Below are 213,566 nucleotides of genomic sequence, written 5' to 3'. Positions count from 1 at the left end.
ATCCTCCAGCACCTCCCTGGGCCATTGGTGTTGTCAGCTGGAGGGGAAGGAAGGCAGAAGAAGGTTGCTGGGAGGCAGGTTGGCACTGCTGAGCTCTGAGCAGCAGGCAGCACTGCCTCGCCTGCTCCCAGGCTTCTTCCAGGCCCTGTCTTTATCCCTCTTGTCTCCCCTAAGGCTTTCAAAATCCAGCCTCAACTCGTTCTGGACACGGGTGAGAAGCAGGGCAGAGGGCTCCAAGGCATATGTAAATGACCCTACACTGCCCTGTAGACCCCGGCTCACCTTCTTTGTACCTCTGGGGGGGTCACTGCCTGCTTGGAGGAATGAGTCACAGGTTAGGTAATTGGCAGAATGCAATTAGCCAGCCTGGGCACCAATTACCAGCTGTAACAGCCTTGTGCAAGCCCCTGTAATGAGTCACCAAGAGCAAAATTTCTCCCTCTAGGGAGAGGGTTGGCAAGGTGGTGTGTGTGTTCCCCTGGAAAGCTGCCAGCCCTTTCTGCACTGCCCCTCTGCCCCAGCAGAGCTGCAGCAGCATGGGGTCTCTGTCCCATGCACACACTCCCTGTCCCCCAATGATGAGTCAGCCAGCCTCACTCAGCCTGAGGCAGGGTTGGGCACTGAATGCCCCCTGCATCCCTGGCATCCCAGAAAAAAGAGGTGTCTCAGAGTGCAAGAAGCAGGCTGTGCTCACCTTCAGCACTGGGCATCTTCTGCTTTGTGTGTGGTTGGGTCTGACCTGTTCTGCCTCCTGGCACCGTGCTCTGTACAAGGTAGCTTTGAATCATGTTTGCATGTCTTTTGGGGACATCGCTAAGGTTCCACTGCCTGCGTTCCCTGTCCCCCAGATGATCTAGGCCAGGGCTGGGAGGTGCTGCAGGATGCCTGGGAGCCATGGAAGCTGCCTTTACAGCTGCCTGGGGCTGCTGGTGTGTGGCCGAAGCACCTGGAGAGGTTAATTTCTGGTTCAGGAGCAGTGGCTAGCCATAGGAACAATCCCAGTATTTAGTGCAGAGGCAGTGGATCAGTTGTACCAGCTTTGCTTCCCTGCAGATGTAGGGCCTGAAGGTGAATAACTCCCTCCCCCCCCCGCCCCGCCCCGCCCCGCCACAAATCAGTGTAAGAAAGCATTGCTATTCAAAGGGTTCTAAATATAAAACCTGCAGAGACCCTCCAAAGGGATATGGGAGATGCTCTTGAGATGTTCTTGCTTTAGGGGAAGGCTAGGAGTCTTGGAGACTCAGAGAAATACATGGGAAGAAGAAGTGGATTCAGTGGTTTCTTCCTTACAAAAGAAAAAAGTTGTACCTGGGGATGCGGCATGGGTAAAAGTGTGCGTGCGAGGTCTGGGGAAATGGAGCACACAGTTTTAGCCCTGCAGGGAGGTCTTCCCTGTGTGCCTGGAAAGTGTCTGCGTCTGCACACATGGTGGGAGTGTGAACAGAAGGACCCGGATGACCACTGCCCTGACCCCCTTTTCTGAGGTCCCATGATCTGATGGGGGGGGGGGGGGCTTTTGCCACATGGAGCCATGTCTCCTCCAGCATTTCCCTTGAGTCCCCATCTTATTACTTTATATTTTTATTTTTTTTGGTATGCTGAGATTGGATGCCCACAGCTTGCAGCTCCCTGAGGAGGCGCTCTGATTTCAACATCTTATGTAGAGCACTACCATCCTGTTGCACCCATGCTTGCTGCATAGGGAAGCTGGGGTGTGGGTGTGGGTATCTTCCACCTCCTGGGCTGTCTACCTCTCTGTACGCCCCAGCTGCTCTGTAAAGTGGCCTAGAGGTAGCATGAAGGGACCTTCATGGTCATCCACCCTGTAGCCAACTGAACCAGCAAAAGCATGCAGCAATCTGTGGTGCTCACCCCATGATTTCCCGTCTGTGCTGGTCCTTGTCTTGGGAGGTGCTCTTACACCTTGTAACGGTCTCTGATATCCCTGCCCCTGAGGAAAGCCTTCTCTGTGCAGGACTTGCTCAGCTACCCTCAGCACGTCCTGTATCATGGCCCCAGACTGCCCACTTGGCTTCGTTGGCCTTGTTGGCAGCCAGATGGCCAGGTGAAGGTGGTGCAGGGGAGATGTACAGCTATACCCAGTGGTGCTGGTGGTGGGGAAGGAGCTGGAGGTGCCATTTTGCTGCTGCGCCTGTGCCACTGTCTGGTGTTCTCCACAAAGGGCAAGGACACCTCCCTTCCTTGCCTGGGGAAGGAGAAAAGGAAGCAGCATTTTGGGCAGCACGAGCCACATGGGATGAGTTGCTGAGTTCAGCCCTGCTGCAGGGGGCAAGGAACTGGGTGGGATATAAACTCAGCGGTGATGCTGAGCCATGGACATTGAAGGGGAGGTGGCAGGCCCTCCCTTGCACTCTCTGGTGCTGGTGTACCTGTTCCGGTATCGCTGGCTCTGCAGCCACCCAGGCAGCAGACTGTCCTTGGGCATCCCTGGTGGGGGTGTGAGATGGGGCAGGGGGGCACGTGGCTGCAGGCAAAGGGAAAGGGACCTTCAAAAGTAGAGAGGGTCTGGGTCATGGTTTGGGGAGATGGGTGTCAAAAGTGGGGGCCAGACCCTAGTCTGAGACTCTGGGACATATTGGGGGGGGCAGCAGGGGACACACTGTCCTTTGAGGAGGTAGGGTAAGGTTAAAAGGCAGGTTAAAGAGCAATTCAGAGCAGTGCCCACAGGAAAAGGCTGGGGCTAGGGGAATTCCTGGGGAAACATCGTTCTTCTCAAGAACAGTATGGGACCCTGCACCTTAACTTCACCAGAGCCCACATCCGTGCCACCTTCCCCTCCTCCTACAGCAGCGCAGGGCTGCAGAGGTCGGGCTGGCCTGTCGCCGAGGAGCTGGGAAAAGTCAAACAACAGCTTTGTCCTCCCAGATCAGCTGTGTGCCACCTCGGAGATGTCCCAGCCTGGCCACCCCCCCACCCCCCCCCCGCCCACCCCCGTCGTTCCCGGGGCTCCCCCCTCCCCATTCTCCACCCTCCATCCTCTTCCTCCCGCGGGCTGGCGCCCCGCCCCGTGCCCGGAGGCGGGACCTGGGCTCCGGGGAGCAAGGGCAGCTGCTGTGGGGAGCTGCTGTGGGGAGCAGGTGGGGAGCCAGCCCCCCGCACGCATGGCACCCGGGCCCTGCCCTGCAGCCGCTCGCCTCCGCCCCGCGCGCCCTGCCTTGGATGCTTGGGCTGGTGTCTGCTGGGGAACTGATGCCTTCGGTCCAGACTCCCAGCTGATGGCTCTGATCTCCTTTGCTGCCCCTTCGACCCCCAGCCTGGGATCCTTGGCCTCTCTACTGGGAGTTGGGATGCTCGCTTTCCTCCTGGCAGAGTGTGCCAGCCACCTGCCAGTCACCTCGGAGTATTTTCCCATCACGTGTCTCTGCCTCACTGGGTCATCGAGCTGTCTTAGTCTGTGAAAACTCCCCCGCTTCACCAGTATCCTCCGGAGTGGCTGTCTCTTTGACTTTCTGGTCTTTACCCACCCTATTCCTTGGCCACATCGTATTCAGACCTTGCTCTTGGCTGGTCCTGCGCCTTTGGAGGCTTCAAGAAGAGCGGACAGCTTCACATGGAGGTACAGGCAGTGGTTGTCCTTGTTCAATAGGATACTGGCTGCGTTGGGAACAATTTGGGAGCCATGGGCCGTCGGCTCATCCATGGTCTCTCTGGAGCTGCAGTCTTCCTTGTCAGCGTGGCTCTCCTCTCCGTGCGGCACCGTGGGGCTCAGGAAACAGTTCAGTACCCGAGGCTCAGGGAGGGGCTGTTGGAGAAGCCAGAGCAATGGAGCAAAGTGAGCCCAGAGGGAGGAGGTGACAGCGGGCAGAAGGCCCCACAAGTCCATCCTCCAGAGGGATACAGGACTGAGGAAAGCCTGACACTTGGGGACATTTTCATAGCTGTGAAGACAACCAAGAGATTTCACCAGAGCAGGATGGAGCTGCTCCTGGACACATGGATATCCCGGGCCAGAGAGCAGGTGAGCACGTGGATTCAGGCTAGACAGGGGATGTTTGGTAATGGGGCAAGGACAGAGTGTCGGTGGGGGGGGATAAAGGCCAAAGGAAGGGGAGGTTGGGTACTGCAGTCCTACCTTTGCCTCATTTTCCCTGATTCTTACTTCTGTTCATGTTGAAAGGGGGATGCTACCTGGGAAAAATGTTTCACCAGTAGCTGCTTCATAGGAAAAAAGGCTGGCAGAGAGCTTCTGTGGGCTCTTCCCATGAAGGCTAGGAGGACATGTGCTCTTAGCAGGCATCACTTGTCCTTAACCTAAGCCTGAATCTTTCACCTTGAGGTGGAAGGGATTTAATTTCCTTTTTTTAACCAGTGACACCATGGGCCACAGACTGCCTGGGCTACACCAGACTGAGAACACAGACCGCCCTGGGTCTGTATGAAATGGTGGTTTTCTACCTCCTAGCACCATGAGTTTGCTGGGTTTCGAGCCGAGTGGCTCCCCCTGGCCCTCCCTCAGGATGCCCGCAATGCACCGGGGCACCCTTCGCCCCGGACTGTGTGGTGCAGAGGGCAGGAGAGTGAGGCAGGAGGACCCGGAGGACCTCGTGGAGTGCAGGAGGGGTGTTTGCAGCCCTGTTCACTCGCTAGCACATCAGCACAATCCATGCCCTGCTTTCTTGGGCAGATCCTCTCATGTGCATGATCTTGAAGTGATGTGATGATTTTTTTTTTAACTGGGGGTCTGATGTTTCCACCTTTGCTAAAGCAGAGTTTGGAGAGTTTCCTTCCTGTTAGAAGAATTGATGTGGGGCACCGCGTTGGTGGTGCTGTGCAAACTGGCTTACTGGTGGGCAGAAGTACTCCCCAGAGCTCGGGTACTTCTCTCCCTCCTTCGCAGAGCTGCTTCTCAAGAAAGAAGTCCTGTGGCTGCCTTCAAAGGGTGTTTTTTTGCCTCTGCCTGTGTGTGACAGGTGCCTAGAAGACAAGTTCAGGCCTCCTCAAGGAAGGGGGATGGGGGCGGAGGTATTGGGTAGGAGAGTGCTTGAAGCAAGGCAGGGTTTTCTGGGTAAGGGTGGTTTTCCATTGCATGGTGCTGCAACTGTCTGGTCTGCTGCTGTCGTCACAGGAAGCCATGTCCTATTTTGAGCACGCTTCCCCTCCTGTCTGCGTGTCCCTCTCAGCATCTGCGATGTACTGCTTCCTCCTCCAGATGCACTTCTCCTCTCTGCTTGACCTCAGACCAGCAGGTCTTTGGAGAAACCAAGCCCAAACACATGGCTGCACTGGCACTGAGATACTGTGACTGGGGCTTTTGGACTGGGTTTTTAAGGAGCAGCTCACCTTTCGCTCCTCATGCGTTTGACAAGCAGGTGCCTGGCCAATCTGCTGATGACAGGAATTAGATACTAGCTCCCCAGATTCATTTGACCCTCTGTTTGGCAAACAAATGATGTCCAAACCTGGGAAGAGGTGTTGAATTTTCCATGCTGCTGCCAGGCTCTAGGAAGGCTTCACAGACTGAGCAGGGGAATAGGAAGGAAGGGTAGAGTGGGAGCGTCAGTCATTTTTAAACAGTTTTTTCATTGGTATAAATTTTTTTTGCAAAATCAGTGTTTTCCTCCCACTTTCTCAATTTTCCATGTTTTGCTTCTGCTTTTTTTTAATAAATGGCCTTGAGGGCAGGGGTGTGGGGGGCAGGGAGGGAGGTAAATAGAAGTACATGAATGTCAAAAGCTCTTTTTTTTTTTTTTAATATACTGTTGCTGGCGTGGTTTTTTGGAGGTAGGGGAAAGGGTTCGTTTTGAAAAACTGACAATATAGAAACCTTGATTAGCAAAAAACCCTAGAGCTCTTAATCTGCAAAGGACATTTGATTGCTGTGGGCCCAGGGATAGGGCACCAGATCTCCTATTATTGAGTCTTTATGGAGAGACATAGGCTTAAAACCCAGTCCCAGAGAGATCCAGGTTTTCAGAAGCCCTGAAGGGCAGAGACTGCCTCCTCCTAGGGCTGACCCCCCCCGTCTTGCTGTCTCACTTGCCCTTACTCATGGCTGGAGACCAGTTCAGTGGGTCCTTCTTTGCAGTGTCCAGCAGGGAAATTTTAATAGCCAGCCGTGCTACTGATGCCAAGCCTGGTTTCCGAGCTGGTTACCTGCACGGTGTCCTCCCAGAGGAAGGAACCCAGACCTCACAGGTCGGGCTTAGGTGACTGTAACAGGAGGCAGGAACAGATGTGGTTTTTATGGCTAGGACAGACTGTACAGGAGCCAAATTAAAAGTCCTCTGTGTTGAACTGTTTTGGGGTAGACAATAAGAGAAAGAGACATTTTCCCTGAAACTGCGCTGTTCAAACAGAGGAGAAAATATGCAGCTGGTGGGAGACGAAAGGGGAAATGTGAGGTGGACACTCTTCACTGGACCACGCTCTACCTCTTGAGAACTGATCCACGACAAACTTTCCACTGGAGCTTGATGTGGAAGTCATTTCAGTGAAAGGCCTTCTCCTCAGCAAAGGTTTTGTCTAAACCTGATTTGATGATTGTTTAGGCCAGATAGGATCTTGGAGTGGCTTACATTCTTGGCCCTGCTAGTTTTGGTGGAGGTAAGTGTGGGTTTCTGGTCTGAAATGGCATTTTGTTTGGTAATGTAAACTGATTCTAGCAACTCCTCCTTTTGGAAACTCAGACATCCAATCGATTGAACTGAAACCTTTGGATGACCCATCCTGAACTGGCTTTCATATTTTCAGTGCTGTGAACACACTGCAGATTTTGAATCTGTTCTCTGGACAGGACACAACAATGATGCTACTGAGATATTTGCATTTTGGAGGGGTTTTCTTCCTGGAGAAGGGATATCCTGAGAGCCTGGGAGATGAACATGGCCCTGGATTGCCAGATTCCACATTTTTATTCCCTTTTCCTAGTTTTTCCTTGCTAGGCTACTTTCCCAAATTGGGATGAGGAGGTTTCAAAGTCTAGTGCTTATCCATTACATGGGCTCTTATGTCCACGGAGAGCCACCAAAGTCATTTAACACCAGTGGCCCATATCACTGCACTGCTGTCCAGCAGGCATCCTTTCCCACCCAGCCATCTTCTCCAGAACAGAGGGATGCTTTCTGTGCTGCATATCTCCTCAGGCCCCGATTGGCTGCCCCGCAGTAGCATTGGCATCCATCCTGGTCCAGTCTCTGTGCCGAGGCACCACAATGGGAGGTCCTGCATGACCTCATAGGTGTTCTGGTGGAGAACAGGAGGGTGGATTTGATGGGGATGTTGTTTCTGTCTACCCCATTTGCCTGCAGGGACAGAAGTGACACCAGATGTTCCTCTGCTTGCCTGTCCGTATCAGGGAGAGCAGGTCTGGCATGGCCCGAGAGACCTGAATCTCTTCCAGACTCCATTAGTATGGACAACAGCGGCTGGTGTCTCCTTGAGAAAGACCTGCAGAACTGGACCAAATGGTCTCCAGGCAGGTTTTTAGCTGTGGCATTTTTCTCTCTCTCCCATCCCAACACCATGTGTGGATCTGGCCCACTCACGGCCATGAGGGATGTAGAGACAAGGATGCAGGCAGCTGCCTGTGCTATTGTGATCTTCTTCAGGACAGAGCCAGGGCACATACTGCAGCATCTCTGGAGTACTGTAGCCAGGTATGCTATGGAAATCAGAGTTTGAGAGAGCTGGAGAAATCAGATTTGCCTAGTCCGTGCACTCACAGTTCTCTTTTTCCAGCTATTTTGGACAGTCTGGAGTTCCCCGTGGTGGCAATGTTCCTTCAACCTTGCATTCCCACAGAAACATGTTGGATGTCTGCAAAAAAACTTTTCCCACCTTGCATCAAGAGGAAAGTGAGAACCTTGGAATATTCTCACAAGTAGAAAATCTGACAAAAGATGCAAATTCCTATTCTAAGTCAATCAGATATGATGCTTATTAGACACATGATTTCTAGTCAGTTTTATGTCTGTAAGCTGTCATTTCCAGCAACAATGCTTCTGGGTTTTTTTGAAAATGTCAGAAAGTTTCAACTGTTTCAGAATTTTTTTTCTTTAAGATGAAATATTTGTTATAGTGGAAATTTCTGGCTCTGACACACTAGTGAGGGAAATCCTGTGCCACTGACAATCCCTGCCTTGCCTGAAGGTTGCGATATGGTCCCCTGACCCAGAGCAACTCCTTTATGTGAGACTTTGCTAATTGCTTCTTGTCCCGTGATCACCTCGAAAGTGGTTTTAACTAAGAGACTTTACTAGTGGGGTGGGGTAGGAATGTGCATGGCCCATTGCTGCAGCTCAGTTGTTGCAGGGTAATTTGCCAAGTCACTAGCATATACATATCATGAAACCATCCTGTGCTGGAGCCAGGTGGTCTCTTAGGGTCCTTCATTGCTTTCTTTTCATGTGCAGAACATTTCTCTTTCCACATCCTCCTGATGGGGGCAGATCTGCCAAACACTGGGTGGGTGTGGGGAGATGTAGACTCTCATCTCCTTGTCAGAGCCTTTGGGAGCACTGACGGCTCCTGGAGCTGTTTTCTGCCTGCCTCGTCCCCTTTGTCCCTGCCCAGGTGCTGCATTTAACCAGCTTGTGGGCAGCTGGTGGAGAGACTGTTTACGGCTCGTGACTCCTTTTTGATTTCATGAAAGCTCATTTTCTGCCTGAGGAAAGCTTTTCTCCACCAGCCCTGATCCCTGCCTGGCCCTGAAGAGGGGGAGATGTGCCACATAATGGCAGTGAGAGGGATTAGAGAGGCCTTGGGGTAGAGGAGGAGGCAGCAATAAGCGGCAGGGGGCTGTGCACACTTAACACACAAACAGATGTTCTGCTTTTAACCCGAGCATCGTTCAGCCACAGTACTTTCATTTTTTACCACCGACTCCTAAGCCAGGGCTCCCTCACCCCCTCACTCAGTGTCACAGGCCCCTTCTCCCTGTTCCCAAGGTGAAGGGGGGTGTGTGTGTGAATGAAGCCACACAAGCGGATGATTGTGCCATGCAGAGTGTGGCCATCCCTCTGCTCAACTGCTGCCTGGGAAGGGGAGCACGGCAGCAGAGGACAGAGTGGGGTGACCATGGTAAGCATGTCCAGCTGCGGAGGGGAAGGGGTGGGTGGACAGGAGCAGCACCAGCTCCAGCCTTGAGAGTAACTTCCTTTCTTCATTTCCCCAGACCTACGTCTTCACCGATGAAGAAGATGATGCCCTGAAAAGGAGAATGGGTAACAACCTAATGACTTGTCATATAATAACACCACCTTCCCCCCACCTTCAGCCTCTGAGCTGCCACAGCCTTGGGAGGGGGCCTGGCACGAAGGCTGGCTCTCCTGCACCAGCGCTGCCCCTTGAAGTGCACCCCTTGCCACGTCCCGTGGGAGGACTGCAAGCTGCAACAGTGATGGTTTGGTTCAGTTGGCTTACTCAGGGCATGCAGTCAGCTGGAGGTAGGGTGCTGTCTGCCTTAAAGCATCCTTGGGCAGAAACAACCCATGAGAGAGCCCTTCAGCCCCCACACCCTGGCTAGCAGTGGGCAGGGTGGAAGTGTGTTTGGCAGGTGTCCTAGTCTTGGCCAAGATGCTTGGCTTTCTCCAGGTTTCATCTCCTGCTAGGGAGAAGGATGGAGACCACATCACCGTGGGCTTGGATGCCTGTTCAGGGTGGGGCTGTGAGGAGGTTGGCTGTGAACAAACCCCTTCCCTCCTGGCCAGGGATCCTCCCTGTGACCATGTGAAGTGGGCCAGCCCTGAGCCACAGCTTTCTGTCTTACTGCAGGCAACCACGCGATCTTCACCAACTGCTCTGCTGAGCACAGCCACCTGGCCCTCTCCTGCAAGATGGCTGCTGAGTTCAATGCTTTCATGGCCAGCGACCAGAGGTGAGACAGGGCTGCCATGGGGGGGACCCCTGAAAGCAAGATGTACCCTCCTTAGTGCAAGCCTCTTGTGTCTTCACTCCTGTCTCCCTGCAGCTGGTTTTGCCACATGGATGATGACAACTACCTGAACTCTCAGGCCCTTCTGAAGCTCTTGTCCTCCTACTCTGCAATGTGGGACATTTACCTGGGGAAACCCAGCCTGAACCGACCCATCCGGGCCTCTGAAACGCTGCCAAACAACCAGACGGTACAGCCCGTGGTGGGGGTGTGGGGGCCAATGAGTTGCTTTTAGTGGTCTGGTTCATTGGCCGTAGATGTACCCCAAGGAGAGACAGGTCCCAAGAGCAACAGGCAACAGCTGAAAACTTACCAGTCTTGTCTGAACATGGCTGTAGGTGTTGACTCAACCCTATCTACCTAGGGGAAGAGTCCCATGTGGCTGCTGAGCCTTTGGGTACCTGTCTGCCAGGAGATAAGCCTGCTTTGGGCAGCCTACCTGCTGCTGCCAGCAGGAACTTGGCCGCTCAAAATATGAGGTCAAAATCTGTGATGTGCTGCTGTTAAGTCCTTCTTCTGAGCAGCAGTCCGGGGTCTGGGGCGACAATAAGGCTGTGTTCGTCCTGGCATCAAATCTAGGTTTCCAGCATTCCCATCTCAGGGAGTATGGGATTGTTTGAGCCTCTGCCATTGATTTTCTCTGCGCTTTCTCTCCAGAAATCTGTGCACTTCTGGTTTGCCACGGGAGGGGCTGGGTTCTGCATCAGCCGCAAGCTGGCAAGCAAGATGGTGCCGTGGGCCAGGTGAGCTCTGCTGGTGGGTATGGGAGCCTTAGGGGATGAAGAACATGGCTGCACGTTAATTCCTAGCAATGTCAAATCTGGATTTATGGTGTTTGCAAGGATGTTTGCAAGGGTGCAGAGTGCCACCTGCTAGACATCTGCAAGCATGTGGAACTGGAGGAAGGATGTAGTGTGTGGGTCTGCCACCTGATTAGAAAGAGGCAAGAGCAGGCATGTCAGCAAACATGACCATAGGATAACATACTCCCCTCTCCCCAACTCCTTTCAGCTCTTGGGTATTCCCCCACACCCTTTCCCTTTCAGCTTCCTTTGCCTCTTCCCCTAAGTGCTTTCCTTGCCTGCCTCTCTTCTCTCCCCTTGATATGTCTCTTCCCAACCTCCTGTACCTCCCTTCTGAGCTAATTTCCCATTCCCCCACCCCAAACCCTCTTCAGCTTCTTACAGTGGCCACTGTCATTTCCTCAGCTTGGTGCATGGAGAACAGAAGTAGGTCCCGACACCTTGTTTTAGCCCAGCCTACAAGAAGATGATGTTTCCTGTGACACCCAAGGTTATATCACAGGCTATACGCACATACACTAATAGGCAGTGGCTGTGCCAGTCTTACCCAGGTCTGTGTGTATCCAGAAAGAGGTATTCGGTCCACTTCAGGTGGCTGGTGTAGCTGAAACCCATAATAAATATTTTATTGTGGACCCAGACAGGAGGATGATCTGTGATCTAGGGTAAAATGAAAGTGGCATGGATAGATAATGCCTAACTTGGCATAATCTTCCACAACTGTGTTAAAATGCTTAAAACACAGTTGAACTAGCTGAGGCATGTTATAGTAGACAGTGCTTCATGCTGTGTGACTGCTTCCAGTTACAGGAGACTTAAAATTTGGTTTAGTCTGTCGTCAAAGGGTGGCCAAGCATGCTGTGTTACACTACAGTGAAGCCATGGATGGCTTATTCAAGCTGCACGAGACTGACCTGTTTCTTCTTCCTCCTGGTCCTGGCCATGTGGGCCCGCTGTTTCTCTTGTGCTGGCTTGTCTGACCCCCCAGGGGCTCAGTGCAGCTCACCAAGCAGATGAAAAAGTGACTTGGCAAAGTGTGCAAGCTCTCTGCATCAGCTCGCTGCAAAGCTGGATATGTCTCAGGGACAGCACCTGACAAATAGTGGAACAGGATGGCTGGGAGTGGTTGAAGACCAAACACACTCCCAAATCTTTGCAAGTGGAACCCAGGGATTTCTTGCCTAGTTCCAAGATTTACTTTGGTTTTCAGTTAAGTCCTTCATTTATCTCCCACCCAAGTGGATACCTGTATCCTTCCCTACTCTTTTCCTAACCCATGCAGTGCTACTGTCTTCCAGTGGCAGGAACTTCCTGAGCACTTCAGAGCTCATCCGCCTGCCGGACGACTGCACCGTGGGTTACATCGTTGAGTGCAAAGTTGGTGGGCAGCTGCTTCCCAGTGCACTCTTCCACTCCCACCTGGAGAACCTGCAGCTTATCCCCCCCTCTCAGCTCGTGCACCAGGTGAGATGGGGAAATGGAGCAAGAGGGAAGTGTGTGAGAAGAAGTGGAGGGGAGCTTACAGGCACATTGCTCCGTTGGTGGCACTGATGTGGTTTGAATCAATCATCTGCTCTTTTGGGGAGTTTTTCCTGACAAATGCTTCTTTGAAATAAGGAGCAGATGTTGTCTGCAGCACAGATGCCAGTCACGGTGCCCCTGGAGTCAATGGTGGGGAGCACATGTATGGGAAGTAATGGGAGGATTGACAGCATCCCTGGGGGAACATGGCACAAGGACAAGCAGAAATAATGATTGATTGAGGAAGGGGCTTTGACATGGCACCGTGTCTGCTTTGTGAGGGGGGATTAGCGTAGTGGATGATCATGGGAAGGAAGACAGGAGAGACATGGAAGGCAGAGGCCAAGCCAGCAGAGAAGGAATCAGAATGGGAGCTCCTCTTACCCAAAGCAAACTCCTTGCTCCTGAGCTCACCTCATCCTCCCTGCTCCTTTCTCACCACCCTTCTTTGCAGGTCACCCTCAGCTACGGCGTCTTTGAGAACAAGCTCAATGTTATTGAACTCAATGGCCCCTTCTCACCCCAAGAGGATCCCTCAAGGTATGTGGCATGAATGCTCCGGGTGTTGCTGCAGTGTGAGCCCTCAGACAACTGGCTGGGAGGGGGAGGCAGCCAAATGGGGTGCAGGAGGTCTAGAGTGAGGGACAGAAACCTTGCAGTCACATGGCTTATTGGGTGAGGGGCATGCCAGTATTAAGCTGTTTGTGAATGCTTACAAACTTTGCAAACCTTTTTGGATGGGTGGGAAGAAAAGGAGTATCAAAACATTTTATTTGAAAAATTTCTGAGCCAAAAGTATTGCCTTTTATTTCACATTTTGAGACTGAACAAGCTAACCTTTTGCTTCTGGGACAGGAACAGAAATGTTCTTTTCAACTCAGGAAAGGAAATTCTGCTTGCTTTTTCATTTTTTGTTTTGCTGAGAAAAACTAAAGGGAAAAAAGAAAAAGGTTCACTTCAGGCTGACTGCAAACAAAAGTGGTCTTTCATTTACCTTCTCTGCTTTGAGTGAACAAACCTAAAGTTGTTATTTGCAGAACATGGGTAGGAAGCTCCTGGCTGGAGATAGCAGGGGTGAGAAGCATCTAGGCAATGAAAAGAGCATCAACAGAACAATGTAGCAGGGGCTGGTGCAGTGCCCGTCTCTCTGCCTGTGATCAGGGTGAGCCATGGGCCTGTGCTACATGGGCCAGAACTGGATCAAGGTGTTGGAGGGAGGCTTGGCTGCTTAATTTTGCTGAGAAAAGGCGTCTTGAGATGAACAACCAGTCCTGGAGCTCTGTAGTGCAGGGTGGGTGCCTGATGTGGGATGGGACACAAGACAGAGGTCTTCCATTCTCCAGATGTGTGCTGGTGTGAAAACACTCACCTGACCTTCCTTCACTCTCTCCCCAGCAGGTTTCGATCACTCCACTGCCATCTCTATCCCGACACCTCCTGGTGCCTGCAAGCTGTTGGCTGGTGATGACTGAGCCTCAGCTACAGTGGGTCCTGGTGACATCCATTCACCTGGTGCATTCAGGGAGTGGGACACAGAAGAAGCTTGGTGCTCCCAGTTTCCCCTTTTCTGTCATAGTCTTGGGGCTGTGTGATGGCTTTTTGGGTCTTCACTGAATACTGGTGACACAGGACAAGAGACAAGATCTATTCCAAAGATGGATAACATGAGCTGGACACATGGATGAATTTCCCATCTGTGCTGGGATTCGTGCAAGGGATGAGAGAAAGTATACTTTCCTTGAGCAGATCAATGACTGGGTAGTGACTGTTGGGCATTTGGGTAGAGATGGGGACCTGCTGCTGCTCCTTGCTGTGGGTTCATCTTGCTGGACGAGAAAAGCCCTGGGTATGGGCAACCAGTGCCCAGCTGACGACAGCTGATGGTGTGTCTTGGCTCCAGCTGCTCTGAGCAAGCCCTCTTCCTCTATATCTGCCTGTGCTTTCCCCACCACCCACTTCTTCCCAGCCACAGGCCATTGGCTGAGTCTCTGCTTAGTCAAGGTCTATAGAAATGGGAAATGTGACCATTTCTGTGCTGAACAAGTGCTGGAAACGCATAGTCCTTGCTTGGCAAAGGGGAGATGGGCAGGAAGTACAAAGAATCAGGGATTCCTACCTCTGATGAGACAAAAGAGAAAGGGTGCGGGGTGGGGGAGCCAGAAGGAGATTGACCGAGATGAGGATGGTTCCTGCACTGAACACTGGAGACTTGATGTCATATGGCCCTGCATTATTCCTCTCTTTTTACCTTCTTGATATGGGGTCAGGATAATCTCTTGCTCTAATTACCAACCTGTCGCCTGAGATTAGACTCCAACTCCTTTCTGTGAGAGAGGAGACATAAAGGATTAGAGTTGGCTGAAAGGGAGGAGAAAGGAAGAGATGGAGAAGGAGTGCTCAGGAGTGGATTAGAGGTTACAGCTTTATAATCTTCTCTGTGCCCCAACCAAAAAAATTAAGTCATGAAGGAAAGGAAGCAGCAAGCCAAAGAGCTTTTTATCTCCCTATTTCTTTCCTCCAGATGCTAAGAGCAGCTTTCTGCCTTCCTGCTGTCCCTGCTGAGCATAACAGGGGGAAGGAGCAGGCCCAAGTAGGTTACAAGTTTTCTGGCATGTTTGTGGAGAGTCCCTTTCTCAATACAGAGCCTGACATAAAAGCTGGACAATTCTGCTTGCTGGGGAATTAACTTTGGCACTGTTTTCTCCTTGTACACATGGTTAAATGGCTGGGGGAGAGTGTTGCAGGGAAAGCTGGAAGGCACAGAGGCTGTTTTAAATGGCAGGTGGTGCCACAAACAGGTATTTTTAAAGTGTGTTTCAAAACACACTGCTGGCACCTGTGAAACATTCCTGTAATCTCCAGATGAAAGGACAAATGCCCTTTCTCTGAAGAGCTGCTCAGCTTTGATGCTGCTGATGTGACTAAGCCGGCTGCTGCTGCGCTGGAAGAGCCAAGAGCGACTATCACTGTGCCTCTACCATTTGAAAACTGGCCACTCTATTGCCTCCTCCCACCCCACCAAGCACCAGCATCTCCTACACAGCACACATGAGGTTTAAAGGAAAGGCATCAGAAATACCTTCCACATCTGCAAAGGGGGATCCAGAAATGATTGAGCACTTTAATTTCTGGAGAAACAGAAAACAGCCTGTAGAGCTGTTTTCCAATCTGGTCATTCTTCCTGGCATTTAACCAGCTTGCGTAGCAGCAAGCCCTGCTTTGTTCTTTTGCACAACGTGCCTTTGAACTGGAAATTCATCCTGAGCAGAGATAGGGGCTTGCTGATGCCAATGGACATTCCTTGAATCATGCAAAACATTTGGCTTGCACAGCTATGTGAACCTAGGAATCATGTGGCTTAAAACAGAAACAACCAGCTATTGGAAGACAGGTGCAGCACACAGGGCAAATGATTTGGTCTGAACTCTGCCAGAAGATGAAAAATGTGTCCACAACAAGAAATAAGAGTCTTCAAGAAAAATCTACGCTACCTGGGCATCTTTTAGTTTTTCCCATTCAAACTTTCAGCTGTTGTTAATCAAGACTTTGAGCTAAAAAGCCTGTGGTAGCTGTGGATGTCCTGCTGACAGTCAAAACAAAATGAAATTCATGTGCCCAGAGAAGGAGAGGAAACTGGCAAAGCAGCTTCACTTTCCTGGGGAAAAGCAAAACAGAGAAACTGGAAGCCCGCTTTGGATCCTGGCCTCACTCAGCTGGTCTGAAACGACCTGGTGCCTTTTGCATGGCTGCAGATCAGATGTTAAACAGGTTGAGTCCTTGATGGCTGCATGGGGACTGGTTTAAGACTGAGCTTCATTGCTGGAGCAGTTAAGTGCCACTTCTGTGGAAAATGTCTTGTCTCATAAGGAAACTGAGAACAGATGAGATGTCTGGGGCAGAGCATCTCTCGGGCTGTAGAGAAATGAATGACAGGAAAGTCCTGTTGTGCCTGTGACGACAATGCACTGGAAAGAAAATAGAGTCGACAAAAGAAACCAGGTTTTCTCTAAGAACAGAGAGACAGCTTAAGGGGACATTCACCACATGAAATCTGATCAACGTTAAAACCTAAGTTAAAATTAGTTTCAGGAATGGTTCCTGCCCCTGGGGCTTGCTATCAGATGTTGTGGGTTTACAGCCTCATTTTCCTAGTTTATTAAAATGTTTAGCTGCTTGGGAAAATGAGAAATGATTTCACATGAAACTTTTCAGGGGTCTTTTTCTATTCTCCTTCATGAATTTCTGATATAACAGTTAAAGTTTTTGGAGAGGTTCCACTGGTCTATTATTTTTTTTTCTTTCTTTTTCTTTTATTTATCTCTTTCTCTCCCTTTCTCTATCTCATGCTCCCTGTTCTCATTGCAGGAAAAAACTCCTCTCCCAAGAATGAAAAGGGATGGAGACATGGTCTTTATATTTTACTGGGGAAAATGGGGTCAAAGTCAAAGATGTTAGCATGACCCTGCTGTTGTACAACATTAAGTGTAGTTCAAGGTTTCAAGTACAGAGACCTCTGCCTGCCCAGCACCATAGCAACCAACACTATTAATGATGTTTAAGCTGTATACTGAAGATTCAGGAAAGGGAGAAGGAGGGGAAAAAAAGCAGTTACAGTGTTTGACATGTAAGTATTAAGTGAGGATTTCATGTTAACAATACCCTTTCTTCACTTTCCCCTTAGCTGTAAAGAATTTTTATAAGGAAACCCCTATCTGTCATTGCAAAAGAATGCTAATGACTATCGTTTCCTTTAGGGGTAAAAGAGAAGTTAGTGGAAATGGGTGGGAAACTGCAGTTGTCACTGAAGTCTTGAAGGGGCAAGAGGAGAATAGCAACCACTAGACAATTCTTCTGCCTCTGGTGCCAACTCCTCTTAACAGCTCTGCTGCCAAAGAAAAACACATTTCTCAGTCATTGTGGGATTTACCCAACTCATACCCAGATCGCAGCCTTCAGCTCTCTCCCCAGGCCTCTTGCTAAAGATGCAGCCTTCAAAAGACAAGCAGTTCATTAGACAGAAGCCAAAAGGTGAGAAATAGGGACAGGAAGAAAGGAGATTGGAAGGAAAGAAACCACCAGGCAGGGCCTTGGAGGAGAGCGTGGGAGCTGTGCGTTGGAAGGGCTGTCTGGGAGCTGCCCAGCAATAGCAGGAAAGAGGGTGTTGCCTGGACCGCTGGCTCTAGATGTTTTTGTGATGAGGGCAATTGTAGCCCATCAGTGCCACAGAGGATACCAGCCTGTGAGTCAAGAGTTCACCTTGGAAGAGGTGAGATCAGGTTGCTTGGCCCTGAACCTTTTTTTTTTCTTTTTCTTCTTTTTTTTTTTTTTTTTTTTAAATGACACTCCAGAGAAGTTGATGTCTTTTCATCTGACAATCATACTCAATTCCTTACAGCAGATTTGGCCTCTTAATGTCAATACTTCCTCTGCCCTTGCTTAAATGCAGGCTCTTCTTCAGGCAGTCCACAGGTGGGATCAGCAGCTCTTTTCTTTATTTATTTAATTTCTTTTGTCTTCAATCCCTGAAAAACCCTACAAGACACCTGGCTTGCTCTTTTGCACCACAGGCCACCAGGGTTCTACACACTTGAGCACACTCCTGGGTAGATGTGGGTGACTGCTCTATACAGTAACTGCATGGGCACAGAGAGACATGGACCATCCTTACGTTCTTCCTCGAGGCACCTGCTAGCAGCTGGTGCCAGAGATGGGATCTCATACTAGCTGGGACTTTCTTCTGTTCCAAATACTGCTTGACTTATGGCTCCACTGAAGAAAATGTGATTGTTACCTTAGACATAAGCAAGGCCGGGAAGAAGAACAGCATCATAAATGCACGAATAACTGTGTCTGTTCTCACTAGCTGATGCAGGAATTTTTCCTCTAGGCTTTCTGCCCAATTATCTGGGAGGTAAAAGGAGTGCGGGGCTGAGCTGTTGTTGCTCAGCTGGCATTGCCTCTTTAAGGCTGTTCCTTGACAGCCTGAGATTTTTGTCACTTCCTGTCTGATCCAGCTTAGACTCCAAGAAAGCTGGGAATTCATCTCTCTCCTTGTTTGACCTATATGTGATTAATGACAGACCCCAAGAATGGGCTCCTTGTCTATCTCCCATGTTTAAATTGCCTTCCAGGATTTTGCAAGGCTAAGGAGCCTCTTCAGATGTTACACCTGATTGTGCCTCTGTCAAGCCTCCCTTGGTTTTTCTGGGAGCTGCATCTGATTCATAGCAAACTTTGAGAACAAATTAAACTGAGTGCTTTGTACATGGATTTGCTGGCCCTGACCCTTCTGCCACTGCTTGAGAAGACAGTATTGATCTTAGCTACATAGGAAAAAGAAGTGCAACTGAATAGGCGAATTGGAAGGGTAGAGATGCTGCTGTTCTGAAGCCCTGCTTTCCCCACCCCACCCCCAGAAGTGAGGCACAGAGAGAATCTGCAGCTGGTGCCTTTGGCCACGGTGTATTAAGGTGGAGGACTTGCCATGAAACATCCAGTGTTGGCACTGGCAGAGAATCCAGCAGGCCCGGTTCTGAGCCAAGGCCAGTTTGTGCTTGGTGCTGGACAGAGAGAATTAACGGAGCGCTTACAAGCAGAGACAGGGTGGGGGAGGAGGGGAGAGCTTGCAGGATTGATGAGACAGTATTGTCACATCTAAGCAGGGGGAACAAGATGGCTTTTGGGACAGGGAGGGGCAGACTTCAGGACCAAGGTCCCTCGCCACCCTGAAATTCCATGAAGCAACAGATCTGAAAGATGGCTTGTATAAGCAAATGGGAAGGGAGAGGTGAGGGATAAGGAAGTCATCTGGATAAGAGAAAGGACCAGAACAAAATCTACAACCTCTCAATGGCTGTGTTGGCAACTGATGAATGCTAGGCTGAGGACCAGTACCTTGGAGATTACCTTGGGATTCAACAAAAAGAGAGGAAAACTGGAAAGAAAAAGGCAAGGATGGTCTTCCCCTACCCACACACCCAATGGTGGCCTGTGGCTTCTCACTCATGGCTAACCCAGTAGCCTAGGAGAAGATGTGGGTCTTGGAAAGAGAATCAGCCTCCACTCTGCTGTGTATCTTCTGCCTGGGGTGACCATATGTAACAGCTTTCATGAATGCTCAGAGAAGCAGCAGACTGGGGCAATGAGCAGGATGGATGCTCTGAAAAGACTCTGCCCTTCCTCACTGCCCCACCTTTCCCACATTACCATCACCTTTGGCTGGAGTGAGGCTGACTGCAGAAGCTGGCCCAGCTCTCTCTGCATGTGATGGTGTTCCTTCTAGTATGCAGGGGAGAATGCTCCTCTCTGGGCTCTCTGACAGACCTGTTTCCCAAAGGCATGGTGTAGGGTGCAGACAGACAAGGTCTCTGTGCAGCTGGTGTGGAGAACAGGGCCATTCCATATCCCTATTCCTTTCCCCCCACATTCAGCTAGCGTTGGACAGTGTCTGTTTTGAGCAAAAGTCGCAGATTCAACATCTGAGCTGATTTTCCAAAGGGACATAAAAAACAAACAGCCTGCCATCTGCTCTATTGTTCTGAAATAGCAGCTTGAAGGAGGGGGGGGAGAGGGAAGGAGGAGAATGAGGGGAATGAGAAATGGAGGCAGGGGGAGAGGGTGGGAAGGGGGGTGAGCAGAAGGGAGGAAAAGGCAGAAAGGGGAGGCAGGGAGGTTGGGGGTGGGGACGAGGTTGAAGATGGAGGCTGAGGGGAGAGAGATAGAGAACAATGTAAAGAAAAAGGGGAGCTGTGTGAAAGTAGGGATGTGGTGAGGGGAGAGGACCAGAGACAGGTATGGGGGAAAATAGGGCTTGCTTGGGATCACCCCAGCTGGATCCCCATCAGTGCTGTGAGCCACAGAGGCAGGCACTTCCAGCACCCCTGTCCTTGCTGAGCCAGAGCGTGACTGCAAAGGAAACAAACCGGACTTGGTGGCCTAGATAATCACTCCCCTTCCACCCACACAGCCCTGCCTGCTTGCCTGCCATACACCCCCACCTCTGCGTTGGCTTTTATTGAATGCCGCAGGGCAGGGACTGAACTCCAGGTTTGGCAGCAGAGTAAATAACAGCAACGTTGGCCTCTCCGGCCCGGAAGGGAGGAGGGCTGGTTTTAATCAAAGGTAAATAACAGTCGGTATTCTGTGATCCTTAATCCAATTTCCTAGAACTGGAGAATAATGTTCCAACTTAGACACGTGGCTCTGGCCCACGGGAGAGGGATGGCTACTCAGCCAGCCAGCTGCTGGGCACAGCCCAACCAAGGAGAGCAGGAATGTGGGAGATGCCACAAGGCAGGCTGGCCTGGGACTGTGCTCTTCTGTTCTGACTTTTCCTGGTGCATTTCCCTTGCTTCAATCATCCCAAAAGATGGGGCTGGCTTGCTGGTAAGCAGCACATCCCCACGAAATGTGGGCCCAGTTGATTAAAGGCTCCCTGACTTGCTATGTTGAGAGGAGAGTTGGAATCCAGCTGATGCCCCACACTTGTAGCCCTGAGGGGCATTTGGCCTTCCATGGTGACCTGGAGAATGGTGATTATGAAGTCATGCTTGCTGTTACATGGTCGTGGCAGTAATCAATATGGGTTCCTGCTACATGTTAAGTGTGAGCAAGGTTTCAGTGTTGGAAAGAAATGTTTATGTTGTTATTATTCTGGTAACACAAAGGTCTGTGTGACCGGAGAGTTTGCTGTCTGACTTGGTCACATATTAGAGTCACAGAGTTAAGGAGGTGGTGTTATTGAGCTATCAGGAGGTTACTTAGTCCTGCAGCAGGGCCAGCCACCTTACACCCCTTCTGTCAGATCTGTTTCCAACTGACTCTTAAAACATGTTGTTCTGGTCCAGACTATTGGTGTCAGATTGGAACGCCATGTCACTGGTAACAAAGCACTGGTACCAGATTGATCTCAGAAAGATAAGTTTGTCCTGCAACTCTGTGCCAACACTGATTTGTAGATGCCCAGGGGGCAACTCTGTCAGGCTCTTGGGCACTGCTTTTTCCTCTGTGGGGAAGCTGATTTGTAATTCTCTGGGGAAAAAAATGGCCTGTTGAGTCCAGGATGTGTTTGGAAAGAGGCAGAGACATATATCAGAGCTGAGGGCAGAGGAGGCCAGCCCTTTCATCTTGCAAAATGTCCTGGCATTCCACAGTAGGGGCTTCAGCTGCTGTGGAGACAGAGCACCTGTCCACCCTGTAGGTGGACCATGGTTTTAAGACCACTTTTCAGAGTAAGCCTTTTGCAAACCTCAAGGCCATGAAGGGAGACTTTCACCAAAAGCTCCCTGGTGGTGAACGTGGCCCAACACACAGAGCACTTGTGTGACTGCAAATTCCTGGTCATACAATCTGGAGAAATCAGGTGCAGGTGGGATAGCCAAGCCCATCCTCCCATCTCAATCTCTGCTCCTCCAGTGTGGCTGCTGAGAGCCTGGGATCCAGCAGCAATGAGGACAGAGAGCAGCCAGACACATCCAGAGCAACACAGGCTAGGAGTACCGAGAGCCTAGCTGGAGAAGCAAGGTCTGTCCTTTGCAGAAAGACTAAGAGGATAGCTGATCCCTACAATGACCAGACAGGTCAGAAATGCAGCTCCACAGATGCCTTATGTTCATTCAGCTCCCCAGCCATGGGCACACACTTCACTGCCAGCCACCCATTCCTGCCCTTAGAGAGTGCAGCCCTGCTGCTAAAATTATTGGCAGGAGAGAGGATGAGGGAAAATGTATTTTACCTGTAGCTGTAAAAAAACCCGTGTGTTTTGTTTTCCCTGGCTCAGCTCACTCCGGGATGCACAGTGCATTAACTATTTGAAGCCCCTGGATGGCCCCTGCCCGCTGTGCCGGGGTGGGGGGAGCGGGCGGAGCGGGGCCGTGGGGCTGGGGTGGGCAGGCCGGCGGGTCAGCACCCTGGAGAGGGACGGGCCCGCCGCGCCCCTGCCCCTGCCCCTGCCCCTGCCCCGCCTCGTCTCGTCTCGTCTCGTCTTCCTTCCCTTCCCTTCCCTTCCCTTCCCTTCCCTTCCCTTCCCTTCCCTTCCCTTCCCTTCCCTTCCCTTCCCTTCCCTTCCCTTCCCTTCCCTTCCCTTCCCTTCCCTTCCCTTCCCTTCCCTTCCCTTCCCTTCCCTTCCCTTCCCTTCCCTTCCCTTCCCTTCCCTTCCCTTCCCTTCCCTTCCCTTCCCTTCCCTTCCCTTCCCTTCCCTTCCCTTCCCTTCCCTTCCCTTCCCTTCCCTTCCCCATGGTCCGGGCTGGCGGGCAGCCTCCTGCTGTGGCACGACCCCGCTTTGGCTTGCAACCTGCACCAGCCCCTTCTTGCTCATGCTTAAGAACAAATACACAGTGCTGTGGATCTGTACACAGCTGCTCCGAAGCTGTGGCTTAGATCTGGGTTATTTTTTGCAGATAAATCCTCTTTTCTATCAGATTTGACATCAGGCAATCCCTCCAGATCCCTCCCTTTCTCCCTGTCTGGCTTCCCCCTTCTCTTCCCTGCCCTGTGTTTTCTTTCCTTGCATCTGTGCTCTTCCCTTCATATGCGTCCCTCCCCTTTTTCTTTCCCTATAGCCAGCTTTCTGTGATTATCATTTCATCTGCTCACTTTCTGCTGCTCTGCATCTCCACATCACTCTTCGTGTCCCCACTGCCCTCAAATGTATGTATTTTACTGCTTTCCTCTTTGTATCCTTTTTTTCTCACTCCCTCTCCTGGTTGTTTCTCTGTCGTCATTTCCATAGTGCTGTAATATTATCAGAGAGTCCTCTCTGCCCTGGAGTTCTGCATGTTGAGATCAGGTGCAAAATACCTAGTATGTGCTTGTTTTTGGGACCTGCTACAGCTGGTGGACCTTGACATCCTCTGCAGGGAACTGTTTCACACACTGCCCCTTGCCTTCCAGCTGATCTGGGGAGGAACCTCCAGGGTGCTGGAGGCAGAAAGCAATCACAGAGAAGGGATTAAAGATACAGGGAGCCCGGGAGACAGCTGGAATCACTGACTGATGGATGGGTGGATTGGGTAGGGCTCTGATAAAAAACATTTCCTATATCTCTGAAGAACTCTGGTCTTTGTTTCCCTCATGATCTGTGCCTATACAGAACAATGAGCCTAAGAATGGGGCAGAAGGCTATACAGACCTGGAGGAAAAGCATCAGCTTGCAGAGAGTGGTAGTCAAGGCTCATTCCAGGAATCCAGTGTGAATTTCTGTCTCTCCACTCTTCTCCTCAGAGTCCAGTCTGGGTATCACAGGAATCATCCCTGGCTTTCCTTGGGGAGCTTTGCAGACCTTGGGATGGTGTCCCTGAAGCAGGTCTCCAACACTGCTGCAGGACATCAATAATGTGCATTGACTTACTTGGTAGGAGCCAGTACCTAGCGGGCAAGGAAACAGGATGAGAGCTTCAGTGCTATCTGGAATTGATTCAGTTTGGGATAATGGGTTCTCAACTTCAATTGCAGAAAATAATTTTCATTTACAAGAGCCCATGGAATGCCCAGCCTGACACCACTTTGGTTGGGATTTAGCCAGGGGACCACGGAGAATGGCATCTATGACAACACCTTAGGCATCTGGATTTGAGCAGTGAGGAGAAAGGAAGGAGATCTTGGCTGCCTTTCACTTTTTTGGTGCTTTTTAAAATGGAAGCCCTTGTGGCAGTGACAGGCCCATCCACATGTAAATGGACTGCAGCAGCTGGAGATTGAGTAGATGGGTCTGGAAAAATAGCAGTTGTATACCACCTTGCTTGCTCAACAAGCCACAGCATGGCATCCAGAAGAGCTCACAGTCTGTTTGGAAGAGGCAGTGGATTTTCTGTCAAACTGAAGTTGTCCTCTGTAAAGTGACATTTACATTTTTACCAGGCAAAGTTTTTCTGGCCTGTGATTCTTCCAGCACTTTGGATTAATAGAAGCAGAGGCTGGCTCCACATTGTCTGTGGCTCGACATTTAGATGACTGTCAGAGGCAGGGAGAGGGCAGTGGTTTCAGCAGTGCTTAATAAAAAGGTGAGGGAAAGGAAAGTTGTTACTCCACCTTGGATGCTATCAGCTTACTTTCTAAGTTACTCTAGGCCAGGGAAGGCCAGAGAAGAATAATAATGACTTGCAGCTCCCTCCCTGGCAGAGAACTGCCATGCTTGGCATTTCGAGGCCACAGCCAGTCCCAGTGAGGGTGGCTACACTATGTGTTAGTCCCATGCTGAAGTCTTGTGATGGGCTTTATGTGTAAGCAATTTCAAGTCTTCTGCCAGCGCAGGACACAGCACTGTCCCACTTGCTGAGGCTGCAGGACACCTTAGTTTGCTCCTTTAAAATAAACCTCCTTCTCCTGTGGTTGGATTTTGGTTTGGGTTTTTTTTGTTTTTTTTTTTTTTTTTTCTGTCACTGTTTTGTAACATTTACAAAAGGCAGTTCTTGATGGAAGTGCTCACAGGGCTCAGCTGCCTACCCATGACATGTGGGAGGAAGTTTCTCCTCAGGGACTATCCTCCAGGGCTCATCTGGGACTTCTCTCTGCCCCATCAGGTCCCCTGGTACTGGCATGTCCAGAACTTCACTGCATCTCTCCCTCACAGCCCCCAAATATCTCAACACATCATCCCAGTCTGAAATCCAAGCCATCTCCCTGGATAATCCAGTTTCCATTACCTCTTTCTGACTAACAGTTGCCCTGAACAGTAACCAGACCGAGTATTCAGCATTCCTGCAGCTCTTGAGCTTGGAAGGAGCTTGCTTGAAGAGAGTACTGCTAATTAGTTCACATCTTATCTGTCAGGTCAGTGTTATCCCCACTTGAATGACTTAGATACCAAAGCACAAAGCTCTACAGAGGGACCTGAACTCCTTGGATTGTGATCTCACTGTCTACTTCTCTCCTCTGCTGATAGCAATAGGTCACCTCTGTAGTTCCGGAGCCCAGAATAGTGTGTCAAATTATATGCTGGTGTAAATCAGCATAGATCCACAGGGACTGCAGACCCCGACTGTGTGTGCACAGTCTTGGGAGATTTCTTAGCACAACCTGGGAATCCAGTGGTAGGTCTGAACCTGGGTGTCCTGGGTCCAGACAGAATGATCCCATGGTTTTGCCATGGCAGACTGGGACAGCCAAAACACAGGGAGGTATCTAGGGGAGCTCTGGAGGAAAATTTACGGTGAAGAATGGAGGCATGAACTTCCCAGTGTGATGGAGGCTCTCAGCCACATACAGCTGGTGAATGGCCAGGATGTTTTGCTCTAGCTCTGTGGAGACTCATTCAAAGTGGCCAGACCACCCTCTTCCATCACAGGGTCAACCATCTGAGTGGCACCAAGCCCAAGCAGAGTGTGCTCCTCCTCAGCCCATTTTACCACACTTCTGATTTTCTTGCCTTTTGGAGCAAAGCATCAGGGGATGGACTTTTCCTCCCACAGAATTGGGAACATATCCAAAAAGCCCGTGGGAGCCCCCCCACATCTCTTTAGTAACACTTGGTAAGCTTGAGAGCAATGCCTGCACTTTCACAGCCGCCCGCCCACCCACGCAGAGCTGAATGCTGACTTACAATCGTTCCCGTCCCGGCTTCTCCATCACACTGGCTGCCCTGGGGCTGTGACCCAGCGCTGACGGGACTCCATGGTGCTTGTGTTGCGGCTGGAGTGGTGTCCACCATGGCAGGGGTGTCAGGGCTTGGCTGCGGCAAGCCAAGACCCAACTTTCCAGGGGTACCGGGGCGGTGTAAGGCTTGGAATGTCCGAACAGTCCAGAAACGGGGCCAGCAGAGGGCACTCCGATACCACCGCTCACCCACCAGGCTGAGCCCTCAGATGGGGAACGGGGCCACCCCCAAAGCCCTACAGCCCTTCTCAGTCTTGCCCTGGCTGTAGGAGGCAACGAGGATCAAGGACAGCAGCCTGCAGCCCTGCTTTCTTCACTGCGGGAAGGGGAAGATGGGTGAGGAGGCCGCAAGGGAGGAATGTCCCAGGAATCTCCCTGCTACCTGTGTCGGCCTCCATCAGTTCACAGCAGTCCCACCACTCAGACACGGATGGTGGATACAGTGCACAGAGCCCAGGGTTTTCCCCTCTTAGGTGATGGGTGCAGCATGGCTCCAGCACAGGGCAGCTGAGGGAAGGAACTACCCTTCACTCCCTGGAAGGACTGCGGAACCTCAGCCTCAACAGCAGGACCCATCAGTTCCCTTCCCCAGCTGCCCATCCTGGTGGTGTCCCTGTCACTTGGATAGACCAGCTCTGGGCATTTCCCAGCCATCCCCACCTTGCAGACAGCATGCATGAGTGTCACCAGGACACTTGCAGGTGAGAGATGGTTAAGACTGCTCCCTCCAAAGACAGAGGATTGCAGTCACTTCAGCACTGGTTCTTATGGCATGGGATGGCCATGGCAATGGAGAGGGGCCTGGTGAAGGCCTGATGGGTTGAGGCATCTCTGTGAGAGGCATCTGGCAGCAGACTCTTCTGGAGAAGAGTTTTGCGCTGGCCACAGTGCAGCAAAACCTTTCAGGAGACTTGCTGGCAAACCTTGCAGGAAGCCAAGGACTGCTGCCGTGAGCCCTCTCCTGTCTCCTTAACACCCAGAAGCATTTTGTGAACAGCTTAAGGAGTGCCGCACGCCATGCAGGAGGGACTGCTAGTGCTGTGCTCACAGCAGAAGTGAGCAGCACGATGCCTCACAGGTATCACTGGGCTGCAGCCACAAAATCAGAGGGACCTGAACTGGCCAGCCTGTTTCTGCCTGATCTCTGGACACCTTCTCCATCATAGTGTGACAGCTCCATGGGAAACCAGGATTCCCTAGAGCTCTTGGGAGGGGGGGGGGTCTCCATGACTCCTCTGCAGAGGCAGCAGGAGCAGAGCACCTTCCTACGTGCTCTGAGAGCCTGAGCGCCTTGAGGTTTTGCTGCAATAAATCTGGAGCAGCTATAAATCTGGAGCAGCTGGCTTAAGTTCCTCCAGGGTTCAGAATAAAACACATCCAGCGTGATGTGTTTTGTTTGCCCACTCACTGTGTTTCTAATTGGAATGTTTGTAGCTTGGGAAATTGCTTCTTAGACTACAGTACCCACAGTCCTTCGCTGGCAGCTCAGCATAGCCTGTGGGTGCAAAGCAAAACCCAGACCTCTGAACTGGGTCTTTCCTTACCTGACCCAGGCAGGCAGCTGGAGGTCTTCCGTCAAGCCTGGCGTAGCAGCAGGTGCATGTACTCGGTTCATTGGGAAAAGACTGGTGAGATCAGTAAGTGAGGAATGCAGCTGCGATTCCTTACCTTCTCCCAGAGGCCATTTCCAGACTGTTGTCCTAGCAAGCAGGGTCTCCTGAGTCTGTTTCTCCTCCACTTCTGCAAAGCCTTATCCAGAACTTCTTCTAAATGAACCCTGAAGTCCAGTTTGGGAGACATCACAAGGCAGAAACAACAAGCATAATGAACCATATTTAAAATGATATTTTTTCTGCCTTTGGAGTTTGGTTAATTTATAATCTATAAAAGTCTCTGCATAATTGTATCTTGATTAAAATGGTATAATTAGGCGCTCTGGATCTCTCTCCCCTTTCCCTAAGATTATTTCTGTCTAATTGCTTTAATCTGTGTTTTCATGCACCCACTAGAAAATCAAAGCATGCTCCCATGAGGACACGGGTGAGAGTGAATAAAGCTGACGACTCATTAAGTGCAGCAGAGAGAGGAAACTGCATCTAAATCACCACTGCATTAATGAGGTAAAATAAAAAATCAAAATGAATAAATAACAAAGAGATAGAGGATTAAAATAAAAAAACCACCCCACAATAAAACAACCTGACATAGATTTTAATGTTAATTAAGAACATATTGAATAGCAAATTGTGTGTCATTAAAGTCAACTTCCTTCATTGTAGATGGAGAGCAAAAGGTTTGGGAATTTAAATTCTCAAAACCTGGAGGTGTTTTGTGAAGGGGACAACTTGTGCAGAATACAGCCCTGCTAGGGACAGAATAAAGTTCACTGGGTAGAGATTGAAGGGCCTGGGTGGGAAGGGTGTCAGTCCCATCCAGCAGTTTAAGAGCAGCACCACAGTTAGCCTGGCCTTGAGTGAGAACTGAATCAGATTCTAGGAGAACCAACACCTGGATTCATGCAAAAGGTACTGACTGGCTGTTTGTATTGCTAGGAAGGCTTAACAAGGCTTTGGAGAATTGACCAGGTCCATCCTGTGCCCTAAGACCAGAACAGCTTCATCTCTCCTTTCCAGGTGACTTTCTGTCATCTTATCAATGATGTTCAGGGTACAGACTCTGCCAGCTACCCCAGTAACCTACAAACAGGTTGCTTATTTCCCTCCAAGTGAGAAATCAGGAGAACAAGATATTTTAAAAAAGCTCCTGGCTATGTGTATGGTTTGTTAACATCTGCTCTAGTCTCCTGAGGGGAAGACCAAGGTAGCACTGTCCTCTGGTCTCTCATTGCAGGGGACACTAACTGTGCTGTTTGCTATTTGCCTAGATCAAGTGCAAAATCCCACACATTGCAATGCAGAGGGGCTGATTTTTACCCCAGATGTGATTGAAAAACTTTGTCACCCAGCTGTGCACAGCACTGTTTATTTTCAGCAATGCTAAGCAGCCCAGGCAGGGCAGTGTACTGGCGCAACCACTCTGCTCTGGGGTCTGGAACTCTGCACTGCGTTGCACAGGCATGGTCCATGGCAGGGCTGGTGGTCTCACACCCCCGAACATGTGTGAGCACCATGATTTCATCTCCAGTCATCAGCGATGACATGATTTGCCCTTAACACATCCATTCCCTCTTCATCAGTATGGGATATCATGAAAATGTACATTCACATACAGTTCTGTAAAGGTGTTCAGCCAGTTGCCTTGGCCAAAAATTGGTCAATCTCTGCCCCTTTGTGACATTCATACTCATTACTATACTCCAGTTCACATTTTTTCTTGCCATGGTACACATGTTTTAGAAAGCAAAGGCAAAAGGCGTGTGAACATGGCAAGGAATGCCAGGAAGACCATTGCCTGACCAGTGAATAAGAGCTGTTGTCTCAGCAGAAGGCTCATCCCAGCTGCATCCCCTGGACCCTGGCTGCAGGGCAGGGTCTGAAGCTTCACCCTGACTGTGGGAACACTGCCCCTGCTCCATCAAGTGGGCACTTGAGTGCAGGGTTAGGGCACATGTTTAAATGCTCTGCTGGGTCACTGCCTGACAACAGCTCTTGGTCCCCCAGGGTTTCCCTGTCAGCATCCCATGAGGACCAAGCATGGAATAGGACTAAATTGTCAGATCAGCATGGCAGCTGACAGGGTAATACTGAAAAGGAAAGGAGAATTAGCTGCTTGCAGTCCTTGTGTTTAAGAAGAGCCTAATCTAATTAAGTGGAGACCACTATCAAATTACCAGCTCTCTTTTAATGTAGCCATTTTAAGTGGTTTGGTGTATTTATAGTAGGTGAGTTAGGGAAGGCTTTTCTCTCTTGAGGTTATGCTTGTGTGTAAGGGAGAGATGTATAACGTAAAGACTCCTGCTTTGAATTAGTTCCCATCCCCAGTCTGAAAAACATTTTGCACAAGATTTAAGACACCAAAATCTGGTCCCAGCTACCCTCTTCCTATGCCTGTGAAAGGAACATCTGTCTGGGTTGTTTCTGAATCTTGCCCCAAGTCAGCACACGGAAGTTTCCTTCTGGCATTAAGCTTTCCTTAAAGCAAATATATCTTGTACTACTATCTCAGGTCAGTCGATAGCCTTGAAAGGGCAGGAGGAGGGGCTGGCTTGCCATGGTCAGAAATCAGCAGCTGTTTTCTGCTGAACTTTGATGGGAGTGGGATGGACCCGTCACTCTCAGTGGTCAGAGAAAGAGTGCAGAGGGTCTCGGCCCCACAGCCCAGCATGGGTTGCTGGTTGATGGTAATGCCCCCAGTTTGCCTTCCCCTGATAATGCCTCTGGCAGCCTGCAGCCCTCTCTCTTACTCTCCCAGTAATTCCATCTCTGGGGGAGCTCCTGTGTGGCAGTATCTGTGTCAGATGATCCCCCAGGCTTGCAGGAGGGAGGAGGTGGGAAATGCTGGTTAGGAGCTGTTTCCATGCATAACAACAGTAATAATCCTTAGCCCTTTATCTAAAGCTTTTACAAATGTTAATTCATTAACCTCTCACAATCACTCTCTGAGGTGAGGATTATTATCCACAGGATTGGACAGATGGGGGAAGCTGAGATGTGGAGCGCCCAGCCTGAGACCATGGGGCAGGACGCAGTCAGTGCCGCCAGGTCCTCCCTTGCCCTCCAAAATCTTGTCTCTCCTGTCCCGATGAGGGATGGGTGGTTTCTTCTAGTCACCCTGTCTCTGACAAGAAGAAACCTCCCTGGCAATGTTTGCTGTTCATTTCTGGCTATGAAAGAGCCTTTCAGTTTGAGTTGGGACACTGAGCCTCGTGCCTCTGTGCCACCACTGCCTGTCACCATGGGAGGGCTCGACCTGCATTGCACAGAGGTCATGGTACTACCCTTTCTCCAGGTGCTGAGGCCCTCTGGGTGTTTCTGTCTGTCAGGTCATTACCTATATTACTGCTTGTAAGCAGAGAGGAAAAAGGAAGGCGGGGAGAGACACAGAGAAAGGGAACAAGGCAGAAGGCCTAGAAAAAAGAAACATTTTTGCCTCCTTCACCATCCTCATCTCTCTTCCAACTGGGATTTCTTATACTCTTAATGATGTGTCTCATTCCTGATGCTAAAGATTAAAACCCAAGAGATTAAGAGATTACACAAAGTGGATGAGATGGATTTTGCTGCCTCCCTGCCTCTTGCTGGGACAGACCTCTGGGAAACTTCTCTCTCCTGCTTTTCCCATCTTCCTTCCTCTCCCACCCCTTGATCTTTACAGATCAAAAGGCCCTTGCCTTCTGATGGTTTGAGCCATTCTGGCCTCTCTCTGATCTTTGCTCAGGGGCAGGTGGAGAGAGAAAGGATATGTGTGAGCTTGAGGGACCCACTGACATAATGTCCTAGCTGTCCATCTTCAGTAACTCCAGCATTTTTCCTCTGAAGAACCCTCCTTGTCCAGGCAATCTATATTGCTGGAGAACTCTGTGACAAGGCAGGAAAGAGCTCCAAGGCATCCTGAACCCGTTGCGATGAAGGTACCACCCATGGTGATGTGAAGCCCCTCTTGAGAAGTGAGTGCATGGGAAGAAGGCTGGAGCAAACCAAAATGGTGATGGGTTCCTTTGGCTATTCCTCCTCTTGCAGGGCAGGTGCCAGCACAGGTGAGGGACCCTCTGAGTAGATCTTCAGCTCTGAAAAAGGGATTTTTCAGCAGTCAGTATGACAGAGGAGAGATTTGCTCCCGTTCCCTCCTGAGGTGCTGGGGTTGTGAAGAGGAACATATTTGTTGCACTTTGGGTTGTTCCCTCCATTCTCTGCTCAGACAATCTGGACACCAGTTGCTCTAGACTGCCTTTTGCTAATGGGGCCTTTGGGGGCTTGAACTGTCCCACTGTAGTTCCAGACCAGGGCTGGAAAACCCAGCACCTTTCTGCCCTTTGATTTTGCTGCTCCTTCCTTGCTTAAGTTCACTGTTGCTGTTCTTGATGGCACAATAACCAACAGCATCAGGACATGGCCTGGCTCTCCCTGGGCCATGTCTATAATATCCACAGCCAGGAGGGGGAAGAAGGTAAATTCCATGACTGGAGGTACATCCAAGAAAACATCCTAGCTATGGCATGCTCAGAAACCTCTCAGCCTGATGGAGACAGCAGAGTACTTGCCCCCTCCTCTAGGTCCACAGCTGTTAGGGTAGAACCTAGAAGCACTTCCACCCTGGAGACTGTAAGCAGGTTAATGTCCAATGCGCTCATGGGATGCTATTTCTGAACATGCTGCTCCTTGTAATGAAAAACTGGCCCCTCTCCATTCGGCAAAGAACAAGGCATCAGCACAGCAGTGCGGGAACCATTCATGCTACGTAGTGCTTACGCAGTACTCGCTGTCTCCCACAGCCTTTGCAATGTGCAGCTACCCGTGTAGAAAGAGCCTCATGTCTTTATTCCTGACAGCTGTCAGTCCCTGGAAAACAATCCCTTCCCTCCCTCCTCCTGGAGTCCCAAAGCCAAGCTGGGAGGCTGGGAGCACACGGGCAGGGAAGGAAATCTGCCAACTTAATCTTTCTGCCTCTTGCTCTCTCTTTAGCTGCCTGTGAGGGAGGCTGCAGTAAAATAATGAAATAAAAGCCAAGGCCCAGAGAAAGCTGATTCATCCACAGTCCAGGGCCAGCGGCCGGCTCCAAGCAGAGCTGTAAAATCAATCTGTCACTGCTCACCGCAGTATAGATCAGTGGAGAGATTCTGACTGCAGCGAGGGCAGAGCCCAGCCTTCTCCTGGGGCCCGTTTTCCCCAGCCGTGGGACCCGGTTGTACCCCTGGGAGAGACAGGCAGATGGGCAGGGGAAGAGGCAGAGAGGGAGAAGGGCTGATCTGCCGTCTCTGCGAGCTGGAAACGCTCCCAGTGAGACTCCCTTCCCTGGCAGCACACACCGAAGGCAGCGCAGGCAGACTGTGTCTCTGCCTGACTTCCCTCCTTGTGTGGGCAAAAGGCACAAGGGCCAGGTGATGGGGGAGAGGGGCGTAACGCACTCCCAGTCCCTACTCCCTAGAGTTACTGTCCACGTTGAACATTACCTCCAGCGTTCCCCACCCTGAGCACAGTTAAAAAAATCAGTTTTATCATCACCTTAGTGACTTCCAGATCCTGGGCTACCTGGGACTTCACAGCTCCCTGACATATGTTGGAATAATACTAGGGAATTGCTCTAATAAGGTCAGCTCCCTTGTTCACCCCTAACAGCATCTCCAGTCTTAGAGGATGCAGCAGCCCAACGGGGCAGCAGCTGAGCAGGAAGGTGTACATAACCCAAGGTGGTTCTCAGGGCTGTTTCCATCCCTGTTAAAGGGGCAGAGAGGTGAGGCCTGGCTGGAGTGTGGTGGTCCCAGGGACATCGGCACAGATGAATTAGAAGGTGATTCTTCTTCTGTAGTGCTGGACATAGAGAATGAGGTGCCTCTGCAGCTGACTAAAAGTATCTATGACGTCCTTAGGAGTTTTTTTTCCTTGGTGAAGTGTTGTGGTTTTGTTTTTTTTTTAAACTTGTGAAGTAACAAAAACCAGAGCCTTTCCAGGGCTATTGACAAGGTCAGAGCCTCTGCAAAATAAACATGGAGGTGAGCTTCTGTACCCTCTGGACTGATTATTATCTACAATGGGATGAATAAGCATTGGGGGCCTGGCTTTGGATCAGATCGAGGACCCAAATGTCCCACCTCCCTGGGGATGCGGGGCTTGCTTCTGTTTGTGTCTCAGGGCAGTTCTGTTCTGCTGGATTGAAGTATTGTTCCTGGGTCAGTGGGAGTATGAGCAAGCACCGTTTGATCCCCACAGGCCCTGACAGCACAAGGATCCTGCCCCAGCACTTTTGAGTCCAGAATGATCTGTGCCAGCCGGATAGCCTCTGGGAGATTCCTCCTGAACAGACTGCAAGATGATCCTGGAGGAACTCAAGCAGGAGCAGATCCTGCATTAATTTGGAGTTGGAAACCTTTTCTCCTACTTCAACAACACTCAAGATTAGATAGTGTCTGTCCTTGGAGGAGGTAGAGAAAGATGGAAGCAAGTCTCTGTTCCTTTAGCTTTTAGCTTCAAAAGAGCTTGGAGGAAAACCCCCATGGTCATAAGCCCCCAAAGTGATAAAGACAAGGAAACTAGAATCTGTATCTTCTTTCTCATCCCAGGTGGAGTGAGTAGCTTTGACATTTAATCCACTGGAAACAGACATCTACAGATGGTCCAGGGAACATCCAGAAGTGTCCTCTGAGCTGCTCACCTCCTGTCTCTCTGAGGAGTTTGTGTGTGTGTCTGTGTATTTTTTCCCACTTGGGTTTGCAGGTTTAGAGTAAAAGAGGATATAAATTTTCAAAAGGGCTGATGACCTTGTATGTTTGCACCTGGTGGATCAACTTGTTTCTTCATGCCATCTAGGTGATGTGTGTGATGGTGGGGGCTAGTTTGGTAGATTGGCCCTTGGCACTTGTTGCCTGTACTTTGAGGGAGGCAACTCATTCCCGTAGGGCTACTGATTGTTTGCAGACACACACCCCACCACCACCACCCTCTGTGCGTGTGAGTTTGGTGTCCTGTCCTTGAGGCTGTTGTGTGTACCTGAGAAGGCTAGGGGTGGTCCCGTACTTGCTGGGTTTCGATTTGCATGAGGTTATTCCTCTTTCACCAGAGGGAAAAATGTGCAGAGGAATCAAAGGAGCTCACCACCCCCCTATAGATCTGCAGGTGTGAGATAGATGGGGTAATGTCATGTTCTGTACTTCTACAGTAATTAGCAGGATGGGGAGCTGGGCCCACAGTTGAGCTTCTTTAAATTCAACTGGACATCACAGTATAACACATTTAACAATAATGTTGCTTGCAGTGGTGTGTGTGTGGCAGAGTAATTCCTCTGCAGTTCTTGGACTGCATGAAGAAAGTTGTTAGTTTCCCATCAGAGGTTACACGCATTTGTATGTCTGTACCTGTGTGCATGTGAGTGCTGTGGGTGCCAGGGTTAGGCATCTATTTTCCTAGAAGCTGTTGCAAACATGTTGATATTTATGCTGAAGGGAATGTCTTCACCCAGCTGTTGTATGTGTGTATATTTGTGTGAGGCAGGGGTGCAGATGGTGTCTGTTCAGCTGCAAGTGGAGGTTTCAGAGCATTTCCACTTGTTCTTGTGATGTCTGTGTGTGCCATGTGAAGGATACAGCTGGCACAAGAAATGTGGGTGTGAATTGGTCATGAGTAAATGTAGGTGTTGGGGCAGGTTTCCAACACCAGAGCAGCCAGGGGCCAGAACAGCCTCCAAGCAGGGAGCAAATAGTCTCACAGCACTAGGATGGACCTCTGAGACGTTTCTGAGCAAGATTATATGATGTGGTTGCCTGGAATAGCAGGAGACTGGATTGCACATCCCAGGAAGCCAGCTCCCATCCAACGTCCTATGTTCCTAAGTTTCTATGCAGCTGTTGCATGTCTGCGTGTGTCCAAGTGAGACAGGCAGTTCCTCCACAGCTGCGGTGAGTGCAAGGGATGCATCATGTCCCTTCAGTTGTGGTCTGCGTGTCTGTGCAGGGATTATTTATGTCTAGGTGTCTTGTATGTTTGTGCTTTCTGTGAAGGGGCTGGGGAGTAATTTCTTAAGAGTCAGCCTGTGTTTGGTAAGGTGGTTTCCTAGCAGGTATTGCCTGTGTGCAGTATTTGGGGGCTGAGCTGTGGCTGGGTGCCCAGCACCTGATGCACATGGATGATTGTTTCTGCCTGTGAGCAGGTTCTCCATCAGTGATGGCATGTGTGGGTTTGTGTGTAGGGAGGTGGAAGGTCTTCCAGTAAGCTGTTTTATGCATGTGAGGGTATGTGGTTGCAGGTGGTTTCTGAGGAGCTGTTGTATTTCTGTGTGTGGTGATTTGGGGAGGTGTGTGAAAGACACTCTACCCCGAGCAGCTGCATGCATGTGTTTGTACGTGGATGAAAGGTTTCCCTCACCTCCTGTTGCATTTTTATGTGTCAATTTTCTCAGCAAATACCGCAGGGGCACATATCGAGGTATAGTTTCCCACAGCTGTTGCACATACCTGTGTCAGCAGGTGTATAGCTGTTGCATGAATATGTGTGTGTATGTAGCTGCTCGGCTTGCTTGTTGCTTGTACCTATATTGTTCCTAGAAGCTGCTGTATTTTCGTGTGTGTGACTTGATTCTGAGAAGCTGTAGCCTCTGTGTGCGTGTGTGTGTGATTCCCCAGCAGCTCTCGCTTGTGTGTGTGTTCCTGGGAAGCTGTTCTATGTTGTGTGTAGCTCTTCAGCAGCTGTTGCAAGGAAATTGTGTCTGTGTGTGTGTGCGGTTCCCCAGCAGCTGTTGCATGTGTGCTCATGTCGCTGGTGGAGGCCCACCCCTTTCCGCCTGCACCCGAGCGGTGGCTGTGGCTGTGCAGGCAAGGAGAGCTCAGAGCTGGCTGCATGGGAGAGGGACCTTCGCCTGTCACAGCCTTCCCAGCTGGGAGAAGCAGTGCCGGCTCTGGTCCCGGAGTCCTATCAGCCGAGCCTGTGGCAAATTAATCACTCGCGTTTTAAATGCCAATACAGCCCTCTCTGCCTTCTTCCCCCAGTGATGCGGATGCGGCGAAGGCAGCAAATCCTCCGGCTGTGCGTGCTCTGCCTGGACTGCTGCTCCATCCCCGCCTGCCGTGCTCGCGTGTGTGCGTGGCTGGGAGTGCTGCCTAGGTGCAGCCGGGAATGAGACAGCTGTGGGGCAGGGGACAGCACAGCTCCAAGCGGTGACACAAGGTGGGGGATACCCCCCCACACACACATCCGCAGGGCTGCAAGTTGCTTGAAGACAGGGGTCTTTTGTGCCTCCACTTCGCCTCTGTCATGCCCCGTATGGAAACAGGGAGCAGTCGCCCCTCCAGAAGCAGGTATGTGTGCATGTGTGTGCACGTGTGTGACACAATTTTGTGTGCAGTCCTTGTGCAGCTGCCTCGTGTGTCCTCGGCTCCCTGTTGTCATCCCTGTCGCCTCTCGGAGAAGCGGCTGAGATTGGAGGGGGAGGACCGGGGCGGGGGAAGGACAGGATGGATGGATTGCCTTTCTCTTCCAGCCCGTGCATGCACTCCCTGGGGGGTGGATGTCTCTGATCTGAGGATGAAGGCAAGGGGTGAGTGCAAGGGAGATGAGGAAGTGGCCGGGGGATGGGGGTGGGGTGGGGGGGATAATGCCCACATGGGGTGATGGGAGGGAGAGAGGCTTGGAGACAGGTCCCCCCACTCAGAGAGTGTGTGTGTGTGTGTGTGTGTGTGTGTGTGTGTGTGTGTGCACGCGCGCGTGCACTCACTTAGGATCGGGATGCTGAATAAGTCCAAGGGTTGCTGCATGCAGCTGGGTTTGACTGGTCTGCTTCTATCCAGACCTTGCAAGAGGAGGGGATACATGTATGTGTATGTATATATATGTGTGTGTCTTTGTGTGTGTATACATACGTGTGTATAGGTATAGCTATATGTATATTCCGCCCCCCCCATATGTGCATGTGTATATAGAGCTATAGATACACAGACATATATGTATATTGCCTGTACTTATGGGAGGGAGAAGGAGACAGCCTCATCCCACAGCCCCCTGCTTCCTGCCTCTTTGCAAACTTTGTCGGGGAGCCTTTGCAGACAGTGATGTGTGTGTGTGTCTGGTGTGTGTGTGGTGTGTGAACATTCGCCTGGTTTGGATGCAGGGGAGTGAGTAAATCTCTGCTCTGCTTTTACACTGCTGTGCTGAGAGGCTGACTGGATGCAGAAAAGTCATTGCGTGGTGTCTGTCGGGTGTGTGAGTGTGCATGTGGTGGTGGTGGCTGGATATTTATGTAGGGGCCCAGGACAGCTACTTGAATGCATACGTAAGTGTATATGCATTGCTTGCAGGGTGTCTGCGTGCCCATTTATTCCACCAGAGAAAGCATGCCCACATATTTATGCATAAGGATCCTCCTGCTTTGGGGCATAGGATGGGGGGAGGAGAAGCTGAATGAATGAATGGGAGCAAGAGGAGGGGGAAGGAGGAGGCATGGGGGTGGGGGAAAGACATGAACAGACGCATCCTATTCTCATCCCAGGACAGGCAGGAGTGCACAGCTGCTGCTGTTCCCATTCCAGAGCCTGGATTTGGCTGGGGAAAGGCAGCATGAATCTGCTAATGCTGCAGCAGGCAGCGCATTTGGGAGCTGCTGTTTGCAATGCCGTCTCATATGTCTGCTGGTGTGGCTCCCCCCTACCTCTGTGTGCATGAATGTGAGCACATGTGTGTGTATTGCATGTGTGTATGTGTACGGAGGTGGGGGTGGCTGTGCACAAACAATATGCTTGCAAACATCCTTGCAAGCACCGAGGGAAGGAGGTGCTGGTGATGGGGAGGAGAGCATCGCTCGTGCGCTGCGGGTGTGTGCCTCTTGCAGCCGTGCACAGCCCACGGTCCATTGGCACCCACTCTGGGATTGTGCAAGCGTCCGCTGCTGGGGTCCGGTGTGTGCACACACAGTGGGTGCGTATATGCAGGCCAGACTTAGGAGCTGTTCCCCCTTCTTTCCCCTAAAGGCTGGAGAGCACAACCTTTCTCCCCACCCTGGAGGTAGGGAGCTATAAACCCAGCTATGGAGCTGGGAGATGATGGCTGAGACTGGGGGGAGGGGGACAAATATTATGTAGGGAGTGGGGAGGAGATGGGGGGTCCATGTCCCTGGAGAGGGCCTAGGGGACTGGGGAACCTGGCTGCATTGCATGCTGTGAGCCAAGGAATTTGTCATGCACTGGGAGGTGGGAGGGAGTGGGAGTGTGTGTGGTGTGGGGGAGCTGGGGTGCAGGGGGAGAAAGGGGGCTGTGCCAGGGTACGGGGGAATTTCTGGTGGCCTGCATCCCTGCTCCCCCCTCCCCCCCCCCCCCCCCCCCCTCCAGTTCCCACACACACCATCACTTCTGGGTCCCGGGAAGCGCAGCCTGATAGCATCACTAATGTAATATTCAAAGGAAGCTTCATTTGCATGGAGCATGCATTATTAATATATTTAAATACAGCCCCCCTCTTGCCTCCCCCCTCTGTGCAGACAGTACCAGCAGCAGTGAGGAAGCTGCAGGGAGTGGAGGGGTGCCGATGCGGTGCCAGGGGTGAGAAACAGCCACTTGAATCCCACCAATTTCCCAGCCTAAAAACCTTTCCCCCGCACCCAGCCCCTTCCCCACCTGCCATCCTCCTCACCCCATTATTTTCCTTTGGGAACTGGTTGGCTTTCAGGGCATCCAACCCACAAACATGCAGATTTGCTGGTACGAAGCAAGCTGCCTTCATTGCTCTTCCGCCGGCAAAAACTACGACACCAAGGGAAGAACTGTGGATGCGTGGCCTTTCCCTCTCTTCACCCAGCTCCAGGCAAAGTGGGTATTTGGGAATACGCTGTCTGATCCGCTGCGCCAGTGCAAAGCTAAGCTGTGGAGCAGAAGCCGCTTGGAGGGTAGAGAGGGCGTTTGGGAAAGGGGGGCGAATGGAGGTGTAGTTTTTGCTGGGGGGCAGCTTGCGGTTAAAATAGAAAAGGTAAAAATCACAGGCAGAGGGGGAAGGCAGGAGAGAGGGAAGCATAGCTGTGATGGTGCCTGTGATGTTTGTTCCTACCTGGGTCATGCCAGAAGTCAGATGCAGCTCCAGGCAGAGTGCAGCTGGCTTACCTGACCCTGTTAAAGAGCAGTAGAGAGCACTGCTCACCTGGGAAAAAAGCTAGTGGTCACATCAGGGCCTGTTGTAACCTCCCAGTGCTGTCAGCAGCTGTGTCAGAAAATATCAGCACATTCGTTGAGAGAGAGAGAGAGAGGTCCGGCTGCTCCCTCCCTCATCCCAAATACTGTGGTTTTTCCCTTGGTCCCCTGTGTCAGCCTCGGCTAAGTTGTTTCTTCTGTTAGTGTAAGGAAGGGCAGAGGACGCGGAAGGAACACCTCTGTCCCCATGCTCTTGTGAGCTGATGAGAGGCACCCTGCTCTGGGAATGGGATGAAACGTCCCCCAAACACACTTGCAGCCCTCACCCATGCCCTGGCACTAGAGCAGGACAGGAGCAGCTTCAGCGCTAAGCAAATATGCTCCAGGAAAATTGCCTTTCCCGGGAACAGAGGGGCTTTTGCTTTTCTCCTCCACAGAGGCCCAGAGCTGTCCTGAACAGTGAGGGATCCCAGGCTGCCAGCAGGTATGGGGAAAGCTGGAGCTTCCCAGATAGGACTGTGGGTTCTGCTGGTGGGGTTTGTCCAGGTGGGACCTGATGCTGAGTGGCAGTGGGTGTTTGAGCTCTCTTTGGGGTTCTGCAGGGGCAGAGCTGTGTCTTATGTGTTTCCATGTGGGAAAAGGGGTGAGGGAGGACATAAGAGTTGAGCCACTGAAGGGAGGCAGGCTGAACGCACGGGAGCCACCTCCCATGCCAGAGGAGATGAAGTCCTCTTTTTGAGCTGGAAGGGGAGACTGCAAAGCTCAGGGAGCAGACCGAAGTTCTGTGACCCACCTCCAGCCCTTTCTCTCAGTTTCCTGCAGCTGTGAACCAGGTGAAGGCTGTCTTTAAGGTCCCAGATGAATTAAGCTTGGCACTTTGGAGGTGACAATGGCTGTGGGACTGCTGCTGCATGTGCTTCAGTGGCGAGATGGTCTGGCAGCAGTACAGCTTCACTTTATTAGAGCTGCATTTGTGTCCTGGCTTTCCTGTGCTCCCCGGCCTGTGTTAGTTTTGTGGCTTGCTTTGCCGTTCCCTGACCTCCTTTTAAAAGGCTTATAGCAGTTCTTTGGGTCTCCTGGGAGCTCAGGGGTACCTTAGCCATTGCCTGAGATGAACTGCTTTTCACATGGAGAGGACTGACCAAATAATTTTCTGTCACCGAGGAGAAATGACCTCATTTGCTCAACAGTCGTAAGCCAAGAGGTCAGCCAGTTCCAGCTGACCAACTGAGGTACAGAAGGAGAGAAGGGCAGTTATCACTCTTCCCACAGCATTCTAAGGGGTGGGAAACAAGCTGCTAGGAGCCAGGTTGGTGTGAATGACTTGAAGGGTTGGGTCCCTAGATGTTGCCTCTTGCTGGGAGTCTTTCCCATGCAACCCTGGTTTGGGTAGACACAGTGGCTACATGGTACCTTACAGCATAGCACCAGTTGCCATGGAGATAGGTGCAGGATCAAAACCCAGTAGAAGAGTCTGTCCTGCTGTTGATGGTGAGGCTCATCCATCCTCTGCTGACCCAGCTGATGTGCTGGGGCCATTCCTTCCCATCTGCAGTCACCTCAGGAGTGCTCACCACTCATGAACCTGCTGCTGCTTCTCCCTGGGGAGAGGTTCTGTGTGTTGAGTGTCTTGGGTTGTATTGGTGCCACATGTATGAATTGAGTTAGCTTTCCTGACATCTGTGTACTCAAGTACACTCAGAAACATCAAATCTTGAAGCACAAGGGAGGCCTGATTCATGTTATTTCCAAGGCTTTAGTGAGACCAGTCTGGAAAACCTGGCACTCAAACCTGGGTGCTACGCTAGCTGAAGGAAGGTGATAAATTGGAGGGAATTCAGAGAAGAGCAACAAAAATTATGAAAGGGCTGGAGGGACCCATTTGAGAGGGGAACTTAAAAGAACTAAATATGTAGAGCTTGACTAAATGATGATACGATAACAATTTACCAGTATTTGGGGACTGTAAACACTGACGAAAGGAGATTATTTAAGGTGGTGAAAGATGGGCAAAGTCAGAGGTATGGGATGAGGCTGAGCAAAGACAATAACATTTGACTGGCTCTGAGGATACAGTCAAGCTTCCTGGTGTGAGTGATCATACCAGCTATGAAATAGTCTGGCAGGTTTATGGAGATGCAACCGCTTACAGCAAGGAAACACATGGTAGTGAAAAGGGGTGGAGAGCACAAGCTAGACTCAGCCACTGGTGGAGGTGGAGTGATCTGCAAGACCTCTTCTGCATATGCAGCATTGCCAGGAAAACTTGGGAGACACGTTTGATTGTCTTTCATGTTTTATTGATTCCCTGTCTCACGGCTGGGGAGAACCTGCAGACACTGTTGCTGAGGGAGCAGAGAGGTGGTACAGGGTGAATGAGCAAACAGCCTGATGGAGGTGCAGGACATTATTGGTTCCATCTCTCCATCCTCTCTGGCTGGAGAAGCAATCCTGTAGGAAGTGCCTGTAGGTGAAAAGGGGCTTTGCCACAACAGCTTTCTGGGAGGCTACAGGCTGAACCTGCCAAAGTGAGTGGTTCCCTCTTTCCAGACAAAGATGGCTTGGCATGGGGAATGTGGGGTCAGGAGGATCTGACTTCCCTCCTCTGACTTCCTAGTCACAGATGGTCCAGAATCGGGACAACAAGGTCAGAAGGATTAATACCCCTCCTTTTTTCCCCCATTGCAGTCACAGGCCAGGAAAATTGAGTCAGATCATAATAAAAGGATTAGTGTGAAGAGGCTGCCATGAATAGTGTGATAGACAGGTCAGGGAAATGGAAGGGAAATCAAGGGGGCTGGGCCTGTTACAGATGGTCTGCTGAAAGGGCTCTGTGTTTATCAACAGGAAAAGAGGATTTGGTCTTAAAAAGTGTGGAACAAGGTATCGAGGGGGCTAGCACTCAAGCACAGACGTTGTGCCCAGCAAGGATCTATACTGAGATGACTGATCGAAATAACCTCAGACCTCCTTCTAGCTTTAGGGCAGAGGGAAAAAAAAATTGTTCTTGGAATGGGCTCTGTTTGCTTCCTTGTCCATCCATCTTCAATATGACCTAATGCACTGAAGTGATATTGTTACTCACAGTCACTATTTGCTCATGACTTCTAGGTCAGCCTGGCTATAGAAAGCCATAGGAATATAAGATGGACCCTACTGAGCCAGGTCCAAGATCCTTCCAGTCCAGTATTTCCAACAATGGCTGAAAGAAGGAAGAGCATAAAGACAGGAAAGCTGCATAGGGGTGCTTCTCAACGCTCTTAGCTTATTCGTCCCATTGTAGATGTGACGTGTGGCTGAGTGACCTTGAGCTAGAAGATCTGTTGTATACTTACATAGGTCTCTATGGATTTGTTTCTTCCCTGAATTTGTCTAGCCAATTTTTGAAGTAAAGTTTTGGCATTCACAAAATCTCAGAGTAGGAAGTTCTGCAGCCTAAACATGCAGCATGCAATGCAAGGCCTCCTGTCATTTGTCTTGAATCTGTTACTTTCTGGTTTAATTTCCTGACCCTTGATTCTTGGGTGGGAAGAGACAGTTAACACCTGTCCCCTCTACCCTTCCTGTGTCATCCATGGTTTTATAGACCTGTCTAATTTTATGGTCTCTATTGTCTCTTTTCCAATAGCCTTCACCTTTCATTTTTCTGCATCCATCAGTTGCCTCTTTCCTGGCTACAGCAGTGCAGCTTTGTAGTGACAGAGGGACATGGGGCATTGCTAAGTGGGAAATGACATCGCAGAGATGAGCTGTGCCAGGTCACACACAGGTGAAGGCTTTTGTGTCAGCTGCAGGGATATGGTGTAGAAGGAGGCGAAGAAGCTGGGCAAAACCTCTGAAACCAGTTGAGGGTGCCCTTGGCCATCAAGACAGGACTGAGCAGGATCCTAGGAGGCTTGAAAAGATAGAAAGGGGAACTTTGAAGCAGACCTCAGGATGTGGGGATAGCTTCTCTGAGCGTGGGTAGTGGTGGTCAGCACAGGCAGGAATTGGGACTGGTCAATACAGAGGGAGTGAGGGAATTGAAAGGCCAGAGGTGATTGAGATCTGATTGGAGGTCTGACTCAGATAAGCAGATTGATGGTGGGTCAGTCTGTAGACATGAAGGTCTTGGGAAAATATGGCTTGGATATTCTACCGTTGTGATGGGCAGTAGAGGAGAAGGTAAGAGAACACAGGCTGCCTATGAGGAGGCTCTCAGGTCTAAGCACAGCACAGGGATGTCTTGACCCACTTGAAAGAGATACCCAAGAGTCAGCTCCCAGATCAGAACTAGGTTTTTCTATGGCAGACTGAGAGATTCATCAACAAAATTCTTGCTGAAAATAAAGTTTTCACATATTTTGTGGCCAGCTGAGACCCTCAGCAAAGTGATGGAGAAAAGATTATTGAAAAAGAAACATCAGCCATCTTGTGAGTGGTCTTCAAACAGAATAGGTTCAGAGGGAGGAAACAGGCTCATGCCAGGAAGAAAAAGGCTCTGGTGGGGTGCAACAACCTTGTGGTACTGGAGGGCACAGGGAAAGAAGAAGGTGCCTTCAGTAGCCCTTGTTATATTTCCTACAGGGAAAAACTGTTCTGAGTAACCTTTGAATTAAGGGCTGTAGGGGACTGAGGTAAGTGATGGAAAGTTTTACATGCTATCAGATGTGAGCTGGACCAGGACAGGCAGCAGTGGCAGTGAGGGACAGTACTGTCAGCAAGGGGAGGAGATGAAGGGAGATGTTAGGTGTGAAGGAAGAGTCAAGGGGTGAAGGCAGAAAGGCCTGAACAGCATCAGAAGGAGAGACAGTGGTGGCAAGATCTCTGTAGCAGCCATTTACGCCTCAAGATTTCAGTCTGTGCTCCCCACTGGGTACCTCTCATGGGGCAAGGAGCTGTTCTTCAGTTCCAGCAGCCTGTTCCCAGCCTGGTCACACCACGGGACAGTGCAGCTGCCTCGCTCTTCCTTACAAACCAAGGAAGGTCGTGGGATGTGTTGTATCACACCATGTGTGTATAAAGCTCTTCTTCCAGTAGTCAAGTGTGGAGATGGCCAAGGAGAAAGCATTTTTTCTGCCTTCCCTCTCACCTTCTGTCCTTTCCTTTCTTCTGTCTCCTCCCCCATGCTGGTTGTAACCTTTCTTCCCTTCCCTGTCTGCTTACCTAACACCAGCTGCATCCTGTGTATATTTGTTTTCCTTTAATCCATGCAATGGATCAGTGACAGACCCCCACTGTAATATTTTAAATCAAAGCCCTTTATCTTGAATTGAGCAAGGTCAGGAGAAGCTCCTTAAAGCATCGGTTGTATTTTCTATCTCTGCCTCAGAGCAACTTAAAGGATGGCTCCACAGGATTAGTAGAAAGTGCAAGATTGGACAAATGGATTTGGCAGGGGCTGGCTGGTGGGCCTGGGGGAGTGGGAGATTGCTGTGCTGGGAAGAGGGAGAGCTGGGCTCTGCTCAGGGCCTCTGTTGTTGCCTGCTGCCCACGGTGCCTCTGGGCACGTGAGAGCAGCTGGGCTGATGCTGAGCACAGTCCTGACGCTGCCCTGGGAGAGAGCAGTCTCAGCCTGCAGCACTGTTCTTTGCTAAGCAAGGCTACTTAGCGCTGGCTGGGTGCGTTAGGGCCAAGGCACAGGGGATGTCGTTCTGTGCTTCAAGGATCGTTGCCTCAGCGCAAGCCGCTCTGCAAAGCCTAGAGGGACATACTGACCACAACAGAGCTATGTACAGCTGGAACAGCATGGGTCAGGCCTCAGGAGCAAGCCAGGACACCATTCCCTGCCGTCGCAGGTCCCTGTGGCAAGCTTCCCACTCCCTCCCCAGCCTGCTGGGTGCTGCCAGAGGTGTGAATTAGCAGTCCAGAGGTGCTGTCGTTAGACTCTGCTTCCTCGGCTTGGCTTCTGCTTCCCTCCTTCCCTGTTTTGTCTTATGCTTTTGCAAGTGTATGTTTTAGAAGAAAGTGTCAGGCTTGCGGGGTGACAGAGGGGCAGCTGGCCGCACACAAGCTCTCCTCGCACAGCCTGGCTGGCACACTGTGTAGCCCCGACCAGGCTGCAGCCTTTGCTGCCCCAGCACCTCGCTGCTGCTGGCGGCATCAGTTCTTTCTCCCCTCCTCTCACCTGGGGTGTCTCCTCCTGGGGCATGGTTGGCTCTGCGTGGGGTGGGAGAGGGTCTGCATCAGGCTGACCAAGCTGATTTGACCAGCCACCTGTGCACCCAGCCACCAGACTGTCCTGTCCCAAGAGGGACCCATCCCTTCCCCACCACACAGTGAATCTGCACCGAGCAGAAGCCCCAGTCCATTTGTTCTCTGCAAGTGACTGCTTCCCTCCCTCACCTGAACCCCCTCTGTCCCGTACTGTGTTCTCAGTCTACTGGTGTGCTCAGTGGTCAGAAAGGACACTCATGAAGAGCATCTTCCTCAGCTGCATCAGGCTACTACAGCCTCTTCCACATCAGGCAGACACCCCATCCTTGCACATGGTGTTCACAGGCATACACCCATCATGTGTATGTGCACACATATGGCACCATGCATCGAGCTGTTGAGGGAACAGAAAGTCACACAACCGTGACCTTGCTTTCCCAAGCCTCCCAGAAAGATGGTGTGGCTGGATTAACCAGGGACATGACACTCCTCCCCCAGTGCAAAGATTTCCCTCGCAGAACTTGCCATACCATCATCTTTTCATTAGCAGCCTTTCTTCTCCTGAACAGATGAAGGGTCTCTCTGGCACCATCCTCCTGAACCAACCTGAATGTACACCCCAGGGCTCATCTTCAGTCTGGGGCACCCCAGCCCCTCAGCATGTGCTGCCCGTGGGGGAAGCTCATGCCGGTTCCTAACAGAAGAGGATTTGCATGCATGGTGGGGGAGACAGCCTGGCCTGTTTATTCTTAATGTTCCATATTATCTCCATTAATAATGCTACCTCTGCCTCACATGCTAATTAAGGCTCAAGATTGTTAATGTAACAGGGAATTTGGGCAGAGACCACACAAGACTGGCTGGATTAAGTTAACCTTATGGACTGTTAATGGATCTCCTGGAGGGGAATTTCTGCCTAATGAGAATCTAGCTTGAATGCTAATCAGGGGCTCGCTCTCTGCATGTCCAGCTCTCCGCATGTCCAGCGGAGCCAGGAAAGCTGGTGAGGCTGCAGGGCAGGACACGGGGGAGGCATCAGCAGGAGCTGCTGGTGAAGCCGAGAAGGAAAGAGAAGGGTGCAGGGCTGAAGGGAAAGAACTCGAGGCGAGGGAAGAATTGGGGTGAGTGAAGTAGTGATGCTGGTGGTGCTGCACAGGGGAGAGCCCCGAACAGGTGCTGAGGCTCTTTGTGGTGAGCCTTTAAATATTAACAGAAAGGGCTATTTCCCCTGGTTGTGATTGCCAGCAGTGAAAAGGTCACCCAAACTGCTTTAGCCATGAGCAGGGCTCCTCCCTAGGGAAAAAAAACCTGGGAAGATCCTGGCCTGGCTCCTGGAGACCTGCACCGTGGGTTGTGGCTGCTGCCGCCTTGCAGATCAGAGCACTGGACTTGCCCAGCCTGTTTTGTTGTACGGTGTGGGGAAAATGTCGGGGAAGGGATCTAGCACTTTACACACTCTATGTGTAAAGAGTGCACTGCCTTGCTGGTGAGCAACAAGGTGAAAGGCTGGGTCTCTGTTCAGAAGAAACCTAGGGATAAGTTAAAGGGGACAAAATTGAGCTTAGAAGGTAGGCTTTCAGTGTATAGGGCTGGGTAACGTTTGGGGATATCAGGGATTCAGTACTGCAGTTGAGGCAAAACAGATGAAGCTCAAGTGTTAGGCTGCTTTTTCAAGGCAAAACTGTATGATGCTGGTCTGTATGAAACTGGGTCTTGCTGGGAGCCTGTGAAGCCTTCCAGGGAATGTCTGCATATTTTCACATCAGGTTCCTGTGTGCTAGTTTTGCTCTCCAGAGGGAATAGGTGCGGAGTGGGATACAGGGCAAAAGCAAAGCCTGAAATGGAGGGCAGTTGTTTGCATTTCAGTCTGGGGAGTTGAGTAATTTAGATCAGCCCCAGAAAGGGTAGGGTGTCTGGGAGGAAGGTAGTGATCTGCAGAATTGGTTAAAGAAATAAAGAAATGGTTTTGGGGTTTTGTCTTGCTCAAGTCCCACTGCCCCAGAAGATGCTCCAACTGGGCAGGCTCTGTGCTTTGGATCTGAGCCTGAAGGTTACTCAGTACGTATGGGATCTGGCCTGAAGTTTAGCCTTCTGATGTGGGAGCAATGACAGGGCAGCTAAGTTGTGTTGCTTTGGCTCCAGAAGTGTGAGTTTTAGCTGTGCTAACTTCAAGCTGTGCAAAAGGTTTCTTACACCAAACCCAGCTGTAGGTGATTCTGGCCGGGGAACTGAAAGTCAGACAGGTATCACTGTAGCTGCAGGAGCCTCTGTATATCCCCGGCTATAGGGACAGCCGTCTCCGGTCTCCTAACTCTGTTACCTTGAGCTGCCTTACCTGAGCTGTGTCAGCTTTAGATGGTCCACAGCATGGATGTGAGCCATGAATCTGGTTTGTAGTTTGGGGTTGAGATTTGTGGATTTGGGTGAAATTTTGTGGGTTTGTGATGCAGTTCCTGGGGTTTGGAAATGGGTGACAAGGACATGGAATGGTAATAGATCCAGTTCAGGTTGTCCAGTGAGGTTTTTTTTCACTTTCTGGCTCTTGGTATGGGATGATACCAGGGAACTGCAAGGAAAGGAGTTCCCTTGCTGTGTGGTGGTGTGTGGGAGTTGGTTCCCAGGGCAGAGTATGCTGCTGCCAGTAGCGAGGGAAACTGAGGGAAGGTGAGAAAGGAAAAGCAGAGACCAGGAGGAGAGGCAGTGCAGGAGCCAGACAGACTGTTCCACTCAGGTTGGGATCCTGTCCCTGCAAACCTGTATGCACCCAGGGGCACACGCAGCACCACAGTTTTGTGCTGTACTCATAGCATTGCTTTCACAAGGATGCTCACGCTGCAGGTGTGCAGTAACACACTGGTGTCACACAGAGGCGTAAATGCTGCCACACAAGCAACAAGACAACTCACAGAGGACACATTGCTCCCTATGACACCTCACAAATGCACTGTTGTTTTCAGCAAAGAACAGATTTGTACACATATGCACTGTTCACCCTATAGTACAGCACTTGGATGCACAGATGTAACATACACATTTCCTACATTGATACTGGGAGTCCTCTACCCACAGCAGACATACACAACAGCAACACACAGATGCTCACCAGATGCCACACATTCCTGCACACTCATGTGCACACATGACACACATTGTCCATGTTGCCCCCTTTCAGCATTATCCTATGCAGAGGGACTCACTTGTGGCAACACTGAGAGACACATGTGTTTTTGCGTCTTCCAGGTGTCCTTGCTTGCCAGCACAAAACTGGCAGGTGAAGGTGAGGCCAAATGCATCACTTTGTGATGAACGGGGTGAACATTGCACCAATATACACATGTAAACATGCTTACACATTCCCCTTGGCTCCTGTTTGCCTTGCTTTCTCGCTCCCTTTTGCTTTGTTTAGCCAGTCCCATTCCCCTAAAGCACAGGGGGAGATAGTCTGGAGTTCAGTGTAGGATGATGGGTCCCTTTTCCACTAGTGGCTCTCTTCAGCTGCTTAGCTCAGTGCTAAGTGTGTCAGAGATGAAGATTCTCCTTGCCTATCCACACACGACACCTCCGTGTTACTTCTCAGCACCTATTAGAAATCCTGAATCCAAAAGCCTCTTTAAATTGCCCTTATGACCGTATTTTAACCCACTTAGCACTTCAGTCCATGGTGGCTTTTCCAGGTTCAGCAGCATCTGTTAGCTTTGACCAAATGAGGCAACCGCACCTCCACTCTGCTCTGTACAAATGCTGCCGAGGTCCAAAAGACTCTCTCACTTGTCCCCTCTCAGCCTGCATTATTCATCTCCTGTAATGCAAAATGGATGTTTGTGGGAAGAGGCATGCAGGTACAATTGAGCATAGTGCCAAGGAACAGATGTTCCTAGCAAGCTGAAATTGCCTGGGTGCATGGGGAAGTTTAGCTGAGAGAGAGGAAATTTTTGCTCTTTAAAGTACTTCTGAAAAGTGAATGGTGGTGATGGTGGTGGTGGAGGGAGAGAGGAAGAGGGGGTAGTTTGGAGGGGTTGAGATGGTGGCAGGGGGAGCTTCCCCACATGTTTCTCCTGGCTCCTCTTGTACTGCCACACAAATGTGTGTGGTCCATGTGTGGGGAGTGGGAGTACTTGGGAGGAAGGTGTGGAGTAGGTGGCTTTGGGGAGTGGAAAGTCTGTGTGCCTGAGTAACGGTGGGGAAGGTGTACTTGCATGAACTAGGAAGGGGGTTGGGGGGTGTTTGGTGAAGAGCTGTGGAAGCCGGGTGCTGGGGCAGGCAATGTGTGGGAGGGCAGGGAGCTCCTGGATGAGGCTATTGCAACGTACGTTTCACTTGTACATGACTTAACACTGAGGTGTGGCTGTACGTGCTTGAAGCCCGTGGCCATCCAAAAGCACAGGACAAGAGCTTGCGGGACTCCCTCTGTTTTCCCTCTGTGCGGCTGGGGCTAGACCTGACCGCAACTCCAGCGCTCCCTGTGCCCAAGTCACCCCCATGCCAGCCCCTTTGTGTCTGTGGGCTCTTTTTGTACCTGTGCCAGTACCCACTGCTCCAGCGGTTCCAGTACAGACCCCTGCACCAAGTGCCTGCTGTTGCACCAACACCCAGCTGCTCCTCCCCCCTGGAAACCCCTTGCTTTCCCATCCATGCCTCTCCCATTTCTCTGGGGCACGAAGGTACATGTGCCTGCCCTGATGCCGAACCCTGATCACTCTCTGTCGTCTGCTAGCAGTATCATGCTGTGACACTACAGAGCTTGTTAAACAAGTCTGGCACAGGGCTCACTGTGACGTCCCTGGTGCCGGGCCGATTTCCTCTCTTTCTTTCACCCCTTCTTACCCACCTCTTACATCTTGTCTCTCCTGGGGCCTGGGGAAGCTGGTACCTTCCTGCCCAAATCTCTGCTTCCTGAGGGTTTATGCACTTTGCTTAGGTTTTGCAGTCACATCCCCTGATGCCCCTATCAGCCAATTCCAGAGCACTTGGGGCTGGTGGGACCTTGCACTCTTTGTTGCATGCAAATTATGCACATCTAATACCAGAAGAAAGGAGGAAAGGGGAAGGGACGAGTGTGGATGCTTTTACAGGCTTTCTGCTCTGGAGACTTTGCCCTCAGAAGCTGCAATACGTGTCTGCAGACAGATATACGGGCTTTGCTGGAAGATGGTAGAATGGGCAGAACTAGAGAAAGTGCAAAAAAAAAGGGAAGATCTCAGAGATGGAGGCAGTTTAAGCAGCACTGGTGTGGCGGTGGTAGGTGTGTGTGTGTGTGTGTGCCCCCGTGTAGTTGCACAGAATAATACAGCTGCCTCCAAAGTGAGTTCCACCTTCATAACTTTCCAGAGCGGCATTTTTTTCTGTGAGTGATGCTGGCTGCCTGCATTTCATGTGTAGTTTGTTTGTCTGCCTGTGTTGGATGCTGATGAGTTTTGTGTTTTCCATGTGACAGAATATGGCTGGTATTTGATGATGCTGGGGCTAGCGTTTAGGATCCAGAAGGATGGTATGCCTCTGTGTGGGCTGAGTTAGGTAGGTAACAGTATCTGATGTGATCAGTTTGTATGCTGCAGGCAATTTGTAAGTATAGTATATTTATCTGTGATATGCAGCCAGTGGTGCTTGCTTGACTTATGTTCCTAAGTGCATGAGGATGTTTTATATGCTTTTGTTTTCTTATAGATCTCTGCTTTATGATATGCTGGTGTGCTGTTTGCACTGATACAGGCGTGTGTGTGTGTATGTGGCACTTTTTCTGGTCTTTGATATGGAGGTAGGCTTATTAAATTATGTGCATTTGTGCAGTGACAGTTCTTATAACTAGTCAGGAGTTTGTGTGTGGTAGATACGTTCAGATATTCAGCATGCATTTGTGCAGTGGTCAGTATTCACTGTGCTGTATATAGACATTTTGGCTGTGTACTTACGAGTGGTGGAACAGGCTGGGTGGAGTTGATGTGGTTGTGTGATGGTTGTCTGAAATATCTTGTATGCATGTTAATACAGCTGTGCAGCCTCATGGGTGCAGGATGTATGTGATGAAGGGAAGCACTTCATCCTTTGGAAGGACTCTGAATTTTTAGGGGATGTATGCAAGGGCATGCACGTGAGGGTATGAAGAGGCCAGGGGTGTGTGTGTGCATGTGTGTGTGTACAGCATTCTTGCAGGGGGGTGTGCCTGGGTGATGTGAGCAGGGCTGGGAGGCAGCATGTCTGTATGCGTGCGGCCGTGTGTGTAGGCACACTTCACCTTCTCACAGCGCGGCTCTGTCAGCACCTTGCCCTGCACTGGGCCAGGTGCTGTCTCCTTTCTGTGTGCAGTGGTACAGCTAGGCTCTTAGCATACAGGCCATCCTCTTTCCATCCTTTAAGTCTCTTTCCATCCGTCCGTCTGTCTGCTCTGATGCCCGTGTCCAGTTGTCTGTTCCCATAATCGCCGATAAGCCCTGACTAGCTCACACCCCACACTGCCTGTGGACTCAGCAGCTGTGCATCTCTCCGTCCCTCCCACACACACACATTCACACACACACCCTGGATCTTCATCTGTGGTATATTCAGTTGCCATTGGAAACCTAAGAAAGAAGTGAATCTACCCTCCAAGTCTTAAGCTGGTGGTTTTTTTTCCTTTTTTTTTTTTTTTTTTGCCCTCCCCTTTCCTCCTCACAGAAGGCAAAGTCGCTCACAATGAATCCATGGCAGCTTCGATCGAACGGTGAGCTGGAGCACCTACTCACAGGCCACTCCTTGATGTGACTGAAGAGAGGCCTTTCCCAGCGCTCAGCAAGGAGAGCAAAGCCCTGGATATACCTCCCGCACCCGCGGGCACCCCCAGCACAGGCACCGCGAGGTAAGCCAACCTCGGCACCTATGTCCGTGCACCTCTCTCCATCCCTCCCTCCTGCTCATTGCTTGTTCCCCAGAGGTGCGAGGGAGGGGAAAGGCAGGGGTTTCTGCTACGCTGTGAGCAAAATCTAGGCTTTTATCAGCTCCCCCCCCCCCCCCCCCCCCCATAACGGAGAGCTGCTGCATCCCCTCCAACCCCCTTTCCTTGCAGCTCTGCATACGTGTGCAGGGAGGGGTTGCTTGCAGAGCAGCAGGGGGAAGCGCTGCGGGTCCCCTGCTCACAATCCCTAGTGCGTTCCTCTCCTTTCCCATCCCTCCCTTGGCACCCACCTGTCTGCTCTTCTCCCTGTGGCATTTCCCCCTCCCCCCCGCCTGCCCTGTTTCTCCGGAGAAGGGGCAGGCAGGCTGACGCTGCTGCAGCGGAGCAGCAGGCTGGCTTGGCCAGCAGCACGGCTGGGCTCTGCGGCCCTGGCCTGGGTCCCCTCGGGGATGCAGCTTCCAGCAGGGCAGGAGTGGACATCATGTTACTGGGAGTGGGGCATGCAGTGGGGGGCTTCCACACACCCTCCCCCCCTTTCCTCCTCTCACAGATATTTTGGGTATCCCGATTCCTCACGGAGGGTGCTGGCCTCTATTTCCTAGTCAGGTACCTCCTCTGAATGCCCAGCCCAGCCCGGCACAGCTTTTGGGGTGATGGGCAGGCTCTTTGTCGCTGCTTATCTGCTGTCCCCTGGTGCTCCTGCCTGGCTGGAAGGGATGTTTTCCTGCCGGAGACAGTGTGTTTCATAAGCTCGGAACACCGTGTGCCCTGCACAGGCAGCGAAGGGGCCCGGTGCTAAGCCTGACCCATTTTGGGGCACAAAGTTCCTGGGAGCACCTGAAAGGGCCTCCCGCTGCCTGGGGCTGCCCTCCGTGCCCCTTTCCCCAGCTCCTCTGCGGGGAAGGCAGGAAGATCAGCTGCACTGTTTCCATGCCACGTCTCTGTGCTGCTGAAGCTGCTGTAGCATGGGGATAGGAGGGAAGTGGGGAGCAGCTGTTTCTCCCATTGCCTGGGCAGGCCCAGATGTGCTGCTGGCCCTTGAGGAGCGTGAACGTGCCTGGAGGTGTTTTTTTCCTAGAACAAGACTCTAAAGCAATGAGCTGCTGGCAGGGCAGCAGTCAGAGGGCATCCTCAGAGGAGCGGATTTTAGAGGGGAGGTTTGGGGGTTTGCACCTGTCAGGCTGTGGTTTCAGGCTCTGCACAGACTCTGGCAGACACCGAAGTTTTCTGAGTCAGATTTTGGGGCTGCTGCATTTCTGTGAGGGGAAGTGGCTGGCAGGGTCTGTGCTTCTTTGCAGCCCTGGCAGTGGTGCTGGTGTGGTATCCCCTGAAGGAGGTGATGGGTTGCTGCCCTCCTGCCCAGGTCCCACCTGGTGATGCTGGCAAGGAGGGTACGCCTTCCAGTGCATCTCCCTGCTGCCACAGCAGGACCCTGCCATCAGTATTCCCTGGCTGCAGTTCCTCAGTCCCCTTTCTCTGCCTACCCCTGCACTTACCCTTCCACCTGAACTGCTGCCTTCAACTTCTGTCAGGTGATGCTGGATGGTTTTCTTCCTCTTTTGGGGTACCCCTGAGCCCTGCTTTTCCGCCTTTCAACAGCACCCCTTCCTCACTCCCTTTGCGGTGCTTCCCATCCCTTGTGACCCCTCAGTGCATGCCATGCTGGGCAGGAACCGCTTTGGGCAGCCTCGGGAAGGGCTGATGTTCCCCAGCGGAATTATTTCTGGATGTTGCTGCCAGCTGACAATACTGTGAAGTGATCTTTTCCCCTGTGGTTTGCACCCTTTGGTGTGCGCGACCGCGTGTGTGTTGCAGGTGATGGAGTGACTGTAGCATTGTTGATGTGTCACTCTTCCTCTTGGCCAGGGCCTGGCAGGGAGTGTGACCATGCAGTTGCACTCAGTTTCATTACTAGGGAGTTTGCAGAAAGCAAGCTCTTCCTGGATGGAGCTTCTGAAGCCATTTGGCATTGCTTAAATTCCTCAGCCCTCTCAGGACATGGCCTTGGCACTTGCTCAGGGTGGACAAGACAATAAATTCAGCTCTAGGGAGCTTGGTACTGGGTCAAAACTGCTGTGGCTACATGGTAGAAAATGCTGATCCAGTATGAACTCACTCTGCTGCTTCAGATTTGTTTAGAAAACAATGTTGGCTTAACTCTGCACTGGCAATGTTTATGTTGCGTTGGGTATTATCTGTCTGCACAACTCTAGCTTGATGCTGGCTCAAGTGTTGTTTGTCCTTCCACATCTGGCACGCACTCCGGATCATGTGTGCTCTGGCTAATTTGACAGATGCAACTGTATGCCGCAGCCAGCCTGCTTCAGTCCCTCCTGTCAGGCAAGCTGGTTTGAAAGAAGGTTGAATTACAGTCTCAGCAGGGAGCAAGCCATGTCCCACACCAGGCAGCTGCCCTCCTTTTTCAGGAGTTATAACAACCGTGGTCTCTCAGGTGCCTTAAGAAGTGATGCATGGCAAGGCAGAAACCCAGCTCTCTGTAGCTCCATCTCTCCTAGCGCCCTCACAGCTCTGGGGAGATACTAGAGAGACAAGTATGTTCTCTGGCTGGTGGCCACCTCTCGGTCTGGCTCTCCTCAAAGGTTTTTGAGTGGTGTCTTGCACACTGCTTGCTGCCCTGGAGCGTGTGTGTGTGGGGATGAGAGGATGACACCAGCTGGGAGGAGGGCAGGCATTGCACTGAAGAGGGAGGGAAGGGTTGTCTCAGCAGGACAATGTTGCTCTCCAGCCCTGATCACTCCACGGCCTCATGGCTGTTGCAGAAGGCCCAGGAGAGTTACCATTCCTCATAGGATCATGCTGGCAAAAAACTGGGTTGCACCACGGGTGGGAGCCAAGATAGCCCCATTGGAGGCGGGTGCTGATTTGGGACAGAGCAAGAATGCAAACCCTTACTTGCTGGACTGCAGGGACTGTTTCCAGATCTGTCACTCAGGTGCTTGTGTTGCTGAGGGAGGTAGTTCTGTTTGCAGGGAGAGCGGAAAGAGCAGGAAGGTGGTTAAGGGTGGCTTGCCTCATGCTTGGGTGTGGACATGTGCAAGTCTCTGGTGGTAAGGAGGAGTGTTTGCTGTCTGGGTTTTGCAGACTTTACTTTAAAGCCCAGCAAGATGAACTTTTGGGTGTTGAAGCCAAGTGACACTGCCTACAAACCCTTGTTTCTAACATCTTCTGAATCTTAATCCCAGCAAGGCCCCCATGCTGTGCCTCGGTTTCCCCTACCTTTACAGGGGGCAGGCTGTAGCCACAAACACTGAGGGAGAGGAGGTGGAAGGGAAGGAGCTATGTGAAGGCATGCATACTGTTTGCACGGTGCTTCAGGCTGCACAGAGGGATGCTGTGGGGAAAGAGAGGTGCAGCCTGTGGACTCTGCTGTCATGGCTGCGTGCTGACGTTTGCAGTGGGCTGGATGCTGGAGGGGAATCCGTAATGACCGGGGTGCTGTGTGCCAGGGCTGAGGCAGTGTTTCACTCAAGCCTCTGTTTGTTTGCAAAGAGAAAGGGAGTTTGTGGCTTGTCACTTGGGAAACAGAGTGGGGATTCAGCAGCGGAGGGCAGGCTTCTTGGCTGGGCCTCCCCAGGCAGCCACACCATGTGTCTGTGTGTGTTTCAGGGGAGCAAAGGGGACCCTGGTACAGGCTATGACTGGTGAACGGCAATCCCAGTCCTCCATCATTTCACCTCCCCCTTGCACCCTCTGCACAGCCACTGCTGAATGGCCAAGGACAGCCCTGAGATGCACATACGTCAGACCCATGCGTGTGAGGAGAGGGAGAGGAGTAAAAGCCTTGCTAGAAGAGCATCTGGGCTACCTCCCTGCCTGGCTTAGCCCTCATGTGGTAGCACAGCATCTGTGTGGGTGTCCATGCTGCTTCATCCCAGCCCAAGTGGGCACCTTCAGCAGGGTTGTGCCTGGTGTGTGGGGCCAGGTCACAGGCTATGGAGTCATGCTGGGCTAACTTGAGGGATGATGACTTCTTCCTTCCTTGAGCTTCTCCCCTGTCTCACCCCTGCTGTGCATCTTCGTGTGTGAGTCCTGCTTCGTTTCCTGGAAGTGGAGACCTGCAGGCAGTGGAGGGGAGGTGTTGCAGAGGAAAAGGGGACTGCAGGGCACATAGGGGTATGGAGGGGATGAAAACACTATGAAAGAGGGAAGACCTAAGAGAAAAAGGACAGAAGCAGCAAAGGAAGAGAGGAGTGGAGCAGGAGGCAGGAAGAGAGAAGCATGTCTCTGCAGTGCGAATGTGGTGTAGAAGTCTCTTGTATAGATATTAGGCTAGAGTTCCACCTCACAACGTTTGTACTGGGTACAGATGTTGTCTGAGAAGCTGTGACAGGAGGACCAGCTCTGCACAGGGGACTGCTCATCTCTCATCCACCTCCTTAACCCAGGGAATAACCAGTCAGATATTCCCTTCTGCTCTCAGCTGTCTTCTCCTGTGCATGTTCCTCTGCTCCTGATATGGAGGAGGGATCATGGCTGAGAAATGCCTCCCCATGTCCTCTGTCTTCCTGGCCCTGGCCCTGCGAAGCCAGAGGAGGTGAGTGCACTGCCCAGCACTGCTGGGAATTGCTTTGCTATGTACTGGAGGGATGTTGGTGAGGTCTTAAGAGGGAGCCACAGGCTTGCCTTTAGGACTGCTCCCCAGAAATACTTACAGCCACATTGCCTCACATAGGACGCGTCCACAGGGAATGAATTCAACATGCTACACGAGGCAGAATTTTCCCTACAATTGCCCCGTCGACACGTCCCAGAAGAACTGAATAGCAGCAATTAGAAAAGAGGGATTTATGGAAGTTTCTCTTCCTCTTTTACGAAATATACTTGAGTATGTATCCGTCATATAAGGTAGGCATGCCAGGTCTGTCATAGGTTAGGTAGATGTCATACAGATGTTTTGAGTGTCATTTTTGATAGGAGGGTGGCAGTTTTCAGAAGCTGGAATGCCAGCGTTGGCTTGCAGGTCAACATATACCCACAACCGGTCATGTGTTCACTGTGACACAAATCTGTGGATGTGTCTTACCCATCTTGAGCGTCCTCCCTCTTGCAGGACCAATGGGCCATGTGGCTTGGAGTCAGTGGCATATTAGGGCCATCAGGCCATGCCCTGATCTGAACTCACATGCCTTTTAAAGCCAGCCAGCATGGTGAGAGCTGTGCAGAACCAGCCCTGCACAAAGAGAGAAACACTGATATAATGGGGCTACTTGTTTGAGTTCTGCAGCATTTCCCATTGTGTTTCATGTCTTGAGGCTGGTTCAGTTGAAAGGCAATCAGTGGAGCTAACAGCCCAGCATTGTTCTGCTCACCTTCTGATTTACTTCTTTTCATCCACGCTGGGTTTCATCTCCTCCCAGGTTCATGCATCCCCTAGCACTGAGGTCACTTTCTTTTTATTGCACCTTAGGCTGGATATAATCAAGCTAGCTCCATTCCTGCCCTGGATCTTCTGGGGTCAAGATGGAAATCACTTTTCAGCAAGAGACCCAAACAAATGAGCAAAACTAGCCTGGTTGGTCAGAACAGGGTGGAAGTTATCCAAGAAAACTCGCACTGATCAATTCCAGTCACCTCCTGTGTTTAAAGTGACTCAGTATCTCCATTTTTAGGATGTTGCTGGGGAGCTGAATTTTCTTATGATTTCTGTTCTATCAGCCATCCTTACCAACGGTGTTTGTGAGATTCTTTTCCTATATCTGCTTAGATGAGGAACTGTTGGAAACCATGCTGGTAGAATAATGGGTGCTGGGACAAAGCCAATCATAAAACAACCAAAACCCACTGAAAAAAATCACAAAACTGACCCCCCCGCCCCCCTTTCCCTGAACAATAAGTTATCAAGTCCAGATGGTTAAATCCCAGAGTTTGGAAGGAGCTTAAGTGATTGAGCTGCTAACAAAAATATGCAATCTCTTGTGGAAAAAAAAAAAAAAAAGCTACTGATTCAGGGAATTGGAGAAGACCAAATGTTGTACCTATATTTAAAAATGGGCTCCAGTGATGATCCAGGGAATTAAAGATCAGTAAGCTTTGCATCTGTATCTGGTAAACTGGTGGGAACTATAATTAAAAGGCAGTGCTTGAAGACATCTGGAAGATTGTGGTCTGATAGGGCCTAACCATCATGGGTTTGGCACAAAGAAAACTGCATCTTGCTGGTCTCCTACAACTCTTTGAATGTGTCAATAAAGCAATGGATAAGGGAGAACCAATTAATGCTATGTATTTTGACTTCCCAAAGGCTTTTCAAAGATCCTGCACAAGAGCTACTAAAGAAGCTAAGTAGTCAGTGAAAGACAAAATATTGACATAGATCAAAAACTGAGTAGGAGACTGAAAGAATGAGGGGATTAAACAGTCAAGTTTCACCATGGCAAAAGGTTAACGTGGCCTCCAGGTTCTCTTCTAAATCCCATGTGATTTATTGTATTGTTTAATGACTTGGAAAGGTGGGAGAAGTATGCTATATGAAAATCTGCAGATGAGACAAAGTTATTAAGTTGGCTGTGGCCAGAAAGGGCTGTGAGAAATGCTGAGGAAAGAGAGCTAAGCTAGATGAATGTGCTGCACTCTCATAAATGAAACTCAGCACTGATATGTGCAAATTCATGTGTGTTGCAGGGCAGGTTTGCAACCCCTTAGATATTCCCAGTGGTACTGAGCGAAGGGTATCAGCCAAATTTAAGTGTGGGCAGATATCAGGGACTCTTTGCAGAGCTCTGCCCTGTGTTGTGCTGCGGAGGCAGTGAGTATAGAGTACCCTGGAAGAGATGTGAGGCTCTTGTTACACCTGCGGTGCTGCCTCATTTGGAATTGCATGCTGAACCAGGGTCAGCCTGTTTCCAAAGGGATGATGGAGAATTAAAGGGGCTCTGAGATGAGACAGAAAGCCTGTGAACATACCCAAGTGAAGAGATGGAGGAGACAGGTGTTGCCAGTGTTAGACAGCAGACTGGGAGTGGATGTTGGAAACAGACTTATAAGACTTAGGAGTACATCTGTCCCTTCTTTCCTCACTGCAAGGGATTGAGGGAAGGCACAGTAAAATTCAAATGCATGGGATTCAGGTTCATGAGGTTGGACTGTGGAGCTCTAAGTCATGAGATTTTGTCGGGATGAAGGATTTAGAAAGGTTCATTGCAGGCTTGTGTATTTTTGTGGAAAGCAAGAATACATAAATGAGCTATTCCTAGGAATGAGCCCAGTATTGTAGCCCGAACCTTCAGATTCTGTCTTCAGAGCCTATATTAACCTGCAACTCATAACAGCAAATAAGAAAATGAAGATAGGAGCACATTATTGCTCACCTGTCTGCTTTGAGGTTTTTCCACCTTTTCCTCCCCAAATCTGCCAATATCTTTCACAAGAGTCAGTGTGGACATCTCTCTGATCTGGAATGGTTGTTCCCCAGCATGGAGCTTACCTTAATAACACCTGCTGGGACATAAGCAGTGAAATTCTGGTCATGTCCCAATTCTTCCCAGCATCACCTGGGTTCAGGAGGATCTTGAAGCTTTGGAAAGAATGGGGCTAGATTCCCTTGTAACATCAACCGGCATAATCACGTTCAAGTCAATAGTAAGAAGCAGGGTTTTCAGCCTCTGAGTCTGAACTCAGTTCCAGTGAAAACCAAACAATACACACACACATACATATAAAAAATGCAAACCCACCTAAACCCTTGAAATTGTCTGAGATCAGAAACCTAACCTGGAAAGTTCCCAGACATTCCTGGGAAATTGCCCGTGCTTTCACATCCCACCTGAGCTGTGGGAATCAGCGCCAGGATAACAGAATATTGCAGCCTTTCCATTTGCCAGGCCAAGCTGGAGCCCAGAATTAAAACCTGCTGGGGCTGAAGGGAGAAGAGAAATCCCTGAGCCTATAGAAACTCTGAAACCTTATTTGATTATTTCCTCCTCTCCTCAGTGTAAGGAGCTGAGTCTATAAACATCTCCCCCCTGCCCTACAGCATTCCCTACCCAGGAGCATGGTCCAGTTAGTTGTTTTTTTTTTTTTTTTTTTTTACTGAGTATATGATATATGGTCCTGAAGTCATTAACAGCTTGGCTAACTGAGTCTGTTCACAGAGTTTGATTTCTAGCTATCTGTGTGTAGTACACACAAATCTCAGACTCCTTGTAAGTATGTCTCCCTCCTGGGCAGCCCACGAGGTGTGAGTGGAGTGACTCTTTGCACAGGGAAATGTTTTTAAGCCAGGAAAACAAACACTGAGGATCATCTCTACATGCCACTCCGCTGGATCTCTGAGCTATCTTGTATTCTTAGAGCTGTGATTTGTTTCGGTGGGTAGCTCAGAGCTACACCCACTACAGCTGGTGTGGATAGGGTGGGAGCAGCCAGGCTCAGGCTCATGTGCCGGTGCCAGCAGACCTGGGGTCAGTATCACACCTTTCCACAGGGTTAAAAGCTCCTGTACGGCTGGAGGGATCTTTGGCAGTGTTTCAAAGCAGACATCATCACAGCCACTGCAAATCTCTGGGATGGAAGCAGCATCTCCAGCACCTCTCCTGGAATCCAGAGGCTGGGGACTGCGGGGGCTGAGAGACGCTGACGTCACCCCTGCTGCGTGCCAGCAACCCCAAGGCTTTGGAGATGGCTTGATCACCACTAGTCTATTATAGCACCTAAAAAGACCTCTGGGATCGAAAGATGATTGCATCTCTCTGCTCTATTACAGCAACCAATGAACCTCCAGGGCCAAAGGATAAATGCACCATCTCTGGAATATTATAGCATTTAGAAACCTCGCTCACTGACTCACAGCTCTCTTCTCCCCTCCACCACCACCACCCTCAAGTCGTCTCGGCCTCCAGCCACCTTATCTACTGAGGTGTAGCTGGATAATCCCTGGGCTTTTACACAGCTGGCTGTGTGCAGCGCTGAGATGAGACCACACTACCTTTTCACTTGTTACGGTACTGGGGAACATCGGTGTTGTGATGCATTTGCTGCACTTTGCACTATGAGTGCAGCAAGGGACCACTGCAATAGACCATTTCTACCCTTAATACAGCATCTGTGAACCTCTGGTGCTGCTCTGCTGTGGCAGATGATCTGCTCTTGCCTATTACAGGGTGGGGGCTCTTCTCACACTGTTACAAATGTTTCGGAAGACAGCTGAGCATCTGGGAATGGCTGTGTCATATCAGCAACTGGAGCTTACTGATGGCAAGGGGGATACTTTGAGTGTCCGGTCAGTGATCCTGGCATTTAGAAAGCATAAATTAATTTCTTAGACACCCCAGAGAGGTGGAGTTCTGTCATGTTACAAACCTGACTTGTAGATTCTGGGGAAAATCCTAAAAGCTTTTGGTAATAGAGGTTTTAGTGAGTTTAATGCCGATGGAATTAAAAGTCTCTAGGCACTTGTCGTGAATGGATTTACATCAGGGAGATTAGGAAAGGGAAAACATTACTGGTGTCCAGGAAACTCAGGAGAGCAGCTGTCAGCTGGTTTAGATGGAAAGCTCCCCAGTGGGCAGGCGCCCTGACAGCCAGGCAGCACACATGCACACCCTGCAGGGTCGGCTCGCACGCTCACAGGCTGGGAACATGACCCAGGGCCCACTGTGAGTCATGTCACATGTGAACATTCGCAATGGGATGTTTGTACCAGCCAGTTTTACAGACACATCAAACATAAGTGAATGCAGTAATGTACTCTCCATTTTGGCTGGCATGCTTTTACACAAAGACCCATATATACGCCTTACCCAAGTGCTGCTGGCCTTTCCCAGCACGTTCATTACTCTTCACGCCTACTTAGGAGTGTGGAGCGGGACCACCTGCCCTCCTCCCTGCCTACAGAGGCACACCGCATTGGAAGGACTGCAAAACAGTCTCTTCCTTCATGGATGGGCCTTTTACTGTCCCCTTTCTTCCCAGCAGAAATGTACCCAGCATGTAGCTGTGAAGTGTAGCTATAAAGTGCAGCTAAAGGGGACATGGGTAAGATCCTTACAGAAGAATTTTGTGAGGTTTAGTAAATTCGTGGTAAGTTTTGTCCAATTCACAAAATCCACCATCTTCAGCTTGTCTGGGAGAGTGACCTAAGAAGGCATCACTGTATGTTGGCCAGGTTCTGCTCCTTTTTTGAAGGCCTTAGTGTTTGTCACAGCTGGAGAAAGCATCCTGGGGCCAGATGGCCCTTACCTATGCTCTTAGATAAGAAAGGCACGATTCTGGAGGGTTTGGCCTTTCTTGGACTTCCCTGCTGGGGCTGGGTTGCCTAGGCTGTGCTCTTTGCTGAGGGATCATAGAGGCAACAGAAGAAAAGACACTAAGAGACCTACAGGGAGAGTGAGAAGGGTTTTAGCCTTAAGTACATGAGCTGGTTATGCTCCTCTCAGGAAGGGTCTGAGAGCTGATTTGTCTGCTGTCCCTCTTGTTATTTCTCTCCAAAGTCCTCATCACTTGTTGGTGCATCCTGTTGAGAGCAGAGATCAGGGTTAATTCACCCTGGCTTACTCCTCAAGTGGGACGTGATCAAGCTGAGGACTCAATTCAAATCCTGCTTCAAAGATCTTTATCTCCTCTGCATCCTTGGAGAGCTGCCTGGGAGATCAGGCTTTGCTAAAGCAGGGAGCTCCCTGCCCCAGGGAAGATGGACTGGAGGGAAAGCAAGGTACCTTGCCAAGGCAGGCAGGTAATAACCTGGCTTTATCAACTAAGTGCTCACAAACAAGCAAGCCAAGGGCAGAGTTACCCTTGCTTTGTAGGGTGAATATAGTGCCCTGTCCACAACACAGTGTGATGAGCTGGGATTCGTGCCATCCCTTTTCTTCCTACACACCATGGATGACTGCCTGTTGGCTCTGGGGGGCTGGGTGGGAGGGAAGGGCTGCTGGAGAGGTTGACAGTGCCCTCAAAACAAGGTATTGTGTATTGAGTACCAGGGGCAGGGCAGGCATGGTGTCTCTGATGGCCCTCCCAGTGAGTGGGTAGATGCCACCAGGGAGTCCACACAGGGAGAGGAGGAGATGGGAGAGAGGAAACAGCTGGGAACCAGGGTGAGCAGTCTCAGTGCCTCCCCAGGGGGCCTCTCATGTGCTGGCAGGAGGTGGTGGGAGTGCTGGGAGTCAGGGAGGGAAGGTGGGGAGGGGGCATGCTCTGTTGGCAGGCTGGCACCCCGTGAACCGGCAGGGGGCAAGCGGGCATTGTGGCACACAGCCCTTGTCCCTAGGCTCCCATTCATCTGCGGGCAGATGCAGCTTGGAGAGAAGAGGGGCTTTTTACGGCATGGGATTTGGAAGCAAAAATACTAATACGGTGACTGGGGGCATGGCAATGTACGGTGAACCATCAGCAGTGATGTCTGGGCAGGAACTGGAGCCACACCTGGAGGTGCGGGCCTAATCTGTGGTGGAGAAGGGAGTAGATCTATCACCTACCATGGGAAGGTGTCTGACCCGGCACTGCTGAGGATATACTTGTCCTGCAAAGGTATTGCATCTGAGCTGTGGGGCAGGCAGGGGCCTGCCTTTGGGTGGGTACAGCAAGACTGGGGCGTGCTCCTGCATAGGTTACATCAGCACTGACAGAACGGGAGCCACTCCAGAAACGACTTTTCAACTGGCACTGCAAAAACTATTTTGTCCTTCCTGCATCCTGGGTGAGGGAGATTCCACCCCACCATCGTCTGTCATCTTTCTTGAGGTACCTCTGTTTCTGTTGGTCTCTCCACAAGTGCAAAGAGAACATCAGTGCAGGTGCCCCCCCTTGCCAGCCGTGCTGGCTGTTGTAATAAGCTCATTCAGGCAGGATGTGTTCAACCTCTGTAAACAGTAGTCATTGTCTGTTCCCAGGCAGAACTGTGCTTCTGGAGGACATCTAGCACAACTAACTCATCATGACAACCAGTAGCAACTTCAGGCATCTTTCACAGAGCTGTTTGTGGAATCACCTCAGCCCTTTAGCACAAGATGTACACTTGTAGGAAGCCCTGCCACTACAGAAGAGAGAGGCTTCTGCTTTCTGCAAGTTCTGGTCCATGGCTAATATGTTTGTCGCTGACAGGGCAGCTATCAGAGCTGTAGCAATAGCAATGGGCAAGGCAACTTGTGCTGGTGTGAGCTTTCCTAGCAGGTGTGAGATGGGTGAAAGGGATTCTTCAGCTCCGTGGGACCACTGAGAGCACACAGGCTCTCCAGCTGTAAGGATGCTATGAAGTTGCCAGCTGCAAAAGACTGTGGTCTGCAGGCCTTGACTTAGATGAGGACAGGTTCATGAATGTGTCATGGGGCACATTCACCACTTTCCTGGAGACGGGAAAAGTTATCTGAGGGCAGCCCCTAGGATTTTCAGGACCTGTCAGTTGCTTTCTGGTGCTGAGGAAATCTGACATTTTCCTGTTGAGACTGACCAGAGATTCAAAGCCATCTCATTTGCATGACTAGCAGTGTTTATGCTCACTGTTTTTTCAGGGAATGTTCTGTGTGTGGAACTGTATCCTTACCACAGAGCACTGGGCTGAAGAGAGTATAGTGGAGGCCAAGTGCACCTTTGATTTATTAGAAGATTACAACACTGCCTGCAAATCCACATGGATATCAGCATGGTTTATATTATCTGCACCGTGGTGGCATGTTAGGTTCTCACAACACATGGGAGGGTGAGAAAGGGCAGACTCTTCTTGGGCAGCTACCCCTGGAGATTGCTATTTTTACTGCATCCCTGGAGTTGGTGAGCCTGGTAGTGCTGCAGAGTGACATGTATGAGGAAACCTGCCATCAAGCTGGAGGACCCGTGAGGCTGTATCTCGATGCAGCCAACAAAGTGAGCTGCTTGTTGTTGCTTTGATGTGATCATATGACAGTTTGATGCTCACTGGTTACAACTTCCTTACTCTTCTTTCCCAAGCACTTCGAGGCCAACCACTGTATTAATAAATTAGACGGATTAAAATAAACAGTGCTTTGAAAATCATTAGGCATCCCAAATGCCTGGAAACAAACAGCAGTTGAAGTAAAAATACAAAATGCAAATAGGCTAAGAACTGGGCCATAAAATATTGTAGCCTAGCCTTGGGGCAGCTCTGGAAAGAGAAAATATGTTTATTTCCTTGTCTCTTTGTATTGGGACAGATGAAGTAGTACTGGGGTACCATGAATGAGGCATGGTCCCTGTCCCAGTTCCCGCAGTGGTACAAAGACTGCCCCCCCAGTGGCTTTCCTGGCTGCAGAACAGCAATGTGGGGAGATGAGGCCACAAGAACCAGCCACGGGGCTGAAGCTAAGGCAAGATCTGAAGCCTACAGACTGGAGACCATCTGGGTGAGCAGCTGTCCTAGGCAGCTCCTTCTGCTGCTCTTGGTCCTGACCCTCACCCTCCAGGCACTGCATACCCAATTCTCTCCTCCTCTCAGCTCCTTGCTTTCTCACTCCAAGTCCAGCTCCTCCTTCCCTCTCTAAAGATCCAGGGATTGACACAGCCAATTCACACAGCATCCATTTAATTTTCCCTCAGTGGTACCAAAGCTGGTCCCCCTGCGTTGGTAATCACATCAGCAGAAATTCTGGCTGCTGTCAGGGCAATGAGAAACCATGTTACTCCATGACAATTCCTCTTTCTGCATCCTGGCCAGGGTGATGCATTTCTTGTTGTGAACTGCCTTTGTTTATCAATCTGTGCCAGCTCACAGGCACACTGTAACAGCACTGTCCCAATGAGGAAACACAATCCCCAGGGCCATTACAAGGAGTACAAGCAGTGGATGGCAGTGTGGCTGATGATTTGATTGCTATGATGTTTTGGATGGTGGTTATATGGGGATTACCTGAAACAGTAAATGTTTGAGAAATGCATCAGAGCAACACACGTATCTCTAATGTATTTAAAAATTGGTGGGGTCCTGCTTAAGAAGTGGAAGTAATGAGGCAATCAGTTTCAGCTCGGTGACCATTGGATGATTTTAGGCCAGAGAAGCACTATGGAATCACAACAGGCTGATGCCCCCAACCCAGCAGGGAATGGGGAGATCCAGTTTTCCAGGCAGTTTTTGCAGGTCCTATGTCAGTGAAGGAGATATTCACTGCCTGTGGACTAAGCAGCCTATCCGTACCTGGAGAAGACCATGTATTCATGAGGAGGAGGAGGGGTTCATCTGTGAGAAGTCTGCCTGATTCAGGAATTGCCTGGACCATCTTGAGTTTCTCTTGCATGACAGAATTCTCAAGCATCACTGACCAGGGAGAAAGCAGTCAGACAATAAGAGAAAGCTGGCCTAGGAAAAGGCAGAGCCTGTCTGATAATTGAATACTTCTCCCCGCCTGGACAGCATGCTGCGAGTGGAAGGCATCATGAGGCCAAATGCCTGCCACTGCCAAGGGACTTTTCCCCTCCACAGAGCCACTGAGATTTCTAATCCAGGCTGGGTAGGACAATGCTGTCATGTTAGTAATGGTATAACTCTCTTAGCAGTCTACTGGTGTGACAGAGTCACAAAGAGAGCAGTGTAGGCTGAATATGCACTCACACTTGCTAAGCCTGTAATCCCAGCTTTGATTTTCTCTCCCTCTCTTTCGATTTTTTTTTTTTTAAATAATCAGTTCAAACTTAATAAGAGTGATTCAATAGTTTTCTGTTTATCCTTGGCACAGCGTCCAATTTGGATTGCACAGGGCAGAAGGATGGGGGAGAGAAGGAAGAATTGGGAAAGTGGAGGCTGGAGAGTGTCCCTGTTTCCTCCCTTCATGGTAACTAAGGCTGGTATCTTTCTGTGAACCTAAAGGTCTTGACTGTTTCCCCCATGGTCCAAAGAGGCTGGTGATCAGCTCTGTTCTCCCCTTTGATTTAGATCTTTTGTGGCTTTCTTATTAAAGTTTCAGCAGATGTTAGCAGCTGATGGGAAGTGTTTGGTGGTCTGTGGGATGGAAGGAGGTAGGGTCTTGGACTTGTCTGGGCTGTGTGTGGTTTTTTATGCTTGCATTAGACACCAGTCAGTACTGGAACTAAGACCTTCCAAGGCTGTGCCTTGCAATTGCATCTGAGCCTGTGTCTGCACTTCCTTGAGGCTGATCTCTTTTCTCTGCAGATCCTAGCAGACCCCAGATATTCTTCACAGCCCAAGCAGCTGCAAGACCTGCTGCAGGGCTGATTCCAGCACGTAATGTTTTTCTGCATTCAAACCCTTTTGACTCTGTCTGCCCAGCAAATTTGACCACCTCTTCTCAGAAACCTCTTGGGCTGGGCAGTGAGATGGTTGGGCAGTAGTAAGAACATAGACAGGGAATTGCTGGATATGTGTGTGAAGACTTTTGCCCAAGAGTTGGTGTTAAGAACTGCCTTGCACTGCTTTTCTTGCCCTGGGCAGTCATGGGCCTGAAGTAACGCCTCAGCCAGTCTTGCCTCAGGCGCTTCTCGTAGGGTGAGCCTCCTCCTTGTCTTCAGTGATAGGCACAGCTCTGCTGAACTGCTGTGGGCTGCAGGTGGCCGTGCTTTTGGCTGGGTGACACTGAACACGGGAGACATGGAGCAGGTCATCTGGAATAAGTAGTTAAGCGTGGACTGGTGCATAGGAGGATACTGAACAGGAGAGGGTAGAAAGGTCAGAAAAACTAAAGATCTGGACAAGTTGTGGAGGGCCATTACAGGACTGCTGAAAGATGAGTTCAGCTAACCTTCTGCTTCACCTTGTTCAAATATTGTCTACACATGTCTCACTGTGGCAGGACTGGTCCTGACTCGCAAACACTGTGTCCAGGTGACTCATTTGTGGTGCTGAGATAGCCTGGTATAGAGAAAGCAGCTCCCTCTGAAGCTAAGAGGAGCTCTGGGGCACTCCAGCAGCTTGTGGGGTGGTGAGTGATGGCAGGGAGCATGCTGTTGTGCAGGATCAGTGAAGCACTGCTTATCTCTCAAGCTGTCTGCTTCTCTTGCTCTTTGTGAATCTCTTCTCACTTCTCCTTCTCATGTGCTCGTATCACCTCTCTTTTCTTTCCCTCACTTTCTCTCTGTGCTTGGTGCATGGCCCAGTGAATGTAATCCGTAGATAACCCTCTATTCTCTCTTTTCTCTTCCTCACCATCTTTCTCACTCATCCTTTCTTCCTGTCTCTCACTAACGCTCTGTTGCTCTCGCTGCCAATTTATTCTTCTCTTTCCTCCCACATTCTGTCCCCGTTTAATCAATCTCAGCACAGGCCTGTTTTCCACCACAGCTGCTGTTTCATGCTTACTCCCATGGAGGGAGGGTGGGCAGTTGTGCTGTTAAGGTACCAGGTAGGAAGCAGAAGGGCCGAGCTGAGACTCTTTGGTGGCCATGGCTGAGTCACATCACCCATTCTGCAGCTTGGCTCCTTCCCTTTGACACGGGAACGCTACAGCTATGAGTGAATCTGCAATGCTTCAGCATTGTAGGGTTAAGGTCTGTGAAGCTTCTAGAAGTGGGCTAGAGCTCTGTGGATGCCCATGCAGTGCTTGTTTGTCTTTGGTGCCCAGTTAAGCCTAGAGCCTTGTGCCCAGACTGACACATTGGAAGCACATTCTCAGCCTTGCCCATTGCCCTACTCACAAAGTTTACCCCATCCAGTCTTTCATGAGAAATAAGCCCATGGGATGTAGTTGACAAGACTCAGACATGGAGTTTTGACCTGTGGTGATCCAGAGCTTTATTCCCTGGAAACCTCTGGAGACTAAGGGCAACTCCTGTTCCTATAGGTGCTACCTTTGCAAACCAATCACACTGAGATCCTGCCTCTTCCCTTCCAGCTTTCTCTTCTCTCTTTTGGCCATGCTGCTTGTCCACCTTTTCTTCTTTTCAGCATGGTGTCCCTCTGCTTTAACTGGGTTCTTTCCCCTCCCCATAGCAGCACACACTCCGTACAGGAGCCTGGATTGCCTGCTAGCTGTTGAGGGCTTGCCTGGAGCTGCCAGATGCTTGCACCTTCTTAGCTCTCACGGGTAGGAGTTGCTATGGGAGACAGGGAGAAAGAAAAAGTGCCTTCCCCAGCAGCACAAGGAGCCAGAAGTCTTCCATTGAGTGGAGAACACCCCCCTCTTGTGCTCCTTCCTCCCCTCAGCCCCCCTTTAGAGAGCACTCTGCAGAAAGCCGCCTTTGAAGCCCCTTAATTAGTGTCCCGTGTGTCCTGAACGGAGCCCTTCATTACCACCAGCAAGAGGCACAAATTGGCATGTGTTTCAGGTTTGGGCTCAGTGCCAGAATTTTGTTCCAGTCCCCTCCCTCCAAACCTCTCCAGCTTCCCCCCTCCTCGGCACACATGCATGCACACACACACTCTCTCTCACCGAAAAACACTTACACACAAGGGATCCTGCTAGGAAAGAGACATCCCCTTATCCCAGATTTGCGGGAAAAAAAAAAACAAATGGCAAAAGTCGCTCTGCTCCCTGCCTCCCCCCTGGCTTGCTCTTGGCTCTGCTGACCCTTCAGCATATGCAGCTGCAGGTTGGGGGTCATTATCAGCCCCAGAGTATCTCTCACAGCCTGTGGATGTGCTCAGAGGGTGCTAATTAGTGAGAGAAGGGCTGATTAGGTTAGAAATTAAGTGTTTATTTTCTCTTCTATTTTGTGTATGTGTGTAAAAATAGTGGAGCCAGATGGAGTCTCAGGAATGATGGGAGAAAAGGCAGCCAGGAGTCAAAGGAGGAGAATCTGTGCCCCACCTCACCTCTCCTGCATGCACGGGGCCCTGGGTGGCTGGGCACTTTGCAAACTCATAGCATTCTTGTAGCACACATCCAGCCACCACACATCCTGTGGTTGTCTTGTCCGTGTTGGGACTGAGCTGGACTTCTCTCTGCACAATGTTCTGCAGAAGCTTTTCATGCCTGCAGAGCCTCTCATCTTCATCACTTTGTCTTTTTCGGCTTAACCTTAACCCCCTTGTTTCCCCCCCCTTTTTTTACCTCAATGTCCTTCAGGTCACTACGAGTAGCAACCAACAGGTTACAGACACCACCGGATTTTCAGTGCCACTCCTTGTCTTGGCAGTGTCTCAGCCCCATGTGCACTGTCCCCATAGAGACATCCCACCTCACAGGGCCTTGTCATGCCAGACTGAGGAAATGCAGGTTGTCGCTGTGATGGACTTTGCCTCTCCATTACGAAAATTCCAATGCAATAATCCCAAAGCTGATCGGGAGCCTGATTTCCAGAAACATCAAGACTTCTATGCCTGAGTAAATCCTGTTATTGCCCTGGCATCAGACCAGTTCTCCCCTGCACCTTGCTAGCCTCAGCCTGTTATGGACTGTGGGTTAAGGAAGAACAGATCATGTGACTGAATAGCAACTTTGCATTGGTATAAAGCTTCCAGCTTCCAGCTGTGCTTCCAGTTCTCCAGGGATCAGCTCTGAGGCTGTGAAGGGCAGTTGAAAAATCATCTCCTTCCTTCCACTTGACCCAAAGGAGCTCTCTGGGGCCAGTACTTTGGATGCGCTGGACACTGAGCCTTTCTCCAAAGGCCACAGTTTAGGTTGAGAATACTCAGGTCCCAGCAGGCTGGAGGAGAGGGAGGGAAAGAAGCTTTACTTTGTTTTACAACTTGATTTCTGGGATGGGAATTATGCTGGCAGACTCATAAAATGGTGGTGTCACAGCTGGAGGCTGGTGTCTGCAACAGGCCAATATATGTGACCTGAGGGCTCACTCTGATGTTAAAAACGGAGGCTCTCTTTCCTAGCTGGGGATATGAGTACTGAGACTGGGTTGTTTGTTTTGTTAATTGTGTCGGGAGGGTAAGAACTAGTCACTAGGATGTGCTGGAGGAGTATTTGCAAGGAGGAGTATTTGCTCAGCAGCCAATGGAGGGGGTTGTAATCCCTTAGCATCATGGCTAACTGGGATGTGTGGACCTGATGGCAGAGGAGATTTTCTTGCTGACACAAGCTGATAGGCCAGACTCTTAGTCATGCTTCAGAGCACTACTAGAAAGTGTCTGTTGCACAGGGGCTTTGTACTTGTGAAACAAGAAGTGTGCCTTTTCTTGGGATAGTGGGAGAGTAGCTAGGGAATCCCCAGCTCCAGAGGTGTGTATGTAGTGGGAAGATAGATGTGTATTTGCTGATGTTCCTCAGGCTGTGTGCTGTGAATATGACTGTATGCATGACTGTTCCTCTGTTGCATGAGAGGAGGGTGTATTTGTCTGGGTACAATTCGGACCCCATTCCCTTTTCATTGCGACAGTGCTTTTTTACCATGTGGCTCCTGCAAACAGCCAAACAAACAAACACACACATGGGAGCCCAAACTCCCTATTACCACCACATTGCAGATGCAGCCTGGTTTGGCCTGTATTTCTCCTGTTGCCACAGCAACCGTAAGCCAGGGAGTAAATCAGAATATCCTCTCTGGTGCTCAACACCCCCATACGGCAAAATAATAGTGACAGTGTGGAAAGCCTGGTCTGTCTCCCCTGCCTCTCCATCCCAACTCCAGTTCAGCAGAGACCCTCCAGAGACCTGTCATATGCCTGTCAGAGCCCCAGAGAGATCACAAGCCTCCTCCACAGGGAGTGAGGGAACACCATCTTTACTGTGACCAGCAATTACCTTTATTCTTGGCTCCAATTGCTGGGTTTCCCATGGCGGGTGTTTAGGTCTGAATCAATGTTCAGTGTTCGTGGTCTCAGCTCAGCTGGCTTTTAACAAGACAAATCCCGTCAGCTCCACTAGAGACCAAACAGCATCCAAACCAGGCTTAGCAACATGCTTCTTGCTTCAGCAAACTCTGCTTACAGCTGGGAGATACAGAGCCTTTAGAGAGGAGCAAAGCAATCAAAGCACATTTAGGACCAAGACTCCTGTCCAGCTGAGCTCAGAAATATGCTCGCTGGGAGAGCTGCCAAAAGGGCTCCACCAGCTACGCTTTGTGTTGGCCTTGGGCACTTCCAAAGTCGGTGATGTGCTTAGGGGAGAGATGTCTGCCCAGAAAGAAGAGTCCTTGGGAGGAGAGAAGGAATGACTGTCCTTGGAACAGGTGTGGGGCAGTTCCCTGGAAGGAGGGGAGATGCCGGACTTGCATTTTCTACAGCAGCTCTTCCTATGTACGTCCAAGTTCAGAGATGTCTAGGTGCTACTAAAGTACTGGTGCATGACCTGCACCCCCTTTTCTTCCGAGAGGAGATTATTGTGTGCCTCCCTCAGCTCTGGCTGTGACTACCTTCATTAGGAATATCACTGTGCTCTTTGGCTGGATTTCCCCTGAGAATCCAATTTTAAGGCTCCCCAGTGATTGCTAATGTGTAAATACAGCGTGCTTCAGTGTAGCAATGTGATTGCCCGAGTGGATTTGAGCTGTTAACTCTTCAGGAGCTGAAGATCCTCCCCCCATCCATGTATTGTGAGAGCCACCTTATTTCACAGGGAGAGGGGTCGGTGGGAGCCCAGCCTGGCTCTAGGCACGCTTACAGGTCCGTGTGGATGGGTGCACCAACAGGCCTCCTGATCCTTCTGTGGAGAGGAGGGGAAGAGAGAGGCGCGGCCCAAAGAAAAGGCAAAAAGGGCCATTTGATGATTAAATGCTAGAGCACAGCAGCGGTGTAAAAATATACATATATCACAAGCCTTAATTAACACAAGCGAAGGGAAAAGGAGGAAAAAAAGCCACTTTTTAAAGGTTTCACAGAGACTATAAACTGGCAGCAGAGAAAAAACCCGTAATACATGCAAATTAATGGCATAAATTTAGGGTTACTTAACTTCACAAATGTTAACAAGCTCATAAAAAAAAAAAGTTATTCTTTCCCAGTTTCCTGTCGCTGTTTGTTTAATTCTCTCTCTCTCTCTCTTTTTCTCTGTTGAGAAGATTATGTTTTCAGTATATCCCTCCTAAATTAATTCTGGCTCTCTCTTTCTTCTCCCCCCCACCCCCTCCTTCGTCTCTGTCTCCTTCTCTGTGCCTGCCTCTGTTTGCCTTCCTTTTCTGACAATCTATCATATTCTTAATGTCCCTATCATCATAGTATCTAGTCCTGTATCTCTTACCATCTCATTTCTCTCCCTTTTTCCTTGCCTGGCTCTCCCCTGATCCCACTCCACTCTTTTTCTCCCCAGCTCTCAGCCTTCTCCCCTCCTCTCCTATGTTGTTACTTTTGGGGGTTTTTTTTGTTCGCTTTTTTTTTCAGCCCCTGTAGCAGTCAGTGTAACTCCAGCCCAGTAACGCTATACACAACACTGCCAATTTCCAAACATGCATTTTTCCCTGCCACCGGCAGACAAAGAAGGCAAGGAACAAATTAAGTGGTCTCTGGCTGAACTGCTCGATTATCAACCAGCTGAATGGCTGTTTGCGGTTGCAGACTGTATAGCGAGAGGCAGAGGTAAGGGTGTGTGGGCAGGTTGAGTTGGTATGCCACAGTCCCACTTTGGAACAGATGTCACAGTTCCCCCTGCACCGTCCCCTTTATTCCAGACTGCCTCTGCACAATGGTGGATAACAAAGGGCAGGATAGCTCCTCACTGAGCCCAGGAAGTCATGAGCCCCCTGAGGTCGTGGTGTCTCTGCTTCCCACGTGTTTCTGGCTTTGCTTGCAGGTAAAACTAAGTTTAGAAAACTCAGGCAGTTGCTGGTTTAGCTCCACCAAAACTAATTTCTCTGGAATGAGGACATATGCCTTTTGTTCTGCTTTTTTTTAAAGCCACCAAGGACACCCCAAGTTGTATTACTCGTGACGTAACCCGTCCTATCCGTGATGCTACAGCATTCTGTTCTTAGACTCTTGTTCTCATTGCTTAAAGAGAGGATGGTTAAAAAAAAATATCTCATTTTGACTTATGGACCAGACTGAGTCATAGGAAGACATCGTTAAAAAAAAAAGAGGGGGTGGATATCATCATTTTTGGCCACAAGCCATCCCTGGAGCTTTCAAAGTAGCCTGTAAATATTACTGCCGGCTCTGTTTCGGTATCAGAGACAGTAGTCCTGGCCAATAGCTTTTCTCCTCAATGGCCCAGTTTGGTGTTTCAGAATACCGGAGAGCAGAGGGGGAAGTCAGTGTTTTATTCAACATAGCAGTCTTGGGAAAAGGGAGGTGAAATTACAAGCTGGAGTCCCCAGGCAGCAGTGAAAATAAGAAAATCCAAACAAGCAAAAGGAAAAAAAAGGAGAAGTCTGAATTTCTCAAAGCAAGAGAAAGGATGTTGGTGGGTGGGTAACAAAGAGGCTAGGAGAGGAAGCACAGAAGGAGAATCTGTTGTGTTTGGAAGATGTGGGAACCATCAACACAGATGTTGCAGAAGAAAGCAATTGAGAAACTGAATGGGGCTTGCATAGGTTTACAGTTGGGTGCATGGTTAAGTATGTTGCTAAATGGAGACCTGAATGAGTGAGAAGAGAACAAGAAATAATCATGGGGGAGTCCCCGTGCAATATCATTCTCTGTCCAGATTGACATCACAGGCTTTCCCACTGATTTAATTTGTTGCTTTTCCTGGATAGTAAATGAGTCAGGGTGACTACAGAGCTTAGGGTTTGGCCTATGCAGATTAAGAGGAGTAATAAGGAATAAATAAAATATGGCATATGCAAGGGTGACTAAGGACTGGAAAGGAAGCAAAGAACAGTGTGGGGGAAGGAATAAGGGCTACTGTGAGGAATTGAGGAGGGACTGCCAGATGAATTACTTGCTAGAGCTACCTGATGAAGCCTCTAGAGAGAGATTTAGAGGGATGTGGCATCAGTCCCTGGCCATGGAGTATATATTACCTGGGTTAGTGGGTAAGACATTTATGTGCTCCTATTAGCTGAGTAGGGCTCCTTTTTTAGATGTCCTTTCAGCTCAGAACCAGTCTGGAGCAAAGTTTGTTTCTCGCTGAACATATTTAACAGCACCTAGGAAACCAGAAGCCCAATATCAATTGCAGCCTTCATGTACTCTGCTCCCAATGGCATCGAAAGAGGCAGAGCAGCAAACACGTGGGAAAACGAAGACTGAAATCTGGACTAAGCAAGAGCAAAGGAAAGGGTGGGGTGTGTTTAAAATTAAGTTATCCCCTATTTTTGATTGCTTCATAGATTGAATTAGCTTTGGCATACGTAATTAAAATGGAGGATGACAAGGTACCAGCAGAGACAATTATTTTGTTGAGTTATTTGCATGGATCATCTGTTTGCTGCACGGCTGCTGTAGGAAATGCAACACCATGAGTAGATATATATAATTGTAGAGAGGGGGAATGAATAAACGTGTTTCAAAGAACAAGGAGAATTCTAAATGTCAGCAAAGGGGTATATGACTCACTCATTGGGAAAATACTATTATTGGATACGTAAGTGGGACTGTACAAAGCATTCAGAGGAGGGATGCTACTAGAAAAAAGGAGAATTAATAAGTGAAGGTAGCATTTGGATAAGTGACAGTGAATGAATGAGGAGATGTGCTGTAAGTGCCACGAGCCAACACAGGGCCTGGAGTGAAAGCAGAGGGAGAATGAAGGCTGAGGGTGGCAAAGGATGAAAAGAGAGATATCGTGGACACCGAGGAGGAGCATTACCGGAGACTGCTGAAATACAATGGAACAGATGAGGGTTTGTTAGAAGACTCTACTAGGCTTTTGGCAGAATAATGGTGACAAAGTGTTTCTGTTCTACTGAGTCTGGATTAAGGAAATAAATGAGGTGGAACTCCATGGGTGGAAAGGAAATGGCTGTGCTGAGGAGGCAGGAAGAGGCCTAGGACTCAGCTGGAGCTAGCCGCTGCAGAGGTGGGTTAGGCTGTGATGGATGAGTGGTATGGAGGAATGCTGCCCTATTTTTCAAGAGGAAGCAGCAGTGTTTAATTGTAACAGGCGATGTGATATAGATCACAGAGATGGCTGAAATGAGCAGTGCAGGATCAAGGCATTTTGCATGAGTTCAAACCAGGCATTAAGAATAGTTAGCTGATGCTCCTGGTACAACTGACAAAGTTGCAGATTTCTTGAGTCCAGAGCATGTTGAATTTGAAACCTTTCAGTTGCTAAATCCAGAGCACCATCCCAACAGACTCATCCCGTGTGTCTGGCTGGTCATCCTTGCAGCCTGAAACACTGTGTGCTGGCATGTTTGCCCAAGCAGAGGCTGAGGAGTCCAGACACTTTGGTGAATGGATCAGTCCAGTTCACAGCAGAGGCAAGGAGATCTCCAGTCCCAGAGGAGCAAATTTCCAGAGCCTTTAGTCTGAGTCCAGCTGGGAGCAGCATCAGTTCTTATTTTGGTTTTGAAACCCCGAATTCCAAGCAAGATGCTTTTTTGGCTGGCTTGGGTTGATTGAGTCGGTAGAGAGACAGATGTAGGTGGATAATGGGGAGAGGGGGTGGTAAGTGGCAGAGCTATTGCCTTAGAGAGAGGGAAAGGTGCCGTATAAGTACTGCCAGTCCCCATTCAGTGAGCAAGTGGTGAGTCAGGGGCAGATACTGAGTCAGCAAGAAGGCGGACGGATGGGTAGGTGGGTGGGTAGAGCACCCTGGCTAGCTCAGTACAAACCACTCAGCCACACCATTGCGCTCGGCTCCCCGTGGGAAAGTTGCAGGCAGTGGTTCGGGCTACTGCATCCTGGTTTCTCCCCTTCTCACGGAATTCTGAGGCTGCCTTTCTGAGCCAGTGGGGCTTGTGAGAGGACCCCTGACCATCGCCTTTGGTGGGCACCGTTTTTCCTGACATGTTTATGATCCTACTTGCAAACACTGCCTCTCTGTGATGTGTGGTAGTAAAAGAAGAGGAATGAAGGCTGAGGCTGAAGGTAGAGAGAGCCCTTCTGTCTGTCTGACCCCAAAGATATCACTCATACAGTCAGGGAGCTGGTCAAAGGCAGGAGGGGGGAGAGAGGGAAGAAAGAAGGAAAAAAAGAAATGAGGTAGAAATGAGAGCAAGAGAGAGAAAATATTTGAGAGATGAAAAGAAATTACCATACGGCAGGATCCTGTTATTCAACCTAATTTTCAAAGGACTGCAGCTGTCGCACTGAGATAATCTGTTAATTATAACAGTCATTGTGTTTTGGCAATGGAAGAAAAAAACAGGCACTAAACAAGGTAAGGTAGTGGGGAAACGGGGGGGGGGGGGGGAGGGGCATGGCTGTGTCAAAATGCATGTCAGATGTTAGCTTGAAAAATAGGTGGGCGAGCTGGCCGGGAGGAGGGTCCCTCCCCAGGGGGCTGAGCTGTGCCGTTGCCTGGGGTTGGAAAATGGAGGGAAGTTGGAAGCAACCAAGTGGAAACATAATGTCCTGTCCAGCATGGGGCTACTCTCTTGCTGAATCCAGGCACACATTGACCAGAGTAAGACTTTTAAGGGACCGAAGTGTCCCCATTAGCCCGTGCTGCCACAGCATTTCACTCTTGGGTCACCTGAAACAGCTTCTCCATGTCCTCCCACACCTTTCCTTGCTTCTGCCCCACATTAGGTCAGAACTGCATCTGCTATATTTGAACCACCATTTGTAACAGCTTCTGCTTCTGGTTGACTCTCCATTTGCAGGAAACCTGAGCACAGGGGCCGCCCATCTTTTGACATCTTGCAGACTAACAACTTGGGTTAACAACTGTCAGAGACATTCTGGCTGGGAAGGCTATGCAAGGGCAGCCTCTTCTCATTGGAATGGTGGCTTGACCTCTGGAGTTTTCATGCTGAAGTTGTACCAGGGTGGCTGCTTGTCTTACTTGGAGAGAGGTCTCACTGCTAGTGAGGGAACCTCTTTCAGATGGCCACTCAGGGGAAGGTTGGCTGGAAGGCGAGAGTATGTTGAGGAATGCTGGAATGCCAGTGCTTGTGCCCCACAGGAGTTTGTAGGCCTGAAGGTATCCTCCACAGGATGGCTGGCTGCCAGTGCACCTTGTGAAGTGATTGCTACCCTTAGCGAGCCCAGGAGCTATGCGATTGCTCAGTCTCCGAGTCTCTCCAGCAAGAGACAGTAGTGAGTTGTAATGCAAGGACTAACCCCCTCCATGCAGGGTAGCATGTTTGGTGGCACTCCAAACTGGTGCCAGTGCATTGCTGGGAATGTATTTAGCATCCAGAAATACTAGAGGTATGCTTGGTTTGAGTGAGGGCATCTTTCAAATAGCTTGTGGACCTGCCTTTCACAGCCAGCCTGGTGAAAGCCAGGAGCTGCTGTTGTAGGAAATTGGGCAGCAAGGCCAGCACAGGACAGTGGAGGCATCACGGTGACCCTGAGGGGATGGGGGTCTTCACAGTGACATCACATACAGCTGAAGAATTGCTCCTGGCTTCATGCCAGACATGCTGTCCTCCCTTGCAGCAAAGCCCTGCACACAAACAGAGCCAACACTCCCACCCTGCTTCCCTACAGCAGCTCCCTTCCACCTACGCAGAGCCCCCACTCCTGGGCTGTTACCTGCAGCAGCTCACATGCATACTCATGCAGAGCTGCCACTCCTGTCCCTTTACGCCCCAACAGCTCGAAGAGAGCAGAGGTCATTCCCTGTCCCCTACAGCAACTCCCTCCGATGCATACATGCACAGAGTCAGCCCTCGCATCCCGCTCCCTACAGTGATTCATGTCAGGGGACACATACAGATGGAGTGCTCCCACCGCTTTTCCTACAGCCCTTCTCCCATACACACATTCACATAACTGTGGTCGTCTCCCATGATCCACACACACCCACACACAGCCCACAACCTTACCCCATCCCCTATGGTGCCTCACACAGAGCTAACAACTCCCACCACTTTTTCCACAATGACTTCTTCATGCAAACATACGTGTGCACACACACACACACACACGCACGCGCGCGCGCGCACACACACACACACACACACACTCACAACCAGTGCTTTGCCTAGTTCCCTATGGCAATTCCTCCCCCTCCAGGAGTCAGCACTCATTCCCTGCTTTGCAGAGTGATTAACCCACATAGATACCCAGCCTGCACGTCCGCCCCAACACCTATAGCAACTCCTCCACACATACTCCCCCACTGCCTCACACTCCTGGAGCCAACACTGCCACCCCTTTCTCTACAGTGACTCACACACACGCACACTCATACACGTGCACAGGCAGTGCCAGTCTTGCTGTTGCACTCCCTGTGGCAGGTCCCTACAGACAGTCACACAGAGCCCACGCTCCCTCCCCATCACCAACAGGAATTATTTCTAAGCCTTTCCACTGTCTTATGTCTGGGCTCATGGGATGACACCAAGGGGAGTGATGTTTCCCAGACCCCCGTCTCCCCTGGAAAGAGAGCAGTGAAGGCAGCTTTATTGCTGCTAGTTTTTTTTTACGGAACCTGTAATCTCTTGACATCCTCTTTTACCTGAAGAAGGTTGTTCCCCCAGCCTACCCTCATGCACACACTCCTGTGGGCTGCTGCCGTGGGCTGTCTGGGTGGAGCTGGCTTGATGCAAATCCCACTTAATCTTCAGTAATCATATTAATATAAAAGGTAACCATTTCACTTTGGAAAACAAAGGTGGCCCTCTGGTCTGCCAGGGAACCACTGGCATATGAAAGACCTTTCTGGCGGTATTTATTACTCTAAAATAAGATTTATGCTTCTAAAGCTCTCTCTTTTCTTTCATGATTCTAGGCTGCTTCATTTTTCTCCCCTGAGCTTTCCCATTCTCTCTTTCTTGCTGTGTAACAAATTAGGCATCTAATCGCTGTTGGGGAGGCGTGATGGGAGAGCAGGGGTTTTATATAAGCATCGTGTTGGTTTTTTTCATGGTTGGTCTTTAGCTGTTTGGCCCAGCAAAGGTTTAGAGCCAATGGCTGTAAGTTTGCTTGAGCCTGGGCGCATGTGTACAGCAGATGGTCACTTCAGGTTAACACCTGAACTTATCCTGTGCCCCAGACTGGCTAAAGGGCAGGACTGCAGAGCAGCATGTCCTTGGGGAAGTCCTACAGCCTTTATTTCAGACCCCTGCCCTACCTCTGTGCAAATCCCCATTGTTGCTGGATGGAATTTGAGTGCTGCAAGCATCCTTGCAGCAGTATCCAAGCATCCTTGCAGCAGTGTCCTGTGAGAAGCAGCTGAGATCCTGTGTGGTTTCGTGGGCTTCCTCACCACAGTGTCCTTCTGGGATCCTAGTACTTTGCGATTCCTTGTGTCAGGGACAGCTGGAGTTTGGGAGCTGCAAGCTTTCTCCCTAGTCATGGCAGGGCTATTCAGAGGAATGATTTTTCCCCAGCAGGCACTGTGCATTTGTAGATGGTAAAATGAACCTGCCCAGAGTTGAACCATAAGATTTCTTTTGGGGCAGCACTCTGCCAAAACTCACAGAGTTTCTAACATTGAGTGGCCACCCTTCAGCAGGACACATTGATACCAGTTCAACCCCTGTAAGATATGAAAGCATGTCTCGTTAGTAACATGAAAACACCTTTTGTTGCATGACTTTCTAGGCTGGCTTTACAACCTTTTCTTTTTTCTTTTTGTTTCTGCCTAAGCCAGCTCCTCTTTCCTCTAGATTTTTGAAACTACAGGGCCAATTTCAAATAATTGTAACATTGGGATGGATCTCAGAGATGCTGAGATCTTACACGCTTCATGAAAATAAAGGGATAAATTAGAGAAGAGAGAAAACAAGAGAAACCTTCACAGAACCCTATTAAAGCCAAGAGTGCTGTTTGAGCTCAACCCTTGGTGGACAACAGAGAAGCTGCAGAAGAAGACTTTAACTCTCTCTCTCAGATGTCTTCCATGTCACAAATCCACAGGTCATCACGCTTCCTGCTCCCTCTTCTCTTGGTCCCAAACTTCTCAGGGCTTCTGGAGCACCTCTGGGCACAGCAACAGGTTCTTTACTGCATGTCTTGATGGTAATTCCTGCAATAAATCGGAGCATCCCTGGAAGCAGTGGGGTTGAGGGGAGGGGCTGTTGTTGTGTAAGTGCCACATCTGTGCTGCAAGCTTCTCCCACAGCACTGTCCTTCCAATATAACAAGGAGCAGAAGCAAGGACCATCTCTGTGTGGTGATATAAGCAGCTGCAGTGATGCCGAGACCAGTGTGTACTACAGAAACTATCCAGCAGGTGTGGAGAGTCCCTTCAAGTAAGGCACTAACTGACAGTACCAAACATCCCTGGGAAAGGCCTTTTTTGGAAAGTGGTTACAGAAATCCTGGAAGGACCCTGAAGCCAAGATGGGGGAGGCAGAACCACTTGGAGATGGTGCCTGTGCCCTGAGGCTAGCCAGGAGCAAGCAGCACACTGAGCTGGGAAGAGGGCTGTTGCCCAGCTGCAGCACAAAGTATAAGAAAACAGCAGGAGCTTTGGCCTGGTTTCGGGGTGTCCCCAGAGGAGCCATGAATGTTTGGCAGGTTTTTAATGCATGCATTTCTAATGGGAGGCTCTTAGCACCGTTTAAGCAATGGTAGAATTAAGTGCTGGCTTTTCCAGTGCACTGGGCCCCAGGAGGACAAGGTTAACAAGGTCAGGATTTCAGGCCCAAATTGCTGCTGTATGTGGCTTTTCTGGTTGCCTTTTTACACTGTAGCCCCTAGAGCTTGTATCCTTTCTCACTTGTGGTCCTTCTACCCCCTCAGCCACAGCTTGTGTATGCCTCTCCATACTTTCAGTGGTTGTATTTTAACTTGCCCTCATGCCTGTCCATCTAACTAGTGACTGTGCTCCTGTGTCACCCCCTGCACCACCTTAATGCTTAATCAAGAGTTGTCTATGGCTATCAGGACAGCAAGCTCCTGACTCAGATCTGGGGCTCTCCTCCCTCCATTTCACCCTTCCCGCTCTCTCCTCTGAACAGGAGAACCACCCCTGTGACCTCCTGCTTTTCTCCAAAATATGCCAATAACATCCAGGAATCCACTAGTAGGGAATAAACCAGAGGGAAATTATCAGGAGCTGGGAGCTGATGGGTTGACTTTGTGCCAGCCGAGGAGGGTACAGCCATTCATGTACAATGCCATTAGTGTTCTTTGATGCTCTTGCACACGTGAGGATGGCCAGGAGCCAGGATGGCCAAGAGCCAAGGGCACATTGGAAGAGCCATCTTGAGTTACACTGAAATGTGTTGGGATCCTACAGCTGCGTAGGTCCAGCAGACGCAGGTGGTGACCTTGCATCTGCCATGTAAAACAGACCCCACGTCTCAAATCTTCCTCTTGCCTGTAACCACAGCCTCTCTTGAAACCAGGCTCTCCACAACTTGTGTGTCCCCCTTCACTGGCTCTCCTCTGGGCTGGAGTTGCTTGCTCTTGCTCTCCCTGCCCACCCTTCCACTCTGTGTCTTCTTGCTCTCTTGCCTGAGAAGCAATGAAGAGAATCAGCCAATTTCACTGTCAGCAGGTTTCAGGCCAGCAGAAAGGAGTGTTGCTTCCTTGTGATGCTGGACTCCAGCGCTATCTGATTTGTGTTCATTTGGTTTTAGACAGTTTAGGGAGGGTATGCTGCTGACCCCCATCCCTGACCTCCCCTTGCCTGTGAATTGCCAGTGTCAGGGAGCAGCTGCTCCCTAAAGGGCAGGGCATGGCTGTGGTGGAGCTGGAGACCAGCACTCCTGAGCTGAAATGGAGTCCTGGGCCATGTACAAGAGTGGAGGAGGCCACAGGCTAGGCTAGCCTCAGGACCCTTAAAACCAGTGCAATAGTGGGGAGACAGGAGCTGTTGGGGGAAGAATGGCAAGGTCTGCATATTTCTTGTATGTAGTCACCTTGGGGACCTGAGGGAACCAACAAGTTTGGCTTGAGGATTGGCTTGGCCCTTCCTTTGGCTGAGGCAAGGTTGCACAGCCAAGGTGGGTGATCGACAGGAAGCAAGTCTTCTCTGCACGGCCCCCTTCTTTTTGACACATACCAAGCGTAAACACCACCTTCATTTCCATCCACCCCCTAACCTCTTTCTTTTTCAGGCTGCTAGGACATCTCCCCTTCCAAGCCCTCTCTGTGCTGCCTGAATGCATCTCCCTGGGTGGGACGGGGTGGCTTTTAGTGATTGCTGGGGCTGCTGCAGAAGAACATGGTCCTGACCTCAGAGTTTCTCCCTGTGCACCATGAACAAGCTACAGCAGGCAGTGATGACTTCAGCACAGCATTTGGAGCAGCCTCCCCTACCAGAAGGGGTCAAAGCAAGGGGGATGGGATGTTTCTGTATGGAGTTGGATATTGTGCAGAGTATTTGGTGAGGTGAGGCCAAAGCATAATGCTCAGAGAAGGATGCTGGCTAAAATATGGGTTAAGCTTTTTATTGCTTGCTCAGGGGCTGCCCTTGGCCTCTCCTGGGGTTGACATACTTTGGACACCAATGTGCAAAAAGCCTGGTAGTATCTGTCACTCTTTTATTTAGTGCAAGAGACTGGGTAAAGTGAAGGGGCATTAAAGAGGAAGGTAGAGGGACAGAGATGGTGTGAGGGATTGGCTGTATCTCTGCATGGAGTCACCTCTGGAAAAGGTGGGACAGGGCAGGGGACTGGTGATCAGGAATATCAGAGGCTTGTGGGTCCCAGCCTGTGGAGAGCCAAGTGTGCTTCTTATCTGATGCATCTGGGGAGACAGTGTCAGGAAATTATTTCTTACTGGATTATAAGGCTGAGAAACAAAGCAACAGAATGTAAAAACCTGTGCCTTCTGCTTCAGTGCTGGCTGATGCAAAGCTGGGGCAGCAGCTGGAGGCCATCATGACAACCATAAATGACATTTATGACATGAGTTTGTTGGCCTCAGATGATGAGCTCTGAGGACAGAGCTTTCTCTCTGTTTTTTCCATTGGTCTAGCTCTTCTCCCCCTCCCCTTCTCCATCTTGGCTTTACTGTTTGGATTATTGAATATTTAAGTGTTTCTCTGTGACACTATCTCTGATCCTTTAATCCAGCTGGCCTGGTAATTCCACAGACCCAAATCAGCTCAGATTTTTCCACAGACGTAAACCTTGTTCCTCAAGGGTTCACTCCTCCTCCATTTATCTTCCTTCATTTTATTTCTGCCCTTTGTGTCTCTCTGCTAGAAATTGGTTCAGCTTTTGCAGCAAAAGCTTCGGAGATATCTTTAGTGAGAAGCCTCCCACCAAAATACCAGGGGCAAAAGGGAATCTTTATTTTTCATTAACTAAGAATCCTTTTCTCTGTTTTTTATTGTTTTATTTCTTCTCAAAATTAAAAAAAAAAAAAGAGGGTGCAGTGCCCACATGTTTTATCTGCTATATGAAAATATTTCCTCTGCACTGCCTGAGGACACCGCTGCCAGGCTTCTGCCTCAGCACAGTGGGAGAAGGGTTGAAGCTGTGGCTGGAGGGAAGGGTGCTCCGGGCTGCCTTTCCCAATCAGGACCAGGAAGCCTGTCCTTTCCTGAGATGTCCTTTCCCACAAAGGGGCGGTGTTCACAGCCTCCAAGGAGAGGTGGCAAAGTAGGAAGATGGAAGCTGTACATCTCTCTTTGATGGGGAGGTAGGTGGGTGGTGGGCTCCAGCTTAGGACTGCTGGCATTGCTGGGTGAGAGACCGGAGGCTGGTATTTGACACACTGCCTACAGCCTGCCCAATCCAGCAGGATCAAGCCAGGCTGGCTCACCTCAACAGCCTTATCCCTGCACTAAGAGGCAGTAACAATTTTTAGAGCACAAGTAGTTACATGTGGCTTGAATTATTTATCCCTCTTGCATCAAGGAAGAAAGGAAACAAACAAAAAAATGTTGGTTTTTTTTTTTTTTTTCGGGGGGGAGGCTTGTCTGCATTTTCCCTGCTTCATGCATTCTGTGTACATCATTTTCAGGCAGCTGAAAATCCATGGCTTTGGCGGTGTTTGGGGCTTGCCTTTGTTTACACTAGGAGGTTTGAGCTGCCTGCAATAACAGCCTTATGTTTCCCACCATCCCTCCCATTCCCCTTCTACCCCCAGGTGATGCCTTCCACCAGGTCCCTGGCTTTGATCACTGTACTTAAGGGAGTTTGGGTACCCTTCTGCATACACCTTATATGAGATCATATGTCATAAGGCTTCCCTTCTCACAGGCTTATCAGCATGGTAGGCAGTACCACTCCTCTCATGCTTGCACCTCCCCATAATGCCATCTCTTCCCATCTCTCTCTTCTCATGAAACTTCTCATGAAACCTTGCTGTCTATACTGTTATCTCAAAGACTTCTCCAACTGATGCCTCTTCTTGTCTCCTGTGTGCTTTGTTTTTCAGGTTCCAGTGACAGATGGATCTCTTGTGCACACTTGCTCTTTCCCTCTCTGTAGTTTTGTTTTCGACATGTTTGATTTGAAGCTCTGAAGCTTCTCAGAGAGAACCCAGGAGAGAAGGAAGAGAAGGAGGAGGAACCAAGGGAGCGTGAGCGACAGAGGAGGCAGCCCTGCCTTGTTCTTCCAAATCACACCGTGGAAGGGCAGGGGAAGACTAGAGGCGGGGAGGACTTGGGTTTGTTTTGGGGTGGGTTAAGTGGGGGTGGGGGGTGGGGGGGAGGGAGAAAAGTGGAAAAAGTGGGTGAGTCACTCATGAACATCAAACAAGATTTGCTATCCTCAGTCTGATTTTTTGTTTAGAAAAGAAGCACAAGGTAGCTCCCAGACCAACCATCCATGGTCATAGCTTTTGGGTGTACTGCAAGCAGATTGCATGTGTTCCCCCTGCTCCATGCTCCTGGCTTGACCCAGAGGGCAAGAAGAAACAATGGTGATGACACCCAGTAGGACTGGGGTGCTCATGCCCTTCCATTGCTAAACCCCAGGTACTGGCCCTTTCTCTTCCCTCTGCCCCTTAGTTTCCTTTTGCTGTGGTCCTGAGATTTGAGGGTATTCTTTGTTGTTTTTTTTTTTTTTTTCTGTCCTGATGAGGGCACCACTGCAGACCATGATGTGCCTGGGGTTGTGGGCAGCTGCCCTGCTCTGCTTGTTTTCCCCTGGCACCGTGCGAGGTGACTGCTGGCTGATTGAGGGGGACAAAGGTTATGTGTGGCTGGCTATCTGCAGCCAGAACCAGCCCCCGTATGAGACCATCCCCCAGCATATCAACAGCACAGTGCACGACTTGCGTCTGAATGAGAATAAGCTCAAAGTGGTGCTGTACTCCTCCCTCAACCGCTTCGGCAACCTGACTGATTTGAACCTGACCAAGAATGAGATCTCCTATATCGAGGATGGGGCTTTCATGGGCCAGTCAAACCTCCAGGTCTTACAGCTGGGCTACAACAAACTCACCAACCTGACCGAGGGCATGTTGCGGGGCATGGCCCGTCTCCAGTTCCTTTTTGTGCAGCACAACCTAATTGAGCTGGTCACCCCTACTGCCTTCTCTGAGTGCCCCAGCCTGATTAGCATTGACCTGTCATCTAACCGTCTCAGCCGTCTGGAGGGGAACACTTTCACCAGCTTGAGCAATCTGATGGTGTGTGAGCTGGCTGGCAACCCCTTCAACTGCGACTGTAGCCTCTACAGCTTTCTTAACTGGCTGGCACTCTTCAACAATGTCACCAAGAACTACGACCGGCTCCAGTGTGAGACTCCACGGGAGTTTGCTGGGTACCCGCTCCTGGTACCTCGGCCTCACCACAACCGCAATGCCATCACCATCTTCCAGTCCATGTGCAGAGGTGGCACCATCCCCTCCCTCTCCAGGGTCAACCCTACCCCTTATACGCCTGACTCCCAGCGAGACCTGGATGAAGGCTCAGCCATCAGCCCTGGGGACTTCCTCTCGGTAAAGCCTCCAGCCTCTTCCACTACTGACTCCTCGTTCAGTCCCAGCATCAAGCTCCATGATGTCACCATCACCTCAGCCATCCTGATGGTAACCATCCCCATGCCCTACAGTAAGATGTATGTGCTGGTCCAGTACAACAACAGCTATGTTTCTGACATAGCAACACTGAAGAGCAAGAAGGAGTATGTCACTGTCAACAAGCTGAAGGCCCACACTGATTATACTTTCTGTGTGGCCTCCATCCGCAACAACAGGCGCTACAACCACACTTGCCTGACCTTTGCAACCCGGAGCAAAGGCAGGGAGGACCCTATTTCCAGTACTTCCACCACCACTCACTATATCATGACCACCTTGGGTTGCCTTTTTGGCATGGTCATTGTCCTAGGGGTGGTGTACTACTGCCTACGGAAGCGGAGGATGCAGGAAGAGAAACAGAAGTCCCTCAATGTCAAAAAAACCATTCTGGAAATGCGTTATGGATCAGATATTGATACCAGCACCATGGTCCATCCTTCCCAGAAGCTGGGTGAGCCACCAGTCATCCCTGTCTCACGGATGTCCTCCATCCCTTCCATGATTGGGGAGAAGTTGCCCCCATCAAAGTCAATGGAGGCTGGGATGGAGACTCCTAAAGTTACCACTAAAGGTAACTATATTGAGGTGCGAACTGGTGCTGGGGATGGGCTGGAGCGAACCCAGCGGGATGAGGACCTGAGGGAGCTTGACAATGGGCAAGGCTCAGCTGCTGAGATCTCTACCATAGCCAAGGAGGTAGACAAGGTCAACCAGATCATCAACAACTGCATTGATGCCCTCAAGCTGGACACAGCTTCCTTCCTGGGTGGTGGGAGTGGTGTTGACTCAGACATGGCCTTTGAGTGCCAGTCCATCCCAGCCAGTTCCTCGGGTGGACTAGAGCGGCCCAGCTTTCTTTCCCCACCCTACAAGGAAAGCTCCCACCACCCTTTGCAGCGCCAACTCAGTGCTGATGCTGCTGTGGCCAGAAAGACCTGCAGTGTCTCCTCTAGTGGCTCCATCAAGAGCGCCAAGGTCTTCAGCTTGGATGTGCCTGACCACCCACCACTCAGCAAGTCTGACTCCAAATACATTGAGAAGGGCAGCCCACTCAACAGCCCTTTGGATCGTCTTCCCTTGGTGTCCCCGGGCGCCATCCACCACTTGGAGGTCAAGCCTTCTTACCATTGCAGTGAGCACCGTCACTCCTTCCCGGCCCTGTACTATGAGGAAAGTGCTGACACCTTGAGCCAGCGGGTGTCATTTCTTAAGCCACTTTCCCGGTCCAAGCGAGACTCCACGTACTCCCAGCTCTCCCCCAGACACTACTTCTCGGGCTACTCCTCCAGCCCTGAGTACTCATCAGAGAGCACCCACAAGATCTGGGAACGATTCCGGCCTTACAAGAAGCACCACAGGGAGGAGGTGTACATGGCAGCTGGGCATGCCCTGCGGAAGAAAGTTCAGTTTGCCAAGGATGAGGATCTGCATGACATCCTGGATTACTGGAAAGGAGTCTCTGCTCAGCAGAAGCTGTGACTCTCCCTCACTCTTCCCAAGGAAACAATACAAAACAAGACCCCCCCCTCTCCCCAACAACCAGAAAAAAAATATGCCACTTGACTGTGAAAAATAAACCAACATCAAAATACTCTCGACAAATACAAAACTGACAAAATTGTTTCTTAAAGTTTACAACAACAGAAAACTCTCACACAGACACATACAGGCACACACACATGCCGAATTGTCTCTACTGTGTTATGGGGACCATTGTTCTGCCTGCAGATGGTTGGGAGTAGCGTCACGCTCTGACACTGTGGTAACAACACTGGAGTGTTGGTGGGTGGGAATGGCCCAGGAGGGGGTGGCAGCGGTGGCAGGGGAAGGGCAGGGATGGACACTCACTGGGCATGAAACTCAGCTCTGAACTGTTGCTCTTTCTGTTCCTGTTGAGGGCTGAATTTTCTTTTGGGTGGGAAGGGAGGACTTTGGTTTAGAAAGCTTCTCTGCCCACCTGATATGCCTGCTTTTCCGAATCTTCCATCACTAATTTTCCTCTCATTTCCTTTGGCAGTGGGGGCTTTTGCCTCTCTCCTATCCGCTTCAAAGATAGGTGGGATTTGTTGGAAGAAGTTCTCTTGCTTCTTTTCCTTTGCCTTTCCCTACCTTTCTACGTTAAGGCTCCCTAGGCTTGCACTTTTTGTCTAGATACTTCATGAACCTCCATCCTCAGAAGGAGAGGAGGTGTAGAGGACTAAGGGAGGTAGGACCTGCTGTACAACAGGCTCTGTGCCCTTGCTGCTCTTCCTCCTTCTCTTCTCCTGCCATGTTGTTGCTGATGAACACCAGCAATTCTGGAGTGACAGGCATCTGCCAGTTGGTAGAGGGGGTATGAATGTGCTCTTTGGCATGGCAAGCCAGGTCCTCAAGGAGTGGTGGAGGAAAAGGCAGGAAGGTCTGGTCTGTCAGAGGTGTAAAGGGTTCCCATCTCTCCATGAGTGCTACAGGTCAGAGATGCCCCCCACCACACACACCTATGCTCAGGCTGCCCTTGTGCAGTGGGTTTGATACTCTGTTCATGTCTCCCTTACTATGAGGAAGGGACCTGGAGAGGAACTCAGCAGAATGAGTTCTACACCAAGCTAGCTTCTGCAGCTCTTCCCAATTGATTTGCACCATTGGGTGTGGGGGTGGGTGGGTGTGCGTGAGAAGAGCATCACTCAACCTCCTCACTTGAAAGTGGATGTGAAGAATAGGATTTCAGTTGCTCGCCTCACTGAGTTGACAGAAAAGCCAAGAAGTGGCTTCCTCTTGGATAGGCCATGGACATTCTGGCATGGATAGGAGACAGCCTAGGGGGAGGGCAGGAACACAGGAAACAAAAGGGATGTGAGCATGGATCCTGGGAGTAGGCCAGAAGGGATGGCTCCAGAAGAAGGTCCCTTTGAGTGTGCGGTCACACTGTGTATGCTGGGATAGAAGAAGATACCAGCCTCTGGATGGCAGTGTGCCTTTGAATACTTAGAGGCCCTCATGAGAGTCAGAGCAACATACCACCTCCTAAATCCTCCACCTCCTCGCAGTTAGTTGTGACAAACTTTTCTTAGGGTTCCTTTAATGTCTTGGCAAAAACCTGGTTTCACTCGCTAGGTCCCAACCTCTGTCCCTTGGACAGAAGATCTAGTGCAGAGTTGGGAATGAGCCTACTACCCTCTCCACTTCATCCCATTTCTGAGCAGCCCAACAAAGCACAATCTTGGCACTGTCTCCCCCAAAGTTTTCTGTCAGACAGGGGTGCTGCCTGCTGAGTGCATCTTTATGCAGCACAGTGGGTCTCCTTTCCATGAGCTGCACACCCCTATTCTTGACAATCATTCAACTTTATCAGGATGAGGGTGAGAGCCTGTGTTGTGTTGGCCTTTCCTAAGCGACTGTTTCCTTTTGAGGTGCTCCTCAGAAGCCGCAGTGTTTCTGGGGGCCCTGGGAGAAGGATGAGGGTGTAGGAGCCTCTCTGGAAGGGATTTACATGCTGCCTGCAGAGAACCTTATCTGTCAGGTAGCGCTGCCAGCTGTGAGAGCTCCTTTCTACGCCACAGGTGACATGACTTCACCCTCTGTAAGTGAGGAGCAGCAGTAGGCAGAGCCTGGTGTGTGAAAACTAGAGAAATCCCCAAGGTCTAAACCTGTGAAGATCCATGGGGTTCCTTCCTTGTGGGAAAGCTGATGGTAACAATCCTAAGCCAGGTCCTGATCCTACTGCCCTCAGCCTCCTTCACTGTCAGCCTGCTTGTCCACAGTCAAAGTATTGTTTTGCCTTGAGTCCAGAGGTATTCATGGGACTGACTCCACACTGTAGGAGCCAGTCTAACCCAGAGGAAGAGGTGTGTGCGCATGTGTGTGTATGTGCAGGAGGATGAAGGGAAGTCACATCACTGCTGCCAGGTGTCCCTCCATGTTGGGGCAATGCAGCAAATCAAGACAGGAAAATGCTGTGAGAGATGCTTAGTGTAGCAGACACCTCTCCAGCTACCACATGGAGCATACCCAGACATCTTCCAGCATGGCAACCATCCAAGCAGGAAAGGCTAATGACTGGGGCACAGAACTGGACAGGAAAAGGGGGATGACAGGCACAGGGGATAGAGTCCTGTTCCTCTCCCCACCTCTTCCCTCCCTGTGCTTCTCTGCTGCATAGTCTTGTAATAGGTTCCACTCAGCCTATACTTTCTGGGGGAGCATTAACCTGTAATGGTTTCTGCTCCCTTCCCCCTTCACCCCAACAAGGCAGAAAAGAAAGGTCAGGGATAGTTATCATCAGGCCCTTCTTTTGCTTGTGGTAGGGGTAAGGCTGGGTAGGAGGGATAAGCCATTTCTCTCCCAACTGTAGCCCCCCACTCCAAAACACTGGGTGAAGTTTGCACAAGATGGACTGTTCTGTGGGAGGAAGAGGGCAAGGAAGGGGAACTAAGTGTCTCACCTTCCTTCCTCCTCCCTTCTTCCTTGTCCTGCTCCCTCCCCAGGGATGAGGGCTCACAAAGTGACGCCAGCCCTGTTGGAGGAAAGCAGATTTAACGTTCTATTTGCATGATGATTTTACTGTATTTTTCTGAGCAAACACCTGTTGTGTATGTGCCAGTTTGTTGGAATTTAACCTCCTCCCTCAAAGTCTCTCCTGTCCTTGTCCCTGTTTTCCCTAGCCCTTTAATTCATCCCTGATGTGATTTATGAGAGACTTCTACCAGTTTGGGAGGGAACACACCCCAAAGAGAACCCAACCCAATCAGCCTCATAAAATAATATTCCTTCCTCTTTCCAGTGTCCCCTGCCCCTTGCCCCAAATGCTGTCTCTCAGCTGCTTTTCCGGGTTGTGTGTGTGAAGGGGAACGTGTTATATACCAAAGGCCTGTTCTTTCTAGTGGTCATTGTTTCTCCTAATTATTTAGAAACAAGAGTGAGGCCCATCAAGATCGATCTGATAAGAGAAATGGTCACTACCATCCCCTTGCCGTGGTTGCTCTTTCCCAAATCTATGAGCAAGGCTATTCTTGGAGGAACAATGAGTGCTTCAGCTGCAGGGAAACCTTTGATACAGTGAAAGCTTGATGTGGAGCTTGCTGCAATCACTTAGAGGAGCTTCCAACACCTTCCTCTCATTGACTGAACAGAGCTCTGGATTAGGTCTGATCTACCCCTCCTCTCCCATGAGTGGCCCTGGCAGAGGGCAGGGCATGATGAAACATTTAAGGCCTCTGTGGTGGGAGCAAATGTGGAGAGACTGCCTGAAGTTTCTAAGCCCTGTACGTCTTGGCTTTGGCAAGAGTCCCTCACCGCTGCCTTCTCTCAGGGCAAAGTGGATCCATGGGGCGGAACTAGGACCAGCCCCTTTCACACTTTATTTCTGGGTTGGTGACTCTTGGAAGGGAAAATTGGTATAGTTGACCTCACTGGAAAGTGTGGAGGGTGAGGAATAAGGTTGGGTGCCAACCTGCCCTGTTTCCCCAGGAACAGACTCGAGGTAGGGGGAACCTGAGCTGTGTTCCTACAGCCAGAAGAGTGAAGGTTAGACCCTAGCTGTGCTGATCCTGTGGGGCAAAGCTCTTCCCCATCCCTGCCAGTGCTGCCCCAGCTTATGCTGCAGTGCTACGTTCCCCTCTCCCCTTCCCCAGTCTTCCATGCTGAATAAATCCCTCCCGAGGCAGGTGTGAAATATTCATGACTGACAAATGAAGATTTATGTTGGGCTGAGGAGGCCTTTGTGTGTTTGCAATGCTAATCAGCCTGCCTTCCTGGAGGAGGCTCCACCAGGCAGGCTTGCGGGAAGGAGGGGGAGATGCAGTAGAGAAGGGGGAAAAGGAGTTGCGGAAGAGAGAGTGGCACACACAGCAGGGGTGAGGAAGGTGTTGTGGGAACAAGGAATGGGGAGGCAAGAAGGGGACAGGTAGAGGGAGACAGAGAGGGTGGAGAAGAGGGACAGGCAGAAAAGACCAGGGGAGGAGATGGCCACAGTGAAATGAATGGGATGGTCAAGGGAGAATGGGATCAGGCAGAGAAAGGGTTGAGTGCAGGGGTGGAGGCTTTCTGAGAGGAGGTGGATAGTAAGTTAGCAGCAGCTGGAAAAAAAGAGCTGGGCAGACTTCATCATGAGCTGTGGCCCCTCTCTGTAGGGCAAATCTCAGCACTACAGAGTGCGCAGCTGCCACGTGAGCAGGAGTTGGACCCAGGGCCCTGAAAGCACACTTGTCATGCTTGTTGCTGACCAGAAAGCTCAGCTGCATCTGGAAGGACACCGCCTCCGGGAGCCTGAAGAATGCCCCTTCCACTGCCACCACCTCCTACAGCACAAGCTTGCCCACAAGAAGCGCCTCATGGAGCCGCACCCTCTTGCTGGAACCAGCCTGCTGCTGTCCCACCATCTGAGCAGGAGGGAGCATCTTCAGGGTGGCTTGGTGTGGGATGGACGCTGGGCTATGGGGGTCTCTTGTAGGGCTGGCCGGAGCCTGTCCCATCTCAGCTGCCCCCTGCTCACCCTGGCAGGTGATTTTGGGTCTTTCCCTGAAGAAGGGGCAAAGGGGGGCATCTGTTGCATCCCCCTACACACGCACGCACTCCCACACCCTGTCCCTCCAGCCGCTTTGGCCTTGTACTGTGAGGGGTGTTCTCGGTCTGCCTCCCCTCATCTTCCCCTGCCACGCACCGTGGGGAGACGTCTCCATACCACTCCGTGCGCAGTCCCACCAGGGCAGCTCCCTGCAGGGCCGCCCCCACACACCCCCTGTCCCCGGGTGGAGAGAGGGCAATATGCCCAGCTTCTCCTTCTCCCACTGGGTGGGCACCTCCTCTCCTTCTTGCCCTGCCAGGAGGTAAATCACCCTCTCTTTCTCCCCCTTATGGTCCCCCCTCCGTCTGTCCCATCCTCGCACGTTTGGCTTGGCCTTTGCCTCCCCCATAACTACCATCGCCACTGTGAGGCCTTGCTCTTGGGTGGCCTGCCCCCACCACCTGCTCTCCACCTTCCCTGGGGGGAAGAGGAAGAGGCAGGCCGGGTCAGGCCAGACCCTCCAGGGCTGGTACGGCTGGTCCATCCACAAGCACAGCGCCTGGGGCGAGGGGGTGAGAAGGGGCGAGCAGCTGCCGGGCACAGAGCCCGGGTTATCAGCCCTTGAATGTAAGGAAGGGCCTGGGAGGCAGCTGCTGGGACTGGCTCCTTGTGGCCTCTTTGGTGTTCCTCCTTCCGTAACAACCCTGTGACCCCCCCTGGTTGTGTATGGACAAATTTGAGTTGGAATTGTGTTCTTTTCTTCTTTTTTTTCTTTTCTTTCTTTCTTGCTTTCTTTCTTCTTCTAGAGTTTTATTTCTTTCTCTTTCTTTTATTTATTTTTTTCTTTCTTTTCCTGTTTTAAAACTGAATGGCACGAAATCGTTTTTTCCTCAACTCGGAGATTCCTGTATGGAGAAAATCAATTTCTATATTTGCAATAAATTTCTTATTTAAAAAAAAAACCAACAAAAAAACCTAAAAAACAACAAACAAAAAGTATGAAAAGCTGCTTCTGAGTCCATTTGTCCCAGCCTTGTCTTGTAGAGGAGGTGGGATGGGATGGGAGGGAACAGGGTATGGGAGAAACTAAGAAAGCTAGGTCAGGGCATGGGAGAAGTATTTGGGATTCTCCCAGGCACCCAGTGGCCATCTACTGTCCCCAAACACACTGTTTCTCTGCCCTTGGATATTGCCTTGTTTGGACACATCCTCATTTTCACTAAGTCCTCAGTTCTGCCATGATACAAGTCCTCACCTGCACTGACCAGCCTCCAGTTCAGGCTCCATTCTGGGCAGGCACACAGCACTGCCTGGGTGTAGGGCAGCATTCCCTCGCCCATCACCTACACAACAAATCCTTGGCTGGTGGTGAGAGGCATCCTCTGCCCAAGCTCCAGAGCTCTCTGGAGGAAGGCAGTCCAAGCCAGGTGATTCGGCTGTGGGTAATGACTGAGCAATCTGTAGCCTAATCCACCAGCAGATATCCTGATCTCAGCTCTTCCTAACCATCAATATTTAAAATCGAGAATGCAGCCAGCAAAAATCCATGGCTATTGGTGCGTTATGCACATAATTAGGCCAATTTGTGTAAGGTGACATAGAAGCCATTCCCTTGTATGTCTTGCCTCTTTTCCACCTCCAGTTTTTTCCCATTTCTAGTTTTTCCCAAGAGTGGTACTGCTGCTTGGCTCAGAGGGTTTCTTCTTTTGCCCTTGCACATCCAGCTTTGATCAGACAGGTCTAACCATGGTTTTTGAGCTGTGTTCTTGGGTGTGCTGAGCAGACAGCTTCTGCTCCTACTGTAGGGAGGGGCAGGAATAAGGTCCTAGGGGGTTGTGACTGTGGACACAACAGTGACTTTCAGCTCCTGGATATATGTGCTGCAGTAGCTGATGACTCTTAGTAATGCTTGAATTGATTTTAGAGCAGCCTTGGGGGCAGATGTTACCACAGGCAGATGGTTCATAGTCTGACACATTCTTCATTGGACTTGGGAAGAATGATTGAGTGTGGGAAGGAATGGTGCTGGGCTGTGCATCTCTGGGGGATGGACAATGGTGTGTAACAAAGAGGAGCTCTGCTGGGTAAATCAGAGCTTCGTGTGCTTGGTGTAAAGCTGGATCTTTGGGTCAAGGTGATGTTCCTGGCATCTGCATCTCCGCAGTGCAGGGATATGGGCCTTCTGTAACAGAGAATCTCAAACCTTATGAGGAATTAATGCGTACATTATAAAGAGGCATAATCTAATCAGTAGAGTGCCCCCATGCTGTTTATTTTGTTGCGAAATTTGATTTTGTCTCCACAGTCCCTGCATTTCATGTGGTTGCTCTTCCACAGGGATAAGAAAGGACAAGATGTATTTGCAAATGCTGTCTAGGGGGAGCAGGAAGCTTTGGGCAGGGAAGACTGTCAGGGCTGAAGTAATCACAGATATCCTGAAGGTGAGGACTGTTGGGCTGGGGGCAGATGGAGGCACTGTAGTCATCCCTCTGGGCCAAAATGATCTGTGATGAAAGAGTTAAGCTGTGCTTGTATTTAAGCAGCCTTTGGCTGATTCCCGTCAGAGACCTTGGGAATCCTCTGTTCTGCACAGGATTGTGTGAGCCAGTGTGTGTCCAGAGAAGGGATGAGGTGTGAGCTGCTTCTGGAAATCTGTGTTGTTCTCTCAAGCACCTCTGGATATAACTGTCCAATGGACGCAGTCCCTGCAGCAAATCACACTGACCTCTGCCTCCAGAACCTGCTTGGTAGACCGTGATGGTTGTCATGTAATGGCAGAAAGGCCCAGCACTGTGTTACAAACAGTGAAGTGGCTTCAGCAGAGTGTGAGGGACAGTTACCAGGGTGGTTGGCATGAGCTGGCCTGCTAAGCAAACCCATCATGGAGAAGAAAAGTGCAGCTTTGCATAACCTCATGTTTTAGGCTGGCTGCAGACTCAGGAAGACCACTTTGTGTTGTCTTGTGCTTGGTTCATGCTGACTCGGTTCTTTTTCACCGCCATGAAGCTCAGTAACTTATCCAAGCCATCAGTTGTTGCAGCAGCACAGGAAGAACTGACAGCCGCAGAGCTTTTTGCTGGAAGTCATACCAGGCAGTTGAGATCTCTTTGTGTGCGTGTGTGCATGTGCGTATGTGTTGTGAAAGGGACAGGCAAGTGGGCAACATTGCCCTCTTCTGGACTGACTGTCAGGACTGGAAAAGCATCTCTGGCGGAACTGCAGCCTGGCACATGAATCCTGTTTTCACTGCAAAGGTAACATCCTTTCTGAGCCTTGATTTCCTATCCAAATCCTGGTGACTTTTACCATGCCCACGTCATATTAGCGGATGCCACTGCTCTCTGCATCTCCAGTGCCTGGGAACCTTGAGCAATCATGACTCCTCAGGGTCAGGCCAAGCCCAAGAGAGCAGAGTGAGGAATTTCTCTCCTGCAGATAACGTTGGCTTCAATGGAACTGGTAACCAACAGCTCTGAAGGGCAATGAGAAAATGGATGGGGTTGTGAGGGTCACACTGCTGACATTTGTCCCAAGGGTTGTCCTTCAAGGGGAGGAGAGCAGTGCACGCTAGGGAATGGTCAGGCCAACATCTTTCCCCAGGTCTTGGATGCACTCTCAATTAAAATGCAGAGGTGTCTGTCATGCAGAGCTGGAGGGCAGGCTCAGATCTACACAGAGCCCAGGGGGATCTGGGAGTGTAAGTGCACAGACCATGCCCATCATTAGCAGGGAGTCAGAGGATGTCACTGTACATCTGTATGTGTACACAATTGTACACATGTGTACATGTACACAACCCATACATCTCCCTTCTCATCCTTGGAGGAAACACAAAATGAAAGTAGGCAAACCTGAACAGCCCGAGTGTGAAATATTTAGGAGAGAAAGGATAAGGGAGATGGAATGAGGACTTGAAAACACAAGGAACAGGTTCACATACATAGTTAAGATGATGGATGGATTAGTATCACTGGTGCTGCAATATAGAGCCAAATTCAAGGTTCTGCCACAGGCTTGGTGGGACTATGGTAGGGTGCAGAGCAGCTCCATTCCTTGGCTTCCCAAGTATCCAACGGGGATCTGTGTCTTCCCTTACCTCATCAGGCTCCCTGGGACAGGGTCTCTCTCTCAAAACAGTGTTATATGATACTTCTGGTAGCAGCATTGCCAGACTACTCAGGGACTGATAGTTAACATGCATCCTTGAAGGGTGAGGTAACAGCATTGAAAGTGAATCTGAGGAGCTGTATTGGTGACTGCTGCTAAGCAAGGCAGAAGTAAGCAGGGGGGCAGCCAATGCTACTGTGGAAAATGGATCAAAAGCTTCATCACTTTTTAAATAAGAAACATTTTAAAAAAGAAAAGCATTCAGCTCCATCTCTTTGTATGTATCGCCAGAAAGGACATCATTAAGAATTCATTGCAACTTCTGCACCCAATTTTCCAGCCCAGTGCCTTGTCCCGCTTGTCTTGCTCCAGCTCCAAAGACAGTGGAGGCTCTGCCATGAGTATCGAGGGACAAACAGGACCTGAATAACAAGATGGAACTTGAAGAAAGGCTGGGGGTGCTGAGAACCTCTGGCATGAAGTGGCTGAAGGAGGGAGAAGCACAGCCAGGGAGGGAGCATGAGGAAGAGTCAGGCTTGCATGCGGACTTGTGAGCAAATAGGCACAAGCCTGAACCAGCTGCCTGCTGTTACATGCTCACACAGGCCTGGGGATTTCCTTCTACTCTGTTTTTTCCCTTCTTGAACATCTGGCATTTACCCAGGGGTGAGTTTCAGGGTGGGGATGACTGGGGTTTCCTAACAGCCAAAAGTGGCTTGTGTGCTGTTGGACCAAGTTCCTGAGCTGCAGGACAGTGATATGGCTGACCAAAATGGCCAGGCCAAGGCAAACCATGTCATAGGACAGATTCATCAGGGCAAGAAGGTGCTAGGCCTAGCAGGTTAAATCTATAAAGGCTGAAGTGGCTGTACCTATTGTGTATGAGTGCCTTCAGTTGAAGTAGGGTGGCTGCTTAGTGTCATGATATCTGCTCGCCTGGAGGAAAAGGAGTTTCACTCTGGGCTTTGCTCAGATTAGACATTGGGCCAGAAGACACACGAGATCCCAGCTTCTCATCCCTTCCTGATAAGATGGGAAGAGAGCTGTTGCCTCTGTTTCTCTGCCATACATTTTCTGTCTCTGTCTTGTGTCACCATCATCTACCAGGCTTCCTGCCTGTGACACCCATTTCTCTTTCTCTCTGCTGCTCAAGTGGCAGCCAGGGAGATAATTGGTATTTTTGACACTATCTGTTGAGCACTTTGTGGCAGAAGGTGCCAGGATTAAGCTCTATATTAAATAATTAGGGTTAATTAGAGTCTTTTCAGGGCTGTTACCATACACCATGAGGACGGTGCCCTCTTTTCAGGGCCATTGTAGAGAATGGTGTCTTTAGGGGAGAGGAGAGGAGTAAGGAGTTGTTGATGACATTGATGGTGGTTGTGGTGCCCAGGAAAAGGGTGTTCTGGCTCCTCAGTGGCACTGATGGTGCTGGGGTGGAGCAAACATCTCAGAAGAATGAGAAACAAGGTTGGACACAGACTGCGGTGAGGGGACATGATGGTGGAGAAAATGCAACTGAGGGCAGAGAGCCAGTTCTCAGCACCAGCTGATGGAAGTTCAGCTTTTTCTGCAGCAAAAGCAGTGCCTCTCAAAAACCCAGCAGGTAAAAAGAGGCCCTGAGGAGGCAGGTCAGACTAAGCTGCTCCTGAGGTTTAATGACTGACTTGGTGGAGGTGGAGGGCTTTTTAACTTCTGTGGAGCTGTGGTCTGATGTTGGGGGGGGGGGGGTAGCTGGGTGGCAGGTCCCTCACTGGTCCTCATTCCTCTCTCCACTGCTGCAGGGAGCTGAGTTGCAAGGTAGAACTTGCCAGGGCAACATCCATAGAACCTGAGGCTTAAGTGACCTCTGAAAGGCACTTGGGCACCCACAACCACCAGATAACTCTGATCTGGCATGTGTACGCTGCTTCTGTAAGAAGACATCATGGGCTCTTCCTGCTTCTTTAAGAAGGTTGGTCTGCCTGTGACTGAGTGTGCAGTGGAAGAGAGCACTAATCCGGTGGAGGAGTGTGAGAGGGAGAAAGATGATTCTCCAGGTTTTGTTGTTCCCGTTGTCCCACAGCTGCTCTGTCTGCACCTGTCTCCACTCTACCAGTGCTGAATTGTTTGGCTCTGGGGGTGATGAGGAGACACTGCTTCCTCACCCCCACCCAGATCTTTAACGGAGAAGGGGGCAGTAATTTCTCCAGCCATGTTGTGCAGCCAGTGTGCCTGAAGGTGAAACTGCCTGAGGCAGGTGACCCAGTCTGTGAGGGAGGTTTATACGACAGCTGTCCTTCCTACTTGCAATTGTTGCTATGTAGGGACGCTCTGAAGAGGTCGCCTTTGCCAGCACAGCCTTTCTACACCCTCATACCGTCCTAAAGGAATAAGAAACATCTTGTTGCTGGAGGGTCTCGGAGTGAACAACACTCCAGAACGTTACAGGATCTTTCTACAGAAGAGTATAAAGTACAACTGAATAAACTACATCTGAATTTACAGTTACAGGCCTCCTCCAGTCTGAACGAACTGAAGAACTTCATTCTGGCTCCCAGGGAGCAATGGACTTCTCTGAGTCTCTTGGAAAGTCACATCCCTTATTCCCTAGATAGACTTAATGAAGTGTCTTTGGGAAATGGAAGACATTTGTCTCCTTCACTTTCTCTCCATATCACCAAGTCCCAAGTCTAATCCATGTGGCAGATGTAGGGAGTGACAACTTGCAACATGTGATGGCAACGAGTCCTCTGGGCCTCTTCTGCATGGCTGCTTACCTGTGAGAAGCACTCGGTCACCTGAAGCACTGTCAGAACAGGATACAGGTTCTCCTCTCACCTCTACCTTATCTTCTAGGCCATCACCCCTCTCTTCCTTTCCTGCATGCTGTGTTTTCCTCACAATTCCCACTCCCTTCACACTTTATTTTTTCCTGTTTTCTCTGTTTTTCACCTTCCTTCACTGTCCTTCATCTCTTATTCTTTAGGGAATCATGAATTCCTCCACCTCTCCTTCACTTCCCTGATGCTTTCACTCACCACCTTCCATCTGTTGTCCTTTTTCCATTTCTCCATTTCTTTCCTTCCATTCAACCTCTTCTGTCTCCTCCCATGTCCACATGTTTTCCTCTCCCATACAATATCTAATGTAATTCCTCACATCTTGAGTCATTTAAACCTGCAAAGAAGTGGTTTCCTGCAGGGAAAATGTCTTTGCTCACCAAAAATCAAATATTGACCACATGGGGTGGAAAAAACCCAACAAACTAGGCAAAAAATTGCTAGCTGATTGCTCAGAAAGGGATGAAGAAAGGCAAAACTTGTCTGAGCAAGTATTCACCACTGGGTTTTGAGCATTTCTGCATCAGTGTGCTGCTGAACGTCCTGCTAAGGTTCTTAACTAGACATGCACTGCAGTGGGCCCAACCTAGCCTGCACTGGGGTTGACAGAAGGTGGAATCTGGGATGCAGCTGAGATACTGTCAGTGGGTGAAACAAACTTTGGATGTATCTCTGGACACGGAATCTTGTTTTATATTGAACAGGAGCTGGAATAAAGTGAAAGTACAGCCCTTCAAAAGGAAAGGAGGAAATGAAAAGGGAAATGCAGCCTACCAAGCAGTTGGGTATTCTCGACTTCAGTCATTTTAGAGGTGATACCCCTGCCCAAATTACTCCAGCTGTGATGTTTCAAGAAATGGCCTTGATTGTGGAGTAGCAAGGGCAGGGGTAGGCCCATTCTAACATGGTGCTATACCATCAGAAATAAGAACACGGTGAAGACTCACAGCATCCCTGGGAACTACTTCCATGAGGGATCAGACACCTTCCCCTACAGACTACAGATGGTCCTGCCAGACCCTCAGGTCCCTCGTGATTCCATATTGAATGCTTTCAACTGTAACCAACTTCTTCCACACCGAGATCCCAGAGATGACCTACTGCAGTGTCTCGGCATCACCCACAAGCTGGAATTTCTTAACAAAGACCATACTACAGAGGAAGTCCAATAGATTTGGGCAGGGGCATCACCTCAGAAATGACTGAAGCAGAGAAAGTAACACGCTGTTCTTGCAAGCAGGGGACAGACCCTACATCATTATAGATTCTAAGCAGGGCAAAGAAGAATTTCACCCAACACATAATAGCTCAATCAGCAGCTTTGGTGGGCAGAGAAAGAAAGTATCAATGAACCCCTCAGACCTCTGTGTGGCAGCAATCTGTTAAACAAACCATACCCTTATGTACAGCAAGCATAGGCTTAATCCCATGTGATTCTGGTATTTTTAGCAGTTTGTTCATGGATAGGGTAACTGGGACTTTTTCTTGCTTCACTTACAGGAGCCCTGAAGCCAGACTCCAAAGATTCCTAGTAAACAGGAAGATTTCGGGTGAAAGTCAAGGTCTCTGAGTGCAGCAGTGAGAGACGTAAGGTGTCTGATTAAAAGAAAAATGTCTTCAGATCTAGCTGAACCAGCTGTTCTACAGCTGGGTCTTAGGCTAATTCACTGTGTGCCTCTCTTGGGATCCATCAAGCTGAACAGAGGGTAGAGAGGCAGGCATCTGCTTTGTCAGTGCTTGAGACAGCACATCGTGTAATGGTGGTGGGGCAGTGTTGGGCCTTGACGCAGAGTGAAGCTGCACACAGGTGAGAAGTTGGGGAAGGGACAATGGCAGAGTGGTAGCAATGGAGTGTGCCTTCTAGCAAGACCTTGTGAGTGTGTGGTCTTGCTCTGCAGCGCAACAGATCGCTCTTCTTTACCAGGATATCACAGGCCAAGCTGAGTGGTATGGTCTGGGACATACTCTCCAAGCAATGTAGAAGCTATAGAGGCTGTGATGGTGCTGCCAGCTTGTGATGTTCTGGAGTCAGATCCTACTATGACCAGGCTCTGTAGCTGCAGCAGGGTTCCTTTGGTGTGTGATGGGGAGTGTGTGTTCCCCACCTGCTCATATAAAAGAAGAGGGTTAGTGGGTGGGAAGGGATTCCCCTTATGGGTCAGCTCCTTCTCCCAGCTTCTGCTGACACCACCTGAAACAGTCTGGACAGAAGAGATTCCTTGGATCTGCACCAAAGTTCCTTGGACAGCACACACAGAGGAGGCTTTTGCCAGAAACATTCCCTGCAGAAAGCCATGATGTCAGGGTTTCTCATGCTCCAGATGGGGCAACCCTCATAGCTAACTGCTCCATTGCTAGGGTCACAGGCAAGAAAAAGGCCCAGTGGAAGAAGGCGTATGTTTTTTGGTCTCTGTATGATCATCACCAGGTGACCACCAGGCAGATGGGGCCAATTTATCTGCTCACGAAACATGACCTTCCTTCCAAATGAAGGAAATATTTCGTGGAACAGCAGCAGAAAAATTGCCATATCAGCGTGAATCAAAGCTGTCTCCATCTTCTCCACTGGGGATCCTGAAATGACAAATGTTCTGAAGAAGGCAAGCAGGGCAAAAATATCAGCTATTTCTCGCAATGTGAGAACAATGAGTATCCTTGAAGTGATCAGGTGTCAGGTTTAAGAAAATCCAAGTCATATTCATATCCATATCATGGTACAGAAATAACTTGTGAAACTCCTTGCCCGAGTGTTTAAATCAAATCTCTGTAAGTCTTTAAATGGCTGATGGCCAGTATCAGGAAAGAGAAAATGGGGAAAACTCATGCCTTGTTCTTGCCCAGCCATCCAGCTCTGGACATCATCAGAGGCAGAACACTGGGACAGATGGACCTTCATGCTGATCCAGTACATCCATTCTGCATTTTTGCACGTCTTGCTCAACCTGTGTCAGCCTTGCACCAAAGTCTACCCAGCAAGGCTGCTGCAGTGGTCTGAACTGCCAGATAACTCAGCCTGATGCTAAGATCATCTGACAGACCTGATGGGAAAATAGCTGCATCTGAAGTTTCTCAGCATTGCAGCATTGAGACTCACAGTTTCAGAACAGAGTTTCTGCAGCTGCTGTTGATGGTTCTCCCAGCATGCAGCAAGTGCTGGCATAAAATTCAGGCCTTGTAACTATTTGGCATGGGCTGAAAGGGCAAGTGGGATGTGCAGGTACAAAAAAGCTTAAATGTACACAGCAGCAATCAGACAAATGAACAGGAGAAAAAACTACATTTATCTCAGGCTTCTCATCAAATAAAACCATATGAGTCAGGACAGCCCTGGAGACATGCTTGCCTTGGGCACCAGAGTCTCTACAATCACTCTGGTCAGCACCTTGGCAGGTGTTGGGACCAAGGCCAGGTGCATCAGATGACATGAGAGAGGGAGAGTCATGGTACCAGGGCAGTGGAATCCTTGCAGCAAAATTTGCCTCATGACAAGAATGCTGATGTCAGCAATTCCTGACACAGGAGTATATGTGGGGAGGGGTAAGATAGAAGAAATCAGGATTTTATTGGTGAAAATAAACAAGGAAGAAGCTGAAACATATGGTTTCATAATGTAAAGCCCCTTCTGAATCAGGATAGGTCCTGAGACAGGAAAGTCCCTGCAGGATTGATCCTGGGAGATGTAGGTCTATGCTAGATGTGCTAATGACCTTGTTTGCAGTCAGCTTCACATCCTCTCTTGAGCAGATGGTAGGTACGCTCTGCACTACTTGCCTGTGGGACACAGTACTGAGTGTCTCTGAGTAAGCCTCCAAGTGAGTTCCCCATGACCATCCAGAACCTTTAAACTGACAAAAATACAGAAGTATGTAAGTGGCAAAAGGAAGACTTGGAAAAATGTGGGCCCACTACTCAATGGGGCAGGTGACTTGGTGAGACAGGACATGGAAAAGACTGAGGTATTGAATGCCTTCCTCAGCTTAGTCTTTACTAGCAAGACTGGTCTTCAGAAATGCCAGGCCCCAAAGACCAGGGGAAAATACGGAGAACCTAACCTTGGTCGAAGAGGATCAGAGAATACTTAAGCAAACTGGTCATATGTAAGTCCATGGGCCCTGATGGGGTGCACACAGCAGTCCTAAGGAAGCTGGCTGATGTCATTTCAAGGTCACTCTAAATAATCTTTGAACACTCATGGTGACTGAGACAAGTATCTGAGGACTGGAGGAATGTAAATGTCACTGTGGAAGGTCTAAGTCTATATGAAGTCAATGGAAGGTTCATGCTGCCTGGGAAGGATGGCACTGAAATTCCTCTGTCCTCTTAGAGACATGCATCTCTAAGAGGGGTGATGCTGCCGTAAGGAATCCACATCTGATTCCTGCCAAGTCGGAACAATGTTGGTGAGGCAAGTTTTATAGAAGGAGACCAACGTCATTTTCTGGACAAGCCAAATTAGAAATAAAAATGGACAAGCTCTTCTTCAAGCCTGCTGCATTTATCTCCTCCAGACCTATATGTGTGCCCGACACCCTGTCCACTTCTTTGCTTCTCTGCAAAACTTGCCACTCTTACAGACTTCAGATATCACACTTAGAACAGCACTGCTGTTAAAATATGAATTCTTATTTTCACAAAGACCCAGCTATAAAAACAACATACCCTATACTGATCGGTGAGCTGAGAAGAAAAGGAAGCAGCAGATTAAGGAATTGTTTGATGATCCATTTGCATATGGATACCCACTGTGATAATCCATGCTTGCAATAAGGAAGAAGAGGATCAGCTGTTCTTCCAGGTAGTTGAACTGCAGTTCAAAAGTTAGTCTTTCGGAGCTGATCTTTGCTACTCTATAGGTTGTTTTCACATTAAGCTCACCTGGTGTTCAGGTTGACTCATGTGAACCTGCCACATGCTGGAAGCATCACTTTCTGAGAGGTAATACAGCCAAACAAAGCAGGGTCTAAAGAAAAACCCTCATGGACTTGACAACGAAGGCATGTCTGATGAATCCTAGGAACCAGGACATGTTTCTTGCTAAGCCATAAGGGTTTGAGCTCCTCCTTGAGGGGAAGGAACTGAGCCCTGAGAAAATAAAATAGTAGTAATACAGCAAAACAAGTCGTACAGACTAGCAGGGAGCAAGATACTGTGAACAGAGTGAATAAGACAGAGCCTTGTTCCCTGAAACTCCCACCAATGCCAAAAGGAGAAAGAGACAGAAGAGGTGTGTGCAAGCACGAGTGTGAGGGAGAGAGACAGGCTGTGTGAAACAGACACTGTGTGAGGAAGAGGGATCCTATACAATGCGTGAGACACATATTCTATAGCCTGTGTGTTTGTGTTTGAGCTTGTATGTGTGAGAGACAGACTGTGTGAGAGAGCTCAAGCCAGCTACAGCGTGCATGCAAGCGGGAGCATAAGAGCCCTGCAGAAAGAGAGGGGTGAGCTGAAGTGGAGCCTCTCCAACCTCCTTTCTGCCTGGGAGGCCACTTTGGGGACTTGGAGTTGCGGTGGGTTAGCACAATTCAGGTAGGGATGGGGAGTCCTAAGAACTGTGCACTGACCCTTCTGGCTCTAGTCAATGATGCCAGGGGGAGCTGGGAAGTTGCACCAACCTCCTGTCTATACACATGCCTTCCCTGTTACGGTGCTTGTCCTCCATCCCCACCAAGCCTGAAATACCACCTGGCTGGTCTGTGGCAGTGAAGATGGAAGCAAGGGAGACTGGTTGAATAAGCCTCTTCCCTTCCACGTACACGAGGAAGCTGAAGAGGACTAGTCCAAAGACCTGACAGACAGAAGCTGCTGTCCTGCTCACACAGCCCATCCAGCTGCCGCTGTGTTTGTGCTGCCTGTAACTGCAGCAGGAGGCAGACGGCCTTCCTCTGGCTTGTGGGAGGCCCCTCTGCAGAGCCAACGGCCAGTGCAGCATAGCCAGATTCTGCAGCTGGCCGGACCCAGTCCTGTCTCACCACAAACTCTCAGTCTTGGGGAGATGGGAACATTGTGCCCCTTCCCAGCACCTGCTTGGCCTGAATGCATTAGCTATCCTGCTCCTGCTTCCTCTACAGAGGGGACTGACTGTCATCTGGTACTCAGAGACCCCTTAGTTTTGGTCAGGGCTCACTGACAGATCCTTTCCAAGTCCTGCAAGGGTGAGCAAAGTGTAAGTGTGGTGGCAAAACAAGGGTTTCTGCAGTGCTCATGCACCATGAAATGCAGCTCTACTCTGGCAGCTGAAGGGACAGCAGCGTGAACCAGGTGCTGGGAACATCCCTTCACCTTTGAGTGGCTGTCCTCAGAAGAGAGGAAAATCTGGAAGAAAGGCATCCCAGTAAGGCTCTGGAGATGGGGGATGACATCGTTGCTGCAGGCACTCAGAGACCTAAAGGGTGAGATTCTGGTTTTCAGAGTAATTTTTGGTGCCCTGGGTTACCCTAAACATTTGCTCAGTGCTGGCAAATACCGCGCAGGACCTGCAGGAGATGTTCTGGAGCTGAAGACAGGTGTGTGACCTTGCACCGAACACCAGTATTTGAGTCTCTGACTCACTTCTGACTGACATCATTTGTGCTAACCCTTAAAATCAGGGACAGTATCAGCACTGCAGATTTTCAGAGGTACCATGTGACATCATCTGACAGAGCACTTCAAAGCCTGGGTGATGTCATCACTGCAAAGTCCTGGTGCAGGACTGATAAGCCTGTTCTTTCCTGGGGAGAGAGCAGGTCTTTCCAACACCTTTTAACTAGTTGCAAATTCGCACATACCTTAACACTGCACAGCAATAACACAAAGTAAGAACATCATGTGGCTTTCAGTGCTGGTTGGGAATATGGTTTGTGAGCTGTATCTTTGATTTGAGATTGTGATGACATATGCAGAGACACTGGCCTGTGCCAGGGATATCTCTTGTGTTGCCCAGGTGCAGGTCTTTTGGGCATACCAAGCATCTGTGATACGTCCCAGGCCCACAAGCTCTTGCAGGCTATATCCATTCCATGGGCTTTAGATCTCTTACTCTTGCTTTAGACAAAGCAGAGGTCATGTGTGGCAGCCCTGAGGATGACCATGAAGACAGACCATCAGCATGAGCTTTCTAAGGAAATGAAAACATTATGCTTTCATCCTACAACGACAGACTGTGAGTAACAACTTTTAACAAAAGGCAATGATATCACCCACGTGAGCCTCTAGAGACACTGAATGATGTCACTAACGTGTAGTAATCAATTGCAAGGTCAGTTCTAGAGGCTAAACACTGGTGAACTGCTTGAGCACAGTGTAATGCCCAGCTGACCACTCCTAATAAGTAGGATGTCCCTGCAGGCACTAATGAACACTTGTTGTGATTACTGAATCAGAGCTGGCTGGGGAATTTGAGCACATGCCTTCTCATTGTACTGTAGGGCAAGCATCTGAATGCACTTACCAGCAGGAGTGCCTCAGGAGAGAGTTATGGTGCTAGATAAATGCCTGATTTTATGCCTTGCAGAAATCACTGTTCTGTGTTAGAGCCATGTGGCTGTAGCTCAGACCCAGAGATCCATATGTCCCTGGGGTTATGCCTCTTGCATCCAAATGTGCATATTGCTGTTGTCTGTGGAGTGAAGGAGTCTTTCCTCATCACTGCTCCCACGAGAGAGGAAGCATATCCCTACCTGTAAGGCTGGGCTGTGGGTTAATTCAGCTGGGTTGAGATCTTGATGAGCCTCTAGGGATGTGCAAATGTGTCTGGAGTGAAAGCTATGCCCAAATCTTATGAACAAAAAGCAGGATAGCTGTCTGTATTCAATTCTGCATAGTGTGCACATTTACACAAGGAGGTGAGATGCTATTCTCACTCCCACCAGATTCCCCTTGGGCAGCCCAGCACTGCCTGGGGGGCCTGCTGTAGTAGTCTGCCCTTCTCAGCAGCTCTCTCTCTTCAGAGTCAAAAAGCGATGTGTGCCTCAAATGTTCCCTCTGTGCACTTGCTCTGTAGTTCCCTGCTCCACTACTTCCTCAGTCCAGTGCCTCCTCCTTGGTCACATTCCCATGCCCGTGACCTCCACCAGTATTACCTATCCATCCCCATCAGCCTCTGAGAATGGAGACAACAAACTGACAGGCACGAGCCATTCCTGATGGGAGGGAGAAGATAGTTCCCACAGCCCTTTCATCAACAGACCCTTCTAAAACCATCCTAATGAGATTCTCCTTAGGGCCCCTGTCAGCTCTGCCTTTCTTTGCAGGCTCCTTTGACAGATGGATGTCAGTTCAGGGAAAGCTGTTTGATGTTCTTCATCTTAATGAAACTGATCCTCGGGCAGGCGCTGCCTCCTTTGCCTCTAGGCACCTGTGGTCTAGCAGTGTCAAGCTACTCTGTGCTTTGTCATACTGGATCCTAATTAGTGGCTGGCTTCTGCTGCCTCTGAAGTCAACAGGGAAAACATCCCTCTGGCTGCAGTGAAGCAGGAGGTAGAGGATGGGAAAGTCAGTGTACAGACAAATGGCAAGGGTCTGGGTGAGTTCCTTCCCATCCTGTCCAAATATTACTCTTCTTTTCTTTCCTCTGCTCATCCAAAGACAGGGATGGATACATAGGCAGCCTTGTGTCTTCTCCCTGGCTACTGCTGACCTGTTGTGCACACACGTGCTGCTACTGGGGAGAAAGAGTAGAGCCCCCCCCGCCATTCACTTGGGGCTAAGTGCTGAGAATGAGAAGAGGTGAACCTAATGGGAGATGTACTGTAGGGTGAGAAGGCATACATTACAGGATCTCTGCTCTAGACTTTTGCCCAGAGAATGTGTTTCATGTTTTTGATTCAAGTTGTTAGCTGAAGTTCAAGCTACTGTATATCATTTTCTTTTAAGGAGACAAATTAATGATTGATCTAGGAAGTTCTCTGGGGATACTCTCTGTTTCCTAGGGAAGTATAAAGCCCTACTTTGATAAGCCAAAAACTAGAAGGCAATTTCTTTGCTGCCCAAAAACCTTTCTTTAGGCTGTTAGTTTTGTTGGTTTGTTTTTTTTTACTTCCTGTCTGTTATCTCATCCGTTTATCAGACTGCACTGCTTTCTTTAGCCCTCTCTCAAATACAGCTTTTCTCTCACATACCTCTGTGGTGTATACCTATGTGTAGGTGATGACCACTAATGCTGCATAGAGGAGGTTAACTCTGTCCTGGAACCTTCTTAAAGAAAGGCGGCAGCTAAATCCACCTGATTAAAGGACATTCAATCAGTTTGTAGCAGAACTTATTCAAAATTCAGTCAGATCCTCCATCCTTATCCACAAGCAAATACAGACTCCCTAGCAATCCTTAAACCTGCAGCATCTTTTTTATTCATCCCTGTCAGACACGTACAGTCCTGTCCTGGATTCCCCTCTGCCTTTTCAGTGGGGATGTGTGTATGACTGTACAGTCCAGCATCTCTCTGTGCTTGTGTGCTGGAGCTCTCTGAAGTGACTGTTATATTGCTAATGCAGCAGAATGAGTGAGTAGATTCTTTCCACATCTTTCACTGTTTCTCTGGGATACCTGACAAACCCTGGTCCCATTACAGCTTTGGAGGCAAGGTGTACAGTGAGCTGCCTCATCCTGCTGCCACTGTTTGTCAGCTCACTTTGGGCACATACAGGCTGTAAGAAAGCCAGATCTGACTATGTTGTGGGTACATGGTCAGTCAGTCAACAGGGAAGGCACTGCTGGGGTGTGGTGCTTCAGGGCTGCAGCCTGGACCACTTGGAGGGGTTTGGTAGCACTGCTCTAAAAATAACCCAGATCTGTGGAAGCTACTGGAAGGCATAGATGGGTAATCATCTTATGAAGCATGTGACACCACAAATAATGTGGTATAATGGAAGGTCTTTGGGTTCATGCAACTGAGATATGGTTATCACAATGAATTTTAAATGATAATTGGAATACTTGATGTTTTTTTTTTTCTTTGAGCTGTGTTTGTATATGGGCTTCTTATTGTCAAACTTTTCTCAATCACTATTTTCCTTTTATTTTAGAGAAGCATATATACTTTTATACATGTCTCAAGAACTCAAAATTGTCCCCTCTTCATCTGACACCAATAACATATTCTTTAAAGGAGAATAGCCACTGAGAGACCCGGAAGCAAATTGCTAGGCTTAGCAAGGGTGGTAGATAAGGGAAGGGTAAAGAAGATTACAAAAAAACCATATCCATAGCTGTTATTTGGAGGAGGTGGAGTGGAGTAGGGAAAATAGAGAGGGAAAGGGTTGTCCTTAAGGAAGCATCAAGTCATGGAATAGGGAGCTGCTGCCCCCCTCTCTGGAGGGCTCTGCTTGGCTGGGCAGCTTATTAACTGAAATGGAGAGAAAATGGAGAAGATTCAGGGCCGAGCAGCAGATAGAGGGGCAAAGGAAGGCCTGACTGATGAGGGAAGATTAAGCACTAAATTTGTTTAGCTTTGCTAAGTGATGACTAAGAGGATGTGTGATAACCACCTTCCCATCTGAGAGACATGAATAACTGTGTGCAAGTGTGTGTGTGTGGGCATGCTTTAAGGCAGCGATGGGGACAAGGCATTGTGAAGAGCCAGACAGCAGTGGCTACCTTGCCCCTGCACAGGCTCAAGGGCAGGCAGAATCACCTCACAGCACCAAAGAGGGACCAGTCCTGCTGGGAGTCAGAAGAGATTAGGGTAGTGGGTTTGGATTAGGTAGGAGATGGGATGGGAAGGAGAATGAGGAAATCTCACTGCTCCATCTCCAGATGCAGTGATCTCACCTACCCTGCCCCTTCATTTTTCATCTTTTTATCTTTTCTTTTCTTCATTTTTTATCTTTTACCTTGTGGGGTTTAGTTGCTCTGCCTCACTTAGTCTCCTTATCGCAGCCTCTTTACTCTCTGTGCCCTGCCATGTTTCCTGTCTTCATTCTTGCTCACTTTGTTCGTGGTTTCTTCTCATTGTTTCACATGTCCTTTTTCTCCTTGCTTTTCCCTGCCCTTGCCCATCTCTCTCTTCCCTCCTACCCTCTTCTTTCTCAGCAGGTAGATCTGCATCTGTGATTGAAGGTTAATTTTCCTTTCATTCTCTGGGTGACACATTCTGACTTTGATAATCACTTGTGAAAAATCAAGAGAGAAACAAACTGCTCCAATGGCACAGAAACTGGCTGTGATGTTCATGAGGACCGATGGCAGGCAGGATGAGGGGTGGGAGGGTGCTGTGCAGGGTAGGGAGATGTTCTTTCACTTCACAGGATGGGAGGGTGAAAGGGGGATGACAAAGATGCTGAACAGTTTTGTGGCAAATGAGAAATCTTTTCCTCGGGGCAGATTTGGTCCAAACGATCAAAGTGTTTCCTGAGCTCTGGCCTCCTGGGGAAAACGGGTTTGACCTTCAAGTTGAGGGGGAAAGAAGTTTTACTGGTAGAGCCACATAGAGGTTTGACTGCACTGCAAGGTGCAGAGCAGGCCATGTCTGTCCATATTGCTGGCTCTAACTTAACGTACCCACAATGTGCTTAGGCAGAGCCCCACTTTGGTGTTGCTGGTACACCACGTTGAAGCAAGCATTCGGACAGGCCTTGCTCCATGCAGACTGTGTGACCATGGGCCTGCTAAGATGTCACCATGCAGGTGACATCCCTTCTACAGAGCACCAGCAACCTTTTAGTACTTGCTTGAGTAGTTCTGATATGGACAGTAAGTGAGTCTGGTTTGTGTTCATTGGACAGACTTTGTCAGGGTTACCCTTCCACAGAGCTCATGATCACTCTCTCTAAGGAAATGGCTTTATGTAGCATGATCCTTCCTTCTACGTTGCAGGAGCTGAGTCAGTGCTGTTTACACAAAGTGGGAACCCTCTGTGTCTCATGGCACAGTGATGCTCACAAAAGCAGTCAAGTTGGTGACACAAGGACTCTCTGATGCTCTTCCCTCCCTAGAGAGAGCTTCTGTCAGGCATCAGTGTCAGACAGGGGATCTAGGTTTGGTGGTATACCACAGCAAGCCTCAACATCATCAAATGGAAATACTTCTGCTTGCTTCTCTATCCATGTAGCCCAGAAAGGCACAAAGTTCTCAGTGTGAATAAATTTGCTGCAGTAAAGTGCTCTTCTTCCTGCCATAGGGGCATCCCTTTTGCTTTTAGGCTCTGGGGCTTTCAAAGCCAGAGATTCACCATCTTGCTGTTGGTGAACAAGAAGGGTCAGGACTGTGGCATTAAGAGACCACAGCAGATCCAGATTGAAAGGGGCCACTGATCCACCCATCTGTCTTATCGTTCTTGGTAGATCAGTCCCTGGGGTCTCCAACCTGCAGGCCACAATGGCATGGCAGCACTTATACTCTCAGTACTTTTATTTCTGTCTGAAAAGACATTCCCCTGTACTCTGGAGGAAGCTTTCTTCCTGGGACACAGGGGAATAAGGAGTGGGTAAAGACAGATGGTAGGAAAGGGCAGACCTTGGGGCTAATTTGCACTGCTCCACCTTGACTTTTCTAAGGCTCCTCTCCAGTGCCATGAAATTCAGTGTATAGAGAGGTGGGAGAAAAAGAAAGGTGTCAGGTAAAGAGAAAGAAGAATTTGAGAGAAGAAAGCAGCATGGCTAAAGGAGGTAGATGAAGGCAGATCTGATTTGAGCTAGAGGTAACTGTGGGATTTGGGCTGGCGTGCAGTGTGTGGAGCTGTGGCCAAGCAGAAAATAGAATTAAATGAAACATAGCCATGAGGAAGCATCAGGGGCAAAAGCTAGGGGAGTTAGAGACCAGCCTGTCCTGCAAGGGAGACAATAGTTCCCTTGATTTAAGAGATCATGCCCTTTGCTCCCCTGCCTCCCTCTCACCTTAGCCTAGCCTGACTGCCTGTAGCTGCTAGACAGGTACTGCTCAGCTTTTCCAAGAGCAGCACACTTAATCAGGGCAAGTCTCTCCCCCCACTCTAGGACCAGATGGAAGGAGTGACTAGCTATGTTGTTAAGGGATACATTTGTGCATTAGCACCTGGGGCTGTAAGAACCCCAAGTCTGATGGATTCCTGGAGTCCTAATGAGAAGTGCCAGTGCACAAAGCAGACCCTATAGGAGGCAGAGGCTGGGGGCTAGCCGGGGAAAGGAGAACTAGCTGATTGCCATAGGTACCAGAGCTGTCCACACAGGGATCAGGGAGGAAGCTGGGGAGGTGGGATAGAGGAAGAGGCAAGACAGAAACAAACAAAAAAAAAGCTGTGTGTCATTGCTCATTTTCCTTATTGGTTTACTAATGACAAACTAATGACTTAGTGCCCCTCTCCCAGTCCAGTTTGTTGACTGCCTAGCCCTCTGCTTGGCAGCCTCCGCTGCTGGGGTGAGACAACACGGCTGAGGGTGCCTGGGAAGGTGCTGGATGGGCTGCCCTGGCTGTGTTGTTTTCCTTCACTCCTTCAGCCTCCCTTTTTTCATTCACCAATATGGCATCGATCCAGCTCAGTGAGAATTTCCATTTATATTTCAGCCTTGCCTGTGACACCATCCCTGAGTCCCTGCAGCTCTGACGTGTGCTCATCCGCTCTCCCAAATGCTCTACTTCACTCAGCCCCTCCTCCTCCTCAGCCTCTTTGCCATTCTTCACCCTTCCCATGCAATCTTCCTCTCTCCCTACGACCGTCCCCCCATGCTGCTGCTGATGTCTGCTCTCTCAGTCACTCCATCTTTCCCTGACACATCTCAGCCCCTCTCCCTGTGCTCCCAATTAGCAAGTCACCAGGTTTAGCCAGGCTGCTGGCACATCCAAGTCTGCACAGTGAAAAGATGGGGTTTCTGCTTGAGAGCAAAGCTGTCTGTGTCCAGGCTTTCTGGTAAAAGGGCCCACTTTCACAAATGCTCAGCCTTTTGCCTTGCCTTGCAGTGAAGAAGTCATAGGCCAGGCTCCCAGGGATCGCCAACAGGCAGGAGTGGCTCCCCACATTCTTGTTCACAGCTCCCCCAAAAAAGCCTGCCCTACACAGCCAGAAGCTGACACATTGGGTGTCCCTTGCTTGGGCTGGCTGTCTAGGTAATTGGAGGAGCAAAGGATCCCCCAGAGAAGCCTTAAGAAGTGCAGATGGGGCATGTGTACTAAATCTGTGTTGCCCACATTAAATAGGCTGGGCAGGCCTATGCTTCTGTGGGCTTTTGAAGTGCACAGACTATGAAATAACCTCTGGAGGGTTAATATGACAACCTGAGCATTAGATTCCAAACACCCAGGGATTTGGGGCCAGAATTCTGCAAGTTTTCTGCACAAGCAGCCCTAGTCCCACCCGTAGCCAAAGGAGCTGTTGCAGTGGTTCACCCTTCGTACTCGACATCTGGATGGGCAACCCATCCTTCACTGTGGCTACCTGCCCTTCCATCCCTTCACCAAGCTCCTGCTGCACTCGCTAAGGAAGATGCTCAGGGATTCAAATGAGGCTGGGAAGCAGGTGTTGCCCTCATTAGAAGGGAAAATGTAGCACACAGAAAAGGAGTGGAGGAGAGAGAGGGCAAGAGAGGTGGAAGCCAAATGTGCTTGCAGTCGACAGGGAAAATGATCTTGGTTCTGGGAAGGGTGGGGGGGGTGTCGTCCTGCCCTGCCTCTCTCTTCGTCAGAATTGGGATGGTGAATGGTAGAGGCAGGCAGAGCCTTGAGACGAAGAGGAATGAAAAAGGTTGTGCCATCTGAACACAGCGCCGATTACACACAGCCAAAGGGGGTGGGGAGGCACCGACTTGGAAGGACAGAGTTCCCACACACTGCAGTACGTGTAGGTCAAATGTGGCAGCTGTGGGGAGCTGGGGCGGGGCCCTGCATGGGGCCCACCGCTTGCAGTCTCTCCCCATCCACCCCTCTCAGGTAGCATTCCCACATGACCCCTGCAAGCTAGGGCTCCTGGCCTGTCCCTTACAGCAACTCCCTGATGCACACACTGAGGCAGTGTTCCCACCCTGCTCTCTGCACATCAGGAAGCGGAAAGCCATCTAAGGAGCCCTTGGGCAGTGCAAACGATGCATCAGGAGACTCTAGGAGTCCCTTTCTACTTAAGGATCAGGTGGGGCTCACGCTGATGCATGAGGGAGGGAGAATATCCAGCAAAAACAGAGCAAAAGGGATGACACTGGGGACCAACAACATAGGAAAGCTGGGGAGCTTGGAAGCTTTCAGAGAAGATGGAACATGGCATAGTGGCAGACATTTGTCACAGATGGTTTATCCCTGTATGGGAAGGCTTCCTTTGCCTCAGGAAGCAGTCCCAGCTCTGAGAGAGAGACATTTGGTTGACAACAGATCTGCTGATCTCACTACCTGCAGGGACCATGCATGGCATCGTGGCTCTGCCTCTGCCTGTTCCTCCATCCCTCAAAGCCGCCACCCAAGCAGAGGAGATTGAAGTTAGCAACATTTCAAACTCACTTTCTCTTCCTCCTGTCCCAAACCATGCTCCTACCTGCCTTTCCCCTGCCTGGCCCCACGCGCACTCTCTCCAGAGGGTAAGATCATTGCAGCAGCCCTGCTCATCAGCACAACCAGCATTTAGAAAATGACACAGATGAAATTACCCTGTCATCAGGTCCCTTTGTAGGAGGGCTGACATCACTGCATCTTCCAGCAGCCAAGCAGGGAAGGTGCCCTCCCCAGACACCCCTTCTACCTCCCTCACTGCTCCAGTTCTCCTCGCTCTGCCTTTTGGTATCTAGCACACCTCTGTGCTCTATTTAGCCTACCTATTGTGAGCTCTCTAGGAGTCTTAGATGTTCCCTGTTGCCTTTATTTCAGCAGACCTCCCTTGAGGCACCTGCAGTGCAAGTTATATTCCAGTGCTCCCCGCCCCCCCCCCCCCCCCCCCACACACACACATTAGGGGTCTCCCTACCACCCTTGTGTTTGCATCACAGTGGTTGTGCAGAGCAGCAGTTGTGGGATCTACATGGTAAAGATGCTGAACTCTGACTTTGTGTTGTCCCCAGAGAGCAAAAGAGGAAGCAGGATTGGCCACCCAGAGCTTCTGTTGCACAGGACAAGGCTTAGTAGGAGGCTGGAAGCTAAAGGAGAGAGGACTGGTGGCCATGTTGGGAGCTGGATACCTAAATCACAGCGGGCTTCCCTTTGTAACTCTGAAGGGGGCATTTGATTTACAGGTTTCTCCATGATCACCTCATTTCCAAAGATTTTACATGGTAGCAACATGAAATTTTTTTTATTCCACATACGAAGTTCACCTGTCACCCTGCATCCTTACCCCAACTCCCTGATACTCAAGAGAAGGTTATACCTGAAAAATATGAAAGATGCAGAGTGTTATCATGATGCAAACTGAAGAGCAGGTGACTGCATCACACATACTGGGGCACTGGAGGTTGAGGGGTGATGAGGGATTCCATCTGCACACACCAAAACTGGTGAACCACAATTAACTTGAAAAGCATGGCAATTATCAAGCAGGGCTCCAAAACCTCTAGACTCCCTGTGCTCCCACGCTCCGAGGCTACTCTTACACAAAAGAACTTGCACCTGCTTACTGCAGAAGTACAGAATGCCAAAGGTGTGTTCACCTATGCAGGTCACAGCTATCTAAACTAGGCATGCGGCTTTTCCAGCAGTTCTTGGGTAGATGTACTTTGACTCAGTCCTCAGTTAAAGCTTGGCCTGGCTGCTATCCCTATGTTCTTCCTGACTGCTTGGGCTGAGATCTGCAGGGGCTGGATATACTCACCCCACGGCTGGGTGCCCCCAAGGAGCCTGTGTCCCCAGCCAACACATGCCCAGAAGAGGTAAGGAAGAAAACTTGACAACGAGTAAACTTGGTACTTAATAAGTCCTGCACCTGCAGGAAAACCAGTGCAAAGAACAAAAGGAGAATTCCCTGGGGAACATCAAGAAGAAAAAAAAAACAAAAACAGTGAGAACAAACTGGGAAAACTGCAGTGTCTGGCAGGGGAACCTGAGAAGGTTGGGAATGGAAGATAAAGGGGGAAGACGGCCATTGAGGAGCAGTGGTAGAGCAGGGGACAGGGTTCTGGGGTTCCAAGGAAAGGAGGATGAGGCAGGGGGAAGGAGTGGAAGAGATAGGGTCAAAGTAACAGTGGGGGTGAGGCAACTCACAGTTTTCATGCTTAGTATCGTGCAGACACAGGTAACAGGATAGACACTGAATGTCAAAGGATATGATTCCAGAATGGAAGTAAAAAATGTATTATCACAAGACTATGGGATGTTCTGCCATTGCTTTGTACTTAGATCACTACAGAATAGGAAATAAGACCAATCCAGGCAGATACCTTCAGAAACCCCTTCTCTTTTACATCAGCAAACAGGGATGAGAAAAGATGAAACCATGGAGCCAAAGAAAGGCTCTGAGAAAGCGTTGGCCTGATCCCAGTGATGTGACCTCCAGCACTAGCTGCAGTGAGGTCAGAGCTCTACCTTGGAAGGATCTCCCATGGTCTCCACTGTGCTGCCCCAGGAGTCCCCTCCTCTCTCCTGGAGGAGAGAAGGTTCTTGCCCTGGACTTATCTTCATTCATTTTAAAGGTGGCCTTTTCTGAGAACTGCTATACTCATTATTCTTCTGGCCAAGTCTGGCTTGGCATTGAGCTTCTCCAACAAATTGATAGGCTGTTGTTAGTGCCACTGACAACGGAGGAAGCACAACCCTTCATGTGTGAATGCTCTGAACCTCATTGTCCTTTCCCTTCTTTTGTCTTCTTCTGACTGAAGAGTTTCCAAGCCAAGTGTTGCTGCTTCCAAGTCTCCCTGAAGAGTGTCTCTGAACATTTCAGGCAGTAACCTGGAGAGCACTTACTTTCTGTTTAAAGAGATGAGGATGCATTAGTGGAGAGAGGGAGCAGAATGTGAGCAAGAGTGGGACACCTGCCATCAACAGGGTCCTTGTTCAGTGCTTTAGGCTGTCCCCTCTCTCTGTGCCATTCATCAATTTAACCCAATACGATGCCATGGTTTTAAGTGACTCCAGCATTAGAAACTCTGTCAGGCATGAGATTTATGGGGTGATGTGCAACAAAGCTGCTTTCTCTGCCAAGTCACGTTTTGTGCTCTTTTTCTTTTCTTCCCAATCTTTATGGCACTAGAAAATTTGATCCATACTAGCTTTCCAGCTGGTTTGTGAGACTGGACAAAGGACCAACATTCCTGCAGTGGACTGAAAGAAAAGAGAGAAGCTGCAGAGAAGGGATCAGCATGGGGCATGAGGGGGCCAGAAAGACTCAGAGTAGACTTAGGACGGTTTTCAAGAGTAATCCAGAGCACTAGGTTTTCTGTGCTTGCTCTCAAGCCCTCTTCCCTATTACCTGTACCTATCCACAAGGGCAAACTTTATACTGAAGCATCACAGCCCCTTTGGATTTCTTCAATAGGCTCAGAGCTGTTACTGTTTTTTCCCTTACTCATAGCATGAGGCTCACCAGTGCTGTCAGGAGCCTGTGGGGAAGCAGAAACCCAGCAGTTTTCTGTGATAGCTGGCAACCTGCCTGGCTCCGGGGCTCCCAGAGTGGCTAAGGCCAAGGATGCTGAACAAAGTGTGGCAACAGTAGGGGTTGACTGTAATTACCTCTCAGATTTCTTTGCCAAAAGATATCCAAAGGGCCAGTCCCAGCCACACTAGAAGCTTCAACATTCACAGTATCCTGACTGGGTGCTGAATGGTGCCATGGAGGGAAGATGCTTGGGAAAAGGCAAGAAGGATGTGGTAGACGTGGGGAGGAAGAGGAGGAGCAACGGAACAGAAAGGAAGAGGCACTCTGAAAAAAGCAGCAAGCATAAGAGGAGTGTGTATCAGTAGCACATGAACCAAGAAGCATGCAGCTCTTGAATGCTTTGCTTTCCTGATGCTCTTCTGCTTAATGCACTCTGTGCTTGTCCCCTTAGATCCTGTTTCTGTCAGATTTAGCAGTGGCCCTGTTAGCCTCACACTAGGTAACCAGTTTGTGGTAAAAACAAGAAGAGAGAAGCCCCCAACCACCCCTGGCAGAGCAGCTGTCACAATGGATTGGCTTTCAGCCCCTTGCCAGCTGCCCCCAGCACCAGCTGTCTGTGCGTGTTAAGAGCCTTCTCCTGAGCTGCTGAGAACTGCCGCAGCTAGCCTGTATCATTCACAGCATCCATGAGCACCAAGCTGCTGTCCAGACATCATATGCCCTGCAGCTCCTTGGGCACTCAGCTGGTACAGAAGGGAAACGGCATACACACACACACACACACACACACACATGCACACACACGCATACTTAGCTGCACAACTGTGCAATGGCAGCCTGGGCTAGCACCTTCCAGGCACAAATCCAAGCTGACACTTCGACTTTCATAGGTTCACACCGAGCAACTGGGCACACAGGGTGGGAGGACATGCACACACACACACACACACTTCGCCTGAGCACGTGGACAGTGACAGATCTGTATGTGTAGGGGCACATGGCAATGTGAGCACAAAGCAGGGTGCACACAGGCAACCAACATGCATAGGCACATCACAAAGTCTTTTCCACCCCTCCATCCAGTCACTGGAAGTAAGCTTGTTTTCTGTTGTATGACATTGCGTTTCCCTCTGCTACATCATGCTTTTTGTCACCTACTCACTCAACTGTATGAAATGGGCTGATTGGCCTTCTCACACCAAAACCTCCTGCCACCTCTGTAAGCCCATGTACATGGCTCCATTCCCCTTCCACACTCCTCGTCCCCACCCTTTCACCTTCAGCCACGCATGTGCCCATGGATGCCAAGGCCTGCCTCCCCAGACCTGGAATGGGGTTGTTTATTTTGTGTCAACCAAAAACCTGAGTCCTGAATTCATCTGAAAGAATAAAAAATCCTTGTGTGCTCCACTCCGCTCCCCACCCCATGCCCCTGCATCTCTAACCACCCCTCATGGGGTCTGGCTGCTGCTGTGGGCTTTGAAGACATTATTAACATTACTGAAAGGGCTGCCATTTCAAGCAGCCAGGTGAAAAACAAAAAGTCGCTGCAATTAGGAAGTTGTTAGCGAATCCAGGGGGAGGCAGCACCCGCAGGGTGATTGAGAAGCAGTGGGCTGCCCTTACCGCACTGCCTTCCTTCCCTGTTCCCTCCTCTCCTGCCCTCCCTCTTCTTCCACTTAGCTCTCTGCTCTCTCCTCTTTCCATTCCTGGTCTGTTTGCCTCCCTGCTGACGTCCTGCCGTGGCACTACCTGCCATGGCCAGCATCATTGCATGTTAATTAGGCCCTGCACAGTTCCGTGGATGAATGTCGCTGTCAGCTGGAGCATAGATCCAGCCTCCCCCACCTCCACAAACACAGGCTCCTGCTTCTTCCCCATCCCCCGGTAAACAGAGCTGCCAGGACATCATTTATCCATAATGGCCTCCTGCGATAATAAATTTTTGCTTATGGGGACATTGAGGAGGAAAAGGTAACAAAAATGAAGATGGCCTGGTAGCAGTAGAAATACCAGCTGTGTACCACAGCAGGTGATGTCTGTAGTCAAGCCTGTAAAGAGGAAAAGCATGAGAGTAAGGGTGGGTGAAACACACAGAAGGCCCAAGGGTTGATCTGCTGTGTCAAACCTTGACCGGCTTCGCCAGGAAATGAAACCTTCTTTCCCCAGACCTGCTCTCACAGCCTGCTGGCATCTTCCACAGTGATGGAGGAGGGAGGTGACCGTGCTGCACTGGTGGGAACAAGCAGGGTTGGGAGGCGGGGGGAGAATGCTGGGGGTAAGCAGGAGGCAAGGGGGCATTTCGGTTGTTGCTAGATGAGAGGGATGTATGGTGGATTGTGCAGGGACCAGATGTGAAAGGATCAGGAGCCTTTTCTGGCATCTTGGGCACCTACTGACTTTGCAAGGGAACGCCTGCTTCTCCCCTGGTCTTTCAGCCTGGCGGCTGGTGAGGATACTCAGCAACATGGTGACATTGTGGTTAGTGCCTGGGGACTGTAGGGGCAATAACACATGGCCAGTACCATTTTTTTGGAAAAGGGTTATCCAGTGTGGAGAAACAGCCCCTTGTCAGTGCTTTGAGAGAAACAAGAAGCTGAGAAAAAAAACAGAGGAGACAGTCATCTCCTGGAAATATGAGAAGGGATGCTGGAACTGGAGGGGAGGGAAGGAAGGAAGGAAGGAAGGAAGGAAGGAAGGAAGGAAGGAAGGAAGGAAGGAGGTCTCAAGTCATGTCAGCTAAAAGCATGGGAGGCAGAGGGAAGGAAGCAATGCCCTGCACATGAAATGAGGCTGCCTTTTTTCTCTTCTCCTGTTCTTGGCACCTGGGCCAAGCCTATCTGTTGCTGTGCAATTCCATGGTCTCTGGCTGCCCTGCCCTGCCCTACCCTGGCATGGTAGAGCTGGCAGTGATCCACAAGAGGCTCCCCGGGCTGTGGCCTTCCCTCCCTGCCCTGGTCTCAGCTGCAGACCCACAAGGGCTGCTGCAACTCAGAGGAGGAGACAGGCAGAGCTACTGCAGTGCTGGTGCAGCAGCAGCCCAGTGGGACCCTGTCTACTCAGCAAGTGCTGGGGCAAGGGCAACACATCTCATCTTTAGCAAAAGCCACGGATGAGTCCAGCATCAGGTCATGACATTAGCCTGCTTGACATTGTGGGTGCTTGTTCTTTCTCACAGGGGAGGCAGTCTGGGAGGAAGGATTTAGCTCTCCTTGTCCTGTCACTTTCCCTTGCCTGCCCTGTTTTGACCCAGATACATTACAGTACAATGAATCTGTGACTCCCCTTGGGAATTCACAGTTGTTGCTGTGCTGCATAGCACAACTGCTCACAATTTCATGGTGGTGACAAGGCTGGCACTTGTGCCTTCCTCCCCTGGAAGAGCCCTTGGGGACAAAGAAAAAGCTCCTTTAGGCTACATTTCAGCTTCAGCACTCCAGAACACTTCTCAGCTACCTATGGTCACTGCTCTGCCAGGTACCCCTGTCCTGTGCTAAGCCCACGTGCAGTAAGACCACATTATCTTGCCTGCCTGATGTGGCAGTGCAGGGATGCAGGTGGGCAGGGAGCCATGGCATGCTGCAGTCTCCCGGGTTTCATCAGAACAGGTTGAGAATACCAAGGTATGCTGCAGCCTGTCTTTGCAGCCCAGTCTAGATGGAGCCTTTGCAGGAGCACAACTGAGTCTCACAGAAGAGACAAGCTTGAGCCTTCAGCAGAGGCTGGTAACGCACAAACACATCGAGCACGTTTGCAGACAGGAGGGGCCCTGTCCCCTGCCTTCATATGAAAACTTCTGTTCTATAAGTGGGACACAGCATGGATACCTTAATTTAGTGCAAGTGGGACAGTAAGATGATCCCCTAAGTATAACAAAGATGGCTTAGAGCTAAGCATGACCTAGCATAATTATGTGGGAGCACAACTTTTCTTTAGGGTTAGGAGACCCTACCTTGTGTCTTTTGCACTCCTTAGCCCCCATTCATCTGCCAGAAAGGACCAGTTTCTCTTTTCAACTTTTCCATCCCGTCTTTGCCCAGTTCCACATCTCATCATGCTCCCTGCCTGCCTGGACCATGTTTTTGATATGAAGCAAGCTATGCTCTGAGACCCTCCCCTGCCTGCTGCCCTGGCCTGATAGCTGTTTATCACTGGCGGAGAACACCAGCCTCCAGAGCACAGGAGCACTTCCTCCTCATAAATTATTGACACAACCCTTTGCCTTTCCATAGCCATGGGCTCCCCACCCCTCTCCCTGCCTCTCCTCACACTGACTGTGTTTGTCAATTACCTCTTCATCTAGCCTTTCTTTTAAAAAATTCTTTTTCATCTTGCAGAAGCTTTTCATGTTTTCTTTTCTTCCTGGGGAGGGGAGTAGGGAGAGATAGCGTGCAGGGAGGGAGGGCATACCTCAGCCACTGCTAGAAATACAAAGGCAGCTTGTGCATGGCATGGCTCTTAATTGGCAGCTATCTGGGACTGTGGGCCTGTCCTCAGTGATGAAACATAGATGTGCAGTTCCTTCACAGTGGAGAACATTGTGAGGACAGACAGTCCCATTTAAGGTCAGGGGGGAAGCAAGGTTTGAGACAAGTTCTCCAGAAGGCATAGAGTGACCCCAACCAAACCCAGCTCTCCTCTCTTCCTACTGCGCTGGAGCCAGCTGTTTGCCTTCCTGGGGCTTTTCCTCTCCCGCCCCATGCATCTTGTGAGCTCTCCCAGGAGGCATCATCATTAAGTGTCAATGTGGGAATAAACATAAGAGCTATTAATTGGCTTGCTTGTATAAATAGCCTGGTTTCAGCTGGCAGGGGAGGTTGGATGCTGCATCTAGAGCACCCAGCCCTGGATTTTGGTGAAATATGGGGGGGAAAGTGGGTCTGTGAGGCCCTGTTCCAGTTGTATCACTAGAGGGAGTCAAAGACCTGCCTTCTGCTGCAGCTCAGCTTGACCCAGAACCCTCTGGTGATGGACAGGATTGCTCAGTTGCTAATGAATGGCAAGTACAGGGAACGTCCAGCTCCCACAGAGGGCAGAGACCTGTGGCGGGGCAGGGTTTAAGACTCCCCCCTCCCTTGCCATAGGTCCTGGATAAAGACAGCTCTGATAATTGACCTGTGTGTACAGGAATGGATATAGCTCCCACTTGGCTGTGATGCCCTGGATCACAAGTTTATGCCAGCTTCCTTCCTGCCTGTGACAGACAGTTTCCCCTCACTCATATGAATCCTTCTTTATCTGCTATCCCAAATCCCAGTCAGGAATTCACTGTAGAAGAGAAGAAGCTGCAACATACCCCCAACCCTTCTTTTTAGCAGCACGTGCTACCCGATGGGTCCTATGTCCAGTGCCTCAGACCTGGCAGTTTCCCCATCCACCATGCAGCTTCCTCAAACCTTTAGCAAACACTTTTCAGGGAGACGACTCCAGCACAAAATGAGAGAGACAAAGTGCTCATCTGGGTCAACTGCACACATGAAATGGAAAAACATGTATTGGAAAGTATGGAGGATGCCTGCCAGCTAAGGACAAGGATGAGACAAGTTGTGGGGGTATTATCTCCCAGGGAAGATGAAGTTAATCTGTATGCCAATAAGGGGTGAGGGGATCTGCAGGTGGGGAAAGGGGGGTGTAGGGGTGTGTGTGGAGTATGCCGCAGGATGAGCTAGTTGGGATCAGTGAAAAAAAGGGTGCAAAAAGCAGGTGGGACTTCACACCTCATGGAATCGAGGCTGGGGTGTTTATATCAGCCCATCTTGCCTGGATTTTATTCTGGTGATGAACGTGTTCTGAAAACAAACAGAACATTGAGGAAGAAACTTGTGGAGCGAATGACTGTTTTTTTGGTTGCTAAGCCATCTGTTCTGCTCCAGCAGCTCACTGAGGGCTCTGCCGTTGCTCTCGATGTGCATGCGTGTGTTTTTGCGTGGGTGGCTGGTGCTGGCTGGCGTGGCAGGAGGGAGTATCAGGGCGGAGAGGAGGATGTGTGTATGCTGGGAAACTCAGATGCTTTGAGCAAATTTGCTTGGGAGGAGAGGAGGAAAGTTTGCTGCGGCAGTGTATGCAAACATACATGGCTGAGGCCAAGCCTGGGAGTGTGTGTGCATGGCTGTGCTTTCTGTGTGCACGTAAGGTGTGTGTGCACGTGTCTAGGATCACAGGCACAGGTGGAGTTTACATCAGGATAAGGAAGCACAGCGCTGCAGCTGCAGGGTGGGTCAGCGCATTGCAAACCTGCCTCCGAGTGGGGGCAGAGATGTGTCTGTGCATGTCAAGGAGGAGCAGGGAAAATGACACTCCTGGAGAATGTCTGTAGGTGGCCAACAGCAGGGTGTTGCCCAGCAGGCTGAGAGGTAATATGGAGGTGTGAGCCAGTGGGAGGGGGATGCTGTGTGGCACACACTGCAAGCAATGTGGCCAGAGTGCAGAAGGAGATGAAGCCCATGCATGTGACTTTATGGCCAGCCCAACGATGTGTAGGAACCCAGCTTTCCCATCCTTACACCTGTTCACCCCACAGCAGTCCCTCCTCCTCCATGCAGGGCCTGCAGTGAGGAAGGATGGTGAAGGTTAATGACCTCTGCATATTTATTACTTTGAACCAGGCTGTGAAGATCATCTATCCCCACACTCTTTCCCATCCCTGCCCTCACTCTCATCCTTCCTTGCTCCTTGCCAGACAAGGCAGTGTTGCCATAGCAGCTGACAATTTCCACTGTCCTCTTAGGAGGACAGGCAGCAGCAGTAAAAAAGATGGGTCAAAGGAAGACACCTATGGCCTGTTTGTGTCCTTGTCTCTTGGGGTAAGCAGCTGGGACTCCTTTGGTAACCTGAAGCTGGTGGTAATCACCTAAGAGCATCCAGGTGTTATACTGAGGGAGAACTGCTAGTGTACTAGGTGTGCACGTTGTTCCTCACCCAGTCTTGTCCAGCTGCTGGGTTGGATTCAGTTGTGGCCCCATCTGAAAGCGTAACTGTGCTACAACAGCATTAAATAAAGAAGGGGTCTCCAGACCACCCCTAGCTTGCAGCGCAAACATCCTCCACACTGAATCAATCGTACCTTTTCAAGAATCCTCCTTCATCTCTCTCCCTATCACACAGACATGCTGTGGCACTGCAGAAGCAAATAAAGCATCAAGTTGCACCCCAGAAGCAGGTACATTAAAAAGTGAGATGAATGCCATTCCTGTCTGCTCTAAGCATTTAGTGAATGTACTTGGACTGATAGCAATAAGAGAGCTGGTGTTGCTTTTTATGACAGTTGGTGTCCTCTGAAAAGATGGTGCTCCATTTTAGGGATAATATTTTATATTTATATATTTTTAAGCATGATCCACCCTGAGACAGCCATTCTTATATTTTTACTGTGTCGTTATGTCTTGGTGCACCCTCTCAAGCCTCTTTCACACAGACACTTCAGTGTCCTTTATGTTTGTCTCAGGGCCTTTACACAGCACACCCCCACTGCACCCTGAAAACCTCAAACACCACAACCCCCACCTCCAACAACAGCAACAACAAAAGATCTTCCCTATTAAGCAGCATCACAGCCCTGTGGGATTTGGGAGATCTTAGCTCTGTCATAGACCTGTAGGGCAAACCACATGCTTCTCCTTTAGCTTTTCAGCTTTAAGACCATGGTGGTGATGCTGCCTCTCCCTCCACTACCCCCAGGGTCCCAGCCTTGTGGATGGGGTGCTATTGCATGCACTGAGCTCCTCCCTGCCTCCTTTGAATGGTGGTCTCTTGGTGCTGCTGCAGACAGCCAACAAAGAAATAAGCGTGGTGTCTAGCAACAGCACATCAGTGTTCAAGGCTGGGCTAACCTCTGTGGTTAGCAACTCAAAAAGGTGAGTGAAAACCTCCAGAGCCAAGGTGTCTGGCCAAAAGCCCATGCAGGAGAGCAGGCAGCTGGGCACGATCAATACAGTCATGGTTACAGTGGCAAGAGAATCTCCTGCAGCCCTTTTTGCAACTAGCCTCAGATTAGATACTCCTTCCATTTTGAATGACCACAGAAGTTCTGCTTTCAGACCGCAGGTGCCTTTGCACAGTTGCATCACAAACATTCAGGCATGGAACTGCAGCCGACGTTGCAGGCAGAGCTGCCATTGGGACAGAGGCAACCCTCACCTGAAGGTTAGTAGAGTTCCTCATTTTCATACATTAGGACAGAGAAAGGAGGCCTTGTGGAGGGGGGATCTGTACCAGTCGTGAGCAGTGTTATTCTTGAGAATGCAGGCAGAGAAACAGGGGAGAACACAAATCGATAGTGTTAGTAGGTGGCCTTACTGACTTTGCCACCAGAGACAGGGACATAGAATTAGATTTAGGAGAAAGCAGTGTGGGAAGAAAATAAGAAAATTAACAGAGAGGAGGGGAAAATGGAAGAAGAGTTTGGAAGAAGGAAGGTCATGAGAAACAGAGGGAGGCAGGCATGTGAGTTTGATGGGTTCTTGGTTTAAATGGGAAGTGCAGTAATCTCCCCATGTTTAGGTGGTGTTTGAGAAAACCTGATTGGGATTTATTAGAAAATAAAAATGCTCTAATTGAAAGTGAGTGGAGGCAATTTGTATTAATAATGGGAGAAATCATCAAATAATGGAATTGTTTAAAATCTATTAGTTTGCTCCATGCAGTGAGAGGAAGGGGTTGATTATCTTGCAATAGAACATATTAAAAGGAGAGCCCAGCCTGCTGGTCCCCTATGCAGATTAAAGATGTAATTTATTGAAGCAATTTATTTTCTATTCGGAAGAAGGGGGAAAAAATGGAAAAATATGATAAGAGCTGCAATCAAGTCTTGGATTCTTAATTTGAAGACCTACCTCTTATCTACCTTCTCTCAATCATTAGAAAAAAATTACTCATTCCTTCATTGGGTTTAAAGCTGCAGAAGCTGACAGGGTAGCTGGGAGAAAAAAAAATCTCAGGAGAAGGCCTGTTACTCACCTCTTGAGCTTTATATTATTGACAGCAGTTGCCTCAAATCCAAGGCAAATCAACCTTGGGCTGCCTGGAGGAGCAGCAGGTAGAGCTTAGAGGTCAGCACCAAGGCGCTATCTAATCCTTCCCGAGGATAAAAAGAACATGTTGCTAAACTGGAGATTAATTCAGAGCTGCTTCATTCGCTCTGTCTGTCTGCCTCTGTGCTAATCCAGCCCTTAGAAACCAGGGTGAGGGAGTGACAAATGGCCCTAGTATTCACTGTTACAGTCCCTTCCAATGCAATGGGAATTTAGGTGCCTAAGTAGGCATCAGGCTCTTAGTGGTATGCCTGGTTCTGCAGCTCATCCTTGTCCTGAGATTTGCCTGGCATATCTGCTGAAAAGGCCTTGCAGGCTGGTGATTTTGCTCTTCTTTGGTTTCCTCAGAGAAAGGCCTAGATCCCGCTTTGCCCATTTGCTCCTGCCTGGCTCCGTTGTGACACCCTGACCCAGTACCATCACAGGGAGCTAGCAGGACTCCACAGCTCTTCCTGCCTCCTCCTTGTTGTGTCATCTGCTCATTCTCTTTGCATCACTGTATCCAGACATCTCTCATGTGTCACTTTGTACCCCAACACTGATCTTGGCTTGTAGGCAATAGGGCATGAAGTCCTGCCACTCTCAAGTACCCTTAAGCAATCCAGACCCAACTGTCTTTCCTTCCAACCTCACCATCAAAATCTGTCAGAAGAGTGCTGTTGTAAGGAGTGGAGTGAGGGAAGAGGACAGAGACAATGAGATGGTCTTGCAACGATCTCAGTACTAAGGACAAAACCAGAGGACAAAGAGGCGAGATAGCAACAGTTCTCACTCTACTCATCATCCTCTGTACTCCAGGTCTGAACTTACATGCTGTTCTTGAGCAGGCTGTGGCTTGGGAGAGGAAAATTTCTGGCCTGTCCCAGGGGACTTGAGCATATCCATATGCAGCAGAAGCAGTTCCAGGCTTTTTTGCAGTCCCAGGGGTTTTTCTGCCTGGTGCCTGAACACTATGTTGGTAGGAGACATTGCAAATACTATCTCATTCTGCTAAGATCAATAGCTGGCTTCTGCCTTGAAAAAAAATAGACAGGGTGAAAATGGAGATCTCAAATTGCAGTTTCAGATGTTTAAAACAAAAACCAAAACAAACTATCAGAAGATTCAAGATTAACTTAGACCACAGCTGAAAGTCTTGTCTGTGAGAATCCGTTACATCCTATAAAGAGGATAAAAACCATTAAAGAAGGTATAAAGATAATAGCTAGGGATATGGTTGGAGTGGGTCTAAAACAGGGAAGCCAAAACAAAACGTATGCTGCTAAGAGATCTATGCTGAAAGAAAGCTTGTGGTGCGAGCCAGCAGTGGGGTCTTAGGCCCAGCCTGAGCCAGAAAGCAAGGCTCATCACAAGAGAGAGCCTCGAGGTGCCATTGTATTGGGGCTGGGATGGAGTTGCCAAAGCAACTTGTTATGCCAAGAGATCTGTGTGAAATAAGGAGTTTTCACACACATGCTTTGCTATGGAATTATTTTTACATAGTAACACCTTTTAAAGACTTTGTCTGTCTAGGTGCTTTGAGGAACACTTACTTCCTTTACTTGAGCTTCCAGTCAATTCTCCATCTGTGTCTATGGTCCTTTCAGACTTCTGCACGTGCCTCTGTACCTTAACACCTATTGATTTATTTTCTTTGGGTTTTGCATCTTTCTTTTACCTCTGATCTGCACAGGGACAATGTGATACAAAACAGTATCGTTTACCTACAGAGAGGAAATTTTTATTTTCTCTCCTTCTCACTGTGAGGGGCTCCTTAGTATATCCCATTAAAGTGGTTCCCAGACAGAGAGTATCTCACTATCTGCAAGAAAACCCAGTCTGGTTTTCCCACTTTCTAGTATAGCTACAAACTCTTTAACAAGCTGTCCAGTGACCTTCTAAACAGTGGTAACTCAAGCATAAATGCACATTCTGCTACTTCTCCAGGTAAAATGATTGACAGCCACTTGGATTCAAACTCAGTCAAATACAGCAGTTCAGAGACAAAGAAATTAAACAAACTTCAGGCTAAGACTTGTCTTTCTGAAAAGATTTTCCCATCATTAGTTTACCTGAACTGGAAGCAATAGCAAAAGTAAAAATAACTCGCCCATACTTTTGAGACCAAACCAGGTTAGTGGGTGAATAGACAGAAGCAGCTCTGTCAGCTACATTTTTTTTTTTCCCTTTGGATTCAGTAGCCATACAACTTAATACCAGTATGCTGATAGATTGTACATATACAAACTTAATCATAAACACACACTAGAATATAACTGTATCTATATCTATATATATATATACACACACACACACCCATCCTAGTCACAACTACACTAACAAACATGTTCACAGTATGACATTGAGTGGTATTAATTAGTGTCAGGGCCCTGAGTGCACTAACGACCCTTAACTGCCTGATCAGTCTCACCTGTGGCTTTCCCCACATCTTCTGCCTACAGCCTCGGAGGTCTCTTGGAGCTCAGGCCAAGGCACCTACTGTTGGTGTATTGTAGTTGTGTTGCTCCTGAATGGATCTGAGATCTGTTTCATCATCTTGGTTTACCCAAGATCTTGTTGCTATCACTACCCCTGCTCAGGTAGTGTGGTATCTCACCCCAGCCTGTGGGGTTAGTGCCTTGTACGTGCTTATGTTACCCTTGGCTTTTTCATGGAGCAGTCCTGCTCTTGTTGCTCCCTGACAATTGGTATTCATCTTTCTCTCCAGCCATAACAAACCCATATATGCCCCTCTTACCTGTTTGATGAAGACAGTATGACCTGAAAATAAGAGGAGAAAAACCTGTCAGTTACAGGGTGACCAGAAACATGTTTATGCTTGGTTTACTGCAAACAGGTGGCTATTTATTCTTTATGAACACAAACAAACATAAGTACACCATATTTTACTCCCACCAAATCCTTTCTTCATCATTAAGCACATGCTCACAAATGTGTTCCCCAATACTTTCCCACTGAGTTAACATAATGATTGTAGTATACTGTGCTGATCTTGACTTGCTACGTGTACTGGGTAACTATTGCCTTGTTTTTCCTTTTCTCTAAACCTCTGCGGGTGGGAGGGAAAAAGATGGATCCTGATATAAAGATTAGGAAGTAGATCAGAATGATTGTGGGTGAAGGCACATGGGTCTGTGGTAGCTTTTGACATTTCTTGGTTACACACATGCATTTCTGCTCATAGTCACCCAGCCAAAATGGGAATCCTGATATAATCTTCCTCCTGTCTCTGATGTTTGACAGCTGCACAGTCAAACAGTGCAGAACAAACTGCAGTGCTCCTAAAATAATTCTCTTTCTTTGCCTGAGTCATTTAAAATCATCTCCCCAGAAAGTCTTTTGCAGAAAGCACATCTCTTGCTTGTCCTTCTCTTCCCTTCCTTTTTCCCAAAGACTCTTCAATGCTTAGAAGACTGAAGGCCCGTAAACACAGCCCTTTGGGGTTACATCTATATCAAACACATCCAGGACAGTCTGAGCTCTGTTCTCAGGCTGTCCACACTTCAATTGTTAGCCCACTCCTGAGCGTGGCTGTGGCTTGTGCAAATCCGTAATCTGCTGTATGAGGTTCATGCCTGGTTTGAGGGAGAGCCAATGCCAAGGGTCATTATATCCCCCCCTGTTAGGGTAAATGAAAGTAGAATTTAACTTTTTGAGTATAAGCTTCTTCAGGCCACTTAGGTTTGGTAATTAACATGAGTCTACGGCAGCTTGACCAATGCATAGAGGGCCAGCCCCACCTTCTAACCTGCTCACAGACATCCAGGGCAAATCCTACTCCCTCTCTTCACCTCTGTTCATGCCCTGCAGAGGAGCACCGGCCGTCCTGCTTTTGGATGCTCAGTAGTCCAAGCTAGTGGAAGGATGGCAGGGATGGCTTTGATAACTCATTCGCACAGTGCCTCAAAAACAAATCTTGGCAGAGGATTCTGCTGACCCGTGCAATGCAGCCAAGAGGGAACGCCAGAGTCTGTATTTCAAACTTCCTCATTCCTTTGCTCCATTTAGTGCTTGTTGGAGGCAGAAAAAAGTCTTGCCTTCTGTCCTTTGCTAGGTACATATCTGGGTGTGGGTCCATGTGCACTGTGTGGAGAGACCCATTCCTCAAGATACAAAAATCCTTGAAAAGGGGCAGAGTGAAAGATGGCAGTGACAGATTTGTTGAACAGGGAAGTTGACCCTGAGATAGGTGCTGTTGCCAGTACAGGGAACAGCAGTCAGGCTGAGCTGAGGTGACAAAAGGAGGGATGGTAGGGGCTGAGGCTAGAGATCGGGAAGGGAACAGTCCGTGTATCTCAGCTAATGCTCTCTGGCAGAGTAGCAACACTAATGGATATTAGAAGTGTCAGCTTCAAGATTTAGCAAAATGGTACCTCTCCTGATGCATCTCATCCTGGCACACAGAGCCCAGAGCAGAGGAGAAATTAGGGCCAACAGAATGTACGTGCTGAGTACGGGGTTGCCCTTTTCTCTTGTCAGGGACCTTACTCCTGTGACTCCACATCTCATGATGACAATCCTATGCAATGCTCCTTGCTAACAGCAGGCATATTTCCAGGTGAGAAGCCATTCTCTAACACCCACACAGATCTGCTCTCCTCCTCTATGCCCAGTGGTGCCTTTTCCTTGAGAAGCACAAAGGGGGACACATTCATCCCTCAAAGGAAAAGAGGGATATCCCACTTCCCCATGGAGTGGAGTGAGGTGGAGACATGGCAGGAGTGGCTGACTGCTGGCTGGAGTCCTGGGGTTTGGGTCTTTCCAGCCTGTTCTGGTAGCAGTACCATCCTCAGCCAGGTATGACTTGCCTCTCTGCTCTGTGGCAGAGTACTGGCGAATGAGATACTGTCTTTCCCCAGCCCTTAGAGACCTTCTGGAAGAGATGGTGAAAGGAAGGGATTCACCTGCCTTTCCTCACTAAGCAGATGGGAGACCACTGCACATGGGGTACCAAAAGGAAAAAGGGAAAGAAAAGAGCATTTAGGGAGAAGTGGAGCACTGTACCCTTTACTAGTTCCATCCACTCCCCTTAATCTGCTCTGCCCTCCCCTTGTATACGTGGTAGGGTTTTTTGGCATAGAGGTGGGGACAACAGATGTCTGATTTGAGTGCTGGGAGGGAAGGTTAGTGAAGGTGTAAGTATGATGCCCCAATGCTCTCCTGCTCTTAGTGACACTAGGTTTCACCCTCATCTATTCATACCCAGGTGTTACCCTCCAGGGTGCCAAAGAAGAGATCCAACTGAGATTTGTCCTTCTACTGCTAAGCAACCACAGCCTGGCTTGACAGAGTTACCTCCCTCCCAGGTTTTCCTTGGCTGTGTTATGATTTGATCCATGTTTTTGCCAAGTGGCTGGCTTCCACGCTGCCAGCACTGGAGATGGATGATCTTGTTACCCAGCCAGCTGGGGAGCATTGGCCCTGGGGCTCTGGCCAGCCAAGTTGTCAGTGACCCAAGCAATGCGGTTTTCCTTGCAAGCTTACTCACAGCTGAAGAGCAAACCTTCAGGTACCTTCCTGGCTTCTGCTGGGCTAGAAAGGAACAGTGTGCACAGAAATGTTTCACACCTGCCTTGTGCTAATGCCCACTGTGTCAGAGGTGGCCACCCTAAATACTCCAAATTTCTAAGTTGTTGACACCAACAAATCATCCCTTATTCACATCTCTTTCGCTTCCACTCAGGCTTGTATGTTGGGTTGAGGGGGCTGGAGAGGGATGGAGGCTAGTTCCAACTCTGTCACAATGGCCAAGCCCTGGGGTCAGATGGGCTTTGGGGCATACATCTTGATGTCAGATAAACCAAATCAGTGTGGCAGAGAGGGTCCCCAGAGGCAGCCTGACAGTTCCTTCCTACTGTCCCTGCCTACCTTCTCATGGCAGTGAAGGAGAGCCACACTGGCCAGGAGCCAGCCAAGCACAAGCACACACTCAGGAGAGAGGTAAGGAGTAATCACAGAAAGAGGGAGAGGGCAAAATCTCGGAAGAGTGGAAACACAAGGGGGAAATAGGAAGGAAAGTACTTATGAGTAGGAGTCAGGTTCTCCAGAAAATGAATCAAATTGTGACTGTCATTATGATAAAGAAGATATATGTGAGTCTGCAGTCCACCCTCTCAGGTATGTGTATTAGGGTTATCCCCAGTAGCCCCAACAAGAATAGCAGGGTCATTGCACGCAGGCACTGCGGCTGTAGCACCTGCCTTACCCCAAAGAGCCTGCAGCTCAGTAGATGAGGCAACCCAGGGAGAAATGAAAGGGTTACTCCAGTATAATGTCCCACTTTATAAAGGCAACATAAGGAAAAGGTAAAGTTGAAATAGCTAACCCCCAGCAACACCGGGAGGTTTGAAGCTCAGCTCTTCACAGGTGAATTCATTGCCTCTAATTCAAGGTGAAGTCTTGGCCTTCAGGTGCTCAAGAGGTAAAGGAGTGAAAAATCCTTTTCTCTTTTAAGAGTGTTTCTGAAGGGGCTGTTGGGCCCTAATTCCTCCTGGCAGTCAAAACCTCTCTTGATAATGAAGTGATTTCCTCCTGCCTCATATTCTATGCTCTGATGAATGGCCACTACATGTTCAGGCTAAAATGATCAGGCAAGGGGAGAGTCCACAGCAACACCACTGGATAAATGTGAACACAGGCTGCCCTGGTGCCTCTCTCTGAGGATCTACCTGCTTTCTTTTCACTTTTTCCTTCATTTGTTTATCCTTGCTAATCTCTTTTGGTTCTACTCTTGTCCGCATTCCTCTTTTCCATCCTGGGCTCTAAGCAGACCCATACTCCAGGTCTAAGCATGCTCCCCAACCCCTGAGCTGCACCCCAAAGTCAGCTCTGTGGGACAGATACACCTGCAGTGCCTGACGTCTCCTGAACCAAAACACACTGAGAGAGTAAGACAGAAAGAGATGTATTAATCAGGCTTGTCCTCAGTTGTGCAAGCCCTGCCACTACTTCTTGTCTCCCTGATGCATAGGGATCTCAGGCATTTGCCCTCTATGTTCCCCCTGCTGCAAAGTCTGGGTCTCACAAACAGATTTGGGTGCCTGTGAGCTAACCAGGCCACAGGCTTTGGGAGGGAGCCCCAGGTCTTCCTAGACCTCATCTCTTCTGGGCAGCTGCAGAGCTGGTCAGGTGGCATAGTCAGTCTAGGGTGGATGCACACAGCCTTGGAGTGTCATGCAAGATGGAAGGAGGGTTCACTCTTACATCAGCCCTTATTTCTCATCTTGTTTTCTTCCTTCTAGGTATTACAGACTGAACAGGGGAAGGAGGCACGGGGATTAGGGTCTCTGCGCAGTAGGGAAACAGTTTTGCTAAGTGGCTATCCCCCAGAAGGCATCTGACCTCCTCATCTCCTCCAGGGGAGAGGATTTAACAAGATGAACTCTCTTAAATGGTTTGCAGAGGGGAGGCAGAACCAGCAGAGCAAATCCCAGCTTCCTGATTACAAAGTGGCTTTTTCTAAGAGAAATTTACCCAGACTGTTTTGCAGATATCCCCTCTAAAGGCATGCACACACCCCTGCACTCCCCTGGCCACAGACTGCAAACCTCTGTTCAGACCCAGTGCCTGCCCTGTCACAGCTCCATCCCCTACATACTTCCTCCTGGACCCCTTTCCACACTCTCCTTATTCGGAAGGCATTCCTCCCCCAAACCCTTCCCAGCTTTTTCCCTGGGCACCCATCTCCCAGTTTTCCTCTGTGCTCTTCGTTCATGTCACATTTGTCATTTGACCTGTCTCTTCCCAAGCCTCCTTTCCACATACATGACCCACCTCCCCAGAAGCTCACTTTCTTCCTCTTTCTTCCTAGGGAGCAATTCTGCTCTCTCCCCTTCGCTGCTGACATATTCCCGCCTATAAATGATGTTTATCACATTCCTAAAAGGAACAGAGGAAGAAGCCAACAAGGCTATGAGACTTGGGTGGGTCTAAGGGGTAAAGCCTCCCTTCCTCCTCTACAAATAGACATTCTTTTGAAGCCTTAGGGCTGGGACATGAACTACAGGTAGAGGGAGAGGGACTGGAGCAAGAAAGAGGTATTGAAAACATGCCCGATGAGGCAAGATGCTGAGCTGGTTTGGGTATTCTGGTCGCAGCAGCATGTAAAATCCCATTATGGCTTTTCTATGGTGCGTTTAATACACTGATCCCTTCGTTGCTCCAGCTGCCCCTGCCAGGCATCTCTGAAATTCACAGCAACAGGTTTTCAATCTCTTAGCAATTCCCAGCTCACAGAGGCAGCCTGCCTGCTCTGGGAAGGGGAGAGGAAATATGCAGTAGCTCCCAAACCTGCCTAGAAGACAAAGTTTTCCTTCCTCTCCTTCCTCCCCTACAGCAAAGACCCCATGGGTTTGCTGAAGGTTACCGGAATCTTGTGGTTTCACCTACAGCTTTGGGTGTTGGCTGCTCAGGCCAACAAGCCTGGCTCTGGAAGGAGGGGAGCTGCCCGGAGCATAACAGCGTAGCTGGACAGTATCCCACAGCTGAAGGGCTGGAGGGTTTTCAGAAGCAGGTTGAGCTGTGGGCTGCAGAAGTGCAGGGATTTGTTGTGAAAATGGTAGCCTTGCTTTCTCCTGATCAGACTGAATGACACAGGGTCTTTTAGCAGCATGATGAACACTTTTTAATACTTTCTGAGTTCTTGGTTGTCCTAAGGGTACATGCTACATCTGCTTCCTTGATGAATTTGGGGAGGAGGCATTGTGGAGGAGTCTGGAGCAAAGCTGGGAATCATGGAGGTGTCTGTGGGAAAGCTGGGAAGAGGCTCTGTATCTTACCCTGTGGCAAGATGAATATCTGCCTTCCTTAAAAAAATAAAACAACAAGGTATTTTCTGTGTGTGATTGCAAAGGACTAAGCAGAGTTGCAGGGGGTACATAGATGTTTTGCTCAGGTGCTGGGGAACACAGGAGGGCAAGCATTTGGGAGGAGATGGAGTGTAAGAGCACACCTTACAGCCTGATGAAAGGAGTGCGTGGAAATTATGCAGATTCTCACCATTTTGTCCTAAGCATCATGATACTTAGTAATTTCCTGAAAGCCTCAGCACCTAGAGTCAGGGGAATCAAAAGACAATTTCAATTCTCATATCAAATACGAAAAGGAAGGAGGGAAGCAAATTTCTTTCTTTTCTCCAGAGGGACAAAATATCCTCAAAATACAACTAGGCAAGTGTCTCTTGGACATTCAAAAAAAATCTTGTGATTTTTTTGAATTCCAGTCTTATGTTTAGGGAAATTGGTGATATTTTGGTCTAGCTTGGGAAAGGTGAGATGTGGTTGAATGGTAAATGGATATAAGAAGGTGCTGTAGTGAAAAGACTGTGTATGTATATGCATGTATTCAGAGAATCATAGAATGGTTTGGATTGGGAGGGACCTTTAAAGATCATCTGGTCCACCCTCCCTGCCATGCCCAGGGACATCTTTCACTAGTTCAGGTTGCTCAAAGCCCTGTCCAACCTGATCTTGAACGCTTCTAGTGATGGGCCCTTCACAATTTCTTTGGGCAACCTGTGCCAATGTCTCACCACCCTCATTGTAAAAAACCTTCTTCCTTATGTCCAATCTGAATCTACCCTCTTTCAGTGTAAAACTACTGCCCCTTGTCCTGTCACTGCAGGCCTTGGTAAAAAGTCTTTCTCGGTCTTTCTTATAAACCCCCTTTAAGTATTGAAAGGCTGCAATTAGGTCTCCCCAGAGCCTTCTCCAGGCTGAGCAGCCACAACTCTCTCAACCTTTCTTCATAGCAGAGGTGTTCCAGCCCTTTGACCATTTTTGTGGGCCTCCTCTGGACCCACTTGAATGGGTCCATGTCCTTCTTGTGCTCAGGGCCACAGAGCTGGACACTGCAGGTGAGGTCTCACAAGAGCAGAGAGGCAGAATCAGCTCCCCCAACCTGCTGGCCACTCTTCTTTTTATGCAGCCCAGGATACGATTGGCTTCCTGGGCTGCAAGCTCACATTGCCAGCTCATGTTCAACTTTTCATCCACCAGTATCTCCAAGTCCTTCTCTGCAGTGTGGTTCTTAAACCATTTACCCAGTCTGTATTGTTATTTGGGTTTGCTGCAACCCAGGTACAAGACCTTGCACTTGGCCTTGCTGAAATTCATGATGCTTACATGGGGCCACTTCTCAAGCCTGTCAAGGTCCCGCTGGATGGCATCCCTTCCCACTAGCGTGTCAGCTGCACCACTCAGCTTGTTGTCATCCGGCAACTTGCTGCGGGTGTACTCAATCCCACTGTCTGTGACATTAATGAAGATATTAAAGAATATTGGTACCAGGATAGGGACACCACGCATTACTGGTTGTCTACCATTGGTTAACTTCTGGCTGTCTACACACACCAATGTGTTGTGTACCATTACATGAACTGCATCAGAGTAAAGGCATCACTATAGGGACACAAAGCCATGAGAGGTAAAGCTGTGCATGTCTGGGGTTTAGGGCCAGCTGGCATTTCCAGGAACCTCTCAGTGCACTTCTTCCCCATAGCACATGGCTCTGAGCTGCTTGCTCCCCCCTCTCCCTTTCCACTGCTTCCCTGAAAGTCCCTCTAGCCTCTTTGTGTGTGAAGCACTTTCTCCTGCTGAATGCCCTCTGGCGTGGAGGCCAAGCAGCCCATTAGCTCCTGGATATTGAAATCACAGCTCCAGAGCACAGTAGCGCAGCTGGTGAGGAAAGTCAAGGGCTGCAGCATGGAAAACAGAGCTCTGCACAACAGAGCCCTTGTACACCATGATCATGATTTCAGGCTTGCCAACCCTCCCTTCTCTTCCTTCCCCTGATAGCTTGCTGTTTATTCTGGGTCTATTATTGGCTCCCCATTTTGTATTTTCCCAGTCCTGTATCTTCTCAAGGCCAAGCATAATCACATGAGAGGAAAGGGATATATGTGGTGCAAATTCAGAGGATCTTACCTCACCCTGCCACCAAAAGCCACAGGATCCTTTCTGTGCAGAAAATGAAAACATGCAAAGCTGTCTCTGTCCCTCTCCCTCCACTGAGGGCTGGTCCTGGAAGCCCTGCTGGAATTTGGGGTGTTTTTACCAGTCAAAAGGCAGCAGGCAACTGGCAAATCACTGTTATCTGTGTCTCTTCGTTCTCAGGGAGGGCTGTGTATCTTTTTCATTTAGGTAATAACAGGCTTTTGGGAGCATTGCCAGCATAAACTTAAGCTGCAGGTGAGCAGCAGGAGCTGAAGAGAGGTTTAACAACTCACTTTCCACCAATAATGGGGTGTTTTCCCAGAGCTCTGCCAAAGCAGACTGAGTCTGTCCAGGGAGCAGGAGGGCAGGAAAGGCAGCATCCCCCATCAGGAAAAAGAAAAGGGGGATTTGTTGCAGGTGAGACGACAATGGCAAGTTTGTGGAGAGGGATGAGCAAAGCACAGAGGGCAGAAGGATGGGAAAGAGAAGCCAGAGACAGATGTGAGGTGAAAGGATTAGAGCAGGAGTGAAGTAAAGGGTGTGAATGGGGGATTTTGGAAAGGAGCATGAATTTGGGCAAAGTTGAGAAGCATCACATTTCTGATGATGACAGAGTCCCCAAAATACTATTTCTTGAGGAAATGAGATACTAGCTTTATGCACACTTTATGCCACATTGGGGGAAGGGTCAATTACAAGCTTCAAGAAATTCCTGACTGTTATGTAACTTTTCAAACAGTTTCAGGAGTTTATACTCCTCTCCCTTTTATTTTCTCTCCCATGTTGCAATAGAAGATAAACGAAAGAGCACACACACACACAAAAACTCCAACAAAGAAACAAGCTCAAACTCAGTCATGGGTTAAGCTTGTTAATGTATCAGACTATTTCAAGGTGTCTCTTCTGAACACATCAATTTTAAAACCTCAGTTTTTTCTCCCCCCAAGAAGGATTGAATACAATTTTCTGTGTGCACATTACACATGTGCCTCCCATGTGCACCAGGACGGTTATACTTTTGCCCCAGTGGAAAGCCCGTGAACCCCAAAGGAGGCTCTGGTTTACCTGTGAATGGGATTCAAATCAGATGGGGCTTCACTGTCACTCAGGAGCTTGCTGACTAGCAATAAATATTCATAGAATTGATTAGACATTAATTGCACAAATCACCACCTCTTCAGCCAACCCCAGGAACCTTGCTGTCACCCACCATAGTTAAAGAGGCAGCACAAAATGTCTTTTCTGTAGGTCCCTTAAGGTCAGCCTAGTACCTCGGAAGGAAGAGGGGACTGTTAAATGCCTCACCTTGCAATGTCCCTTAACATAGCCACCACAGCCCTTCCTCAAATTCTGTCCCAGGTGAAGGGCTGTGTTTCCACTAGTGTAGCCCCCATGGGGCAGGAGTGGACCTCACTGCAGCCTGTCATGCCTCCTTCTCCCTGCACACTGATTGCTGTCCAGCCCTACAGGGACTGCCCTTCTCTGGTCTTCTGCAATCTCCTTTCTTCCCTTACAGACCATTTTGCCAGGGCCCATCTGCAAGAAGGCAAGGAGAGGCACTGGGCTGGGAAGCATGTGGACTCTGTGTGCACCTGTGTATGTGCAGATGTGCTTAGGTATGTGTGACATGCAGAAAGGAACATGTAACCCCACTTATTCGGCAAGGCAGAGGAGCAAAGACATGCTGTGCTAGCAGGGTATATGGTCCTCTTCCTGCACTTGCTGTGGCCTTGAAGGCCCAGATGTAATGGCCACCTTACACCATCTCCACTCTCTCCCTAAAGTGTTGGGCTGGTGTGTCTAGTGACGAATACTCTTCAGCCCCACAGAAAGAGGAGAGCTGTGGTGGCATGGAGTGCCCCTTGGTGGTGTGACACGGTGACTGCAGTAAAGGTTGCAGGCTGTTCAAGGGATGTTGCACCTGTGCTGGTTTTAGCTAGGATAGTGTTAATTTTATTTATTTACGCACACCGAGTCAACCCTTTTCTGCCCCTCACCCTGCTCCACCAGCCAGCAGGCTGGAGATGCACAAGAAGTTGGGAGGGAACATGACTTGGGACAGGTGACCCCAAGTGACCAAAGGGATATTCCATACCATATGACTTCTTGCTCAGCATACAAACCTGGGGGAAGAAGAAGGAAGGGGGGCGTGGGGGCGGGGGGGGGGGGGCGTTTGGACTTACTGTGTTTGTCTTCCCAAGTAACTGTTACGCATGCTGAAGCCCTGCTTTCCTGGAGATGGCTGAACACCTGCCTGCTGATGGGAACATGGTGAAATAATTCCTTGTTTTGCTTTGCTTGCATGCGCAGATTTTGCTTTAGCTATTAAACTGTCTTTATCTCAACCCACATGTTTTCTCACTTTTACCCTTCTGATTCTCTCCCCCATCCCACTGGGGGGGAGTGAGCAAGCAGCTGTGTGGTGCTTAGCTGCCAGTTGGGGTTAAACCATGATGATACCTCACTTGTTCCTAGCATTTGTGCTGCTCCTGCTCTGGAGCTGAGGTGAAAACCCTGTCCTTGTCACTGAAAATCCTTCTTCATCAACAACACACACAAGACCCAGAGTCCTCCACCCTCCGTGACTCTTCCCTTGTAGCCCTCTCTGTCCAGCTATACACAACCTCCTTGCAGTTAGCCCAACAACACCAGCCTTCAGGAGGAAACTGATGTCTGTATACAGGCTCGCATACACAAGAATGTGGTAACTTGGGACAGGTCACATTCATCTTCATTGCAGGGAGGCGACAGGATTGGAAATGGCATGGCAAGATGAGACTGCTGCATGCCTCTGTCGCAGGCACTTAGAGCAGAGCCTCTGCAGATGTGACACACACTCCAAGAAAGCCTGGTCAGATCTCAAACCCAGTCTGCCTGGGCTTCCCCCAGCCTCCCAGCCTGGCCTTCTGTCAGGCTGGAGACAGAAATGAGCCAGAAAAGGCTCAGCAGAGGGACCATGGTGTCTTTGAGAGCCATTGTGCCCTCTGGCTTTGTGCAATGGACTTTCTTCGTGAAATGCATATTCAAAGAAAGTTTTAAGAGGGAGCAAGTACCACAGTGGCTCCCCCCACTCCCACCCCACCCCGCCACCCCCACGCCCACCCCCCGCAGGAAACGAGTTGCTTTTCAGCCACCAAACTTACATAGGGGATGGGAGACAGGAGGAACTGCTCCTGTTGGACCCACAAATCTGACTGCACCATTCAAACCAGCTCCAATACAGCAGGACTGTGCTTCTTTCCACGCAAATGACCAGTCTCAGAGGGTATGAAGGCTGGCTCCCATCCCTCTGAGGCCCTTGTGATAGCCTTCTAGTGTTCCAGATTTATGTATGGTACAAACTGGCAAACTTGTCAACCCCGCTTGGTGGCAATCCCTGCACTGCTGTGGAGGGCTGAGGTGTGTACCACAGAGAGAGTTAAAGGCTAGCAGTCCCACTCCAGATAACCCCGTTTAGCTAGCAGAAAAGAGCTGCTTGATTTTCCCTTTGCACTGAAAGGTGTGTGATAACCAGCTGAACAGTTTCAGGCTTGCCAGGAATGGACAGCATATCAAATGGGTGCTCCCACCCTGCCACCGAACACCACTCCCGGCCAACTTGCTTGCAGAGTCTTGCCTTCCTACAGGCTTCCATTTGTTCATGAGCTCCTATCCAAGGGCATTCACCCCCTGGAAAAAGACAAGTTCAATTCATACCACCTGATCGGCTTTGAATCCATAATTCAGCCCAGTCTGTCTCCATTCATACACTGTGTTTCCCCTCCACCTCCCAATGATTTTCTCTACCTTTTGCTAGATATCTAAGCTGTACTAAATAAGGCTGCTGGCTCTCCTCACAGCTGCTCCATCTCTGTCACTACAAACAATTTCTAGAATGCCTTTTTAAAATGTATTAGCCTTCCAAAAAGGAGCTGATAAACAGGGGACAGAAGGAAGGGAAGAAGCGTGGAGGAGGCAGGATGCAGTGATGTGGTCTGTTCCACACATCTGTGGTATTCTCCTCCCAGCCCTTTTATGAAAATAGACAGACATTTATTATGAAAACGAATTACTGGGTGTGTGCAGGAGTCCTTAGGCAGGCAGGGAATAAGTGTCAGTCTTCTGCGTGTATGTCTGTGTGAGCCACATACACTGCCTATGATGAGAAAGAGGGACACATCTACCAGATAGATAGCAATCCGTCAGATTTATTACCTGAAGGGTTGTCTGTGTGTATGCATTCATGTGTGTATGCATTCATGTGTGCGGTGCTGCAGTTGCCCTCAGCAAAGGCAATGTGTGACGGTGGCCAGAAACACATTCCCTGGTGGTGCCATTCTAGTTGCAGAAGTTGTTCCCATCATAAATTTGCGAGGGCTCCAAGCACAGCTATTAAAGCACATGAATATGGCTGGACGGTCAAGTTTTATAGACCTGTCCTGAGACACCCTGGCCGATGCCAAACACATTGGTATTCAGCAGGCATGAGGTCAAGGCTACTGCTTGGAGAGCGCACATGTTGCATTGCTGGTGGGGAACATCAGGTACCATTATGTTTGTGGCATTGAGGATATCGGGGCATGGTATAGCAAGGAGTTTGGAAGTGAATTTTCTGTACTGGAGTCAGGGAAAGGGTCCATCTCCTCCTGACTCTTGTAGTTAGTTTGATGGATGGAAATTACAAAATTGCCTGTCTCTGTGCATTGTTTTGCCTCTCAGAAGTTGTCCTTCCTACCATGTCCCTGCTAGGAATAGATCTACTCTGCAGTGCATGGGTATCTGAGGGAAAGAGGGAGGGGAAAGGACATAGGCAGCCTGAAAAGAATTGCAAGGATTTGGGATGAGCAAGGACTGGGAAGAGCTTGGACAAACCCTGCTGTCATAGGAATGATCCAGGTAAACTCAAGGGAGGGCTTAGCCTGGATTTTCTCACCCAAGATCAGACTGTGTGTAGAAGAGAGACTCCAGGCTACATTTTGTTAGCTTTTGTCACACAGAGCATGAGCCTGAGAGGTACTAGAACAGATATTTCTCACCCAAATCCTAGGCTCTTTCTGGGACGCCTTTCACCAACCAAGTGCGTATTTATATTTCTCTTACATATATTGGAGATACTGACAAGACAAGGGACCATATTCTGACTTCTCCTCCTGCCTCTGGACACAACCCTGCCTCCTTGCATTGAACCCAAAGCAAGAGTGAATGTGTGTGTGAGCACATGTACTCTAGAGCAGCAGGCAGCAAACTCACCCTGTATCACACCAGCAACAAAAAGATTCAACACAGGAGACATTTGCAGACACAAGCAGAAGAAAACCTTCATGTTTCTTCTCCAGGGTAAGCACGTGCTTCAACTCTGAGATACACTCCCTGCCTCTTGAAATTAATTCAGCATTCCTGTGGCTTGGGCAAAAATAACTAGAATGAATAATTAGGCTGTGCTGGCCCTGCTGCAGATTGCCGGGTAGATACAGCCCTCTGCAGGAAGGAAAAATGCAAGAGACTGAGGCAGCACCAGTGCTTGCTAGAAGAGATCCAAAAGGTGACAGAGGAAACAGCAATAGCTTACCACGTCCTTTAACCCTGCAGGTGTAATTGCCTCTGGAGCCCCCGGCATTGGCCTCCGTGCTGTTCCCAGTTTGCAGGGCTACAGCTCCCTGCACCTTTACTCCTCCGTCCCGCACTGCCCGGCTTGTGCCAGCGCTCAGCCCGCCTGCATTTCGGGTGCAGTGCAGAGCTGCGGTGGTGCCCAGGCTGCTTGGCTAGGCACAGGAACATGACACTTATCTCACTTCCTCTGCTTTTATCACTAAAACTATCATGTTACACTGAGTTTTGGTTTGTTTCAGGCACTTTTATTTCTTTCTTTACACAAGAGACAAAAAAACCCCCCCAGACTCCAGATGACCAGTCTGAAGGTGGGAATGTCTGTGTGTGTGTGTGTATGCACTTGCACTTGTGTGTGTGGTGTGTATGCACCTCCAGTTTTTCATGTCTTCTGGCTGCAGGCTTTTCAGATACACAGCCCGGGCCTCTGGGCCAGCACAAGGAAGCAACCTCTGTTGGGGAGCCATCAGCCAGGAGGAGAGCTAGTGTTTGGATTACTTCCCTAGGGGGTCCCTGGGTCTCAAAACAGAGAGACAAAAGACTCAGAGCTACTTCCCTGGTCCCACAGCCTCTCTACACTCATTTACCCCTTATCTCTCTATCCAACATCTTTAATGTTTTAAAACCTATGACTCAGTTACAGAGCAGGGACCTCCCAGGATTACAGCCCTCTCAGCTATAGGAAGAGGTAGGGAAGGCTCTCTTCCAGACAGGGGGCTTCTTATCTTCCCTTGGCCTCTGATTTCACAGTGAGATCTTAGTATCAGTGGCCCCATCTCCACAACCAGTACACATCTCTGTTCATGGAAGAGAAACCATTGGTGCTTTTTCTGCTCTGCAACAGACTGAACCATGCTCCGAGAGCATCTACATGGTTCCTCACAGCAAAATACCCAGGCCTGGTTTGATGGCAGGAGAGGCATTCTGGAGACATTCTTGTCTCCTCTCACATCCCGTCTTACATGCCTGGGGCTATATGGGAAAATCCAAAGGCCAGTTGCTGTTGAGCCTTTAAGTTTGGACATAAGAAACACCATGCCCATGGTTCTGACAGTTCTCAGTGGATTGCACACTGTGCCTCTGCCTTCAGTTTGGAAAGGGAAGAAGCAAATCTGGCAAGTTGTCCTGTCAGTCATCTTCCTGCCAAGTGGGAGGCAGAGGGAACCAATGCTCCCAAATTTCTTCACTGGAAGAGCCCAGTGTGGGAGGGAAGCTGTCCAACAACTACATCTTCCTGCTGCCAGTGCCCAGGTCAGGGCTCAGTTTTTGCTGGCAATCTTTTTCTTACGGGCAGAGACCAGATCATAGAAAGGATCCTGTGTTATACTGGTCCTGGAAATAAGAGGAAATGGGAACAAAAGTAAGAGATTTAATGCTGGAGAACAGCAAAGGCAACTTAACTGAACTTGCACAGAGATACCTCTCACCAAAATATAGGACTGGAGATCTGCATACCCACAGCAGAGAATTTAGCTGTGGCTAGAGATTCTCCAGAAAAGACCCTGAAACTCTGAAATCAAGAGGTACTACAGTTGGTAGACTGCAAACATTTTCTTCCACCCCCTTTTTCAAGCTGTGGTGGCTGAATAAACTGCACAACAATTTGTCCCCGGGACTGATCAAAGGCAAGCTCAGGCCTCCAGTTCTGGTTTTCTCACCTTATTGCCTCAATCCATTCATCACGTTCTGCTGGTGTGACTGCTGAGATCTTATAGGACTGATGCTTGCCTTCAACCACTTTCCCATCCGCATCTGTTTTGCAGGCTTTGATCTTCTGCCCTTTGCAGTTAGGATTGAAGAGCTCAAAGCAGTTCTGTGAGAAAGGGAATGAAATGGAGCAGTAGGGGAGGGCAGGTGGACCAAGGAGACTATGCTGCCTTCAACTATGGTTGACAGGCTCAGAGACCTTCCAAAGGGAAGGAGAGCATTCTGTCTCTGAAGTGCAGAAGAGCCTTTCCTTCCCCACCCCAAGAACCCCCCTATAAGTTAGATCTCCAGGCCACCCCTCTTAGGTAAATACACCCCTCCTGTGAAGGACTGGACACTAAAACAGGCTTTATAGATAGACCATCAACAGTTATCAGAAAACACCTTTTGGGATCTGTCACTCTGCTCCATAATGAAAATTTCTCCCCCTTTTAAGTAGATGCGTCCTCTCTTCTGCCTGCCAGCACACAGACAGAAGGCACTTTTCCCAGAGCCATACACGACACATAAAAGAGTGGGTATGAACAAAAGATGCACAGACAAAGAGTGTCACTTCCTGGGCAAGTTTCCTAGCACCACAGCACTGTCTGGTCTGTATGTTCTGTAACTCATTATGGAGAATCCCAGGGAGAGAAACTGAACCCACATCTCCTGGTGCAAAATGAGGAGGGAGTCAGCTGTGTGCCCCCCTAAACACACACACACACACACACACGAAAACATACAATACAGCCAGCCAAAGGACAGCTCTCTGTTCACACCAGATCTTCCCTGGTAAAATACAATCATGTTTAGATACTGTCATGTTTAGATGGGGGCACAAGGCAATTTGGAATGGCAGCTGCCCTCTGAAAAGCATGGTAAAAGTAGGAGGTGGGGACCCTTTCTTCCCTCTGACCACCTGAGAACCTGCACTGACAGAGTATCAAGCAATGGATGCTTACTGGCTTTTTAGGATCATCCACCTTCCGGACTGATAGATTCTCCAGGGGGATAATGCCCAGAGGCTCTTTGTCCTGAAGGCAAGGAAACATGAATTAACACCCAACATGCTCCCCACAGCTACACTATTTAGAGCCTCTCTGATTTCCCAGACATGTACCTTAGTGGGGGTGACAAGTGCAGTGTGTGCCTGGGGAAACCCCCTCCATTTACACAATAGGAAGCTTAGTTTACAGGAGATCACAGCAACAGCTGCAGTGTCCAGCCTCTCTCCTCCTCAAGACCAGAGGTAAGGAAACAGCATAGCAGAGAAGAGAGGTCTGGCTGGCAGCACAGGGTAGAAGGGAAGAGTTGCCCCCCACCCTCTGCTTCTTCCTGGCCCCTCAGAGGCTCATAACCACCCACCACACAATTTCCCCACTGGGATGGGAGTTAAGCCTTTACCGTGGTATACTCAAAGTAGTACAGGCAATTATCAGTCAGAATGAACCAACGGCGTTTCCAGGTTTTCACACGTCCTCCTAAAGGCAGTAAGTCAAAGGCCATTAGTCACACATCTTGCCGTCCTGCCCACCCCACTGCACCCCTCCAAGCTCCAGTCCTGCACACACAGCCATACCCTCCCAGCTCTCCCTGTAGATCAGCCCCAGGGAGGCAACCGTGGTGCTCACTGCTGATGTGATGCCATAGGGTGGACACGCACACACAGGGAGCCAGTTTTGCTCTGATGGGGCTGGGAATGGGGAGGGTGAGGGCTATCTTTCCGCGACCCGTTTCGAGCAGACAGAGCCTTCCAGGAGCTGGGAGGAGAGGGCAGGCAGCTGCTTTCAACAGCAGGTGTCAGCCTCACCCCACCGCAGCAGAGGGGAGGGAAGGACCGCAGAGATGCTGGTGCGCTCCCGAGGGAGATGTGTGGTGGGAGGCAGGCAAGTGGGGAATTCGGAGGAGCTAGAGGAATCCTCACCCTTACCTAGTTTCAGGAGCCAGCCCTCACGGCTAGGGTTGAAGAAAGTATGTGTGAGGTCATTCCCGTCATCCACTGGAATGGAGAATGGCTCATTCTTTATGCTCTCAAACAGATTCTGCCCCAGAACGTTGGAAGCGGAAAGAGAGAGGGAAAGAGAAAGAAAGATTTCTGACAAAGCTAGTACACAACTCTCCTAAGTCCATCTGGTTCATCACCCTGTGCGCACAGGGGAGGGCAGGTGAATGGGGAGGGGAGCACTGGGGCTACAACAGTCCTCAGTCTATATCTCACAGCATCTCAAGGGGGCTCACCAGCTCTTTTCTGCATCCTGTGTCAAAAAAAAGGCACCCAGTTTGGGAAGTTACAGGCACAAAAGTGTGCATCCTTACCAAGAGAGGCCTCAGTGACTAAACCCAGGGTGTCACACAAGTGCCACTGTGGGTAGTACTGTGGCACTGGGGGGGACACGACACGACATGACAGAGACTGCAGCCCCATTTAGGCTCTGGACTGGTGGTGCCAAACACTGTTGAGAACTTGTATGTAGAGACCAACACACACACTTACATGTCCACAAGGAGGCACATTTCATAGAACCAAGGCTTTTGCACTGAGGCACACAAAGGGTGGCTGACATTCATAACAGCAGAGTGACAGGGAGGCAGGTTACTAGCTTTCAAGGGATGCAAAAATGTTGCTCACATCATTGGACTTGCCATCATTTATTACACAAATTCCAAGCCAAGAAAAAAACCAAACCTACAGGCTCCTGAAACTTCCCTCAAATTGCGGGAAAGAAATGACACACTGGAGAAAAATCTAAAGCCTTTACCCTGAGGGGATGCTGCTCAGCAAACCCAAGTGTGGGGTGTAGGCAGCCTCTTTGACACAAGACACAAGCTGTTTTCCCCAGGTTGGTTGGGTAAAATTAAACACATTAGGCAGGCTGCCCACCTCTACCTGGCTTCATAGGGCAGGTCCGATGCCTGCTGAGCCTTTGGGAAAACGATAGCTTCAGCTTTGTTGATGGATGCATCCCCTGACTCTGTCTCCCCTGCTCTGAATCTTCATACTCTGGGATCAGAGACACATGAACCTGCTGAGAGCTTTACAGATGCTGGAAGAGATGCTGGAAGAGATCCTGACACTCGTTTGGTGCTTGTTAGTTCTACTCACTCAAAGGCATATCTTGGGGTAAGAGAGGTCAGGCACTGGTGTCCTGACTGATGTGAATGAACACTGGGGTCAGCTGAGACATTTAGGTATGAACAACGGAAAGGGATTCATAATCTGGGCCAGGGTGACATTGCCTGACACACAGAGAGACACACAAGAAACAAGACAGTCCTCCTGGGGGCTAGGACTTTCAAAGCTGGCCAAAAGAGTCAGGCACTCAACTACCTCCCACAGATGTGGGTGCCCCGTTCACACAACCTTATACCTATGTGACACACAGACACCCACAGCTCATGCCTTCCTCTCTCACACAGTTATAATACCTGTTCCAGTCTCACACGGACACACTTAAAAGCACAAACTTTCTTAAACCAATACTACTATTCCCTGAAAGCCTCCAGCCCCATCTCTCTTGGTCCATGTCCTCACCAACAAGCACATATGCAGCACCTCTCCAAAGCAGTTTCCACATTTTCCAGCTTTGCTTTTCTACATACTGCCCTCTTTCCTCGTGTAGCCCTTCCCCTTGTATGGCAGAAGGTCAACAGACCTGTATTACACTGAGACCTGTGGACCTTTGCTTCTTGGTGGACCCCAAGCCAGAGGGGAAAAGAGGGACTGATGAGAAAATGGCAGGTCTTCTTACCTTTAAGAGCTCTTCTGGCAGGTCCCCCCCATTGTCAATGCCTCTGTTGATGGATACAAATGTTTCAAAGGGGGGTTTGTCTTTCACATTGGGGTTGTGCAGACTGGTGTTGAGCATGATGATAGAGAAGGAGAGTATATAACAGGTATCTGGCAATGAGAAAGAAAACCAGGATAAGTGACGTGTTAGAGGGCAGATCAATCCATATCCTTACAGGTGGCTTGGTTTCCAGGCAGCAGAGAACAGTGTCATCCTCTCAGCTGTAGGAGGGAAAGGGAGATATTCTCTCTGCTAGGAGAAAGAGGGACAAGGGTTGATCTCCTGTGATGGAGGTGATGCCATCCTCTCAGGGTAATGGGGCAAGTTGGGTAGACCTGGTCTGATAATGCCTCTGCCAGCAGGAAAGTTTCTATGACCTATGTCTGCCAGTGCCATCCTTGCTACAATGAGGTATAGAGGCTGGCAGCACTTCTCAAGTCCATTGCCTGTGGGGATGGACTGCAGCATAGTAGCAAAAGGAGAGCTGAAGACCCTCAGACTATTCAAAAGCTTCACAAAAGCTTCACAGGGGCTCGGCTGCCTCCTTCAGCTTAAGGGGAAACATCTGCACTTCCAAGTGATGCCCTCTGTGCTTTGTGAATGGAAAAGGAAGGCTCCTCTCCCTAGCAAACAGCAGTGCTCAGCTTGAAAGCCTGTCTTCTCCTTGTAACTACCTGTGGACTGGAACACTCCTGGATTACACTTGCAGTACCAGCTGGCAAAGGCCTCCATCATCCGGTCAATCTTCTGCGCTTCTCCAGGCAGGCGGAAGCTCCATAGGAACTGCCTATCAGGACCAGCATGCCAGAGAGTTAGTCAGATTGAGTGCAAGGGACATTTATCCTTTCCCTCAAACCATGGGACACCATGAAAATAAAAGTCATCCCATCACACTGGAGAGACAACTCAGCGCATGAAGCAGGAGCTCTGCTCCTCTCTCAAAAAATTGCCTGGGCTCATAAACCTCAAACACCCTAAACCCAGAAAGCATAATTGAGCAACATGGAAACCATGGCTCCTCTTCCCTAATGAGTGCCCTGAAAAGCAGCAGAGACCTCAAGAGAAAGAGCCCTGCCAGAAGGCTGGACTATAAGAGAACAGAGTGCCCTAAGAGAGACTCACTTTGTCTCTGACATAACGGGCACTGTGGACAGACATGTTTTTTGGTGCAAAAAATAACTTGCCCCACTCCCCAGTCATTGAAGCCCGCTTTGCTTTTCCCGTCTTTTCTCTCTGCGTGTGGCCAGTCCAGTCGAGGGACCACGGAAGAGTTCCCCCAGGAAGAGATGTTAACATCTCAGAGAGCAACAGTCTTGGAGTCAACACATGCAGCAGGGCCTTGGGAAGCCCCATCTCAGCCCAGCAGGGCTACACAACCTTCCTGGGTGGTAAGACCCAGAGACTGAGCTGGCTTCTGCTCCATCACCTGTGTCCTGCATACTTACTCACCTCAGTGCTTGCACCAGGTTGAGGTTGGCAAACTGGTGACAGGCCACAAAAGCTTGGAGGATCTGAATGTTTGTGGGGTCCCTGGGAGAGGGTAGAAGGAAAAAAGTCAGAAAAGAACCTTTACCCTACTCAGTTTGGATGCCCTTTCATGTGACAACATGCAACCTGAGTCCATCCCAGCCTCCACTTCCTATGTGACCAAGAAGAAGCCAAGATGTACATTCTAGTCTGGGAATACTGACTCCATTACGGGCAGGAGGAAAAGTAGCCCATACAGCCAGCCTTGGCCACAGTCCAAAGGCCCCCCGCCCCGGGTGTACTGACCACCTAGCCCACTGCAGTTTGAGGTATCTTCAGTCTTGGCACCTGACTGCAGTCTGCCAGGGATCATCTAAAATGGTAGTTGAGAGGGGCCAGGCAGGACAGGGCCTCCTCATCCAGGCTGAGTTGCTCACCTCCCACCCAGGTAGTCCCCAATGGCTGTCTTGTTCAGGCCTTCACCATTGTGGAGGAATTTGGCAATCTCCTGCAGGTTTGAGGACAATACCTTGTGCTCAATCAAGTACTGGATCCCCTGGGGGAGGAGAAGTGAGACAGTGAAGTAAGACAGCTCTGTGGGCTGATGAGAAAGTAGGACTCAAACACCCTGATATCAGCCTTCCTTGGCTTTGATGATGTTGCCTCCTCTGTTACTCCCCAGATCTTTTATGGAAGAACCCAGCCATGTTCCCACCTGTATTCCTCTTCATTCACCATGGTGGGTCAGTCCCACTTCCATTTTATCCCTAGATTTGGATAAATGTTTCACTAGGATGGAAAAATCAACCAAACAAAAAAAGGCAATGTAGGCTAAAAGTCCAAAAAGGCAAAGTCAAAATAGGTCATGTTAACATTTTCAGTCAAAATATCTTACTGTTCTCCTAAATGTCATTTTTTTTTTCTGAATTAACTTGACTTAAAAAAAAAAAAAAAGTTTGTTTAAAAGGAGACATAATAAAAAAAAATGTACTTGGACAGAAATATGGCCTTGAGATAAAATTACTTTTTCCTAAGTTTTCTTCTATGCCACAGAACAGAGAAGTCTGCAATCTCCTCAGATCCACCCTGCTCTGCCAGTAAGGATGGAATACATTTTGTAAGAAATATAAAGGGTCTGAGCTGGGCTGCACAAAGAGTCAACATCCTATTTTAGAGGGAATTCCATGATTTTCAAAGTCACAGAAAGTTAAGGTTTTTTTAAGATTCTTAATAATATCTAAAACCACTGCAAGTTTCCAGACCACATTGCAAGTCTCCTCACAAAATACAATAAAGAAATGAAAATTGGTTTAGATCCATCAAAATGTTCTACTTCAGCAGAACCAATTCACTTTGCCTTGTAATATATAAGAAACTATTTCTAAAATGCCCCAAAGAAAAAGCAGTTTCAAAAGAAGAAATTGAAATGTTTGTGAGATTTTTCCCCACTATTTTCTTTTCTTTATCCCCAGATGGAATTGGAAGATCAATTTAATTTTGCAAAGCATTGCAGTGATGATGTAGCTCCCTTTTCCAGAAGAAAACGTTTCTCCCTGAAGGTTTCATTCAGCCAGATTCCTAATGCTTACCTCCTCTAGTCTCAGGAGCTTCCCTGAGATCTTGGAGGTAGGAACTCATTTAAAGTATCAGCATTGCATGGATGAAATGCAACCTTAGCAATGAGGTGCGAAGAAAGTTCCTTGCATTGCAACACCACTCAGCCTATGGCATGTAGCAAAAGGGAAGCAATAAACAGAGATCTGCATAATATATGCACGTAGTATAACATTTCAACCAGGTTGATCAGCATTGAACTACTAAAGCTAAACTGGTTTGGAGTCAGAACGAGCTCAGGTATTTCCACAGAATATGTATATATTATATATGTAGATATACATAATATGTATATCCACACAGCATGGCACAGTGCCACAGACAGAAAAGCCTCTGGGGTCCCAAAAAAAAGGTCAGACAAAACCACAAAATGAAGCCTGCTCTCACGCAGGCTGTAAGTACTGATATTACTGTTCTGAGACAGCTTCCACTGGCAGAGGGATGTCCAGGGGACCGGCAAGCACTCCAGCTGTGGTGTGGGCACTGGGGAAGGCATCCTGAGGGTCTCAGGAGGGCAGAGGAGGAGACATGAGATGTTGTCACTCAGACCAGCAGCCACCCACGATACTAGCTGCGGTGGGTAGCTGGCAAGCAATCATTGAAGCTTGTGGTTTTCCTTACAGAGCTCAAAAAATGGTGCACCAGTGAGGAGGAAGCAAGACAAAGCTGTCTTTCTCACATCTTCTCTGCTTAATCATAATGATTTTAGAGCTTTCTGCAGAGGGCTGAAAGCTATGGAGTTTGGACCACACTGGTCAGAGCCCCAGAAAGTAGAAAACCTGGATTCACACCACAGTCCAACCAATACTATCAAAACAAAAACTACTTCCAAAAGTACAGAGGCAGTTTGTCTTCTGTTCTGAATTAGCTAAGCAATTTGACATTCAAAACTTCTCACCTTCTTACTTCATCCTCCTCCTTTACACTATGGCCAATTCTTAGCCTCTCACAGGCAAGAAGATCTGGGCTGGAGGAGATTTGGCTCTTCTGACACATTGGCAGTGTTAAACTGTTCTCCCTTTATTTCCCTTAGTTTTGGGCTGTACCTGATGGGGTGGCCTATAGGCACGTGATGGGGAGATGCAACACAGCTTGATCATATCAGGGGACCTTATTCAGGGACAGGGTGGAGGGTGCTACTAATTGGAGCCTTAGTGAGGTAGAAAATTAGCCCCACAGTACCATGCCATATGTAGTCCCTTTGACATTGGTGACTGCAAGTGGACCAGTAGCCAACAGGAGATCTTTCTCCTCGTAAGTGGAATGAGCAAATCCTACCTTCGCAGGGTCCACGTTGAATTTCTTCCGGCCCAGGGACAGAAGTTTATCCTTCTGTGATAGTTTGCTGCAAACACAAAGAAGGAGGAAAGTCAAGCTTAGAAAAAGGGTCCATGTTTCAATTCACTCACAAGGTAACTTACATGTCTCAAGGACAGTTGTCTGACTATTCAGGAATAAAGAGAAATCTTAGAGGAGGGAAGGGTATTCCTGTTCTCATTTCCCTGTCCTTGGTGTAATGCAAATTCCATAGATGTTTTTGTTTTCTCAACATCAAGAGAGAGACTTTGTAAACAAATGAATACTCTTGTCCCACTTGCCTGGTCTGCTCCCCAGGATTACTGTCTGCCTCTTGCCTCTCCTTTGCATTTTGGAAGCACTCAATCTCCGCAAACACTTCAGCAATCTCTTCTTTCAGCTTCTGCAAACGAAATATGAGGATGAAGGGGATGGAGTGGAAAACAGCAGACGCATACAGAGCAAGTCTTAGTTCTTCCCTCAGTCATAGGAAAAGGACAGGTCAGATGGTCACAACTAGCCAAGGATGTCTATGAAATGGACACTGCTCTAGGGTCACCCTGACAGATTCCAGATGAAAACAATGGGACAGTGAGGCAGAAAGATGTTCCTATATCTGTTGTCAATCAAGACTGGAAAACTAAGCTTAGCCAGCATGGAGAATATCAGAGAACTCAGAATGGTGTTGATTTCAGTTCCTCAAACAATGTCAGATGTGAGGCTCCTTCCATTGTGCCCATTTCCTTCTAGCTTTTACTTTGCATAGCCTTGGTACACATCCACGAAAGAGGAAGTGGAACCAGTAACTGTGAGGTCAATATGAACCTGAAGTGGCCACATTGTGAAACACGGAGTTTTTAACGTACCTATCATTGAAATACCATTAAGCAGATGCCTGTCTTTAAGTGGAGAAAGAAAGGAGGAGGAGCAAAAGAAGAGTAATCACTGTAAAATTTTAAATCATCAATTGTAGAATTCAGTTCCCTTTAGGTCCATGACAGACCTTGGCCTTCTTGGCTGGATATTCTGTGTTGCCAAGGAAATGAAGATGTCTATATCTCCTTGCTTCCATCCTGTAGTTATGGCCCTCCTCAGAGCCACAGTGCATCACAGCTCTCTTGCAGGAATCACCCAAATTCTTCCTCATGCAAACCAGAATAAGCAGGGGAGGAAGCATTATTTTATGACAGATCTTGCCTCAACAAGGAGTAAGGATGTGGCCAAAGTATGCACCCAGATAGAGAAACTGAAGCTCTCCAGTATCCCATAATTTAAAAGGGCTTCTGTTCTGGCCTTCATTCTGTTGTGCCTCATCAGTCTCCAGAGCTGGGAGTGCTCCTTACTAAGCTTTAGTTATTGTGCAAATGTAACAAAGCTGTGACCTTAGCTCCTGAATTTCAAATTATTATCAATTTTGTTATTTTATTCACTGCTGTCTTTTGGCAGTGTAACTGGGAAGTCTTGACCCAAGCTCTCCCCTCCTCCCTACTCTCCCACCAGACATCCCCCCAACTCATTGTGTTAAAGGGTTTGCTAGATGCTCTCTGAAGAAATCCACCTGGGAAAATGTCTCTAGTTCCAAACACTCTCACCTAAGCTCATCTTGCTCCATTGGACAATGCATACCCCATTGGTTAATGGCTTTGGGATTTAGAGTAGGAGTCTGTGCAGTCTAGTAGCTTTTCTCTGTCCACAGTGGATAAAAAACATGGTATTCCTATTCAAATATCCTGCCTCCTACAGTGCACGTTGCCTATGCTGAAAACTGAAGAGATAAGAACCACACAGGCAAACTACACGCACATACATTCACAACCTGTTTTGCAAGAAGGGACAAGACACTACTCTGATTTGCAGCAGAGATGGTGACTCTGGAAGCCTAAGAAGTAATAGGTAGTTTTACTTAATCCTTTACTCTACACAAGGAGATATTGCACCTATTCTCCAGGCATCTGGATATCTTTATGTTGTGGGAAAAACAGTGCAAATCCAATGATTCAGTGCAACAAGCTCTCTCAAGTAGGAGACCCCATTCCATGGTGGTGGAGGCAGAACAGAATAGAAAGTGTACAGCACTATGCATGACCACAACATGATATTACTGACTGATTTTGAATCTGTCACTTTCAGACATTTTTGGAGTCTGTGGAGAAATGTTTGGGTCTCCTAAAAGAAAAGGAAAAACAAATTCAACCACAGAAACTTGTGTGGATGGTCCTGCCATCACACACCTCTGAAAGAGACAGGATCCATCATGGAGGACTTGTTAGAGGTCCACAAACCAAACAAAAGTTCAATAAGCACAGCGAGATGCAGCAGGTAACTAGGACTGATATGTTATTAGCAGGTAATCAGTAATTTAAAATCATCATAAATGCTGAACCAGATCCCTGCCAGTATGACTTAGTAAAGTCATACTTATTTTTTTAATCCTAAATATGCAATCCCAGCTCATCATTGCTAATGAGCTGACCAACCTTTCTCAAATATCCCATTAGGGTAGTTGATGACTCCTGCAGCAGAGGGTACCACAGGTTGGATGTACCCTGGTAGCAAATACGCCAAGGCCACCTGAAGTTCAGAATTCAAGCTGGATCATGCCAGAGCAAATGTCTCCTGTGCAGGAGCACTTCTGCATGACCTGGACTATTACATGAAAACACTCTTTGATGAAGACAGTTTTGAGAAAGCTAGGGAGACAAGAGGAACAGAATGGTCCTTACCTTAATGTCCTCCAAAAGCTCCTGTCTGTGCTGCCTGATTGTCTCTATTTCAGCCTCTTCAGCCTCACTCAAGTCAGTTGACCCTGAAAGAATAGAGATGCCCATGAGAATATTACTGGGGCCAACATATCACAGGAAAAGCTGCCTTAGCCTCTCAGCCCCTATCCTCTCATAGGGTCATGCTACAGCAACTCTGATTTCTGTGTTTCAGCATCTATGTTCCCTGCTGTTGCAGCCACTGCACCTCAGCTTTGCCCTGCAAATGTTTCTCAGTCCACAGCAAGCAGCACAGACCCATATAACCCTCCTAGCAGCCAGCCACTGCACTGGTAGCTCTCTGATCTAAGTCTGCAGCAACCCACCCCACCTACTCAATGGTTTTGCTCACTGTAAGCACAATGAAGAGGTCTTACCTCTTTGGCGGTTTTTATGTCTGTCATCTTTATATATGGAAAAGTGGTGATCTAATACTTCATCTACATCCAAACCTCCCATGAAGAGCCACTGGCTTCATGGACTGATCCACCACAGCTAGAGTCAGAAATGGCTTAAGAGACAGAATCAAGGTTTTTCAGGTCCGAGGGCAGGATCCAGGGGGATGAAAGCCTTGCTGAAGAAGAAGCATCTGTGGGTGGCATTGTTCTGTGGACTACAGACAATACAGAAACACAAGCAGGCTTCCTTGTAATGTACAGGAAGTTAAACAGATACCAGCAGAGCCAAAGCAACCACAAAATGATTCATAAAGGACTTAGAAGAATTGGGGTGACAACACTGCTGCTAAATATAATCCAGGTGAAGCACAAACTCTTCAGCAAGGAGAAAGAGAAGGCTGCAGGCCTAGAGAGGCAAAACAGATGGTGAGCCCCAGGACAAAAATGGGACTCACACAAGGCTGAGAGCACTGGAGCTCCTATAAGGTCACTGCAGAACTTGCAGACAGGGACCTTGCTGCATCTAAACACTGCAAGGCAAAGCTTCTCCAGGAAGCCAGGTCAGGTAACTGGATGCCCTGCTCCTTTGTTTCATAAGCCAAAATCCCCTGGGCCTTCTGTCTTCCTGGAAAAAGGGGAAGTGGCACCAGCTGCCTTGGAAATTCTCTTAGTGTGGATCTCACATGCAAAACAACTGCTATAAATATGACTGGGGATAAAAGGGGAAGGAACGAGCCAAGACAGACAGAAGGAAAAGGGGACAACGGGGACAAGGGCATTCATCTCACACTTCTTTCTTGTCATGGCCATAACAGGTCAGAGAAACCTTCCTTCCCTGATCCTAATCTTTCCCTCGTCCTCCTGGCTGGTTGTGTTTCCATGTGCTAAGTCTGTCCTATTAATTTTCTGAGGCTGCAGCCTCTCTCCCATCACTTCTCCCCCTCTTTTCAAGCATTGCATTCCCTGAGGAGAGGCTGCTGAGCCTCTGGGAGGAAAGCACTGGGCAAGGAACCAGCATGAAGCCAGGACTGGGAAGGACCCGCATCCCCTCCATGCTCTGCAAGCAGCCCTCACTAAGAGCTGAAAGAAGCTGACTGCTGAAGCTGGTTGAGAGGAAAACCTGTGGCATCCAGCAGCTTGCAGCAGTCAAATCTGTATGAGGGGAAAGCAAACAAACAAGTAAGCAAGCAAGAAAACAAACAAAAAGAAACAACAACAACAACAAAAAACAACCCATGCAGTGGCTTTGCTGCTTGTTAGGTGGGTGGCTGACTTCCCCTTGAATGTCAGCTCTGTGCCTGTGAGCGGTGCCTGTGTCTTTCAGTTTACTTTATGTCTCCCACCATTCTGATGTCTGCAGCAGATGAGGCCAGCCTCTCAGCCTCCCCAGCTTTATCTCTTTCACCTCTACAGGGGCTGGTAATTGTGGAATCACTGGGGTGATTCCTGCACAAATTACTTCTAAGACCCTTTGTCCTCTCTTTCTACAAAAGCTCTGTAGGACATACCTGATGAACCTCCTCTTCCCCCACCCCACCAGCAAAGTCTGTAGTGTGGCTGATTGCTTTGCTTCAGTTGTTTTGTGTCTGCTGAAGCAGTCTAAAGCATCTCAAAGAGACATGAAGCTCCCAGAGGACACCATCCCACCCACACGACCCCAACCAAGACTGTAAATAACTTAGTCTCCCTTCCTTCTGAACATCTGAAAACCCCAGTTTCCAAGTGATTTACCTGTCCAGTTTGTCAGAATGAGAAAAGTGTGGGAAGGACTGCGTGTGTGGGGAGGACTGCATGTGTGGGGAGGACTGTGTGTGTGGGGAGGGCAGGGGAGAAAAAGCATATGAATCATGGAGAAGGGGAGGGAATCAAGGGATAAAAGAACAGGTAAGAGTGACATAGTAAGGAGAAAAATTAAGGGATCAAACTTTTAAAGCAATTTAGACTGAGCTGCAGGGAGGGTCCTTGGAAGGTCTCCTAAGTTTTCCTAAACAGCTTAAGTCCCTGATTGCCTTGGCAAATAATTCCAAGGTCAGTGCCTGCACATTACTCCACTTCCCAAACAGAAGGCCTAATGGTCTGCTAAAGGCTGTTTTGAGGCCTTTCATCAATGTTACAGCACACACTGGGGTCTACGGTTAGGGGAAGTGAGCCCAAAAGTCTTGTTTGGGGAACTGTCCACAGAAAGGTAGCACAGACAGCAGAGGCAGCTGGGCAAGCAGCAGATGAGATAATTAGAGTAGGCTGCTTTGCCTTTCCTTCCCTCTCCATGTTGAGAACAAGCTGAACCAGCAGGAGAAGGACACTCCAAGTGAAGAGCCGCCTGGCTCGCTCCAGGCACTTGGAATGGCAGAGGGACTTCATCCCTGCACCAGGGACTGAGGAACGGCTTCAGCTTCTTCAAAGTCCTCAGTATAATCAAGTTCCACTTCCCTCTAGGGCTAGGTCAGACACAGATGAAGCATAGCCCTAGTCAGGGTTCTCTGCATAGGGGGAAATTTCACCCCGATGAAGAACATGCCACGAAAACACCCACAGGTTTCAGGGGGATGCCTGTCACCAAACCAACGCTGAAGTCTTCCAGTTCAGACACAAGGCATAAAAAACTGGCTGGCGTCCTCGCCAGAGAGGACATGAAGTTCCTGCTTGATGTTTATTTTCGGAGAGAAAATGTTGAAAGGGAAGCACATCAGCATCACATTTGTAGGGCTTACACTCGCTCTTGAAGTTCTTTTCCCACTCTCAGGGCAGACACAGATAGAAAGACCTGCCAGTTCTTCATGAATTGCCCAGGCTTGTATTTTGAGTGCTGTCACCCAAAACAGAACACAGACTTCAATTTCAGTTGTGGTGACTTACGCCCTCAGCCTCTCCACCTGGAGGCCAGGTCAAAGTTACCCAAAAGTCTGGGTGCAGTGGCCAGCAGAGTACTGTGTTTGCTGTTCCCATTTCCCATCACAACGGGCTGTGCAGAGCTGCACAGGTGCTAAGTGAAGCTTTCAACGCCAAGCAGAAGTATACAAATAAGAAGATACTTTGGAGCACAGAGGTAAGTGGGAAGTGACTGCCCAGGAAAGCTGGAAGGATGGACTGCAAAAACAGTAGGGCAAGGTTATGAAGAAGGACTGCATCTGTGGCACTATGGCAGACCATCCACGTGTCACCCACCCACAGTATAACAGCAGAGGTTCAGCTGGCCCATTTGCAAGGCGATGTAGGGTTGTGAGTGTGCCTGCTAAAAGGTCTGGGCACCTCCACCCATGGCAACACACAAGCAGAGAAGCCTGATGGGCAACTTCTGCCTGGATGAGGCTGTCTGGTGGAAGAATTTCACCTGAAATCCTTTTCTTTTTTTATATGGCTGCTGTGTCATCTCCAGCACAGACCACCACCTCCCTAGCCAGGTACCAGGCTGGTACCAGTTCCTCAATTCTTTTCAGCCCAATCTGTCTCTGTCATGTAGCCACTCCACAGTTCTCTTCCAGCTCGTGTCAGAAGTTCAACATGGACCTCACACAGGTTTAATTTGCACATTCCAGCTACGAGGGGAAAGGTGTGAAGAAGTATATATGTCACCTTCTGGTCCCCTTATCCCATATGACAATTTAAAGTAATCAGGTTTGCATGTTACATACACGCATGTTACACACACACACGCACAGCCCTGACACAGGTCTCATCTGCATGCAGCTGTGGCAGAGAGGTGCCTGCCAGGACCATTGCATCTCCAGGTAGGAGTGGCTCCCAGAAAATCTGTATGTGCACCTCCGACCTTCAAGAAAATCATATCACAACCAAGCAACTTTGAACTCATCCGGTGCTCTAAAGCTCACGGGAAAACTGCATCTGGCGGCAACCTTTGCTCCCAGGGTAGACCAGCATCAAACAAGACCACTTTCCCACATAGCTGTGTAGTAACAGGTTGGGGCTGAGCAAAGACATCAGTTAGAACCAGAACATCTCTTCAGGCATTGCTTGCCTCCAAGCTCTGCCTCTAGCCAGAGCTGAGCAAACTTGCATTGTTCCTGAGCAGGACCTCATTGTGCTGTTGCAGTGCATAACTTTTAAAACATAATTAACTCCATAACACATAACTTGAGTGAATGACTGTGTCAGACCATCAGTTCTAAGAGCCTCAGTTTCTGTGGAAGGCACACTACAAGGCTACCTGCCTCATCCCATCCAGCTTGTCCTGCAGAAGCTTTGCCCACAGCTGCTTTAAGCTCTGGGTGATCTGAAAAGACCTATCTTCACCAACATTCATAGCCAGAGGCTGAAAAGAGTTCAGCTGACATACATGTCACCAATTTCCCTGACAAGCAAGGCTGGTATGTGGTTTGAGCATGCCCTTTCCTTGGCTACCCACCTAGGAGCTAAAAGGTGCAGAACAGTTGAAACTTGGCACTGTTCTTTCCCTTCACTCTGTGCTTCATTTCCTATACGCAGAAGCTTGTGAGGACAGTCAGACACAGCAGGGCCATTGCATGATGATCCCTTTTCTTCCTGGCCCTTGTTCAGCCTATTCCCGTTCAGCTCTCCCTATCTGCTGCCTTTGCACAGACACACACTTCCTCAGCCAGAGGCTAGAAACATTCAGTCTGGCAGTGTGCCTTTCCCTGCTGAATCCCAACTACTTTTTCCATCACCTGCCAAAGTAGTAAATAAAACCTGAGATTTCTCTCAGCTCCTCAGATGTGGCTTATCTGCCCCCACCCACATCTGCCTTTTGCAATTAATTCAGGATCAGGCAGGCCTACCTGCATGTCACTTGGAGTTTGCAGGACCCTAATACAGTAATTTACCTTTAACATGGACATAAAAAAGAGAGGCCCCAGTACCAAAAACCTTGCAAGCATATTGCACTGGGATACCCAGCTGCATGAGAGGCGCTGCAAAGTCAAGCCGGCTCCTGGGGGCTGTATGGAAACACCACTAAGGAGCTTGCAAGCCACGCCAGAGTTGCATGAAGAGAAGCCAAAGCCTATAGGTGCTCATCCCACGTGTCAAATATACTCTTGATACTCCCGAGGCAGTCCCCAGCTCAGCTTAGGATCACCAGCACAAGGGATCACAGCAGCAGACATTCTCAGCACAAAGACCTTTCAGGTCAGTGGGAAAATGTCTCCCAATGTGAAAGGGGTGGCTTACGGGAGAGCAAGCAAAGAAACCCATGCCTAATGCTGAAGGCTGACAAGCAATTAACTGCACCACCAGGGATCTTCCACCATCTCATTCCTGCAGCCACCAGCCGCAGCATCCACACTAGCTGCTGGGATCTCATGGTGTGCTCTGCCCTGTCAAACTAAGCGCACAGCCCTCACAGAAAACAAGGCAAAAGATGGTCAAGGCTTACCAGCAGGACAAAAGTCCATCCTGAAGAGTGCAATACTTTTCAACAAAAGTGTTGTTCCTCCTTGCCTTCTTCTGCTCATTCAGATCCTTCACAGAACTGAAACAACTTGGAGCCAGTGACCAAGACTGTAGCAGCATTAGGGGAGGCGGGTTGCCCCGTGACTCCGCCCTTCCTCGCCTCGTCCCTCGACCACATCTCTTGAGCTTGCATCAGTGAAGGAAACTGTATATGCATACCGCTGTGAGCTAACAGGGGCTTCTTGGCTACTTCCGAAATGCAAATCCACAAGTGCATTTCCGTCCCTGCAGCTTTTTTGGGAATCTCTGAGCACATAACTCTGTTTGAGGGAGCAGTTTGAAATGAGCAGTGAGAGGCTGGTAGTACTCTGGGTTTTTGTCTGCGGTACTCGGTGGTGGAGGGGGAGAGGAACTTCTTTATTCAGAAACCCCATCTGTTTCGGGAAGTGGTTTCATTTTAAAGGAAAGATTCTTCCTGTGTTAATTCTGCAGCAGGTGGTGGAGGGATGAATGCTCCAAAATTGAAGGATTGTTATTGGAGGGGAGAAGAGGGTCTTTTTCTTTTCTTCCCTCCCACACTGCCCGCTAAGTGGCTTGTACTTTCAGTCTTGTTCCTTTTTTTTTCCAGTAACAAACTCTTTTTCTTGAAAAGCCTTGTAAGGATGGAGTAAACTGAGGAGGAATGGAGTAATTTCTCAGCTGGTGGGGGAGCTGGCATTAGCAGGACAGTTTTGAAGGGACTTCTGCTGCTCTGTCCACTTGCAAGGCAGAGGAATGTTCTTCCTCCATCCCCTGCACACAGACCCAGAAGGCTGTACACTTCCCCTTGACTTGTATTGAGTTGCCATGTGATTTATGTGGTAGATCTCTGATGTAGGCAATATGGGAAAAAAGAAGCATGCAGGAGAGCACCATGTCAGATTGAATAAATAGGTCAAGCTAAAATTCAAACCAGGTGTGATGCCCAAACAGGACTTGTGCCTCCTCTAGCAGGACTGAAACTGTAGAGAAATGGCTCGTCTCCATGCACAAACACTTACCTCTGAAGCACTCTATATCCTTACCTCCTGACCTGTTGCTGTCCTTACACAGAAGGCCTTGAGCAGGACAGCAAAACAGGTCCAGGCTTCTGCCTACCATCTTTCAATGACATCTTTCCATGACACCACAAGGTAGAGTTTGCAAGAGCACTGCATGTGTAGAAAAAAAAAAAAAAAAAAGACCCTCAGACTTGGTATGCAGTGGGAGCTAGCATCTATGTACACTTGCCACCGTTTAGAACAGGTTGAACATCCTTGACTCAGTAGGAAAGGAAGAGCTATTACCTTCCCACATTCCCATTAGCTGAGTCTGGACTGAGATCCTCTGGAGGGAGTAACTGGCCTTTTAAAAGGTTTGATGCAAAAGGTAGGATCTGCCTGAACAGTCTGGCTAAGGTCCATTGATCTAGGGCCATTCAACCTCACAAAGAAAGACACAGATTGCCCTCCTTTCCTATCAGCCTCTTCCATTTGCTCTAACCTGTGGTTATGCTACAGGTTCAGTGCTGTTACTGAAGATGACAAGCACTCTAATGAACCCCCAGTGAAGAGTGGGAGATATCCCAGCCTTAAAGATGTCAAGGGGTAGCAGAAATCCAGAATGAATGCACACAGGCAGTGTAGGCAGGGTTACAAATAACCTACAATCTTTAGGAAGAGTCAGTGGTAAACATTTAGCACCTGCTTTCCATTGTTAGTGTCAATATTTTCAAAGAACCAGCTAGGAGCTTATTTGGGAGGGGTAAAAGGAAGAAGGGAGCAAACTTTATTAATGCAACCTGCTTTCAAACCGTTACACCCATGTCTGCCCTGACCCTCATTATATCCAATGTCCATGCTTAAAATTTATCAGAATCTGCCTTTGGGTCACAAATTGCCAAAAGCCCACCCCTTGTAAACTCAATTTCTGTCTTGATGTTCTGGGCCACATCAGAGGAGAATTCACTGCCCCACAGTCTGGCCCAGTGTCGCCCGTTCCTGTACTGGGGCTGGGTCCAGTGTATCACCTCCAGTCCTTCCATCATTGTTTTCTACAAAAAAACCTGTTTCAGCAATATTGCAGATGACATCAAGCAGACAGGCCAGCCTAAAACACTTCCTTGAAAGACCTGATCTTGCCTGCCTCAAAGGTAGGTGACATATATATAGACAGCTTCATCAGGGCTGTTCTTGTTCTTGTTTATGTGTCTGTGGCCAGGTCAAACCACAGACACCCTGCAAACACCAAAATGGATGCCTCTGTGCACTGCAGACGCACTCTCAGTCACTCCAAAACAGAGAGAAATGGAAAATCTGTACCTGTGTCTCTAATCCATACTTGCTTCATTTCTCAACTCCTTGATGCTTCCTTCTTCTCACAGCTTTTCCTGCCTGTCTGTTGGAAACCCTGACTGCCCTGTTTTGAGACCTTACTTACTAATTCAGTTCAATGATCACCTCCACTACTTTTATTCTCCTGGTTCTGGTAGCCTTGCTTTTAACAGTGGTTGGCCTTGATGCACTTTAAATGCTTTCATTTCTTTCAGCCAGAGGCGTCTGAATGGGAAATGTACCACTAAAAAAACTGCGTAAGTCTATTTCATGTGAAAATGAAGCACCTGTTTCATGTGAAAATGTTTTCTTATGAGGGTACACAAGAAGTGAAACAGGATCATGCAACTAAACTAAGCCCAGAGCATCTCCCATTCTTTCCCAAGTGCGGGGTAAGTATGTGTCCCTCTCCAGGTACATAGTCCCCCATTCATTCACATGGTGCACAAACTAGTTTGGTCCCAGGCTTGCCCTGGGGAAAAACAACCAGTTCCTCTCTTGAGGAAACCTAGAACCAGGTGGAAGCTGAGTTTTCTTGATCATCCCAGACACATAATATGGATCTGTAGTGAACTCATGTGGATACCTACACTACCCCAGCAAGCAATGTGTCCAAAAATGCCCTTAAGGTAAGTAATGTGTGTTCTGTGGTCATGGAGTGAAAGGGCTACAACACAACCCTCCCATGATTTCAAGAGAAAAAGGCAGCAGAGAACCAAAGGGAAAAGCAAAGACAGAGAGAATGAGGAAGAACAAGGGAGAATGAGAGGAAGGAAGGAAGGAAGGAAGGAAGGAGAGGAAGAAAGCAGGAAACCTAACAAGCATGAAAGTACACCAGCAAGAACACATAAATATTAATTATGCCTCAGGGGCATAGAAACGTCCAATGGATCCTAGGCCAGGTGAGATTTAAATGCTCTACAGTGTGGTCAGAGCTAGTCCATAGCCAGCAGCTCAGAGCACATGGATTCTCCCACTGGTGCTATCAACAAGGCCAGTGTAGATGCAGCCTAGCTCAAATACAGACTAAGAAAATAGAATTTGACATGCAGCAAAAATTTACTTAAGCTGAAAGTTACCCACATCCAAGGGATTCACTCTTACACTGGGCACTGATTCTGGCATCTTCCTTCTTCCAGAGAAAGCTGTAGCCTATACATTAAAAAAACCCCAACTATGATGATTGCAGCAACATCTGGGAAAAGTTCAATGTGGATGAGATCAAGGAATGCACTCCTTGGAAAAGCAGGATATTGGAGAAAGAACCAAACAACATTTTTCAGGTGACAGAGATTCAACAAGGCAAGGAGTGGAGCTGGAAATGGACACTCCTTGCTCCAAGACATACTTGGCTCAGAGGTGCAAATGAAGTTCTCTTAACTGTGCAAGAAGAGATGTCAAGGGCATGAGAGGGGGTGTTGAGGAGCCTGCATAATATCAGGGTAAGTGAAGGGGACTGGGCCAGGTCAGATATGTCTTGGGTTGGATTAAGGTGGGATTTGGCTCTTTTGGTCCCCTCCTATCACTCACGTTCACATCCACCACCCCAGAGGTAATACAGTGCTTCTCCTGTGCCTCCAGAGCTGGCTGTTAGGAGCAGGGACAGGAAGAACCAGATCCCTGGAAATCAGCGCTTCTGATACAGGACTAGGGTTAGAGCCAGTGATTGCTTCTGCCAGTGCACATCCTTCCCAGCTGCGGTTCTCCCAGGCTGGGGCTGTGCAGGCAAGAGGTGGCAGCATGTGTAATGGGGGCCTCCAGGCTGGTCCAGCACTTCTCACCTCATCAGGCACGGGCAGGTTAAGCAGACTGCTGCAGATCAGTACTCCAGGCTGTTCCTTGTGCCTCCTATGCCACGAGCCATTTTTTCTCCCAGGATGCTCCCTGACTGTACACAGAGACTTAAACTGGAGTTGGAAATACCTGTTGTTCTGGTGGTCACAAAGGAAAATATCAAACCAACAGTGTGGGTGCACTTTCTTGCTACCTCGTATACTCTTCAAATGACTGCGTAATTAAAAAGGAAATACAAATATTTCCTACTATTTTCAAGCAAATAAAGACAGTGACAATGTACTATATATCTTTCTGTGCTGAACATGTCAACTGTATTCCCACGACTATCCACACAGAGACAAAGTACACATCTGTACAAATTCGATAGCCCCTTCAGGAAGTTTAGCTTGCCATTCAGGTTGGGCTTAGGGATTGCAGTATGTCAGGAGAGAGTGTAGCACTTTTTACACAGTATTGTGGGAATTATGAACTGCACAGGCAGTATTTTGATGCAAAGTAAAACAGCACTGGAGCAAAGACAATAACAGGATTTTTCATATAGCAACTGGAATAAAATAATCCTTGTTCAGTGTAAGGAGCAACACAGTGACAGCCTGAGCAGTAGCTCAGGATGTAAATGTGCGGACAGTTAAGTAAAGCTACTAGTGCAGAGTACCTGGAACAGCTTGCCCTCAGCTGCTTTTACTAATTCAAGGCACTGGATCTATTTTAAAGGTAGGAAGATGGTGATTATAAAAGACCACAGGAAAAAAAAAAAATCTACCCTTTTCTAAGATTACAGGAGGATCACTTAGAGTCTGATAAACTTGAATGAAGAGCCAGAGGGATTTTTTTGTTGGACTCTGAAGGGCAGCAAGACTGAAGCTTTATGCCTTTAAAAATAAACCAACAACAAAACGGTAGAGGTCAAGCAAAAGATTTTACTTCGGTAGTTCAGGAAATACTAGTCTTGCAAAACAGAGTAGCTATAGTTTTCCTTAGTACTCTAAACAGCTCTTTTCACTTCCTTGATGCAGCCTTCCCAGAAGATATCATAGCTTACCAGTAAAGATATATATTAGATCTGGTTTTATAAAACATAGTATATCTAACATCTGATAATGTATGAAGAGTGCTAGCAGGCAGGGGAGTCAAGTCAAGTAGTTGACACTCAAGAATTTACACGTAATCTCTAGCCCCTGTTAGCTCCCCTCTACAACAGGCAGGTGAAAAATATTGTTGAGCCATCTGGGCACCTCGTGGGAAAGGATGCACAGTCAGATATTGATCTGTACTTATCACCGTTAAGTAACAGAGTGGAATCAGCAAGATGGGGGTTGTCACTGGCTGAGAATAAAATGTCTGTAAGAATGGAAACCCATATCAGAATCACTGGGAACTTGCAAAAGTTCAGAGAACCAGATAAGACCAAGCCATAAAAACCCAGTATGATTTAGAGTCTGTGAACAACTTCTCACTGAGGGAAGTGCAAGTGCGAAACAGCCATCACAAAGAACCTGATGCCCAAAGGTCTGTTCCATGGTATTTTGCTTACCCAGGTACAGATGAAGAAGAGGTGGAGGTGAACCTCTCTCAGTGCTCCAGGTCGGAGGATGGCAGTGGCCCTGCTATTTTGCCCTAAACTGGGAAGGCTGAGAACAGTCACACTTTGCAAATAGAGGAGTTTCCATAACATAATGCACCAGGAACGGACCACCTGTCCCTGACTGCAGCAGGACTGGTCTCCAGTAAAGGCCCCGAGTAAGACAGGTCCAAGACTCGGTAAACCCCATTTGCAAGTTGAGTTGCTTATAAGTTACATTGTACATGTAGGTAGCTTGTGTTCAGTGAGGCTGGATTAGAAACCTTTTTTCCTAAACTTTTGGTTGACAGGGTAAACTTAGGCTAGAGAAGCCCTTGGTATGGCTGTGTTGGAAAACAGACCCTGTATGAAGCATCTCCACAACATCTCTAACAGGGACTGCAAAACATCATGGCCTGAGCTGCATTGCCCCACTTCAGTTACAACCTGAGCTTTGAATTCAGGGCAGGCTTTCCAAACCAGCCTGGCAGTCAGTGAGAAACCACAGCAGTGAGGGGAGAGGGGGGCACCAACCATCAGGGGTGGGAGTTTTGGAGAAGCAGCAAAGCAAGAACTAAAAGCGGGAGGCAGGTGGTATGCGTGAATGGGGAAGTGGGAAGACGCAAAAGAGGAATATAGCAAGTAGGGACAGTTTGCAGCCCAGCCAGGCTGAAGTAAATCATTCTTTTTCCTGCCCAGCACACACAGAAGAGGTCTCACAGCCACTCGGGATTGCGTGAATGATAGCTTACAGAAAATAAATCCTATTAGGGCCCAGGGTAATAAGAATACCCACTTGGCTGTGCCGTGTGTGTGCAAAAAAATGAGCCTTGTGTTCCCCCATGAAAGGAAGGATTGTTCCTGCTACTCTATGCTGAAGGACAAGCCTCATGCTCAGCTCCTGCCCTTCTGTGCAGGGCTGTGAAGTACAAACATCATTTCTGCAAGAGCCCCCTCACCTTTTTCCCATCCTCCCTAAGGGATCAGAAACCCACAGAAAGAGAGGGGGAGATGGAGTGGTTCTCACTGCTTTGGATCCTTGTGGGGGGAAAAATGGTATCATGCATTTCCTCCCTTGCCTGCCATCTCTCATGGGTGCCATGCAAAACCAGCACAGATGGGTCACTCAGAGATGACCCAGCCCAGGGCCCTGGAAGTCTCTCACAGCAGAACTGTCTCGCTGAGCAATTCTTTTCCATCAGCATCTTCCTCAAACTCAGCAAAGGGAACAAGACACCCCAGATGGGTGCTTGCCTTCCCTCAGCCTTGCTGCACATGCAGGAGGAAACTCATGCCAAGAGCACCTCTTGGTGGTGTGAGAGGACATCAAAGCAGCAACAGATCTTTATGTGCTCAGTTAGGGGTTATGGGTCAGTTTCCTGTAGTTTCTTTCCCGTTACTGCACTATGTAACAACCGAGAGGTTTTAATGTAGCAGGCGCCAGCTGTTCTCAGAGTGATTACAATATATGTGTTATGTGAACGCAATATCCCATTTTTAATAATTTAAATATGATGGAAAAAACCACCCTAAAGCGTTTGTGTAGATCCTTATCATCACTTTACAGAGGCGCGGGTGGAGGAGGGGTGTTTATAGATTCACAGCACAGATCTCTGACTCAGATGGGAACTGACCATCCATAGCAGCAGCAGGCAATTATCTTCCAAAAGTAATTTGCCCAGAAGTGGGTTGGAGATATATCTTCTTGCCAGGGCTTCCACAGCTCATTGTTGGCTGTACAGAACTACAGTGTCTTTGACATGGGGCTCACTGGGACATGAGGTCTTCACAACAGTCCCTCCTCCCTGATCAATTTTAACCTGTCTTCTTCCCCAGTCCCTTCCATGCTGCCGGTCCCCCAAGCCCATAAGCCATACTACAAGGACAAAAGTGCACACTGGCATTCAGCAGGTCCTTGTTTGTCCCTGCCACCAGGTCCTACTGTGGCACCAACCAGTTTTCCATCTAGTCTCCCTTAGACTGAATCCCATCCCTAGCCTCATTATCCTCACATGACTGTTACTGTCCCAGGTGAGACTCAATGTATTCTCCAGCTCTCCCCAGCTCTTTTCCTTTCAGTCCCCATGTTTTCTACCCCAGGGTGTCCACTCTGTTTTTCTCACCCTGCTTCTCCCCAGGCACATAAGGGTTATTGGAAAGACCTGGTGAAAATGGAAATGTTCCTTTGGAGAAGTTGATTCCAAATGCCATTTCAACAGTGACCAGAAAGCGGTTAATTTCCTGCTTCATTGTCCCAGTCTGCCTGCCCAACCTAGAGCTCCCTGAATCCCTAAGGACTCCACCAGCACCAGCTCCCTGGGCCCTCACTTTCACCCAGATGTCTCCCACAGAGTCCTCTCAATGTGTCTGATTGCCCAGGAAGCTGCAGTGTTTTTTCTCCATCCACCAGTAGCACTCTCTAGAGCCAGATATACCTGCCTTCTCTTCTGACTGAATCCCTGTCTCCTGGCACACCATATTCTGCACCTGCCTGCCCTTTCCAGCTCCTCCCTGTAACAGCCTTTGTGACTCTCTCTTCTGTCCTCCTCTGACCTGTACTCCTATGGCCTGTTCCTGCTCTTGCCTGCAGAGGAGTCAGTGGGTTTCCTTTCTCCCGCTTCCCTACCACCCACAGAGGGAACATCTAGTACAGCTGGTCGCTTAGTGCTTCTGACATAGCCTCAGGACTTGGAAACGTTCCACAGTTGAGGGTTTCTGGGTCACGGCCAGCACTGAGTGATGGATGGGAGAGCTCTTCTCCCAAGCAGGTCAGTTGCAGCAGCCTCCCATGGCTGCGGCAGCACAACAGTCACCAACCTTTGGAGAAATGTTTTCCCTCAGACTTCCCTCCTTCAGGAACAACCCAGCTGAAACCCCACTGTTCTTGGTCTAACTGGCCTTCTGACAAAGCCTGGAAATTCTAATTAATTCTGCATCACCACATCCCTCCTTCTATAAAATGCATCTCCTGCTCATCCACTCATCAGTTCAGGCTGGAGCACACAGTTGTGCACACACAATGCACTTTTCCAGGCTTAGTGTTGCATGGGAGGAGAAGGAAGGAAGAGGAGGCAGACCCTCATTTCAAGAAGAGAAAGGAAGGAGCAGAATCTCCTGAGATCTTTCTGATCCTTGTCTCTTCTTTCTTAGGGTGATTGCTTTCTTCTTGTCCTTGCTGCTTAGCTCTATAATTCTTTTATCTTCTGAGCACAATGAGTACAGGCTGAGAGAGCTGGGGTTGTTCAGCCTAGAGAAGAGAAGGATCTGGGGATGCCTTATTGTGGCCTTTCAATACATAAAGGGGGCTTACAGGAAAGATGAGGAGAGATTTTTTTAATAGGGCCTGTAGCAGCAGGACAATGGGTTATGGTTTTAAACTAAAAAGGTAGATTCAGACTAGATATGAGGAAGAAATTTTTTACAGTGAGGGTGCTGAAACACTGGAAGAGATTACCCAGAGAGGTGGTAGATGCCTCATCCCTGGAAACATTCAAGGTCAGGTTGGATGGGGCTCTGAGCAACCATCTAGTTGAAGACATCCCTGCTCATTGCACAGGGTTTGGACTAGGTGACCTTTAAAGGTCAATTCCAACTCAAACCATTCTGTGATTTTATGGTTCTATGACAAGATGGAAGAGATCTGGCAGCAGCTCCCACTGGCTGCTTTTGCACAGAAGTAGGGAAGAGGATAGATAGGGAGAAGCTGGTTTGCTGGAGCTCCTCTCGTCCACCAGTCTTGGCTTTCACAGTACTGGCAGGTGAGAGAAATTGCATCCCTTGATACATTTGCTCCACTTCATAGTGAACACACAGGTTCACACAGTATTTCTTTGCACTAGTAATCTGGGAAGGTGGGGAAGTGCAACACCACAGGAGAGGTGGCGTAGAGCAGCCTTGGAAGCTGCTGCTTCCTAGAGGCTGCTTAACTTCCTTGTGCAGCCTTCACAGAAAGCATAGCTGCTTGTGATGTTTCACCATTGACACTCGGGCACTGGGAAGACCTGAAAAATCTTCATTGCCCCACGTCACCCTACTACTCCCACTTCAGATTGCCTTCCCTGCTTACACCTCCTCCAAAGTTCGGATGATAAAGAAGGAAGAAATCTGCCCCTCCGTTTCTCACCTTGCTTCTAACCCTTGTCCAGTTCCCCTGTAAAAGCAGTTTTTGGTTCCCCCAGCCATCCACTAGGATGGAGTGGGAAGGGAGTGGGTGAGACATGCGGGGAGAAAAAAATAAAATACAGCAGTCATCATCCCAACCATGAAGTCATACACGCCCCGCCTTCAGCTAACGGCTTCGGCCGCAGAACTGCTGCTGTGGTAGGAGGGGAGGAGAGACCGGAGGGTGACTGTCAAGTAAAGTTCCCTCTTCCACTTCCTCCTCCCTGCAACCTGCCGCTCACTGCAGCACAAGGACTGACACCCAGATTTGCCCGTGTGTCCCCACTGTTTGCCTCAGCTTGACTTTCCTTTGCCCCAGGTGCTGTCCTTTGCCACGGGTCCAGAGACATGCAAGCCATCAAGTGTGTCGTGGTGGGAGACGGGTAGGTACTCTGCTGATTTGCTGTGAATGCAGGGAGGGAGGGGTGGTGACAAGGGGCAAGAAAGAAGGTGGCTGCTTGGTGACACTTCCCCAGCTTTGCTTATGACCTCCTGCAGACTGCATTCCCTCTCCTGCTTGCTCTTCACTCCCCAGGGCAAGGGACCTTCCTCTGGAGAGGGTGTGGAAGAGGGCATGTTGAAGGGCATCTGCAGAAGGAGCATGGAAAGTGGAGCAGGTCTGTCCCACACACGGGAGGCGGTGGCGTTGCTGCCAGATTCAACCTGTAGGCAGGAGTCAGATTTAAAACCTGAGAGGTTTAAGTGTTGTCCTGCAGGTGAATGGCTCCTTGAAAGCCATCTGCTCACTGGGACTAACTGGGAGAGGGCATGGCGCTATGGTCCTGATGAGACATCTGCCAGTATCTCTGCATTCAGCTTTTTTCGGCACGTTATCTCTGTATCAAGGTGAGGGGGAGACTGTTTGGCAAAGTGTTTCTGTGGGCGCAAGGAGGAGGAGCACTTTTCACTGGGACAGGCACATGCATGTGCCACTTTGCAAGTGGGAGGTAACACAACCTTGCCTTCACAGCATGACGACATCACTGCCCATGTCCTGTGATCCCTGGAATTAGCATGATCTAAGCCATCAGTAACCGAAGCAGTCAGTAGTGCTAGGGGTGGGAGAGGTGGGGTGGACAGGGCCTCTTCTCGTGCTGTAGGATGAGTAGATGCAGGGGAGGGAGGGGAGGAAAATCCATGTTTGGCATGGAGTAGGTTAATTCATTTCCCAGCTAGGAGCTGGCCAGACTGTTATCTGGGGCAGCTATCAGGTAGCAGATGAAGAGACATTTGCAGCAGCCCCGCTCCCCACAGTCACTTCCTCCTTCAAAACTTGCCTGGGGAAGAAGGCATCTGCAAACGTAACAGTACATGTTAGGGGCTGGGGCAAAGCAGCGGGAAGAAGGAACAAGGTAGGACAGAGCCCCAAATAAAAACCCTTACCTCTAAGAAAAGTGCCCTGAAGGCTGCAAGCTAAAACTGGATGAACAAGTCTACTGGGCACTTATCTGTCGCCCTGTTAACCCCCCAGTTTCCCCCTCACACATTGCACTAATTCTGTAGCCACCCCTCAAGGCAGCATTCCCCTCATATCATGGCTAACCCCACAACATGTCCTGCTCTCAACCCCTCCAATGCAACTCATCTTAAGTATCTTCCGTCCTGTCATTTTGCTTCTCTGTGCACCTTACCTCTCACCATTTTACAACACAGCAGTCCATCTTTCCTGCATTGCCCTGAGCTCTTGGTTCACCGCCTTTCACCTCCCTTCCAGCCATACCAGCCATGTCACCCTGCCTTGGCTCAACCTTACCCACCACAGGACCTTCTGCTGTCACTCAGCTAAGCCCCTCACATTGCTCCATAGATGTTCTGGCCCCACAGCCCCCTACATCACACATCACCAACCTCATAACAGTTCCTGAGTTCAGTTCTAGGAACCAGCAGGTGCCACTAACCTCACCTCTTTTCTTGGTAGCTTTGTTGCAATCTTCACCCCCTCAGTGAACCTTTGGGTTCCTCTCTTATTCAACCACACTAATTCAGAACTGTTCCCTGCTTCCATGACTGACCCACTCACGGTGCCATCGATCTCCTGAGCTATTACCTTCAGGAAGCCTCCACGCCCTCCCTCAATATCTTTATAAGAAGGAAGTAGGAGAGATGGGGGGAAAGAAGGGACTGAGAGAGGAGGATCTAAGAAAGGGAGGTGTCAGAAGGAAGAAACAAGTGTCAGAGTGTGCCGAAGAGCTCAGTTGCCTCCTCAGCTGCCCCACAGGGCAGTGACCAAGGCAGGTGCCTTGTGACGAGGGTGAAGATGTCAGCTGTGCTTATCAAGGGCACACAAAAGGCAGGGCTGCAGCTCTGTCTGCATCAGAGGACTTTGCAGGTATAGCTGAGATGGCTGGAGTATCCCCAGCGGCAGGATTCCAGCCTTTCCCTTAGGAAAGACATCTCCCTCATCCTGTGGCTGTGCTGGTAGGCTGAGGCGGCAAGTTACTCTCACCACCTCCATTTCACACATGCTTCAACTGCAAGATGGCCAGAGTTTTCAAGGCCACATAGACCTGAGGAAAGCAACCCAGTGGGAGGAGGACTCTCCTTCCCACACCTGTCCTGGCTGCTTTATCTTGCTCCGGCTTCTTTCCACTTCTTTCCCTCACCACAGGCTTCACCTTGCGCACCACACCTTCTCCTCCCCTTGATAGTCTCACTGTCCCCTCGCCCATTACCCTCACACCGATGCTCCCACCCATTCCGGACCCTGCTACTACCCCAGCTTATCTGCACCCCACCCTGCTGCAACATGGCTGTGGGGGAGGCTGAGAAGAGAGGAAGCACCAGCTTCTAGCTCAGAAACACCACCAGCAGCCCCCGTCAGCCACAGGGAGAGGCACCTTGGTGGCTGCTTACAGCTCGCTCTGCGAGTGATGCTGCAGCTTACCGTAGTTTACCATGGACAGGCAAGACTGGGCGTTGTGGCTGTCAAGAAGAGGTGCTATCAGCCCCTGGCCACTGCACCTGCTGAAGCAGGCAGGAGTTACTGCGTTCAGGGGCTGTAGCTGGCCGGGCAGCCCTGTCATGGCACTCCCAGTACACCTGTCTGGCTCTGAGCGTACAGCACTGTGCATGCACTGGAAAACAGGTTCTCACCACCAGCTCAGGGTGGATGGGTTTTAGCTGAGTGATCCCTGTACCAGACAGTAAAAAAGCACTTTCGTGCTTGAAGACAACAAACACTTCTGGGTGACATCCTGTCTTTCTTCCTGCCGATTGTCTAACCTATTGTTATGCACAGTGTGGTCCTGTGAAGGTGTTTCTGCTTTCAGGGGTCTCCTGACAGGGTTAGCTTAGAGGTGCGGAAGGATTACCACATCCCCATCTCACCCTAGCAAGACTGCCTGCACTACCATGACTTGCTGCTATTATTTTTCTTTTGCAGAGCTGTGGGGAAAACCTGTCTCCTTATCAGCTACACTACTAATGCTTTCCCAGGAGAATACATCCCCACTGTGTGAGTAATGCATAAACAGGTCCTGGGGTGGGTGGGAGGCATGGAAAGCAGGATGCAAAGGGGGTGCAGAACCCCCTTGTTGTGCACTTTGAAGGCAGGGTTGCAATTTCCATGTCAGCAGAGGAAGGGCTGCCAAGCCAGTGAAGGTGCCTCTGCACTTCAGATCTGTCACCTTTCAGCAGAAGCACAAGTGGCCTTATAAACCCCTGGTACCAATGGGATATTTGGCCCACACAAATCAATCCAAAGGCCTATCTGCCAACTGAGTTTAGAAGTAGTAGATGGGGTCCTGCTAGGCAAAACAATGAGGCACCAGAACACAAATATTGGGCCAGACCCAAGAGAAGGCAGTTGGATGGACAAGGGTCCTCACTTCCTTCCTTGTCCAAGGCACCTGCTGTCATGGAAGCAGGCACTGATAACCCTGATGGTAGAAGTGCACGATTCAGCTCAGTGCCAGAGTAGAATTGCCCTATGCAATCAAATGAATATGCGTGCAAGGCTGGAATAGACCTGCAGACTGTTGGAATAAGGAGCAAGCTTAGGAATTCTTTAATTTTAGCAGTCAGATGCATTTGTTTCCCCACAGTGCATGGGGATATGTTTGGGGATGCATACCACATGTGTTCCTACCGCACCACTGGGATGTGGAGTATGACTACATGCTCCCAGAGGTGGAAAAAGGAGCTAGGCACAGCGTTGTCAGACTGCCAGCTCAGGTTCAGATTCCTTGGCAAGGACAGGTGCAGGAAAACTCAGAGCCTCACTTTTTTCTCCAGACCAATTTGCAATGGCTATTGCAAAAAATGGCTGTGGCAGCAAGAACCCACCTTTTCTCGGAAGCTGGTTCGTGGAAGGGCACCATCCCTTCCTAGCATGTAGCCATGAAATGACTATGCATTGTGCACACATTCTCACACACTGTTTCTCCTGCTGTGTGAGGCTTGTGTCTGGAGATGTGAAAGGGAGGGCATTTTATGCTCTTGGACTGCATGGCTTATCTTACAACGGCAGTGTATGCCATAAGCACTTCACAATGTCTTTGTGTTGGTCCCTTCCTGACACTGGTTTCCCTCACCTTAGCCTGAAAAAAGTATACCAAAAGGAACAGGAAATAAAGTTTTCTAGGACAAGGGGAAGAAGATCTCTATTGATTTAATATCCTTTTTTTTCCATTAAGCCTTTGCCCTCAAGCGTACAGTCCTGACAGCTGTTCTCAAATATTTCATGCTGGGTTGTCAAAGAGTTGAGGTGACACACCTTGGCTTATTGGCCTCAGATCCAGCAGGGGAGTTGGGGAGTGCAGGGCCCTGGGGGAGCTTCAGGGACATGGGTAGCTTTTTACATAAGACATTTCTTCACTTTTAAGAAGAAAGCTGGGGTTTAGAGCACAAAAGGTAGACAGGGAGTTGGCTACAACAGACACAGTTGCAGGAAGGATACTGGGGGAAAAAGTGGGAAACTGAAGGGTTTGTGGATCTGCATGCAAGGTGGCAAAGGTGGAGCTGGAGCCAGACACCTGCCCAGGACGGCTAGGTGGTGGGGAAGAGGTTGATGTTGAGTGGGAAGTCTGTAAGGTTCACAAGGAACCAGCATCACCCAAGTGAGCTGAGAAGAGAAATCATAACCCTTTGCTCCTGGGTGCACCTAGTGAATCCCACCTACACTACTGGAAGGGCTCCTTCTCCTGTTTGAGCCATGGCCTATGTCTGTGAATTTCAGGTTTGATAACTATTCCGCCAACGTGATGGTTGACAGCAAGCCTGTAAATCTGGGGCTATGGGATACTGCTGGACAAGAGGATTATGACAGGCTGAGGCCACTCTCTTACCCGCAGACGGTGGGTCACACTCCACACCCCTCCTCCCTTGTTCCTCCCTCAGATATGCCTCCACCTCCTGCTGCAAAAATCAACATTTGCCATAAAACAGTGATAGGACTAATCTTGACTCTCTCTGCTCTTTTCTGAGAATACCTCTGTTAGTATACAAGTGCCTTGAAACCCTAAAGGTAAAAGACATCTGAGGGTATTTTGAAGCCTTTCTTTAAACTTCATTACTGGTGTAACTTAGAAAGAAAATTCAGATCTTCAAAGATACTTAGAAGCCCAGATCACATAGATTTCAGTGTGGGGCAGATGCCTTACACAGCCCCTGTAAAAAACCCTCCTTTTGTCAAGTTAAAGGGGCTCAGGGAATTAGGAGCTGAGGCAGAAGCTTCTCAGATTTTTTTGAACTCCACTATTTTGGCTTCTGCCTTTTAAAAGTGATCTAGTGTGTGGACAAATGTATATGATCTGCTGATGCCTCAGCTAAGCCCAAGACTAGCAGAACAAATGGATGCCTTAGTTACTGTGTTCACCAGCTTTTCACCACGTTGACAGAGTGATTTCAGGGTTTAAAGATCACCTTCACTGGAGGATGTTGTTCCAAGCAGTGTCTTGAAAAGCTCAGAAAGACCCTGCTGCCTCAGGTGTTGGTCTGAATGTTGCTGTTGCAACTGAAAGGGCTAGGAATTGAGGGCACTATTTGTTTCAGCTAGGTTCAGCCACCTAAAAGTTGGATGCCTGGTATAAGATGTTTACTCCCTCTGCAGTCAGTGCAAGCAGGCACATTTCTCAACAACATGCTTGCACCTGCCCCCAGACACATCCCAAGGATAGATGGGGGAATTGTTCTCCAAGGTTTTGCCTCTAATGGTTGTAGAAGTATAGAAATGGATAGGCTGGGCCTTACACCCTTGTTCTAGCTAGCTGAAGTTAGATAAAATAAATATAACCCTGAAGAGCTGGTTTTGTTTTGTTTTATTTTGGTTTGGTTTGGTTTGGCTTGGCTTGGTTTGGCTTGGTTTGGCCTGGATTTGAATGGAAGTCTAAATTCTGCCATGCCCAGGGGAAGCACTTACATGGGTAACCAAAACTCCACCTCATCTGAGTCCTGCATGTGCACTTTCTGGGCTGAGCCTAACTCTGCCTCAACAGCACGCAAAATTGTTCTGGCCTGAAAGATCTCTGGTGTTCTGTGAGAAATGAGCAGGATGCTGTCAGGCCATTTCCCATGAGGATGAGTGTGCCTACCGCAAAAACCCCATCCTCATAGTTAAACATTTGGCTCCTCTGATAGTGGTGGCTATGGTTTCCACGAGTCAGGGGAGCAAATATCCTTCTCTCCTCTAGAGGCAATTAGCAGCAGTCAGGACTGTGTTACATTGTGATACAGCTTTCCCTCGCATGACCCTTTGCTGCAGAGGGGGGATGCTGCACACCCAGCTCTTCTCTCCCTTCCCCGACTCCTGTCATGCAACCCCGTGTTCTCTTCCTAACTCTGCACCATGGTTGTATGCCTACAGGATGTCTTCCTGATCTGCTTCTCCCTTGTCAGCCCAGCATCTTATGAAAATGTCCGTGCTAAGGTGAGACACAATATTCTGGTCCATCAGGGTTTGAGGAGGGTGAGATTGGTGGTGATCTTGCAAGCAGAGTGCCTGTGGGTGGAGATTGCTAATAGGACAGCTAGATTCAGAGAGGTAGTAACTTTTTTTGTGTCAGTCAGAAGAAACTACAATATCAGCCTCCTTCAGAGGTCTTCTAGGTCATCTCAAAGAAGGTGGCCAACCCTGTTAATGGGCTAGTACTCATCTTGCTAGGTTATTGAGCTGCGAGACAACAGGCTTATATTCTGATTGCATCTTTCAGCCAAGACTGTCACAGCACAGATGCAGGACCGTTCCATAGGACATGAGAAGCAGGTACCCACAGCCTTTGGATGGGAAGTGAGGGAAGAAGGGAGAGATTAAAGAAGAGAACAACATAGTATTTCCTTCCTACCACTTCCAAATTCCTCCCTGGGTTTCAGGGAGCCATGAAGGGTGGAGAACAGCTTGTGCTTTTGCTTAACAGAATCTGAGCTCCATGTCAGGGATTTTGCCTGAGTACTGAGCAACGAGGGCTGGTCTGGGCTAGGCTGTAGTGGCCAACACTGGATTGAAAGACTGTGAGAAAGAACAGGCTATTAGCTATCTTGCTGACATCTTTTCAGGGGTTCCTCTTTGTTTCTTTTGTGCATGCCCATATACATGACTTCTCATATCTTTTCTCCCTTGATAGTGGTTCCCTGAAGTGCGGCACCACTGCCCCAGCACTCCCATCATCCTTGTGGGCACAAAGCTGGACCTTCGTGATGACAAAGACACCATCGAGAAGCTGAAGGAGAAGAAGCTATCCCCAATTACGTATCCTCAGGGCCTTGCTCTAGCCAAGGAAATCGGTATGTGCTTGGGGCAACATCTTGGACATACTGAAAGGAGAGAGGCAGAAGATAAGGGCTTCCCTTCAACCTAGTGAGGCTTTTCTAGAAGTATCTTACAGTGGTATTTCCAAGGGACACAGGGAGACACATCAAGGGTCATGGGACAAAATGCACTTCAGGAAACTCAGGAAGAAGATCTGCTCCTTGAGGAAGCCTCAACCCTCTGTTTTCTGCCTCTCTCTGGCCGCCATCCTACACACACAAACATACACTTGCACATTTTCCTCCCTTTTTACTCTGCTGTTTCTCTCTGGGCCAATATTTTTCTGTGAAAGCTGCAGCTGCTGTGCTGGGGCCTCCCCTCCACATCCGGAGAGAGGCGGAAGAGTGAGTTTTCTAACATCTTGCAGGAAGAGTTGCAACTGCAGCTTCCTGTCCCTGCCTCTGACTGCTGGGGCTTATACATGCAACCCCAGGTATCTGCATCCTTCCCCACCACACATCTCAGGGGCATCACCTTCCTCCTGTATTCCAGGACATGCAGAAATGTGTGTTCCAGGTAACGTCTCTTCTCAGATGCAGCACGCACAGGCAGGAGAGAGTGTGGGGAACACAGCTGGAGGGAGTTTTCAACGAGGAGTTTGGAGGAGAGAGTGTCTGGCCAGGATAACATAGACAGCCTCATGCAATGGCTCTGCTCTGGCTACAAGGGTGGAGAATAGGCAAACCCTGGTCTTGTACAGCTGGCAGGCTTTGCCCTGAAATCAAGACTGCCTGAGTGAGTGAAGTGTGTCCTGACAATCTTTAATGGCTTTGATCACCTGAGCTGTGTTTATTCAATGCAGGCAAGAGCCAGGTGCCTTGCTTTCCTGCACAAGGGCTCTGAGAATTTGTGGATACAAAGTCCCAAAAGGGAGGTGCCATGTGACTTGAGATGCCACCAGAGGTGTTTGAAGCCAGGCAAAATGATACTTGAAGCCTGAGGAGATGTGAGACCTCATATCAAGACAAGACCCGGGGTGTTTAGGTGATGTGTATGTGCCTCAGGACAATGTAAAATGGGCACTGAGGGAGGAGGGTATTGTGGCTGTCAAGTGATGTGAGCCTCAAAAGGCGTTGATGATATAGGCATGTGCATCTTTTTTTGCTTGATGTGATCTATAGTATTCATCCTGCATGTTTCTCTTCTGAGTACCCTTGGCAACAGACTCCTGGGTACCCCCCCCGCCTACCCCCGTCACCTTCCTCCCCATCACAGCACCTGCTTTCCTCCTGACAGACTCTGTGAAATACCTCGAATGCTCAGCTTTGACGCAGCGTGGCCTCAAGACAGTGTTTGACGAGGCCATCCGAGCAGTCCTCTGCCCACAGCCCACACGGACGAAGAAACGTGCATGCAGCCTCCTCTAAGCGAGTAAGTCTGAAAGGGAACCCTGGGAGTGACACCAGGGGCACTTTCCTGCTCCTGAACCCAGATGGTCAGGGCCACTGGGTTCCTATGACCTGCTGTGCCTGGTGGCATGGGTACCCTCAGAGAGAGAGAGAGGGAGACAGCTGTCCTGCTTGGGGAAAGGACAGGACATAGTATGATATAGCACACAGACCCCTGAACTGCTTCCGCTTCCTTGATGCTTGCCCATGGGCAGGTTTGCCCCATCTCCTGGTACAGGGTGGCCCAGGATTTTCCACCTCTGCCTTCACAGAGATCTGTCTGTCACCTTGTGCCACAGAGGGAACTGTATCCAGGCCACCCTGGGGATGACCTGCTGTGAGAGCCATGAAGTCACAGCCTCTGCCTATGGCAAAAAAAAAGAAAAAGCTGTTCCTTGTTCATGGCAGTTGCCCAATGGCCCTTCCTCTTACCAGGCCCTGCTCACCTCAGGGAGGGGTTTGTTTTGCTGTTCATTGGCAGGCAGCAGCTTCTCCCCCAGGACAACTCCTCACACTCCCCACCTGCCCTTCCCCTTCAACTCAAAGTGGCAGAGGCAGGAGACAGGCTTCGGGGTGAGAGGCAAAAACCTGAGGGGAGAGAAGAGTGAAAGCTTTCTAGTTGGGATCCTGCCCCTTCTTTCTCCCACTACCACCAGGGCAGCGGGAAGGAAAGCAGGAAAATAGCCAAGCTGGTTTCACGAGGTCTGTCATGTTTTTGGCTACAGATCCCGGCCCTGTCCTGATGCCAGGCTCTGCCCAGCACGCAGGAGAGCGATGGCTCCAGCATCCTGGAGCTCAGTACCTTGTGGCGGTCATTGCGCTTTTTACTTCCGCTGGCTTGAAAGACTGTTGTGGCTCTGTAGCACTGGTTTGTCCATTTGCACATCTTCCCCATATTCACCCCACCCCAGCTGCCCCTTCCCTTCCTCACTGACCTCCGAGGTTACAACATAGTGAATAAGACCCAATAAACAGACTGTACCTTCTTGCCATGTCAGTGATGTGTTACACCCCAGGGGGACACAGCCCTGAAGCAGTGAGCAACAGGGCGGATGGGGCAGAGGCACCTGCCAGCTGTGTCCCTCCTGCAGCAGTGACAACTCAGGCAGCGCCACACTGAGCTTGGTACCAGTGAGCCCCAGGCACTATGGGATGAAGGGATGAGGCCCAAATCATGCACCGAGTTGCTCAGTTCTCAGCTAGGCTCCCTGGATTCCTCAGTAAAGTGCAAATACCATGTGTTGGCCAAAAGTAGTGGGGCGATTACACCTCAGCTTTTGTCCTTCTTCTTCTCAGCATCCATATGTTCAAGGGAAAAGTGGTCTCCTCTCCAAAACAGAGAATGAAATGCAGGCTTTTGGGAGAAGACATCCAGGCCCAGACTCCTTTCTGTGGGGACTGTCCCTGGAGGTTTCTGGGGAAACCCTTTCACCAAAACATTCCTGCCATAAAGCTCCTAAGCTCATGTCACAGGCAGTCATATCAGTACCAGCACTGACTCACACTGGCACAGGCAGAGTGAGAACAGGAAGGGGGAGGGGGGGCGGAGGGGGGAGGGGAGCGGGGAGAACAAGGTATGAATCACCAGTCCAGACAAATTACCTCCAAGCCACTAAAATTAAACTGAAGAGAGTGGTCCCAGCGGTACTCTGGATCCGGCAGCTGTGAGCACCTGCCTTCCTGATGCATTGCAGGGGCCTGGAAGTAATAAGTGCTACAGGGTGGCTGCTGCCGCCACTGCTTGCAGGAGAGAGGAAGGCTCAGGGTGCAATGATTTGCACTGCGATATCCTGCAGTCCTAAGAGAGCACAGAGAAACTGTAGAGTTGAGCCAGCTTACCACTCCTCGATGCAGCACCACTTCCGAGTTTCAAAGGCTGCTTCCTGCACTGAGGAGGTGCATGGGTAATGTCAGCAACAACCCACCACAGTGTAGCCCCTGAGGTACCCTGCTGCCAGGGAAATTTCTGCAAATTCAATTCATGGTCGGATCTGACTAAGGCAGTTAATTCAGTGATGTAAAACATTATCCACTTATAATGTCCAGAGCAACCCTGGAGTACATGCTATCCACAAATGTCTGCATTGCACATGGGCTGCCAGATAAATTTCCCAAGCCCCATCCAAAGGTAAGGTTCATTGTGTCAACAGAAGTCCAGAAGAGCAGAAATGAAGTCTCTGGTGTGGGCATATACCTGTGGAAAGGCAAGGGACATGAAGCCCTTGAGAATGGGACCTAGCCTCCCTTAAACATCCTATATGTTATTCAAATCAATGAATTCCCAGTGGGTTATTACTTCCTTTCACTTTTCAAGCCTTGGGTTTTATCTTCTCAGTCTGCCTTGTCCCCTATCATGTACAGCAATGCAGAGAGGAGGACTCACCATGTGCATGAAACAAAATTCATGTATCTGCCTACCTGTGGAGGTGCCTGGGTGGAGCTCTCCTTCCAACACGATACAAGCAGTTTGCACAACCCTTTTGGAGCTGAGGCAGGGAACAGGGCAGTACTCTGAGCATGGAGGAAGTGAGCTGGAGACCTGGAAGTTGTGATCCTATGACTGTGCTTTTCCTAACAAGTCCTGCGAGAGGTAGAGTTTTGCTGTTGCATGGCTCTGTTTCTTCCAAGACACAAGCCTGGGGGCTCCCTCCCTGGTGCTGCAGATGCTTGCCCTGACAAAGATAGCCACGGGGTGCTGCCCATGCCATTCCTTCCCCAATGAGGTCTCATCTCTTCTTTGTGTCTCCAGACAGCATTGTGGCCAAGATCTAAGCTAAGGCATCCTGACAGCTTTGAAGCCCTGTACTGCCTTCATCTGTTCACCTTTGAGCAGCACTGGCTGGAGCCAAAATTGCTCAAGCCAGTCTGGAAGGCCAAGTTTTAGACTCTGCCTATGTTCTGCTTGCAGAGATACTGCCTACTTCTTTTAAGGCTGGAACTGGCCCTAGGAGCTCAAATGCTTATAACAGCAGTGACAAATGTCAAGAGCTGGGTGACTGTGCAGCGCATGGAGTCACTGATGTTGGCTGCAGGGCAGGGAAGAGTGTGAGGACTACAGGGAAGCATTTTGTGCAGGGAATGGGATGGAAAAAGCTAATTTCATTCCTCGGAGAGCTACTTACACAAAGGAGCTTAATTTCTTGCCCTGCCCCATTTCTTCTGGACCCACTCCTTGTAGCAGAAATTAAATCTTGTAGAGGAGTTTGAGGCTGTTGAACTGGAGATTTTTCCCCAAAGAGGTGCAAAAGATACAAGATTGTGCATGGAGCCAGGGGAGAGTTGAGAGATAGCTCCCTTATTTGCCCGTCTGCCCTCAGCTCCATCCACCTGGAGGTGCTTGTAGGGCAGAACAGAAGGGACAAGGGTTTGTGTGCTTAGCATCCACCTCGGTTCCTGAGCATCTTGCCAGCCAGAAGGCTTTGCCTTGTCCCTGCAGCTCCGAGCAGCACAGGTGCTGTCCGCAAGATCCACGGAACAGGGATCTCCTCTCCTGTGTGCCCGTGGGCATTCACAGGGCGCTTTGTACTGCCACAGCCCCCCCCCTCCTAGGGGAGCCGAGCCGAGTCCCCCCCTCCCGCCACGCCACTCTCCCGCCACAGAGCTGCTCTCTGCATCCCTCCCTTCCTCCTCTCCCTCTCCCTTCCACTGTCCCCAGCTTCTTTTCCCGTACTCGCCATTCCTCCATCCTCCCCTCCGCTGCACTCCCCCTCTCCCGCACCTGCCTCTCCCCCTTTTATTCTCCATCCTGGTCTCTCCCCCCGCTCCGCTCCGTCCATCCCCTCCTTCCTCTCCCGCTGCCGGTGCTCCCGTGCCCGGCGCCCATTGGCTGCCGGTACCCGTCCCCCGGCAGCCGCCGCTCCGCTCCCTCTGCCCGCGCCCGGCGGCGGGTGGCCGGGGCAGCGCGGCGGGGAGACCCGCCGGCCCGGGTGAGGGACCCCGCAGCGCCGGCCGCCGCCAGCGGGCGCGGCAGTGGGCCCCGGTGCCACCCCAGTGCCGCCCCAGTCACGGAGGGGGAGATGGGCAGGGCCAGGAAGAAGGACTCGAGTCTCCGGTAGTGCTTGGTGGGACCCCCTCCCTCCAGGGACCGCTTGGCTCAGTTGCTTTTGAGAAAGGGGAAGGGGGAAAACGTGACACGGATTTTCCCGGTGAAGCAGAGGAAAATGTACCTCCCAACGACACGTAAGTACCAGGCGGCTCTGCCCGCTTTTCCCTGATGTCTCCCGCGGGCACGAGTCCATGCAGAAGTTAACTCTGCAGTCCCAGAGAAGGAAACCTGCAGACCCCCCACCCCACCCTGACCCCCCAGCTCTGCCAGCCCAGCTCGGTCTTTGCCAGAGAGCTCAGCCCCGAGGTGAGGCAGGACGAGTCCTGAGCTAGATCAGGGCCCTGGGAAACCAGGTGGACAGGAGGGGATGGTGGCAAGAGGGACTGCAGGTTGTTGGACTCTGTGGTCCCTCCCAGCTTCTATTCCTGTTTTGTAACCAGGTCCAGGCTCAGCTTTTAGCATCCACCTCCTCTTCTCATTCAATGCAGAAATATTTTTTTTCCCCCAAAAGAAAGCAGTAGCACCAATTTACTACCTATTCCTAGCTCTCTGCCTTCCTCCTGCTCTCCAGATATATGGACCAGGTATATTCTGGCAGCACCTGTTAGGGGATCCCAAGCCTTTTGCAACAGGTGCTATCTGCATCAGGGACAGACCCCAAGCAGATGCCAAGACATTATTAGTCAGAGCCCAAGGATCCTCATCAATTCCTACCTATGCAGGTGCTGCTAAAGCAGCCAGCAGAGTGGATCCAACCCAGCTGAGGCACTGGTGTCCAGTGTTTTTTCTGTCAAATTAACCAGAATGTGTGATACAGCGGCATTTGAACTGGTAGATGGTACTCGACAAAGTTAGAATGGCACAAGACCACGCCTGCTTAAAGACAGAGTTTCTCCACTGCAGCTGTCTGAGCAGGAAAATGAGTTTGTAGTGAATCAGTGCTTTGTGTTGCATGCCTTAGCATTTTGAGGGCTTTTGGAGCACTGAAGCTGGATTTACTGTATTGTTAAACCACAGCCTGAGCAATCAGCTTTGAGGTCTGGACCTCAGACACTTCCCCAAATGCTCTTCAGCCCCAGCATGAGTGTCCCCATCCATATTTGATATTCATGGGGCTCTGTCTTCAAATGCTTTTTTTTGGGGGGGGGAAATTCTTTCGCATGCAGGAAGAACATCCAAGAGGATTCCTAACTATGTCCCCACCTTTTAGAAGATCATCTTTTTATGAACATACTGTTCTGGTCTCTGCCACTCTTTGCAGGGATCTTTGCCCTCAGAGCAGCCACTGCCCTCCCCTTTCCTCCAACAAATGATTTGCGTCACTGGAACAGCACTGGAAAAAAATGTCAGACTAAAGATCCTCGAGCTTAGAAATGTAATTTCAAACCACTTCCTACTCTGCCCATTCATTGAAGCCACTCATGATGTGGGACAACACAGTACTGCAGGACTCCAAGAAACGCGCTTCCATCTGGACAGTGTGTCACACCCCAAGGCACCTGCATATAAAAAGAAGTCTAAACAATTCTAGTACTTTAAAGCTCATTTAAGTATAGCAGGAAACATGTATGCAATACCCTACAGAAATGGCCTTAAGACATAGTTGCCCAACTGTGTTTTTATGGGGCCTATCACACAAAGTTTTTTTAGCATGAGATGTGATACATTTGTGGATTCTGTTGGGTTTGCCGATCTGATATCCAGGGAATCCATCTAAAGCTCAAGTCTCCAAGTCTCCCCTAAGGTTTCCAGAAGCTGGAATGACATCTACAAAAAAAAAAAAGTAATATTAAGAAAGTTGTGATGGTACAGAGAACCCTGTCTGGGAGAAAAGTCTCCAGAGTGTTTCTGGCCTCCTGAAAGTCATTAATATACTTCCCTCTGAGAACCCCAGTTTTCATTTCAGTAACAAAAGAGCTTCAGAGCCCTAAGAGATTTGTTGGGATGGGTAAAGGTGAACCTCAGGGTCCTTGTTCTCTTCCATGAAGTCATCCTCCCTTCCAAGAAGCTAGTTTATCAAAAGGATGACCCTGTCACTCCACACCTCCAGAAAATTTTGCCAGAGCTGGAGTGATCCTGAAAGCATCACAGATCTCCCCTGCATAAGGTTTGTCAGGGTGTCTCTGGTCTGGAGTATGTGCTGGGCTCTGTATTTCACATATCTGGAGCCCTAACAAAAGACAGAAAGCATGTCCTTCCCTTATCTGTCTCTTCTCTCCCTGCAGCTTCTCACCCAGTGTCAGCAGAGAGCTGGTGGTGAACGGACAGTTTGTTTGTTCAAGGCTCTCTCTAGGTGAGCTGAGTGCTGTTTCCATGCCAAACCCTGATGTGACAGGCAATCGGGCACCTCAAATTAGGAAGGCTGGGACACTGTTTTGGTGTTGCAAGCAGCTGGGGCAGGCAGAGCCTCTTCCATTAGCGGTGTGTCAGAGGGTGCAGAAGGAGAGAGAGAGAAAACAAGAAAAAGACAAGACAGATCTGCACTGATCCTTCTTGGTACCCAGAATAATCTGGCTTTTCCTTTACTCTCAAACTGACATAACACAAACCAGTTACCCTCCGGCTCAGGTGCTGAGCTCAACCTCCTGGCTTGGACTGAGAGTGGAAGTGCTTTCGTTTCTGCTGGTGGGGCTAACGACCCCACAATAACCTGGCCAGTCCAAAAAGAGCTTCAGCAAGCAGGAGGACACTCAGTGAACGGGGAAGCCAGAGCTGGAATGGCACTTTGTCACTGGATGCTCTTCCCTCTTTTGTTCATGAGGCACCTGCCACTCATAAATGAGAACCAGGCCCCTCATGACTATGTCCTCAGTATCGGTGCCAATAGCAGAAAGTTAGACATTTCCCTGTCCCTATCCTAGTCTGTGGTTCTTTCACAAAGGAGAGGATCCCTTGGCCCACGTTGAGCCATGTCCCTGTTTGTCCCTTCATGCCCACTGTGCCTTCCAGGAATAGATGAGGTCGACATTGTCCTACATCTTCCAGCAGCTGCCAGCATCCACAAACTCTTCTCGGCTTCCCATGCCTGTCCACACTTACATGCAGTTCATGTGGTGATTTTATCTGTGCTTTCTTCAGCTGTCATGTCCTCAGTATCAATGGCTTTTTTCTCCTTTCACCTGCAGATTGCTAACTGATCCTGCAAGGACACTGCCCACTGCCCTTTTCCCTGCCTCTGCTATGGACACTTCTGCTTTCAGCCTCCCCACGCCGGCAGTGTCAGAGGAGGGGAATGCCTCTGGCAGCTGGGCAGGCTTCACCACCCCCAACAGCTCCACCACCGCCAGCCCTGGTGTGGTTGTCAGCGGTGTCCTCATCCCTCTGGTCTACCTCATTGTCTGTGTGGTGGGGCTGGCTGGAAATTCTCTGGTCATTTACGTGGTCCTGCGGCACTCTGTGAGTGAGTCGGTGACCAACGTCTACATTTTGAACCTGGCCCTAGCTGATGAGCTCTTCATGCTGGGCCTGCCATTCCTGGCTGCACAAAATGCCCTGTCCTACTGGCCATTTGGGTCTTTCATGTGTCGCCTGGTGATGGCTGTGGATGCCATCAACCAGTTCACCAGCATCTTCTGCCTGACAGTAATGAGTGTTGATCGCTACCTGGCCGTGGTCCACCCAGGGAAGTCCTCCAAATGGCGGACAGCACGAGTGGCCAAGGCCGTTAGTGCAACTGTGTGGGTGCTGTCTTCTGTAGTGGTGCTGCCCGTGGTCATCTTCTCGGACGTCCCTTTAGGAATGAGCACATGCCACATCCAGTGGCCAGAGCCTGCCTCGGTGTGGAGAGCTGGCTTCATTGTCTACACTGCCACCCTGGGCTTCTTTGGGCCATTGCTGGTGATTTGTCTCTGCTACCTTCTTATCGTTGTGAAGGTTCGTTCTTCTGGCAGGCGGGTGAGGGCTCTGTCCTCCAAGCACAAGCTTTCAGAGCGCAGAGTGACCCGCATGGTGGTGGCTGTTGTGGCCGTCTTTGTCCTTTGCTGGCTTCCCTTCTATGTTCTCAACATAATCAATGTCGTCTGCCCACTGCCAGAGGAGCCATCCCTCTTTGGTGTTTACTTCCTCGTGGTGGTGCTGCCATATGCCAACAGCTGTGCCAATCCTATCATCTATGGCTTCCTCTCTTACCGCTTCAAGCAGGGCTTCCGGAGGGCCATCCTCAGGCCATCCCGCCGAATCCAGAGCCAGGAGGTGCCAGCGTGCCCCCCAGAGAAGACTGATGATAAAGGGGAAGAGGGTGAGATCAGCAAGATCACCCAGAATGGTAATGACAGGCAGGAGCACCCTCTAAGCAGTAGGGAAGGAGAAAGCAATGAGCAAAAACCACTCCCTGAAGAGCCCGTGGGATGTGAAAAGAGCAACAAGTTGCATGTCAGTTATTTATGATGAAAGGGACGGTGCAGGCGACAGATACACTGGGACATGGGACCCCCTTCACCCTCTGTGCTTTTCCACCTCAAAGGCAATGGGAGGTGTTGATACAAGGGAATATTAAAGTCCAAGACTGCTTAAAAATGAAGAGAGCTCCATAATCTTGTGGAAGACACAAGGCATTGCTCTTGGCTTTGGAAGGGACACCTGAGGTTTGGTAAAGGAAGGACTGCACCCAGGGAGAGCTGAAGAGATGATGGGCACTGACAGTATAGAGAAAGCAATGTCAGCACTAGACTGCATGATTTGTCCTTAGATGACCCAACTGTGAAGGTCATCATCTGCCATCTGACTGAGGCACCTCAAGGAAGTCCTTAAATGACATATACAACAAATAGGCATCCCAGTGCCTTGATTATCTTCCTTATAAACATGAGAAGTAGTTTACCCTGTAAGAAAAACAGGAAGGAACAATGTCTGCAGCAAAGACATACGAGCCAGTTACATGCACGGGTGACCCCTCTCTAGCTCTCCGGTAAGCCTTGGGGACAACTTTCCTACCCATGCTCATCGTGGCTGGAGACCACTCTGACTGCTCAAAGCCTCCTCTTTCTTTCCAGGGCTCTCATGGACTCTGGGTAGGGTGATGAGACTTACCTGGGAGAGCAAATGGGACATTTCTTTTCTGCATCTCAAATTCTTCAGGGTTTTCCTGGTGCCTCTGCATCCTGGTGGAAGGTGTAACAAGGGTAGAGGAGAAGACAACAGGGCATGGGTTGGAGGCAGGGTTTCCTACAAGCTGAAATGCCCTTTCCCCTTTCCTCTCCCTAAGCCTTATTGTAAATAAACAAACAGCCTTTGAACTTAAAAGGCCAACTGGGCAGAACAGTTCTGTGTGTTTAGGGAAGAGGCGTGCCATAGATTTGGCTCTCCTGAGAATACACAATGCCTTTGAAATGAGTTGATCTCTGCAGAGATTAATGTTTGGCTGGTGCAGGAGATCGAGGCATGTATCAGTAGCAGATGGCGGCAGGGAGCAGAGGGAGGTTGGGGGATCTCCAGCATGTGAGAGCTGTGTTTGCAGGAGTCTGGGCAATAGGAGGAACTGATTTGTCTTGTGGGAAATGTTAGAATATTTGGCCCAGGATGGAGAGAAATGGTGTGTCTGCATGCACACAAAGGTGGTTGTATGCAAGTTTGATCACTGGACTGCACATGTATGAGAATGGCCAAACAGGATCAGAGATCAAGGAGCCAGGGCTAGTGGAAGACATGCATGGGCTGAGCACTGATGCTAATCTGTGTGTGGCTGTGGGGTGCATATAAATGTATACAAATGTACATGAAGGGGTAAGCATGCGTGTAAGTGTATACAAACATAGATGAGGAAGTGTGGTTATGTAATTGTGGGATGTTTAAGTGCAGATATGGTTGTGTAGGCATGCAAGTATGTATGGAAATGTGTGCGTGCGCACATGTGAATGCTTGGGTAAGAATGTGAGAGTATGTGTGTTGCTGTGAGTGCTGAATGAGTGCTTGTTTCTGTGCATCGGCTGTCGGAGGGAAGTTGTGGGTGGGCCCGTCCAAGTGTGCAGGCTAGAGGGGCAGAAATGTACAAGGGTGAGTAGGTCTCTCCACTTTGACTTTGTTCCTGCAGGCTCTGCTGAATCTCCGTACCTATACCTTGAACTTCTCCATGAATGCTGTTGCTAAGCTACAGCCACAAAGATGACTCTTATACTAGAGCCCTTGGTTGTATTCGGGCACTTTTCTCCACAAATAATTTTGAGAAATGGGAAGGAGGGACCCACTAGGAGGAGACATGCCTCCCTGAGGTCAGGAGGTGTTGGAGGTGGCAGTCTGTGGAGGGTCAGTGACAAGAGCTGGTTGGGTGATGGAAAGATTCCTCACAGGTCACTTGAGAGAAGACATGAGATGTGAAGGGATAGCATGGGATCAGTTGTGCTGGAACAGAAGACAAAAGCCCTGGACTGGGAAGCAGAACAAGTTGCAGCAGCTGAGGATGACAGGAACAGAACCACTTCACGAGGAAGCAGGAGACACGGTCACCCAAAGGCGACATAAGAAGAAGCGAAGGCCTGGCAGGCATCAGGAGAACTGCAGTGTAGGGCACCCAAGTTCAGGAAAAGAGTGTCACAGGGCTTCAGGTAAGGAGACATGTCACAGCCAGGCCAGAGAGCAGAGGAAGGGTGGGAAGGGACTGCAAACATGACCAAGCAAAAGACATTCAGCTGTGTTCTCAGCCACTGGTACAGCTGACAGAGAAAGATTGTCCCTACGAATGCTCCATCCTCTTGTTTCCTCTTTGAACCTGGATTGCTGGTGCCAAGCTGGCCATGCCTATAGGCTCAACCTCTGGAGCTGAGCTACCAGTGATACCACACAGCTATTGCTTAGCTCCTCTTACAAAGTGTGCTTGCTGCCCTGAGCATGGGCAGACACCCAGGAGTGCAGGCTCAACTCTTGGGGAAAAGAAAGTGCTTGGTAGCCAGTTTCTATCCTCTGCTACCTCTTCACATCTCCTCCTCCTTCCACCCATGCATCAGCTGCCCACACTCTGGGCCCCAGTGAGAAAAGCAGCCAAATTATTCACAAGCATGTGTTATACAGTCTTGGGACTAAAAAAGCGGTTTGGTTTTTTTTTTTTTTTTTTTTTTGGTTTGGGGAGCTCCCACTGCATCTACTGGATGAGGCACAATCAAGAAATCCTAGCAGAATGAAGACGAACTGCCAAAGCTCCTGCCTGTACATGGGGCAGCAAACAGCAGGGAATTTAAAAGGTGTGGCTATCAAGCGGTGAGATAGATGGACAACACAGCACTTTAAACGGGGGTCTGTGTTGCTCCTCTTGCAGTAAGGAGCAGGGCAAGGTGAATGCTGGGCACCACTGGCATAGCAATCACTGTAGGGCAGGGGAGAAATGGTATTAGGTGAGGAGCATGGAACACTTTTTGTGGTTGATGACCAGGCACTGAAGAAGGTATGAGACAGTGAATGAGGACCTTGCAGAAGGCAGCTCAAATGGGTGGCAGGCAGATATAGGAAGGGTTTCCTTCTCTGCAGAGTGGCTGCCCAGCTGCTGTGGGGAGATGGGGGAGTTCCCTGGCTGCCAACAAGCTTAACAGAGATGCTCTCCTTCACCATTGAACGGAGCTGAGACTTCATTTTGCAAGCCTTTGCAGCTCCATCTGCTGCAAGTCACCACTCAAGAAACTCCACCAACTGGTTGGCTTCTTAAAATACCTGCATCTTTGAAAAGCCCAAGCACTGCAACGCCAGCACCAAGCAAGCGTGCCAAGGAGACATCATTTTGATACATGGAGTCTGAGCCCACTAGCAAGGCAGCTCTGCGGGGGAGCCTGCTGGGAAAAACAAAATGTGTTCTGGAGAGACCTGCAAAATAATGGGGGGTCTTTAGTTTAAACAGGAGTTTAAAAGAAAAGGGTCATAAGCATCATATTTTTCTGTCTTGTGTTTTCTTCTCCCCTGTATGCCGCATCCTATTTCTCAGTGATAAATCGGGGGAAGAAATGGAGACGAACTAAAAATGAGACAGAGGGAGGGAAAAGAAAAGGTATTTTTTGTCTGAAATTCATGAGGAGAAAACAAATGCTACAAAAACCTGCCAACTGTCACCACTGATTAAAAGGCTGTTTTTTATAGGAACAGACGTTTGGAACGACGGACAGTACCTTGCTGCCTCCTGACCCTTGCCCCTCTCCTCAGCTCTGTCTCTCTCCTGGTGAATCCTCAGCTTTGTCTGTGGTAGCAGCGTTAATCTGAGCACCCTTATGATCCCTCTCCTAATGATGGTGTGGTTGACTCCGGGCAACCCAGAGGCCATGAGGACCGTGCGCAGTGGCTAAGTGAAATTCTGGACATGTTCAGGGGGATTTGTTCCAGTCAGATATGGAAATGGATTTTTCTATTCTGGGTGCAGAGACATGGAGATAAGGGCTCCATCAAGCCCTGCGCTGCACAAAAGGTTTTATTCTCATCACGTAGAGGTTGAAGCTGCAAGACTAGTTAGGGCCGCAGTGATTTCAGCAGCATTGTGCAGTGCCTCTTCCCAGCAAACGTTTGATCATAGACAGGGTGTTAGAGACACGGAGAGCCCATTCTGCCAGCCGCTCAGGGAGTTTATACACACATGACAAGAGTGCACAAGGGCAGATATAGAGGCATATGTATGTGATGTGTATACATGCATATAAATGAGTATCGATGTGGTTGCACGCGCGTGTGTGTGTGTACATGTGACTGTGTGAATGTGTATGAATATATATGCATATTCACATCTGTGAGTGCTTTGATTCAAGTATATTTATGTGTGCATGAGACCATATGTGGCCACCCACACAGATGCATACATACCCAGCCATGCACGTACCTCTTGGCCTAAGCAAGAACATAGCACATACACCTCCATACACAGTGCAGGCATGGGCTAAAACTGGGACATGGCAATGGGACCTTGAAAATGGGACCCACACACAGACCCACCATACATGCACACCCAAGCAGATTTCTGCCAGCCCAACAGTGGCCTGGGGCAGCTTTGAACCCACTCAATGTGACCCTTTTGCTCTGCACAGGAGAGAAACGGTAAGGGCAGCAAATGACGACTGGGGGTGGGTGGGTGGTGGTGTTCCAGCGGGGAGAGGCCAGGGTGCGTTTCCAGGCTGTTACTAACACAGCCCACATTTAATGTCATTTGAAGCTGTTGTTAGGGAGCTGCCGCATTTGTCATCAGCAGGGAAATGCTGCGGCTCAGGCAACAGAACTGCCCAGGCCACGTTGTGCTTCAGTCATTGTACAGGACCTTGGAAGAAGGGGGTGTGGGGAGGGGGCAGCAAGCTGTCAATCTGTTGTTGAAATGGGGTAGCCAATGGATAAAGGAGACTGGGAGATACAAGAAAGGGAAACACCCTTGAAAGGACGTTCCTGTCTCTCCTGAGGATTCAACAGAGAATTGAAATGCTTTATCTGCTCAAACGAGTGGAAAATATGCAAATATTTGCTCATAAAAACTTGGTGTTCTTTGCCTTCCCAAGCATAAAATATGCAAACGCCACACACAACGCAGCCGGCGCACTCAGATCTCACACTTGGCACGTCCCGCACAAACACACACACACATATATACCCGGCAGGTCAATGCAGCCAGCTAGAGACACGTGCCTGGGCTGCAGCATGTCCTTCTACACGCGACCAACAGGGCCGTGCGGGAAGGAGATGCGCAGGGCTCGCCTCACACTGATGGCTCGGGCCGTGCGCCAGCACCGCTTCTCGGTGGTCTTCAACCTGAGCTGCTGCCGACCTGCGGGCGGGAGCCTGCGGAGAGGACGAAGGACACCATGAGCCGCCCCGGTCGCGACCTGCCCTCGGCCGCAGGTGTCCCCCGCCGGCAGGACACGCGGGCTGCCCGCCCTTCGCGGCCACCCGTGCGGCACGGGGCGGGGCGCTGCGCGGCCGGCAGGGGGCGCTCGGCAGCCGCCGGGCGGGCGGGAGCCGGGGGGGCTGCGGGGGGCCGGGCAGGCTGAGGGGAGGGGCAGGCAGGCTGGGGGGGAGCCGGGGGGGCTGCGGGGGGGCGGACAGGCTGGGGTGAGCCGGGGGGCTGCGGGGGGAGGGCAGGCTGGGGGGGAGCCGGGGGGCTGCGGGCAGGCTGGGGGGGAGCCGGGGGGCTGCGGGGGGCGGGCAGGCTGGGGGGGAGCCGGGATGGGTTCCGGGGGGCGGACCGGGGCGGGGGCAAGCAGTTCTGGGGGGAGCCGGGCGTGCTGCCTTCGAGCCGTGCCCGCTTGTCTTTTCTAACTGGAAACCTGCTCTTTTCTAACGTGGAAATGTGTGGGGTTTGGGGCAGGGCTGTGCCCTGCAAGTTTGCTGCAGGAGTGGCTGGTCCCAGCACCCTGCACACTCCGTGGTGTGCTGACTGCGGGAACAAGGGATATTGGCTGGACTTTCGTCGGGACCCCTCTCTGACAGCACTGTTCTTGGAAATCCCGCGTACTCGCCATGCAGGTTGTGGGCCTGGCGATCCATGCAGAGCCCTCTGTCACACCCTCCGATGCGTTGTAGCAACCACAAGGCATCATACAGTTGCAGCAGAGATCTGTCGCTCTGAAAGCATCAAGGTTCGTTGCACAGGTATCAAACAACGCCTGTGCTCTGTGCCTTGAAGATGGAGTGATGAAGAAAATGCTCATGCTGGATCAAACGGCTAGAGAATGGGGCAGGACTCTTGCCTGTTCGCTGGTTGTAAGGACCAGTCTCAGGACAGTGCTACCAAGTGGTGGTGGAACCTCTCTGTTTCAGACCCCCAGCCTGTGTCAGGGTGGTTCCCTTTGTGGGAAGTACCCCTCACAGATCCAAGAGCTTCTGTGAGCTCTTAAACACTGGCTTTCCCCCCTCTTGCCACAAAGTATTTGTTTCCTTGGTGAGAAACCTTTCTCCACACTCCTGGTGAGAGCTGAGGTGCCCCCAGCAGTGATCTGCTATTGATAACTGCTCGGGGCAGGGCTAGGAGCGTGTGTAGGGAAGGACAGCACAGGGGTAAAAACTCCTGGGTCTACACAGGAGTGGATGGGAGGAGGAGGCATTCAGATGTGTAGAGGCAGAAGGCAGCATGCTTGGCTGAAGGTTATTTTTAAGGACTGGTTCAAACAGGCTGCAAATGTCACCTGGTAGCTCCCACCCAGCCAGGCTGTTGGGTCTAGATGCTTACAAGGCAGCAAAGTCTTGCTGATTGCAGAAGGGTTAGTGCTTGTAGCCACATGCCAGAGTTCGGGGTGGATACTGGCACAGTTTCTTGTCTCAGTGGTCTGTGGGCAGGGTCACAAGGCGGGGTAAGAAATAGGACACTCAAGCTGGAAAAGCTGTCTGTGAGGAGAGGGGCAGCCTGGGTGACGCACCCTTAGCTGCAAGGCATCTGCAACTGACACAGCTTGTCAGCCAGTCTCTAATACACCGTTCAGCTGTGTCTGGCAGAGGTGCGGTGTCTCGGAGGCAGTGGGAAGTGGGAGACAAGCTCACACTGTTATGCTTAGTGCCAGAGACTGCCAGGTCTAGCAACAGCTTTGCTGTAGCGATGAGTACAGTTGAACAGCTCTTCCAGCTGCTCCTCAGCCACGTGGCGTTTCAGCAATGCACAGCAAAAAAATGTAGTGGCTTTGCCAGGCCTTGATCTCCATGTGAGATAGTCCAGGCCGCCGGGCAGCCCACAGCAGAAATCTCTGCTGGCAGAAGTGCCCTCAAATTCAGCAGCAGCCTGTGTAAAGCCAAGGAGCGTGTCATTCTTGGTTGGTCCAGGCCCATCGGCAGAAGTTACAAGAGAAACGTAGCCATGCATCTGACGTCCAGCAGGCCTGCCCACCCTCAGAGACATACTAAATATTCTAAGCCAGTAATTTCACACTGCGCTGGTGCTCTTGGGTAACAAGGGCTGGCTGTTATACAAGCCTTGTGCACAGTCATGGAGTTCACAAACTGGAAAATATTTGTGTTATCATAGAATCATAAATTCGTAGAATAGTTTGGGTTGGAAGGGACCTTTAAAAGTCATCCAGTCTTCCCAGCCTCTTCTGGAGCCTGGCCAGAGATGATCAGCAATCCTGATACGGCAAAAGGCCAGCTGCTATTACAAGGTAACCCAAGGGAACCCCGAAGTAACGAAGCACAAAAACACACTGCCACCTCTCTGTGTCTCAGGTGTCCCCCTCCCTGTTTGCAGGCACTATGGAAGGGCAAGGCAAAGGTACCCGGCATCAGTTGGGCAGTGATGGGCAGGAGATGAGCACAGAGCAGTGCTGCCCATTGCTTCCCAGCTCTTGCAACATGTGAGCTCTCTTTCCAAGGGTAGCAATGACAGTAGCCAAAAGCCTGAATTTTGCTTCCAGAAGGAATCAGCTGTTGAGCTGAGCAAATTGGGATATTGTGCAGAGTGGGTGGAAGAAGGGAGGGAGGGAAAGCCAAGCCTGACATGGGCCAGAGCAAGAGGGGAGGCACTCGCAAAGGCCTCCGAGGCAGGATGGAAAAGACAGTAATTACATAAGAGCACTTGGCGAGCATCTGGCTGGAGTCAGCTGGGCCCCACCAGCCCTCCCTCTCCGCGCTGCTAACCAGGAGCAGCTGAGGATACGGATAACCCAACGCAGGACTCTCCGGAGGGGAGCGGAGGTAAGAGGTCCTCTGCTTTCTCTCCCAGCTTGCGATGCTCTTGGAGAGTGGGGGAAGAGGGCTGGGGAAAAGGGGAAAGGGGAAGTGGCTGTGGTGGAGAAGAAGCAGCCAGGAAGGGGAAGAGAAGGAGCTGCTTCTCTGCCTCTTGGTGGGGATGATACCTTTGCTCCGGAGGTTTTGGTGAGGGAGGAGCTGTGCAGGGTGAGTGTGTGGGTCTTTGTGGGTGGATGTGAGTATGTTTGTATGTACAGCAGAGCAGGAGAGCTGAGCTGTACACAAGGGCTAGAAAGGGAAGAAAACATCAAAGTTATTTTCTTCCTTCTGTACCTGTGGTAGAGAGGGTTAATAAGATGGAGGCGGTCATTGGGGAGAGTCAGGCTTTAGCCCTCTACTTTTCCCGTGTTGGGGGGTTGCAGGAGAAGGGAGGAAATGCAGGAGGAGGAAGCAGCTGCTTTTGGGCAGGGATTGTTGCAGTCCAATCTGGCCAGAGCTTCCCTGGGCTGCCTCCAAGGCAGAGTATGTGATGAGGGAGAGGGAAGATTCTTGAGCACACAAGGTGCCTTCAGGCTTGGGTTACACTTAAAAGTGTGGTTGGCACAGGGTTATTGGATAGCATTCTCAGAACGTGTATCTTGGAGCACTCAGCCATACAAACCAAAAGTTTCTGCAAATGTAGCTGCCCTGGTAAAATTTTGTTGGTTACAGCAAGTTCCTTTCATGGAGCAGGGTGATACTACCCTAGCAAAAGTGTCTTTACTTAGCATAAACTGCTGTCCATTTGGACATGCCACCAGTGCAAGTCTTTGCCGGCTGCCTGCAAGTCCCTATTCAGCTCAGATGAGATGTTAAATACAAAGTCCTGCTCACTGCCCACTGTGAGCTGTTCTTGCAGTCAGATGAGACAAAGGCAAAGGCCCCAGCTGATGAGGTCCTCCATGAAGAATGTTTGCTTGGTTGTGAGCAACTGAGGAGTGCAGATGGAAATGTGGGACAGAAATGAGGACAATGGCTTCCCTTGCTAGCTGTTCCTCTTGGAAAGGTAGAGGAGACCAGACAAGGCTGAGAGCTGCAGAAGGGGGTAATGGCATTTTTGGAAACATGCCAGGCAGGAGGGAGTGAGACGCCACAATAGCTTTGATGTGACAGAGAGGAACTTTTCCTTCAGTGTCAGTCTCTGAGTTTTCATGCACCCCAGAAAATGTATTGGCTTTCTATATTACCGTCAGCTGCCGAAATCCCCACCAGCAGCAGGCAGAAGTAGACAACACAACTGATAACAGAAACCTACTTCTGTCAGCTGGCAAGGCTCCATTAGGAAGAAGTGTTGCCCTAAACTTTCCCCCTATTTATTTTCCAAAATGGGAAAGAAGGCACAGGCAGATGTGGGAGACTTGCAGTGTGTCTCATTATACGTTGGTGCTGGAGCCTGGCTAAGAACTCAGGAGTACAGCCACAAATTTCTTGGTCCTCCTCCTGCCCTGGCTGGGAGGCATGTTCACTCCATGTTCATTGAGCTCAAGGCTGACAGGCAGCCTGAGAATATCTCCAGGCCTCCCAGCCCCCCTTCCTCCCTTCCCCCCGCTTGCAGCACATATTTTCCCAGAGTTTTCCGCTTGCTTCTGCAGTGGTGCTGGGGTCCTGCCAAACGCCAGCCACTCTCTGGGAAGCGGGGCCTCCCATTCCCAAACCAAGCAAATGGGAGAAGGAAAACAGAAAGAAAAAAAAAAAAAAGTCCAAGCACACGTAGACACACACAAAACCCTTTCCTCCTCAGAAACCTTGGAGCCTTCTCCAGCTGCTCTTGGAAATTGCAGAAGGCACAGTGCTGACTGGGCACTTGTGGCCCCCGCAAAAGAGAGCTACTGCCCATCCTTCTTCCTTCTACCTCCCACAGATATGTGCATCCCCCACAGGGTGTAAGTTCCTGAATCCAGGTTTTCTGCAGGATAGGATCCCCAAAATCCTCTTCCCAAGAGATTCTGCAGTATAAGAAAAGTCTCCTGTCCACCCCACCCCCGTGGCACTCTTCCCCCCCCGCCCCAAATGCCCTTCATTCCCGGGTCCTGGCGCAGCCACATAGCACTCATCCTGACAGCACAAGCACACCAGCTCGACGCCAGGCTGGGTGCAAAGATCACGGCCAAGGTTTGCTCCAGATCCTCAGCTTTGCTGGCAGGCAGCTCCCCACAGCAGGGCTGTGCTTCAGGCCAGGCACACCCCTCCCGTGCGAACTGGTCAGCCCAGGACATAACCCAGGGACATGACCGGTTGACCAGTAGATGACACACGCCAGAGTGCAAGGCTTGGGACTGTGCCCAGGGAGAGGGGGTGATCAGAGAGGAAAAAACCTGATGTTTCTTTCAGTTGGCAGATGAGCCGTCTAGAAACATCATGCCTGTGGCAAGAGGCCGCAGTGGTGTGCAGAAGAAACAATGCAGGAGGGAATGAAAGATGAAGTTTGGGGACTGTGAGTGGGACACGCACAGCTGGGGAGAGCATCGCCAGCCAAGTGAAGGGCCAGGACAAGGGACTAATGCAGAGGAGTGGGGGCAGAGTCCTGCACCGGCCCACCTGAAGGAAAGCCTGTCTCTTGCACTGACGCACATCTTGCCCATCCTGAGATGCTCAAGGGTGGGACACTGCCCTGCTGCCCACCCACCCCTTGCACAGGATGCAAACTGTGCTGCCTGCCTTTTGCTGACCAGGGCTAGGCTGCACGGAAGCAAAATGGTGGTGAAAAAAACCCAAACCATCTACGAGGAAAAGGCGCTACCTAGGAAAGAGTTAAAAGGCTCCGAAACCCAAGCCGGTTTGCAATGGAGAGCGCCCAAAGCCAGGGAGGGAAAGGGAGGGAGAGGGGAGGGAGCAGGTCCAAGCCCAGCTTGCGCACCCAGCCAGCTCGGAGCAGCGCCGGTGCCAAGAGCCCGCTCGCTTAAAGCCATGGGCCGGGGGGCGGCTCTGCCGGCGGAGCGGAGCCCGCGGAGGGGAGCGCGGAGCGGAGCTCTCGGCCTCGGGGGTGAGCTGCCACGCTGCGCTGGGGGGCAGGCAGAGGGAAGGGGGGGCAGAGGCTGGGAGAGGGGCTTTCTCAGCTTGCTTGCGTGTCTGTCTGCCGTTAGCATATTTCTCTGCAGGCTGCCTGCCCCGAGCTTTGCTTCCCTCACCCTGCGCGGCGAAGCAGCTCCCCCCGGCCTGGCTGCCCTCGGAGGAGCCGGCCATCCCCTCGGGAAGGTGCTGGGGTCCAGCCGAGAGCACAGCTGAGCACTGGTGGGAGGGGGCCGAGGCACTGAGAGGGATGGGGTTTGGTGGAGGGAAGGAGGGGGCTGAAGTCCGGTTCCCAGCCCAGAGGAGAAAGGATGTGGGTCAGACTGCCTGGGACAGAGGGGTGCTTGGGTTAGACTCCCCTAAAAAGTTGGTATCTAGTGACTGGTGGGCTGAAGAAGTTTTTCACAGCCCTCTTCCCAGATTCAGTAGCCTACAGGAGCATGCTTTTGCTAAAGGGGCTGTGTGGTTTGCCATGTCTCCTTCCTCTATTCCAGCCTGGGGACTGAATCTTCTAGTGGCTCCAGTGGTTTGCCTAGTGAGGGTCAAGCCTTCTTCCAGGGTTAGGACCTCGTCTCCAGTGGTCTGCGCAGAAGGGCGTGGGCATCCTCTTGGGCCATGCGGTTGCTACTCAGATTGCAGCCTTGAACCTTCAGGGACTTCAAGCATGTAAACTCACTGCAGGACAGTGCCATTTCCTCCCACCCCTGGCTCCAGCCACAGGAAGATGCTTTGTGGTTATCTCTTCTCCATCCCATGTGTCCCCCTGTCCTTATACCTCACTCTGGTGCTTCCTTGTATCTTCCCAGGTCACCATGGACATAATGTACCTGCGCACATCCCTGGCCTTCCTTCTTCTCCCTCTTTTTGTGCTTGGGGCACCCACCGATGAACCCAACCTCACAGAACAAGCCCCTGGTGCTTGCAAGCGCTGTTGTGACCCACCAGACTCTTCCACAGATGCCCTACCGCTCCCTCCCAGCCACCACCACTTGCCTTACCCAATGCCGGAGGTCCGTCCCTATATCAACATCACCATACTGAAGGGTAAGTGTCCATCTGGGCCCTGGGATGCCAAGGCCTGCTCAGAGACTGGTGGCATTTCGATGGAGGTGACAGCTGGATTGCTGGCATGCTGGTTATGCTAACAGACTGCCAGATGCCATCCTGAATGGTATGTGCCCACACACACTGTGCCCAGGGTTTAGATTTTTTGTGCTGAGTCTTGTAGTGCCTGAGGGAAGGAGCAGTCTATCCAGCTGCAAAATAAGGATGTTTGGAGGGTAAGCATTGGCACCCAGGAAGGCTGTGGGGAAACATTCTCCAGCTCCGTGGGTCACGTGCATTTTGGAGTGGGGGGAGGGCAAAGGGAGGCGGCAGCTAACTGCAAGCACCTCCAGGCTAACCGGCAGTAAATCCCAGCTCATTCCACCCTGCTGTGGCTGGCTTGGCTAATGGGAAAAGGCTCCCTATTTTAGATCAGCTCCTCCCTTCAGGGCTCCCCTTTTAGCTTTTGCTGCGGGCAAAAGCCTGTTCCCAGCTGGATCCTGCTCCACTCACTTATTGTTGCTCTGTGGTTCCTGTAGGCTAGCTGGGCAGATGCTCCCCCTTCCCTGCCCATCCTGGAAATAGCTGCAAGCCATCAAAGCTCAGAAGCATGTCTGGGTTAGATAGAGGCCTGGGCTAAAGTGGGATGTTGCAGGGGGACCTACAATACTGTGCAGGGGATGGAGGGGCAGAAAAGAACAAGGCACAAATCTGGGACACTCACTTGTGCTGGAGGCTGCGCTGACTCCTATCTCTTCTCTCTGTACATAGTGTACGTTCTGGTGCAGCTCACTGTCTGTATTGATGCCTGCCCAAGTGTGTGACAGGCAGTGCACAAACTCCAGGGTAGAACTGCAGTATTACTTATACTAATATACAGGATGCACAGGGGATGCCGGTATTGTCCAAAGTACCAGCCCTTTAACTTGCACCGCACCATCCACCAAGTCCAGCTTGAACCTTTTCCCTCTTACCCACCCTATTGTACCTCTCCAGTCATATTCACCCACAGGCATTACCTCTTCTTCCCTTCTCCAGCCTACACTAAAAACAGTGTGCACCCTACATGGATAATTGGGTCATAGGAGAGGTGTGTAGGAAGGCAGGGGCTGTGGTGGAGGTAAAGTGTGGAGGAAGAAAAGAGGTCAAGAGCCCCACTGGTACTTTGCACTGCTGGGCTCCCTTTCAGGCTGAAGTCTCCTAAGGACAGGCCCTAGTGCCTCCAGCAAGGTCATATCATGTGGTGATAAGTTTTTTTAAAAGAAGAAACCCCAGTTGCACCCAGAGCTCTGCTAGCTCCTTTCCCATGAAGCACAATGATATTTTGACCCTCCGGAGTGTTCCTTCTTCTGGCATTGCCCCATTCTTGAGCAATCCTCTGCCTCCTCATCAGGCATTCTCACTGCCACTTCCACCTCTCCATCTGGTATCACACAGGAGTGTGTTCTCTGCTTCCTCTTGCAGGAGAGAAAGGAGACCGAGGAGAGCCTGGGATGCCAGGGAAATGGGGTAAAGAAGGACCACGAGGTGAGCGGGGTGCCCAGGGCCAGAAAGGCAGTAAAGGACAGATGGGCACAGCGGGAGACCCCTGCAAGCATCAGTACGCTGCATTCTCTGTTGGTCGCAAGAAAGCACTGCACAGCAGCGAAGGCTTCCAGGTCTTGATCTTTGACACCGTCTTTGTCAACCTCTACAGCCACTTTGATATGTTCAATGGCAAATTCTACTGCTATGTAGGGGGACTTTACTATTTCAGCCTCAACGTCCACACCTGGAACTTCAAGGAGACCTACATGCACATCATGCACAACGAAGAAGAGGCAGTCATCTTGTATGCCCAACCCAGCGACCGCAGCATCATGCAGAGCCAGAGCCTTATGCTGGAGCTTCAGGAAAATGATGAGATCTGGGTGAGGCTCTACAAGCGGGAGCGGGAAAATGCCATTTACAGTGATGATGTTGATGTGTACATCACCTTCAATGGGTACCTGGTCAAGCCCAGCCTTGACTAACTGTCTCTCCTCCTCCTTGGGGCCACTTCAGCCTTTTCCTTCTTCCTCTCTCTCTTTCTCTCTCTCTCTCTCTCTCTCAATCTCTCTCCTGCCCGCAGCCACTGCAAATCACTTGGAAATGGGCCTGTGAAGTCTCAGGCACTGAGTGTGAAACTTGCCACACTGGCTTCCACCTCACGCTCTCTTGTAGCCAGGCCTGTAGCTGTCCACTTACAGCGAGACACTACCATCTCTCGCCCCCTCACCTCATGATCCCAACTTAGGTTATCAGCGTCTTCTAAATCTGCCAGTGAGCTGTGTCTGGCGTTTAGGGTCCTGGAGCAGGAGGAAAGCTAAAATGCTGCTCCTGGGGATGTGTCCCTCTTGCAGCTTCATACACAAAGGACTCCTGTATAAAGGGCTAAAAAGTCCCCGCTGCCCAGGTGCACCCTGGCTGGTCTCCATCACAACTAGACACACTAGTTTTGCAGCCTGAAACATGGTCTTAATGTCACCTCTCACACCTGTAGTCTGGAGAGCTGACTGGGGTCTGATGGCCTCCTGTATCAGACGTAAGACCAGTGAGAAACAATACTGGTTTTCCAAAAAGGGGACTGTTGGTCTTCTGAAGTATGTCACTGGCTTTCCTTAGATGCTCTTCTGGGTCACAGAGTCCAGGCTGGCTGTAAAATCTAGGCCTGGTGGGGTTGTTCCCCGCTGTGCTAGCTCTAGCCCTTCAAACAGGTGAAGTGCCAGACTCTTCAGAGCTATCTGCTGTTGAATCAGTAGAGCCCACCACTCTATTCCCAGTAAGGATCATAGAACAAGAGAGAGAGAGACCACCCTACCAAGCCTGCCTCCCCAAACTTCCCTGGGGTGCTACTTGGTCTCGGTTCCCCAGCTGTGGGAATCTAGTCCAGACAGAGAACCTGAATCTGCTCCCTTCTTTGGCAGAGGTGCACCCATGGCCTTCCATTGGTATCAGCAGTATTTTTAACACTTGCTGATGTGAGGGGAGAGTCAGGCCCTGGTTACTGTGTGCCATTACATTGTCCTCCTGAAGGTGGTTCTCCCACACTGGTATTGAGGCACCGCTGTTTCAGGACCTGAGCTAGCTGGAGGCTGTGAGAGCTATTGCAGTTAAATCAGTTCCAAACCTGGGCAGGCTGGCTCCTCTTTGCCTCTGGGATGGAAAAGAGAGAGAGGTGAGACTACAACAGCTCACCCCAGGGTTAAAAGCTTCCCTGCCCCATGCTCTGTGCCCTTTTCTGGCAATCTCATCAGAACAACTGAGAAAAGCATGTGGCTAAAACAAACCCTTGCTCTTCTTGTCATGTTGGAGATGTTGCAGTGGGAAAGGAATGTCAGCAGCAGGGTTTTCTAGTACCGTTTGTACTGGTCTCACACTGCTCTCACTCACGTCCCTCCGGGATTGCTGTGGTCCTGGTGGGGGGCAGGTGAGGCTGACTCAGCACTTCGGGAAACCTACTTCCACATGTTGTGATGCTCCTGTAAACAGAGGTGCCAAGAGTTGTCTCTTTTTTGAGTTTCAGGACAGGACAAGCAGGAGGAGAAACTATTTCTCCTCTGCCCATCACTGGTAATGAAGTCTTCCGAGTTACATAGCTTCTGTGCTCTCATGATTAGCCATTGGTCTCTGCCTATAGCACCTGGGACTGCCAGAGCTCTGCCATAGGAGATATGCATCATTATACAGGACTAGGTCTGGTACACTCAGCCCAGGATGGCAAGGGCACAGGGACCCAGGATAAATATTAAAAATGAACCTCAGAAAATCGCAGGACATTTTCTCTCTTGTCCTGTTTGCTTACCCTCCCTGCTTTGCTAAGGAAGATGTACAGACTGGAATGAGTTTCAGGCACTTTCTGTCCTGGATCCTCCCCACCACTGTCACTGAGGCAATGGGTATAAAAACAAGGTTTCACTGAGGCAAAGCTGGGTTTTTCCCAGGGAAGCATGTAATGATGGGATCATGGGAACTAAAGGAGACTGTGAGTTTCTTCCCCTCCCTAAGCAGGTCAAGTGTGTGGAATTGCTCAGAGACAGGATTTCAGACAGTAGAGAGGAAGCAGCATGTTGGAGATGATGCTCAGGACTGAATCCTTTTCTCTCTTCCTCAATAGACTGCAAACCCAGATATTGTCTATTTACAGTGTATAGTGCCCCTGTGTCTCCCTAAAAAAAATTAAGCCTCTCTAACACTTAATACCTCCAGAAACAAGCTTTCTTCTTCCTCCTTTTCTATTTGATGTTTGAATGCCAGTGATATGTCTCATGTGCCTATCCATGAGCAGCCATACGGTGCCTGATCTGTATGAGAGGGGAGGGCAGGGGGACCAAAGGGTGTGTTTAACAGGCTTCTTGGTGCTAAACAAGATGGCAATCCCTTGGTGCTAATTAAGATTTCAGGAGTATTGGGTGCTTTCTGGAAGGTGTAGTAGGCCGAGTTGTAATGTACTGTGGAATTAATGGTGCTTTATGTTACAAAACCAAACAAACTCCAAGTTTTGTATATATATATATATTATTTTTTTTCCCAGTGTTATTAAACTTTTTTTCCTTGGTTGTTTTGCACTTAGATCCGCTTTTCCCTCCTAACCTATTCCTTCTAGCTCTGATTGTCGCCAAATAGTGTGATGGAAAAGGCACTGGCCTAAAGTCAGGTACGAAGTCTAACTCGGCTCTAGAAACTTCCCTGGCAATCCTTGGCAATCTTCTGTCTGTTTCCTTTGTGGAGAGCCATTCATTACCCTAAAGATATTTATTACTTGAACACTTATAATTGTGACAGTCCTTTCCTCTTCTGGGAAAGCATTAAGCAAATTCAAGGAAGGATTCTTTGGAAATTATCAAAAAAACCCAGGACAATACAAAGGCTTGTAGGCTTAAGCTTCAAGTACTTAATTATATTAAGGAAGGCTGGGCTAATGCTGGAGTTCTTTTAAGGGGGATCAGACCCTTTATCTGGTGAAATTTTTAGCAGATCCTTCTATCAAGTACTTAGTAAGCATGTGTGTTTTCTGTTTTCCCTGTGGTGTTTATCTTTTCTCTGCCAAGAGGTGAAAGCCAGAGGTACAGATGTAAGAGGTACATTAAATTGTTGACTAGACACTTGTGCTTGCTAACAGTCGGGAGAGTGGCAGTTCCAGAGTTAAGCTGCACACACGTTTTTGGAAGACCTGTGTGTGATGAGAAAGGCTTGAGGTTCACGTCAGAGGTGGAAAGACAAGAGGTGATTGCCCATAAAATTGGGGAAAAGGGGGAGACACAAGGGGGGAGTGGAGACTCAGAGGCTTGAGTGGAAGATCTAGGAGGGATAGAGGCCTACGGACAGGGAGATGCTTTTTAGAGGTCTCAGTGCAAGTCAAAGAGGTAAGTGGGGGGTTATTTAACATCTTTGGGGTTTGGACTGAGGGGACTTCTTCTGAAGTGGAGGAATGGACAACAAAACAAGAGGAGATGCCCATATAGGATCGTCTGTTTTGAGTTTAAATCATCTTCACATAGCTTCTCCTGTGGTTTGACATGTACCAGATGCTATGTTTGGCAAGGGGTGGAAAACATTATCATACACATCCTTACAGGCTTGCTTCACATTTTTTATTTACTTCTGAGGAAGCAGATAGAAACTTGTCCTCAGGAAATGCAGGGGCTGTACTTGTGCAACCTGGCTCCTTGAGGTGAGATCCTGGTAAACTGGAGGTGACTTAGTCACACTTACAGAAGGTGAGGAGTGAGGGAGGAGTGGAAGTGTGTAGCCAGACCTTCTAGGATTTTTTACTATGATTCAATTCTTCAGCCTACCCACTTGGAGAGGAAAGTGTCACCCGAAGAGTCTCTTCAGCCAAATCCCTTGGGGCCAAGATGCACAGTGACAGGCAGGATCTGTAGCTGGTGCCACCCATCACACCATGGATGCCTGACTGGGGAGCTGCTGTAGGTGAGACTCAGCTCAGGCAAGACAGACCCTGCAATGCTGTTGAAGGAATGCGTGCCAGGCTGGGTCAGCCCAGCCCAGCTGCCCTGCCAGTGGGTGCAGCCATGCCCTGAAGGCCATGAGACTTCCATTCACTTCATTCACCCCAGGGCTGGGTCCTTTTCCATGCAATGGGGCTGCACCGTGGCATGTGAGCCTGGGGTTGGTGACAGCCAGTACCTCTTTCCTGGGCAAACAAGAAGCGTGCCCTAGAGTGGGCAGCTACAGCACTACTCTGGAGCCATGCTTCTCTTTTCCCCTGAGAGACAGGTCTAAACTCTGCTACAAAAGGCTTTGTGGCCATGTCTCGGGCTTGTTCAAGGTATCTGCCAAGGGGACAGCTCTTTAAACTGGCTTCCTGCAGGTTTGTGGTTTTGCAGGCATGAAAGGTGGGGAGAGTGGGAGAGAGGAGGTAAAGGGCAGGATATGGTGCTGTGTCTGGGGAAAAAAGCATGTGTCAGGCCCAGCTCAGGAGAAGCTCGAGGCCCTGCAATAGCTCCTTGCCCTGTGATTGCTGTGGGAAAGGGGAAAAGAAAAGCAGGGCAAGAAAAGAAATATAAAAGGAGACCTTTGACCCCACTGGGGGCACTAGACGGGCACAGGTGGACATGCCTGCACCCAAAGCACCAGGTACAGCAGGGGCATAGCATAGCAGGACCTGTCTCTGAAGTTCCTCTGATCCCATGTCACAGGTGGGGCAGCCATGGGAAAGGTCTCTGGCAACCCCTCAAGCCTCGCCCCAGCTGCCAGCCATGGTGCACCCTCTGCCCCACATGAGGGATCTGTGCACCGTTCAGGGGGCTGCCACAGTGTAGCACAGCAGGTTTCCCCTCTGCTCCAGCTTGCTGTCCCTCCTCCCCTCTCAAACACCCAGACAACCTGCTTCGCTCACACCTCAGCCTTGTTTTACTTCCCAGAGTCCAGGGAGGGAGAGGAGGTATTGCAATGCCCCAGCCAGTACAGCCCAGTGCTGCAAGCAGAGCCGCTGCCTTGCTCCATCCAGTGCGTTGCAGCCAGATGCCAGCGATGGGTCGAACCTGCTGCAGATCTCCTTTTTCTCACCTTCCTTTTCCCATTGCTGGCTGGGACCTGCTGTTGGGCCCAAAGGGCTGGATGTGGACCCTGCCCATGGCTGCGTGGATGGTGGGGCACAGCTGCTTTGCCAAGGGCAATCATTCCACTGCCTCACATGGTATGGCCCTCCTCTGACCACAGTGGAAACATGGGCATTTGCAGAGCCATGCTGGGCTTCAGAAGTCAGCTCAGTGTGCACTTTGCTATGACACCCACACACGTGTATACATGCATTTACCAGCCCAGTATGGACATATCTCACCTTCCTGCCAACGGAAACTGTTTGCAAACGGCCTTTTGCAAACCTGGCTCGCTCTGAAGATGCTATCAGGAGGTGGGTAGAGTGGGGCTGAAGCTCCAGGCCTTTTTGGTACAAGCATAGCAACCTCACCTCATTACATGCCTCCCCCTTCTCCCACCAGCCCTCTGTGATCTCTTTCCCTGCAGTTATACCATGACGAGTGCCATGGCAGAAGGTTTAAATCAAAGGCTTCTGAGAGTTTCTCAGCCCACAGACTGGCCCATCTCTTGAGTTTGTGTCACCTACTTAACTCACAAATGGCCAGAGAATTATTGCAAAATCTCACACCTTTCCCACCCTGCTTGCAACAGCTAAAATGGGAGGGAGCAGGATGGAGAGCCCTTGGGTTGGAGAAGCTAAGGAGTAGGGGGTTCCCCATCCACCTGGAAAGGCTGGGATTCCAGGTCAGGGTGAGTAAGAGGTGTGGGGCTGTGTTGTTTCTTGATTCACTTTAACCTATTGTATCCACGCCTTTGAGAAGTGACACTGACCTGCATCAACCTTACAGCTGCTGAGGTGCCTCGACTGCCAGGGAGCCCAGACAGTGCACCTCTGAGGCAGGAGATGTGTCCAAGCCTCACTGGTTGCTACTGAGGACAGTTGCAGTGCTTCAAAGCTGCCAGGGGAAGAAAATACCCAGGGAGAGGAAGAAGGACAACAGGCTTCCTTGTCTAACTGATGCACTGCAGGCATCATTTTCACTCTTCTGGTCCCCTGCTCTGAAGTCTTGACTACCCTCCAGGTGTTTGACACAACAATGTCCTACAGCAGGACTTGGGCAAAGCATCTTCCATGGAGTACCTGAGACTCACTGCAGTCTCCTGTTTGCCCCACACATGCTTTTCTGGGCTCATGGCATTCTCCCATTCACCCCTACAGACACTGTTTTCTTCACACACACACCCATGTCCTCAGCTCTTCACGTGAAGTAGTGGAATGGGGCAAATCACTAGAAAGGACTTCCCAGGCAACGAAGCCCTGTCCACTGCCACTGCCATGGGCAGCAACTCAGCAGATATTTTGCGTCGAGGGCCCACAGAACGACCATTCCACACATAGTCCAGAACACCTCCCAAGCCCTTGCTTCACTTCAACTACTGCTTCTCTCTTTGTGGTATGCTGGTGGCATTGTTTGACTCTTCAGAAGATTTATGCAGGCTTTTACAGCTGTACCGTGTTTCAAGCTTGGTCCTGCAAGGCTTTGAAATGTTTTTTTGAATTTCCATTTGTTCATGATATGCCAGAGTCTGAAGCACTCCCCTGACCCTAAGACAGGCTTGCTTCTCCTCCCTCATCCCCCGTCCTGCCAGCTGTGGAGGCAGAAGAGCTGTGCCTTCATTGCAATGGCTAAACCAGGCAGGGACAGTGGTGTGTTAGCTCAGCCCATGACTCTCTTGTCCTGCAGGGTGGCAACCTGAGCTCTGGCGAAATGGAGAGAGGATCAGCGCATTGCCTTCTCTTTGCTGCAGGGTTTTGTTTGGATATTTTTTTCCAGTCCCCCATTCCTTTAGATCCCTGTGCCAGCCCCCCTCACCACTGCAAAGCGCTGTGCAGAGAGCTCTCTGTGCAAAGTGCAGGGGAAGCGGTGCGGGGGAAGGGGGGGTCAGGTGAGGACTGAGAAGGGCGAGAGGAAAAGGTCAGTGACGCAAGCCCAAAGCGATGGCTCTCAGCTGAGCTGCTCTGCTGTTTGTCCGTGGTGCACTATTTCTACTTGGCAACAATTCACACATCTGGGGCCCACAACTCCTTCCACTGCCCACGCTTTTCCTCCCCCCTCATGGGGGCTGAGGCAGGGGAGGGGGCAAGGAGGGAGAGATACTACGCCAGGCTGCCAGCATCATTTCCAAGACCAAAGAGGAAAAAAACCCCTGAGCTGCCATTTTCAACAGCCACCTTCCCTCTGGACGCTGAGCATCTCTGATGAAGGAACCTGCTGCCTGCAAAGTGGGTGGGGAGAGTAGGAAGAAAGGGAGATTCCTTTCTTTTGGGGTTCAGGGGAGGTCAGCACTGGGGAAAGGTACTGACACTCTCATCCTTGAAATGTAAGAGCAACAATGCAAGTTTCCCCTTGGAATTAAGGTCTCAACTGGGTGGACCGTGGCTAAGGGAAGGGACTCTGGTGCCTGTGGACATGCATTGTCCTCGGCCTGTTGCCAGGGTAAGCATTTGAGTGGAGCCAAAAGCTTGATCCCCTCAGTGTTTCCCCAGCTGGCTGCAACAGTGTGTGCGTGCTTGTGTGTGTGTTTGTGGTGCACGAATGTGTGCACAGGTGCAGGCAGAGGGCATGCCCCCTAGAACATCTCCACAGCCTGCTTCCAACTGTGGGGCACCAGCACTCTGCCTAAAAGAGCCCTCCTAGCCCTGTGCTGGCTGCGAGGGCTGCAATTGCTCTGCTGAGCTGCAGGGAGAAGGATGAAGGCGTGAATTGCTTCAGTGCTCCATGCCTTTTCCTGCTTCTTATGTGGGAGGTACTGGACCAACAGGGAATGGTGATACTCAAAAGGGCACCCCCCTCCTGTCCATGTATGCCACTCTCAGGAGCAGGAAAGGGGGAAAGTGACACCCCAGTCTTGTCTTTCTCTCAAGGAACCAAGTCTCATTTCCCCTGAGACCTCCATGTCCCGTTTCCCAAGTACAGGCACAGTCAACAGGGTAGATGTGGTGAAATATGGCTGGAGCTTTGTGTTACAGCAGTGAACCTGAAATGTGTCACATGCAAAGGGCTCTGTGTTGCATCTCTCAAGGAGCACCTTCAAGGTCTTCAGACACCACAGTGGGGAAAACAGTAACTTCCACACTGCTTGTTTTTCCTCCAAGCAGAGGTCTTGCAGTGATCGCCAGGATCTGGTTAGCAGTCTCCAATAACAAGCAGCCTTTCCTACTCCAGCCCCCATAGCCAGAAAACAGGCTCTTCAAGTGCATGCAGCTGCACCCAAAAGCCTCATCAAGCTGAAGAGCCACTTTGAAACAGGCAGTTCACCTCAGAGTAGGACTGCCAAGGAGGAAAAGTGCTCAGAGGAGCAAGCCCACAGCTGAAACCCTGACAGGGGTGGGCTCTCAAAAGGGATGAGGAGCTCTTTGGGTTGACCTATTTCACAAGGTCATCAGCTGGGGGAGTGAAGTGCCCTCAAGTCCTTGAGTCAGGTCGTAGACCTGGACTTCACCCTTCCCTTTCATACCTTCCATCCAGGAACACTGGTTGTGGCCATTGCCTTTCTCGTTCTCCCAAGGTGGGAAAGGTAAAGTTCTCCCTCACATTAGAGGGACAAACGGTGGTGGGGGGGGGGGGAGTGTGGGGCTGAACCTGAGAAACCACAAAACAGGGGAAAAATGGGTCTCCCGACTGAGCCCAGGGGAGAAACAGGAGCACAATTTCTGAGCACTGAGCTGTGGGGAGACAGCCAGCTGCCTCCAAACAAGTAATTTCTGTTTAGGTATTTGAACGATATAAAAGGTAATAATTGCCATAGTCACAAATCAGTAACCCCCAGAAGAGCTTAAAGGGGGAGGAGGGGGTTGGTCTTTGGATAAGAATGACATAATCAAGCATATTTTAAAAGAAAATCAACAATCT

The 213,566-nt window shown here is 49.8% G+C and overlaps 6 protein-coding genes and 1 long non-coding RNA gene across 25 annotated transcripts; 6 read left to right on the top strand and 1 right to left on the bottom strand.

Annotated features, from left to right (window-relative positions):
- The first annotated feature begins 3,015 nt into the window (after positions 1–3,015).
- MFNG (MFNG O-fucosylpeptide 3-beta-N-acetylglucosaminyltransferase) lies at positions 3,016–18,486 on the top strand. Of its 2 annotated transcripts, none has more exons than XM_080390925.1 (8): positions 3,016–3,979; positions 9,134–9,182; positions 9,733–9,835; positions 9,929–10,082; positions 10,550–10,635; positions 11,994–12,159; positions 12,671–12,756; positions 13,615–18,486. In XM_080390925.1, exons 1-8 carry the CDS (start codon positions 3,641–3,643, stop codon positions 13,679–13,681), a joined length of 1,050 nt encoding a protein of 349 aa, XP_080247051.1. In that variant the 5' UTR covers positions 3,016–3,640; the 3' UTR covers positions 13,682–18,486. The 2 variants fall into 2 exon arrangements, with proteins under 2 accessions (XP_080247051.1, XP_080247050.1); XM_080390924.1 differs by having other exon boundaries at positions 13,612–18,486.
- Positions 18,487–26,584: 8,098 nt separating this feature from the next.
- Positions 26,585–116,419, top strand: ELFN2 (extracellular leucine rich repeat and fibronectin type III domain containing 2). 7 transcript variants are annotated; one of them, XM_080392967.1, is made up of 5 exons: positions 26,585–36,709; positions 36,892–36,948; positions 52,310–52,490; positions 85,615–86,155; positions 86,262–116,419. In XM_080392967.1, the coding sequence occupies exon 5, from the start codon at positions 86,278–86,280 to the stop codon at positions 88,681–88,683; it is 2,406 nt and encodes an 801-aa protein (XP_080249093.1). In that variant the 5' UTR covers positions 26,585–36,709; positions 36,892–36,948; positions 52,310–52,490; positions 85,615–86,155; positions 86,262–86,277; the 3' UTR covers positions 88,684–116,419. The 7 variants fall into 7 exon arrangements, with proteins under 7 accessions (XP_080249093.1, XP_080249087.1, XP_080249091.1 ...); XM_080392961.1 differs by having other exon boundaries at positions 85,615–116,419; XM_080392965.1 differs by lacking the exon at positions 36,892–36,948 and having other exon boundaries at positions 26,585–35,314; positions 85,615–116,419.
- An 11,300-nt stretch (positions 116,420–127,719) lies between these two features.
- CYTH4 (cytohesin 4) lies at positions 127,720–163,237 on the bottom strand. 8 transcript variants are annotated; one of them, XR_013929019.1, is made up of 15 exons: positions 162,916–163,237; positions 157,132–157,214; positions 154,711–154,811; positions 154,391–154,457; positions 151,936–152,054; positions 151,481–151,561; positions 150,706–150,818; positions 149,993–150,141; positions 148,174–148,285; positions 147,648–147,724; positions 147,206–147,277; positions 146,213–146,367; positions 142,112–145,886; positions 130,775–130,797; positions 127,720–129,051 (listed from the first exon to the last, which is right to left on the bottom strand). XR_013929019.1 is itself a non-coding variant. In XM_080392971.1 (13 exons), the coding sequence occupies exons 1-13, from the start codon at positions 162,992–162,994 to the stop codon at positions 145,814–145,816; spliced, it is 1,281 nt and encodes a 426-aa protein (XP_080249097.1). In that variant the 5' UTR covers positions 162,995–163,237; the 3' UTR covers positions 139,717–145,813. The 8 variants fall into 8 exon arrangements, 1 of the variants encoding a protein (XP_080249097.1); XR_013929020.1 differs by having other exon boundaries at positions 127,720–130,797; positions 142,112–142,637; positions 144,198–145,886; XR_013929022.1 differs by having other exon boundaries at positions 127,720–130,797; positions 142,112–144,350; positions 144,517–145,886.
- On the top strand, positions 157,221–162,725 carry LOC308066089. The gene is made up of 2 exons (XR_013929025.1): positions 157,221–159,360; positions 159,397–162,725. It is a non-coding gene; the product is annotated as an uncharacterized lncRNA (long non-coding RNA).
- Positions 163,238–172,980: 9,743 nt separating the features above from the next.
- Positions 172,981–182,920, top strand: RAC2 (Rac family small GTPase 2). Of its 4 annotated transcripts, none has more exons than XM_080392978.1 (7): positions 172,981–173,185; positions 176,185–176,256; positions 177,979–178,096; positions 179,605–179,667; positions 180,362–180,521; positions 181,783–181,913; positions 182,637–182,920. In XM_080392978.1, exons 1-6 carry the CDS (start codon positions 173,151–173,153, stop codon positions 181,911–181,913), a joined length of 579 nt encoding a protein of 192 aa, XP_080249104.1. In that variant the 5' UTR covers positions 172,981–173,150; the 3' UTR covers positions 182,637–182,920. The 4 variants fall into 4 exon arrangements, with proteins under 4 accessions (XP_080249104.1, XP_080249103.1, XP_080249102.1 ...); XM_080392977.1 differs by having other exon boundaries at positions 181,783–181,917; XM_080392976.1 differs by having other exon boundaries at positions 172,982–173,185; positions 182,660–182,920.
- A 3,053-nt stretch (positions 182,921–185,973) lies between these two features.
- Positions 185,974–195,906, top strand: SSTR3 (somatostatin receptor 3). Its single transcript, XM_080392970.1, has 2 exons — positions 185,974–188,272; positions 189,105–195,906. Exons 1-2 carry the CDS (start codon positions 188,169–188,171, stop codon positions 190,363–190,365), a joined length of 1,365 nt encoding a protein of 454 aa, XP_080249096.1. The 5' UTR covers positions 185,974–188,168; the 3' UTR covers positions 190,366–195,906.
- Positions 195,907–198,399: 2,493 nt separating this feature from the next.
- On the top strand, positions 198,400–207,207 carry C1QTNF6 (C1q and TNF related 6). Of its 2 annotated transcripts, none has more exons than XM_080392973.1 (3): positions 198,400–198,543; positions 202,392–202,629; positions 204,094–207,207. In XM_080392973.1, exons 2-3 carry the CDS (start codon positions 202,398–202,400, stop codon positions 204,639–204,641), a joined length of 780 nt encoding a protein of 259 aa, XP_080249099.1. In that variant the 5' UTR covers positions 198,400–198,543; positions 202,392–202,397; the 3' UTR covers positions 204,642–207,207. The 2 variants fall into 2 exon arrangements, with proteins under 2 accessions (XP_080249099.1, XP_080249100.1); XM_080392974.1 differs by lacking the exon at positions 198,400–198,543 and adding an exon at positions 198,562–201,559.
- The last annotated feature ends 6,359 nt before the right edge of the window (positions 207,208–213,566 follow it).

The sequence above is a fragment of the Falco punctatus genome, assembly GCF_963210335.1.
Source record: "Falco punctatus genome assembly, chromosome: 6".
Lineage (NCBI taxonomy): Eukaryota > Metazoa > Chordata > Aves > Falconiformes > Falconidae > Falco > Falco punctatus.
The sequence above is the reverse complement of the archived record's forward strand: the minus strand, read 5'-3'. Positions and strand labels throughout refer to the sequence as shown.

Bases quoted from the DNA above. Each gene is read 5' to 3' on its own strand.
- MFNG (XM_080390924.1), top strand. From the start codon at position 3,641: ATGGGCCGTCGGCTCATCCATGGTCTCTCTGGAGCTGCAGTCTTCCTT. The intron at 9,836-9,928 runs GTGAGACAGGGC...GTCTCCCTGCAG, and splicing joins TTCATGGCCAGCGACCAGAG to CTGGTTTTGCCACATGGATG. The intron at 10,636-11,993 runs GTGAGCTCTGCT...ACTGTCTTCCAG, and splicing joins AAGATGGTGCCGTGGGCCAG to TGGCAGGAACTTCCTGAGCA.
- ELFN2 (XM_080392965.1), top strand. From the start codon at position 86,257: ATGAGGGCACCACTGCAGACCATGATGTGCCTGGGGTTGTGGGCAGCT.
- CYTH4 (XM_080392971.1), bottom strand. From the start codon at position 162,994: ATGAGCAGAAGAAGGCAAGGAGGAACAACACTTTTGTTGAAAAGTATT. The intron at 154,458-154,710 runs GCAAGTGGGACA...TTGTGTTTGCAG, and splicing joins AATCCTGGGGAGCAGACCAG to CAAACTATCACAGAAGGATA. The intron at 146,368-147,205 runs GTAAGCATCCAT...CCTTTCTCACAG, and splicing joins TGGATGATCCTAAAAAGCCA to AACTGCTTTGAGCTCTTCAA.
- RAC2 (XM_080392978.1), top strand. From the start codon at position 173,151: ATGCAAGCCATCAAGTGTGTCGTGGTGGGAGACGG. The intron at 176,257-177,978 runs GTGAGTAATGCA...TGTGAATTTCAG, and splicing joins GGAGAATACATCCCCACTGT to GTTTGATAACTATTCCGCCA. The intron at 178,097-179,604 runs GTGGGTCACACT...GTATGCCTACAG, and splicing joins CACTCTCTTACCCGCAGACG to GATGTCTTCCTGATCTGCTT.
- SSTR3 (XM_080392970.1), top strand. From the start codon at position 188,169: ATGTCCTTCCCTTATCTGTCTCTTCTCTCCCTGCAGCTTCTCACCCAG. The intron at 188,273-189,104 runs GTGAGCTGAGTG...TTTCACCTGCAG, and splicing joins TTGTTCAAGGCTCTCTCTAG to ATTGCTAACTGATCCTGCAA.
- C1QTNF6 (XM_080392973.1), top strand. From the start codon at position 202,398: ATGGACATAATGTACCTGCGCACATCCCTGGCCTTCCTTCTTCTCCCT. The intron at 202,630-204,093 runs GTAAGTGTCCAT...TTCCTCTTGCAG, and splicing joins CAACATCACCATACTGAAGG to GAGAGAAAGGAGACCGAGGA.